Source organism: Telopea speciosissima, chromosome 2, assembly GCF_018873765.1.
Source record: "Telopea speciosissima isolate NSW1024214 ecotype Mountain lineage chromosome 2, Tspe_v1, whole genome shotgun sequence".
In the NCBI taxonomy this organism is placed as follows: Eukaryota; Viridiplantae; Streptophyta; class Magnoliopsida; order Proteales; family Proteaceae; genus Telopea; species Telopea speciosissima.
The window spans coordinates 6648281-6868528 of NC_057917.1; the positions used below are offsets into that span (position 1 = coordinate 6648281).

General features: G+C 40.0%; 7 protein-coding genes across 13 annotated transcripts in view; 2 read left to right on the forward strand and 5 right to left on the reverse strand.

Annotated features, from left to right (window-relative positions):
- LOC122651594 (chalcone--flavanone isomerase-like) overlaps positions 1-3324 on the reverse strand; it is a 7300-nt gene extending 3976 nt beyond the window's left edge. The window contains exon 1 of the mRNA XM_043845037.1: positions 3265-3324. The gene's annotated coding sequence lies outside the window, so the exon portion shown is untranslated. The remainder of the gene's footprint in view (positions 1-3264) is intronic.
- Positions 1-9613, reverse strand: part of LOC122651924 (chalcone--flavanone isomerase-like) — a 19653-nt gene extending 10040 nt beyond the window's left edge. Inside the window, exons 1-4 of one of the 5 annotated variants that reach the window (XM_043845498.1) lie at positions 9225-9339; positions 7794-7952; positions 7408-7634; positions 7227-7277 (exon numbers count right to left, since the gene is read on the reverse strand). In XM_043845498.1, the coding sequence (XP_043701433.1) occupies positions 7227-7277; positions 7408-7634; positions 7794-7952; positions 9225-9333 (546 nt within the window). In that variant the 5' untranslated portion in view covers positions 9334-9339. Of the gene's footprint in view, positions 1-3074; positions 3219-3468; positions 3475-7226; positions 7278-7407; positions 7635-7793; positions 7953-9224; positions 9340-9609 lie in introns of those variants that run through there. The other 4 variants (XM_043845503.1, XM_043845502.1, XM_043845499.1 and 1 more) reach the window with 4 other exon arrangements.
- A 20807-nt stretch (positions 9614-30420) lies between these two features.
- LOC122652061 (protein CANDIDATE G-PROTEIN COUPLED RECEPTOR 7-like) lies at positions 30421-32187 on the reverse strand. Its single transcript, XM_043845717.1, has one exon. The coding sequence runs from the start codon at positions 32001-32003 to the stop codon at positions 30693-30695; it is 1311 nt and encodes a 436-aa protein (XP_043701652.1). The 5' UTR covers positions 32004-32187; the 3' UTR covers positions 30421-30692.
- Positions 32188-40025: 7838 nt separating this feature from the next.
- Positions 40026-54336, forward strand: LOC122652735 (phosphatidate phosphatase PAH1-like). 3 transcript variants are annotated; one of them, XM_043846561.1, is made up of 11 exons: positions 40026-40141; positions 40551-42143; positions 42240-42838; positions 42935-43008; positions 45032-45116; positions 47431-47517; positions 48733-48805; positions 53226-53269; positions 53419-53547; positions 53635-53733; positions 53853-54336. In XM_043846561.1, the coding sequence occupies exons 2-11, from the start codon at positions 40619-40621 to the stop codon at positions 53904-53906; spliced, it is 2769 nt and encodes a 922-aa protein (XP_043702496.1). In that variant the 5' UTR covers positions 40026-40141; positions 40551-40618; the 3' UTR covers positions 53907-54336. The 3 variants fall into 3 exon arrangements, 2 of the variants coding, with proteins under 2 accessions (XP_043702496.1, XP_043702494.1); XM_043846559.1 differs by lacking the exon at positions 40026-40141 and having other exon boundaries at positions 40389-42143; XR_006331640.1 differs by lacking the exons at positions 53226-53269; positions 53419-53547; positions 53635-53733; positions 53853-54336 and having other exon boundaries at positions 40040-42143; positions 45013-45116; positions 48733-48787.
- A 2242-nt stretch (positions 54337-56578) lies between these two features.
- On the reverse strand, positions 56579-90271 carry LOC122652186 (isocitrate dehydrogenase [NAD] catalytic subunit 5, mitochondrial-like). Its single transcript, XM_043845866.1, has 7 exons — positions 89995-90271; positions 71749-72069; positions 71483-71644; positions 71283-71357; positions 70807-70916; positions 70656-70728; positions 56579-57098 (listed from the first exon to the last, which is right to left on the reverse strand). Exons 1-7 carry the CDS (start codon positions 90199-90201, stop codon positions 56907-56909), a joined length of 1140 nt encoding a protein of 379 aa, XP_043701801.1. The 5' UTR covers positions 90202-90271; the 3' UTR covers positions 56579-56906.
- A 2880-nt stretch (positions 90272-93151) lies between these two features.
- Positions 93152-210305, forward strand: LOC122651568. Its single transcript, XM_043845005.1, has 19 exons — positions 93152-93697; positions 96476-96694; positions 103286-103381; positions 105287-105339; positions 114864-114960; positions 123951-124024; positions 126327-126444; positions 136521-136631; positions 157805-157881; positions 171119-171185; positions 197719-197784; positions 206782-206889; positions 207013-207143; positions 207412-207478; positions 207606-207673; positions 207748-207841; positions 209333-209403; positions 209530-209620; positions 209714-210305. The coding sequence occupies exons 1-19, from the start codon at positions 93548-93550 to the stop codon at positions 210038-210040; spliced, it is 2085 nt and encodes a 694-aa protein (XP_043700940.1). The 5' UTR covers positions 93152-93547; the 3' UTR covers positions 210041-210305.
- Positions 127206-135397, reverse strand: LOC122651569 (proliferating cell nuclear antigen-like). The gene is made up of 2 exons (XM_043845006.1): positions 135311-135397; positions 127206-127540 (listed from the first exon to the last, which is right to left on the reverse strand). Exons 1-2 carry the CDS (start codon positions 135395-135397, stop codon positions 127256-127258), a joined length of 372 nt encoding a protein of 123 aa, XP_043700941.1. The 3' UTR covers positions 127206-127255.
- Positions 210306-220248: the final 9943 nt, after the last annotated feature.

Genomic DNA, 220248 nt, shown 5'->3' on the forward strand with positions numbered 1-220248 from the left:
AAAATATAGAGAAATTTTCAAGGTATCACATTATCACGTAATTACAAAAACACCTCTCAGCTTTGGAAAATTTTCTTGTGCCCCCCCTGAGGTTCTTAAAAGTTAACACATGCCCCCATTTCGTTAGTTTAGGACTAATAGTGTTAAAATCAAGGGGGTAAGTGACAAAAATGCCCTTGCAAGGAAAAAAAATAATGCAACTCATCTTCCCCAAATCGTTTAGGGTTTGAAAAAAAAGGAAAGATGAATTGCAGGTATTTTTCGTGGAATTCGATCTAGAGAAGAAGTTGATTGTCCGTCTTTTGAAAGACTGTCGAGGAGGAGAATTCAGAAACAGTGTCGTAATGCTTGTCTGCTTTTGCAAGTCAAGGGAAAAAAGTAAAAAATCAAGAGCCTTTGATTGTGTTTTCTGCACTTTTAGTTACTGGCCAACATAGGCCTTCTTTGATCACCTGATCTAGTTTCACATTTATGTGTTGCCTGTTTCTTGTATCGCCGAGTGCCGATCCCTAGTCTTAAAACCATGTTTGAGGAAGAAAATAAGAAAATAAAAAATCCATTTGAAAAGTTCAATTGACCATATTGAGTTATAAAAAATGGAGAATGTTCTCTATGCTGCAGTGAAGATTGCGCCTAGGCACATGGGCCTGCCACTCAGGGGGCAGGGTGGTCATTGCACCCACCCCCATGTGTCAGGGTGCAGCCTGCGCTATGGCACAGAGAACATCACCCCTAAAAAAAAATTACATTCGCAAAAGAAAACCAAACCCTAAGTTTCTATTGCTTACTGAATGCGGATAGAGTCTCCAATATTTTCTGCTTGGCATGCAACCTCAATTACTTTGTCCTCACTCACAACATTGGCATTGGCAGTATCATATTCCAACAACAATCCGTGGATGCGATCTGCCAAGCTCTGCCTGGCCGCAGGGGAGACTCCATGCTTGCCGATGATGGTCTCCAGCACTACCTCCCCCATGTGTTTATTCTCTATCATTGCACTGCTCCCTACTTCTGGTATCGCCCCATCTTTTACTTTGGAGAATGCAATCTTCTTGTCAGCAGGAAGAGAGAGGTGAGGCAAGAAGAATCAAACCCAATCCTGAATCATATGAGCCTACGTGCAGGTGAACGTATTTCTCAGAACCAATCACATGCAAAAGAAAAAAAGTCTAGGGAATCACGTGAAGTGATTTTACATGTCAAAGAGGACGGTTGGGGGCTGGTGCAGGTGTGCCTGTTAGTCCCAAATGGTAAATAAAAAAGGGAAAAGGTTTTGTACAACGCCAGCTCAATAATGAAATTACACATCTCCTCACATATCACTTTTCATGTGTGGGGGTGATATATCATAAAAGCCCTTGCCCTTTTTGTCAAATGGTAAATTAAAAAGGGAAAATATTTTGTACAACTCTAGCTCAAAAATAAAATTGCACACCTCCTCACATATGACTACTGTTCATGTGACGAGATGATATGTCATAAAAACCCTACCCCTTTTGTCTTATTCACCCAAGACTATACTCAACAATGTAAGGAATCCTTTCCCATAAAAAATTAACAGTGAGACCCACATTCTCTTGATACAAGTCATCTAACCTAGGGCTGCAACAAGGTTGGGTTGGGCCAGGCTAACCCTTATTGACCTTGACCATGAGGGGGAAGAGAACTGCATGGGCTGGCCCTGGGAAGAAGAAGAAGAAGATGACGAAGAAGAAAAAGAAGAGAAAGAATAGGAAGAAGAAGACAGGGTTGGGTCGGGCTTAGCCCGAGGCCTCAACCCTGATCCGGCCTGACCCTGACTCAAGGCCGGAAATTCCCAATCCTTCTTTTTTTATAGAAAGAAAATTCCCAGTCGTAACCGGCCCTCAAAACCAAACCCTTTTTTTGTTTTTTGGCAAAGTCAAGGCCAAAGTTACACCCCTAATTTAATCACTTTGTGTACATAAAAATTCCACTAACTTGTCATGGGGATGTGAGTCTTATTATTAGTTTATTGACTTTTTTTTTGGGTAAAAAGTTTATTGACTTTTTATTCAGCCGGCACATATCATGTTAACAATGTATTTAAGGTGAAATTTTCTTCACAAGAATGAATCATGTGCACGTACCAATAGGTGAACGTGCAGTTCAAAGCCAATCACATTTTAATTTTGTTTTCATAAAATCCCCTCCTCCCCTTGTAAATGGCAAAAATAGGACAGGTGGTTGGCTCTCGCATGTACGTTGACCTGTTGACATGTGCAGAGGAACCAAACTCGATTTTGTGAGCATGCACATGTGTGCAACAGATCCAGTGTCATGCAACAAGAAAGAAGGAAGAAAGAAAGAAAGGAATGAACCATAAGGGATCCGGGAGGGGTGATAGTGTAGAGGACGGAAGCACCAGGCGGGAAGGTCTCATCCTTGAAGGCGTCTCTGAACTCCTCCACCGCCTTGGCCTCCACATTGGAGTAAGTCTCCACCTCTTTCTAGTAAGCCACGCAGTTCTCAGTCACCTTTTTTGTGAACTCTTGACTCGTCAATGTCTTTATAAAAGTCAACCTTACGAATTTCTCTAATTCACCTGCGCACATAACCCCAACAACTCATACACTAGCACAGAGAGAGAGAGAGAGAGAGAGAGACAGAGATGGACTCAAAGAATCGTTGGGCTCTTCTGTGGCACGACACAGTGTGTAGCGTACATCCAACAGCCCTGTGCGCTCTGGCACGCAGCCCTGTATGCCTGTGTGTTGGGCTGCGTGCCCCAACACACAGGGCCATTGAATGATGCGCTACACATTGTGTCGCGCTACAGAGGACTCGAATCAATCAAAGGAGTTTACTGACCCCAAACGATATCAGTAAAGAGATCGAGGGAGGAGTTGAGTTCATCGGTGGTCTTGCCGTTCCACTTAGCGGCCAGTGAGGGAAGGGCTTCCTGCGCCAAGTAGATGCCGATGGCAGTGAACTTTATGAACTGTCCTTGTATTTCTAATCCCCTCATACCTGCACGCAACTAAATCTCATTCATTTCCACTCAATTCCGATCATAAAACATTTTAAAATAGAATTAAACTCCTAAAACCCACCTGCACCACCCAAAAAGAGGGTTTTGGTTGAGCTAGGAGGCTTCACGCTCATAGGGAAAGTCACGTCTTCCACCTGCAACTTAGATACCCTTACTGCTCCGGGACCCATCTCCTCTCTTTCGCTTTCTCTTTCTCTTTCTCTTCTCAAACAACAAAGTCCAACTAAGATTGATAAAGGAGTAAAGACGACCTCAAACCTTCTTATTCTTATAACAAGCCTGAGGTGCCTTGCCACAGAGTTTTCTTTATAATTATTTTGTAAACACAGCAGTTCTCTTAATTAAACCAAGTAATTAAGGTACCTTCGTTAATATTTTATCACCAAGACAAGGACAAATAGGCAAGGCAAGTTAGATCACATCACAAATGAAGTTTCAGATTAACATTTATGCCTATCTGACTACATTTAATGCATATGAAAACTTTTGGTATATCTTTTTATTCTTTTAAGGCAAAAGTTTTTATGAACACTGTGCACGATCTACATTAAATGCAGTCAGATTGACATAAATGCTAATCTGGATGGCGTTAAAACTCTTGTCTCCTTTATTTGATGTTGTTGGTGGGAGAAGCTCCCACGTATAAATACCTTCCCCTTTTTTTAAAAAGGTTTTCGGTGGTTGTAATAAATTAGAATACTGTTTGAGGATTCGGAATATTGTAGTTTTAAAAATGCTTTTTTTTGTCCTTAGATTTTAAATTTGTGTGTAATGGTTTTCTGAGTATTATCATTAATATAGATTGCCTATACATGATCATGTTGGATGTTTTCATCTTAATTTTAAGTAAGTTTAATCAAGTAATGACATTTCTATAATAATTCATTAATTTGATAAAAAAGAGTTTCGAAACAGGTTTTACCAAACGGAATTGTGTTATTTTTTTGTTTTAAAAACGTTTCTGGAACAAGTTTACTAAACACAATTTTAGAGCCCAAAAACATGTTTCTAGCACAAAAATAGAAAAAAATGATAAAGATAAAAAACACCTGTTCTGGAACAGAAGCGTTACCAAACACGACCTAGTTTGTGTGTATACATAAGAGCTTATCTTTAAAAGAGTTCTATAATAAGTTTAAAGTATTAAAATTAAGGGAAAAAGAACTCTGTTCATGAGTGTGGCCTACGCCAGCATTTTCAGGAGTCTATCTCTCTCCTCCCCCCCATATGAAAAGACAACTTTGCCCTTTTGTTTTGAGGAGGAGAGATATAGACTCATGGGAGTACTTTCCTAGACCACACTCCCATACAGAAAACTGCTTCCCTAAAATTAAACTTGTTTTACTTAAAGACCGACAGGGATCAGATCACTTTTCTAAGAACCTTGTCTAGAGTGTCCAATTCGGCTATGGATCGATCGATCCGATAAATGGTCCAAGCCCACTCTCGATCAACCAATGAAAAATGGTTTAAGAAATATCATAAATCTATAACAATTTACAAAATGGTTAAGAGTTAGGGGTTGGGTGAATAAAAAAGTAGCCCTAACACCTGTCCTTCATTTGATCATTATGTCAATCTAATAAATAAGTGAAAAAAGTGGTGAAATGAGAATTTATAACCTTCTTTTTTTTTTTTTTTTATTTCTTGTTTTATTCTAAAAAGTTAAATAATGTAATAATAAAAAAGTGTTTTCAAATTTTTTTTTTCAAATGACTTTTCATTATATCATTATTAAAAATGTACATTTTTTGTGTAAGCATGTTAAATGATAGGATTTATCCTCATTGAAAAGAAAATGTGGTATACTAAAAGGATAAAAGGTAAGGTTATGAATTTTTTTTACCAACCTTGTTTACAACAAGATTTTCCTTTCAATAAAATTCTAAAGAATAGAGGACAAGGATTTATAAGAGACAAGGGTTCTAAGAAGGAAGTATCCCTCCATGGGGATGTCTAGGAACGCTTTTCATACATGCGCAAATCGAGCGGTACCGCGCCAGGTTGGTGTGGTGTGAGCTTGGGTCTCTGTTCATTATTTTTTGAACAAATAACTTAAGATGTTGTGGGCCAATTTGCCAAATTTTTATGTCATGGGTTTTTGGTTTTTAGCTCCAATACGAAATAAGACAAATGGGCTCAAAATATCTTAAGTCATTTGTCCAAAAAATAATGAACCCAGACCCAAGCCCACACCACACCAACCCGGCATGACACGGCTTGGTTCGCGTTTATGAAAAGCAGCCCTAAACATCCCCATGGAGGGGACAAAAAATCTCTCCTTGAAATTAAACCCATCAGGTCCTTCAAAGTTTTAGTTTCTTCTTGCTTAGATCTACTAAATCTTGAACCTTTTCAGTTTGTGGACAATATCCTTGTAGGCAAGCTCAGGATAGCTTCAATGGTGGGTGGAGTTGAGTCTATGTACTCAAGGGAGAAAAGTAAAATACTAAGAACCTTGATTATGTTTTCTGCGCTTTTAGTTACTGGCCAACATACGCCTTCATAGATCACAGACCCAGATCTTCTACGGTGCAGTTGCCCGTCCAGCTTGTGGTGCGCAAACACAGGGCAACGTGCAATGACTGCCTTACCTCCGCTCGGGCAAGGGTAAGGCGGTCATTGCACGTGGCCCTGTGTCTACGCAACACAGACAGGATAGGGCAGCGAGCCATAGAGGATCTATTTCCCGTGGATCACCCGATCTGGTTTCACAGTCATGTGTTGCCTATTTCTTGCATCACCGAGTGTCGATCCCTAGTCATAAAACCATGTTTGAGGAAGAAAATTAAAAAAAGCCATTTGAAAAGTTCAATTTGCCATATTGAGTTAAAAAATTACAATTGCAAAACATACCCAAAAAAAAAAAATTTGAAAATCTCAAACAATAATCACATAATACACAAGGATTTACGTGGTTCAATAAAAATTGTCTATATCCACGATAAGATGAAATCTACTTCACTATCAATGGATAATAGGATTACAACCGCTCATCCTCACACCTCTCTCAGATCGATTATAGAGAAGAAGAAAAAACTCTCACTATAAATATATAATGAAACCCTATACAAGTCATTTTGCACGGCTTATGTCTGGGCACAAGGACCGCACGCCACATGCGATCAAATAGCATTATTTCTCTCATATTATATATAAAGGTCGTGTATTAAGTTTGTCTCTTTCTTTCTATATTTTAATAATTTGTCTTTTCTTGGATCCATGTAGTCAACCCCATTAAGTTGGGATAAGGCTGAATTATTGTTGTTGTATTGTTGATGTCATGGATTAAGTATCATAATTGTTATTTGATATATTAATATACTCAAGAAAGGTTGAGTTATTGTTGTTGTTGTATTGTTGCTGTCATGGATTAAGTATCATAATTGTTATTTGACACATTAATATACTCAAGAAATTGTATCTCTTTCACTACTTTGTCAAAAGACGAAAACATGCTTTTGTTTGCTTTTCATCTCAAATATTTTTGGGGGGCAAAAGGTTTTATGCACGGCCTGACGGCCCTGTTGTACCTTCAACCGTTGGATGGGAAACACGTTATTACACTTCTCCCAATGAATGAAATTTTACTGCTACCCAAGTTGCAGGAATGTTCATCGTATGTTCCTGCTACCTGATTCCCAGCCAAAGAAATAGAATCTAAAAGGCTATTTTAGAAAATACAAACACTTAGGAGGGTACTTGTGAACCCAAAAGGGAAATGAATTATTCCATTTCTAAGGCTGTGAACCCCGGTAACAATAACATTCCTGCAACTTGATAGCAACAAAATTTTTTCTTCTATCACTACCTTCAACCGTTGGGTTCTTACGAACATGGATCATTTGCACATACGTGCAGGTGAACAGGTGAACGTACATCTCAGAGTCAATCACATGTTTATTTTGTTTTCATAAATACCCCTCTTGCAAAAACTAGGATAGGTGGTTATCTCTTTTTACCTGTCTGTACGTGTAGAGGAATCAAACTCTTTTTTGTTTTTTTTAAAAAATTGCTGAATGCGGAATTGTGGATAGAATCTCCATTTTCCTGCTTGGCAACTTCAACTTTTGACATTGAGATTGGCATCATCGAATTTCAGCAACAATCCATGAATGCGATCTGCCAAGCTCTGCTTGGCCGCAGGGGAGATTCCATTCTTGCCGAGGATCTTCTCCAGCACAACCTCCCCAATCTGTTCCTTCTCTATCATTGCACTCCCTGCTTCTGGTATCGGCCCATCTTTTACTTTGGAGAATGCAATCTTCATGTCATTTAATGCCCATATCACAGCAGGAATAGAGAGATTCATTAGAGAAAAAGGAAGAATCAAACCCAAAATCCAAATCACTATAAAGGAAAACCAATGAAGAATGCCGCAAGAAAGAACTAACCGTGAGGGAACCCGGCGGGGAGAGAGTGAAGAAGACTGAAGCACCAGGCGAAAAGGTCTCATCTTTGAAGGCGTCTCTGAACTCCTCCGCCGCCTTGGACTTTGCATCGGTGAAAGTCCCCGCCGCCGCTTTCCAGTACGCCATGTAGTTCTCCGTCACGCTCCGTGCGTACTCTTGACCTGTCAACGTCTTTATCATCGTGACCTTTATGAATTTCTCGAATTCACCTTCACACATAACACAAATTCAAATTCAATTTTAACATTTGCCAATGAACTAGAGGGGGCTTTTTGATCTGTAATCTAATGGTATCTACTTCTACACCAGAGGACATAGAGAGAGAGAGAGAGAGAGAGAGAGAGAGAGGGGTTTACTGATTTACTGACCCCAGATGATATCAGTGAAGAAGTCGAGGGAGGAGATGAGTTCCTCGGTGGTCTTGCCCTTCCACTTAGCGGCGAGTGAGGGAAGGGCTTCCTTCCCCAAGTAGATGCCGATGGCAGTGAACTTTATGAACTGTCCTTGAATCTGCAATCCCCTCACACCTGAAATTAAACAAACCAAACCCTAGAATCTTTGAGCTTTCAGATATGAATGATTTAAAGATTTTTGGTGACCAATTCTAATCCAGGAAATTCTTTTCTTCCACCATGGTTGAAGTAAAAATACATAGATCATTATTACTTGGCCCTAATTTTTTTGTTGCTATTGGCAGTTTTATCCATGATATTCATTGCTTAGCAAACCAGTTTACATCTATTGTCTTTAATCATATATCTAGGGATATGAACTTTGTTGTTGACTCCCTAGCTAGGAAAGCTTTATCCTTCGCAAGAAAGATAGTGTGGCTAAATTTCAATCCTTGGCTCTTGGATATTTGTTAGCAGGATGTCTCGGCTGTATCTTGTCCTATCTTTCAATAAAGCTTCTTTCAACTAAAAAAAAAATAAAAATACATAAATCATTAGTATTTGGCCCCAATTATTTTTTTTCTGCCTTGTCCTTGCCCGGTACAGTGGTCCGATTCCTCTCACTGGGAAACGGAAATGATGTTTTAACCTCCTTCGGACAGTGTGTTCGTTCCTCTCATCGTGTTGAATTAATGCCTCATCATTAATTCCAGCATGTATTGTCCATGCTGTAAAAAAACCTTTCTCATCCCATAAAGATTATCATAGTAGATTCTCTCTACAATGTGGCAAAAGACAATTCGATCCATTTCTTATTGATACCAAGAGGGTTTTAGGGTTTAGGATTTCCCTAAGTTTAGAATTTTGGATGTTAGGATTTATCTCACATATGGATTATAATAAAATCTTAAAGGTGAGCAAAACAATGATTTAAGGGAAGCAATTTTTTGTATGGGAGTGTGGCCTATGCCAGCACTCCCATGTGTCTATCTCTCTTCTCCTTAAAACAAGAGGGCAGAGGTGTCTTTTCACATGGGAAGGAGAGAGATAGATTCATGGGAGTGCTAGCATAGGCAACACTCCCAGACAGAGAGCTTTTTCCCAAAATATATTTATGTCAGAGAATGTAGTATACCCTACTTACGTAAAGAACCCTCTCCCATCTTTGGTAAATAAAATAAGGGGGAGGATTCCCTTCAATGCCCGTGTGCAATTTCGGGTGTTGGAGCAGGGGTACTACACAAATCATGGTCTTATGAAGGGTGCTCGCATACAGTTTCGTCAAAAAACTGGCGTTGTTGCAAACTTAAACGCATAAAGTAAAAGACAATCAAAAGAAAATTACATGATCTAAATGCAGTTATGTCATTAACACAATCCCAAAACAGAATAAAAACTAAGATCAACCTGCACCACCCAGAAAGAGGGTGTTGGTTGAGCCCGGAGGCTTGACGCTCCCAGGGAAAATCACACCTTCCACTTGCAACTCTGATGCCATTATTGCTCCATGAGCCATCTCTCTCTATCTCTCTCTCAACTTAACCTTGAACCTTCTTTTCATTCTTATAACAAGCCTAATTGCGCGAGGTTGGAGAGACCTTTTTTTATCTTAATATTCTAATGCGACAGTTTGTTTAAACAGTAAAACCCAACAAGGTATCTTCGTAATATTAATACGACTAATAATAGACAAAAACGAAGTAGGTAAGGAAGTTAGATCACCGCATGCTCGCGTTGAAAGACGGATAAAGCGAGAACGTGGAACAACCGCTACCGCTAGATCACAATTCACAACCATTATTCTTCATTCATTGTCTGAAGGTGGAGCAACGCTTGCATTTGGGTAGGGGGTGTCAATTCTAGGCCAGCCACCAGACAAATGTCACAAATCCGAAACTGGTCCAGACCATTTGTTAAACATGCCAGGCTCAAGCCCGGACTGAATAATAGTCGGTCGGTCCTGGTTGGATCAGTCGTACCCGGTGCGGAGGTCCAACCTGACCAGGACCAACTGATTAAGAGTCCAATATGGTGGTGTATTTTGTTTTCGTATGTAATAATCAATGCTAGGTTATAGCCCATTTCAGATTTTCAGTCAATGAGCCCGGAAAGAGCCCATTTAGTGGCAAATAGTGCAACAGTCCGTTTAGAGCCCATTTAGCCCGAATACTGCCAACCCGATTCATGCTGCCATATGCACGCCCAACTACTTATTCGGGGGGTCACGATGGAAGGGGCAAAAATGGTGAGGTCTGATTATGCTCGATCAAGATTGACCAGTTGACACCCCTACATTTGGGACCATGGTTTCAAATATCGGTATCATATCGGTTAATTCATATTTGATCGATACAGTTTTGGCATAATGGTCCACGATAGAGGTAAAATCGTTCAAAACCAGTATTTTAAGAAAAATAAGGGCAAAACTTTTCAATATTGGCTATCCGCAATGGTGAATGGTATCGATAAAGATATCAGTAATGAGACCGATACCGGCTCTGATACTTATATTTAAGAACATGTTTGGGACAGCACCTTTGCCACTACCTGACACTGAGGATCCTTTTAGTCCCCATTAAAGAGATCCCTTCATTGGGGCCCTTGTGAGGTACTTTCACCCATGGTTTTACATATTGGTAACGGTGTCGGCATACGCTTCGATCGTAATAGATTGTATCGGACAATTTATCCTTTAATTTTAATAAAAAATTTCAATTTTTGGATAAATTTACTCTTTATTTAGAACCGTTCAACTGATAACTTCTCGATATTTTTTTTTTATTGGAAAATTACGAGATTACACAAAAAATGGATTTTTCTTTACAAAATTACCTAACTAACCTTTATATTAATCAAATTACTTATAATAAAGTTTGGTATTAACACATAAATTTTAAGAAAAGTGAAGTTATATATAGCAAACATGTAAGAGAAAGAATTAAAATATGATCGAATGTAGCATGAGAATTAAAGAGAGAAAAGAGAACTCCAACAACCTAGAAATAGAATTACCTTGTGGCAGTGTTATTCAGAGAATAGAGAAGAAGTTATTGGGTTGGAAAATTTCTTTGTTATTGCAGGTTGGACGATGAGTTCTTATCCAATCATCATTAGGATCCATTACCACTTATTGGATCATATGCTTTGGTATGTCAAAAAAATTCGTGCCCAATTAGATTCCATTAGTCCTAAATTTTGGAAAGGAGAAGGGGATTCAAAACATAAATGAAGTTCAATAGGATGGAAGAAGATTTGTAAGCCGAAGTCATTAGGAGGATTGGAGGATTGGGATTTAGGCTTATGGAAATTCATAATAAGGCTTTGTTACTGAAATTGGCTTAGCAAATCCTTACTCATCCAAATAGCTTAAGGGTTCAAATTCTAAGAAAGAAATATTTCCACAATAAAAGCATAGTTAAAGTTCTTCCTCCTTTGCAACAGTTAATATGCTTGAAAGTTGTTCATGGCTGTAACATCTTGATTTGGCAGGATCCATGGACTCAATACGATTAGTAATTTTTCGATCCCCTTCAATAGTTAGTAATAGTAATCCATCTTAGACTTCGTCCATATAGCAAGACAGGAGCCTTAGTACTAAAATAGCTATGAGATGGTTGATGAGACTTGAATATAACAGCCAACATGGGGTTTTGAGAGAATTTTGAATGCTGCACCGATTGGGCTAAGGTCAAAATTTCTTATAGCTTCAAACAATCAAGATATTGTGAAATCCTTTTTCGTCAATTCAATCTTCCTTAAATCTGATAAGAAGTACATTATATATGTGCTTGCAATCACCTTTTACTTTCTATGAACATGTCATATTTTTGACATCATTTTCCCAACCCTTTATCTATGGTTCAACAAATATATAGATGGACTCCTGATTTACAACTTGCTCCAATTTCTTCTACTCTTGTGGATCTAATTCAGATAGAAAATGTTTGAGAGATTGCGGAATATTATAGAGTATCAAGAGGGACACCGTACCTAATAATTTGTAATCATAGCTATGAGTCGTCTACCAAAATGACGAGATGGACAAGTATTTTATTGTTTCAGTCTCACTTCGTTCAAACATCTATGAAAGCTACATTTTTCCTAAATCAATACCTACCTCTTGAATAGACAAAAATCAAATCCTAAGTAGCTAAATGTTCTCTTTTGACATTTACCCAACTAATCTGAGAAGTCTCCGAAGTAATTTCTTCCATTTCTTGTATATTTTGCTAAAGGCCTAAAGAAAATGTAATAGAAGAGGTTAGCCCTGGAGACTTGACCCAATGTTATTATACCTCCTAGAAGAAAAGTTAATTTCAACTCCATCCACTTCAAAGTTTTCCCAAAGGTTGGATCTCCGAAATTCATGGCAGTTCTCCCCCCCCCCCTTCCCCCCAAAAACACCCAACAGACGAAAAATTCAGCAGTGCTTGGTGTCTAACCAAAGAGAGACTATATCGTATCCTTGATGCTCTTTCAATAGTAGGTGACTACATCCACCTCACTAATGCGGTTTCTAGATCACCTAAAGGGTTAGGGTTCCAGAAACCACAAGAAAGCTAGAAGCACAGGAACATGGCAACCAGATTTAAGAGAGAACACAGTAGCTTAGTTAAACCAGTTCAGATGAGCATAAAACTCCCATCAATTATTCTAATCGGTAAGAAGAACAAGTCTCCCAAAGATTTTTAAGATCTGATGGACTGATACAGAGATATAAAGATTTCCTTGTTGAAATAGGACATTTGATACCCAGATAACAGAATCAACAGTAGGTTTAGGGGGTTTAGAAACAATACCGAATAGCTATCTGATTTAATGAATAATGAATTAACTGAGAATAAATCAGATGCAAAAAATCTGAACCAGAACCTGAGTTTTGAAGAAGTTGATTACCAGTAAGAAATCTGAAATCGATTTCAGGAAACAGAATTTAATTCAGATATTGATATTCAGATTCAGCCAATAATTTGGTTGGGGGGGAGGGATACGGCAAATTATTTAGCGGCAGGGTATCAAACAATGAACTATTTTTATATTCTGGAAAAAAGATTAAACACTTTCTGAAGTCCAGATTTAGAAGTTGTTGAATAGCACCAGGATGACTGAGAATCGATCAGGGTTTTGAGTGCTTAGAGCAGAAATTGAAATTTAACAACAGTAAGCAGATTGATGATGGCTTTTCCAGGGAACATATGACAATCAATTCAGCAAACAGATCTAAGTTCAAGAACTAAACTGCAGTTTAAGCAATCTAACAGAATAGCAGATCACAGGATAGAATAAGTTCAGAAACATGAACCTGATTAGCAGGAGAAAGGAGAGAGAAGTTGATCAGAAATCCACCTGATCCAGGCTTTGAACCCACCAGCCCCACCAATGAATCCACAGCAGTACACCCTTGAATCTCATAATAGTCAGAAATCCATAGAACCAAAACAGAGCAAAAAGCTTCTTCTTCAATAAATCAAATCTTGGGGTGCCAAAAACTTTACATGTTTAAATAAAAGAATCAAAAAGGAACAGAACAGACCAACTAGGCCATGTTTGGAGAGTTCCTAACTGAGTCAACTTTAAAAACAGAGACCCAACTCAAAAAAGAAACCCTTCCAGCCGCAGGCTGTGAATGGGTGTCATAAACAGACCCAATAACCAACATAATAAAGAAACAGACTCCAAAATATATCTGGAATTTATAAGAGGTACTCCAATCTGACTAAATAGTTTAAACAATAATAAAAAAAAGGAAATAAATTTCTAAAAACTAGCCAATGATTTGGAGGTTTCTTCTGTGAACCAAAACTTGAACCAAAAAACTGGTTCAAACCATGAAGCGCAGGACAAAAACAGGACTGGAAGATGGGAAAAACAAAAGTTACAAAACTACTGTGATAGAAAAAATTGAATTCTCTCAAGGTACTGACTTCTCCCTTTTATTAATAACTCATCAACCAGTAATTACAACCTTATCGCTACTGTACTGCCATACCCAGACCAAACTACCCTTATTAACTAAACAATTATCAAGACAAATATACTCTTATCGCTAACACTCCCCCTCAAGCTGAAACATAGACATCACCCATGCCCAACTTGGAACACCCTGTAAGAAAAGTTGGGCAATATAACACCTTAGTAAACACATGTCACCAAGTTGATTCTCAGATGCAACGAAGGGTGTAGCAATCAACTTTTTCACCACAGCATCTTGTACAAAATGGCAGTCAACTTCAATGTGCTTAGTACGCTCATGAAACACTAGGTGAATAGCAATATAAATGGTTGCCTGGTTATCACAAAAACTGTTGATAGGCTTGTTAGTAGAAACCCAAGCTCTTGAAGGAGGGACCTCAAGCACATCAATTCTGTCGGAAGGTAGGCCTTGATCAGTGTAGAAAACCCCAAAATCTGACTTCAATCAGCATAAACATTTCGTTGCGAAAGTATGTGCTGGATCTACTAACAGGGACTAATATGTTGAAATGTAGACCAGCCGACTAGCAATATAAATGGCTGCCTGGTTATCACAAAAACTGTAGATAGGCTTGTTAGTAGGAACCCAAGCTCTTGAAGGAGGGACCTCAACCACATCAATTCTTTCGGAAGGTAGGCCTTGATCAGTGTAGAACACCCCAAAATCTGACTTCAATCAGCATAAACATTTCGTTGCAGAAGTATGTGCAGGATCTACTAACAGAGACTAATATGTTGAAATGTAGACCAGCCGACACCCCCATGGATTATACCTGTAAGTTTGTAGCAGATGAAGGAGTATTGTTAGATGACCCAGGTCGGTATTGGCGACTGGTTGGGAAGCTCATCTACCTTACGGATTATAATACAGATCTTGCTTTCCTAGTCAATGCAGTTAGCTAGTTTTCAAGTTGAACACTGGGAGGCTATCATGCAGATATTGCGATATTTAAAGAAGAACCGGGCCAGGGCCTTTTATACAAGGTGCAGAATCATCTCAGAATTGAAGGATTTGCCAATGGTGGAACTAGATATCAATCCAACGAGTTTGATCCCTTGGTTGGAGGACGGATCTCGCTACATACTAAAAGGATTTTGATCGCTGCATCGGAACTACCTACCATGAACCTTCTACCCCAAAATCCCACCACTTAGAGTCCATAGGAGGTTGCAGGATGGGAACTATTGGGGCAACACCCTACCGAACTACCAAGGGGAAGGAGAAATCGCAGTAGGTTTCTATTGAACCCGATTTTGGTATTTTCGGCTCAGCGAATAACACCACTCGAGCTTTTATACAGAAGGGCGGTCTACGATCAGCTTTGGACCCGTCTGACCACGATACACCACCCCTCATAACTCGTAAGCAACAACATAAGCACGTCCACCTCTATCTGATTGTTCTTGCACAACACGGGCTGGCTCAGAGAAACTGGCCGGATGAGGTACTTTAGAGGAAACTTCAGAAAAGTAACATGAAAAATCCAGATTTTGAAGAACAATCACAAACAGCCCATTCTACAGATCTGATTAGGGCCAAATTCTGGGCAACAGAAATTCATCCACTGGATTATAACCCCAAATCTTAACTCCAATCAATGGCTAAATGGAGAAATATAAAACATTAATAGGTGCAGAAAAAATACCATACGGCATCCTCCACAAAGAATGAACAAAACTGTATGAAGATGCTTCAATAGATCAGCGGCATATAAACCCTATTCCTTCATGAAGATTCACTAGGGTTTAAGAAGAGGTGCAGCATAGGTTGCTACCCACCAGGGAAAGAGAAGAAAAGAAACTGAAGAACTCTCAAAACAGGAACTACAAATGCAAAGGTAATGATCAACCATTCTCTGATTCCATGAAACTTTATCAACGAAGGTTAAACCAGTACCAAAGCACAAGAAGGAAAAGAAGAAGAATGGGAAAAACACAACTACGGGTCTCTCAACGTACTCACTTCTCCTTGTTATTAATAACTCATCACCCAGTAATTACAACTGTAGAAACCGCTTCCTCTAAAAGGCCGACCTTCTAGGAAAGGGAGGAAACAATATGTATATCAAACAGAAGCTCTAAGACGGCGGACTATCCAAAGGGGGACACGGGTGGATAAATAATTCAACACCTGCCCGCTCCCAGGGAGACTTGATACCGTGACCCCTGCCTGCTCTGATACCATGTAGAAAACCTAGGACCTGTAACCAGTAACTTTTTTTTTTCTTTTTTTTTTTTCTTTAACAACCAAATCACTGTTCATATGAACAGTGTCACGTGAACAGTACTTCTCAACACTCCCCCTCAAGCTGGATTATACAAATAAGTAAAGAAAGAAGATCCAGCTTGAACTAAAGAAAAAAGAACTCCTAATAATGCTAACACTCCCCCTCAAGTTGGCGCATACAAGGTACTAATGCCCAACTTGAACAAAATGAAAAAAACTAAGTTGTAGTAGAATCCAGCTTGACATATGAATGCAGCTCCCAAATAAACCTTCAAGAACTTGAAAAAATAGATCTTCAAAACTTGGACAGACATGATCAGCAAACCGGGACTGGAATGTCTTCCAAAAAAGGCAGCTTTCAACGATCTTCAATAGCTATCCAGTGATGAATCTCAGATTGTCATAGTGACTTAGAATCTTGAAGTGAAATAACTAGAGCAACAAGTAGTGAAAACAAAATGAATCAGGTAGCGGAAAAAAACTGTATCAACCCAATCGAAAGTCCTCAACTAGGCAACAACCAAATATCTTCAATATTTCAATACTTCAATCTCCCCCTTACAGCAGACTCAACCCAATAACAAAGTAGATACCCATTGGCAATGGTGAAAACTCTGATCGTCTATGCTTTGCACCAAGTGTTCCTGCAAGTTCTGCTTCTACAATGTCTGCAGGTGTACTGTACATAATCCCCCCCTCACGTGTAGTACGCGTGGACATAACAGAGATAATGTAAAAGATAGGGCAAAAACATAATATTCCAGAATTTTCTAAAAGTGCTATGAGTAATTAAAAAGGAAGGAATGGCAAAATTGTAATTTACCAGAAGTTTCCAAAGGTGTTATGGGTAAATGCCAAAGGTATGTTTTGGGATAGGAAGGGAATTAGAATTATTGAAAGGGAACGGTGTTGGAAAAAAAAAAGGATGGCATGACTGTAATTTGGTGGAAATCCACTTTTAAATACAATCCAAGCCAAGGGGTAAACTGGTAATAAACCAGAATTTTCAAGTGTCGATTGGGTAGTCAAATAGGAGAATGTATTAAACAGGTAATGGCAGTGCCGTAAATAACCAGAATTTTGCAAGGATTTTTTGGTAATCAAAAAGCAATAGATTGCAATAAGTAAAATGATGGTTATGGAGAGTGGCAATTTGGTAAATAATCAAAATTTTCAAGAGGCTCTTGGGTAAATAAATAGGGGAATGGCACAAGCTAGGGCAAAAAAATGTTACAGTCGTAATTGAGGTGAAATTCAATTTTAGCACAAGCTAAGGCAAAAGGGTAAATCTGGAATGAATTATAAAATAATGACAAAGGAGACTTAGCCACAAAGGAAGGGGTATATACGGAAACACATAAAGTAGATAAAGATATGACTAAAGGAGAAAACTGATCTTCTTCCATCTTCTATACAGGGGGAGACTATCTCTATTCAAGAGGAGCAACCTACCCCGGTCCAGACTCCTATCCAAAGGACTATTAGTGAATTTCAGAGGAGGATTGATGACCGTACTGTGAAGACCTATGGAAGGAAACATAAGCAGGTTCAATCAACTGTTGCTCCAGTACCCATCCAATTGCCGAACCCGGATCTAGAACCTGCCTCTCCACCTGGTAATATTCCTTCTCCTGAATTACCTATTGCTCTTCGCAAAGGTGTCAGGACTTGCACGCAGCATCCCATATCTCATGTTGTTTCTTATAACTCACTTTCCCCATCCTTTCATGCTTTTGTTTCCTCTCTTTCTTACATTCGTATTCCTAACCATTGGCGGGAAGCTCTATCAGCGAAAGTGGAAGGCACTATGATGGAAGAAATGGAGGTCTTGAAGAAAAATAACACATGGGAGCTTGTGGTTCTTCCACCTGGGAAGAAAACCGTTGGATGCAAATGGGTGTTTGTGGTGAAACAGAAGGTTGATGGCACTGTGGATAGGTATAAGGCACAGCTCGTGGCCAAGGGGTTTACTCAGACATATGGCATTGATTACCAGGAAACTTTTGCAATGTTGCAAAGTTGAATACTCGTTCGTGTGTTATTATCTTGTGCGATCAACCTTGGATGGGATTTGCGTAGACTAGATGTAAAAATGCCTTCCTAAATGGAGCACTGGATGAGGAGGTGTATATGGACGCCCCACTGGGTTCTCTTGTGATGAAAACCAAGGAAAAATGTGTAACAAGCGTGCACTTTATGGGCTGAAGCAATCACCTCGAGCATGGTTTGACCGGTTCCACAAAGCTATGATTTCGTGGGCTATAAGCAGAGTAATGTTGATCACACACTCTTTATAAAGAGGACTGGTGAAAAACTCGCTGTTCTTATAGTCTACGTCGATGATATAGTAGTTCTGGTAATGATGGTGATGAGATCAAACGACTGAAGACCTTCCTTGGACAAGAATTTGAGATTAAAGATCTAGGGAAATTACGATACTTTCTTGGGATTGAAGTGGCCAGATCTTCTAAAGGCATTTTTATCTCCCAGAGGAAGTATGTCCTAGACTTATTAGTTGAAACCGGGTTGCTAGGCTGTCATCCTTCAGATACTCCTATGGACCCTACTGTTCGACTCAAGGAGAAAGAAGGGGAGCCTGTTGATAAAGGCCGGTACCAAAGACTTGTAGGGAAGTTGATTTATCTCTTGCACACTCGTCCTGACATTGCTGTCGCCGTGAATACTGTAAGCCAGTTTATGCATGATCCCTATTCTTCTCATATGGAGGTTGTTCTTCGTATCTTACACTATTTGAAGTCGCTCCTGGAAAAGGAATTCTTTTGTCTACGCATGGTCATCTACGGATAGAAGCATACACTCGATTCCGATTGGGCTGGTTCTGTAGATCGCAAGTCTATTTTTGGGTATTGCTCCTTTGTAGGTGGAAATCTTGTCACGTGGCGTAGCAAGAAGCAAAATGTTGTTGCCCGTTCTAGTGCCGAAGCTGAGTTTCGAGCTATGGCACAGGGTATTTGTGAGTTACTCTGGCTTAAAGGGTTGTTACAAGATCTTGGTGTTCCTATGATGTTGTACTGTGACAACAAGGCTGCAATCAGCATAGCACACAATCCTATACAGCATGATCGTACCAAGCATGTTGAGGTGGATAGGCATTTCATCAAAGAGAAGTTAGAAGATGGGCTGATTTGTATTCCTTTTGTGACATCTGCGGATCAACTTGCTGATATCTTCACCAAGGGATTGTCTGGAAAATTGTTTCATCCCAATTTAGTCAAGTTGGGCATGATCGACATCTTTGCTCCAACTTGAGGGGGAGTGTTGAAATAGGCTGCTTACTGCTTACCCCTTACCCGAATCGGGTAAGCAGTCCTAGTTCCACTAGGATTGGTCCTACCTGTCCTAGCTTACTAGGATTAGTCCTAGTCGAGTTAGGGTGGTTAGTCCCACTTTATTTATGTTTCTTTTTCTTTATTTTTTATTTCCTTTTATTGTTTTTCCCCAGCCGAGTCCTAGTTTGGGATTCCTAGTTGTATTAGGAATTCCTAGTAGGACTAAGACTGAGTTAAGTTTCTATTTTCAGTTGTAATTCTGTTCTCTATATAAACAGGGCCTGAATGATCGAATTAATCATTCAAGCATTCTCTACATCTCCGACGAATGGATGAAAGACATGTAGCGCTCGTAGAGATCAGGATCAAGGCGCCTGAAGTCGTCGGCGTGAATCCAGGTACTGTCACTATCAGGGCGATCCTTCCATTTAACAAGGAAAGAGTAATAGCCGCGACCACCCCGCATAGTAGTAAACTTGTTATCAAGCACATTCTCAATGACATCAGCAGTAAGAGTGGTAAACTGTGGGAGGCAGAGAGCATGTGCAGTATCACCGTCGTCCGAATGGTGGCCGACATAAAGAGTGAGATCGGCCACGTTGAAAACATTGTTAATCTTCATAGACGGAGGAAGCTCGAGCATATAGGCATTGGTCCCAATGCGTTGTTGCACCGTGAAAGGACCCATTTTACGAGGGTGGAGCTTATGATTGGCTCCAGGAGGAAGTCGCTCAGGAGAAATACGGACCATCACCAAATCACCAGGTTGGAATTCCACGTATCGGCGATGACGATCAGCTGCTGCCTTGTAACCTTCATTGTTAATAGCAATGAGTCAGCGAACGTCGGTATGGACCTCGGTGATGTGGCGGAGGAACTCATCAGCGTCCACACTAACACGAACATGAGGAGGAAGAGGAAGCAAGTCCACGGGCGCTTGGGTTGCACCCAAAACAATCTCAAATGGAGTACGGCCGTGGTCCGATTGACGTAACTATTGTACGCAAACTCGGCAATATCAGGGACGAAGGCCAATCTTTCGCATGATCACGAACAAGACATCGGAGGAGACTGCCTAAACTGCAATTAACCACTTGACCGCCCATCCGTCCGAGGATGAAAGGCGGTGGAGAACTTCACTTGGTATTGGTCTTCATCCACAAGGTCTTCCAAAAATAGCTAGTGAATTTGACATCACGATCAGAAACAATAGACTCGGGTAGCCCATGAATACGTACGACCTCTTTGAAGAAGAGCTTGGCGATGTGACTGGCATCAAATGTCTTCCGACAGGGAATGAAATGAGCCATTTTCGAAAACCTGTCCACCACCACAACTATAAAGTCATGACGCTCCCGTGTAGATGGGAGACCGAGAACGAAATCCATGCTGATATGTAACCAGGGTGCATGAGGCACTGGAAGAGGTGTGTAGAGGCTTGTGTTTCGCTTATCACCCTTGGCAAGCTGACAATCTCGACAACGCTGAATCACCTGTTGGACGTCACGCTGAAGATGTGGCCAATAATACAAATCAGCAACTGCAACATATGTCTTGCTAATGCCAAAATGCCCTCCCATGCCACCGCCATGTAGTTCCCTAATGAGGTGCTGCCGAAGGGATGTGTTAAGGATACATAGGCGTGTCCCGAAGAAGAGATATCCATCACGTAGGGAGTATTTGGCATCAGTTCCGCCTTGATGTAATGTAGTATGAATGGGGGAAAAATCAACATCAGCCATGTACTCATCTCTGATATGTTCGATGCCTGTGCTGTGAGTAGAAGAGGTGGATAGGGTGAGAACTTTCCGACTTAGCGCATCAGCGACCTGGTTCTCTTTGCCTGCCTTGTACTTCAGAACAAAGTGAAACTCCTGGAGATAGGCGATCCATTTAGAATAAATTATTTGCCCACAAAGTAATGTCTCCAATGCTTTATAATCTGGATCACTGCATAAAGCTCCAAATCATAGGTAGAATAACGCCGCTTAGCATCGTTGAGTTTCTCACTATAGAAGGCAATGGGATGATTTGATTGCATGAGAACTCCTCCAATCCCAACATGGGATGCATCTGTAGCCACCTCAAATATGACATCAAAGTTTGGGAGCCGTAGAACAGGTGCCTCGGTCATCTTTTGCTTGATCAAGGAAAATGCTTTGGTAGCAGCCGGTGTCCACTGGAATTTGCCCTTACTTTCTCTCATGCACTCAGTAATGGGTGCCATGATGCCGCTGAAGTTCCGAATAAAACGCCGATAAAAAGATGCTAGGCCGTGGAAACTCCTAAACTCTGTCAAGGTGTGTGGCACGGGCCAATCGACTATGCTTTGCACTTTCTCCGGATCAGCTTCAACCCCGGCTGAAGATATAATAAACCCAAGGAAGATAACCTTAGGTAACATAAAAGAACACTTTTTGAGGTTGATGAAGAGTTTCTCTATACGTAACACTCTCATCACTTGCTTTAGATGATCGAGATGCTCCTCGGTGGTGTGGCTGTAGATAAGAATGTCATCAAAGAAAACCACAAGAAACTTGCCGATGAATGGACGAAGTACCTGTGTCATTACACGCATGAAGGTGCTTGGAGCATTTGTGAGACCGAAAGGCATCACCTTCCATTCATATAGACCATCCTTTGTCTTGAAAGCAGTCTTCCACTCATCTCGTGGGCGGACCCGAATCTGATGATATCCGCTCTTTAAGTCAATCTTCGAAAAGATGGAAGCACCTGTGAGCATGTCTAACATGTCGTCAAGTCTTGGAATAGGAAACTGTATTTGACGGTGATCTTGTTTATTGCCTCGCTATCAATACACATCCTCCATGTACCATCTTTCTTTGGAGTAAGTAATGCTGGAACAACACATGGGCTCATGCTCTCAACAATAAACCCCTTGCGAATCAGGTCATCCACTTGTCTCTTGAGCTCGGCATGCTCAGTAGGGCTGAGACGATAAGTGGGCAGATTTGGTAGCACCGAACCTGGTACTAGATCAATGGCATGCTGAATATCCCTCATAGGAGGTAGCTCATCTGGAAGATCGTCTGGTATTAGATCTGAGAAATCATCAAGCAGATCTTTTATGGACTTGGGATGAATAGTGGTAGGGGTTGGTGACTTTGCTCTCGTGACCAGGGCTAGTATCAACCCCTGTCTCTTCACTTGTAGTAAGGAATTCTCGGTGAGGCGGGGACAGAATTCGTTGCTCCATGGGTTGTGCTTTAGTAGTACTAGTACTAGCATGTGGTGCCTTCTTGCTGACCCTCCTTTCATTGGCTGTCTATTGTCAATAGTTTTCAAGACCTGTTGTCGCTTCATGGGCAGCTCTAAGCCTTGGCTTCATCAATGGTACATTGAGGGGTTGAGAACCAGTGGTTTCCCTTTGAAGTCAAAGAAACACTGATTTTTTGTACCTCCGTCAATACATTGTTATCATACATCCATGGTCTCCCAAGTAAAACATCGATCAGAATCATAGGAATTATATCACACCGGACATTCTCCTTGTAACCAGAAATCTTGAGTGGCACTGAGCATCGCTGATTAACCTCTAAAGTATCATTATTAAGTAAGGATACCTTGTATGGTTGTGGGTGAGGTTCAGCTTTAAGCTTCTCTTCAATGACAAAAGCTTTAGAAACCACGTTGACACAACTACCGCTGTCCACGATCACTTGGGCTGTTGCTGTCCCGCTATCCATCGGTGTATAAAAGATGCAATGTCGACGCCAGTCCTCTCCTTTAGATTCAGCAACCAGAATGCGAGTTACTACATTTACCTCATAAATTTCGTCTTCCAAAGTATCATCATAGTCTTCTCCCTCAAGAGCAGCATTAACGGCCCAATTGTCATTAAACTGCGGGTCACAAACTTGGACATCTGGACTAGTTTCCATGGCTGCAATCACTGAATTGGACTTCCCTCTTTGGGGGCAGTACCTTGCATAATGACCATCTTGTTGGCAATGGAAACACTTGTTAGGTGTTTGACTACCCATGGGGGCCTTACCCTTTTCCTCTGTAGTTGGTGGAGCTCGGGTAGGGAAACCACTAGATCTGTTAGGAGTAATGTGTACTAGATGTTGATAAGTACTAGATGAGGATAAAGCCAACTAGGATCAGAACCAGGATTTACTAGGGTTTAATGGATTGGCTAGGGTGGAATTAGATAAATAGTGAAGTTAGGGTTAGGGTTTGAGAAGGAGATTAATGTAGGGATCTAGGGTTTATAATGAGTATTATGGCTAGGGGCTTGGATCGAGTTTCCCAAACAGTGAGGGGGAGATTCGGTCCAAGTTTGGGCTGCTTCTAATGGTGGAATCAGGCTGGGCAGATTTTAGGTTATGGAAGTGATGTTTGGAGATGGAGGGATATTAGGGTTTGGCTTAGAGGGTTAGGAACAAAAGGGTTTTGGGATGGGGATTTACTTACTGGTTATTGGATGGATCCTTGAACTGGTAGCAGATCTGGATAACTGAGCCATGAACCTTCAAACAATCAGCAGTAGCAAACTTGAACAAATCTGAATGCACACGAATAAGAGAGACAGTGAACTCGTGAAGGCTATCTCAGCCTCACCTTCACAGCCTATCTCAGGACAGTGGAATGCAACAAAGCAAATTTCTTATTCATTAAATCGTGGGGGGCTCAATGGAGCTCTTACATTATATAGCCTTCAAGGCTGGACATGAAATATAAATCCTAACTAGGACTAGGACTCAAAATAGGAATAGGAATGCCAACTAGGACTAGGACTCAAAACTAGGACTTCTAATTCAGATTTGAACTAGGGATCCTAATTAGAATTACAACTCAATAAAGAATAAAACATAATAAAAACAAATAAAACAAATACTAAACTAAATCCCCACGACTGCTGTTGGTGTAGGGAAGAATCCCTACACCTACTCGATCGCTAATTATGCTGGTGTAGGGAAGAATCCCTACACCTGCGGCTGGTTTTAGACAGCCAGTTTACATCAACTCCCCCCTTCTCAAAAACATTCGTCTCCGACGAATGGATGAAAGACATGTAGCGCTCGTAGAGATCAGGATCAAGGCGCCTAAAGTCGTCGGCGTGAATCCAGGTACTGTCACTATCAAGGCGATCTTTTAGAGGAAGCGGTTTCTACATGGTATCAGAGCAGGCAGGGGACACGGGTGGATAAATAATTTTAGTCCTAGTTTGGGATTCCTAGTTGTATTAGGAATTCCTAGTAGGACTAGGACTGAGTTAAGTTTCTATTTTCAGTTGTAATTCTGTTCTCTATATAAACAGGGCCTGAATGATCGAATTAATCATTCAAGCATTCTCTACATCTCTCTTTTAACAAACATAACAATCCCATTGCACTCTTTGAGGTCAAACTTAACATTTTGGGTATCGTCAGTCCCTTGATTAGTAAAACCAGATTCAGCTACGGTATGCAAAGCATCCACTAACGAGACCTGCTGTGTAGGGATTCTCTGAGGACCTCTTACTGAAACCCTAAAAGTGTTGTTTACAATGGAACAAGAAGGCAATCCCTCCTCAGCTTTGTATATCAGGGTTTTCAGGTCTAGGGGAATTAGACGAATCACCCCTTTGTTGTTTAAGGGCAGTAAGTTCATTAGACAATTGTCTGACTATTGCAACCAATTGATTGATAATATCTTGGAAGAAGGTTCCATTAGGGTTTCGTGAATCACTGTTTCCCATAGCTCCGATACCAATTAATGGGGTTTCTAGGTCGCCAAAGGGTTAAGGTTCAAGAAACAACAAAAAGGCCAGAATCGCAGGAAGGTAAGAACCAGATTTAAGAGAAAACACGACAGCTTAGTCACCAGTTCAGATGAACAAAAAACTCAGGTCAATTATTCTAATCAGTAAGAAGAACAAGTCTGCAAAAGATGATTAAGATCTGACGGATAGTTTCAGAAATATGAAGATTTCCTTATTGAAATAGGATACTTGAAACCATAGTACTAAATCTCGCGAAATCTCAGTCGAGATCTCGAATATTTCGAGTATCTCGACTTGACCGAAACGAAACACAAGCTCGAATAAAAAAAATACAAAAACTCGGTCGAAATTTCGACCATCTCGCGATATCTCGAGACAAAATCAAAATCTCGCGAGATATCGAGATTCTTTTTTCAAAAGTAGCTTTATAAATACCGAAACTCGTTAGATTTCGACCGAGACTTAACAAGCTCTGGTTTTTTTGGGTTTTTTTCTCCTCGTTAGTTTCGGTCGTTTCTTCTCCCATACTATGACGTGGCATTCATTTGTCCTACAGTCGGAGAACAATGCACGTCGGCTCCATCAGACTATGAGTGGGGTCAATCCTGGACGTCGGAGTAATAATTATTAGAATATTTGTAAACATTTGAGTCACTAGATGACTACTTGACTTGTATTGGACTATTGAGGATATTGTCATTTTGATAGCATCTTCTTAACTTGTTATTTACTTATTGTACTTAATATTATGACTTAAGTTATGACTTATGAGTCAATTCACTTTATGTTTCCAACTTCCAAGTCAATTTACTTGTTTAAATTGCTTATTAATCATTAATTTATTATGTCCTCTAATACTTAAAATCTTAAACAATGTGTATGTGTAATTAACTAAGTTATACATTAGGATTCGACCGTACATTGCCAATCAATGGTGCAAATCCAAAACATCACTTTGGGTGACTATTTTTGCAATTCGAACATTTAAATGTGTTTATATAGCCTAAAATAGGGTTTCCATGAAGTTTCAGGCCTTAACTTGGCCTAAACCCACCGAAATGGCCTACCAAAACATAACAGAAAAATGCAAAATTTTGACCGAAATATCTGAAATTTCGGATATTTCGGATATTTCAGTCAGCCCGGAACACCGAAACGAAACGAGTTTTCGAACTATGCTTGAAACCCAGAAAAATAACATACTCGAGGGGCAGGTTTAGGGGGTTCAGAAACAATCGCAAATAGCTATCTGATCTAATAAAAAGCAGAAATCAGATGCATACAATCTGAACCAGAAGATAGAGTTTTGAAGAAGTTGATTATCAGTAGGAAATCTGAAATTGATTTTAGGAAAAACATAATTTAATTCAGAAACTAATATTCAGATTCAGCCATTTATTCGATTGGGGGAGAAATATGGCAATTTATTTAGCAGTAAGATACCAAACAATGAACAATTTTCAGATTCTGGAAAAACTAATAAACAGTTTCTGAAGATTCAGAAGCAGTTGAATAACACCAGGATACTTAGAATCGATCAGTGTTTTGAGTGATAAAGACAATTGAAATTTAACAACAGTAAACAGATCGATGGCTTTATTCGAGGAATTATATAAGAATCAATTCAGCAAACAGATCTACTTTCAAGAACTAAACTGCAGTTGAAATGATCTAACAGAATAGCAGATCGTAGGATAGAATAGAGTTCAGAAACCTGACCTAATTCACAGGAGAAAGATAGAGAAAAGAGAGATGAGCTGAACAGAAAAACCCCAGAGCCCCACCACAGAATCCACAGCAGTACACAATTTGGATAAAAGACTCAAAAAGGAACAAAACAGACCAACAAGGACCCTCCAGCCGCCGGCTGTGTTTGGAGAGTCAATAACTGACTGAAACTTTTAAAAATAAAAACCAAACTAATAAAGGAAACACTTCCAGCTACAGGCCATGAATGGGTGTCCTCAACAGACCCAATAACTGACATAATAAAGAAAAAGACACCAAACAGATCTGAAATTTACAAGAAGTATTCCAATCTGTCTAAACAAATTAAGCCCATAATTTGGAGGTGTCTTGGGTGAACCAGAACAGGTTCAGTTGAACCAGAAAACTGGATCAAACCATGATCTACAGGACCAGAATAGGCCCTGGTCTTCAGTCTATCGTAGGAGCCTCTCTTCCTCTACTTTCTGGCAGCTGAATACTTCATCACTCACTCAAGTTTACCCCTGTCATCCTACACTTCCCACATTGACATTCAGTCCTTCAATCTTTTCAAAGCACTTAGGACAGCCCTCAAAGAATTTATTTGTAAAAAGAAGTGATCTCACAATTCTTACGAACTTGTTCCTATCTTCACAACCTACCATTGAATCATCAGTCAACTGAAGTTGGGATGCCATCAATCAACTTAAGCTGGGATACCTCCATATTCTCTCTCCAAACTCAATATCTATGAACAAGCTTCATTTCATCAGCTCTTTTACAAATCCAACTAAAGATATCTACAACCAAAGCAAAGAGGAGAGCGGCAAACATATGCTTGTCTAAAGTCCTTTCCGGCTTCAAAGAAACCAATGCATTGACGAAAAACAAAATAAAGGAAGATTTTAACCAGGCCCTGATCCAACTTTTCCAATGGAACAAAAAATCTTCCTTTTTAAACAAATGGTCTAAGAAGTTTCATGACACATTTCCACAAGCTTATGAGTGTTAATATTTACAAAACAGTCCTTCCCTTTTGATTTCAACTCTTCAACACACTCTATTGCAAAGAGAAGCTCATCAAGTATCTGCCTATTCCCAAAAGCATTGAGAAAAAATGTTGTACTGTTGATATATTTCAGCTGGAAGTGTTGAATTTCTTTTTTTGTAACTAATGAAACAAACTGTTCAATTTATAGTTGTCAAGGCGCATTAGGCATCCAGGTGCCCTTTGCTGGAAGGGCACACCTGTTCAACGCCTTGATTTTTTCCCTCCAACACCTAGGATCGCCCAGACATTGTGAGTCTGTGACAACTATGGTTGAATATGCTTCTAAAGAGAGAAAAATGTGACCAAATATTTCTAGATTTTCTTTTAAAATCATCTTTAAGAGGGGCTAAGTTTGGGAGGTGAAAATTCTCTCAGGTTTTGAATCTCTAGAAATTATTGTTACATTTACAGATTTATAAAAAAAGGGGTTAAATACGTATGCACCCCCTAAGTCATCCAAAAATTCCACATGCCCCCCGGAGATTCTGACAATTCGACACGCACCCCTTGATAATTCCATGCGCACCCCCTGCTTTTCAAATTATTCCATATTTAAGTCCATGCCGATAATATCAGGTGTTAGACGTTAAAAATTTTGGCCAAACTACCCTTTCTTCTAACCTCCCCTGTAATTTCAAAAGACATTTTTGCTCTTCCCTATGTTACCGTTGCATACCCACCTGGAGCAAGAAACGAAAACCTTGGGAGCACCTGCTGCTCCGGCAACGACCACCTGCTGCAGGTAAATTCTTCTTCTCTGATTCTGCTTCTTCTTCTCTCCCATTTATAATGTAGAGCTAGGTCACAAGTGAGTCAACCCCAGAATAGGATCCCAAATACAACGAAATCAACACTGATTTCAGAACCAATTACAGTATATGAATAACCACCCAAAAGTAAGAACAATAAGTTAAAATAACCCTTGTAACTCTTAACAATGTCTAGCAAGATATTGAATAACCCCAGCCAAAGAGAACAATAAACAGCAACCAAATATGGCCTGCCGCTGATCAGAAAATAGGGTTAAAACCCTAGAACCCAAGAAACTTCAGAGGCTCACTTGGATGGGTCTTATTTTCCCGTCGAATGGGGGTCTACCCCGTCGAGTGGGGGTCTACTGGGGATGAATAAATCCTCCAAATGTCACCCCAAAAAAAGGGCTAGATGCTGAGATATTTGAAGGTCTCAGAAATAGAAAGTATGGACCAGAATTAGTAACTAATTTACCACAGGGTTGATAGACCAGCGGATGATCCTGAAATTACTATCGAACAGCAGGGCTGGGATGTATGTTTGATCTTCAAAAGATGGGCAGCAACTGATGGATGGATGCGGAGATCTTGAGGCTAGAAAAATTCTGGAGAAAAGTCCAGTACCGCAAGGAGTAACACAGCCCTCTACAATCAGCAACTGTAGGAAAACTTCCAAACACTCTTATAGCATTCAATAGTAGTTCCAGCAATAACACAAGAACTTCAATCTAATCTCAGGTGTGCAATAAATCTCAGAAAAGAAACCTTAACACAGAGAAATCGATTGGAGAGAAAGAAGAAGGTAGAAAGATAAAGAGATCAAGCTTCTCACTCTCTCCTAGGCATCTCACCCACAAGGCCGTTAAACCAACGGCGATTATGAAGGGGGCACCGCTGAGCTCCAAGTCTCCAACTAGGGTTGAGGAGGGAGTGTTCGCTCGAGACAGGGAAAGGGCAAAGGTTGTTTTGGGTTTTTCTTTTTCAACTTTTGTCGTCATTTTTTTAACTTAAGAGCATTGTGGTAATTATGCCCGCGAGGGTATAATTGTACATTACATTCTTCAATTTCAGATCCGTTAGCATTTAACGCTTGATATTAATGGCATGGACTTGAATAGTATTAATTTGAAAAGCAGGGGGGGCGCGTGGAATTATCAAGGGGTGTGTGTGGAATTGTCAGAATGTCAGGGGGTGCATGTGGAATTTGTGGACGACTTAGGGGGTGCATGCGTATTTAACCCTATAAAAAAATTATGTCACCAAAGATATAGAACTATTCAAAATATAGTAAACTTGATATATTTTATGTAGATCTAATAAAAAAATGGTAAAAGTTAAATTATAAATATTTAAATTTTACTAAAAATAAATTCAAATATACTTCAAAACAATCTGGCAACTGAAAGAGCCAGAGGTAAGCCTAACATGACTCTAGGGAATTGAGGAAAGATAGCTTAGGACTAGTAACAAGTATGGCTTTGAATAAAGTTGATTGGAGAAAGAAGATCCACGTAGTCAACCCCATTTAGTTGGGATAAGGCTGAGTTGAGTTGAGTGTGTGTGTATATATATATATAAGTAACAATCTGCTACTATTATGAGAATTTTGAATATGAGATGGACCAGAAATTCATTTATGCATTGGACAAGCAACTTAAAGTGAAAACCTGCACAATGGTCCAATTGCATTTGCTTAATGGGAAGACATGTACTGAGAACACTTTGAAGACAAAAGACAGCTTCAAGAGCAAAAACAAAAAAGCACTGAACAGAGATATGTGGACAAAGCCTATATCTTAAGGCTACTGTTTTATACAACATGTGCACAAGAGAACCAAATCCCAAGTAGAAAGCAAGCACAGAACCAAACAAATATTGTTAGAGTAAACAGTTCCTTTAAAATGAGATTGAATAACTAAAATGAAATACAAAACTTACTGGTACTTCAGGATTAGCATGGCGGCAGGATGAAAAAAACAGTAATTCCATTTCCAAAAGCCAGAATATAACACAAGATTTCAAGAAGTCGCAATGAGGAACATATACTCCTCTTCAATTGTAAATTTGTTAATCCAACTCTCACGACGTTAAAGTCAGGAGCAGAAAAGGACATAACAAGGGACACAAACTCCTCTCCAATATCAATTTTAAAGCTCAAACTCTTCATCCCGAAGAGCTGCCTCCGCAGCCTCTTCTTCCTCCTCATCAAGGACAAAGTACTCGTTCTTCTCAATCGGCTGAAACATATAAAATATTACCAAGTAGAAAGCAAGACTTGCAGTCTCCTCTGCAGCACTGCTTACCCACTGATACTTGTAAGCAGAAATGGTCCTGAGAGCAAACACTACGATTCTAGTGAAATACAAGTAACCAATCACAACAATGTAGAACTGCCGGAAAAGGGTCAACTTGGCCAAATTCTTGGCTGCCTTCCCATCCGTCTTGGAGGTCTCCCTCAGAGACCTGATCGACCAGACGATGGGGAAAATAATGGCGAAACAACATACGATGTCAACCAACAAAAACACCTGATTCCAAGTGACCCAATCCTTAATGAAGGGCCCAGTCTCTCCAATCACCACCGAAGCCAAGTTGGCTAGAACCTGGAGCGGGATCACGATCATCAAAACTTTCTTCTCTCTCTCTTGCAAGAAGGGCTTCAGGAAAGACCAACCCGTTCCGATCAGGACAATGACAGTGAAGAGCAAAACAACCCTGAGAAACTGGAATATATAGAAGAGAACATCCCAACCGTGAGGGGTCCCAGTGATCTTAACGTAATGCTTATCCTCAGCGGCGCAGATCAGATTCAAAGCTTTTGTGAGCAGAAGACCCGCCATGAGGAGATGGATCCGGTGAAGGGAGAGCTTGTTGCTATAGCACACGTAGATCCATAACCCTAAGAAAGCAAAATAGGCGAGGGAGAAGAGAAAATAAAGCATGGGCAACTGGGTCTGCCCGGCGGGCAGGTAGTCATTGACGCCATTATCGGTGTTGTAGATCTCAGTGCGGACGGACATGGTGACCTGACTCTCGGGAGCACAGTTGGAGAAGTAGAGGCTGTATTCATTGGGGGCGGTGACAGGGTATGAATGGTCGTAGCTCCGCTGGGGTAACGAGAGATCCTTGAAGGTGAAGAGAAGGTTGATGTAATGGCTGTCGAGGACGCAGAAATTAGGGTTCTCTTCGGCTTCCAAGAGGACTCGAATGAGGGCTTCTTCGGAGAGGAGGAAGAAGCCAAAGCGTGAGGGATCGGGCTGCGAGAGAGACGAAGAGTAAGAGACGTCGGTAACACTGACCGTGACGTGACCGGTGTGAGTGAAGCCGAATTTCTCGAAGAGGATCATGGCTCGTGAGTCGGCCGTGATCTTGAGCTTCTTGATCTCTGCGGAGGCGAAAGGGAGGAGTAAGAGAGACAAGAAGAGGAGGAGGCTGTAGCGGCTTCTGTTGTCTTCCATGATGTGAATTGTGAACCCCGCAGCTTTTCTTACTGATAACTATTGCAGCGGCGGTGCCGGTGGCGGTGCACCAGTTGGTCTGCCCTTTTAGGTGGGGTTGTTCGCGTTTTTGCTGCGTAGGAAAGAAGATTGGAGGACGAAGCACGCGATGGTGGACTGAAATCTGAAACGGAAGCTTACTGTGATTTACTTCGTGGAATAATAGAACACTATTGGCATTTCAGCGTTTTAAAGAGCAGAATCGGGATCCGATCGGTTCTGGCCATGGTGTTTTTAAGGATGGCGAATCGAATCGGTGAATCGGCCGATTCCGATCCAAAAAGGTCAATCCTTCCAATCTAGGCTTTGGCCGATTCCAGTCAATGCCCATCTAATTGGTATCGACGACGACCGACTCCATCCCGATTCCGTGGTTTTAAACCTTGGTTTTGGTAGAATACTCATCGATTCTAGCCTATCCAAATCGGCAGGCAAGAATCCCCTCGGCCCATTCCGATCTACATAGAAAATCCGACCAATCTGATCCCAACATTTAAGACCATGGTTTTTCTTTACTTGGATTAGAACTTAAGAGGCAGTTTTCTGTATTGGGATGAGCAATGGGAACAGTGGAGAGTAGGCATTATTGACTCTGTATTGTAAGGAGACAGAGTAATAATGATCATAAATAGGTAGGTAAACAAATCCCACTCAATAGATGGAAGAAAACTTTTTTTTATAGGAACAAAAATTAATTAAGATCAAAGAAAAAGAAGAGAAGGTACATCATTAGTTACATTAGTTTAGTGAAGTGAAAAACATATGTTTCAAGAGTGGTGTGACATTCAACATACTATTCCTAACCTCTTCAACTTTGATTGAGGTTGGAACAATGGATGGTATATTGGTATACTATTCAGTTATTGTATTTTATTATTTTTTAGCATTTGATTTGTATAGTGATCAGTTCTTTTAGTATTTCAGTTTACGATAAACGTAATGGTATTGTTTGATTATTACATGATCATCGGAATCATTTATTCACATGATTAAAATATTGATTGCAATATGCAAAATCAAGTGTTTCTAATAATACAATCATAGGTCTTGGAGATGAATGCGCAACCACAAGGAAGAAACCAAACAAACAATCACACATAATATGAGGAATTTAACGTGATTTGGTACAAATGCCTATATCCACCCGAGAGAACCAGAAACTTTTCACTTAGTCAGAAAAAACTCTCTACACCACTTTCTAGCTCACAATATAATCTCATATTCCTTGTGTCCGAGGGTTTTCCATATAGAAACAATATATAGGAAACCATAATCCCCACACAATTACAATTTTACCTTGTACATGTAATGGACTCATAACCCAACTCAATTACATATACAGACCCAATAATAATTATGTGAACCCGTAAAATACAAGACACACCCAACCCCAACAATCTCCACCTTTCCTTGGATTTTGCAAACCACCCTGGAAAAGATCGATGTTGTTGTCGATTCTACAAACTTCGCCATTATCTTTGTCTGACTATCAGACCCAATCGGCATGGCCCACACCCCCACCTGGATGTCCTTGCTTGTCTGTCATATCCTAATTGGTATGGCCCACCCCTTGGGTGTCCCGTACAGCTCACAACCACTACACAATGTGACGTGACTCCACCTCTCTTATCGCTACAATTCGCTTCAAGAGATCACTGCCACTCACCAAATCCGAAGCAGAAAGACACTCGCTTCTTTCCATACTTGCACTTGTTTATCACCTAAACCATCTATACTCTTTGTCATCCACTTATACCTCTTGCCTGAGTTCCAATAGTAGCTCCGCCTGTTTCAACACTCTTTGCAAGTCCATATAAATTCCCAATCATCCGTCTCTATATCACAGCCGTTGCCCCTCTAAAAGACCCTGAGAACACATTTAGATGAACGTCTGAAACTTTTTGAATCCAATGATCTCAATGAAATCATATTCTTCCTTAGATCCGACACATGCCTCACCCTAGTCAAAGTCCGTACAATCACATTCAACATTTGAATCAGTATATTCACAATCCCGACAATATTATTTTCAACATATTTTGCCATTTTGACTGTGTCATTATCACATGATAAGTGACAAACTGATCCTTGATTGAACCCATATGAAATGAACAACCATAATCTAAAATCCAATCTGAAATTTTTGACCTAACGAAGTAGTGAGATAAATATCTCCATCGTTACTCCATGACCCTTCCATGATACCAACAGTGGATGATTTCTTCTTATTGTCCTCGTTCACCTTTTTATCCTCCTTATGTTTCGAACAATTCCTCTTTATATGACCTTCCTAATAGCAAGTTATTTTGCGACCTTTAGACTTTTAGTGCCTTTATTCTGGTTGAACTCCTTCAATCTCTTATTTGTTCTACCCTTGCCCTGACCACCAGTTGAAACCAAGGTAGTGTCCTCCTCTAACGCCGCCTCACCACTATTTTTTTTGTCGTGTCTCATTCATCAACAAAACATCAATAACCTTGTCAAGTTTAAGCATACCATATCGAACAACAATGTAGTTACAATATTGTCAAATGGAGGAAGTAGTGAAGCCAACAAGAGAAAGTGTCTTATCATCCTCTTCGATTTAAATATCTAGAGCCGACAATTCCAACAATATCCTGTTGAACTCATTCAAATGTACCTCAAAAATTTTGCTCCCTCTAACAATCGAAGGCCATATAATTATTTTTCAGAACCAATTTGTAAGTGATCTAGACTTGTACTTTCTCTCCAACTTTGCCCAAACTTCCTCTGGATCCGCCAACCCAATAACCTCATGAAAAGTGCTATCCACAAGATACAACCAAATCGTGTTGTTTTTCAAATCCCTCTCCTCTTACCATTCATCTCCCTTCATCTTCTTTGGCTTTTATGAATTATTTTGAGAGCTTTGACCGTTCCATCTTACGTAAGAATATTCTTCACATTGTAGTTGCCACAAGGTGAAATCATTATGGTTATTTAAATGTTCTATGAACAATCTTGAATCCTTCACCACCATTTGATTTATCCAGTCTATATCATTCGTGCCCACCATCAATTTCAACGAACTTGATCATGTTGATATTTGCATGAACCTACATAATCTATATCAATGGAGTAGAATTTTCCTAACCCATCCCTACCACTGAGTTCGAAACACTAAAAACCTTAGGAATACCTAAACTTCGTATTGCACCTTTTTACGAAATCTGATTTTTCGTACATAACCCAAACCCGTATGGAACTAGATTGGAAATTTTTTTTAACCTGCTATAGGGTCTCCTACCCAATTTCTCCTTATTAAAAAAATAAACTTTCCTTGTATGGTACAAACTCCCTCTACCTTGTGGCTTCCTAGTTGCCAAGAAAACCACAAACTTCCTTTTGAGTCTCATACAATCATTTTCTTTCTCCCCCCCCCCTCATGTACGGAATTAGTGTTGAACTTCGGAATTTATTTCCTCCTCTCCTTCCTCCCTCGCGTTTAAACTCAAAATCGGACTTCAGAATCGTATAATGCTTCTTCCTTCTTTTGTTCTCCTTGCACATCGTCATTTCCTTATATCTCTGTGCACATGCAACAATTTGTCGAACCTCATTTTGATACCACTTTGTTGGGGACAAATGCACAACCACGAGGAAGAAACCAAGCAAACAAGCACACACAACATGAGAAATTTAACATGGTTCGGCATAAATGCCTACATCCAATCAAGAGAACCAGAGATTTTTCATTAAATCATAAGAATTCTTTACACTACTCTCCACCTTACAATGTGATTTCCCCTTGCTTATGTCTAGGATTTTTTTCCACATAGAGACAATATATGAAAAACCTAAAACCCTAATCCACACATAATTACAATTTTACCCATGTGCATATATTTGATCTAAAACACAACCCAATTACAAATACATACCCAATAATAATTATGTGATGAACCCACAAAATACAAGACACACCCAAACCCAACATGGGATGCCCTAAAATCAATTCCTTTCTTAAATCGAAATGCCATAAACTAAAATTGAAAAGAGTAAATTGTCAATCTCCATTCCAAGTGACCAACCTAAAAATAAGAAAAGTAATGTGCAAAATGTGCATGTTGTGGCACCAATTCACCTAATGATATTACTAACCAATAGAGATATACGAGCACCACGAGAACCTTCATGGAATAGCATTATGACTCCAATAACGTCAGCCACACCCCAAAATTAAAATTAACAGAAAAAATATCCCTTGTCCTCAAGAAATGTAAGGGGATCCCGAATTAGGACTTGGGATACCTAATTCCACTATGAAAAATGTTCAAATGGTAAATTTGACCATTAGATACATAGTAGGTGGTCGGGATAAACTATATGTCACAAAAAAACCCCGTTTATTCACACATGTAATGCAATATCCTCCCATGTATGTCCATGCAGCCCCTTGATGGTTCCTCACATTCAGGTTAAATTCTTAAAGTTTGACTAATCTAATTTTGCCACATGGGTACTTTTGTTTGGACTAGAACTTGACATGTCAACAAGGAAACTTGCGGTAGACTGTCCACTATAATTCTAGCCCACTTGGCTAATGTGATTCGCCATGTGTAGATCAATGAAATAAACATTTGACCATTTATCTAAAAATATAAGACCATTTATCTTAGAATATAAATTCCAAATTAAATTATGGGGAAAGGCCGGGCACCTTGCCCCATTGTGTCTATCTCTCTCTTCCACTTTTGAAATGACCCATGCCCATCTCATGCCCTCATTGATGCCACCCACTAGCTTACCACGCACGGGCGGTGTGCCTATCCCTCTCTTAAATTATGTACCAAGACAGGATAGTAATTTATGCATTAGACATTCAAACCACAAGTTCAAAGCTGGTATGAGTGGTATCCATATTCCAACGACAATTTAATGGCTGTTATCCAATTTCCAGCGACAACAAGAGGGGATCCTGAACACAGCTATGTGTAGTTTAGTTTTTTGGTGTGGGGGGAAGTGGAGGGGGATTCCTAAATTAGATGAGAAATATGAAGTCTCAAACTTGAAACCTCTTGGGGACTAGGCTCAACTGCACTAGCCTCAAGCCAGCTGCTAGCTAGTGTAGCTATACTAGGAGGTAATCACACATATGTACCGTTGTGATGACCATTACTACCATTACATGACTATAAAATGGAGAAAGTTTTCCTTAACTGTACGTGAAGGGAAAATACAACCATCTTTGTTGCCCCTATTTACGGATGGTCGAAATTGCACTAGCCTCATATGAACACTATTTGAATCCCTCGATAAAGGGATTCTTCATTAACCGTGGTTGTGGAAAAACTCACTCCAATATATATATAAGAAGTGAAAAATAAACCTGTCAAGTTACGTGGCACCTACACCCAGACACATGTAGGGCAAACGATTGCCTCCCCCCTCCCCCTCCCCCGCCCCCGTGAAATGAAAAATCCCACCTTTGTTGGATGTCCTTGCACACTTTCATTGGCCCCCATGCTCCCCATGCTAGTGCATGGGCCACGCAACCTGGCAACGATCCCTCTCCAATATAAATTGGCGAGTTTTTGTCTTTTTAGAGGTTATCTTTCAGGATATGATTGGTTTGGAAGAAAAATATAAATAAAAAGTAATGATAAAACTAAGGCCAAAGTTTTTGTGCATTGTTGTGCAACTATGTATGGTTGCACACAAAACGTCAAATGAGAACAATAGAGGGTCGAAAATGACCAAAACCCTTTCCCCCTATTTGACAAATGGTTCGACCACTATGTGCGACCGTACATGAATCCCTTCTCCTAAAACTAATGATAAATTTTCCTGTGTTATGCTCTATTTATTTTTCTTCAAATAATAATAATAAATTTAAAGAAGATGAATCTACAAATCTCTACTTATATTGACATTTAACTTGCCAAGCCAATAGTAAGGAGTGAAATAGTTAGTAAAGGGAGAGAAAAGAGGGTTACATATTTAATAAAGAGAGAGAAGAGAGATTGTAAGAGGAAAATAGAAATTTACTGGTTTTATTGTGTGGTATTGAAACCAATATGGGTTGCAACTGATACCGGTATGATACTATATTGATATAATGACATCGATACGGATTAGACCATATAAAATCCAAATGCGAGCAAATTCAAGAAGGGGCGACGTTTTCTACACCGCAGCGCACAGGGGTGCAGGTTGCGCCAAGAGCCCGAGACACATGGAGCGGGACAAGGCGATCATTTTAGTTATTCAAGGGGTGGGGCAGTCATTTCGTCCACCCCATGTGTGTGGACGTAGCTTGCACCCCGGTGCAGAGCACCTTTCCCCATTCAAGAAATAGTTCTTTTTTATCAATACCACTAATTTATTAGGCAGTTAGATAGGATAGACCCTCAAAAAAAATTGTCATTCTATCTCGTTTTTTTTATTGCCAATGGAACATACCCAACAACTTTAGTAACCTAAATTTATAAAAGCACGTTGGCGGTGGTCCAGGTCACAGTCAAACCGTTCAAATGTTTCTCCACCTTCTCTGTAGACGAAACCATCTCCGATGCCCCTATTTACGAATGGTCAAAACTACCCCTATGTTGTGCGATACCCTATGAATACTATTCGAACCCCTCAGTCAAGGGATTCTTCCTTAAGCGTGGGTGTGTGAAAACTCAGTCCAATACATATATGAGAAGGGAAAAAGAAGTCTATCACGTTACGTGATACCTACACCTAGACACAGGTAGGGCAAAATGACCGGACCCCCCCTGGCCAGTGAAATGAAAAATCCCACCTCTGGCAGATGTCCTTGCACACACTTTCATTGGCCCCCATGCTAGTGCAAGGACCACGCAACCTGGCAACAATCTCCTCCCATATAAAAAATAAGGAAAGGAAATAGAAATGCTTAATGGGTTATCTATATGGAATTGGGGTATTTTAGTCTTTTTAGAGGTTATCTTTTAGGATATAATTGGTTTGGAAGAAAAATATAAATAAAAAAATGATGATAAAACTAAGGCCAAAGGTTTTGTGCATGATTGTGCACCATGCATGGTTGCACGCAAAATGTCAAATGAGAACAACAGGGGGTCAAAATGACCAAAACTCCCTCCTATTTTGAAAAAATGGTTCAATCGCTATGTGCGACCGTGCATGAATCCCTTCCCCTAAAACTAATGATAAATTTATGTGTCTTATACATTAATTTTTTAAAATAATAATAATAAATCTAAAGAAGGTGAATCTACAAATTTCTGCCTATATTAACATTTTACTTGTCAAGCCAATAATAAGGAGTGAACTAGAATATATACTAAAAGGAGAGAAAAAGAAGGGTTCATATTTAATAAGGAGAGAGAAGAAAAAGGGAAGAGTAGGGAGAAGAGAGACTCTAAGAAGAAAATAGATATTTATTGGTTTTATTGTGTGGTATTGGAACCAATATTGGTCGATACTGTATCACATCTGAATGGGGGCAAAATTCAAGAATGGGCGACATTCTTGCACTGCAACACAACACAGAGTGGGACGCATCCACCCCATATGTCTAGGTCCAGCCTGCGCCAAGGTACAGAGAACATTTTCCCATTCAAGAAATACCCCTTTCTTTCTTATGAATGCCCAGTTAGATAGGATACACCCTTTAACCAAAAACAAAGATAGGATAGACCCCCAAAAATTGTCTTTTTCACTAAACATTGCGCTTTAATGTTTAGAAAACTGAATTTATTAAATAGCGTTGGCGGTGGTCCAGGTCACAGTGAGACCGTTCAAATGTTTCTCACCTTCTCAGTAGACACAACCGTCCTAACAGTATTTTAATTTGCCAGAAGACCCTTCAGCACCGACTAACAATTACAAGTTGATGAAGTAGGTATTTATGTAATTTAAGTTAACTGTCGTGGGCATTTAGATCTATATATGTTTCGGCATATATTATTAGCAGTTTATTTCCGTGACGCCATTTCCAACTATAATCGTTGTCCAGTCCAACTCCCAAGCTCGGGTTTTAATGTCTGAGATTGTTAGCAGGAAGAAACGGAGAGAGAAAGCTGTAGAAAGTCCAACGACCAGATAAGAAAACGAAGAAAAACGCTAAAGTTGTCTCAGTCTTCAGCTGTCGGGTAGGTCGTTCGTCCGGACAGGATTGCGAGATTAATCTGTAAAATAGCTGGTCCTCGTTTCTTGATTTCAACATTTATTGTCTTCTTCAATTATGTTTTTTTGGTCTTTCAAACTTAATTGGTGGTAGAAAATCTAGGACTTTTTACTTTCAATTCTTTTCCAAAATGATCATCCTTTGCTTCTTTTCTTTCGTATTTTCGTGATTATGTGGATTACTGCTGTATGGTTACAAGAATGATTTATTTCGTGTTAATTTTCATCTTTGTGTTGGTTTCTGGAATTCTTGCAGAACTGCAATAGTTACTGAAGGTTTTTTTATTGAAACTAATTGAAAAGGAAACATTCCACGCTTCGTCTGGTTCTTTGAGAATCCCATTTATCTTGATTTGTTGGATTTCATACTTGAAGACAAAAGATTTAGGTCTTTGGGATTGCTAGACCTCTCTCTTCCTCCTTCTATTAGCTTGCCAGAGAAGATGAATGTTGTCGGTAAGGTAGGGAGTATCATTTCACAGGGTGTTTACTCTGTCGCCACCCCATTTCATCCCTTCGGTGGGGCTGTTGATGTTATTGTTGTCGAGCAGCAGGATGGGTCCTACAGAAGTACGCCTTGGTATGTGCGGTTTGGTAAATTTCAGGGTGTCCTTAAAGGTTCTGAGAAGATTGTTCGCATCTTTGTAAATGGTGTGGAAGCTGGTTTCCATATGTACCTTGATAATTCTGGTGAAGCGTATTTCATTAGAGAGGTTTTGTCCAGTAAAGATCAGAAGATTGATGGGATTCAGAAGAATCCTGACGATTCAGAAGTTCAACAGCAAGATATTAATAGCGGCTGTAGCAGTACTAGTAATACTGGTAATGACAATAGTAGTGATAATCGTGTTAGTCCTAGTCAAGATGAGAAGATTATATCCAATGCTGAGGAATTTCTGATTGCAAATGAATGCCTTTCCTTAAATAGAGAGCAAATTGAGAATGTTGAAGCAGATACTGAGAGGCAACTGTATACATTTGAAAATGACAAGTCTCCTGGAGGGGATCCTGTTGGATCATCAGAGTTTGGGGCTTATCATTATGAGAGCTTAGATCATGTTGAGAGTGTTATGGAATCTCAGGGTTCAGACTCAGAGGTTGTATTGGTGAGCGTGGATGGTCATGTGCTGACAGCACCCATCTCTTCATTGGAAGAGAACACAGATAATGTGCAGTTAAGTACACCGCAGTTTCATCTGGGTCCGGGTGAAGGAACTGAGTTTAGCGGAGGTAATGAGGAGTTTAGTACTGGGGAAGATGCATGGGCTGCTAATTATTTGACTGATATTGATGCGTCTGAACCTAATCTTGCATCAGAGGGCATGCTACCCATCTGTGATGCCAATAATGCTGATTTGAATCCTGCTGAAGTTTGTGAAATTGCTGTTGAACTAGTCACTCAAGCTCAAGATGATCGGAACATTGAAAGCATTACAATGGATCATGGTCACTTACCACATGTAGATAGTATGAGTCAGAAAGAGGTTTTTGGGAGTTGTTTGGATTTCTTAGATTTACACACTGGGGATGCAGATGCACAAGAAATTGGTTCTGCATGCATGGAAGTGGCCACAAAACAGGGCACTGAAGATCCACTCGGGGATTCTTCTTCCAGTCTTCCAGCAAAGGAGAAAATTGAAGCCACAAATGATCCCAAAGTCAAGGCTGATAGTGGGTTATCCCCTCCTTGTTCAGCTTCTGCCCACAATAGTATGTTTGCAGGTTTAAGTATTGATGTTGAGGCATTTGAGAATAATAATTTGACGGTTGAGAGATCAGATAACGTGGATTCTGACAGCATGTCTGCCCATTCTGTAAGCAATGATCCAGGATGGAAGGATGAACAATTTGTTGTAGCACCAGAAGCACTTGGGTTTCAAAGTAGTCCAAGAACACCCTCACGTGAAGAAGAATTCCGTGGCAGTGAGATGGCAGAATCTCAGAAAGGAACTTCTGGTAGAGGGATGGGTAAGGATCCCTAGCAGTTTTTACAGTGACAATGTACTAATACTTTGTTAATTGAATCTTTAATTATTATTCATTGTATTCCTTTATGGCTTCCAGGATTTGAGATTTCTCTTTGTGGGAAACTTCTGTATGCCGGAATGGGAATGGGTCCTGCTGGTGCAGCCTTTGATGCCCATCGCATATCTGTGGAGGAGTTCAAAGCTTCTATGGCATCGATTACCAAGAATGAAAACCTCATTGTTAGATTTAAAGAGAGGTACTTAACATGGGATAAAGCTGCTCCTGTGATTCTTGGAATGGCTGCTTTTGGTTTAGAGTTACCTGTTGAGCCGAAAGATGCAATTCCTGTGGAACAGGATAGGTCATCCAAGCCCAAGGAAGATGATCCTGGAACCACTTCTACCCCTTCTAGCCGCAGATGGATGCTTTGGCCAATCCCATTTAGAAGAGTTAAAACTCTTAAGCATACCAGTAGTAACTCATCAAATGAGGAAGTGTTTGTTGATTCAGAACCTGGCTCACAAAACCCATTTGTGGAACCAACTTCAACATCTAATACTGGCAGCAAGTCTCCTCACAAGCAGCTAGTAAGAACGAATGTTCCCACTACTGAGCAGATTGCATCTTTGAATCTTAAAGAAGGTCAAAATATGATAACATTCAGTTTCTCTACAAGGGTTCTAGGAAATCAAAAGGTTTGTTATTTACATTAATTTATAACTGAAGAAGTTGTCAGTTGAACTGCCACCCATGGTGCTTTTTGATTGATATGTTATGATCTTTTTCAACAGGTTGATGCCCATATCTACCTGTGGAAGTGGAATGCACGGATCGTCATCTCTGATGTTGATGGGACCATTACCAAGTAAGTTTACATGGATTTCTCTGCTAATTTTTGGATGTCTAATCCTACTTCAAAGTATTTGGAGGTGTTCTGTTATTTCATAAATTGATATTTTATTAATTCTGGAAAGGAGCTTAGCATTTATGGAAGTTACTAGATTGTAATTGCAGTCACAGTAGGCGCTTAGTTTAATTGGGAACTACGTAAAAACAATGTTGTAGTGGACCAGTAGAAGTAGGAAAGGTTGGGAGTCCATAAATATATACTGTAGATTTTAATTCGGACTTTTTGCCTTTTTGGTTATGGAATGGAAGGTCACTGGTTTGTTGCAGTGATTCATTTGGTTCCTGATTGTGGTTAAGCTAGTGCTGCTGTTTTAGCTATTTTTCCTATCAATCATTTTTGTTGATTAATTTGCCTGGATTATTTTCTTTTTGTTCATGATATTCTTTTTAATTTCAGATTTGCTTACATTATGTTTCCACTTTCATTATGATTGAGGTTTGTTTTGATTCTGTTTTGATTTCTCTTCGTATCCCTAGGACCCTAACTAAAGATTTTTTTCTTTCAATTAAAATTCTCTCTCCTTTTGCATTCCTACTGCTATGTAAGTTGAACTTATATTTGATTAACATTGCTCACAACTCCCCCAACCTGCCTATGGGTGTGAAATTTCTCTAGGATTTTGGTCCATGATTTGTAGATTTAGGAATGCAGAATTAATGCCGAACCAGGGAAATCCTGTGGTAGATTAGCTTACGACAGGATCGCAGGAAAATAGTACAACTAGATTGGAGAGAACCAGATAACTCAGTCGAAACAGATCAGATAAGTCAGAAATTTTTGATTGATTAGTTTACTAGGCAGGGGAAAGAACCAATAAAGTTACTAGGCTGCGCGCTTGGAATTGATCCGCTTGGTCATGCAGTCATCCTATATCTACTGGTCTGGCATCTTTGCTCTTCCCCAATCCATTATCAAGGGCATTGAATCCATTATGAGAAGCTTCCTTTGGAAAGGTCTGGAGTCCTCTAGATTCCTTCGCCCTACTAGCTGGGTGCCTGGGCCTCGGTTTGCCTCCCTAGAAAGGAAGGAGGTCTTGAGTTACGAAGAATCAAAGAAGTCAATAAGGCTGGTCTTTTTCAAACTTATTTGGAAGGTTGCTTCTAACATAAGAGTATTTGGGTGGACTGGATATATTCGGGGATTCTTAAGAGAGACTCTATATGGACTGTATCTTGCTTCCCTAACTCCTCTTGGGTTTGGAAGAACATTCTCAAACTCAGACTCCTAGTAGCTCTAGGGTCACAAATCTTGGCAATCTCCATATTGTTCAGTTGGTGAATCTATGATTTTCTTTACGGCGAAGAGAACAAGAGTAACAATTGTAAGAGGGCATGGATTGTAGGGAGTAATCCCACAGTTGGAGATCCTACTATTATCAATCTATTGTGTCTGCTTTGTGCTGAGAGCCTTTTTTTAATTTTCTCCCCCGCAGGGTGTGGGTAGAGGTTAGATGGGTGTGTTCTGGTTCGCAGGATGATGCAGGAACAAGTATGGTGAAGTATGTCTGTTTTCTCTCTCTCTCTCTCTCTTTTGGTTCTTCATACTTTTGCAGTGAGCCTTGACTCTATTTTAATTGAATCACCTGCACTGTTCAAGTCTATTATGTTTCTATTGATGATCAAACAGGAACAACTTATGAATAATCAAAATGCTGTTCTTTATATGCAGCAGCCTGCATGATGCATGTGTTTTGGTGAGGTAGGGTGTAAGTGTATAACTCGTGAGCTCCCATGTGTGGACAGAGTGGTTACTTTGTTTCTGATCAGCTTATGATTATTAAGTTTTGATACCATAATTCATAACTGTGGATGAGATGTTGCACTGTGCTAAATTCTTTAAGAGAAATAGAAAATATTTCTGTGTCTTTTCAGGACTTCTTCTAATACTTGTGGTTGTAATAGTTGGAAAGGTGCCACTGAAACCTTTTCTTTAGGATTAATGCGTTCCTTTCTAATATAGTTTGATGCATGCTTTAAAGGTCGGACGTTCTTGGCCAGTTCATGCCACTAGTTGGGAAGGATTGGACACAATCTGGAGTAGCACGACTTTTCTCTGCCATTAAGGTTTGTTTTCCTGTATGTTTCAACACCAATTTTTTCATAGAATCTGTTCATTTCAGAATTATTCCCAAAAGTAACTGGATGTTGGATATAATTTTTATTCATAATTAGTGAATTCATGAAAATAATGGAGCCCCACAGCCTGAAACAAATCCAAGAGCACCAAATCCAGGAAACAAAGAGAATTGAAATTAGGGGGGGGGGATTAACATCAGGACATATTATTGTTCCAATTTTACTTGAAATATTCTGTACTTATAGACCTGAGAGGTGTTTAGGTGTATTTCTTCTTATTGTTCCCGTAAAATTAAAACATCAATAGCAAATTTATCGAGTGAAGAAAAAAGAAATAAAGCGAGATATAAATCAAGAATTAAAAAATAAAATAGAAGAAAGGAAACACCAGTTAAGGTCACAAAAACCTCGCTAAATAACATTCTCACAAGAGCCACAAAGGACTATTTAAATTGATTCATTTCTGTCGATAAGCTCTAAGTGCATCATAAGAACTACAAAAATAGGGTTCTTTTTTTATATACTTATAGTTATTATCGTCAATTCTTTCATTTGATAGTTTCTTCCATTCCATGGATTATACCTATTTGTATAAATAACTCAACAATTTCCAATCTTTAATACATAGAGTCCCATAAGCATATCTTGAGTGTTGGGAGTGACCCAAAATGCCCTGCCCAGATCCTGGCTCGGGCGAGGGAGCGATGCGCGCTAGCTGGTGTGCAATAAGGAATTATAGTTGCACCTTCCCTCACAAGGCATCTTTTGGGGGATTGGCAAACGCTTAATCCTACAATTGGTATCAGAGCAGGTGGTCGCGAGTTCGAGTCTCCCCGGAGCCATGGGTGCTCTGTTATTGGGCGTGATTTGGGGGGGGATTGTTGGGAGTGACCCAAAATGCCCTGCCCAGATCCCGGCTCGGGCGAGGGAGCGATGCGCGCTGGCTGGTGGGCAATAAGAAATTAAAGTTGCACCTTCCCTCACATGACGTCTTTTGGGGGATTGGCAAGCGCTTAATCCTATATTGAGTTGGTATGGAAATGGGATCTCCAATAGCTGGAGACAAGAGATTTATATGAGAAAACATAAGTAAACAAGCCTCCGCTTGTGCCTCCAAAGATAGAGGTACATGAACAGCCATTTGATCCCCATCAAAGTTTGCATTGAATCCCTTACGAACTAATGGATGTAAACAAATAGCACGTCTTTTTCCCATTAAAAAAAAGAAAAAAACCAAATAGCACGTCCTTCCACTAAAATGGCTTGGAATGCCTGGAATGCTAGTTTTCTTGTATGAGATATCCATCCTAGTCACTATGGATGTATTTGCCCAATTGACACGTCTGATTGTCTGAAGGAATCAACATTGGACTTATTGGATCCTTAGTGATTCATGCGAGGATTGGTTATTGGGGCTGTCTAGAAAGCCCGTTTTATGAAATATCTGAGAGATCCAAAGAGCTGCTGAGCTCTCTTGCTTTAAGCCTGCAACAATGGTTCCATTTCAAGTTTCAGGGTCTTCTGGAGAGGCACCAACACATTCAACATTGGGACCAGTGCCAACTGCCGATGCAATCGAGCGGCGAGTCCAGTTTTGCTTAGGCCCTTCTGCAAGTCATGGTGTTCCTCAGAACCCTCTCTTTTCTTTTCTGGTGTGGCAAGAAGAGAGGAGATAGGAGAGATAGAGAGAGGAGAAAGAACAAGACTGAGAACTTTTATAGGGGTTTTTTTTTCCTCCATAATTTTTTTTCTTCTATCCGCTCGAGTGAAACTTTTTTTTGTTTGAATTGTTGCACCTCCAATTAGTAATGGATTACAGATCGCCAATCCAAGTGGTAAGATTATTGATCTCGGCTGGTACCAAAATGAGTTGGATGGATCCAATCCCAATACTTGAACCGAGGATGTAATCTTCTGTTTCTCCGTTAACTTTCATTGTTCTTTTCATGTTCAGTGAGTTGAATTGTAAAACGAGCTCTATTTAGTGAGTTGGTCCGAACCAACCTGGATTTGTCAATCCAGCTTGTTAAACAGTAGAACCAGACCTAAATAATTTAACTCAATTATTTTTATCTTTCAAGTCCAGTTCATGAAGCTGCATAACTGGATCAACCACCCCACTTGGGGGCCAACCTTGAGTTGTGGTTTGTACACTGATACCTCTTTTTGTTACCATTACAAAGGATATAGAGATATGATGCTTAGTATTATCTAGTTGGTTCAATGTTTGAGTGCACGTGCAATTTTTAGTGAAATAGATATTGTGCTTAGTGTTTTCTAATTTCATTACATTTAATTGCAGGAAAATGGTTATCAACTACTCTTTTTGAGTGCGCGTGCAATTGTTCAGGCATATCTAACCAGAAGTTTCCTTCTCAACCTGAAGCAGGTACTAAGATGCTCTGGGTTATTTTATTTTTTATTCTGCTAAGTTACTTTTGGGACTGTGGTAAGCTGTGAAGACTATGGGCACTGCCCCTTATAATTTGACTTCCTGGTACCTGGGTATGAAGGGAGCAAACCTGTGATGGTAGGCCCCTTGTTGAACCAGAAACTGCTTAAATTTGACTGGTTCCAGGCCATCAAAGATGATTTGTCCATGTGTCCGTGCTGACTTTCTGACCCTAGTCCTGTCTATGGGAAAGTGTTTTCTCTGTGCTGCACTAGTTTGGTTTTCACATGGCTGTACCAATCCAAGGAAATTAAGTTGCATTTGTGTATTATCCAGACTGGCAGTGCCAAGTAGAGCTCAACTCAGCTCCACTCAGTGCTAACTACTAGTATTCAACTACGAGAATCCTGTTCCACTATCCATTTTACATAGGATATAGTCTTTCCTTAAATAACTTTCATTTTTTTCCTCACAGTTTCAGCCCAAGTTATTTTTGGGTTTACTTGTTAGTTGTCCTGTTGTCTTCAACTCGCAGCTTATCTGTCCTCACTCATGCAGTCATAAGTTTTTTGTTTTGCATGACTGAACCATGTCAGTTGACTTTGCTTATCTCGTCAGCTAATGTTGCCATGCACCCATTTTTAATTCTACCCTTTATAGTCTTGCCATTCATCCATTGCAATATCGAGATATTGGCTATGCTCTCTTCTTTTCTTTTTCCTTGTTTGCCCAACATGTTATTCCTCTAAGCGTGACTGGTCTTAAAGCAATCCCATGAAAATATTCCTCCAATTTTACTGTATATGATGATTACATGGCTCTCTGGAGGCACCTTTCCATTTCATACATCCCAATCTAATCACAGGGTCAATTTCCCCTTTGATCTCTCTCTCTTCCCCCCTCTCCCTCTCTCTTCTCTGTATGACTAAACTGAGAGAATGAAATGGAGGTCTTTTATTCTTCTCTATTTTGACTTGCCCTTAACTTGTTCTCTCTTTGTCCTTGATTGTTAAAAGTGCTTCCATAGGTATACTTGGGTCACTCCCTTTCTAGTTCTCTCAATCAATGTTTAAATCATCGTCGAACAACATGAACCATGGGCTTCCTGGTATAGCTTAGACAAATTGACCATAAATGTAGAGCTACTGTGAATATATCTGAAACATGAAACATCTAGTTTCATGTAATGAATAAACTCTTTAATGATTGCAGGATGGAAAAACATTGCCAATTGGGCCTGTTGTCATTTCACCTGATGGATTATTCCCTTCACTGTACCGAGAAGGTGGGTTCATATTTCTAAGTGAATAGTTTCATATGCTTTGAAATTGGTTTATTCTATTTTTTATTCTATTTTTCTTCGATAAGCATTGTATAATCGATTTAGTAAATATTGGTTAAGGAGGTAAATTAATGATGATCGTGACACATGCATGTATTGTGCAAATTCATTCTTTTTTACTTTCCTACTTCAAGCTACCTAAACTTTTGAATGTTGCACATCTCATTATTTTCACCAACAAAAAAGATATTTTCAACTAGACAAAACATTTCTCAGTTGAAAAAGCTTGCAAATGAAATGTGAGTTTTGAACATGTGGTAATGTTGCTTATCATGGAAAATAAACCATGTAATAATGTTGTTACAATGATACACTGCAAATTTGACTGTTAATTATTTCGCTTGTGTTAATTTCACCTATTATGGAGGTTAATCTTGCAAATTGATGCATATTGTTAATTGTTATATTAAGTGTTAGCAAAACACGATTGAGTGAATGGCTTGAATGATCTAATTGATCAGACAAGCTCTTTATTTATAATAAAGGGAAAATTACAAAGGGGACAGAAATCCCCTACACTAGCCCAAGGTTCGGGAGCTCGCGAGATCTCGCCGAGTTTCTCGGATTTTCGAAATCTCGAGACGAGATTGCCTGCGAGTCTCAAAAGTGCAATATCTCGGCGAGATCTCGGATCTCGGTTTCAACCCATTATTTTAACCCACCTACCACTTAAATACCTTACCTAATTGGACAAAACTCGACATATCTCGGCGAGATCTTGGTGAGATCTCGGGTCCAGATCTTGGGTTGACCCAAAGTTGAGGCTTCGAGTTGAAAAAAAAAAAATGCACCAACTCGGCGAGATCTCGACTCGTCTCGGTTTTTCCAAGAGTCGAGTTGGCACCGAGACCCGAGTTTTAGTACCTTGCACTAGCCGACTCTATAAGAGACAAGGCTATACCTAATGAAATAATAATTAAACTACCCCAAAAGGACCAGAATACCCCCACGGTATTCTAGTGTACATATTCCAACACTCCCCCTCACTACATAGAATCGTAAGAAAGGTGATCTTGTTTGCCCTAGGATAAGATGGTGGAGCTTAAAAGGAAATACCTTGAAATCATTTATTGATGAAGTGGTCAAACAAGGAAAGTGGGACTTGAGGGAGACACTAACGTGATGTGGAATGAGATGACTACTTGTATTAAGAAGGTTGCTAAAGATGTCTTAGGCAAATCGAAGGAAAACGTCATTCCTTTAGAGAGACTTGTTGATGGGATGATGAGGTTCAAACAACCATTAAGACTGAGAAAGCTAGTTTTTAAGACATGGCAAAGGACTAAGGATGTAGAGGATCTACAAAGGTATAAATTTGTCAAAAAGGAAGCTAAGAAGATTGCAGGAAAAGCAAGGGTGAAGAAATATGAAGATCTTTAAAACAATCTTAGCACAACGGAAGGGGAGAAAGCTATTTATAAGATAGCTAAACTGAGAGAAAGGAAGTATAAAGATCTCGACCATGTTAGATGTATTAAAAGTGAAGATGGCATAGTACTAATAAGAGATGAGGACATTAAGAAGAGATCGGAAGGTTATTTCTACAGCCTACTAAATGAAGTCATTTCGAGTAATAGTATTTCGGAAGACTACATTACCCATCAAGATACCACATGTCGTAGATATATACGAAGAATTAGGGTGTGAAGTAAAAGAAGCTTTAAGGAGAATAAATATAGGCAAAGCACAAGGCCCAGATGAGATCCCAATAGAAGTGTGGAAGAGCTTAGGAATCTATGGTTTATCTTGGCTAATCAAGCTATTTAATAAAATTATGAGCACAAGGAAAAATGCCAAATGAATGAAGGAGAAGCATCGTGGTTCCAATTTACAAAAATAAAAGTGATATTCAAAGCTGCAATAACTATAGAGGCATCAAGCTAATGAGTCATACTATGAAATTATGGGAGAGGGTTATTGAAACCCACCCGAGACAAGAAACTACTATTATTGAGAACCAATTTGGTTTTATGCCAGGAAGATCCATGAGGGAAGCTATTTACCTAATTAGGAGACTTATGGAAAGATTTAGAGATTACAAGAAGGATCTCCATATGGTTTTTATTGACCTAAAAAAGCTTATGACAGAGTTCCTAGAGAGTTAATCTGGCAAGTACTAAAAAAGAAAAGTGTTTCAAGTAAATATGTGGACATAATTTAAGATATTAATGATGGTGTGGTAACAAGTGTAAGAACTGTGGGGGCCAAGGTAGTGAATTCCCAATTACAATTGTGTTACATCAAGGATCAGCTTTAAGCCCTTATATGTTTGCACTTATCATGGATGATTTAACCAAAGACATCCAAGATGAGGTTCCTTGGTGTATGTTTTTTGCTGATGATATTGTTTTGTTGGATGAGACAAAAGTAGGGATTTAACTCCAAGTTGGAGTTATGGAGATCAACCTTGGAATCAAAAGGTTTTAAGATAAGTAGAACAAAGATGGAGTATATGGTGCTTAACTTTGGTTATACTAGGACGGTTAATGAGGTGGTGAAAATTGATGAGAGGGAGATTCCGCAATGTAATTATTTTAACTAGCTGGGCTCAATCATAAATAAAAAAGGTGATATAGAGGATGATGCTTCACAGAGAATTAAAATGGGATGGCTGAAGTGGAGAAGTGTATCCGGAGCGTTGTGTTATTGACGTATTCCTCTAAAGCTTTAAGTAAAATTTTATAGGACAGTCATACGACTGGCTATGATGTATGGTGCGGAATGGTGGGCAGTTAAGAAGCATCATATAGATAAACTTGGTGTAGCGGAGATGAGGATGTTGAGATGGATGAGTTGAAAAACTAGGAAGGATAAAGTGAGGAATAATCATATTAGATCTGGTCTGGGAGTAACTCTGATACATGATAAGCTACGGGAAAGTCGTTTGAGGTGGCATGGCCATATTCAACGGTGGCCTTTAGATGCTCCAGTACGAAGGAGTGATTTGATTAAGCTTGAAGGAACTAAAAGAGCCAGGGGCAGACCTAAAATGACCTTAGGAGAAGTGGTGAGGAAAGACATGCATAGCTTAGGTCTTGTATTAAGTATGACCTCGAGCAGAGCTGATTGGAGGGCAAGGATCCATGTAGCTGACCCCGTTTAGTTCGGATAAGGCTGAGTTGTTATTGTTGTTGTTGTTGTTGGTCAGATTAGGACACCCACATAGGCAGGTCGATTGGATATAATTTCTTTTCAGTTTAGGACTTTTATTCTTTTTGTTACTTAGTATTGAGACGATCAAGGAGTCTCCTTTTTAGCCTGCGCAAGAGAGGAGGTTACCTTGTCTGATTAGGTTGTTATTAGGTGGTTGAGTGAAGATAGAAATCCTCTCAAAGCAGCAGGTTGACGGTAAGGAATTAAGGACAAGTTTTTCATTCAATAAAGGACTAACAAGTAACAACTCAGCCCATTGATTGGTAGTTTAGAGTCTAGTTTTATTTCTGTTTTCTTCTATTTTCAGCATTATAAAATGATTGTAAAGGCTAACAGCCTCCACAGTGTGATTATGGAATAGTTTTTTTTTTTAATATTGGATTGTGTTCTCCTCTCCCTCTCCTCCCATCTCTTCTGTCTTCTATTTCCACATGTCACTGATTACAGGGTACTGTTCACAGTTCCATAACAGTCCCTTATCTCCTCTTCTTCCCTAGCAGTTTGAGTTCTTCTCTTCCATCGATTTGAAACCCACCAGCAGTAGATCCATCTACCAGTTTTGCATCGCCTTGATGGAATCTGGGGTCTTTGGCTTGCAGATCAACTTGGCATTGGTAAGGCTTAAAGTGTGATGTTGGAGACAGATGCAAAACAGGTAGTGATGTAGCTGGAGAAGTATAGTTTCAGACACTGGGGTTGGGACCATTTTTAATTCATTATTGGTGTTAAGAACCTTTGTTTTTGACAGTTGTATCAACAGTAGACCATGATGCTTTCTAGTCATTAGATTTAACTGTAGCAAAACCGGAGGCCGAACAATGTACTAAACGTCATTCATATCTTATCACATGGGGCCTGATGGTCTTTGTGCTCTCCAACATGTAACATTTGATATGCTGCTGCCTACCTGCTATTGTAGGTTTCAAAATATAGATAGACCATAACACTTTCTCACTTTCTTAACACTTTCTTAACATTAGATGCGACCTTATCACAAGCAAGATAACCATGTGGGAAGTCAATTCATTGTCGTTCTCATGGGGTCTTAGCATATTCTTGCTTTCCAACATGCGATATTTGATATATTATGTCAACCTTCCAATGCATATGCACAAACCCAAATGCATTCTCTCTCTCTCTCTCTCTCCTCCCCCCCCCCCCCCAAATTGTGCTTCTGATTGGTGTGTTTACTTTTGCTTATTGATGACAGTGATAAGAAGAGCACCTCATGAGTTCAAGATTGCTTGTTTAGAGGTAAATATCATAACCAGTATGAGACATTTAACCAGAGATTGTAAAGATTGTTCTATACCATTTGTACTATATATTGAAGAAAACTAATTGTACAATTTTAGTTGCTGATTATGTCTATTGGTTCTTATTAACCTTGTATGTGTATTTAGGATATTAAAGCACTTTTTCCTAAAGATTACAATCCATTCTATGCTGGCTTTGGAAATAGAGACACTGATGAGCTCAGCTACAAGAAAATTGGGATCCCAAAAGGGAAAATATTTATTATTAATCCTAAGGTACTATTTCCTCTATCGTCTTGTTAGTTCTTTCAAAATTACACAACAATATTTTTGCTGACTTGAATCCCTTACCCTAATTGGCAGGGTGAAGTAGCCATTAATAACTGCATTGATGTGAAGTCATACACCTCTTTGCACACGCTAGTCAACGACATGTTCCCACCCACTTCACTAGTAGAGCAGGTAAGGAATTTTCAATCATAGCATTCAAACATAATGAAAAAGTGATTGTCATTCATCTTATATTTAATTGTTATTCAACCTTTGTGAATTTGATTATGTGGTCTTAAATATCCATGCAGGAGGATTTCAACTCATGGAATTATTGGAAGATGCCACTGCCCAACATTGACTGACAACACACTTTAGAGGTTTAATTCTATCAATTGGTACAATCAAGAGGGTGGGAGGATCTGAGTTATATTGATGGCCTCGAACACTCCCTTCAAGTTATCCATCCTCTGCTATTAACGCCATTCGCTAACTTTTTAAGAAAAGAGAAGAATACCACTTTGCTTGTTCTTTATTCATTAATCATTTTTCAGGTGATGCTTACATAATCTGTAAAACAATTATCCTCCAAATGGGAGTTTTGGGTGCCAGGTTGGCTGAAAAAGGTCTCTTATAGAATAAAGATTTTATAATCATGATAAGCGCACCCATGATAAGGTTGTCTGATATTTTGTTTAAGTTAGCCCCGTAAACAGAGGATTTATTTAAATGGACTGATTGTTCTGGACATTGCATCACCAAACCCCCAGTGTATAATAGGGTATGTGGATGGTTGCGGCCCACAGCAAATAGCATTTGTGTGTGTGTGTGAAGCATACTTGAGTTGAACAGCAAAATATGCTAAGCTTTTAGGTTCAGCATTCTCATTTGCATTCATGTGTACTTGAGATAGCTGCATTGGTTGGTAGGCTGGGGTGAGTTGCTTTTGATCGAGGATGATTTGGTTACGTATCAAACAGTTTCCAGGTGATTCTCCAAAAGGAAAAATTACTGGTGATGCCATAAAAGAATTTTTTACCTGATGAAAGTGCACTAACTTTACATGGTTATAAGCTAGCTTTTCCACATATTGCCTTTTTAGCTAACCTGTGAGCCAAAATCACATCCATCCTAAGCATTCAAGTTTTGACTATTGACTAATGGCTGGGGCAGGAAACATCTCAGCCGTTCATTGCCGCTCTGATGCATCACCCGTGATACTTTTTTTAGGAACCTCCATAGTAACAACTGCAATTGCTTACCCTTATAATCAGAGAAAATGCATATTTTAATTAGAATAAAGTGTGGAGATGTGTCAACCATGGATTTCCTTGTAAACTTTCTTCTTTACTGGGCCTTATTTTGGGTAGTAAATGGTAATGTGATTTTAGTAATTCTCTATTTTCTTAGTTTCCAGTTTCCATTTCTAGAGTATGCTACTGACTTCGCCTTATACTTGTTCTGCATACTTTTGCCTCATAAGATCTGTAGACTGTAAAGAGACTTTCCCATCCCCATGAATCTGATGATACTATGGTACTGCACCTACTTATACTGGTTTTATTTTGGGCGATGTTTAGGCCCACAACTTCTCCCGTTCCAATGATTCAACATATTTTAAATTAACCATAATATAATTCTCTGTAATTTATCATAAAAAAAAATGTAGTGCTCTTTCATGTAAAAATATAGAAATCAAAATGACAAGCATAAAAAAGCTGGGCGCTCTCAGGCATTGTTAGAGGAATCCTCGGTCCAATCTTATCAAGGTCGATTCTGGATCATTCCGGCGAAATGGAATCGATTGAGGCCGATCCATTTGCCAATTCCACTTACTTGAACATGAGTCTCAGGCATTCACATACCACACCCATTGCTAAGAACATTATGAGTTAACCAGCTGCAATGAAAATCAGTATCAAACTTAACTAGAATGATTCTACCTCTCCTTGTACACAAGGAGAACCCCACTCTATTATGTCTTGCAATCATTCTAGTAAGAAGTTACGCATTTTTTGTTCCTTTCTAAGAAAGCTTGTGCTTCGACAGGTTCTCTCAGGCCTCCCTTGATGGCATCACTATGTCACCCGATCAAACTAGTGGTTAAATGTTGTTAAACTGGCACCTCAGCCCTAAAGGTCAAAAGTCACGAATGACCCCAGATTTTCCAAAATGCTCAATACAAATAGCAACACCAAGGATATTAAAATCGACTGGAATTGGTCCCAAAAACCCTAAAATTTGCCTCTTAAATCTGAAACCCATGGATCTGGTCCCAAAGACCCTCAAAATCGGCCATTCAAGAACATCCAGAATTGGGATCATCATGGCCAATTCTAATCCAAATTGGCTGATACTAATTTTTAAGCCATGCGGCAAACTCCCAAAAATGAAGATAAAAATACATAAATAAATAAATAGATAGCCTCATTCAGTTTGGCAGAGCAATCCTTGAAGCTTTATCGCTTTGCAAATTAGGCAAAAAACATTTGGAGTTACAAATAACAAGTTCGTACTGGTGTAAGCGCATAGATGTGTTCATGTGAATGAATCAATTCAACCAAAAAAAACAAAGGCAGAAAAGGAAGCACCAACAGGCAAGAAGATAGACGCAGAAATTCTGATATTCCTACTTTTGCCTGGCTTATTCTGCAGCTTTTTCTTTCTTCCCCAAAATTTTCTATTTTATTTCTGTTTTTTTTATAGTTTTTTTTTTTGGGGGGGGGGGGGGGTGTCAAGAATCTACTTGGAAACTGCTCATTCAGCAGAAAACATGACACGAGAAACTATAAGTGAAAATTGGAAAGGAATAGCTAGACAGAACAGTGACAATTCACATAATTCATCTTAAAAATAATAGAGGCAAACAAAATAATAAGATACTTGAGGGGCAGAAAATATTTAAATATTCTAGTTAAGTTTGATACTGATTTTCATACAGTAGAACAGTAGTTGCACTGTTGAGCATGCAGTGCCATCCCATCCTCAGTTTGCCTTTATGAAATAGCTAGTCGAGAGTCTCTGTAAACCCCTCGGGTGAAGCTAAACCACCTCCCAAAGAGGAAAGTACAAAGAATATTTAAATAATCCATGTTGGTTCACTTCTTTGGTTATACTTATACACTCAGTGATGGAATTTACCGGCAGTGAGCTTAGATTGAGTCCAGAGCTCAACTTGTTCTGGTCCAATCAAATGTTCAATGCCAGCTTAAATATAACAGAACCATTAAAAAAATGGTGGGAAAGGAGAGGGGAGTAACAAAAAAAAGGGAAAATGAAAAATAACAAAAATTTGGCTGCACTGGTCGGCAGCTGATGACAATTGGTTGTATCAACCGTAACACTTGAATCAAACTAAACGAGTTTCAAAGATTGTCACAAACTGCTTTTGTAAAATCTGTGGTTGAAGAGGTGCCTCCAAGGTCAACTGTTCGGTACTTCCCTTCTGCTATTGTCTTGATGATAGAATCATGGATTTGTTCAGCTTTATCATTCAGTCCCAAATGCCGTAACATCATAACAGAACTCAACAGCAAGGCCGTTGGATTTGCAAGGTTCTGGAATAATTAAACAGTAGAATGAGAATCTAATTCAGACCAGAGAACCAGTTCAAACCGGAGAACCAAGACCAACACTAAACTAATGCAAAACCACTAACTAATACAAAACAACCATGCAATGCACATTGCAGATGTTGACATTTCCATTTCCCTTCCATAAGCAAGGTGTACATAGGATGCTGATGAAGACCTTTATAAGCAAATAATACAACTATGTACGAACCAGCACGTAGTTTGGACTCTGGAAAGAATGTGTCACAATATGCATTACTGCATGTAGGGAGGGGCAGAACCAGAATTTTCTTATAGGGGGAGGACAGTCCACGGAAAGGGAGAGAAAATCATATTTCACCCAAGTTGTCAACTCTATAATCAGTATTTTGTCACAAGATAACAATGTTTTAAAGAAGACCGTTATGTCCAAATAATACAACTATGTATGAACTGGCAAGTAGTTTGGACTTTGGAAAGAATGATGTGTCACAATATGTATTACTGCATGCCAGGAGGGGTAGAACCAGAATTTTCTCATAGGGGGAGGACAGCCTACGGAAAGGGAGAATATTATATTCCACCCAAGTTGTCAACTCTATAATCAGTATTTTGTCACAAGATAACAATATTTTAAAGAATGGACATTCGGACCAGCATCAGGCCACTATGGCCTAGCAGTTGATGGTTCAACAGTCCAACAACCCAAGTAGCCTGACGAGTTAACATTAAATATGCTCTCAAATATATTACATGTAAAAAGTTAGGTCTGGAGCATAAGAAATGGTGCTAAACTAGTGATTAAGGCATTAATTTGTGGTGTAAAGTTTGAATCTTTTAATAAGCATATTCTAAAACTAAAGTTTTAAAATGAAATATATGACTAACTACTGGTCTCTTAAAAGCATATCTGTAAAATTAAGTTTTTGAAACGACCTACATGGTTAACCACCCCATGACCCAACCATCCAGGTGAAACAATTTAAGTGATTGGATTGTTTGAACTGAAGGTCCCATTGGACGGTCACCTATTTCCAAGGCCTGGAAATTCCAAACAGTCCACTCATGGTCTACCTGCTCAGACAGTCTAGGAAAACACAGGGATAAATCATGGTTTGGCTGCCCAAACAGTCTATGAAATACTGAGATTAAAGTAGTAATGTAACATATGTTTTAGGCTAATTAGGATTCCTCACAGGATTATCAATTACAAAATTTTGGTTGCTAATTTGTTAGGAGTTAAGTATTTATACCTGATATCGTATAATTTCCCATCTAAAGTGAGTGGTATCACCGAACATCATAAATGAAGCCTATAAACTTGTACCTATATAAATACAAGAATAAGGGTCTCAAGAATCTGATATGGTTTGATTTCAGAATGAGGGTCTTAGTCTGTATTTTGTTAGGAGGAAGTGTTGTATTACTAAGAACCTGATACATTAGTTACTTTTTAAAAAATTGTAGTATATTTAAGTGTTGAGTAGTTTATTTTATCAGTGGGGCCCATTGGAGATGCTGTGTGGGGATTAGTTTATTTAAAATCATATAATAATACCGTTCGCATGAGGTTGAAGTAAGGGTCGTACGCCCTGTTTTGCCGTTTAGTGGTTGCTATTTTAAAAAGTTTTTGGTCAGGAATGCTTTAAGGGTTTTCTATTGCCATTAGAATTCTGTTTTCTTATTTTACTGAGCCATTATATTTCAAGAATTTTTTTAGTGAATTCTGTGTCCCCCCCCCCCCCTCTAGTTAGGGATGAAAAACGGATGTCGAAAATCCATATTCGATCAGTGTTCGTATCCATTTAAGAGAATACGTATTCAGAAAATCACTATCCGGAAACTATCCAAATCCATCCAAAAACAAATCGGATACGAATATGGTTATCTCAGTTACCAACAGATTATTATTCGATTTGTTTAGCTATCTGACAGTAATAAAATATCTGAAATAAATATCCATATCCAGTCTATCCGATTAAGTCGTCTTATTGGATTTTGGTGTTTTTTTATGGGAAGGGGATCTAGACACTAGCAGTTTATAATGAAATTTTACACAATAGCATCTTATTGACCTTGGATGAGATGGAAAGCATCTCAATTGTTCAATCTATCCACAACTGTATCTCTCTCCTTCCACTGCTACTGCACCCAGTGCAGTTGCATCTCACCCCTCTCCCTCGCTCACCACTGCAACCCGTTACCCTGCATCTCCCCCCTCTTTCTCTCCACTGCTCTCGACCCACCCCACCCCTGTCTCGCTGATGCTGCAACTAGTGCCCTCTTTGTTTGCCACAACAGAACTAAAGGGGTGGTTAGAAACTAACAGCTTCCATACGCATCCATGAGGAGGAACATTCTTGGGGTGGGTTCACTGGGTTCTGCTTATAATCTGAATTTCCTGATGGTCAAGTATAATATTGATGCATGAACTTACAAATTCTATTCTTAATGATTGGAAGAATATCCATAGCTTGAGCCATAATATTCTACAAATGTCGAAAAGGTTTACAGAATTTTGTGGAAAATCCAATATAGAATTCCAAAGTTAGAAACTTGCATTTCAAGAATCCAATGTAATTGTAAGGTTGGGGTTAGTTGAACACATGTTGAATTGATGCTGGGATGCTGAGAACCTCGGGTATAGATTCTTCGCCTGGGCTTCAAAACAAAGGTACAGTCACAACCACGAAGTGTACAAGTCAATGATCAGGATTTTGGGGAAGATAAAGCAATTCGGTGCCATTTGGGCCCTGATTGAAGAGATGAGGAAAAGAGAATTTCACACCAAATCTCAAATTGCATTATCTGTGGAGTTCGGTTACATTATGGCAATATCGCAGCCATTGATGGCCGTCGGCGACAGCCGGAGAGAGGGGGAAGAGGGAGAGAAGATGAGAAGAATCTTGGGGGTGGGGGAATGTTCTTCCTCTTTTTGTCTCTCTACTGTGATTTCGAGAGGCAAGGGGAGTGGAGACCAGGGCGGAGAGGGGTCGCAGGGAGGCGGTGGTGTTCGGTTCAGGGGGGCAGTGCAATAGAGTAGCAGGAGAGGGGTTGGGGGTGGGAAGGAGAGAGGGCTGGGTGGGGATGTGGGGCTATGGTGAGCAGAGGGCAGTGTGCAACAGAGGGCCAGGGTTGTGGGGCGGGGTTGCAGAGGCGGTGGGGGAAACAATGCAGTCAGAGGTGGGGGTTGTGCAAAGAGCTATGGCAGAGGGGTTGGGATGGGGAGAGAGAGAGAGAGAGAGAGAGGGTTGGGTAAGGATGGGGTGGGGAGGAAGAATAGAGGCGGCGGGGGAGGAGGAAGGACTATTGGGTGGCAGTGGAGAAGGTATGCAGAGGTGGGAGAGGAGGAGATAGGTAGGTCGCATAGGGAAGGGAGAAGTTGCAGTACAGAGCAGAGCAAGAGAGGGGTCTGCTGGTTTGGGGGTTGGGGGAGGGAAAGGGAGGCGGGAGGGGGGGCTGCAGGCGGGGCGCAGATGTGAGGAGGGGAGAGGGAGGGGTAGCCGGAGCCGGCTAGGGAGGTGGAGGGGGAGGAGGAGTCGGACAAAAGGGAAGATAGAGACCCCATGCAGCGGCGGTGTATCGTGCCTCGTGAGTATTGCATCGAACAGGGAAATGAACGGTCGAAATGTATTCCATTTCATCCGACGTTTAATATGATGCTAGTATGTAAGATTCCATTACATCATGCTAGTGTATACATCATTTTCCCTTTTTTAATTATAATTTTGTAAGTTAAATAATGGGATTCTTTTTCTGTATTTTCTACTGGTTTATATATATTAATATATGCACTGTGAACACATGGAATCACATATCTTTAAAACCAAAAAAAAAATTTAAAAACACACTAACAAAACAAAAACGTAAGGACTAAAGAATTCAAAAAGACAAAAGGAAAGCCGGAAAGATGCTGAATTCTCAAACCCTAACTCTCAGAGATATTCGACAACCCTAACCTTTCCGCCCACTGCAACTCCAGCAGCGGAAACAGGCAACTCCGGTCGCTGCGGCTCCGGTGACTCCAACGGCTGCGTCTTTCCTCAGACTCCGGTGACAGGTATGCTGCCATTTTGTTATTTTTCTTTTTCTCTTCTTCCTTGGACTGGTTTTCTGACTTTCTCCTCTTTTTTTTTTTCCTACTTCTTCTTCTTCTTCTATTCTTCCTTCAATGATGGTTTGATCATCTTTTTTTTATAATTCTTCTTCTTTGTTTGCTTCTATTTAATCTCTTCTCATATCTGTCTCTGTCATTGCATCTAGAGTTTCTCTCTCCTTTGCTTCTTCATTTATGTGGCGAAAGATTGGAACCTTGAAATGAATGTTGCAGTGTTGTTACGCAATTGGGAACAATCAGGTACTTCTTGTTCTGATGCATGCAGTTGTGTGTTTTCTCACCATTTCTTCTGTAGATCGATCCTGGACTTCTGAGAGTGACTATGTGAAACAGAGTTGTAGAGGAGCAGCTAAGAGGTTTCAGGTATGAGAGATTTGATGTATGAACGATGCCGGGCAGCATTGTAGAATCTAATCGGAGATGGGATGATGATAGAAGACGATGAATATTGAAGTATCGAATTCGAATCGGATGATATCTGGATATCCGATGAACTAATCGAATTCAGAATCAGATGTGATTTTAGATTCCCGGCGGATTTCAAATCGAAATATTGATAATAGTTTGAACAATCGAATTCTCTCTCTCTCTCTGTCTATCTATCTATCTATCTATCCATGATCACACCTTCTATCTTCACTCTACTTTCTTTTCTTTAACTTTTCTCTACGTTATGTACCCATATAACTTAATTATGTATCCACATAACATAAATTTTTGCCGAAAGTACGCAATGCGATTTAAAACATATCCTTAGTTGGAGAGTTGACCATGTGTTCACTTTCTACATGGATAGTTGATGCTAAATATGCAATTGTTCCAATCATAGGAAGTAGGGTTGGTTCCGGAGATTTGACTTGGCCCCTCCAACCCCATAGGCAACCTTTTAACATAAATAAATAACTTGCTCAAATGATAGGAAGTGGGGTTGGTCTTACCCCATGATCAAATCTTGCTACTATGATCAAAGTACAACTTATTTTCCATGTTAGCAACGTTGGACCCTTTAAACCCAGGCCAGAGTCCAGTCAAACATAAATAGAAAAAGAGAGAGCAACAGAAAGCATCCCCTAGTTTGACCCGTGAAGCAACCATGTCATTACTGCTACTCAAAACGATGATAAACTTGAACGTGAACACCAAATAATTCTACATCTTCCTTTTTGTAATGGGCCTCATTCCTACTTAAGAGAATTAGATAGTGACATCTATGGTAAGTTATCATCTACCAAGGGACACATGCAATGCGCACGGTGGCAAGGACGATACCATTTTGGAACATCAAGGTACACACCCCATGATTCTAACTTATAGTAGGTATGCTTGATTTTGTAAACCATTTCATTTTACGTCATTCCTCCAGGGAGACTTGGTGGTGGGATGATCAGGTTCAAGCAGCCATTAAGACTAAGAAAGCTAGTTTTAAGACATGGCAAAGGACTAAGGATGTAGATGATCTAAAAAGATATAAATTTGCCAAAAATGAAGCTAAGAAGATTGAGGGAAAAGCAAGGGCAGAGAAATATGAAGATCTTTATACCAATTTGAGCACAAAGAAGGGGGGGGAGGGAGGGAACTATCTATAAGATAGCTAAAATGAGGGAAAGGAAGAGTAGAGATCTCGACCATATTAGATGTATTAAAAGTGAAGATGATAAAGTACTAATAAGGGATGAAGACATTAAGGAGAGATGGAAAGATTATTTCTACAGCCTACTAAATGAAGACATTTTGAGTAATAGTGTCCCGGAAGACTGCATTACCAATCAAGACACCACATGTCGTAATATGTACGAAAAATAAGGGTGCTTGAAGTAAAAGAAGCTTTAAGGAGGATGAAAGTAGGCAAGGAACTAGGTCCAGATGAGGCCCCAATAGAAGTGTGGAAGAGCTTAGGAATCTGTGGTTTATCTTTGCTAACCAAGCTGTTTAATAAGATTATGGGCACAAGGAAAATGCCAGATGAATGGAGGAGAAGCTTTGGGGTTCTGATTTACAAAAATAATGTGATATTCAGAGCTGCAATAACTATAAAGAAATAAAACTAAAGACTAATACTATGAAATTATAAAAGAGGGTTATGGAAACCCACCTGAAACAAGAAACTACCATTACGGAGAACCAATTTGGTTTTATGCCAGGAAGATCCACGACAAAAGCTATTTACTTACTAAGGAGACTCATGGAAAGATTTAGAGAAAAAAGAAGGATCTCCATATGGTCTTTATTGACCTAGAAAAATCTTATGACAGATCCCTCAAGAGTCAATCTGGCAAGTACTACTAGAGAAGAGAAGTGTTTCAAGTAAATATGTGGACATAATCAAATGCATGATGGTTAATGTAATTCTAGATTGGTAGGAGACTAACTAGCAACCAATAACTAGGATCTGCTATGGACTAGGGAAATTGGCTAGGTCAAAATATGTGAAATCAGGGTTAAGGTTTGATGGTAGGGTTAGGGTAAGTTGATGTAGGTGAGTCTTCCAGTGAAGGTCCTGGGATGTTTTGATGAGGTTAGGTATGTAAACTTGAATGGGCAATAGATTAGGGTTAGGGTTTCTGGGTTTTGAGAAAGTGGAAGGAGAGGGGATCTAGGGTTTAGGGTGGTCACCTAGGGCTGATATTAGGATCGAGTTTCCCTTATGATGAGAGGGAAAGTTCGAACCAAGAAAGGTAGGATTTTGATGACTGGTTTGGTCTGAGTGGAATTTAGGTTATTGAGGGTGATGTTCAGAGTTGAAGGGGGTGCTAGGGTTGGGTTTGGTTTGGAGGATTAGAAGACAGATTTTGGGGTTGGGATGATGCACTTACTTGTTGTATGAAATTATCCTTGAACCTTGCAGAGAAATTCCAGCAACTGATTGTGAGTCTTCAAGAGATTGGCTAGGGCAGAATTGAAGCTGGGATGACACTTGAATGGAGATCAATGGAAAGGGGTAGGGGAAGGCTATCTCAGTCTGAGTATCCCACCTTCACAGCCTATCTCAGGACAGTGTTGTTGCTGAAAGCAAAATCTTTATTCATAAAATCGTGGCGGGCTCAATTGGAGCTCTTACATATTGATAGCTTTATGGCAGAAAACAGACTCAAACTATGACTCAAAACAGAACTAGGACTTCTAACCATAGTACTATATCTCGCGATATATCGGTATCTCGGGCCTACCGAGATATCCGAAATATCCGAGATATCGTGAATATGCCCGAAATATTGCATTTTTCCGCAATATTTCGGGGTCCATCTCGGGGTATTTGGCCATATCTAGGCCTCGAAACTTCATGGACAGCCTTATTTAAGCTTAATAAACACATTTAAACCATAAAATTGTAAAAATGTGAATTCAAATTGGTGTTTTGGGCTTGCACTGATTGACATACTGCCGCCACCCTAATGTATAAATAGTTAAATACACATAGATTAATGAAATCACAACTTAAGTTACAAATTACAAGTGCTAAATCGCTAATAGTAGTTTTGTGCCTCCCTGGATCAATCCCACTCATGCCTCGCGGAGTCGACGTCCATCGCTCTCGTTTAAGGACATATGTGGACCACGGTATAGAATCGGAGAAGAAACGAGTGTAGTCATCCACAAGTGTCACGTAAATGGAATCATCAACATACCGTAGGTAACCTATCCTAGGATATAAACTAGGGTTACCAATCGATCCAAATCCGTGAAGAAGATGATCCATCGTGACATTGATGTTGGCGCGCAAGAGGCGATGGCATTGGCTACATGTATGGTCTGGTGAGGTTGGTAGCTAGGTCCGCTAGGGTATGCAAAGATGTTATCTACAAAAGATGATCCAAAGATGTCCCGGGACTGGACCGGTAGTTATAGTCCCCTACCCCACTAAATCGCCCATATGATGATGATCCATATCCATATCCACCGTAAGGTTTGATGCACCATAATCCGATGCCCAATGGAGTGGTATGTGCGCCAAAAGATGGGGCACACCAATGTCCGGGCCGTCCTCCCTCCCTATCACCCATACTCAAACCACCAAATGATTTAGATAGGTTATCAATGTCCATGTGATCGTTGCAATCGTGTTTGTCGACCCCTACGCTCCTGCCAGATGATGTAGGGGCCTCTCGAGGTGGGGGCGGGGCACGTGCTCCGTGGTCCGTATCTCAGGTGGGCATGATCAAACCGTGTCTCTCCAGCCGAATCGGAGCGGCTCTACAGCCGATCCGGGTCTCCCGGCCTACCACATAACGCCTCGCATGCCGCCAAATTCTTCACCAAGATCACCACCACCAACATCACCACCACCAAAGATTACCACCACCAAAGATCACCATCACCACCACCAAGATCACCATCATCATCATTCGAGGACTTGACCACTTCATCATCAAAGAACATCGCCACCAATGGGTGAATGGTATGGTAGGCTTCCCTTTCATGTATCCGACCCTCGCGTCACCATATACTCGCCCACATCAAAGACCAATCTCGTGGTTATCACGGGTCGGGCCTACCTCCCTCCTCATCCAACACCGGCTCACCTCTATCCCTCATCCAATCCACAATAGGGTCCTCATCGCCCGAGTCAACTCAAAGATGTCGCTAGAACAATGGTGCCCTCTCGTCCCTCATGTCCCATGCGTATGTGTTAGCACCTCAAGTTCAGAGTGCACATACACCATGTCCGATAAACGTTGAGACCCCAATCATTGCGCCTCTGCGTGGATGAGTACAAAGGTACTCCATTCCTCTCACAACCGGATGCGAGAACATGTTTGAGCAAGGACTTTAATTGCTATTCTTCTTAAGTTTTCACCGATTCCCATACAACACCCACCATTCACCGCATTACAAGTTTACAACAAAAAGACATGTGTCAATGTTGTTCCAACTTTCAACTTTCAAATTTCAATACATATATAATTTAAAACTTAAAAGAATTACCAAGATCACCACGTGCTCGCTCAGATCGCAGCCCCACTCCAAAACTTCTCAATGCATCCCTAAATACCTGATCTACACCCATGTGGAAAATTAGTAAGTACTTCTTCACTACTTATTTGAAAGCATCAATAAGTTGAGTTTCCAAATGAACTCACTCGTGGCTCCAACTTCTTCACTACTTGTTTCACAAAGATCAATAAATCGAGTTTTCAACCCAAGCCTATTGGTATATTGATACTTAGGTTCAAGTAGTATCTGAAATATGACATATAGAATAGAGGTATTGTCAAATGCATAAGTAATTAGTAAATAATAATACTATGAATTAGTAAACATAAAACAAATTTACTCACCAACCTTTTATGTGGATGCATAAGTCGATTCTCCCAACGAGCATTTATGATATCTAAGAAGTGTTTCATATCGCGAGGAGCCACACTATAGACACTATCTTTCATCAAGTCTATTGAAAGATATAGGACTGGCATGGTGGGCCCTTGAGCGGAGTCGCAACATATAGAACTTTAACTACCGGCTCTAAAACTCTCACCACTTTGCTTAGTTTGGTCCGTAAGTCCTCGGATGACATCGTTGTTTGTGCTTCCCTCCCATTTGCGCTTGGAACCCTTCCATTCAAACCTCCTCGAAGCAAACATGCTTCGCCGGCCTTCTTTGTCTCAATGCTTTTGAGAGCAATGTAGTTGGTGGCAAATCTTGTGATGCTGGCCTAACCAAGTCACCCCCACATTTTTCCCTCAATAGATTGAGTGCATGAGTGGTTTGATACAAAGTTGGTGACTTGTCTTGCACTTTCAACCACGCCTTCACCAACTTTAACTTTCCCATATCTTTTAGCATTAAGTAAATGCAATGGGCTGCACAAGGAGTCCAGAAGAGCCGGTACTTACTATTGTTCATCATCTTCTCACCGCCACCAAGTTACTTCCATTTCTGCTAACTGACAACATTCTCAATACCCACATCTTTTTCCACTACTTTCTTTAACAATCAGAAATATATTTTGCATCCTTTATCTCTTTCGATGCATCCACGCATTTGAGGAACACGTCCTCCCATCACAATAAACCATGAAATTGATGATGGACTTTTTCAGAGGCCCACCCATCCATCTCGCCATTATAGTCACCCCATATGTCTCCCACATATTCCTCATCTCACTAATGTACTCATCAATCTCACTTTTTTGTTGAGGTAGATAAACATTCATTACCTCATATGGGGGGGGCCCTTAATCCTGGGCCACCGCAATGGTATCTATCATGGTATCATAATGGGGGCCTTGTGCAGATTTTGGGATGGTATGGTATAGCATCCACTTAGCTATTGATTCTTTAACCAATCCCTTCATCCCCTTCCATGCTCCTTTGATTCCGGGTCGATCGCTTCCTTTCTTCTTATGCAATTTAGGATCGATGTTGATGGTGGTACTGCATCGGTAGAGGTGTTGGGCTGCCCTCACACTTTGTGATCTTTTAAAAGGATTCAAAGTTCTAGGACCTCGTAACCGCCACTCCTCCACTACCCCCTACTCTTTGTCTCACGATCATCTTGAAAACTTACTCTACTCCTCAAACATCCCTTAAAATCCCTAGCCTCCTCTCTGCTTGTTTGATGTCATCGTGCATCGCAATGTCATCATCATCATCATCATCATCATTGTATCGTCTTCCTCCTCCCATCGAACTCCTCACCGTATCCTCAAGTTGTTCTCTTATCCTTTCGCTGCGCCTTCCTCTTCTTTCTTCCCCTCAAACTATCACCAATCTCCCGGCTACTTCAAGAGGGACCATATGACAACCTACAACATCTTTAGATCCTTCATCGATGTTGTTTAAGTCACTGGACCCACCTCCTATAAATTGCATGTGACAATAGTTACATATAGATTTTCTCTTATCCCCATCAATGGGAGTACCTGTAACCATGCAATGTCACCCCCTATCTGGCTGGCTAGTCTCTCTTGTTCCCTCTGTTCTCTTTGTTCCCTCCGCCCCTTTGTTATCTACTTTCCCCACCTTTTGCTTGCCATTCGCACGTTGTCTATCACGATCCGCCATAATGATACTTGTTTATCGCAATGTAAGTAACACAAATAATTAAAAAACTTAATGTAGATGCACTTCAATCGACACTTTTAGATTACTAATACACTTGTATAGTTATTTAATATTTTTCCCTAACCCTTATATTTTTCACATAATTAAAACCAATTTTTATATATAATGTTAATATAAGTATCGACCTAACACAACAAAACCAAAAATTAGTAAACATAATATACATGTAATGCATCTCAAAACATATAGAAATAACTTTCATATTTTTTCATTATTTTTTAAATTTAAAACTCATATTTTTCCTTATTGATTTCTGTTTTTTTAATTTTTTATATATTTTTCTTAATTTTCGAAAATTAAAAGAATTATTTCAGAAGCAGAAAAATAAATCCGACATCGTGAAGCCGTAGATCGGCCATTGGTGTCTAACATATATTTAATTCATTACCATCTAAGTCATATTACCCCTAATTATTTCCTATTTTAGTTGTAGGAAAATGAATTTTTAAAACCAGAAAAAAATAAAAAAATACATATGGGAAAAATTTCAACACCGTTAGGTCAGAGATCGGCCTCCGGTGTCTAACATATATTAATATCATCAACATCCAACAACATTTGTACAAATTTTTAAAAAAAATAGTTTTAGAGAAATAGAATTTACCTTAAATAATGAAAATAGGCTTGGATGATGAGCTTAGATGACCCTCCGACGCCTTCCGCCGACAAGGAGCTTCAACAATGCTTGGATGAGGCTTGGAAAGGAGGAAGAAAAGCAAAAATGAGGAAGAAGAGAGAAAATTTGATTTTCAGCAGCTCTCGGTCGAAATATCGACCAAGAGCTGCGAAATATGGAATAAAAGGGGCCTTAGTGTGACACTATTTGTCACTTTTACAATATCTCGCGATATATCATGAGATCCACGATATATCACGATATATCGACGAGATATTGTATTTTTTTGTTTCGGAAGTGTTTCGTATCTCGTACATGTCGAGATTCACGAAATATAGCGATATATCGCCTATATATCGCGAGATTTTATACCATGCTTCTAACTAGGATTCAAACTTGCACTAGGAATCCTATTAGAATTACAACTCAATAAAAGACTAATTAAAATACAAAATAAAAATCTAATTAAAACCCTAACTTCAGCCCATGATTTAATGTTGGTGTAGAGAATCCCTACACCTACCCAATACCTACTCTACTGCTGGTGTAGGGAAGAATCCCTACACCTGCGGCTGGTTTTGGACAGCCAAGTTACATCAATGGTGTGGTGGCTAGTGTAAGAACTGTGGGGGTCAAGGTAGTGAATTCCCAATTACAATTGAGTTACATCAAGGATCAGCCTTAAGCCCTTATTTGTTTGCGCTTATCATAGATGATTTAACAGGACACATTCAAGATGAAGTTCCTTGGAGTATGTCGTTTGCTAATGATATTGTTTAGGTAGATGAGACAAAACAGGGATTAATATCAAGTTGGAGTTATGGATATCAACCTTGGAATCGAAAGGCTTTAAGATAAGTAGAATGGAGGAGGAGTATATGGTGTAACTTTAGTTACACTAGGACGGATAATGAGGTGAAATTTGATAAAACATAGATTCCGCAAAGTGGTTCTTTTAGGTATTTGGGCTCAATCATAAATAAAGAAGGTGATATAGATGATGATGTTTCATAGAGAATTAAAATAGGATGGATGAAGTGGAGAGGTACGTCTGGAGTGTTGTGTGATTGGCGTATTCCATTAAAACCAAGGAAATTTTATAGAACAGTCATACGACCGATTATGATGCATGGTACAGAATGTTAGGCAGTTAAGAAGCATGAAGCATCATATGGATAAACTCAATGCAGCGGAGATAAGGATGTTGAGATGGATGTGTGGCTACGAAAAAGTCGTTTAATGTGGCATGGTCATGTTCAATGGAGGCTTTGGATGGTCTAGTATGGAGGAGTGATTTGATTCAGATTGAAGGAACTAAGAGTCTAAAAGAGCCAGGGGAAGACCTAAAATGACCCTAGGAGAAGTGGGGAAAGAAATGCATAGCCTAGATCTTGTATCAAGTATGACCTCAAATAGAGCTGATTGGAGGGTAAAGGTCCATGTAGCCGACCCCATTTAGTTGAAATAAGGCTGATTTGTTGTTCATTTTCCAGGAAAGCTTCTCTGGTATGGTTCTTTCTCATCCACACACACATACGGCATGGGAAGGGTGCAGGGGAGCAAGGCATACTTTCCCTTGATAAGCAGCAGCTAAGTTTATCGGTACGACTCACTGTAAGAGGGATGTACAGAAGTGGCATGTGTACATATGCTAGCAATAACACTGGTAAGCAAAAAATTTGTGAAACATGAGATAACAAGCCAAAAATTTGTGAAACATGAGATGACAATGAGATAGAGAGAGAGAGAGAGACAATTGAATGACTCACCTTCCCAGCAATATCTGGTGCTGAACCATGGACAGCCTCCGCTAGAGCAATACCTCCCTCACCAATGTTACAGCTACACAAGGTTGGATAGATGAGAAATGATATATTTGATCACTTATATCTTGCAGCAGACAAGAGGAAAGACTGATACCTGGGAGTCAAACCTAAACCTCCAACCAAGCCAGCACAGAGGTCACTGATGATGTCTCCATAAAGGTTAGGCATCACCAGTACATCAAAGAGAGCAGGGTTTTTAACAAGCTGTTCAGAATTCAGAAGAAGACACAGAATTAGCAGCAAGAGTGACCAAGCAGAAACCTTAATTCAAATTATAAAATATGTACTTCATTAATCAAAAATCAGGAAAGAAATGCTGATGAGAGAAAACTAACTATTTTAATCTTGGGTCCTTGGAACTCCAAGTTCTAAATTTAATACTCTTTATTTATGTTCTAGTTGTGTTCCTCAACTTGGGACTCAGACACAAAAACTGTAGCACAGAAGAGAACTATATGCCACTACCCGCCCCAAAACTTTAGGCACAGAACAGAATCCCATGCCACTGGGTTGTTGTGCCAAATTTTCAGTTTATGTATTCAATTTGGAGATTAGCAAAGCAAATAATACCATCATACAACAGTTATCGATGATGACTTCCTCATAGGTTATCTCAGGATACTTCTCCGCGACCTCACGACAGCACTGTAGATAAAGATGAAAGATAAAAAGTATAAGCACAAACCACCACAAGCCGATCAGGAGAGGGAAGGGGGGAAGTAAGATGGGGAAAAGACCAGAGATTGAGTTTCTCTCAAATGTCAACAAACCTTAAGGAAAAGACCGTCGGTCTTCCTCATGATGTTGGCTTTGTGGATGGCAGACACCCTCTTCCTTCCATTGGCCTTGGCATAGTGAAAAGCATACTCCGCCACTCTGAGACTTGCTTGGCGGGTTATAATCTTGAGACTCTCAACGACACCTCTCACCACCTAGTGTACCACAAAAGTAAATTCTTCGAGTGACTTTGTAAGAAACTACACAGTTAATATGGAAAAGGAAATGGTAGAAACGGCATTTGGCACAAGAAACTTACTTGATGTTCAAGACCACTATATTCTCCTTCAGTGTTCTCCCGGATTGTGACAAGATTAACATCATCATATCGCGTCTTGTAGCCAGGAAGGCTATAGCAAGGTCTGACATTAGCATAAAGACCAAGTTCTTTCCTTAGAGTAAGGTTCAAAGATCTATGTCCTTTCCCAATTGGTGTAGCCATGGGCCCCTTTAACCCAACTTTATTTTGACGCACAGATTCCAAACTTTCCCATGTCAGAAAGCTCTCTGTTCTTGGGTCTACTTTGTCCCCCACAAAATGTTCTTCCCATTCTATGGGTATTTCAGCTGCAGCAAATACCTACAACAGTCAAAGACATTAATTTTGGCTTGGTTTAAACCACAACTATTCTGCAATTGAAAAGATGAAAGTTTGGTCAAAGTGAATAGAGTAACTCAAACTGAGAGTAAGCAAAGGATCATAAGCATCTGCCATGACAGATTAACCTGATCTTCAACTGGGCACTTAGCGGCATGTACAGCTGTCAACAGGCAAGTCTGGAAAAAATCCAGTCAATCTGGAACCTATCCGACAAGAAATGACTTGACAGAGCCAAGTGAATCTGGATTGATGGATCCAAACTCTATACAGTAAGGCGTGAAACCTAGTGTACGATCCTGTTGGATGTAATAATTTGTATAATGCATATTAGGCAGAGGACTCCTAGGGATTGCAGCTCTAGGCAAAGTGCATCGAGCAAAGTATTAATGCACGAAAAAAATATGACACAGACCTTCGGTTAAAATATATTCGTCATACCAAACAATTTTCACCAAACAGATAACTTGAATGGAGTAGTACAATCTGGTTTTCATGCAACTGTGATCACATGGAGGAGACTGTTCAGCTCAAGGTTTTGAACATAATGATGATTTATCATATCATGGATTACACAAGTGTTCCAGTCCATATAATTCAAGCGAGCTACTACAAAATGTAGGGCATGTGCATACATGAACCATTGACCCAATACTATCTGATAATAGTTTTTCGAAGCCACTGGATGGTCCAATACATTTACATGTTGCCTATTACACATGAATCTAACACCCCCGCTCCACTCCATTAGTGCTATATCTTCAATAACATAGTCATCATATTCATTCCCATTTCCTCAGCCAACATCCTTTTTACTTTCAACTTGTCCTTTCAGTGCCTTCAACTTGCACCAAATAGTTCTATCACTAGAACAAGCATTTGTCTTTGTTGGCCATGATGGCCATGACCAAACCATCTTAGTTTAGTTTCCATTCTCACCTGTTTTGACAACCCTTAATTCCCTTCTTTTGACTTTTTCCCTAATATCTTTAACAATCTTGACACTCATCTGCGTCAACATCCTCATCTCTGAACTCTTCCGATGGATATATTGTTTTTTAGCTGAATATTTTATTCTTTGAATTATGCTATCTCATATGCCCCAAAAAATAATAAATAAATAAATGGTTGGTCTTATAGCTGTCCTACAAATTTTTCACTTCAACTTGACTAGGATACATTTGATGCAGAAGACTTCAAATGCGCATCTCCACTTCATCCATCAACCTAACTCTACATGCAACATCATCTTCAATATAACTCTTCTTACGGATAACAAAACAATATAACCAAAAAATAGTCACTTTGGGAAATATCTTGGCAATATCTTAGTATGTCCTCATTGCTACACAAGAATTATAAAATTGTTCTCCATATGGTCTCCCTTAGCTTGATTTATTTTTATACCCAAAGTTTCTCAAGAGTCCCTTCATAGTTCTAGCCTTGTACTCCCCTCCAAAAGAGTCTTCTCGACAAAAGGTGACATCAACTAACAACATAGACAATGTGAAAAAAAAACCTATTCTTAACAACCAGGATCTGTGTAGAAGAAGAAGAGATGAGAAAACGAAAGAGAGAGAAGAAAATAAGGCTCACGGTTGGGTTGGTTTTATAAACCATGGCCAACATATGATGCAGGTTCATCATAGAAATTGGCTTATTTCTTTAGAAATAGGCCTAGGGTTGGGTTATATACATATTGGGCCTTTGTTCCCAAGGGTTTTCTATGCATTAGGCCACTTTTAATGAGCCTAAACTAGGGGTACATAGGTTGCATACGGGATTAGCCCAATACTTAGTTTATTTTTATGTTTTTTTAATTGAACTAGTTCAAATTGGTTGCATCCAATTGGTTCAATTTAAGTGATCATATGACTTGGTTAAGTGGTCAAGTGACAACTTAAGTGGTCATATGATGTAAGTTGGGCTGGATTAGGACTCTATAAGTCCAGCCATTTTTTGAGTCTATTTCTTTTAATATTTTAGTTTCCTAGTTAGTTTAAGTTACCTAATAGGTTAGGATTGGGTTAGGCCTTTCCTTTTTAGTGTAGGAGTTTAATTTTGAGTCTTTTACATAAGGTTGCAAGGGGGCCAAGTATTGAACACGAATTTGATTAATGAAAAAAGCTTTTGCTTGTTGGCTACCATTGTTGCTACTTCTGTGCTCCTTGTGGTTCTATCAAGGTGGAAAGGGATTGGTGGAATCCAATCGACTCATTGGGCCGTGACGGCCAGGAGGATCCCAATTCAAAGGTGGTTCTATCCTTCACTTCTGTCCAAGCTGCTGCTAGTGGATTTCTGGTGCAATTTGTTCATTAATTTCTTCTTCTAATCCTCTACTCCCTTCCCCAATTGATCCCCCTTTATTTTTGCTTGAATTCCATTAAACTCTAGATCTTGCTGCTCAGCCATATTTGTCCATCAAAACCCTAATCCCCTCATCCTTCATTAATTTCCCCAAAACCCATAGTCGATCCTGACTTACTGCCCAGTTTTACAGAATTTTCAAAACACTTAAAACTCTATAATACCTACATTATTAGAGTTCTATAAACCTGCCTAGCCATACCCCCTAAGCCCCCCTTCCATTATCCTAACCTAAGCCCTAGATTTGACCTAAAACTGCAATTCTGTCCTACTGAAACTGCAGAACCAACAGCCCCTTAGTTCCTTGTTATTGGTCCTGGTTTAATTGGCTTCTAGTAGGGCTTTACCCTATCTAGAATTACATTAACATATGTATTTAAAACTAACAAATTCTGTAATTACAAACCAAGGACAGCTGGACTTAATGTAATTAAACGTAAGTCCCTATTAAGAAAAGAACATGCACACTTCCCTACACTAGACAGTAACTAATAAACAACAACCATGACTAAAAAACAAAGACCAGAAGTAACACTTAGCAACAGACTGTGTGTGGCCCCTGCACCAGCACAGGAGCCAATGAGAGTGCGAGTGGGGGCATCCAACAGAGGTGGGATTTTTCATTTCACAGGGGGAGGGGTGATCATTTCACCCTTCTTGTGTCTGGGCGCAGGGGCCACACAGCCTGGCAGCTTTCTTTATATATATATATATATATATATGTATGGTGTACCCAGTATAGACATAACCAGCAGAACCAGACTTGATAGATATATCAGTCATAGAAACCAGTGACCAGCAACCACATCCAGATGTGCAGCTAATAACAGAACCATAAGAAAATTTTCTTCCAGTCGCAGCACCAACAAAAGAACAGCAGAAAGGAGAATCTTCCAGTTGCAGCACCAGATTGAACATAAACAAATCAACCACCATCATCAGCAACAGAGAGAAATATTCGTGAAGAAAAAATCCAAATAATCAACACAACAAAGAGAAATCTTCCTCGAGAAGAAATCCAGATAATAATACAATTGGCAGAAAATATCAGCCACAGGCTAGGAAAGAGCAACAACAACCACCGCTGTAAAAGCCCAGAAAATTAAGGGTGTCAAATTGGAACCGGAACCAAAAACGAAACCAGACCGAATAAGCCAAACTGAACTGAACCAAATATATTCAGCCCAAATTCGTTCTGGAATACATATTTTAAATTTGGTTCGGTTCTATCTTAGGAACCGCCGGTTCGAACCAAACCGAATTAGGCTATACTTTATTAATATATTTTATAATACTAATATATTATAGTATTATACTTCAGGATAAAAAGAATCACATTTATATGAACCGAATACTGGAACCAGATACAGACAGAAACTGAACCAAATAGGTTCGGTTTGAGTATACAGTTTCAGAACCAAATCGGTTCTCAGTTTGGTTTAGGTTCACACTAACACTCCCTTGGACCAAACTGAAACGAACTAATTTACACCCTTACAGAAAATAGCAGCAATGGAAGACGAATAAATCATCGTTGCGTGCCAGAAACCTGAAATCATCAACTGGGGAAGAAAAAAAAAATACAGGCATATAGGGAGACATCTTCAACAAGAAGTACTAGAAATAAGAAATCTTCAATAAAAAGAAATCCACAATAACAAATCTTCAATGAGAAGACAAATCTTTAATAAGAAGACAAACATATAATCTTCAATAAGAAGACAAGCAGATAATATACAATCTTCAACAAGATAAGCAATGGAGGAATGCTGCTGCACTCTCCACTAAGAGTGCAGCAGCATTCCTAGCTTCAGATCCCAACACTAACAGACGGAGTGCAGCAGCATTCCTAGCTTCAGATCCCAACACTAATAGACAGAACAATAAAATGTGGAATAGGATCTGGAAGCTCAAGGTTCATCCCAAATTCAAACTCTTTCTATGGAAAGTTCTAATTGAAGGGCTGTCAACTGGAGAAAAACTACAAAATCTGAATTCCAATCTAGCTACATGTCCTATCTGTCATGAAGCAACTGAGACCCTGTGGCATATCTTACTGTCTTGCCCCTTTTCAAAAAGAATATGGGCAGGAGGACCCTTGGGTATTAGAAAGAATTCCTACAGGGAACCAGCATAATGGATGCTCTCTTGAATCTGAACTTCGACCCATCCATGGTGAAACCGGATGGGGATAGAGTGCTTTGCATAGCTGGCATCACCTTCTACTTTTTTTTTTAAACCCGAATATTAGTTGGGACCCGGGCCAGCCCCTAGATTATTATTAAAATCCAATCAATGAATAAAAGAATACAAGGGGGGGACGTACCATCTTACCCCAACCCATAGGAGCAAAACTCTCACCTTAACTTTGAACGCGACCCATAAAAACATAATAAAGCAAGAAAATTAAAAATCTACTTCCTTAGAACTAGCAAACCAGCCGTGTCTTCCCGCAGAATACGCTGCAAATCCCCAGGCGGCTGGCTGCCAATGTGGTAATTGATGGGGGAACCAATATCACAGGCAAGGTTGGCCATCCAATCAGCCGCCCTTTTACTCTCCCTATAAGCAAAGGTAACCATAGCCTGAGTACAAGAAATTAAGGCCATAAAGTCAGCAAAAATGCCATAGATCCTCACTCTTAACTCCCCCACATAAAGTCAGCAAAAATGCCATAGATCCTCCTAAGGACAGCCTTTGGCGGCTCCAAAGATGCAAGAACGTGTTTCAACAGCGTCACACGTCCCTTAGCAGACAATATCTTTCCTTTCGAACCCGCCACCTTGTTTCTTATTCTTCCAACCAAGTCATTAAAGAAACAAAATTTAAGCCTTCCAACATAGAGAGGGGCTCCCAAATATGTTATCGGCAACTCCTGTCTCGCAAACCCTGTGACGATCCCCACCATTCGAGCCCTAGCCATCGAGGCCTTTTTCCCAACACAAAACAACTCTTTTGCCTATTCACCAGCTGCCCTAAAAAGCTTTCATACCTGTTAATAAAGCCCAAGATTTGTTTCAGTGAGTTCTTCAAACCCTGGTAAAAATAATGGTATCATCTGCAAACAGGCACTGGGAGATTTCAGGTCACCCTCTTGGAAGCAGGAAATAAGATGTCCCCCCCCCCCTCAGCAAACAGATTTTTAAGCCCCCTGCTAAGAACCTCCTCCGCCAATATGAAAAGTGCAAGAGATAAGGGATCCCCTTGTCTCAAGCCCCTGGTAGACTTGAAGAAACCCGAAGCTGAGCCTCCCAGAACTATAGAAAACCAACAATTTTCTATAGTCTTCCTGATTAAACCAATCCAAGCATCAACAAACCCAAATTTAGAGAGCACCAAAAAAAGGAACTTCCACTCCAATCTGTCATATGCCTTTGCCATATCCAACTTTAGAATCACATTGCCTCCCTGGGCCTTCCTGTTCAAATCCTGGGCGATCTCTTGGACAACGGAGATATAATCATGGATACACCTACCCTGGACAAAAGCTCCATGCTCTTCTGCTACCAAGGAAGGGAGAAACACAGCCAATCTAGAAACAAAAATCTTGGTAATAATTTTGTAAGAAAAATTACAAAGGCTAATGGGCCAGAAATCAGACATTACCTCAGGGCTGTCCTTTTTAGGAATAAGCACAAGATTGGCGGAGGTGAAGCTTCTTGGAAGACTGGCCCCCTTCAAAAAAATCCTTTACTGCTGCCCAGACATCACCACCAACAACCTCCCAGCAAGCCGTGAAAAAATGCCCAAAGAAACCATCAAGACCCGGAGCATTGTCACTCGACAAGGCAAAGACAGCCCCCTTCACCTCCTCCAAAGAGCGTGGAATCAACAAAGAGGCGTTGTCTTCCTCCATCACCACCTAAGGAATGTGAGCTAGCAGGTCCTCATCCACCAAACACCCCTGCATGGAGAAAATATCCGAGGAATGACTCACCGCCACTACTAGCACCCCCTCATGGTCAGAGATCCATGAGCCATCACCCACTTTAATTTTAGGAATACCACCTAGCCGTCTTCTGACAATAACCATAGAGTGGAAAATTTTAGTATTTCGGTCCCCTCCTTTAACCATGTAACCCTGGACTTCTACCTCCAGAAAATTTCCTCCTGCAGCAACACCCCCTCCAATATTTTCCTGGTCTCCACAAGGGCCCCCATGGAAACAGGGCTAGCAAGGTGGTCATACGCCATCTCAGCCCTACTAACCGCATCCTCGGCCTTCCTGACTTTCTGATGAATAGTGCCAAAAACCTCCCTATTCCACGTACGGAGTGCACCATGTAGACATTTAAGCTTCGAGAACAAAACATAGAGTGGCACCACCTTCTACTTATATGGCAAACCAGAAACAGAACAATGTTTCAGAGCAATAAGCTCGCACCCTCCATACTCCTCCAGCAAATACAAAGATGGGTTAATGACAACCATCTTATACATGTTATAGAAGAGGAGGACAATCCATCACCAGGAGGGGCCCCTTCACAACAACATATCACGCCCTCAATTGAGTTTTGCTTGGAAATGGAGACTATGGAATCCAGTCTTCTAATCTCTGATGGCAGTTTTCACCCCACATCCAAACAAGGGGGTTGGGGATTAGTCTTTATATTCCACCATGAATTGGTTGCATCTTCAATGAAGTTTGGACTTGCAGGGACAGCACAGGAAACGGAGCTCAGATTATTCAAAGAAGGAATTGAAGAAGCACTTTTATTGGAGTGCAGGAAAATAATGATTTGGATGCATTCTGAAGAGCTAAGGAACTGGCTGACCAATGCAGAGGACAATCCATGGCCGTGGGAACTATATCATTTACTCTTTGATATCAAAACTTTATTCAGGTTTTTTCAATCTGTAACTTTAACTAAACAACCTAGACACTTCATCCAACTTGCTCACAATCTAGCACAGCATGCTAGGAACTTTCAAATCTCATCAACTTGTATGACTGATGATATTTCCATTATGTTCTAATGTAAAACTTCTTATTTTCATTTTTAAAAAAAAAAAAAACAAGACAAGCAAACAATCTTCAATAATCCTCACGTGTAGCAGTACACGTGGAAAAACAACGCAGGGGACAACAACAAATCGTTTCGCAACAACAACCATCATCAACACAAATAGAGAGGAATCTTCAACTCATAGGCCACAGAAAGGAGTAAGAACATAGCCACTGACTTTTAATCCAGACAAGAAGAATTATTAGGATCCAAAACAGAATTCACCAGCAACAACTGCAAGAAGTAGAAACCCTCTTATTGCAGCAAGAATGAGACCATACTACATCCGATCAATAATAACAGTGGCAGGATGCCAGGATCAATATAGCAACCACAGTTTAGAGATCTGATCAAGAATACTGGTCGTAATATCAGATCAAATAATAAGGATACCGCAGGCTGTTCTTAATAAAAAAGACACATCATCAACAAGAATTTCCAATCACAGCAAGGAGAATCAAAATAAATAATCAGATCATATCAGATCTGTCAAGAACTTCATAAGCAATAATAGAAAGAATGAATTATCAAAAGAAAATCAAGAACTATATTAAGAATTAGATACATCACCCGTTGAACCAGAAAAGATATGATACCAGCAACACAATTACTCACAATAGAATATCAAGCGAAAACTGCAACCTGCAGGGAAAAAATCTCTAACCCGTAGAATAAAAGAAGAGGGCAAACAAAACAACCAGAGTCCTCATAGGGAAACTAATACACCAGCCACAATAAAATCCAATAATGATAAAGGGTCAATTATAGACCCAACAAAAGATTAGCAACAAGAACCGCAGGGCACAGCCAGGCAGAATCTTCCTTTTAACTACTAGAACATGTGCTCAAAATTTCAAGGAAATCCAATGGTCAGATCTGGATTCTTGGCACAGTTTCAGATTTAGAAACTTCAAGTCATCAAAAATAGGAACCAACAAAACTCGCAATCCATGAGTCAATATAGGCTAAAATTCCAGTCAAGTACACATTACCAAGCAAGGATCATACTCTCAAAACAGGGTCGATTTCTAATGGTGAGATATTGCTGACAAAAAAAAATCCAATACACATAGGAAGAGGACATTGCCAGGTAGCAGAGAAGCCATGGATCAGAAATAACTTTTCAGATCTTCAGCATAACAGTAGCATCATTCCATGCAAATTATAAGAACAGATTAGACACACTTATTTTTTTTTATCTTTTATATGCAAGGGTTTTCATCATAAACCAAAGGGCAGCATCTGATGGAGATTTTTTTTTTCCCTCCCCTCTTTTTCTTCTTCATTGCTCTGATACCATTTGACAAAACCTGATATTAACAACCGGGATCTATGTAGAAGAAGAAGAGAGAAGAAAATAAGGCTCACGGTTGAGTTGGTTTTATGAACCGTGGCCAGCATATGTATTTATACCTAATAAATTTTGTAATTGCAAACAAAGGACAGCTGCACTTATGTGTAATTACCCATAAGTCCCTATTAAGAAAAGAACGTACTAAGTACTAAATACACCTAGCAACTTTAACAACAAACCACAATAATCTTAACAGACTACACAAAACCTCTTCTTCGATATGTGTAGGTTGTCTTATCCTGACCAATGGAAAAAGAAGCAGATCAATGTTGAGCCCTGATATAGCCGACAGAAAATGAGTAAATTGAAACTTGTCCATTTCCCACTAGCAATTGTATAATTTGTAAAACCAGACCAAACCAGTGGTCAACCCAAACTAAACCAGAATACCACCTTCAGTTCGATCTGGATACAGATTACAGAACTGCCTAGCTCTAAAACTGGAATCTAACTGGCCAGTTTTTTCAAACAGAACAGTTTTCAGTAAAACAAGCTGGTTCAGTACCAGTTTCCTCAACAAAAAATTCAATATGAATTTGCATGTATTGGGACTCGAACTTAGAACTAGTGATTAATGGCTTCTCGTAATCTTGTCTTTTATTTATTTTGTTAATTTTCTGGTCTTATCTTTAAATTTTAAGTTTTTTACTGAACCGCAGTTTGACCGGTCAAACCATTCCAAGCTGCAACTTTGGTTTGAAACTTGGTTCTATTTAAAAAAACTATGTGAGTTATTATTCCCTCACACATGCTAACCTGTATATTGAACACTCCATGTCTCAAAATTTCCAATTAACGCTCTCATAGGTGGAATCGAATCTAATCTCATCAACGGTTCGGTTTGGTTCAAACTGCGACCTAATTTCTTCATCTCTGTCCAAGACCCTAATCTTTGTGATTCGGTGGTTCTTAAAATTAAGACCCAATGGACCGGCATGAAAGCTGATAGCCACAACCTTGCTGTCAGTTGGAAATGTTTACACGAGTTAACAAATGTTACCTCCACTAAATTTTGCCTCTTCCAGACAAACGGTTCGTCGAACTGTTCGAACCAAGACCTTTTGAACATGAGATCCAACCTCGAATGCTCAATTGGCAAGATATCCAACTCCCCAGTGAATGGATGCTTTCTGATATTTTAGATACCCCTCAAAATATCATTGCTCCTCCACCTCCCACTTTTGAAATACAATCTTCAGGTAATAACCTCTATTTTAGAAGACGCCCTTCTGGTCCTAGTCCACAATCAACCCGGACTGCCAGTACCCCTTCTCTTAGGAATGCATCTGCCGCCTCTGTCGGCTCCTCCGCTCGACATCCTAGCTCTACTCACTATGTTCCCCGGAATATACCTGGAACTGCCTGGATACCCCCTTCTTGTAGACTCTACAAGAGTCCCTCACCTTCGGAATTTAATACTGACTCAGATTCCACTGCAGTCATTACCTTGTTCCACCGTTATGTCACAGACGACACGGATATAATTTTTCAGACCAATCAAAATCCGAAACGTTATACCTATGTCAAAGGACATTTCAACTTCCCCGGTTTTAAACCATATGACCTTGATATCCTTATGGATACCGGTGCTACCGGCTGTATTTGCAAACAAACTGCAATCCCCGGTTATTTTTGGGAAAAACTGGAAATGCCTACTTATGTTAGTGGTGTTTCTGGTCCCACAACGACCTTAGAGTACAAAGCTCTAAACATCCCAATTACTTTTGGAAACAAAGAGTTTTTTATTCCAAAACTCACCTGTTTTCCCTCTATGCATGGTGATTTCATTATTGGCACCAATTTTCTTCATAAATATTTGCCCTTCACCCTGCATGCTCATTCTATTCAGATCAACCATCCAACTGGACCCCTTGATCTCCCCCTTCTTTCTTCACATACCGCTAAATGTGACCAAAACTTTTCTCCTGAACGTATTACTCCTACAGTAATCTGGCCAATCACAGTCAAGCTTGCTGTCACCCATTGGCTACTTGATCTTCCGGCCCCTAATTTCAGTGAAGAACCCCTTCTCTGGTGGGATAAAAGCCTTCGCTTTTGCACCATCCAACTCGATGCTCCACATAAGATCATCCGAGTAAAACCTATTCTCTATCTCAAAGCCGATATTGAGGAATTTGACAAACAAATCCCCGAATTAGTGGCTCTGCGACTTATTGAACCTTCAACAAGTCCTCACTCTTGCCCTGCTTTTATGGTACATGCCGAAATAAAACGTGGCAAAGCCCGTATGGTTATAAACTACAAACGTTTAAACCAAAACATTATTTTTGACGGATACTTCATCCCTCGAAAAGATGTTCTCATTCATCGTGCCAAACATGCCTCTATATACAGTAAATTTGATTTAAAATCTGGCTTTTGGCAAATTAAGCTTACAGAGGAATCAAAACCTCTCACAGCTTTCTCCACCCCTTTTAATCGTCAATACCAATGGACGGTTATGCCCTTCGGTCTCTGTACTGCCCCTTAAGTCTTCCTCTTTCACTCTGCCGCAGATCGGAAGATAGGAAAGACGATCTTAGGTAGATCCTCGATACTATCTACTTCATTGCAAGGTTAAGATCCAGCAGATTTACGAGTTGAATCAGCAGGGTCAAAAATGGAGTCCAAGTATGCTCCAAATTTTAGGAGTATCATTTATCCACAATATAAGCAAAATTAAATATCCAATAGTGAATTTAACAATATAATTCATCCAAATGTTGAGACACAAAGAAATAAAGACATTAATATTCATGGCCACAAAAATGACAATGAAAATCAGTCTATGAAGCAGGAAGCCATGGTGGGGTCAAGGCTTTCACCATGACTAATTAGAGAGCACCAAAAAACTCAAAGAAGAGTACAACAACACTAGAACCTACTGCATAATACTCTCTGCTTCTGTGCCACCTCCTCATCGGCAAAAGAGGCTGCACCCCCACTCCACGACCACCATTGTGCCCTCATCTGCAACCCACCACCCCTGCTGCGCCCTCCTCCATCCCCCGCCCCTGCTGTGCACCCTCCACCATCTCCCGCCCCAACTGCGCACCCTCCACGATACCCACCTGCAATATCCCCCGCTACCTGCATCATCCGCATCACCCACTGCCTGCGATCCCCCACACCTTCATATCTCCCGCATCTCCCACACCCCAGACTTCATCGTCTCAACCCCTGTTGTCCCAGCCGCCTCCTCTGCTGCCCCCGTCCCTATTGTCCCTGCTGCCCCCATTGCTCTCGTGATCCCCCGCCACCGACACCTACTGCCCCCTTCACCTTCCGATCCCTCTCTATTCAGAAGATTATTCTGAAGAAAGAGACAGAGCTTCTTGACCTCCGTTGATGCCCCTGTCTCCAGCAATAGCCACAGTGCCAGGGGTCAGAGCTGGTAATCTGGTTATCTTTACCGGAGGCGATGAATCCGTTTGCAACTCATGCTATTCTATGGAGCATTTTGCAAATTTATCCTTCTGTGGGACAAATGAATCCATAGAGTAAATTCTCTTTTTGTCAAATTACACTCTTGCCCATGTTTTCAATTTTTTTTTTTTAACAATTATACAACTCAACTCATCCTTATGCCAACTAAATGGGGTCGGCTACATGGATCCTTTTTCTCCAATCAGCTCTATTCAAAGCTATATTTGTTACTAGTCCTAAGCTATACATGTCTTTCCTCACCATTCTCCTAGAGTCATTTTAGGTTTACCCCCGATTCTTTTAGCTCCTTCAATCTAAATCAAAGTCTCAAACGACTTTCACAACTTGTCATGTATCAGAGCTACTCCTAAATTAGCTACAATTTGTTCATTGCTTATTTGATCCTAGTTTAACCACTCATCCATCTCAACGTTCTCATTTCAGCTACACTAAGTTTGTTTATATGTTGTTTCTTTATTGTCCAACATTCAGCTCCATACATCACACAACATTCAAATTCTTTGTGAAACATCATCCTATTTCTCTTTCTTTATTTATGAATGAACCTACGTACCTAAAAGTTTCACTTTGATCTATCTCCGTATCATCAATTTTCACCACCTGTCCCGTCACTACTAAAGTTACACACCATATACTCTGTTTTTGTTCTATTTATCTTAAAACCTTTTGATTCCAAGGTTGACCTCCATAATTCCAACTTTGCATTCATCCCAACTTTTGCTTCATCCACTAAAACAATATCATCAACAAAAAGTATAAACCAAGGGATCTTATCTCGAATGTCTCTAGTCAGCTCATCTATGACTATACGGGTTTAGAGATAATCCTTTATGTAATCTCATTGTGATTGGGAATTCACTACCCTCTCCCCAAATTAATTCCCTAGGGATTCTATCATAAGCTTTTTCTAAGTCATTAAAAACCATATGAAGATCTTTCTTACATTCTCTAAATCTTTCCATTAGTTTCCTAAGCAAATAGATAGCTTTCGTAGTAGATCTTCCTGGCAGAAAACCAAATTGGTTATCCAAAATATTAGTTTCTCACTTTCTTGTCTCAAGTGGGCTTCAATTACTCTCTCCCATAATTTCATAGTACAGTTCATAAGTTTTATTCCCCTATAGTTATTACAACATTGAATATTACCACTGCACCCCGATGCTTGATCTCATCCGGAAAAGGCTCCAGTTGTGGAAAGGCAAGCTTCTCTCCTATGCAGGCAGGTTGGTCCTTATTCGTTCAGTTTTGGAATCATCTTATATCTACTGGTCCGGCATCTATGGTCTTCCCCAAGCTACAATCAAGTCCTTGGAATCTCTTTTCGCCTCCTTTCTTTGGAAGGGTAAGGAGCCTTCTAGATTCCTTCATCCTCTTAGTTGGGCAACAGTGTGCCTTCCTATGAAGGAAGGAGGTTTGGGCATTAGAAGAATCAAAGAAGTGAACTCTACAGGGATCATCAAGCTCATCTGGAAAATTGTCTCTAAACAGAAGAGCATCTGGGCCGATTGGATTTACTCGGGCCTCCTCCATCAAGACTCCATCTGGTCAGCTTCTGCTACCTCTGATTCTTCTTGGGTCTGGCCCAAGATCTTGGACTCCCGCTATTTGGTTCTACACAACATCCAAGCTCAGATTGGAGATGGCCTTTCTACTTATCTTTGGCTTGACCACTGGCACCCTAAGGGGATCCTCATCAACAAGATAACTCCTCGTATCATTTATGCTTCTGGCCTCCACAGGCACTCCTTATATCTTAGGCCCAGCTGGCTGGTCTCCTCCCCCCACTGCCTCCCCGGCTCTTACTCTCATTTGGAATGACCTTCCCTCCATCTCCAGAAGGCTCTTGAATAGAGGTGACTGTGTTATGTGGAAAGCTAGCAGCTCCAGCTCCTTCTCCTCAAAATCAGCTTGGGATCTCATTCGTCTGAAGGGTCAACTAGCCCCTTGGAGAAAGCTTCTTTGGTTCAAGCATCACATCCCCCGGCATTGCTTCACCGCTTGGAGGATATTTTCTAACTGCCTTCCAACCCAGGCCTTCCTTTGCCATCGCCAGATTCAAGTCTCGCAGTCTTGCTACCTCTGCTGGAACAACGTGGAAGACACCGAACATCTCTTCTTTGAGTGTCCTATTGCCAAAGCAATCTGGAAAGGCATCCTGATCAAATGCTGGCCCGGCCATCGTAGAATCCTACCTTTCTCCCGCGAATGGATTTGAATTGATATGTCTTTTGCAGGCTATTCTATCTGTGACACTGTTGGGAAGCTAGCTTTTTACGCTACGCTTAATCATATTTGGATGGAGCGTAATATCAGGAAATGGACCCCCAACTCTCGCTCTTATCAACAGATTTGGGGTTCCATTTCTTTCGAAATTAAGGCCAAATTAGCCTCAGCTCCCGCTTCTTCTTATATTGACTCCCCAAGGAACAGGCTCATTGTTGTCTCCTGGGGGCTCACTTCTGTCTCTCTTGTTGATCCGGTCCCTCATCCCTGAGGGCTGGTGTATTATTCTTTGTTTTGTTGCTCCCCTTTAGGGGCCATGTATTTTCCTCTTCTCTTTGGTAATGAATTTCTTATTCACCCAAAAAAAAAAAAACATTGAATATCACCTTTATTTTTATAAATCGGAATCACAATGCTTCTCCTCCATTCTTCTAGCATTTTTTGTGCCCATAATCTTACTAAACAACTTAGTTAGCCAAGTTATTCCAATAATTCTTATGTTCTTCCACACCTCTATCAGAATACCATCAGGACCTACTGCTTTTCCTATTTCATGTTCTTTAAAGCTTCCTCAGTTCTCCTCTACTTCAAACACTCTAATTTTCCGTATATATCTACAATTTGTGGTTTCTTGCTGATTATTACAATCTTCTAAACACTATAACATGTATTGTTTTCATTTAGTAAGTTGCATAAATAATTTTTCCATCCCTCTTTAATCTCCTCTTCCCATATTAATACTATCATCTTCACTTTTGATGAATCTTTTATGGTTGAAATATCTACTCTTCCTTTCCCTCATTTTAGCTAATTTTTAGATATTTTCCCCCTTCTTTATGCCTAAATTGTTATATAGATCCTCATTTTTAGTGTTTACTTCCCCTAGTATCTTCTTAGCTTCATTTGTAGCAAATTTATACCTTTTTAAATCCTCATTGCCCTTAGTCCTTTCTCAAATTTTAAAACTAAATTTCTTAGCCTTAATGGTTGCTTGAGTTTCATCATCCCACCACCAAATTTCCTTATATGAACGTCGTTTTCCTTTAAATTCGCCTAGAACTTCTTTAGCTACATTCATAATATAAATAGCCATCTTGTTCCACATCACATTAGGGTTTTCATCAAAGACTCACCTTCCCTGTGTTACTAGTTATGAGTAAATGTCTTCAAGTTTTCTCCTCGTAATTTCCATCATCTAATCCTAGGGCAAATAATCTCACATTTCCTATAATTCCACGCTTTAAAACACATCTATGACCATTATTCTATGTTGTGTGGTTAAGCTCTCCCCTAGTATAATCTTCCAATCTTTACGTAATAACTTATCAGCCCTTCTAGTTAGAAATAAGTCTACTTGGCTACTATTTTGCCCACTTTTGAAGGTTATTAAGTGTTCTTCCCTCTTTTCAAAGCATGTATTTACTATTGATAAACCATAAGCCAAAAAAAATTAAAACTGAAGTCCCTTCTTTATTCCATTCTCCAAAAACCATATCCTCCATGAATTCTTTCATAACCTCTACTAACTCTTCTAACACGTCCATTTAGATTTCCCCTTATAATAATATTTTCTACTTGTCTAATTCCTTGAACTAAACTATCCATGAGTTCCCAAAGGTCAAAATTGTTTCTTAGGCCAAAATTGTTTCTTAGTATTTTCACCTAATCCAATTTGGATTGCGTAAGCACTAATAATATTGATTCTCTCTTTTCCTAACACAAGAGTGATGGATATGATCCTATCACCAATTCTTTTAACATCTACAACATCATTTTTAAAATTTTTATCTATTACTATTCCCGCCCCACTTCTATAGTTATTATCAAGGATAAAGATTTCGGTGCCGACGTAGATTTCGACCAGCTAAAAACCGAAATTTGGTCGAAACCTGATATTTTTTGGGTAAAACTCGACATGTGATGGGCTGGTCAAAACTGGTCGAAACTAGGTTGGTTGAAATTCGTTAAAATTGGTATTTTTTGGTCAAAACTATCTAAATTTCCAAAAAAATTGTTGAAACTAGTTGAAAATGGTTGAAACCAGTCGAAACTTTGTATTTTTTAAAACTCCCCTAAGGTTTCGTCTTGGTTAGCTGCGAAACCAAGTTGTCTCAATCGATACTGCAGGTTTCAACCGAGATTTAGTTCCATGGTTTTTATCCCCAATAAACCAAAGTTTATAGTCCACTAAATCCTTAGCGTTTTTTACCCTTCCATCTAGTCTCTTGGATACAAGCTATGTTAATTCTTCTTCATCTCCTTATATCTATCTATTCTAAATCTTCTCCGTTAAAGTTTCTATTTTCCAAGATGTTGATCCAATCCTACGGTTTTGGATCAGCTTCTTAACCCACTCATCTATGGTGCGAGAACCCTTACCTACTTGCCACCATGATCGGGTGCCAAAGTGGTACATCGATTATAGGGGATGCCCTGGCTAACCCTTCCCCACTATCCACTACACCCAGGTCAGTGTGCTGCAATCGCTTCCAGGTGACACTCTAGTATAGGGTAAAAAAATATATAATTCTAGGATCCATGCAAAAGGGTTTGGCTAAAGTTTTTTTACACTGCCGGCTACAAACTTGATGCACCAACCCTCCTCCTTTATCCAGGCTTGGGACCGGCAGCCTAAAACACTCCCAGAGGTTTTTTTAACAATAATAGAGGGGTAAATAAAAAGAGGTTACAACTTCTGTGACAAGAAGATTTTCCAATAAAAAAAGGAGAGATGCCCATGCAGACTCTCTAATCTCATTAGGCACATCCAATATCTGTCCACCTCTAGGAAAATTTCGTTTTAGTGACTGCTATGATCCACAAATAAAGGAAGCAGTTGGTCAATAAAGGAGTTTCATGGGTTACCTACTCCATTTTAGCAGAGTCCACTGTCTTTTGCCTTTATTATCATGAATTCTGTATACTCCACGTAACCATTGGGGTTAGCCACACACACTGTTCGGCCTGGATATTCTTATCTCTTGTCCTACCAATTCAATTCTTCGGCCAACCATACGGGAGGGGGGGGGAATTACTGAGTAGGCTTTAAGGAATACCAAACTGTAATTTCTCAATTCAAATACTAACCATCAGGGAAAGGGAAAGATCGTTAATATTGGGATAGTAATTACATATCACAGTTTTGACCTGATATCTTCCACACGCAGACGAGTGGTTCTTTATGATTGCCCACAAATCAGGAATTAGAACACATGCATAATCAAAATTCCATTAGTTTCCCCAGATCATCAGGAGACTCGAATGACCATGCGAATTATTTGACAAGTTTCAGTCGGAAAATAGCTGAAAACAACATTCGATGATCTGGATCCTCATTACCATATTACCAATAATATGTTATTACGTTTATATTAGAAAAAGAATATTTGTATATTGATGCGGAAGATATAGAAAGTCCAGAGAGCGATGAATTCAAACGAGCCGATGAATCGTAAATAAGAACAAATACGTAGCATACTTTGAAATTGGGAAGTCGGAAGGGAAACCAACCTTCTTAACGGATTCGGCGATCTCAGGACCGATTCCGTCGCCGGGAAAAAGAGTGGCCCGGATTGGTTGAGTGGAATAGGCAGCTGACGATGGAGCTCGAAAAGGGGACGAAAGAAGCCTCGGTGAAGAAGGATTTTCAATTAAGGCAGTTGATATCTGCTGGGCTTGACGGCCCCGTAGAACGCGTCTGAGGATTTGGGACGCCATGGCCGTCTCTTGGGTGGGAGAAGACAGAGAGATAGAGAGAGCCTGCAGGAGAAAGAAGAGATAGAGACAGAAAATAAATAAGGAGAAAGTTTTCCTTCACCACGCGGTGAAGGTTCCAAACAAATAATAGTTGAATGACTCCACAAAATCGCAGTCAGCGAGAAAGAGGGGTACCTTTTGTTTTTTTATAAAAGAAAGAGGGGTACCTTAATGCGGTATTTGGTTTACATTCTGAATTATATGTTGGGTCACTCTCAAAACAGATTCTTCTCTGTTTTCTGGCTTCAGAATGTGTTTTAAACTCAAAATTTATATTGAGATAGCATACCAAACACAGTCTTAGAGTTTAAGAATGAAGGAATACCATGGTTGAAATAAAATAAAGGAAGAAGAAAAGGCACATCGCCCACATGCGGCAAACTAGAGAGTGGCACCAATGGAAGCATGGATGGGTATCATATAGGAGGGGTAGGGGAGATGTTTCAAAGAGGGACGAGTGAGAGAGAGACATTGTACATGCTAGCTTGTGGTACACGGATAGTGTGCCTAGCCTTTTCCTTAAAATAATAACAAGGGAAAGACTCTCTGAGCCACGAGGGCATACTAACACTCTCTCTCTCTCTCTCTCTCTCTTTATCTCTCCTCTTCATATAAAATGATCTTGCTACTCTCCAATATTCCACTGTAACCCATTGTTGCGCTCCTCTATGTTGCTTGCTCAAACTACTCTCTCCTTATTAATAATATAGGAGATGATTATCTAAGTGGTGTAAAAGGAACGCATTAATGGGAAACAACAAAATGATGTCTTACATAAGAAGGCACCGAGGTCATTTCATGTGACGAAGGGAGAGCAAGAGAGAGTTGCTAGCATACCTTGCCCCAACATCAAATACAATTTTTCTTAATAATAATAATAAAGGAAAGAGTTCTCTAAGCAAGAGAGGGGCACAATGGTTTGTATAAAAGGGACAAAGACGATAGAGAGTTCCACGAGGAGAGAGAGAGAGATAGATAGAGAGTAGGCATAACTTATGTTGCTTGTTTAGATAATATTTTCCCTAATAATAAGCATAAGGGCAAAAGATCGTTGTTTGGTTGCACGGTCTCTATGCTAGCGTCTGGGCCAATGGGAGAACGCTCCTGAGTCATGAGTATCCACCTAGGGGACAGGGGCGCCATCTTATGGTACCCTGTGAAAGGGCGTAGGGGGTTTCACAACCCCAAACACCCAGACCTAGTGGGGCCCATGACATTAGATCCATCTGGGACCGCACAGAAAAACGTAAACAATCATTCACATTTAACATTTGGAGCATACATGCTGAGAAAACCTTATAAATTTAAACTTTGTTATCATATATCACCATCAACAACGGAAGACTAAACAATGAAAGTGAGGAACTTAAACATTGTCGACATGTTCAATATAACCATAAATCCCCAACAAAACTTCAAAAACATCATATGTGAATTGTGATTCTGTGTTGGCAACCAGAACAATCCTAAACAATATCATTATACCATAAACATAATAATATATGTACATGGCCTTATGTACACAAAAATGTAAACAAGATCAACTTCTCTTACTGACTTTCCCTGCTTCGATACCCCTTTGGCTTTTTTTCCTTTGCTCCTTGATCTGATATAAACAATCAACCTGTGAGCTTATAACCCAGTGAGAGACACTCAATCATGCAGTATTATAACCCGGTTGTGCGTCAAGTTGTATCTGGGTGTAGATACAAGCCACATAGCACAATTTGGTGACATGTTTCTCTCTACCCCCCCCCCCCCCAAAAAAAAGAAGGAAATGAGTAAATCTTGGATTTAAATCTTCTCCAATTCCCCAATGGTGCAGTGGGGTACGGTGCAGTTCGGGGTGGAAAAGGTCAACACCTGGCAGGAATGACATCCAACGGTCCGAGCTCATTGACCCATTTTTTTCTCTCTCGAGCTCGACATTGTTTGGATGTCGCGCTTGCCATGTATTGATCTCTCCACCCCGAACTGTACTTTTAGGGAATGGAGATGATTTTTCCCATATAGGTCTCTACGCATCATAGAGATACCTTTCATTTATTTTATTTTTGGGAAAAATATCTCTCAACCAGAGATTCAAAACATGGAATCGTGATCTGGATTGAATTGAAATTGGCTTGGATTGGCTCTAATATCTATATATTGGCATTCAGAGTTTTTGTACAAGAATCAAGCAAGTTGGACTTGCGAGTGTCTAATCCAAATTCTTGAAACTGTGCTCTTAGTTGCTGAATTTCTTGTCCTATCTTATAGATAATTTTTAAGGAAAAAGAATGTTGTCAGGCTGTGTAGTATACACTAGTCACTAGCACTTCCCTGTGTATATCTCTCTCACCCTTCATTTGAAATGACATATTTGCTCCCTACTATTGGAGGAGTGGGAAAAATAAAAGGTACTGCTATATTTGAAGGGGAAAAAGAATATTAACCGATCGCCTGGGTAGGGTGGTCCCTATTCTTAGACACAAAACAATGCATTTGTATGTAAAAAAGACTATTCAGCCTCGATGAAATCGAAAACAACATTCAAACCAATGCCTCTACGCATAGTTTTATTGGCTACCATACTGATGCAGGGCTACACAACCCCATAGTATCACTACGAAGTGCAGTTTCCATCAATGGAGACGGCTGAGATGTGAGAGCCGTGCACAGGAATATGCACATAAGCGTCGTGGCTTATTTTTCTTTTATTTATTAATTTATTATTCTCTGTGACGGTGTGACCTTTATTTTTTAGATTTCCGGTTTCTCCCATTTGCCATAAACTGAAGTGGGAAGTTGTAAACGCAATGTTGTAACGTATGTCGAAAGACGTTGAGTTGTTGACTTCCCATTGCGCAATTATTGATTGGATTAGAAAATTAGGAAGCCACACGCACCCGGAATAGTAGGGTAGACCGCTGACGGACGGACCCAAAACTACCACTAGCTGAAAAAATATCGGGAGAAATTGCCGAGAGACGCTGACCCCTTCTCCCTTTCTTCCTCACAAGTTTATGATGGCAAGATAGCAAAACACTACCTACCTTCTCTGTCTCTCTCGTTATTTCTCTTTCCGCAAACATCTTACATGCATGTAGTTCTCATCTCTGATATCCAAAGCTGAACATTGAAACTGCTCTTCCTTGTCTTCACCGTTTCTTTCTGGCTTTCCTCTCGTTGTTCGTTCTTTCCTCTGCAAATAAATAAACTGGGAACCAAGAGATTATTAGATTATTGAACCACAGTCAGAACAACAAATATAGACGCATTGACTCTGTTTCGTATTTCATTTGTTTTACCCTAATAAGAGGTGCCGATGTCGTGGTTGAGATCCGCGGTTAGCAAAGCCGTCGAGGTCGGGGGCAAGAACAACCTCACTCGCACTGTCAAGAGCTATGCCGACACCGTTGTACAACATGCCGGGCAAGCTGTTGCTGAAGGCGCTAAGATTCTACAGGATCGCATTGTAAATTCCAAACACCCTCAATTTCTCTCTCTAACGAAGAAGATTTTTTCCCTTCATTTTTATTGGGTTCAACTTCGCGTTTCTTGAATATCATTGTTATGGTTTAGATACCTATGACTGCGGATATTAGTTGCCCTTATTCCTTGGCAGCATTCACCGGGCAATTGTTTAATTTCTATATAGTCATTGTTTTCTTTTTCTTACTTCGCATTTTTTTAAAAGATTTAGACGGATATTCTCATCATTTTAACCCCTCTAATTTTGATAGCATAATAATTTTAACTTCACCAGCTCTTCTAGACCAATGGGTTTTAGTTTGTCGTCATTGGCTCAGCTCAATTGTGCTTAGTTTCTACTGATAAAACCGATTAATTGCTCTAGTTGAAAGGAAGCCGGACTAGGACACTGTTGGAAGAGTTTAAATGCGTACTACTCGTTGTCAGGACTTCTTTGTCTATATATACTTCGTAATCCAATACAAGGTGAACGCACTATTAAGGTCTTTATTGGATATAAGTATAATTATGCATCAGTTGTTTGGATAAAATTATTCCGTTTCCTTATAAACACTCTAAAGACCCATGGAACATCCTTCTGGAGCCCATATTGATGCAGACTGGTGGGAAGTTTCAAATGATTATATAATCACTTTGCATGTTGTATACAAATTAAGCATTGGGTTGATATCTTTAGAAGATTTTGACATAAAAGTAATTCCTTAAATAAAGATGGTGTAGTCACTTCCCTTTTGGTCATTGAGCTGAGTGGACCAGATGCTGCACAACCCCAAAAGAGCGAGTTATCGGTGCTGGAATAATGGATGAGTACTATTAGTGATGAGGGTGTTGTTGGAAAGGTAAAGAAGCTCAAACCTGTGGATAATCGATATACGGGGGAACTATATAGACATTGACTGATTTTAAATCAATGAGTGAGTTATGCGTACAATTGCATTGATGAGCCATTTTCTCAATTCTACTCTATGAATGGAGACAGATTTGAGTCATTGAAACTGATTGCCAAAGACTTTAGAGAACAGTTCCAGTCTTACACTAACAAATTAAAGGGGGGGAAATGGACTTAATTTCTAGTTGATGTGGTTACTCTCCTTGTGGTCCATTCCCATCTTTTTACATCATCGGGGAGCAAGAGTAGTTTTTTAGGGTTTCTTTGATTCTATCATGTCAAAGTGATACAGGTGAGAGTCGTGCTAGTTGTGAAGTTCTCTCCTTTTTCCCCCCTTTGGTTTTACAGGGCAACTGGCCCCTGATATGCTGCAATACCTTTGGCTCTAGTTTTGTCTCCATTGCATTTTTGATTGAAATTAAAGTCGTCTATAATCAGAAGTTGGTAAGTTTTGAATCCCATCAAAAGTCGTTTAACGTAAAATAGGTCTCTGTAATTTTGATATGATTTCAGTCAGCAAAGGAATAAGAAGTTAATTCATTTTTTTAGTAGGTCCATGCCCAGCGGTGGCGTAAATTATCATTAGTATTTCCCCCCTCCCATAATGGAATGGTATGGCTAAAGGTTTAGCTATGCATTGGATATGGGTGCGGGTGTTAGAATCTGACATGGACGTAAGTATGAGATTTGGCAAAATCCTAAAATAGGATTTGGGAAGCTGGGGTATATAGGATTTTTATTTTTAAATAGTTCAACAGTCATTTCATCTCTTGTCGATATAAATAATTCCACTAAGGTTATGGAAGGATTACTTATATTTTCGTATGGCTACTTTGCTTGTATTCTCTTTACATGTTATATCAAGTTTAGCATGAACTAAAATTATTTATAAGTACTATAAAATCAGAAAAAATTGAGGGCGGGCCTTGGTGCAACGGTAAGGTTGCTCCCGGGTTTGAGTCTGGAAACAACCTCTCTGTGAAAGCAGGGGTAGGGTGCGTACATTATGACCCTCCCAGACCCTGCAATGGCGGGAGCCTCGCACGCTGGGTACGCCCTTTATAAAATCAGAAAAAATTAGGCAAAGGGTCCTTTGCACGACCTACACAGGAAAACCTTCCTGTGTGGTCCACCTAGTTTTTTCCATGTGGAAAGGTGATGTGGCAATTCCCACTATTGGGTAGATAGGATACGGTCTGGATTGGCCAATTGTCAAATTTCAAAGCCAAATTAAATCATATTCCCTTCAATACATTGGCATTTTTTATTTGAAAAGGACAATCTTTATTGGTAGGATATGATGTACGTAAACCTTAATAAAACAGTTCACAGCCAATTAAAATAGTATATTCTTGTTGGTTGAACTTGTTTTTTTGCACTCTCATGAAGTTTTTAAGTTTCTGCAAGGGCTCTCATATCGTGGTTTCATAAAAGAAAGATCAGGTTAGAGCCTCGGGTCATCTTTTTTCGGTCTTGTAGTTGGCTAATTGGTAGATCCTCTTGAAAAGGATGGATCCTATAGATTTGTTTTTTGGTGAATGATGGATCCTATACATGAGCCATGCCATTGTGTGGATTCCTTTTCCTTTTCTTCTTTGTCTTCTTTTTTTTTTCCTCCTATTTTAAAATGTTGGCTGTTCTTTGGTGGCTGCCGTATGTCTAGCCCCTGTTATTGGGTTTCCCTCTTCAACAAAGTTTCACCTTGTTGATAAAAAAAAGGTATTTTATATTACTGATCATGAATAACCCCTTTTTAATCATTTAAAATTATGTTTGCCCCTTCTGATGTGTTTTTTTGTAGATCATTCTATTTTCTGCATATAATTTTGCACAATTCTTTCAACATCTTATGTAATTCCTAAAATATTTCAGGGTGTGAAGAATTTCAAGAGCCTTAGTCAGACTATAAAGCGATTGGAAGAAGTTGCTGTTTCTTGCAGGGGACTAGAAAGAATCCAGCTGTTGAGAAGATGGTTAGTTGCCTTGAAAGAATGTGAGAGACAATCTGGAAGCTCTCATGATGATAAGGAAAAAGTTCATGAACAACTTCAGGCTTCAGATGAACCCAAAGATTCTCCAAGAATACCTTCAGTGAGAAAATTCACTTGATCTATGTTATTGAATAAATTTTTTTTTTTTGCTGTTGGTGGTTTCTTAGTAAGTCAATAGAGCTTTGTACAGTCATACTCGAGTTCATTATTGGATCTAAAGCCTGTAACAGAACAGGTTTCTAATGCCAAATTTATCACCTGAAGCAGTTTGATTTTCTGGTTGGGAAAATTTTTTGTTAAGCAAGGATTGGTAATTTTTGTGTGGCTGATGGAAAATTTTGTAGGGATCACTGTATGGTTAATAGCCCTTGATGTCATTGAACAAATTCCATGGTAATATACTTCTAAATGTAGAATCTTTTGAGCCATTTAAGCTCAAGTTCTTTATTTACTAAGAAAGAATGGGGGCTTCTGTTTTCTCCCAGAAAGGTTTGGGATTCTTTTAGGTGCTCTGTCTTGGATGGATTGCTATGGTATGCAGAAACTAAGATAGTAAAATCGTAATTATCAGGCTTTAACCAGGTTACATGGTAGAGCCTTCAACCTTCACCTGCTTCTTAGGACAGTTGGAGAACCTATGATTCACTTGTACAGGCTAGGCTGTTTAAACCAGATGGTTTTCATGGTTTGGATGAACTGGGCGAGTCGGTGTCTAAACTGCCTGGTGCATGAAGGAAAAGAGGAAGTTAATTTGTTTTATTTATTTATTTGTTTCCTCCTTTCTCCTAAATGTTGAACCTTGTCAAGTCGAAACCTCAACCTTGTTTTATCTGGGGATGGATCTACTACTACCAGTGAGCAGATTCATCACCGAAATGGGCTTATTTCTTTAGAAATAAGTCTAGGGTTGGGTTATATGTATGTTGGGTCTTTGATCCCATGGGTTTTCTATGTAATAGGCCATTTTTATGGGCCTAAAATATGGTTAATTAGGTTGCATACAGGATTAGCTGTTTTAATTCCTTAGTTTTGATTTTTATGTAATTAGTAGTCATGTGATCACTTAAGTGATCATGTGACTTGTTTAAGTGGTCATGTGACAACTTATTAGGATTCTATAAGTCCAACCAGGTTTTGAATCTATTTCTTTAAGTATTTTAGTTTCCTAGTCAGTTTAAGTTGCCTAATAGGTTAGGGATTGGGTTAGGCATTTCCTTTTTAGAGTAGAAGTCTATTTTTGAGTCTTTTATATAAGGTTGTAAGGGGCAAAGCCTTGAACACGAATTTGATTAATGAAAAGCTTTTGCTTCTTTGCCATTCTTCTGCCCCTGCTCTGTTGAGTGTTGCTCCTTGTGAGTGTGCATCCTTGTGGTTCTATCAAGGTGGAAAGGGACTGGTGGAATCCGGTTGACTCCTTACGCCGTGACGGCTGGGAGGATCTTCTTCAATTCGAAGGTGGTTCTATCCTTTACATCTGTTCAAGCTGCTGCCAGTGGAATCTCCAGTAAATTTGACACCCAATTTCTTCTTCTAACCCTCTAATCCTTTCCCCCAATCGATCCCTTTAATTTTTTGTTTGAATCCCATAAATCCTAACTCCATTAAACCCTAGATCTTGCTGCCCAGTTTTAAAGAATTTTCAAAACACTTAAAACTCTATAATACCTACATTATTAGAGTCCTATAAACCTGCCTAGCCATACCCCCTAAGCCCCCCTTCCATTATCCTAACCTAAGCCCTAGATTTGACCTAAAACTGCAATTCTGTCCTACTGAAACTGTAGAACCAACAACTCCTTTGTTCCTTGTTATTGGTCCTGGTTTAATTGGCTTCTAGTAAGGCTTTACCCTATCTAGAACTACATTAACCAGTACCTGTATTGCCCATAGTTGTTACAGCGGCTAGGCGAATCAAGGCGGTCGAGGGGTTTAAAAAACAAGTTGGCACCAACAAGGTGACAAGGTATCGTCTAGGCGACCAAGGTGACACCAGAAATCAAGGCGAGAGCAAGGCACCTGGATGCCAAGGCGACGCCTTGACAACTATGGTATTGCCTTTCACCTTCAATTTGGCTACTGCCATAAAGAGAGGGAAGGTGAGCTGAAGAGAGAGCTGCATCAACTGGCGTTCTAACTTGTCTCTGCTACCACGGCCTTTTCTGTTGCATGGGCAAGGAGTTGAACTTCACATACTGTGGGATGACAGGTGAGGACATAGTCCAAAGACAAAGATAGTGCTTACATATGGTGGGGATGTTGTAATTCGGGGTCATTTTTTTTTATGTCTAAAAAATTATTTTCAATCAGAGCCATTTTGACAGCATTCGCACACACCAAATTTACTTTGACCGGAATATAACTTCTTAATTATAAATCAGATTTAAGTGATCTTGGACTTGTTAGAAAGCTTTGATTTGATAGCTTTCCAACAAATCCATGATTGCTTAAATATGATTTATATTGAAGGAGTTATTTTCCGGTCAAAGTTAATTTGGTGTGCGCGAATGCTGTCAAAATGGCTCTGATTGAAAATAATTTTTTAGACATCAAAACAAATGAATATTTTACTGCACTTTTGGTTTTTAGCTATGTTTTATCATATTAAGATTTATGGACTTTTTAGATTTGAGAAAAACCCCAGCATTAGAAAGTTGAAAATTGCACCTACCGTCGAAAATCCAGTTTTTGTTCTTGAATTGGGGGTTGACTTTTTATCCTTTTGGAATTTTATTTTTTAACTATTTTTATTGGATTCAAATAGGGGGTATTTGTTTATTTATGAATAATATCTTAAGTAAATGAAATATAAAAATCGTTTACTTGAATGATATTAGGCATAAATAAGTGTCTGACTTGGTTTTTGCCATAAATAACTGTTTATCCTAGTTTCGAGCCAGGTTTCCTCAAGTTTCGATGGGCATGAGGGCCGAAACTTGTGAAATATGGGTTGTTTAGGTTGAAATTGGTCGAAACCAGTGACTTTAAATTCCACCCACAACTCGTCTCGGTTTCTTACGAAACCGAGATTTCTTGATGGTTTCGATCGGGTTCTCTTTCCATGGATAAAGATCTAAAGAAAGATGTAGTGGAGGTCAAAAGATTGGGTGATAAGATTATATCCATCATACTAGTGTTGGAGAAAGAGGTTGTCAATATCGTTTGCACTTACGCACCCTAGATAGGACTGGATGAAAGTAGTAAGCGCCAATTTTGGGACAACATGGATGATTTAGTGTAGGGTTTTGGCCATGATGAAACGATTATTATTGGAGGTGAACTAAATGGCCATGCTGGGAGTGATTGTAGAGGTTTTGAAGGTGTCCATGGAGGCTTCGGGTTTGGGAGAGGAATGAGGAGGGTATCTCAATCTTAGACTTTGTGGTAGCTTATGATCTATCCATTGTGAACACTTTCTTTTAAAAAAGAGAGGAACACTTAGTTACCTACAAAAGTGGGATTCATACCAGTCAAATAGATTTCTTCCTAATCAGAACGCCAGATAAAATGTTGTGTAAGGATTGTAAGGTTATTCCTGGGGAGAGTCTAACTACCCAACATAGACTGATGATCTTGGATATGTGTCTCAGTCACAGAAGCGTAGGAGGGAACCTATGTATCCTAAGATAAGATGGTGGAGACTAAAAGGGGAGTCGCTAGGAACATTTACTGAAAATGTGGTCAAACAGGGAAAGTGGGACTTTGAGGGAGACACCAATGTGATGTGGAACGAGATGATGACTTGTATTAAGAGGGTTGCCAAAGAAGTTCTAGGGGAAGCAAAATTTAGGTGTTAGACCCCTAGGGAGACTTGGTGGTGGCTGGTGGGATGAGGAGGTCCAAGCAGCCATCAAGACCAAGAAAGAGAGGTTTAAGATATGGCAACAGACTAAGGAAATAGAAAATAAAAAGAGGTATAATGAGGCCAGAAACGAGAATAAGAAGATGGTGGGGATGGCTAGGGTGAGGAATTATGAGGAGCTCTATATTAATCTAAACACAAAGGAAGGGGAAAAATCTATTTATAAACTAGCTAAAATGAGAGAAAAGGAAGAGTACAGACTTTGACCAGGTGAGATGCATAAAAGGGGAGGATGGAAGAGTGTTGGTAAGGGATGAGGACATTGTGAGGAGACGGGATGAGTATATTTGTGAACTTTTAAATGGAGATAGTTGGAATATGCCCTATCTGATTAACTGCGTTATCCATTATGACACCACACATCATAGATATGTACAAAAGGTTGGTGTGGCGGAAGTTAAAGAAGCCTTAAGAAAGATGAAAGTAGGCAAGACACCAAGCCCGGATGAGATCCCAATAAAAGTGTGGAAGGCCCTAGGAGTATGTGGGGTATATTGATTATCTAAGTTTTTTAACAAGATCATGATCACAAGGAAAATGCCAGATGATTGGAGGAGAAGCATTGTAGTTCCGGTCTGCCAAAATAAAGTTGATATCCAGAGCTGCAATAACGATAGAAGCATAAAACTAATGAGCCATACTATGAAACTTTGGGAGAAGGTTATTGAAGCCCGGTGAGAAAAGTGACTGATATCTCGAAGAATCAATTTGGGTTTTTGCCAGGTAGATCCACGACTGAAGCTATCTACTTATTGAGGAGGTTCATGGAAAGATGTAGAGCTAGTAAGAAGGACCTCTATATGGTTTTTATTGACCTGGAGAAAGCTTATGATCGAGTCCCTAGAGATTTAATCCGGCATTTGCTTGGCAAAGAGAGGGGTGTCGACTAAATATATAGATGTAATTAAAGATATGTATGAGGGTGTGGTGACTAGCATTAGATCTGTGGGAGGCCAGGGCAAGGAATTCCCAATTATGGTTGGGTTACATCAAGGATCAGCCCTAAGCCCTTCTTTGTTGGCGTTTATCATGGATGAATTAACCAAGAACATCCAAGGGTGAGGTATGATGGTGTATGCTCTTCGCCGATGATATCGTTTTGGTAGATGAAACAAAAGTAGGGATTAACGCTAAGTTAGAGATGTGGAGATCAACCTTGAAAACAAGAGGCTTTAAGATTAGTAGATCAAAGACGGAGTATATGATGTGTAACTTTTGTCACACTATGATGGATGTTGACATGGTGAAAATTGAAGAGAGAGATACCACCAAGTGACTATTTTAGATATCTGTGGTCTATCATACACAAAGAAGGTAACATATATGATGATGTTTCACAAAGAATCAAAGTGGGATGGATGAAGTGGAGAGGTGCGACTGGAGTACTGTGTGACCAACACATCCCTTTAAAGCTTAAAGGAAAGTTTTACAGGACTGTTGTTTGACCTGCTATGATGTATGGGGCGGAATGTTGGGTAGTTAAGAAGTGCCATATAGCGAAGTTATGTGTTGCAGAGCTGAGGATGTGAAGATGGATGTGCACCAAAACTAAGAAGGATAAAGTGAGGAACGAACGTATTAGAGCTGATGTAGGAGTTGCCCCGATCAGTGACAAGCTCCGAGAATGTCGTTTGCGATGGTTAAACCATGTGCAACGGAGGCCTGGGGATGCCTCGGTAAGGAGGAGTGATCTGATTCCGATTGAAGGAGGTAAAAGAGCTAGGGACAGGCCTAAAATAACCATAGGTGAGGTTGTGAAGAATGATATGCATAGTCTGAGTCTTGTACCAAGTATGGCCTCAGACAGAGCTTATTGGAGGGCAAGGATCCATGTTGCTGACAACGTGTAGCTGAAATTTTCCTGACTGCCTGGGCTATCCTATTTCCTCTTACTTTCATCTTTCATTTTTCATTTTCCATTTCTAACTTTTCTTATCTCATTTCTTCTTTTTATTCTTCTTTTTATTCTTTATTTCTCTTACTTTCCTTTCCCTTTGTGAGGACCTTAGTTTTCCCTACTTTGTTTGGAAAGGATCCATGTAGCCGACCCCATTTAGTTGGGATAAGGCTGAGTTGTTGTTGTTTCTGTTAAAGTCAAAAAAAGGAGAATACTGGATCATGTGTGATCCAGAAATGCATGCGCAGTGGCTAGATGCAATTCTATTTTTGGGTTGTGAGAAGCATGTCAGTTCTTGTATCAAATTGTTATGCAGCTATAGACCACCGAATGACTTGTCCTCTATTTCTCTCTCTCTCTCTCTCTTTTTCTTTTCTTCTGGGTAATTGAATGATGGTTCTTGATGAACTCTTCCCATTTCTATCATTGAAGCAAATTATAGTGTAGATGGTCGTGTTAAGTCCAACTAGATTGCAACTCTGGTAGGAAATCATCTGCAATTGATTTTGATGATTCCTCTTAAGTAGGATTGGGAAATTTTGACCCTACTGAGCAACTGGTTTGGTTTGTACATGTAGAGGTTGGCATAATCCTGCCATTTAAAATTGGGTGAGGTTCAGATTGAGTGTTCGCTAACTGTACCTGAATTCAGCATCACCTAACTTATTGCTGCCTGTGCTCTTAAGTGTAGGTGGACTCCAGCTCTACCATACCTGCAGGATATTTGTTTCTTTCTCCTCCATTTTTACTTTCGTATGTTGAATTTGGTCCATTAAATTAATCGTGTTTCAAATTATTAGTGTATTATGCATGCTTGGTATGTTGAATGCTCTGTCTGTTCCTTATTCAAATTCTTAAAGTAGAAGACTTGATGGAAATGTTTTACACTTCATGTTCACGTTCCTTATTCTTTTCCCCTTTGATCTTATAAATAGGTTATGTATTATGATTCTGATTCGGGAGGTGAACCACTGAACTTCCGCGATGTATTCCTTCATAGTCAAGCTCTTGAAGGCATGACACTGTCTATGGTGAGTAGAAATAGTTGCTGATAATCCATGTCAGTATTCCTTTGTTTTTTATTTTTATATTTGTACCTGGGATGAGTTGTGTTGGGCTGTTGGCATAAATTAAGAGTTAAATGCAAAGTTCTTGGTGCTGCAAGGGTGAGGTGGTGGTTTTGCTAATGCAGCTTAGGTGCAGGGAGTCGCATCTTATGAACTATTATCAGCCTGTAATGTTTACTTCCACATGATTTGTGGAACTCAAATTGATATTAAGCAAATATTTTGCCATGGAATATTGGGAGAAACTGTTAGGAAACCATATTATCATGGGTGCATTTTTTACTATTTGAAAATAGGGTTTTCCCTCTCGTTAGATGTAGAGGTTGTGCTAGGTTATTGTAATTTGAGAATTGATAGTTAGAATAGCAATACGGGTGTTTTAATATAGTGAAAGCTTGAACAAATTATCAACAGCTGAAAATCAAACAAAAGCCAACAATAAACCCTAGAAAAGTACCAACAGATTTGCTTCTATTAGAAAAGAGTGAATATTGGTTTTACAATGAATTAATTGCATATAAAGAAGACTCTACTCCTAACTTGAATGATTCATATGGCACTACTAACTTTTAAAATAGGGTATGCTTGGATAACTGATAAAACAGCTTAAAGAAAGAACGAAATAACTTCACTTACCAGGAGTATTTATGTCTTGTTAATAAAGAAATAAAGAAATATACTCCAAAAACGATAGGCTTAAAAAGTTGGCCAAGACTTGGCGTTCCAGAAGTCTACATGGACTATGTTGCAGCCCCTAGATCAGTGTTTGATAGGAAACCTTTCTTTACTTTTTAAGGGGGTGTTTCATTTATTTATTCGTTATAAATTAGTTGAGGAGTTGCATTTATTATGATTTTAGTATTCTGATTATCTGAGCTCAACTAAAATTTGACCATCTAAAAAGGCATGGAGGTCTTCACGCATTCCATCTTTTTTACTAAATTTTTAAGATGCCAGAAAGTCGACACTCAAAGCCTCCAAATAGCATGGTCTTTGTCCTTTCTTGGCAACGAATCTAACTTTATTCTGCTGTAGTATTCTACCTCACTGTTTACTTTTATGACCTCTGGGTTTTTCAATTCAGTGGGAGGCCTTTGTTCCCTGCTTTCTTGCCTCATTTCAATGCTATGTCTGAGATAACCCTCATTGTGTTCCCAATTTTTTTTCTTCTTCTTTTGTTAGCACATGTATGTTTGCCTAGGATATCTTCTCACTTTTCACCGACTGTCCAATTGTTTACATTGTGATCATTGTGTATGATAATTTTCTTTTATGCGGTCACCATTTGGACTGAACCATCAGACTTTGACCATTTGGCGTGGGCTAGAAATATTCGGCTTCTGGTCTGTTTTAAAACATTGGACTAATATCATCCTGTTCTAGGATAAAAGATACCAAAACAGATTATACAATTCTAACTTTGACCCCACACCTAGACTATTAAAATATAATATTTTTATTAAACTAATCCCCATGCTTACATTACCAATGGGCCCCACTAATGAAATAAAGTACTCAGTATTCAACGCTTAAATGTACTGCTAGTTTAAAAGAAGTATCCTACGTAAAGACCCACAGTAATCCAATACCTCCACCTAACAAAATACAGACTTAAGATCCTTAATCTGAAATCAAACCATATCTGATTCTTGAGATCTCACTGCTCTATTAATGTTAGGTTGTATAGCTATACTGTCAAGTGCTATTGTTTGTATAATATAATTTTAAACTATTTTATACAAAAGTTGGATGTTACAATTTACTGTTGTTTTGCCATGGTTTGCTAGTTTGACTGTTGAATTATAAATTGGGCTTTGAATTTTCTGATCATGGAGGTTAACCGCAGGTTGACTCTTTTCTATGACTCAGATTCTTGAAGCACCAAATGAGGAAGAGGTTTCTCTACTTCTGGAGATATTTAGGTGAGCCTGTTACTCTTGTATTTGTGTTTGAATGCTTTGTTTATGCCCTTAAATTGCTAGTTTTGCCTGTTGTATGGATTTACTTAGAAGAAGGGATTGTTATTGACAACTTTTTCTTTTCCCTTTGCATATGATGTGAATTTCATCCACTTTGTTTTTAAGATAGTTGTCTGATTAACTGTTGGTTTCCGTGGCTGTTGATCTCGTTTGTTTTGATTAATAAAATTGTAGAACAGTTAGTAGGTGATTAGATAGCGTTATTTTAAGAAAAACACAAATATTGCATTTACAACTAATTGTCAAAACACAAATGCAAAAGGTTGCGGTATGATGTTAATAGCTGGAAGCTGAATAGTGATTAGTGATGCATGTATTGTTGATTTCAGAGGCATTGATGTTGCATGGAATACTGACTACCAGCCTACCTAATGTAGGACAGGAATGAAGATTCAACCAGTCCCAAACAGGATCTGAAATCAGGGGAAAAGGGCTCAGTTCGATGGGGTTAAGGTTGGGTTGGATTGGTGGATCAATGGGTAGGCTTAAGGTAAAGGTAAAGTGAATGAATAGGTCTGGAATAACACGGAGGTCAAGGGATTAGGCAAACAAATCTGGAGCAGGTTTTCCTTCTCTGCTGATTTGAGTAACAGGGTAGGAAACAGGGTTTTAATGGGGTGGAAGAAATTCTGTAGCAGACAATCTGCGGGGTAGAATGGGATGAAACAAGGATCGAGTGGAGGTCTTAGAGGGGGGAAGGTTTGCTGAAAAGATGGGAGGAAGGTGATGGTGGGATTGAGCAGAAAAGCGGGGGAACGGAATTAGAACGTAATCCAAAAATAGAAACTAACCAAGGAATTGCAGAGCAGGCAGCAACAGTGAGTCTCGACTGGTGTGGGGATGTCTTCTAATGGCTGGAATGCTTGAAAAGAATGAGAACAAGGACTGGTAATGTAGTCCTAGGTAGGAGCAAGGATTTAAGTATCGGTATTGGGTATCGTATCGGTCGGGCGATTTTAAGAGACGTATCGTAGCGTATCGGAGATACGTATCGACCGGTGCAGAAATGCATGAAAATGATCAAAATACACATAGAAATACACTTTTGGACAATAAAAACAATATAAACAAGCAATTTGTGTCATATATCATGCATATATACTAAGAATTGTGAATAATCAATAATCAGACAAGTGCGGCACATTGAAATTGTTATAAAAGATTAAAAGATGAAATTTCTTACATGTAGAGTCACTCTATTGTCATGAAGAGTGGATCAAAGTCATGTCTGTAAGGGTCTTCAACAATAGGAGCGACTATTGTGATAGATTTTAGGGTAAATATATAATCTGCTTGGAATGTGATAGATCTATACATAATGTAGTACATATATTATATACATTAGCATTTGTTTTAAATTTTAGAAGAAAATTTAAAAAAAAAACATTTTAAAGAAGCAATTTTCGGTTTTGGGTAAAAAATGCAAAGAAACATGGATTTTGAACTCAAATCTTTGTAAATGTATACAAAGAATGCAACACTAAGTTAGTTTAACATATTCCCTTTGAATCATAGCAAAAAAAATACCAAAAATCAAAGATTTAAACAAAAGAATCAAGTTTTTTTCAAAAAACCTACCTTTCCCTTCAAGAACACCTTTTGATTTCAAATGTGGGCTGTTAGATGCAGCAAATGATGAGATTTCACCTCCTTTAGGATCGTTTTTGGCAAAGGAATCAAAGCCCTCAACAAATCTTTGGCAAAAACCAAGTTTAAAGATGTTTTTTGATGGGTTTCTCAAAGCTGGAACTGTTTTTTTTCCGCCAGCCTGCTCCTGCTCGAGTTTTCTGTTCTGAGAAGACTTTGGCCCATGTGGTTTTTAAGTTGCCGATACGTATCGAGACGTCTCGATATGTATCGATAAGTATCGGTCGAGACGTCTCGATACGTATCGTTATTTAAAAAAAAATAAAATAATGGTTTAAATCATGTCTCGTCTGTATCGATATGTATTGACCGTATCGTATCGTATCGATATGTATCGGTCGATACATACCGAAACATTCGAGACATTTACATTTAAAAAAAAAGAAGATATGTCTCGACCTGTCTCGTCTCGGCCACGACCGATACCGAGACGTATCGGCCGAGACGATACGATACGCTCTGATAGTTAATTCCTTGGGTAGGAGTAATCCCACTCGGAACTAGGGTAATGGGGTCAATCACAAAGGCTGGCCGATTGGGTTAGGGTTTAGTAATTTAGGGCAAAACTAGGGTTAGGGTTGGATATTGGGAAAGGGGTTTATACTTTATAAGGTATTAATGGGCAGGTCTAGAGGGCTATTATGGTATAAAAAAGTTAGGGTTTGGATGAGTTTTGAAATTCTGCAATTTTGGGCAGAATTGAATTTTAGGTCAAAATTAGGGTTAAATTTAGGTTTAGGTTAGGGTTGTCTTATATGGTAATGATAGGCAGGTGTAGGGAAGTCTAATGGTATAGGTTTTATGATGTTGGAGTGAATGGAAGTAGGTTAGATGAGTTGGACAGCAAGATAAGGTTATTTGAGACAATTCCTAATGGAGGTAGGAGAAGGGGATTCTAGGGTTTAGGGTGGTGGGGGTCTGATGAAACTTGGATCGAGTGTTAATAATGATGTAAGGGATGTATGCTGAAAGTTTGGTTTGAAACTGATGGACAGATCTGAAGTTATGGAGGAATCCTAGTTAGGGATTCAAACTTACTGGATTTGAAGAGATCAAAAGGCAGCAGCTTGAGAACTTAAAGAAACCTCCCGATCTTCACGATGCAAGGAGTCGTAGGAGTCCACCCACCCTATCCACCTTGAGATCCACAAGGATGTACACTCAGAGAGCAATCGGCTATGGCAGCAGCAAGCTTAGAAGCAGAAAATTAATTAATTGAACTGTGGGGGAGCCTCCCACGAAATATTTATTTATAATAAGATGGCCAAAGGCCTTACATCGAATCAGCTTAGGAATAGGGCCCAAGTCTGATTCCTAAAACACTAGACATTGAATCCTAATACAAATGTGATCCAATCCTCCAAAAGAAATCGTGGAAGGATGGAGAAGTTAAAAAAAAAACAACTTAAAACAATTAAAACAGGTAAAAGACTATTTTACCCCTAGTCACTTAAAACACTTAACATAAACTATGTATGGGAAAGAAAAGCTCCAACGAAAATAAAGCAGCAACAAAACAGCAGCCTCTTCAAGGCTTCTTATTCTTCTTCCTAGTGCTTGGACCTGCATCAACTGGAGAGTAACCTCCTGGGCTTCCCACCGCATTGGATCACACACCAGCTCCTTCACAATGGATTGAACACCATGGAATTACTTCAAAAGAAGCAACAGCTTGACAGCAATATTGAATGGCAAAATCGTGGGCTGATTGCCCTCCTGGGTTGCTTTTATTAACTGGAATAAGAGAGCAAGGGGTCAAAATTGGAAATTCTCAAAATTAGAAACTTCCAATTTGGACCTTACTTGAGTTACAAGACACTATCAGCCCAAATAACTCATGGCTGATGTGAGACTGACTTTTCTACTAACAAGTTAAATAAATAAAAGGACTTATATGGGACCACCACTTAAATTAGACCAGCTGAACCAACCGGTTCACTGGTTTATTACAGAGCTCAAGAATTAAAACATTAAACAACCCAGTGAAATCGTGGGCTACTGCTGGACAGTGGCCTTCTTCTTCTTCTTCTTCCTTGAATACACCCTTGGTTCTGCATCACTACCACTTCTTACTAGATACTTAAATAACCCTCTCCAATGCTAGCATTGGGAAAAGAACGGAAACAAAGTCAACTTGTCTCCCATATTCAGACCACTTTTCTACGTCGAAGGACCATGAATACTATTCTAGCTACTTATTTAGACAAAAACTGATCCTGCGGAGCCATTGCTGAAGGTATTCTTGTACTCTCAAAGTGTATGACTGCCTTATTTATTGTAATTAACTCCATCATTGGATTGGTTGCCAATGGTAGAAGACCTACTTGACGGTTCAAAGTGCTATTTTTTGCACCAGAAAATGTGAATATAGGGTTCAATACCAATTTTCACCACACTTCCAAAGTGCAAATATATTTCAAAAGCTCGTCGAAATCTTGGAAATTTCTGTCGAGCCGAAATGAAATGGGAGTTCAAAATGAAAAAAGACAATGTTTTGGCAGAAATTTCGGCGAGATGTCGAAATTTCGACTGTTTATAACATCTCGCCGAAATTTCGGAAAGATGTTACAAAGCCCAAGTATAAAAAGGCTAAAACTCGTCAGTCTCGGTTGAAATTTCAACCGAGACATCTGGTTTGTCCCATTTTGACTTTTGAAGCTGGAACTTGCTATTTTGAGCCTTCTTCTTCGATTTTTTGCCGTATTAACGCCGGAATCACTTGGGAAACACATCATTGAAACTTGTTTTACTATTTCAGGTAAACCATATTCTCCAAAAATGTTTTTTTGAAAAAACATATGATCAAAACATGTTGGTTAGTAATGAATTTATTATATGTCAGACACCGGAGGCCGATCAACAACCTCACAATGTTGAATTTTGTTTCTCTATATATATTATTTATTTATTTTTCTGCATCAAAAATTTGATTTTCCTACAACAAAATTTTAAAAAGTAGGGGTTATGTGTAGAATAGGGCCTATTAGAGACCGTGGATCCATTCCACAAGGATGTACTGGATCGTCTTTTGTGTAAATTCCCAGTTTTGAACGATTCCCACTCATAGGGACGTACTGGATTGTCTTTTGTGGACAACATCTTCACCTAACCAACCCACCAGCTGTGCCCGTACATGCCCCCAGAGGCGTCATAGCACAGTGGATCAGTGGGTAGTTCTTCACACTTTGTTGACCCATGTCCTAGGATAGGTTACCTTCAGTATGTCGATGATGCAATTTACTTGGCAATTGTGGAGGACTATACTCGTTTCTTCTCCCAGACTATGACATGGCATTCATACGTCCTACAGTCAAAGGACAATGCACGTCGGGTCCATCAGACTGAGTGGCATCGATCCTGGACAGCGCAGTAATTATTATTAGTAGACACTTGACTTGTATTAGGAGAGTGTATTGATGTCATCCAAATTATGTACTTAATATTATGAGTCATTGACTCTATGTTTGTATGATTTACTTGTTTAAATTGCTTATTATGTTCTCTAGTACTTGAACAATGTGTAATTACACATTAGGATTTGTCCGTATACTGCCAATCAAGGGTGCAAATCCAAAACACCACTTTTTTGCAATATGAACATATATATGTGTTTATATAGCCTAACATAGGGTTTCCATGAAGCTTCAAGCCTTAATTTGGCCTAAGACCCACCGAAATGACCAACCAAAATCTTGCATAAAAAATACAAAATTTTGGTGAAATTTCGCTATCTCAGAAATTTCGATCAGGCTGAAATGACATTTAATGCTATGAGTGCAAAGAAGACCTAGTCTGTGAATAGTAAATCATCAAGTTGCTTGCAAGTGAGAAGATTTCAATTCCTTTTTGACCCTCTTAACTTGGTATGATAGGATATGTTCTGATATGATATTATTGATGGTCCCGCATCATTTTTTTTTTTGCCAACACTAGGATATAGAAGATATGGATTCGGATCAAAGATTGGACTCTACTAATCAGCCATTGTCATTGATAACAAACTCAGCCTTATCCCAACTTAATGGGGTCGGCTACATGGATCCAAACAAAACAAAGTAGGTAAAACTGAAGTCTAAAACAAAAAAAAGGTAGGAATCAAGAGATGGGAAAACAAAAAAGAGGGATGGGAAATGAGATGAGAAATGAAAAATGGAAAATGACAAATGAAAGATGGAAAATAAAAGAAAATTGTAAGATGAACAATGAAAATAAGAGGAAAGAGGCACAACCCAGCAAGTCAGGAGAATCTTAGCTAAATGGGGTCTGCTACATGGATCCTTGCCCTCCAATAGGTTCTATCCGAGGTCATATTTGGTACAAGACCTAGACGATGCATGTCCTTCCTCACAACATCTCCTATGGTCATTTTAGGCATGCCCCTAGCTCTTTTAGCTCCTTTAATCAGAATCATATCACTACTCCTTACTGGGGTGTCCCTAAGCCTCCGTTGAACATGACCATACCACCTCAAACGACTCTCTCGGAGCTTGTCGTTGATCTGGGCAACTCCCAAGTCAGCTCTAATACAATCATTCCTTACTTTATCCTTCCTATTTTTTCCGCACATCCATCTTAACATCCTCATCTCTGCTGCACGCTTACACATAGCTTCTCAATATGACACTTCTTAACTGCCCAACATTCTGCCCCATACATCATAGCCGGTCGTACAACAGTCTTATAGAACTTTCTTTTAAGCTTTAAAGGAATACGTCGGTCACACAACACACCAAACACACCTCTCCACTTCATTCATCCCATTTTAATTCTCTATGAAACATCATCCTCTATGTCACCTTCTTTATTTATGATTGACCCTAGATATTTAAAATAATCACTTTGCGGTATCTCTCTTTCCTCTATTCGCACCATGTCGGTATCCATCACAGTGTGACTAAAACTACACAATATATACTCCGTCTTCATTCTACTAATCTTAAAGCCTCTTGTTTCCAAGGTTGATCTCCATAGCTCTAACTTAGGTTTGACCCTTTACATAAGTGGTTAAAAGTTGAAAGTTTTGAATTTTGATTGAACAGATTTGAGGATCTAATTCCACAGCCAGATCATGTAACAAATAGCACAAGTCAAATATGCAAGATTGTCATTTGTGATCCTCAAATTTATTCATAATAGCATTTTAATACAGAGGGTTCAGATTGTCCAATCAAGGATTAAATTGAACCATTTTATCTAATATGCCAATTGCCAAGTGAATGGTAGGAGTTTTGGTATAACACATGGAGTCATTTGTTTGTTATGATGAATATTATATTACTCAAAATGATTTGATTGAAATCTTCTTTCTCATGTGTTGAAAATACTATTATTTTCCCATATTCTATCTTATTTAAAGTTTCTTAGGATGAAAGAGAGTGAACTGAGGTTTCCCATTCACACCACCCCTCCTCTATTCCGTCTTTTGGTTCTGACCCCAACCTTGCCTCTAACCCCTCTGCCACTACTATCTCCTCTCATCCTGAACCTTCTGCAGCTGTCCTGGACCAATCGCCTCCTCCCACTGTTGTAGGGCCTCCCTCTTTTGGCCTACAAACCAACATATCCTCTCTTTACCTCCTCCTTCCTCCACCCTAGTTTCGAACTTCCATTTCCCCTTGTGTGGTCGCCATAGAAGTCGACTGCGAAAAAATCTCCGCCGTTGTGCCTTCGCCTCCACCTCTCCCTGCGGCCATGAGCAACCATCTTCGCTGGCCCTTACCTCTCCTAGGACTATTGGTCCAAACCATCTCTCGTCACTTCAATCCTTTGGCGAAGGATCGCTTGCTCCCTTACTTGGGGCTCTGCCTGCTACAGATCTCTAGAACCCCCATCCTTCTGCTCCCCCGACATATTGCCATCATCCGGGTTTTGCACCGATTGTCACTCGCCTTTCCTCCTTACCCCTCCTCTTATACTTTTCAACTGCTTCCTCTAGAAGTTCTCGATCCACTTACCCCACTCACTTGCCTCTTGCCATCGATATCCTTCGGGTGGGGCCCTCCTCTCTCCCTTTTCCTCCTCTGCCCTCTACCCCTTCGTCTTTGATTCCTTCTGACCTTAATGGGTCAATTTCTTTTCCCGGCCCATTAAACCCCTCCTTTAACACTTTCAGCCCATTGTCCTCTTCCCCTGATCCTTCTAATCTGGCCCGCCCTTCTATGACCCACCCCACTAGTGTAAGGTTAACCCCTTCTGTGCCCCAGCCCATGGCCCTCCCTGATCACTTTCATCCGCCTATTCTCCCCCGTCCCCCCCTTCGTATTTTCCATCGATGTGGATCTAGCTCCCCTCCTTATCCTAAGAAGCGACCCTACATAGCCTATTCCCTGTCCAACACCGAGAAGCTTATGCCTCTAAGCATGGATCTGATATCCATGCTTTCTGTCGTGACGCTTCGAATCCTCATACTTCTGGATAGCGCGCTTTGTTGAGGCTGGGTTCGGTTCATTTGTTGTGGTCCAGGTTTTCCTTTTTAGTGTGATGTAATTGATTGGGACTCTTCCTCTTATATTTTGCTGGCCCATGCCTTCTCTTTTGTTGGCTGGGCCTTGTATTTGGTTTGTGTTTGTATGCTCCCCCCCCCCTTTTCTCTCCTTTGGTAATGAATTTTTTTATTCATCCAAAAAAAAAAAAAAGTTTCTTAGGATTAAGATAATCCCCATTAGTCCTAGGGAGTGCAGCCCTCCCTTGATGCATGGGCGTCATTGCCATTGAAACTTGTATCCATTCAAAGGTGAAGGGAGCGTAATTAATATGTTTATTTTTTTGGACGTGGGGGGAGGCAAGGGAAAAGGGTCAGTGGAATTGTGGCATTGTTCACTTTGAAATAGTGAAGGAACAGGGCCTAGTCACTCTATTCGTCCATGAAAATGTGATTACAGCCAATCTTCAGCTTCAGGAACAACAGCGGAGTTAGGGAGTGCAGCAGGGCCATTAACCTTTGCAAAGATTTCAGGCTTCCTTCCTATATGTGGTGGGGAGGAAATTGGTACCTTCTATATGTATTGCTCCATTGTGCTTATAAATCAACTTAATATTCATGCATATTTCAGTTTCTCTAATCAGGATGTCCTCCTTTAAGAATGAGAATGTACTCCCTCATGTGAGGGGGGTTTTACCTAGTTAGAAGTTGTACCGTGGGAGTGTTGGTAGTTGACCACGATAGGGGGAGTGTCCCTATCGTGGGAGTGCTTACCCTGTTATGACATGTATGTTAAGTAGTTGTGTTATGTAGCCAACTAGTCTTGTAGTCTTAGTTTTAGATTATGATTAGGATTTATTTCCTGTTTTGACTATGGCTCACAAAGCATAAATAAAGCTTGATAGACCACTAATTTTTCAAAAAGTATTTTGTATTTGGCTGAAATATGTTTACATAAGGGTGTTGTACTAATTTGACAAACTAGGATTTCAGCCAAAGTTGAGACTTAACTGGGTTGGGTTTTTTGACTTATTTCAGAAAATCTTGGGAACATAGTGGATCATTCTGGGCTTTCAGATGAGTGAAGTTGAAACTGGAACCATTTGTACTTTTGGGAACAATTCTTTTTTTTTTTAATCACTCGAGAAGAATGCAAGATGAACTATGAAAGTCAATCCTTACCAAATTAAGTGTCTAAACTGGCAAATTTATGAGATGATATGTTTGTTGAATCATTAATAATATGCGGGGAAAAGCATGAATCCTCTCTCCTGTGGTGTATGCAAGCTTGCTAGCTTGAAAATGAAGGAGTTTTCTTATTTATAATTTAGTTGAAGGTATGTTCCTTGGCGTCAAGTGGAATTCTATCTAATTATCCTTCTATTCTGATTGCTTTCAGCCTTTGTTTCACTGGAGGAAAGGAGGTTCACAATGCTGTAGTGAGCAGCATACAGGATTTGGCAAAAGCATTCTCCGGCTACGAAGATGAAGTATTGGTAAATACATTAATACATGACTATCTCTAAAAATTTCATGAATGTGTTTTGAAACCGTGAGAATGATTAGGATTATGATTATGATTTGGCAAGAGCATTCTCAAAGATGAAGTATTGGTAAATACATTAATACATGACTATCTCTAAAAATTTCATGAATGCGTTTTGATACCGTGAGAATGATTATGATTATTTCTTTGAGTACAAAAGACTAAAGATATTCCATGCTACAAGTGTTAGCATGGGGTGATGAATTTAGAAAAATGAGAAAGGTTCGTAACTGGTTTTGATGATTTTCTAATGTTTTAACCAGTACACTTGCCTGAGAAAATTAAAACTGATTTAAATAAATTCACTAAACATGGGGATATCTGTTTGCTTACTTCTTGTGTGTTGAACCCTATGGTTGGTTATGGTTCAATACCTATTTGCATATGGTTTATGCTTTTTAATTTTTCCTGGCTAATGGTCAATGTTGCCTTTGAAAACTGCACATAGTGGCATAGTGCATGCGTATCCGCTGATACTGACCGATACATATCATATCTTAAAGGTACCAATACGATACCTAACAAATTGTATCAACTGTATTGGGTTGATACATGACCTGATATGGTTGATGTCTATTGATATGCTTGATACATCTCTTATAAACTACTAAAAACACGATCCGTGACTGCAAAACACTTACCGAGAGCTCCTGTAAGGCATTCTAATCATTTTTTTTGGACAAAATCAATTTGGTTCCTTGCTTATACTGGCAAAACTGGTTCTGGTAGTGTTAATTTCATCATCATTTGGGGATTTAACAGCTTACAATCAAGAATCAAAACCAATTTTGAGCATTATGTATTAAAACTTATAAAAGCTCAAGTCATTAGGGGAGTGAGATTTGCAGAAAGCAGGAAGGAGAGAATACAATCTTGAGAGTACAGATGTCTGATATGACTCAGGACTTGTGTTGTTCTCAGGAGTGAGATTTGCAGAAAGCAGGAAGGGGAGAACACAGTCTTGAGAGTACAAGTGTCTGATATGACTCAGGAGTTGGATTTTTTTTTCTCAAATATTGATTTTTAGTGTCATTTTTGCAATAGATCACTAGATTAATGAAAAACAACCTGAATGATTGCATCAAAGGGCGTACCCAGTGCATGAGGCTCTCGCCACTGCAGGGTCTGGGGAGGGTTATAATGTACGCAGCCTTATGACTTATTCCTGTTTTTGCTGAGAGGCTGTTTCAAAAGCAACATGAATGATTACATCAAAATATATATTTTTTTTGCAATGATGTGTGCATCTAAACCATAAATTTTCCTCAAACTGAAAATGACTCTTTTTTTTTGGGTATTAGTACGTGTAAGAAACCTCGTCCTTTATACATAATCAATTAAAGGCACTAGTTTCTTCATACTTTGTTCTCCTTTTTATCAACAACAACAAAAAACTCAGCCGTATCCCAACTTAATGGGGTCGGCTACATGGATCCAAGCAAAACAAAGTAGGGAAGACTGAGGTCTAAACAAAAAAAAGGGGGGGGGGATGAAGAGATGTGAAGAGGCGGATGGGGGATGAGATGAGAAATGGAAAATGGAAAATGACAATTGGAAGATGGAAAATAAAAGAAAAATAAAAGCTGAAAAGTGAAAAATGAAAGTAAAAGGAAAGTGGCACAACCCAACACGTCAAGTGAATCTCAGCCAAATGGGGTCCGCTACATGGATCCTTGCCCTCCAACAGGCTCTATTTGAGGTTATACTTGGTTCAAGACCTAGGCTATGCATGTCCTTCCTCACAACTTCTCCTATGGTCATTTTAGGCCTGCCCCTAGTTCTTTTATCTCCTTCAATCGGAATCATATCACTCCTCCTTATCGGGGCTTCCCTAGGCCTCTGTTGGACATGCCTATACCACCTCAAACAACTCTCTCGTAGCTTGTCATTGATCGGGGCAACTCCCAATTCAGCTCTAATATGCTCATTCCGTATTTTATCCTTCTTAGTTTTTCCGCACATCCATTTTAACATCCTCATTGTTGCTACATATAACTTCTCAATATGACACTTCTTAACTGCCCAACATTCTACCCCATACATCATAGCCGGTCGTACAATAGTCCTGTAGAACTTTCCTTTAAGCTTTAAAGGAATACGTCGGTCACACAACATTCTGGACGCACCTCTCCACTTCATCCATCCTACTTCAATTCTTTGTGAAACATCATCCTCTATGTCGTTTTCTTTATTTATGATTACCCCATACCTAAAATAATCACTTTGTGGTATCTCTCTTTCCTCAATTCGCACCATGTCAGTATCCATCGAAATGTGACTAAAATTACACATCATATACTCCGCCTTTGTTCAACTAATCTTAAAGCCTCTTGTTTCCAAGGTGGATCTCCATATCTCTTGTTTCAATATCAGAATATGAAAACCAGCAGTAGGGAGAGAGAAGGAAACAAATGGGGAGAGAAGAGAAGCTGTGGAGAGAGCTCACAGCTGATACCTGCTCTTCTCTCCCAAATCTTATTTATAATAAAAAAGGAGAAAGATTACAGCCAACACTTTCCTAATTAGAATAGGAAAGAAATAAAATAGAAAGTCTTATAGAGAAATAGAAAGTAAACTTCCTAAAACAGAAAAGGAACCTAAAAGGAAACAAAATATTCCATGATAGAAGGACTCCTTCTATCGTGGTTTACATAGGAGGCCCCCACGATATCATGTCTTAAGACTCCCCCTCAAGCTGGAGCATATAAATCACCCATGCCCAGCTTGACACAATTCTTCTGGAACATCGGACCAAACAAGGGCTTAGTAAACAGGTCACCAAGCTGATCTGTGGAGGAGACAAAAGGTGTGGAGATGAGCTTCTTCATAACAACATCTCTCACAAAATGACAGTCAACTTTGATGTGTTTGGTCCTCTCGTGAAACACAGGATTGCTTGCAATGTAGATGGCAGCTTGGTTATCACAAAACATCTTCATGGGAGTTGAAAGGGGAAACCCCAACTCTTGTAACAAGGATTTCAACCACATTAGTTCCGCTGCAGTATGGGCCATAGCCCGATATTCAGCCTCAGCACTAGATCTAGCCACAGTAGACTGTTTCTTGCTCCGCCAAGTGACTAGATTTTCGCCAACAAAGGTACAGTAGCCAGTAGTGGACCTCCTATCACCAACATAACCAGCCCATTCAGCATCAGAGAACCCCATCAGATCTACTCTCTAATGTGATGTATAAACCAGTCCCTTTCTTGGAGCTCCTTTCAAATATCGTAGAATACGACAAGCTCCCTCTTAGGGAGGCTTCTTGGGAGACTGCATAAATTGGCTGATGACACCAACGACAAAAGATATGTCAGGTCGAGTAATGGTCAAATAAATAAGTTTACACACAAACCTCCTGTATTGGTGTACATCTCAAGATCTTCACCATCATAAACCTCTAGCTTGTGATGAGGATCCATAGGAGTATCAGCCTACTTAGAGGCAAGCATACCTATTTTGGACCAAAGATCCAGTACATATTTCCGTTGGGACAGGCTGATTCCTTTTTTACTGCACAACACTTCGATTCCAAGAAAATACCAGAGATGACTTAAATCCTTCATCTGAAAATGCTGATGTAGATAGGACTTAACTGCTGCAATTCCTGACTCATCATTCCCGGTAATAATTATGTCGTTTACATAGACAACTAGCATAACAACCTTGGAATCCTTGCGTCGAACAAACACAGAGTGGTCAACGTAGCACTGAGAGAACCCGTAACGAGCAACAATAGTACTAAACTTATCAAACCAAGCTCTAGGTGACTGCTTCAGCCCGTATATAGCTTTATGTAACTTGCATCCTCTGGTAGAATTCTCCCCCTGAGCAACATACCCTGGAGGTTGCTCCATGTAAACTTTCTCTTGGAGATCACCATAGAGGAAGGCATTCTTGCTATCGATCTGGTAAAGTGGCCAACTCAAATTAACAGCCACAGAAATGAGAACTCGCACAGAATTCAGACGAGCAACAGGAGAGAATGTTTCTAAGTAGTCAACACCGTAAGTCTGAGTATACCCTTTGGCAACAAGACGGGCTTTAAGACGTTCAACTGAACCATCAAGATTGTATTTGACAGTGTACACCCAACGACACTTTACAGTATCTTTCCCTGGAGGTAAATCCACCAAAGTCCAAGTTCCACGAGACAATAAAGCATCCATTTCGGTATCCATAGCCAACTTCTTGCCATAGTGAGAGGAAGCCTCAGAAAGAGAATGGGGAATAGGATTAGTAGATAAGGAAAAAGCAAAGTAGTGAAAAGGAGAAGGGAGATGGGAAATGGACACATACTTCTCAATAAGATAAGCAATTAAGGACTTCTGAGGGCAAGTACGTTTACCTTTCCGCTGAGCAATAGGAAGATCAAGGGTGACCTCCAGACATGGATCAGATTGGACAGCCGGTGGAGCAGGGTCAGCACTAGGAGGAGGCACAGGTTTCTTCTGTCGCTGATACACTTGCAATGGTTTAGTAGAGATGGTGGAGTTATCGGACACATCAAGAGGAATAACCTCTGGAAGAGGAGGAATAACTGAACCTGCAGGAGAAGGGGAAGGAGGAGCTGAATAATATGGTGTATTTTCAAAGAAGGTGATGTCGGCACTTACATACTGTGTATGAGACAGCGGATCATAGCATTTGTATCCTTTTTGGGTTCAAGAATAACCAAGAAAGATGGACTTAACTGCCCTATGAGAGAGCTTATCAACATGAGGATGCAGAATTTGAACAAAATCAACACAACCAAACACCTTGGGTGATAGAGGAAAAAGGGAACCATTAGGATGGAGAACAGTAAATGGAGTCTGATTATGTATCACAGAAGAAGACATTCGGTTAATTAGAAAACAAGCAGCTAGGACAGCATCACACCAAAAGTTCTTGGGAACATGCATGTGAATCATAAGAGACCGGGCAACTTCCAACAAATGCCGGTTCTTACGTTCAGCCACCCCATTTTCTTGGGGGGTATGAGAGCAGCTAGTTTGATGAACTATACCATTATCCAAACAAAATTCAGAAATATCCCTTTGCACATACTCAGGAGCATTATCAGATCTGAAAATTTTAATAGAAACACCAAACTGCATTTTTATGTCTTGATAAAAATTCTTGAAAATATTAAGAAACTCAGTCCGGTCTTTTAACTAGTACCCAAGTAGAACGAGAGTAATCATCTACAAAGGTGACAAGATAATGGAAACCAAATCTATTACTAACACGACATGGACCCCAAAAACTAAAGAAAATAACGACAAACTATTAGGTACACCATGAGAAGGAAAAGAAGATCTATGATGTTTGCTTAATTCACAGTCTTCGCACTCAAGACGGGTAATGGATTTGTAGCTGGGAACCATAAGTTGTAGCTTGGACAAGGATAGGTGACCAAGATGGTAGTGCCATTGTAGAGAGGAAGAACCATCAGTAGATGTAGCAATGACAGTAGATGGGCCTGCTGTCCATGTAGTACAAACCAGCTTGCTCAACCCTGCCACCAATCGTCCTTCTTGTCTGAAGGTCCCGAAAAATACAATAAGATGGAAAAAAGGTGACAGAACAGTTTAGAGATTTAGTAATTTGACTAATAGACAACAAGGACAAGGTAAGTGAGGAACATGTAAGACAGATGACAAAGTCATGGATGAAGTAGGAGAAATAGTATTATGACCTATCACTTTAGTAGTTGAACCATCAGCAAGAATAATAGAAGAAGACTGCTGAATTTTAGAAAGGGAAGTAAATAAATCAGCCTTACTTGTCATGTGGGAGGAAGCATCAGAATCGATGATCCAAGGAGTGGAGGTAGTAAGAAAGGCTGAATTACCTGTGTGAGCAAGAGTGGCCGTGGGAGTGGCTGTGGTGGCTTCAAGTTGTTGCAGCCGTTTAAGGATTTGAGTATAATCATCACGTGGAATGGACACAGTAGAAGCAGCTCCAGGTGCAGACACTGGGTCGCTAGAATGTATGTTTTCAAATGTGTGGTCGACCGTAACAGTATTGGCCAACTCATTGGCCCACCGAGGCTTGCCATGCTTAGCCCAACAAGTATCAACCGTATGATTCTGCCTGCCACAATGGGTGCAAAAACGATTAGACTTATCAATTTGCTGTCCACCATGTCCACCAGTACCACAGCCTCTTCCTTGCCCTCAGCCACGACTAGGAAAGGAAGAACCTCGTCCCCGACCAGCAATAAATGCAGAACTTTCCTTTGGAGAGGAATCAGCCTTGGTAGATGTAGACGTGCGCTGCTCGGGAAAAGGTTTCATTTAATGATGAAACTTTCTCACTCGCAAGAAGGTGACTCTTAACCGATTGATAATCAGGATGTAGACCGGCAAGAAATTTTGCAACATGAAATTCTGCCCGTTGGAGTTTCAGCTGCTCCAAGTCAGTAGTGCATGGTTGATGGACTTGAAGTTCCTCAATGATTCCCTTGTAGCTGCTGAAATATTCATTGAGAGATTTATCCCCTTGAGAGAAGCTGAACAGCTTTTCATATAACTCATAGGTACGAGAAATATTTTTCTCCTGAGAGAAACTTTCCTTTAAGTCATTTCATTCTCCCTTATTGGTCTTGTGGAACATAACATTGGCAGCAATAGAGGGCTCAATACTATTCCATAACCAGATTTTAAGTATACAATTTTCACTCATCCAATCATCATGAGTAGTGAAAGAGGCGGGATCTTTAGGATCAACAATGCGGAGATCATCCATAAGATACTTCATTTTCCCCTTGGCATGGATATAAACAAGTACAGCTTGTAACCACAACATATAATTGGAAACACCATTCAGCTTAATACTGGTAATCTGAATATGGACATTGTCCACAGTAGTTTTTGGATCAGCCATATCAGTGAATAGTAGAACCACAAATAAAGTGACCCAAGTGAAAAACCAAGGAGAGGCAGAAGTAGCAGCTTGTGCAGAACAGTAGTAGGAGAAAGCACCCAAAAAAAAAAAAAAAAAATGCAGGCAGGGCAGAATTACAGCAGGAAACACTAGCAATCGAGCAGAGTAGTAACAGTAGAGAACACCAAAAATATGTAGAGTAAAACTGTAGTAGAACACCTTAACCATTTGCTGTAGATGAAGTAAATAGATCTCCAAAGAAAATCCTTACTCTGATCAGCAGGCTTGATCAGCCTTTAATGGCAGATGAGAGTTACAAACACAAACTCCAGAAAACAGAGCATCCGCCAGGTGTAGAAAGCAAACAGTTGCAGCAGAAAATCCGACCAGTAGAAAACTTCCAACTCTTGGTCGAGTGAAGTACTAGTAGAAGTGTATGACCTCTGAAAATTCCATCCACATCATGCGATGGACAGTGGAGTAGAGCTAATGACTTGTTGATGAAGAAACACCCAAGCACAGAGGAGCCGCAAGCACCATAGTAGCAGGAACTCAAATTTTTTCTCAATATCTCTTCATGGGTCAATAGGAAGAGGTAGTAGAAGTAGTATGCAGCCCTAGTTTACATCATATCATTAATAACTAGGGCTGAGAATATGCAGCATAGGCTGCTGCCGCCAGAAAAAGCAAGGCTGTGTGAGGATCACCAAGAAAGCAAGGTCGAAGGAGAGAGGAGCTGCTGGTTTTAATGCTCTGATACCATGTTACAACATCAGAATATGAAAACCAGCAGCAGGGAGAGAGAAGGAAACGAAGGGGGCGAGAAGAGAAGAAGAGAAGCTGTGGAGAGAGCTCACAGCCGATACCTGCTCTTCTCTCCCAGATCTTATTTATAATAAAAAGGAGAAAGATTACAGCCAGCACTTTCCTAATTAGAATAGGAAAGAAATAAAATAGAAAGTCTCCTAGAGAAATAGAAAGTAAACTTCCTAAAACAGAAAAGGAACCTAAAAGGAAACTAAATTTTCCACGATAGAAGGACTCCTTCTACCGTGATTGACATAGGAGGGCCGAGGGCCCCATGATATCATATCTTAACATCTCTAACTTAGCGTTAATCCCTTCTTTTGTCTCATCCACCAAAACGATATCTTCAGCGAAGAGCATACACTATGGGACCTCGTCTTGAATGCTCTTGGTTAGGTCATCCATGATAAATGCAAATAGATAAGGGCTTAGCCGCTTAGGGCTGATCGTTAATGTAACTCAATCGTAATTGGGAATTTCTTGCCCTGTCCTCCCACAGATCTCACACTAGTCACCATGCCGTCATACATATCTTTAATTACATCCACGTATTTACTCGACACCCCTCTCTTCATTTGAACACGCCAGATTAAATCTCTTGGGACTCAGTCATAGGCTTTTTCCAGGCCAATAAAGACCATATGGAGATCTTTCTTGCTATCTCTATACTTTCCATGAGCCTCCTCAATAAGTAGATAGCTTCTGTCGTGGATCTACCTTACGTAAAGCCAACTTGGTTCATTGAGATATGAGTCTCCCTTCTCAAATGAGCTTCAATAGCCTCCTCCCAAAGTTTCATAGTGTGACTCATTAGTTTTAGTCTTATATAGTTATTGCAGCTTTGGATATCTTGGTTTTCAGTAGTAGTTTGGGTAGAGGAGAAAAGTGGGCCTGAACAGAAATATGAGCTAGGGGGGGGGGATTGGGTTTGAGGCCATCAGTATAAAGTATACATCTAAGCTTGCTCCACTAGTTGAAGAGCTAGGGTTTACAGGTTTTGCCTGTATCCCCTTGTGGTTGCGTGAATTCTAGCATTGACAAAAATGCTTTTGGACCTTTTCCTTCTATTTGAATTACCTTTAGAGGTTTTTTTTTTTAAAAATTTTTTTTTACTTCAGCGATATTTTTAGTCAGCATAGGCTTGTAGCCAAGCTTGCACTCGATGCTTTGTTGAAGCACTCATAGGCTGAAATCAGTTTTTATTATAATGTTTGGGGGAATGGAAGGTCTTCCATTTGTTAACAGTTAATGTACTTCTCTTCAGGTAAAACGCGAAGAATTGCTCCAATTTGCACAGGGTGCAATTTCAGGGTTGAAAATTAATGCTGATCTTGCAAGGTGGTGAAGGAAGAATTTTCTTTTTATCTTTTATTGTTGTATACAAATTTCTACATAATGCAAATTATATTCCTTTATTTTTCCTTTCTATTTGCAAAATATCATGTGGTGTGACAAATCTAGTGGAGCACAATTGAATTTGATTGCTTATTTCTTCGTAGAACTTTCTGCTTTGGATTTTTTTTATTATTATGAAAGCTTCAATGTTGTCAAATTTGATTCTCCTTATTTTGGGTTTTTCAGGTTTAAACTATTACTGTATGTTAACTTTCCAAGTCAATTATTTGTTTTGTCAGGGGTGGCTGTTGGGCGGGCTGGAAAGGGTGGTGGCCCAAGCCACCCTAAAGTATAGGAAGCCAAGGCTAAGCGCAGCTCGAGCTCAACACAATCTTGGGAATGAGATTGTTGCTCCTATGCCCAACTCAATCAAAATTACTTAAGCCCACAGCTGTGCTCCGGTTTCTCAGGTCGGGTTGGGCTTGGGCTAGGCTCGGGCGGGTTTCTCCATTTCAATAAAACATATTCTAGAGTATTGCAATACAAGAGGCCTGTGTATATGTATGCGAACATCATCGTCCCTCACATAAACCTTAAAACAAAAGTAATTTATCATTTTCTTACAAAATAATAAATTTAAATTAATAAACCTCTATCTCCATTGACATATATAGGATCTAGAATATAACACATGTATGTCATATATTTGACGGATACTTGTATATTCATGTATGAAAGGCTTAGGTTTTCCTTAGGCTTGGGCTCAGGTTACTAAGGCCTTAACCCAACCCCACGGATTTTATTTTTTTCAGGTCAAGCCCAACTGAGGTTAAAAACATTCAGCTGAACCTCGGTGTTTTTTCCAGGTTAGGTCCAGAGTTTGAGTAAACCTGCCCAAGTGCCCACCCCTCATATGAGAGGGGGAGGGGGAAGGGGAGGGAGAGGGAGAGGGAGAGGGAGAGCTGAAATTATTCTAACCTGTCCTCGTGCCCACCCCTCAGATTTTGTAGAAAGCTAGTTTCAAGCCTTAAATCAGGTTTACTACTGTTTATACATTTTTTTTTTTTTTGGTTGTAGAAAACTTGTTTCAAGCCTTAAACCAGGCTTAAGTAGAGAGGCCTGAAATTCTTCTAACTGCTTCCTCTGAAGCATCAGGTTGATAAATGTTTAGATCTGTCATGAAAAATGTAATTATCTTTCAACCATTCATAAGACTCTGTTGCTGTCATATCTGGAGGATCAGCAGTTAAAAGTTCTAACTATACTCTAACACCAATAAACCTCCCCAGTTTAACAAATGTAGCCCAAATAATTAAATGCTATAGAACTTTCACACAAATGGCCCAAGACTAACATATCTCTACCACTAGGGGAAATAGAACTGAATTTGCTGTTATTTATCATGCAGTAGTCATTCTAGCGTCTCCACGTACTCTCATGCAGCAATATCACATAACCAGATGCACTTGCAAGTTGTCATTAATTCCCAGCATTCTATAGTTCTCTATGAAATACGAATAGCCAGAAACTAATTTCACATGAACTGAGACACGTACCCACACCCAATATCACCATGTCTTTTTCGTTTTGCATCCGATTTTTTCAAGGTTGCTCAGCACAATGTATGTCAGTGTAGTTTCAGACATCTGAACTGGTTGCTGCATGTACTGAGGGAAAAGAATGTGTATTGTTGGGAATGTGCAGAAGAGTGGAACTGTATATGTGAAAGTTGAACACAGGCACAGGAATGAAAGGAAGAAATAAAAGCAGAGGGATTTAGAGTGTGGTTGCAGGTTCAGACCTGCTTTTTACCAGCTTAAGTGTAACATGAGCATACTGATAAGTAATAATAAAAGTATGGCTAAAGAAAGAGAAATGTAGATGAAAAGAGATAATGGTAAGAAAAAATGAGATCAAGCATAGGCACTTGACTCCTCAGCTGTAATATAAATCAATGTCGCGGATAAAATAACCTTACGTGTACAAGTACAGCTTTCCCTTATTGAAAGATGAGTTTCTAATGGTCTTTGGTATGACCTTCATCAAGTCCACAAAATTTTCAGTGTCAATATAAAGTGCAAGCTTCTGTCTTTGTTGGATTCAGTTCATATTGCTTTTTAGATACATGCTTTGGCTATCTTCCAGCGAATTGGTGTATGAATTTCCTGTCAGATGCCTGGTTTATTTTATGATTTAATTGCAGAAAGTAGTATGGTTTATCTCTCTTGCTCCTATTCCCTGCGTTTCTTTTTGATCAGTTAGTTTGTTCCGCTTGTTGTTGTTGAGATCCACTTTCTGGTCACAGGATTGATGCTGAAGCCTCTAGTCTGCAGCAAAAAATTGATGGAATTAGAGCATCCCAGGTGTCCTCAATTGAAGGTCATACAACGACATCTGAGAAAACAGCTATTGCAACTTTAGAGGTGAGCTGATTTCAGTGGTACTGTATCTTGTAGTTGTGAGATTCCATAGACTGCCCAATCAAGTGTATGGTTCTGATCTTTCTCTGTTGTTGCTCCAACATGTTTTCATTGTGGGGTTTGAATGTAAAATGCCTGATATTTTTTTGGGGGGAGAGTTAGGGGGTGGGGATGTTATGTCTCCTACCTTATCATGCTTATATCTTGTTAACTGCTTTTTCATTATACACTTGACCTTCAGGATGGATAATATTTATGGTATCTGCTGCATAGCCGTCATGTTTCAATAGTGAATGAATTTTATCAAACATGATAGTTCAGCCTGTATGAGGAAAAAAAAATAAAAATTGGGCCGGGGTTGCATGTGAGTAGTGACATCCAAAGCATCATTGAGTTACTGCCAATAAATATTTTGATAAAGGGAAAATTACACTGCCACCCCCTGAGGTGTATACTAAATACAGTGCGACCCCCTGTGTTTTCAAAATATACACCTCGACCCCCTGAGTTTAGGGTATTTGTTACATTCAGCCCCCACTCCGTTAGAGCATTTTTGTTAGTTGCTGACGTGTTGGCCGTTAAAATGACTAATATACCCTTAATGGGTTGTGAGCTTACCAATTTGCCCATAGGGTAGCCCAAACTTCACATCCCCTTCCTTAGACCATCTTCAAGCCCAACACTGACGAACTGCCTCAGGTTCCTGCTGTGGCGATCTGCTGAGGCCATCACCGATGACCTATGACCTATGACGAACTCAGAAGAAGGCATACGGACAATGGCTTGGTACTCTGCTTCGGGGATTCCAAGATGCTCACTGTCTATGCCCATTAGCTTCATTCTCAAAACCTGCAATCTTATCTTGATTTAGGCTTTTGAACATGAAAGTAACAGTGTCGCTGCCATCATCGGCCTTAAGAGTGACGATATCTTCGTTTCCGGCACACTTGAGCATCTTGGACATGTTGTTAAGGTTCATCCCCATGGACAGATTCCAATCGCAACGGTAGTGGTTGAAGCCCTCAAATCTCAGGAGGAGAGCTACTAGAGCAACGTGGCTGGAATCCATGGCCTGGGCCGGTGACCGAGCAGTTGAAGTCAAGGTACTATATCTGGCGATATATCGGTATCTTGGGCCTACCGAGATACCCGAAATATCCAAAATTTGACGAAATTTTGCCAAAATATTGCATTTTTTCTGCAATATTTCGGGGGTCCATCTCGGTGGGTTTTTGGCCATATCTAGGCCTGATACTTCATGGACACCCTTATTTAAGCTAAATAAACACATTTAAACCATAAAATTGTAAAAAAATGAACTCAAAGTGGTGTTTTGGGCTTGCACCCTTGATTGATAGTATACGGTCGCCGACCCTAATGAATAAATAGTTAAATATACATTGATTAGGCAGTTAAAGACAAAAGAAATTTAAATAAACTAATTAAAACTCATAAGACATAATTCATAAATCATATTCTCATAAACTCCATAATAGTCAATAACTCAATACTCAATAGCTCAAATGCTCAATAGTCAATTAATAGGCAATACACAGAGTGTCAAAGTCACAAACTCACAACTCACAAGTTCACAAATCACAAATCAGTGAAATCACAACTTACAAGTTACAAGTGCTAATAATAGTTGCTGTGCCTTCCTGAATCAACCCCACTCATGGCCCGCTGGAGTCGACGTCCATTGTTCTCTGTTTGAAGGACATATTGTGAAACCCGGTCAAATTTCCGAATAAATTTAAACTTTTGGAACTTGTGTGATTTCAGGTTCCAGCTCTCAGTTTATGGTAGCATCGATGCTATGGACTATATCGGTCGAGGATACAGACGAATCTCTCGACACTCCTATGGAGGACTCCAAGGATTTTTATCAGCTTGCTCTGTTGGAGTCAGAGGACCCCCGTGAAACCCCGCACTGGAGTTACTTGTGCCGTATCTGCTCTCTGGAGGCCATGCAAAGGCTCTCCCTCAACTAAAATTATTGTAAGTATAATTTATTTATATTTATATAAGTGTTTTGTATGATCGATTAGGATTAGAGGGGGTGTCTACGTAAATTTACCCTGTGGGACCCACTTTCCCAGTGGAGAACACTGTCCCGGACATTTACCCGTGCCCGGATCACCCTTGATGTCGCATGATATCATTCTGTACCTGAAATAAGGTAATAAATACAAGAGAATTAGTTTTAGAAATAATTTATAACTAAAAGACCATCTTACCCCTTAGTGGTTAAATGAAACATATATATACAAACTTCTCTTAAACCATTCACTATTCACAAGTTAGAGAGAAACCTAAATTTCGTTCCAGCTTAAGAAAGAAAGAAAGAAAGTGGAAAAGAGAAGAGAAATAGGAAGAACTTGGGGCTGCTCTTAAGGTTTTGGCTCCCACATCCGACTGTGGACTAAGATCTCCATTACAAGGCTGTCTCTAACAAATACAGGTAAGCCTTGAGAAACTCTTGTTATTCCTCTCTTCTTCTCCTCTTCAATTGCTGGAATTCAGTCCAAGGATACCTGAAATAGAAACTCTGCCATTAAAGCTCTAAGTTTGAGCTCAATTGACATGGACCTTGAGTAATTGCTTGCTGTCCTGTTGTAATTGGACTCAAATATGCCTGGAATTCCATGGTTGTACCTCTATTCAGCCTAGGTTTTATGTCTAGTGACTAAACCATAAACCCTAACCTAATTAATTTAGGTTTGATTGAAGAAATTTCTAAATTACTTATGTAATCATGAAATTTGAACCCTGGATAGGTTGACCCACCTTGAAATGATGTTAAAACATCAAATTGGGCCACGTGCATGTAAGGATGCGCTAAAAATAGCAAAAACCCCAAATTGACACAGCTCCGGATGGAGTTGCGGAGTCCCGTAGGCGGTTGGACCGGCCTGTTGGAGTCCGCATCCGTGGTCCTTTTGGTGCCTTCTCGCCCTATTATGTTGGGAATTGTCGACTTCAAACTAGACCTAATATATATTGTGTTGTTATGATATTAGGGTCCGATTCTCTGCTATCCTTGTGTGCTTTCTTGACCTATTGGAGAATTACCTAGTTGAATTAGACTTCGATCCAGGTAAGGGGATTCGACCTTAATTTCCTGCGTGTTTATCACGTTAATTTCAACTTTATGCTGAATGCCATGCTCATGCATCATCACCTTTATACCTGGAGCATGTAGTTTTCTAGCTTTTATTTAATGCATTAGACTGCATGTAAAATAGGTTGCACAAAGACATACTGCATTGCATTTGCATTGATTATTTATATGACTTGAATTTATGATGATGAAATCGGTAATTTATAACTCGGATCATGCTTGCCTCATCATGTTTAGCGTGACTGGGCTAGGTTGATATTCATTACCCGATCTACGCCCCTTACCAGCGAGGGGAAAGGTGTTGGAGACCGTGGCGAGACCGATGTGTTAGTTCCGGGATGCCATCTTCTGTCCCATGTTAGCGGGTCCCTAATTCCACTGTGGGAATAAACAGGCAGGGTTGGTCATTTGGGGGTCTGTCGGGGTCCGATGTGTTAGTTCCGGAACTGGCGGGTCCTCACCGTGGTAGAATGGTTTCACTCAGGTGACCGAAGGGTTAGTTCCGGGACCGAGGTTAGCATCTACCACTAGTAGTAGTATTTATACCTCATGAGACTTAGTAATTGTGCTAGGAGCATACTAGTTAAGACATGCATCATGAGTTCTTGTGTATGCATGTTTCCCCCCCCTACTGGGCTCGGTTGAGAGCTGCCTTGATGGAGCGTCCTTCTTTTTCGGATGATACTCTACTGCTGTTACCGTTCTTTGGTTACGTGGGGATTGCTCCTTCTCGGGATGCTTTTCTGTTCTTTGGAGTTGATACTCTTGTCCTTATTGAACACGATCTTGCGTGCTCTGCGATATTGCGCATTCTCACTGAGCGTCCGGCTTTGACAGGCTACTCTCCTTCCTGTTTGGTTTATAACACTTTTGTATAGCTATAGTTACTAACTTGTTGGTTTTTGAGCTTATCCTATCTCTTTTTGGGTACCAATGTAACTGATGTACAAACAATCTTCTTTTGAATATAATACTATCATTAGTCTTTCCTTATTTATTGTTTATTGCTCTATTATTGCTTCCGCTGCAAATTTTAATTCTGATAATTATGGATGAAACTGCGAATAGAACACTGCATTTGCGATCCTGGTGGGATTCTCTGGGTGTCTGAGACATCCAGTCACACTTGGCCCTTTTTGACCGGACCGGGGTGTGACACATATGTGGACCACGGTATAGTTTCGGAGAAGAAACGAGTGTAGTCATCCACAAGTGTCATGTAAATGGAGTCATCAACATACTGTAGGTAACCTATCCTAGGATATGGGCTAGGGCTACCAATCGATCCAGTCTGTGAAGAAGATGATCCAGTATGATATGATGTCGGCAGAAGCGGCGTTCGCACTGGCTGCATGTATGGCTGGTGAGGTTGGTAGCTAGGGTATGCAAAGATGTCATCTACAAAAGATGATCCCGTATGCCCCTGGGATTGGGACTGGTAGTCATAGTCCCCTACGCCACTGAACTGCCCATATGATCCATATCCATATCCACCGTGACCGTGAGGTTGTGATGCACTATAATCCGATGATAATGGAGTGGTATGTGCGTCAAAAGATGGGGCATCCTCCCTCCCTATCACCCATACTCAAACCGCCAATAGAGCTAGATAAGTCATCAATGTCCATATAATCAGCTTATAACTGTGTTTGTCGACCCCTACGCTTCCTGCAGTATGGTTGTATGGGGGGTTTTGAGGGTGGGGGTGCGGGGTCACGTGCACCATGGTCCGTATTCTGTGTGGCATGATCAAATTGTCTCTCCAATGAATCGGACTGGCTCTACAAGCGCCGTATCCTCACCTACCACATAACGCTCTCGCATTCCATCAAAATCTTCACCACCACCACCACCACCACCACCACCACCATCACCATCACCATCATCACCATCACCATCACCACCATCATCATCATCTGAGGACCTAGACCAGTCATCATCATCAGCAGCATTGCCACCAGTGGGCTGGAATGGTATGGGTGAGGCTTACCGTGCATGTATCTGACCCTCGTCAGCCATGTAATCATCCACATCAGCACCAATCTCGAAAGCTATCACGGGTCGGGCCTACCTCCCTCCTGATCCAACACTGGCTCACCTCTATCCCTCACCCAATCCACAATAGGGTCCTCATCGTCTGAGTCAACTTGAAAGATGTCTGTGAGGTCAATAGTGCTCCTCTGTCCCTCATGTCCCATGCGTATGTGTTACAGTTCCAGCCTCAAGTTGTAGTGCACATACACCATGTCAGATAGACGTTCAGACCCCAATCTGTTGCGCCTGTTGGAATGGATGAGCGCAAAGGTACTCCAGTTCCTCTCACAGCCAGATGTGGAACATGTTTGGGCAAGGACTTTGATTGCTATTCTTCTTAAATTCTCAGCCGATTCCCCATACAACACCCACCATTCAGCTGCATTACAAGTTTACAACAAAAAAAGACAGTGTCAAAAGTTGTTTCAACTTTCAATTTTCAATACATATGTAATTTAAAACTTAAAAGAATTACCAGCATCACCGCGTGCTCTGCCTTGTATTGCAATATCAGTTCCAAAACTTCCCAATGCATCTCTAAATATCTTCATCTACACCCATGTGGAAAATTAGTAAGTACTTCTTCACTACTTGTTTCACAGCATCAATAAGTTGAGTTTCCAAACGAATTCTAAGACTCACCTCATTGTTGCAAATAGCTTGTAGTTGACCATCTGGCTCCAACTTTTTCACTACTTGTTTCACAGTATCAAAAAGTTGAGTTTCCAACTCAAGCCTATTATTATATTGATACTTGCGGTTCAAGTAGTATGCTGAAATTTGACATATAGAAATGAGATATTGTCAAATGCATAGGTAATTAGTAAATAGTAATACTATGAATTAGTTACATAAAACAAATTTACTCACCAGCCTTATGCAGTGGATGCATAAGTTGATTCTCCCAGCGAGCATTGATGATATCCAAGAAGTGCTTGCTACTGCGAGGAGCCACTTTGTAGACACTATTTTTCATCAAGTCCATTGCAGCATATAGGACTGACATGGTTGGGCCCTTGAGAGCAGAGTCAGCAATATGTAGAACTTTAACTACTGGCTCCAAAACTTTCACCACTTTACTTAGTTTTGTCCAGAAGTCCTCAGATGACATGGTTGCTTGTGCTTCCCTCTCACTTGCAGTATTGGAACCCTTCCATCCAAACTACTCCTCAGAAGCAAACATACTTCTCAGCCCGGCCTTTTTTGTCTCAATGCTTTTTAGGGCAATGTAGTTGGTGACAAATCTTATGATGCCAGGCCTAACCAAGTCACCCCCACATTTTCCCTCAATATATTGAGTGCATAAGAGTGGTTGTATACAAAGTTGGTGACTTGTCTTGCATTTTCAACCACAGTCTTTACCAACTTTAACTTTCCCATATCCTTTAGCATTAAATCAGTGCAATGGGTTGCACAAGGAGTCCAGAAGAGCCGGTACTTACTGTTGTTCATCATCTTCTCACTGGCCAGCTTAAAGTTGCTTTCGTTGTTCGTTACAATCTGGACAACGTTCTCAATTCCCACATCTTTTTCAACTACTTTCTTTAACAATCTGTAAATGTATTTCGCATCCTTTATCTCTTTGGATGCATCCACAGATTTGAGGAAAATTGTTCTCCCATCACAATAAACCATAAAATTGATGATGGACTTTCTTGTAGGCCCAGTCCATCCATCTGCCATTACGGTCACCCCATATGTCTCCCACATACTCCTCATCTCCCTAATGTACTCATCAATCTCAGACTTTTGTTGAGGTAGATAAACATTCATTACCTCATATGGGGTGGGGCCCTTGAATCCTGGGCCAGCCTCTGCAATTGTATCTATCATGGTATCATAATGGGGGCCTTGTGCAGTGTTTGCTGGGATGGTATGGTATAGCATCCACTTAGCTATTGATTCTTTAACTAACCCCTTCATCCCCTTCCATGCTCCTTTGATTCTTGGTTGACTGCTTCCTTTCTTCCTATGTAGTTTAGGATCTGATGCTGATGGTGGTACTGGTACTGATAGAGGTATTGGGGCTGCCCTCACACTTTGTGATTTTTTAAAAGGATTGAAGGATTTAGAACCTCCAGATGTGCCAGCTCCTCCACTACCCCCTACTCTCTGTCTCTGCTGATCATCTTGAAAACTAACTCTATTCCTTGAAACAGTCCGTGGAAAATCCCTAGCCTCCTCTGCTATTTGTATATCATCAGGTACTGCAATGTCCTCCTCATCCTCCTCATCATCATCATGGTATTATCTTCCTCCTCACATTGAACTCCTCACTGTATCCTCAAGTTCTCTTATTCTCTGCTTGTCAGCCTTCCTCTTCTTCTTTCCCCGTAAACTCTCACCAATCTCCCTAGCTACTTGCACAGGTACCATATGGCAACCTACAACATCTTTAGATCCTCCAGTTAGATGTTGTTTAAGTCTACTAGACCCACCTCCCAAAAACTGCATGTGACAATAGTTACATTGGGATTTTCTCTTATCCCCATCAATTGGAGTGCCATGTAACCATGCAATGTCACCCCTATGCTGGTTGACTGGTCTCTTTTGTTCTCTCTGTTCTCTTTGCTCCCTCTATCCCCTCTGTTGACTACTTTCTCCTACCTTTTGCTCACCCTTCGTACGTTGTCTTTCATGATCCGCCATAATAATACTTGTTTACTGCAATGTAAGTAAAACAAATAATTAAAAACTTAATGTAGAAGCACTTCAATTGAGACTTTTAGAATACTAAAACACTTGTATAGCTATTTAATATTTTTCCCCTAACCCTTATATTTTTCTCATAATTAAAAACAATTATATATATATAATTTTAATATAAATGTTGACCTAACACAATAAAACCGAAAATTATTAAACATAATATATATCTAATGCATTTCAAAACATGTAGAAATTACTTTCATATTTTTTCATTATTTTTCAAACCTAAAACTCATATTTTTCCTTAATTTTTAATTTTTAATTTTTAAATATTTTTCTTAATTTCTGAAAATTAAAATAAATATTTATGGGCAGAAAAATAAGTTCGGCACAGTGAAGCCGTAGATCGGGCATTGGTGTTTAGCATATATTTAATTCATCCCCATCTAAGTGATATTATCCCTAATTTTTTCCTATTTTAGTTGAAGGAAAATCAATTTTTAAAACCAGAAAATAAAAAAAAAAAATACATATGGGAAAAAAATTTCAACACCGTGAGGTTGTAGATCGGCCTCCGGTGTCTAACATATATTAATATCATCACCATACAACATGTGTTGAACATACTATTTTCAAAAAAATTAGTTTTAGAGAAAAAAAAATTATCTTAAATAATGAAAAATGCTTGGAGGATGTGCTTGGATGAAGCTCCGACGTGTTTCCGGCGATAATGCATCGAAAACTATAAAGAACAATGCTTGGAGAGTGCTAGAAAACCAAAGAGAAGAGAAGAAATGAGGAAAGAAGAAGAAAAAATCAGAGCTGTGGAGGTCTCGGTCGATATATCGACCGAGACCTGTGAAATAAAGTTTTATTTGGCCCAGGTCACGTGACTTTTAGTGGTCATGTGCCTTATTTCATCGATATATCGATTTATACCGAAATGCCACGAAATATACCGAAATGCTACGAAATTTGGTACTTTTTCATTTCGCATATACATCTCGTCTCCGTCCTCACGAAATTTCCGAAATGTGGCTAAATTTCGCGAAATTTAGTTCCATGGTCGAAGTTAGCATTGGTCACCAGGTCCTTGATCGCTTCCAGCGCCTTCTTAAACAGACTTCCCTGCACAAGCCTCAGTTCCAACATCTCCGAACTTCTTCTCTGCTCACCACACCTCTTCGAGTCCTTTTTATTTTATTTTTAAAGACAGTAATCTAACAATATATTATCAAAGATCATTTAAGAATAACCAATAACATGATCTCCGGAAAAGCAAATATCCAAAAACAAGCATGGCCGAGGACAAGAAATCAGTCGCAACAACTCAACCAATATATTCTGCTTTGAAATTCAGAATAAACAGAGTCAAAATTTAACAGACTTAAGACTGAAATCAGTGTTCTATTGCTGCTTCATCAGTTGCTGTAGGAGGAGACAAGAATATACCCAGCCGTTCAACTTCTCTAGTGTTTCTTGCTGAAACCTTCAAGACCCTGAAACTGCAGATCCATCCGTCAACTAGAGCCAATATTTTTACAGTCAAATACTCTCCTTATAGTCTCCCTTCGATGGTAATCTGAATTCAATCTATTGGTTAGGTTTGTCTATACCTTTGAGTTTTTGATTCTGGACTTAACTTCCTATTTCTGAATTCAATCTATTGGCTGAATTCCTTGATTTCCCCCCCCCCCTTCTCATGAGCCTCCCACCAGAGGTTTTGACGACCCTTGTCTGGTTGGATTTGGTGGCATAGCTATGCCGCTTCCTATAAGTGAGCCTCTGAACCATTTTCAAGAAGTGGGAAGAAAGTTGCAGCGGTGGTGGGGCGGCTGTTGAAGAAGAAGAAGAAAGATGAAGAAAGAAGGGGAAGAAATAGTGGTGGGTCCCACTTTTTTATGTTAGAAAAATAAAAAATTAGAATAGGGTTATTTTAATTGAAGGGCAAAATTGCCATTTAAATTTTATATTAACACCGTCCACTTAAAGGTGCTGGGTGTATATTTTGAAAACACAGGGGGTCGCACTGTATTTAGTACAAATCTCAGGGGGTGGCAGTGTAATTTCCCTTTGATAAACCATCCCTTGCCAATTAATTAACCAACTTGTCAGCCTCTGAATTAACATGGAATGGAGGATTTCCATCCTTGTGTTGCATATCAATATAAGGTTCTGTGTGCTATTAACTTTTGTGTATGTGTATATTTTCCGTAACTTATTAATGTCTCTTCCTATTCCCCAAGTTTACTGTGGGTTGTGCTTGAATTTGCAGGCTCTAAAAGAAGCACTTGCTGAAGTTCGACTTTGTACTAGATTGGAAGCACTCTTGCTAAAGAAGATATCGCTGAACAATGGGGACTCACCTGAGATCCATGCTCAGAAGGTATGCTTTCCTTTTTCTACCATGTATTTGGTTTTCAATGGGTCATGCAACTATTTGTACTTCTGGTGTTAACATTTGTAGCTGTGTTCATTTCATCCTTGTGCTATGCCCTTATATTTGGTGGGAGACTATAAGATGATCCACTGGTCATTTACTACAAGTGCCCATTTTAGTATGCAGTAATTTGATCTTTGCAACGTAGAGTGATTATTGATCTTGAGTGTGATTGACCGCCTGTTCATGCTTTCTGTTAGGTATATTTTTTGATTTGTCATTCAGTAGTAAATAGTTTCTTTCTTTTTACCCATACTAGCTACAATGCACCAGTTGATATCGGTGTGCATTCTTTGGGATCTGCTAATTACGTACTGCAAATTATCATAGTTCCCATTCCCATGGATCTTAAATGAGAAGTTAAATCAGATTTTGGACTTCCCCTCATATTCATAAGTACCCTGCAAAATACGTTCTTGCAGAGGACCTAATTTAGGATGTTGTCCATAGTTACCATCACCATCACGAGAAAAGCGTGAAAATATAACTTTATGAATCTAGTATAGAAATAGAACCATCTAAAATCATGTTCCTTGATATATTGCTCTGATCACATTACACTGTAACAATGTTGTGTGTTAATTGACAATCGAAACAAACCAACCTACATTATCTGGGTACAATATTATGACTAGGGTGAGGCAATTATCGCTCCTGTTTTGGATTGTCCAGGTAACATAGCTTCCAAATGTATTTTAGTTTTGTCTCTTTTGTCAAAGTAATACATTTTTTTGATGTAGATCGAAGCATGAAGAAGACCACCCCCCCCCCCCCCCCCAAAAAAAAAAAAAACTTGTTCACCTGAACAGTGATTTGGGGGCTGATATGGACTGCTGGCTTAGAGGAATTGATTTTTTGTGTTATTTTCATTATTAGACACTTATTTAGTTTCCTATTTGAGTTGTAATTCTAATTGGGAATCCTAGTTCTGTTAGGAATCCTAGTTAGAGTCTAGTTTCTATTTTATAGGTTTAAAAATTAGTTTCTTACTTAGATTAGGATTGGGTTGTTTTATTGTAAATACATGTATGTGGCTGAATAGAAAAGAGACAGAGGTTGAAGAGAAAAGAACTATTGACGAAGCTGTGAGATGTGGCAACGGTGAGATACCATGGGTGAGAAGCCCTAGGTGAGAGGATGATGGGCTGAGATAGCTGATCCTATCCCCCCTTCTATATCCCTGTCTTCTTCTTTTTCTTATCCTTTTATGTTCTCCTTCATATGTAAACAGACAATAGCAATAAAAGAGTTTTAGTTATTTTTGTTCTTTTATTGCATTGATCCTGCTGCAATCAATCTCCCGTTGGTTTCCCTGGTTCGAGGTCGAGTTTACATTATTTTTATTCTTTAGTTAACAACAGGCCCTTAGTTTAGAGGTTCAATGTGTGTTGAATATGTGCATGAGTCTTTTCATACCCAGTTCATGGGAGATCTGCCTACACGAGGTTGCCTGTTGAGGTTTGTTGGAATATGTAATCCAGAATACCGTGAGCGTATTTTGGTCCTTTTGGGGTAGTTTTATTCCTATGTTATTAGGTTTAAGTGGCTGCTCTTATAGAGTCAGCTAGTTAGGGGTAGTTATGTCTACAGGTGGCTATGTGGGTTTAGTTCCACATTGCCTACTTCAATCCCTTTGTAACTTTCCCCTCTATTATAAATAGAGGGGCTTACCTATCAATGAATCTAAGTCATTCCATTCTCTCTTTCTAACCCATGATTCTTCCATCATGGTATCAGAGCAGGCAGGGGTTACGGTATTGAGTCCCCCTGGGAGCGCATAGGTGTTGAATTATTTATCCACCCATGTCCGCCGCGTTAGAGCTCTTGTATGATATACATATTGTTTCCTCCCTTTCCTACAAGGTCGGCCTTTTAGAGGAAGCGGTTCCATCATGGTTTGATCTAGGTTAGAAAAAGAGAGAAAAAAAAACCTTCTTCTCTTCAATCACCTTCTCCCACCTTTCTCTCTCTCTCGGCTTCTCCTTCTTCTGTTTTTTTTTCTTCTCATCCTTGTAAGGGAGCAGGACTAATGAGGTAATCAAAGCATCCAATGATTTAGTTGCTGCCCTCCTCCCATACTACCTTATTTTTATCAAAAATTCTGTTCAAAATCTGCTGGAACCATACCTGCGATATTGGAGCTTTCCAGAATTTTTCGGAGATCTGATTTCTATCACTAAAGATGGCTGATCCTCCATTGTTGGAGACTCCTATGCACCCTTTTCCAGCCCCTTTCTACCCTATTCCATTGTCGTCCTTCCCTTTTTTCTTTTTCTCTATCATTCGTTAATCTTTCCAGCCCCTACCTTAATCGATCTCAACTTGTCAGGGTTTTTAAAAACCCTGACTCCAATCGATTTTAGGGTTTCCCTTTTCAGATGCAGCTGATTTTTTGGGGGTGATTCCCTACTACTACAAACCCTGCTTGACCTAAGTTTGGACCCTTTCTGATGGCTGGATTTGTTTCTACAGCAAAAACTTTCCTAGCCTGCTAATTTGGTTACCTGCTAAAAACCCTGACAATACCCTGACTCCAATCGAAATTAGGGTTACAGGTTTCAGCTTTTGCTGATTTTTGGAGGGCTGATTACTTCTATTACTAGGACCACTCGACCTCAATCTTGCATCTATCCAAGTTTTCTAGAAGACCCCTCCCCAATCGTTCTCTATTTTTCAGGGTTTTCCAAAACCTTGACATTAATCGATTTTTTGGGTTAGGGTTACCTGCTGCTTCTGGAGTTTTTTGGAGGTGTTTCTACCATTAAGAGAGGCAATTTACTTCAATTATTCATGGCTTGCAAAAGTTCTTTTACACAAGATAGCTGCTGCCCGATTTTTTCTACACTTTTTGGTGTTTCTCCCACTTGAAGATCAAGTCTCAAACCCTACAAGAGATTGGGTGTTCGTATTGGAGATCCATTCAAGCAGCTGTGGACAAAATCTATGCCAAGAAATTACACTTTGACAAGTCTTCATCAGTTTTTTGAAGCCCCCTACCCTCCAATCGATCTCAAGTTTCAGGGTTTTTTTCAAAACCCTGACTATAATCGATCTAAGGGTTAGGGCAGTCCTCTCTTGCTGATTTTCTTAAGGAGTGTTTTATCACCATCAGAGGAGTACTCGACCCAAGTTTCAACATCATTCATAGAGTTTTTTTGACAAAACTTAGGTTTCATCCTTATGGTCACCTTCTACAACTATCAACCTATTCTTTTATTGGTTCCTATGTGGCTGGCTGCTTCAACTACTATTGGATCTGTTGAGTTATTTATCTTATACTTGCTGGTTCTATTGAGCTTTACTACATACCTTGCTGGTTCTATTGATTAGCTTCTGTAAGCATGGCTGGTTGACATGTTACTGGTACCTTTATGTGGACTATTGCTGCCCTATTATTGAGACTGAGTATCCTACTATTGGAGATCGAATTTCTTTCATTATTGAAGACTCGAATCTACTACCCTGGAGATCAGCTTATTTGGGATTACAACAGTGTGTTCCAAGCAAGGTTCGAAAACTCGGGTCTCGGAGCCTTCTCTGCCCAGCCCAAAACCAAGTTGAGCCGAGATCTCGGCGAGTTTGTGTATTTTTTTTTTCCCGACTCGGAAGCCCATCTCGGTGTGTTTTAGACCTCTTTTGGGTCTGAAAATTGGTATACAACCTATTTTAGGCCATTTAAACACAATGACATTATCAGATGTTGCAAAAACAAAGTCCAAATAGGACTTTTACATCGAACCCTTAGTTGGTAGGTGACGACGTATCAAAATAGCATACTATATACATTAATGACATAATTTATGTATATAGGACTCAAACAAAATATTCAATTAATAGGAAAACAACTTAATAAGCATTGCAAATGTTAAAAGTGAATAAGTGATACATCAAATTGCTCAAGCTTAACAATGTTACAAGTTACAACTATCATCACATAAAATGAGATTGAATCACATATTCATTCCCCATTTGTCCCACATAGTCTGCCCATGACATATTGTTGCTCCACTGTTGCATATAGTTCTCTACAGCATTTATATAAGAGTTCTCATCCACATATGTCAAGACCCCTATCCTAGGGTATAGCTATTGCACAGTGGCGTTAGACCATTGCCATGAAGTGTTAGATCCACTGCTTATGTTACTGTCATATTGAGGAATGTATGGGACTGGGAATGTGGACCCAATGTTGGACCCAATGCCAGACCCACTGCTTTGATAGTCATACTCATGTGTTGACTGGCCAAACTGACCATAGGCACTATATACAGAACCGGTGCTCTGTTGGCCATAATCATAGTGATGATGAGGTTGATATGATTGCCACGACTGATGCTCACTACTAGTATCCATACTCATGCTTCAAAAACTTGCTAGCATAGTGTTCATACTCGTGTCATCATACTGAGGTTGGTTGTGTTTGCGACCCGTCCTTCTCTTGTACGTTTTGCTGTGGCCACCATGGTCTTGATCTTGTGTGGCATGTGTAAACTGAGACTCACCTGTGAAACGCACAGGGTCCTCCTGCTTTCCCACATCATGCTGGTATTGCTCGCGCATCCCCTCATGACGATCATCATAATAACCACCACTCTGCATGCCACCACCACCACCACCACCACCACCACCACCACCACCACCAGTAGGGTCATCACCACTAGCAAGGTCATCACCATCACCATCACCACCACCATCATCATCATCATCAGGAGCAGTTCCTGTTGCATCCTCAAAAGGTCTCGGTGACTGAGAATGTGCACACCCCTCTTGCGACATATAGTCATCAACATCTGTACCGGTTACGAATGCAATGGTGGAGTCAGGCCTACCTCCAGGCTCATCCATCTCTGGTGCACCATGATCCCTCACCCACTGGAATAGGGGATCCTCATCATCATCAGAGTCCTCCTGGAATATGTTGGCTAGCTCGATGGGATCTTTGTCATTGTTCTCAAATTCTTCACGTATGTGCCTCATCCTTAGTCTCATATTATAATGCACATACACCAGCTGCTCCAGTCGTTGACTACCCAATCTGTTCCGCCTCTTTGAGTGTATCAATGCAAATGTACTTCAGTTGCGCTCGCACCTAGAGGATGAACAAGTTTGTGAGAGCACTTTGATTGCTACCTTCCTCAGGTTGGGTGAATTTGTACCATAAAGCACCCACCAGTCAGTTGCATTATAAACATAGAATATTAAGAATATGTGCATTCTGAAGGGATAAAATTATAATTCATAAATGTAATGTCATGCCACATTGCCACCTACCAGGGTCTGACTTTTGTCTACCCTCCACTGTAGCTTTTCGGCTGAAACTTGCTGAGGCCTCTCTGAAGAATATGATCTATTTTCATTTTAAATTTCAAACAGTGTTAGAGGCATTAGTATTTGCTATTTAGTAGTTACATTCCTTTACTTACTACCAAAGTAATAAAGTCCCATACTCTTACCTCATCATTGCAGTCAGATTGTGTCTTGGCATTGACCTCCAACTTCTCAATAACAGTTTCAACTGCCAGTAGCAAATCCGTGTCTAGCCCAAGATTATGCGAGTACTGGTACTTTGGATTCAAATAGTATGCTAGTAAAGGGGAAACCACAAATATAAGTTGTTAGTGACTTAATACTTTTGAGTTTTGAATATGTAAATGTAAAAACTCATATAAAGTTTAAAGTATGTTGAAGTGTTGAACTCACCAGCTTTATGCAATGGATGACTCAAGTGCTTCTCTCATCACTCGTCAATGATGTTAATGTATGACCGAGCACTTCGGGGTATTGCAGCTCGGACCATTTCCTTCATCTTCTCCAGGGCAGCATATATGTGGGGCAAGGTAGGCTTCTTTTCCGTGTCAACCATCCTTAGTACTGCCACCACTGGCTCTAATATGGCAACAACTTTATACAAGTCCTTCCAAAATTGATCACTTGCAATGGTCTGTTGTGCTGCCTTCCCTTCTTCTGTCCTAGAACCTTGCCCACTAAACCATTGTTCACTTGCAAACATGGACCGCAGACCTACCACCTTCGTCTGGAAGTTCTTCATTGCAATGTAATTGGTGGCAAATCGAGTGACACCAGGCCTCACTAAATCCCCTTTGCATTTTTCCCTCATCATGGCTAAAGCATAACCATGGTTATACAAAAAGTTGGTTACTTGCCTTGCCCTATTGACCACACCAGCCACCAAAGCTTTTTTCCCCATGTCCTTCAACATCAAATCAATAGAATGGGCTGCACATGGAGTCCAAAAGAGGCGGATCCTGTTACTCTTCTTGTTCATTAATTTCTCTCCAGCCTTCTTAAAATTAGAACCGTTATCCGTCACAATTTGGATAACGTTCTTTGCTGCTATATCTTCCTCCACCACTTGCTTCAGTAACTTATACAAGTATGATGCATCCTTTACATGCTTTGATACATTAACAGACTTCAAGAAGACAGTCTTCCCGTTACAACTCACTATGAAATTTATAATGGACTGTCTAGTAGGTCCAGTCCAACCATCAACCATAAGAGTAACTCCATATGTGTCCCACCTTGGCTTCAGACCCTCTATGTACTCTTTCAGCTCCTCTACCTCTTTAGGCAAATATACATTATATAACTCATATGGTGTAGGCCCTTTCTATCCTGGGCCAGCCCTCCCTGCAGCGTCAAGGAATGCATTATAATATGTTCCTTGTGCTACATTAGCTGGAATGCCATTGTATAGCATGAACTTGCTGAAGGCTTTTCGTGCTTCCTCTTGTTTGCCACCAAACACTTGCGGGATGGTTGACTGGAAGGCATCTTGTTGCCTAAAGGTAGATGGATCCTGCTAAAAAATGGTATTTGGGGAACGTGCTCGTGGTCGGGCTTGGGGCGGTGGGATATCTCTTGTGCCAGTGCTTCTTCTCCTCTCATCTTGTTGCACTAGTGCAGCTGAGCTAGATCCACCGGCTCCTCTTGCTTGCTCATGTGCTCTTATATTCTCAAAATAAAAACTTTGCCTACTCTCTGCCAAAGTCTGCTGGTAAATCCTCCATTTAGCCTCTGATTCGAACTCACCAGGTGTAGGCCTATATTCAGTATCATCTCCTACTCCTCCACGGATCTCTACACCAGGCCTCTCTAGAACTGTCTCATCAAAAACTATTTGTTGTCTTTCCCTCTCAGCTTTCTTTGTTCGTACTCCTCTCAAGTTTTGTGCCATTGCTAGTTTCACTTGGCTCAAAACATTTCGGCATTTGGCAACATCCTTGCTCAGACCAGACAAATGTTCCTTTAACCTAGTTGCTCCTCCAGAATTTAGAATCTTTCCACAGTAGTTACACTTTGACTTATTTTTGTCCTCAGACATCGGGACTCCATGTAGCTATGCTATATCCCCAATTGTGTAAGAAATATCTTATTTTTTACACTGTTACATAAAAAAACATGTATTAGTAACTATTACAGACTTAAAGTAAGGTATTAAACACTTAAAGTATTGTGTTCATAACTATTAAACATAATATGAAGCTACTAGAACAATCAAATACCTATTTGTTATTTATTCCCTAACCCTAGTATTTATTTATTAATTAAAAATAATATTTACAATTTTTATTAAAAATAATTATACCTTCAAATATAAAATATTATAATATAATGATGTATTTGACATCAATTGAAGTTGGACATTATGTACAAATGTTGTGCATAATTTTCCAACAAAAACAGGTATTTTTCCTTAATTTTATATATTTTTTAAACTATTTTAATAATATTAATATTAAATCTGGGAATTTTTTTTTTTTGTAATAGGTGAAAAAAAAAATGACTCCATGAGGCTGTAGAGCATGCAAACTTGTTTAACATATATCAAAATCACATCCAAACAATAAGTATTTATCCTATTTTTTTTAATTTTTTTTTTTGAAAAAATTCAATTTTTTTCCAGAAATTATAATAAAAAATTTAATAACCCAAAAAAAATTCGGCCTCCATGAAGTGATAGATCGGCCAAAGTTGTGTAACATAACTCAAAATCACATGAATCCACCAAGGTTTCATCAAATTTAAAAAAAAAAAATAGATTTAGGGAAAATGGGTTACCTTTCAAAAATCCTTCAAAAACTTGATCAATCTTGCAAAAGTGAGCTTCAATCTTCAATTTGGCAGCAAAATCACCTTCTAAGGCTTTCAATCCAAGCAAAAAATGAAGAAGGGAAGAGAGGATTTGAGAGAAGAAGAGAGGTTTGAGAGATAAAAAGGCCTCTTGACAAAACTCGCCGAGTTCTGTCGAGATGGCTTAATAACTTAAACTAAAATGGGTAAAAAACCCACCCGAGGCCCGAAATACTGCCCCCATGACCTGAGATCTCGGCGAGATTTTCAATTTCTCTTCAGTCATTTCTATAGCCACCCGAAACGAGAAATTACCCGAGATCTTGGAAGAGATCCGAGATCTCAACGAGATATGGTATTTTTTCCACTCGACTGCCATCTCGACTCGCTTTTTCGAAAAACCGAGAATCTCGGCTAGATCTCGCGAGATTTAGGACTATGGTTCCAAGGTTATTGGTTGCAACTACGAACCTATTCAGTTATGTGATTGGTTCATATCCGGCTTACTTTGGAGCTTGATCCTAGCATTGTTCACTAATTCAGATCTGATCCAAGTTTTTTTTTGAAGCTTCTTACATCAATTGCTGTCCAGATATCTTTGTCAGTCCTATTTCGCATGTGGGAATTTATACATTCTAGTTTTTGCACACTTGTTCTTCCTTGTTTGAAGATTGATCAAGCCTTGAAGATTGGAGCTTTTCCTTACTTCAAATCAGATCTGTATACTTATCAGATTTGAATATTGGAGTTAGGAGTTTCTCCCCTGCAGGAGTTTCCATAAAAAATGTTTGTTTGATCGTTTGAAGATGGTTGAAAATTTATATGTTGCATTGTTTTACTCCGTAATTTATCCCACTGCTCTTTTCACGTCACCACCTCCCAAAACATACCTTTGGCATATACCCATAACCACTTTGGACGATAATGGTATTCTCTAATATGCCGTTTCTTCCTTTTCTATTACCCTTAGCACCTTTTTTGAAAAATTCTGGAATATTATACTTTTGCCCTATCACTTACATCTTCTCTGTTATGTCCACGTGTACCACTACACGTGAGGGGGGGATTATGCACAGTACACCTGCAGACATTGTAGAAGCAGAACTTGCAGGAACACTTGGTGCAAAACATAGAAGATTAGAGTTTCCACCATTGCCATTGGGTATCTCTTTTGTTATTGGGTTGAGTTTGTTGTAAGGGGGAGATTGAAGTATTAAAGTATTGAAGATGTTTGGTTGCTGCCTACCTATATGAGGTTCTATAGTTGGGTTGATCATTTCTGCTGCCTGATTTATTTGTTTCCGCTGCTTGCTGCCCTAGTTGCTTATCTTCAAGATTATCAGTCAAAGATTCATCACTGGACAACTGTTGAAGATTGGTGAAAGTTTGCTGATCAAGTCTGCCCAGGTTTTGAAGATCTATTTTTCAAGTTCTTAAAGGTTTATTTGGGAGCTGCATTCATCTGTCAAGTTGGATTCTGCTGCAACTTAGTTTCTTCCCATTTTGTTCAAGTTGGGCATTAGTACCTTGTATGGGCCAACTTGAGGGGGACTGTTAGCATTATTATGAAGTTCTTTTTTTATTTAGTTCAAGCTTGATTTTCCTTCTTCTCTTATTTGTATAATCCAGCTTGAGGGGGAGTGTTGGAATATGTAATTCAGAATACTGTGAGCGTATTCTGGTCCTTTTGGGGTAGTTTTATTCCTATGTTATTAGGTTTAAGTGACTGCTCTTATAGAGTCAGCTAGTTAGGGGTAATTATGTCTACAGTTGGCTATGTGGGTTTAGTCCCACATCGCCTATTTCAATCCCTTTGTAACTTTCCCCTCTATTATTAATAGAGGGGCTTACCTATTAATGAATCTAAGTCATTCCATTCTCTCATTCTCTCTTTCTAACCCACGATTCTTCCATCATGGTATCAGAGTAGGCAGGGGTCATGGTATCGAGTTACAGTGGGAGCGCGCAGGTGTTGAATTATTTATCCACCCGTGTCCCCCTTTGGATAGTCCGCCGTGTTAGAGCTCCTGTATGATATACATCTTGTTTCCTCCCTTTCCTGCATTTAGAGAAATGGAAAGAAATCGTACAGATATGTAAATAACAACTTATACATTTTGGTATATACCAAGTTTCAACTAATAACAATGTTGAAATCCGTGAATACTGGCTTAGTTAGTGTGACTACAACCATTCTTTATTTATAATATGAGAAGGAACATTCTGGAATAGGTACGAGGACAATATTGTACAAGGACAATATTACCCCTATGACAATTTTACCCTTGAACCCATATTACAACCCTCCCCCTCAAGTTGGTACATACTTATCAAACATGCCCAACTTGCTAGTAACAGAACAAAACAACTTACTACTAATTCACTTAGTAAGAACATCGGCTAGTTATTTACTAGACTGAACAAATGGAATACAAATTACTCCTTGCTCCAACTTTTCCTTGATAAAGTGCTAGTCAATCTCAACATGTTTGGTACGATCATGTTGGACTGGATTATGGGCAATACTGATTGCTGACTTGTTGTCACAGTAGAGCCGCATAGGAAGATCAACAACCATACCCAGATCCTGAAAAAGCCCCTTGAGCCAGAGAAGTTCATAGATACCTTATGCCATAACCCTAAATTCAGCTTCAGCACTGGACCACGCAATCGCTGCTTGTTTCTTGCTCCTCCAGGTAGTTAAATTTCTTCCAACAAAGTTACAATATCTAGATGTTGATCTTCTATCATCATGACTGCCTGCCCAATCTGCATCAGTGTAAACTTTTACCTGAAGATGACTTTGCGAAGAATACAAGATTCCTTTTTCAAGAGAAGACTTCAGGTACCATAGAATTATGTATGCTACCTCTAAGTGAGAAGAGTGAGGGTCATGCATAAATTGACTCATGACACTCACTACAAATGCAATGTCAGGTCGGGTATGGGAAAGATATATCAACCGACCAGCTAATCTCTGATAACTACCCTTATCCACAGGGTCACCGTCCTCCTCAAGTGTGTGTTGGGCTCCAGAGGGGTATCGGCAAGTTTACACCCAAGCATCCTTGTATCATTCGAAAGGTCGAGAGTATATTTTCTCTGGGAAAGAGATATGCCCTTGGCTGAATAGGCAACCTCTATTCCCAAGAAATATCGTAATCGACCCAAATCTTTGTCTTCAAATTCTGTACCCAGACAAGTCTTCAACTTCTGAATTTCTTATGCATCACTTCCTGTGATTACTATGTCATCCACATAGACGAATAGAATTGTGATATATTGTCCCACCCTTTTGACAAACACTATATGGTCAGCATTGCTTTGCGTATAGCCATTAGCAATCATGGCTTTATGGAAGCGACCCAACCAGACCCTTGGTGATTGTTTTAGGCCATAAGGCCTTCTTCAACTTGCACACTTTTCCCTGAGTATCTGGAGTAGCAAAACCCGAAGGTATCTCCATATAAACATCTTCTTCCAATTCTCCATGCAAGAAGGCATTCTTGACATCGAGTTGTTGGAGATTCCAGCCTTGATTTACAACGCAAGAAATAATCACTCTTACTGTGTTCATTTTTGCCACAGGGGCAAAGGTCTCTTGGTAGTCAATTCCATGGGTTTTGGTGAACCCTTTCACAACCAGCCTTGCCTTGTATCTCTCTACTGACCCATCTGATTTGTGTTGAACTACAAAGACCCATTTGCAACCAACGGGTTTCTTTCTTGGTGGAAGGACCTTCAAATCCCAGGTTTTATTTTTCTCCAGGGCATGCATTTCTTCACTCATTGCCTCCTTCCATTTTTGTTTGGCTATTGCTTCCTGCCAATTGTTAGGAATAGAAACAGAGGATAACAAAGAAACAAAAGCATGGAATGAAGGAGTTAGAGAATTATAAGAAGCGAAATTGGAATTTGGGTGGTGAGTACAACTCCGCTTGGGTTTTCGAATAGCAATGGGTAAATCAAGACTAGGATCAGGAATAGGCTTACCAGAGTGATGACTAGGAGCAGGACTTGGAGCAGGTACTGATTGTGTGGGAGCAGTGGTAGTGATCTCTTTGTGCCAAGTTCCACAAGGAGGGAAGTATGTTCCATGAGAGAACGTCTTCAACTCTTTTGATTCTCCAGACTCCCCTTGAACTATAGGCTGCCCATTCAGTCCTTGCTCTTGTTCCTGACTGGTAATCCCATCCTCTAATTCCACAGACACATTCTTTATGGCAGGAACATTTACATCTAGGGGAGCAATCAAAGCCTCAAAGGTACATCTTCATCACTTGGAATCTCCCCCTAAAGAGGTACCAGCGGTGCAAAATAGGCTTCAAACTCCCAAAAAACCACATCCATGGTCACAAATAATTTCCTAGAAGGACCTTGAAGGAGGATGGTAGCACTTATACCCTTTCAAGGTAGCTGAATATCCAAGAAAAATACATCGAAGATCTTTGGGGTCAAATTTCCCATGTGGATGGTGGTTTCGGGCGAAGACCACACAGCCAAAGACTTTTGGAGGGACAATAAACGTAGATGATCCCAATAAAACATCCAAAGGGCAGTGACCAACTAAGACACGTGAAGGAAGCCGGTTGATCAGGTATGTGATGGCAAGAATGGCATCGCCCTAGAAACGAGGAGGAACAGTCATGGCAAACATAAGGGAGCGAGCAACCTCCACCAAGTGTCTGTTCTTTTGTTCAGCCATGCCATTCTGAGCCGGAGTATCAACGCAGGATGTCTGATGTATAATACCATGAGAGTCCAAATAGTTGCGAAAAGCTCCATCCATGTATTCCTTGCCGTTGTCAGACCGTAAAATTTTCACCTTTGCATCAAATTGAGTTTGAACCATCTTATGAAATAGATGGAAACAGGTGAAAACATCACTCTTGTTGTGCATCAAATATACCCATGTAGTGCAACTATAACAGTCAATAAATGTAACAAACCATCTAAAACCATATGTAGAAACACATCGGGCTGGTCCCCACACATCAGAATGTATTAAACCAAAAGGAGTCACACTTCTACTATCAGAAACAGGGTAAACATTCCTAGTTTGCTTTGCTAGAGTGCAAGCGTCACAACAAAAAGTGTTGAGATTACATTGTTTGAATAAACTAGGAAATAAAGTAGATAAAACACTCGATGGTGGATGCCCCAAACGGCGATGCCACTTATTTAATTCAAGTAATGCAGAGGTAGCATAGTTGTCAAGGCGGCAAAGCGGCCAAGGCGCTGGAGGGCTGTTTAAGCGCTTAGGCAGCAAGGCGCCCACCTTGGTGTCGCTTAGGCGACCTAGGCGCCCCCAAGTGTTATTTTTTATTTCCCTTTTTTTCTAACATTATTTGGTATGCTACAATATATACTTTATATCATAAAAAATCAACATTAAGCCTCCTCAAGTAATCAAAAATCAACATTCAGCTCATTAAGTCATATCAAGTCATAAAAAATCAATATTAAGCCACATCAAGTCATCAAAAATCAACATAGAACCAGAAGACAACATAACTGAAGAAGCAAGCTATTGGAAGTTTGAAACAATCAAACATACATTTGGTTTATACTAGTCTCACATTTGGTTTATACTGTTCTTATAAAATATAATCTTATCTATAAGTAATTAAATTGTTCTTGATTTAGAGAAATGTTCTTGTTCTCTAAGAACTTTGACTAGTCAGATGATTTTATTTTTACATAAGACTTTTAGTATTAGGTAGAGCACAAAACCAGCTTTCCAACAAATCCAAAATTGCTTAAATCTGATTTATATTGAAGAAGTTATGTTCAGGTCAAACCTTATTTGGTATGCGCGAATGCTTTCAAAATCACTCCGAATGAAAATATTTTTTTAGATATTAAAAACAAATGAATATTTTACCGCACTTTTGGTTTGTAGCATTGTTTTACCATATTAAGATTTATAGAATTTTTAGATTTGAGAAAAACCCCAAAATTAGAAAGTTGAAAATTTTACCTACCGTTCAAAATCCAGTTTTTGTTCTTGCACTAGGGGGTTGACTTTTTATCATTTTGGAATTTATTTTTTAACTATTTTTATTGGATTCAAATAGGGGGTATTTTCTTATTTATGAATAATATCTTAAGTAAATGAACATTTACTTAAATGATATTTGGCATAAATAAGGGCCAATACCGGATTCGATACCAATTCGATACTGATAAAAACCAATGCAAGGCGCCTTGCAATAAGGCGGAGGTCGCCTAGGCCCCAACAAAACCACCTGGACGCCTAGGCGGCACCTAGGCGACACCTTGGTGACGCCTTGGCAACTATGAGAGGTAGAATCAGAAGGGAAGGCTTGAGATGTCAATGCTGTTGGCGAACTGTCAAGCATGTACAAACCACCAACCACCTTACCACATGCAATCATACACCTGTTACCAAGTCCTGGAACAAACAATGATTGGGAAAAAAAAGTTACTTCGCAGTTTAAGTCCCTAGTTAAACTACTAATGGATAACAAATTAGTGGAGAACTTAGGAACATGTAATATAGAAGAAAGACAAAGAGAAAAGGTGCACTGAATAGATCCCTTGTCCGAGATTGGAGAAAGAGACCCATCAGCAACACGAACTTTATTATGGCCAGATAAAGGAGAATATTTGAGAAAAAGGGAAGAAGAACTTGTTATATGGTCGGTTGCACCAGAGTCAATGATCCAAGAGTCGGGTATGACCGAGATGCAATTCCCACCAAATGAAATACTTGTAGAATGAGTGGTAACAGAGTCGGATGGCAGGGAAACAGCCCAAGCAGCCAAAGAAGGAGACCCAAATGATGAAGAGGTATCCAAACGTGTCATCATATTCCGGAGATGTTGAAGTTCTTCCACAACCTGGGAAAGAGAGTGATCAGTAGGTTGCTCTTCAGTAGATGCCTGGTTTGCCCATTGTTGGAACGATTTGATCCACCCTTCCCATGCCCACGGGTATCTACAGGGCGACCATGAAGCTTCCAACATCACTCCTTGGTATGCCATTCCTTCCCACAGTGATCACATTCACCACCAGTACTGCGGGAAGAGTTCTCACGAGAAGTAGTCTGAGACCCAGAAAGGAGAGGCGATCTCTCTTGAGTTATGGGATTAACCATGGCTGTCCGGCGACTATCCTTCGCTGCAAGAATCGCATAAGCTTGCTTAAGAGTGGGAGAGGATCACGATTCAATATAGTTGCCCTGATCTGATCAAACTCAATATTGAGACCTGCTAGAAAATAAAAAACCCGTAAGCCATCTTCCCACTTTTGGAAAGCCGTGGCGTCAACATCACAGGTCGCAGTGAAGGTCCCCAAAAATCCAATTGTTGTCACATAGTGCACATCTTATTATAATATTGGGAGAGAGACGATTCCAACTGCTTTATCGAGTGGATTTTCTGACGAAGTTCATAACACTGGGCGACATTCCCTACTTGAGAGTAGGTTTCTTAGGCTTTCTTCCAGATCTTGACAGCCGTATCAAGAAGAAGGTAGCGTCCGGCAATCTCTTGGTCCATGAAATTAACCAGATAAGACATGACCAAGAAATTAAAATTCATCCACCTATCTTGTGCAAGAAGAGCATCGGTAGGCCTGACAGTTGTCCCGGAGATGTATCCAGAGAGACCTTGGAAACCAATAGCAAACAAACACGAGTGAGACCACAATAGATAGTCGCATCCATTTATTTTAATGGAGCTGGCTGGAAAGGGAAGAAAATCACGTTGCAACGTGCCATCGGGGCCAGAGGAAGCTGATGTAATCTCGGAATTGTCAGGCATGCTGGCTGGTGAAAATAAACTCTCAAGAACAGAGAAAAAAATACTCTCAAAAAATTTTAATGCATAGGGAGGCAAAAACAGCCCTTGGTGGGAGTAAACTCACCACCAAGGGTGGAATCGAGAAGGCGGCAAAGGAGACGAGGGCTCCCGCAAGAAAGAGAGGAAGGGTGAGAGGGTTGCGGGAGACTAAAACGGACGCGGAAAACTGGTGGAGGGCTGGCAGAGGCTGGCGGGGGTTGACGGAGCTGGTGGAAGCTGGCGGAAGTCAAGTGATGGGGGGCGGGGTGCTGCTAGGGCGAGATCACAAAAGAGAGAGAGAGAGAGAGAGAGAGAGAGAGAGAGAGAGAGAGAGAGAGAGAGAGAGAGAGAGAGAAATTATGTCCCATATTCTCGGATGAATTTTGGCTCTAATGCCATGTTGAAATCCATGAATAATGGCTTAGTCAGTGTGACTACAACCATTCTTTATTTATAATATGAGAAGGAACATTCTGGAATAGGTACAAGGACAATATTACCCCTAAGACAATTTTACCCTTGAACCCATATTACAACAAACATGATACATGCATGTCTTTGGAAGGAAGTTGAGGGCCACTGAGATTTTAGAGATTACTGACTTGCTTTCTCCTTTGGTGGCTGCCTTGTTACCCTTTAATGAACCTGACATACATATATGGACCCTTACTTCTGATGGTATTTTCTCTTCGAGATCTTGTTTTATTGCTTCGATTTCTAAAGTTTCTAACAATCCAGCTTGCCCCTATAAGCTGATTTGGAAAATCCGAGTTGCCCCCTAAATACAAGGCTCTTGCCTCGGAGGTGAGTCATGGAAAGTTGAGTACTTGTGATAGACTTCAGAGAAGGGCTAGGAGGAATTTTATTTTAGCTCAAGTATGTCTCTTTTGTTTGGCCTGTGGGGTATCTGTTCAACATCTTTTCATCCATTGTACTTTCGCTAGAGCCATCTGGGACCATTTCTCTCCTCATTTTGTATAAATTGGAATATTCACTTGGAGTCCAAGAACTTATGGAGTTTTGGGCCTTTTGGCAATCAGTCCCTCTTGGCAAGAGGGGCAAGCTCACGTGGAGGTTTGTATTCCTTGTTAGTTGATACTATTTGGCTCCTGTGGGGAGGAGGTGAGAAATAACTGGATGTATGTGGGTGGCAAAGACCCCCTCAATAGATGATTGAAATCATTAGAATGAGAAAAGCGAGATGGGCTATCTCACTTGATAGTTGATACATTTCAGGGGATTCCCTTTGCCTTGAATGTAATCAAACTTTAACATGGATGGGAGCTCTCTTGGCAGTCCAGTTCCTGATGCAGTTAAGATTGTTCAATTGGGCCAATTGGGCCTCATAAAACTTTATTTTGGCCCATGGTTGGGTTCTATAGACCTTAGGCTTCTTATTTTTGGGTTTATTGACGTAATGGGCCTATTTATAAGCCTATAAAATGGGGATAATGTTAGTACTTGGAATTAGTAGTTAAATTGAGTGTTTGAGTTTGATTAGGATACTTAATAGCTAGATTTTATTCTGTTTTGAGTTTATTTACTTTATTGAGTGTATTAGAGTGATTAGGAGTCTTTTTGAGTCAAATTAGGAATTTTAGAAGGTCTCTATATATGTAATACATCCCTTATCAATTAGAGATGATTTGGGTAAAGAATATGAGTTTGGGTAAAGAATATGAGTTTTTTTAAAGAGTTTTGGTGTTGTTGAGCAGTGCATATGGGATTGGTATCCCAAATCTGATTTCTTCTCTTCTTCTTTCTTCTTTCTCCCAAGAAGATCGATCTCATCTCTCTTCCCTCCCCCTCCATCAATTTGATTTCTTCCCCTGACAACGCAGTTGCTTCCTTTTTCTCAGATTTGTTACAGATTTGATTATTGGGCCTACTTGCATCTTAGATCCTTAATCTGGATTGTCAGATTGCATCAATTGGTATCAAAGCCGAAATCCTCTAATTTTGATCACGATCAAGCAGAATTGCACGGTCCTGGGCCTATTTGCACTGCAGAGTGCAAACTCAATCATGGTTGAGTTGAAAGCAATTATTAATGAATTGGAGATTGCTCTCGATAGAGGTTGGAAGACTGTTGGTGGAAGGGGACTCAATTGGTGATTAGATGGACGCAGGCTATCCGAGGAGGACCATGGTGCTAAAGAAGGCAAGAGCTTTGTGCTTCCAGGGGATATCTCTCTTTTGGAGGTTGAGATCTGCTAATTCAATAGCAGACCAGTTGTCTAGGAAGGATTTTAAATACTTTGTACATTGGTCACCATCCTATCACTAGACAGTGGAGAGGTAGGCTTTGGCCTTCTGTTTGTTGTTGTTGCTCTTGTATCATACCATTGCCCTGTACGCAATATCTCTTTGCAACAAAAAGTATCTGTTGTCTATCCAAAAAAAGATACATACATGTCAAATATGATTAATATGATAGCAGCCATAAAGGTTGCGATCAAATATGATTAATATGATTGCAGCCATAAAAGCTGCAATCAATACATAGCCCATTGTTACAGTTAGGCTTTGTGCATTACTGATGCAGTGAAGGGGTTCTTCACAGTTGTACTAAGAAATAGGATTTAAGTGAATAGAGTGAAAAAAGGTAGCCAGTTTTAGGATCTAAAAGTTTGAAACTAAGAAGAAAACTTGAGAAAGTAATAAAATCCAAAGGAAATTTCACTAAACTTTAATGGAATGGTCTATGGGAGTTAATGAGAGCTGCAGTCGAAAAAAGAATGATCCTTAGTCCTTAATGCTGCTGCTGGATGGGTAAGGGGCTGTCATGGAGGTTGCGTAAAGGCCTATGATGAGACGAATGAAGAACTAAATTAATAACAGAGAGCAATGAAAGTCTGAGAATAGAAACAAAGTTTGGCCAATTGATCAAGATGTTATATATATTTGAAGTGGCAAGTAAACCTATTCAGGTATATTTATGGTGGAAGTGCAGTCAATTAGAATACTCTTGGCAGAATTTTGAGAATTGAAATGAACCAGCCAAATAAAGCTGATCAATTGAGATGGAAGAAGCTGAATTCATGTCTATACTTGAAAAAAAAAATGTGAGGAAGAAAATTATTAGGGTTGGACTTTCAAACCATGCAAGGATACCTATTCTCTAGCCCCCATAAAACCATAATCCCTTAATCATAGAAGTCTGATTAGATTTCTGTATGTACCCTGCAGCCAGAGCTCTAGGTCCATTTTTGCAAACCTAAATCACATTTCCTATTCCTAACATGGTTAAACCCACTAGAATATCCTAATTAAAATTAGGGTAAAAGAGAGAATCAAATCCTAATGGACGCTTAACTCAAGTCCTGTTCTGATTGCGAGTGAAACTGCCAATTGGATTCCTGAACCCAACAAAACTTAAAATTCTAATTTAGATGATTGTATAAGAATTAATGAGTTTAGGATTTAGCAGATATTTATGAGGGAATGGAGTATCAGAAATCTTCCTGATTCAGCGGGATACGTCTCGAGTAACTGCAGTTGCAGAGATATCAAAAAACAGAGTAACCGCTAGATTCGCTTCAGCTCCTATTCTCTCCTAGTTCTCTTTCTCTTGTTTCCAGTGTATATGGTCAAGTGTCATATTAAGGTTTTTGGACCGATCCAAGTCAGATTCGAGGGGTATAGAAGTGTCTAGATAAAAGGCCTAAAAAGTTCGAACTGCTGGTCCGTTAGTTGTCAGTCGTATTTCTTATTTTGAGGCTTTGAGCCAGTTTCTTTATTTAGTTAAAATTCTTTACCACCCCAGCATTGATATGTGTTTCGAGGTGCAGTTTAGGTCCTTTTTCAGTAGGGTTTTATTATACTAGAAGAGCTTGTAATGGTCAGACATGTTCTGTTATCTTATTTCTTTTCAAAGGTGCTACATAGAGCAACAATTTCTGCTTGTGTTTTCTTCCAGATTTCTGGCTTGGTTTCTTGGTCTATGTAGTTAGAACTTAGAAATCCTTAAGTTCCCTGTGTTACTCTAACTAAAAAATTATTAAACAGAACAAAAGAATGGGCTACATGTGGGACAAACAGCACATAAGACTACATTATGTCCGAAATCTCCAACTTGCATTAGTAGCATCCGAATGACAAATGTTTCCAAGTTTCAAGCTGAATAATATCAAATTAACTTCAAAATTTTGAAACTGTTGTCACCATTGTTGTCAAGGTGTTCTAGAGGCTTTGTCTTGATTGCCTCCTTGCCCTTGGTCGCCTAGGTGGTGCCTAGGCACCTTGCTGGTGTCACCTTAATTTTTTCCCTCCTCGACCGCTTTGGTTCGCCTAGGTGCCGTGATAACTATGGTTGTCACTTGTAAGTTTTAGCACCAAGGCATCTCCGGCAAATTGAACCTAAGGTTGTAAGGGTGGACTGAGCTGGTTAGATTAGGTAAAGGGCGTACCCAGTGCATGAAGCTCCTGCCACTGCAGGGTCTAGGGAGGGTCATAATGTACACAGCCTTACGCCGGCTTCATGGACAGGCTGTTTCCTGAGACTTGAACCTGTGACTACTTGGTCACAATGCAGCAAGTTGGATTAGGTGTTGGACTCTATTTGGCTGAGAGTCACAGAGTCCTGTCTACTGCTCAGGGATATAGCTTGCAACAAATGTTCTTGGGGGTTGATGGGATTTGGTAGGACTAGGAGTTACGACATTGTGAAGGAAAAGATTCAGGAGAGTAAGAGGGGAAAGTCTTAAGGTGGTATTGTAGGAGTCATGTTGGTCTATAGCACTAGAAAAACATTCTATACTGTGTCTTTTTCCCATCTGTTTTCTACACGAGTTTTTTAACTCTTGAGATCCTAGCAATTATCTAGAGATACTTTACTTTGAGCTGTTAATTGTAACTCAGTATTCTGGACTACTTTCCGAGTTTCCACTACTTTAGCAGGGCATTCACCCCATTTTGTTTTTGTTCCTTTGCCCGTCTCCTATGGCTTAAATGATGGCTACTTGATGCTTTTTTGGTTGTAATGTGAAATGTCAGCTCAAAAGTACTTATCCAAAATAAATAAAGAAATAAATTAAAGAAGAGAAAAAAATAAAAAAGAAAAGGGGGAAAGACTCAGCTCAAGATGTGGTTTCCTACAGCTGCACAGAGATCCTGTTGGTGGTCTGTCTATACAGATTCTGCATTACTACATGCTTTGTTCTCTTATAAGAGTTTCGTCAATTTTGTTACTTAATTTGATCTCTTTTAAATAATATGCAGGTTGATAAGTTGAAAATATTAGCAGAATCTCTTGCTAACTCCACCTTGAAGGCTGAAAAGCGTATTTCAGATAACAGGTCTGGAGTAGTATCTGATGATTTCTCTTCTGTTTGTGTGTTCTCTAGGCCTCTTGAATCTTTTCTATCCCCTTTGAATCATGATTTTATTTTAGTCTCAGAGATTTGCTGTATTTAGCAAAAAACACAAAGTAGGATGTACCAACATTCCTGATGGATAAAAATTTCCTTTATCATATAAGCTGTAATGGAAGTTTGTTTGTCTTTTATTTATGTTTACCGCATTATGAATTATTTTCTTAATTCACCCCCACAACTACGGTTTGGGTTTCCCCTCACGTGATTGATAGTGAAACTTTCCATTGTCTTTGCATATAGTTATTTGGGTTGTTAAATGATCAGAATCATCAGATTGCCCTCATTTCTAGGTTAATCATGCTTAGCTTTGTGTATAGAGGTAATTAGTCATTATACATGAGATGCAAAATTTTGTGACTCTTGATAAGATTATTTATTATGTCTTCGTCTTCATTTTGTCTTTTATTTTTATCATCTTAATCTATAATTTGTCTAAAGTGGTGCAATTTCTAAATGGACTTGGGTGCTTCTAGTTCCACATAAGAAAAAGTATGTATTGCAATTGTTCAAAGAATAGAACTTCCATAATAACTCAAATAAAAGAAAAAGCAGGGGTAAGGCTGCATACATTATGATCCTCCCCAGACCCCACAGTGGTGGGAGCCTCATGCAATGGGTATGCCCTTTTTACCCAGCAGTCCAGCACCCCTTCTCCCTGTTCCTTTTAATCTTTCCAGTTTCGCAATTATCAGTTGTTTCGTTGCTGAGATTTGTTGGTTTTGAGCATTCTAATGGGTTCTCATCGATAACTGTACCAATTACGCTCCTTCCCCCAACCTCCAATGTAAGTTGTTTAATTCAGGAATTGAGGATAAAATGTCCAAAGGGGCTGTCAATCTTGAGTAAAAATGGGATCCCAAGGCAAAGGGAAAGAGAGAGATATTAGGAGAAAGTGTGAGTAATTACAATGCTGAACGTTGATAATGATTTCCCTGTGCTATCTTCCTCTTGAAACCCCACCTGTAGATGATGTATCTGCTATGCCTTTGGCATCCTTTGGATCCACTTGTGAGATTTTTGACCATCTCTGAACGGGAGTTTTTTGCCTTACTAAAATACTAAAAGAGGCCTTTCGTTCTATGATCAAGCTGACGGGGTTTGCAGGGAAGGGGTTTCAGCCTAGCAAGAAGAAGAAGAAGAAGAAGAAAGGGGTTGCAGTTGGAGTTTAATCATGGTTGAACTGGCAACAGGGGGTGGGGGCAGGGATGGGAGGTGGGACCGACAGCAGGGGTGGGGGCGGAGTTGCAGGAGGAAGAAGAAGAAGAAGAAGAAGGGAGAAGAAGAAAGATGGGGCAAAACTGTCTTTTACATCTCAAAATTAACACCTCACTAACACCATCAAGGCATCAACCTTCATGGGTATGAAGAAAGAAGGGGCAAAACTGTCTTTCACTACTTATTAGCATAAGGGTTAATCTGACCCACATTAGGGGAAACAAAACGAAGATGAAGGGCAAACAGAAGTATTCCACCAATTAACCCACATTAGGGGAAACAAAATGAAGATGAAGGGCAAAGGGCAAATAGAACTATTCCACCAATTAACCCATATTAGGGGGAACAAAATGAAGATGAAGGGCAAACAAATAGAAGTAACCCATCCTCTGATGGAGGTGGAGGCAACCTACCTCTCTTCCGCGTAACGGATGAATGTTGCAGTCATTGGCAGAGGTGAAGACTTCTCTCTTTTGGGTTAATTGGTGGAATACTTCTGTTTGCCCTTCATCTTCGTTTTGTTTCCCCTAATGTGAGTTAGATTAACCCTTATGCTAATAAGTAGCAGGCCCAAATTGTGACTTTTTCTATTTAACTTCAATATGCAAATGTACTACAATTCAGATACACCTCATTTAGCTTGCATTGGCAAAACTTGAACATGAGATCAGGTTCGGTTATGCTTGGATGCCCTTCTAAATCATTAGTATGGCTTGGTCTGGGGCCAAATCCACCCAAGTGGCAGCCCTATATATCATTCGTCACTCTGTAATGTTGAGAAACATGAGTTCCACTTTCTATGTGGCAGCTGGGTAAGCATTCTTGTTGGTTAACAGATGATGAAGCACTTTTGATATTGGGTTTGGTAAAATGAAGTTAGCATTTCGAAGTGTAAAACTGGGAGTGGAGGGTCATACAAGGAATGCTAAGGTGTATGGGAAGAGGAAAGAAAGATCCTCTCAGCATCCCCGACAAGAATATGAAAGAAAATATGTTTAGCTGATGCAGAAGCCAAACTATGGGTTGGCTTGACAAAAGGATTAGGCTTAGCTGCCTAAGCCCAAACAGATTAGCCCAAAATACAGGGCTGGTTGTCCATGTTTTAGGCCCTACCGTCTTTTGGAATTGTTTTGGGGCTCACTTTGTAATTTCCAGAATTATTTATTTGAGTTCTAGTAGTTTTAGGAGTCTATGATAGGCATAGCTAACACAGGTTATCTAGAGTCCAATTTGTAATCTGAAATTAGATTCAGTCTAAGAGTTTGATTTGAGTCCTTGCTAGAATCTTGTTAGGCCCTTAGGAGAGTCTACATATATATGCCTGTAATGTACCATCAATTTTACAGATTGAATGAAAAATTTAGTTTGCTAGGACTGTTTAGAACCAAGGCTGGTTGCTTCAAGTAGTGTTCTCCTCCCTCTCTCCGGTTACATATCTTCTCCAGGTCTGATCTTTCCCTAACTATCTTCTTCTTCCGTCTTTCTTTCTTACCAGGCAATACTTTGTTTTTCTGAAATTTTTTAGTCAACTTGTTTGGTCCATATTTGTTTTATTACCTGTTAGTTTTACTTCAAATTTAGTAAATAAGTACTTGTTAGCAATCTCTCTTAGATTCTGATCATACTTTCATTTCTGTTTATTGTACTTTTTTTCCTGTCTTACATACCTAGACACCTAGTCTTTTTCTGGGTTTTCCTAGCCAGGCCCATCGTACACCTTAATTCATTGTCATTTTTTTCAGATTTTTGTGTAGATCAACCCATTAGGACCTGATGGTCCTATTTCTAGAGTTAACAGCCCTGTTTAGGTAGTGTTAGAAAGTTACAGTCCATATTTTTCATTCCCTATTTTACCATCCTACTCATCTTCATGTTTCTGAATTTTCAAAAGTATTCTCTTAGATACACCGTCAGTGTAGAGTTGGTTAAATTTCAGATTAACCCATTTTCTTGGAACTACATTAAAATTCTGGATTTTGTCAAACTTTTCAATTCTCTTCCAGATTGAGTTCCAGCTATATTTTTAACTGTGGTTCTAGCAAGCACCCTTCTAAGTCCCATATTAGGATCTGAGAACCCTAGAACCAGATCCTTAGCCTTATTTTTGAGCCCTAGAATCACATCATTAGGCTTCTCACTTGGGATATATTTATGCTCATTATTTGAGTTATTATGGAAGTTCTAGTATAGTTTAGAACACTGGTATCTAGTATGTATTGCAATTGTTCCGGAACACTGGCAGATCGAACTTGAAAGTCTCCCTCACCATGCCTTTATTTATATAGTTTAGATTACAGCCAAAAAGGAGCGCCTGGGAAAACCATTTCGATAGAAGAACGTACGAAGGATGCCGCTGATATCTTGATGGATCTTCGCACCAATTCTCGAAACAGCGCTTTTTTCCAAGAAATCCGGAAGAAGATTTGATTGCATTTTTTTTTGTTATGCCGCTCCGCGAGCAAGGAGCGAACGAACATCAATCTTCATATCAACATATGAATATCCTTCGCCCGTTATCTCCTTCCACATTTAATTTCTACTTTATCTAAACCCTCATAAAGCACTTTCCAGGAGTCTCTTTCTCCATTCAAATAAATTGACAGAAATTCTTTTCTTTCTAAAGTGAAAGGCAGAGCTACTAGCAGCGAAGAAAACTACATGTCGCTAACGCGCCCCAGCAAAAAAAGGCCTACTCTAATCATGAGGGTGGTCTACGATTAGCTTTTACAATAGAAAAATAGAAACTACTCCTAGTTACAATAGAACTGTCATAAACAAACTAGGACTAGATAATCCTAACTAAAATTCATAGATAAGAGAGACACATAGGAGGGAATCTCGATCAGAATGATGGAATATTCTGATCGAGATTATCCTTCTCTATGTGCTCGATATACTTCAACACTCCCCCTCAAGCTGGAGCATAAAAATCACCTAGACCCAGCTTGGAACAACTCCTCCGAAAGGCAGGTCCAAACAGCGGCTTAGTAAACATATCACCAAGTTGATTGGTAGTAGAGACAAAGGGAGTAGAAATCAACTTCTTCATAACAACATCACGAATAAAGTGACAATCAACCTCAATGTGCTTAGTCCTCTTATGAAACACTGGATTACTTGCAATATAAATAGTGGCTTGATTATCACAAAACATCTCATAGGTTGAGCGATAGGAAATCCCAACTCTTGGAGCAATGATTTTACCCACATCAACTCAGCTGTAGTATGTGCCATTGCCCGATATACAGCCTCAGTGCTCGATTGAGCAACATTAGTTTGTTTCTTGCATTTCCAGGTAACCTGATTACCACCCACAAATGTACAATAACTAGTAGTGGAACGCCTATCATCATTAGTACTAGCCCAATCAGCATCAGAAAATCCAACCAGATTAGCATGTCGGTTAGGCCTATAAATAAGACCCTTACCAGGAGCACCTTTTAGGTATTGCAACACATGGCAGGCAGCATCTCAGTGAATTTTCTTTGGATGTTGCATGTACTGACTATGAAATCCAACGGCAAAGGATATATTTGTGCGAGTAACAGTAAGATAAATGAGTTTACCAACTAATCTTCTAAACCGATGAACATCAGAAAAATCCTCTCTCAACAAATCCAAGCTTTTGATGGGGATCCATGGGAGTATCTGTAGGTTTGGAAGCAATCATTCTGGTTTCAGTCAAAAGGTCAGGAACATATTTCCTTTGTGATAAGCTAACACTAACACCTTTCTTGCTTCGCAATACCCCAATACCAAGGAAATACTTGAGAACACCCAAGTCTTTCATCTGAAAATGTTGGTGAAGATATGATTTAACTTGAGCAATACCAGAAGCATCATTACCAGATATAATAATATCATCCACATAGACCACCATCACCACCAGTTTTGAGCCTTAACGAGGAACAAACACGGAATGATTGGAATAACACTGTGAGAACTCAATCTTAGTGACAATGGAGCTGAGCTTATCAAACCATGCCCGTGGTGATTGTTTCAACCCAAAAATTGCTTTACGAAGCTTGCAAACTGTTGGATTGTATGGGACAGAATACCGTGGGGGGTATTCTGTTCTTTTTACCTTTTATTGTGCTTTGTATTGACTCTATAATAGAGACGGTTATGAGGGACAATTCTGTCCTTGTAACCTGTGATTATTCATTATAAATACAAAGCTTGGGATTAGTAATTGATCATCCAAGCATTACTCTAATTCTGAATCTGTTAACATGGCATCAGAGCAGGTTTCGAATTCGGGTCTCTCCTCTCTTCTATTTTTCAGTTTCTTCTTCTTCTCCTCTCTCTCGATCTCCCTTTCCTCTCCTCTTTTTTCTTCTTTTGTTCTTTATTCTCGCAATAGGGCAGCACTGATGAGGTGATCAACAGATCCGGTTGCTGCCCTCCATCACCTCATTCAATGATAAGAAATTCGGATCGATAGGAACTTGCACCCTGCCTGCGATATTTGAAGCTTCAAGTTTTTTTTGGATTGATTCCATCTCAACTACAAGGAATCAATTCACCTTATTGAAGATCAAGAATTGCAGCAGATTTTTGGACAAGTTTCTATCTCCAGCCGTATTGAAGACCTCCTCACAGATCGATTTTTCCCCTCCTCTCAGGTTTTTTTCCAAAACTCTGACACATATCGATCTTGGAGTTGCTGATTTTTTTTGGTGCTGATATTTGGAAGAGTGATCAAGTCCTCTTAGATACACACTCAAGCCAAGTTTCAGCCTCATCCAATGATTTTTTTAGAGCTTTCTCCCCTACATTGATCTCACCAAAATCAAGGTTTTCTCAAAACCCTGAAAAAATCGATCTAGGGGATTGGTCTGTATGTTGCTATTGATTTTTGGAGACACATATTATCATCCTTCAAAAGGTCCCTCCCTCAATTTCTTGCCCTTCTCTTGAAGTATTTACTGAGTTTCTCATCACGACAGCCTTTCTCTGCGATTTGAGTGTCTCTGCTGCACTTATGGGTGACTCTAAAATCCCTACTGGCACTTCTGCTGTTGATGGGCATGGTAGGACTGAATACCATAATTTTCCTCTTAATCCTATCAAACTGGATGTCTCCAATTACCTGATATGGTGTCGATCTGCATTCTTTGCCATTGCTGGCCGTGGGCTTACTGGCCATATTAATGGTACCACTGTTATGCTTACTGAGTCTGGTCCTCTTCAGTACAGGTGGATCTCCAATAATGGTGTACTCATGTCTTATTTAATTGGCTCAATGCAACCAGACCTTGCAAGTGGTTTTTTCCTCCTTGATACAGCTCATCAGATCTGGTCTACTTGCAAGGAAACATATGGACAACTTGGTAATGATGCCCAAGTGTATGAACTCTGGAAAAAGGCCACTCATACTATTTAGGGGGAGTTATCTGTCTCCAAATATTATGCTACCTTGCACAGTCTCTGGCAACAATTGGACCATTTTTTTCATTTCCACCCCACTACAGCCGTTGATATTGCTGCATATAAGAAGCATGTGGACAAGATACGGGTTTATGATTTTCTGGCTTGATTGAATGTGGAGTATGACCAGATTCGTGTCCAAGTGTTGGTCCATTCTCCTTTTCCCACACTTAAACAGTCTTATGCTTTAGTCTCCTCTGAAGAAAACCGTAGGGCTGCTATGCTGCACCCTTCTATTACTGACAAATCAGCCCTCCAGACTGCTGCCCTGGCTACTCCTGCACCTGTTGGAAATCATTCTCTTGGTGATTCTACTAAAGGCATTGTTACTTGTGAGCACTGTAACAAGCCCTACCACACCAAAGAGAAATGTTGGAAGCTTCACAGGAAACCAGCTGCAAAACGGGCTGCCAAGAAATTTCAAAGAACAAGGCTCATCACACTGAGACTGTTCCCACAGCCCCTGCTACTAACATTGGTCTATCCCAGGATGATCTACAGGCATTCCTACGTGTGCTAAAGACTTCTGCTGCTGCCGCTTCTACTACATTAGCTACTGCCAATTCCTTTGCTCCTTCAGGTTCATATATTGCCCGGTCAGGTATCCCATTTGGTGGTCACTGTGCTTCTGTAGCATCCCATCCTTGGATCATAGATTCTGGTGCTACAGACTACACGACTGGTTCTTCTAGTCTTTTTCATCGTTATTCTCCCACTTCTGGGAAAGACAAAGTTAGGGTAGCTAATGGTTCCCTTTCTTCGATCTTTGGAAAAGGATCCATTAACTGCACCTCTTCTCTTACCTTGTCTTTGGGTTTACACATTCCTAATTTTACTATTAACCTTCTCTCCATTAGTAGTCTTACTCGTGATCTTAATTGCAAAGTAACCTTTTTTCCTTCTCACTGTGTTTTTCAAGATTTGGTGACAGGGAAGACAATTGGATGTGGTAAAGTGCAAGGTGGATTGTACCTTCTTGATGATGGTCATCCTTCTCCACCAACCTTACCTTCTCCACTCCACCAAAACTCATTGGTCTCTTCTGAACTTTACCAATGGCACTCTAGATTAGGTCACCCCCCATTAGGAACTTTATCTCATTTGTTTCCTGCTTTAGTAAAGGGTTGCAATAAAGATGAATTTTTTTATGAGGCTTGTGTTCTGGCCAAACAGGCACGTTCAACTTATTCTAGTTCAAATAAAAGTTCTTCATTTTTCTATGTGGTTCATTCTATTGTTTGGGGTCCTAGTCGTAAGAATTCTATTTCTGGGCTTCGTTGGTTTGTGTCATTTATTGACTATCACTCTAGAAACACATGGGTATACCTTATGTACACAAAAAATCAGGTTTTTTCATGTTTTTCAGCATTTCCATAAGATGATTCAAACTCAATTCTAGGCCACTCTCAAAATTTTGAGAAGTGACAATCGAACAGAGTATAAGGAAGGTCACTTCCAAAAATATCTTGCTGACCATGGTATTATTCACTAGACTAGTTATGTTGATACCCTAACCCAGAATGGTGTGGCTGAAAGGAAGAACCGTCACTTATTAGAGGTAGCCAGAGCATTGATGTTTGCTCGACATGTTCCCTCCCAATAGTGGGGAGATGCTGTTCTCACTGCAGCCCATCTCATTAATCGGTTGCCTACTAGGGTTCTTGACTCCTGTAGTCCGGCTGAGGTTTTACTTGGGAATTCCCCTCCTTTGTGGTTTCACCAAAAGTGTTTGGCTGTGTGTGTTATGCTAGAGATACAAAGTCCCTTGGCAAACTTGAACCTCGTGGGTTGTGGTGTATTTTTTTGGGTTATTCTCCAACCCAGAAGGGTAATAAGTGTTACCATCCCCCTTCCCGTCGTACTCTGGTCAGTATGGATGTTATTTTTCATGAAGGCCTTTCTTATTATTCTTCACCACCTCTTCAGGGAGAGAGTTCTAGTGAAGATGTGTTTGCTTCTCTTGAGCCTTCTCTTGAGATTTCTCCTCCTTTGTATGTTGCCCCTACTCTTTTAGCTACTACCCCTTTAGCCAAAGAGAATCCTATACAGGGGGGGAGACTTTGGAAAATGGTGATGGTGAAGTTCCTACTCAGGGGGAGCTAACTCTAGTCTAGAGAACCATTGGTGAATTTGAGAAGAGGATTGACAACTCCAACATTTTGACCTATTAAAGAGGATGTTCCTGAAAAGTGCAGCTTCAATCCACTGTAGCACCAGTACCCATCCAATTGCCGACTCTGGATCCAGACCCTACTTCTCCTGGTAAGATTTCTCCTTCCGACCTACCTATTGCTCATCGCAAAGGTACTAGGACTTGTACTCAGCATCCCATTTCTCGTTTTGTTTCTTATAGTTCTCTTTCTCCATCCTTTTGTGCATTTGTGTCCTCTCTTTCTTCTGTGTCCATTCCTAAAAGTTGGTAGGAAGCTTCTACAGATGGAAAGTGGAAGGCAACAATGTTGGAAGAAATGAGAGCATTAAAAAAAAAAAATACTTGGGATCTTATAGCTCTTCCTCCAAGGAAAAAACCGGTGGGATGTATATGGGTGTTTGTGGTCAAACAGAAGGTTGATGGGACTGTGGATCGATATAAGGCACGTCTGGTTGCAAAGGGCTTTACTCAGTCATATGGGGTTTACTATCAGGAGGCCTTCACACCAGTGGCGAAACTCAACACTGTAAGAGTATTATTATCTTGTGCTGTTAATCTTGGATGGGATCTTCAATAGCTAGATGTGAAGAATGCCTTCCTCCATGGAGAGCTAGGGGAAGAGGTATATATAGACATTCCACCAGGCTTCTCTGATGACAAGACCAGGGGTATGGTCTGTAAATTGAAGCAGTTACCTAGAGCTTGGTTCGGTAGGTTTCACAAGGCAATGATTTTTGTGGGATACAAGCAAAGCAATGCTGATCATACCTTGTTCATCAAATGAGTTGGTGATCAGGTAACCATTCTCATAATCTATGTGGACGATATTGTGGAAACCGGAAATGATGGTGACGAGATCAACAAACTGAAGCACTTTCTTGGCTGAGAATTCGAAATAAAGGATCTAGGACGTCTAAAATATTTTCTGGGGATAGAAGTTGCTTGATCTTCAAAGGGCATCTTCCTTTCTCAAAGAAAATATATCCTAGATCTGTTGTCTGAGGTTGGGTTGTTAGGGTTTCATCCTGCAGACACTCCCATGGAAGCTACTGCAAGGCTCAAGGAGAAAGAAGGTGAACCAGATGCCAAAGGTCACTATCAACGATTGGTTGGCAAGCTAATCTACCTCTCTCATACACGGCTGGACATTGTTATTGTCATGAGTGTGGTAAGCCAGTTTATGTATGATCCTTATTCCTCTCATATGGAGGTAGTTATTCGCATCCTACGATATTTGAAGTCTGCTTAGAGGGTTGTTGCAAGACATTGGTGTTGGCCAACTTGGGCGTAAATAACTCTAATTTTGAAGTCTGCTCCAGGCACCTTGGCCAACTTGGGCGCTGCCTTGGACTCCTTGTTCACCTACTTGTTGTCGCCTTGAATTTTGACCCTCTCCGCCTCCTTGAGTCTCCTAGCCGCCGTGACAACTATGCTGTATTGTGATAATAAGGCTGCCATTAGCATTGCTCATAACCCTGTCCAGCATGATCGTACCAAGCACGTTGAAGTTGACCGACATTTCATCAAGGAGAAGATTGAAGCTGGCCTCATTTGTGTTCCCTTTGTGAAGTCTTCTGATCAGTTAGCTGATGTATTCACTAAGGGGTTGAGTGGCGAAGTTTTTCATCCTGCTTTAGTCAAGTTGGGCATGTGTGACATATATGCACCAACTTGAGGGGGAGTGTTGGATTGTATGGGACAGAATACTGTGGGAGGTATTCTGGTCTTTTTACTTTTTATTATGCTTTGTATTGACTCTATAATAGAGTCAGTTATGAGGGACAATTCTGTCCATGTAAGTTGTGATTATTCATTATAAATACAAAGCTTGGGATCGATAATTGATCATCCAAGCATTACTCTAATTCTGAATCTGTTAACACAAACTTTGGTAGAATTCTCCACCTGAGCAACATACATTGGAGGTTACTCCATATAAACCTCCTCTTGAAGATCATCATAGTGAAAAGTATTTTTCAATATCCATCTGATATAAGGGCCAGTCGAATAACAGCTAGAGAAATAAGAATACGAACTGAATTCAGATGGGCAACTAGCGAGAGTCTCAAAGTAATCAACAACGTAAGTCTAAGCATAGCCTGTAGCAACCAAACGGGCCTTAAGCCGCTCAACAGAACCATCCGGATTGTATTTGATAGTATAAACCCACCGACACTTAACAAGATCCTTCCCAATAGGTAATGAAACCAAAGTCCAAGTATGTCTAGATTACAAACCATCCATCTCGGTATCCATGGCAGCCTTCCAACCAGGGTGAGAAATTGCCTCATGGTGGGTTTTAGGCACAAAGTTAGTAGATAAAGCGGAAGCAAGTGGGTGATAGTGAGATGGAAGATGAGAAATGGAAACATACTGCTCAATAGGATAAACAGTTAAGGATTTGTGGGACTTTTGAGTACAAGAGCGAGTACCTTTACGGACAGCAACTGGTAAGTCGATGGAGCCCTCAGTATCAGAGTCAGATTGAGTGTCGGGAGAAGCAGCGTCTGCTGTAGTAGATGGCAGATCCGGAACACTGGAAGCAGAGAATGACTATCCCAAGTAATTGTGGAAGTTCTATTCTTGGAACAATTGCAATACATAGTAGATACCTGGATTGCTGGGTACAGGTACATGCATTAAATCCATGCGACAGATCTCCTCCCACTGTTTTGGAGAAAGGAAATCTCATAAATTAAACGAGGAGAGGTAAAAAATGCAGAACAGTTGCAATGGCAAGACATAAGATATCGTGGCGGCAAAGGATTCAGAAAAAGTTGTTGAAATGGGTTCGATGATGGAGGGATAGAGCTGAAACCCACCTTCGGCAATTGTAACTGTTTCTTCAGAGAACCCGTCCATGCGCTCCATCATCGAACCCATTTCAGTGGGTGAATAGTGCTATCGCCGGATTGGAGAAGTGGAGCTCCTCGCAGATCGCCAGAGAAGAAAGAGGTGAGATGGAAGATGAGGTTGGAACGATGGAAGGTTGAGGAGATGAGTTTGGGTTTTGTAATGTAAGGGTAAAAGGTTAAAACTACACTAATGAAGAGTAATATGGCCATTTATGATTTTTTTGCTTCAAGTAAAGGTTTCAACTTAACAGACTGGGTTTATTTGTAAGACCCACCATAGTCCAGGGGAGGTACATGTAAATTGTTCAAACAACAGGGTTTGCTTGTAATTGGACCAAACTACAGGGGAGGTACATGTAAATTGCTCTTTATCTTTTAAATGACCTGTTATTGACTCATTCACTCTCCCTCTCCTTCGAAAAATGTAAAAGAAAAAAAAGATGGTGCGCATGCATCCCTTATTTCATTATTTTTATATTTTAAATAGATTTTGTCGTTTCCAAAATCTGTTGCAATGGCTTCATTGCCCTTGGGGCTTATTATGTTTTTTGCACTACATTCACACATGCTCAAATTTTCCAAGAGTTTGGAGCGAGGATTGGGAGATGAATTGGTCCCTGGCGATTCCGATCTGATCCCAGAATTGTAGAATTGGCCGTTCCGGAACATCCAGAATCGGGATCGGTCATGGCCGATTCCGATTTTGAAACTAATGGTTTGGAGCTTCCCACATGCCGCTTCAAAGTTCAATCCTTTCTTTGTGATCCCACTCCACTTCACACTCTAGCTACTAAGAGTGTGTGGGGGCCATGGTTTGAAGAATTGGAATCAAATTGGTTGAATCGCCCAATTCGAATTGGAATCAGCAGCGCCCAATCCCGATTTCAGCCGATTTCTGCAACCCTCATTTGAATCTCCTGGTTTCATGTTTAATCTTTATTTTTGGCTATTGTTTCCTTCTTTTAGTTAGTAAAATAGCAGAAAATCAATGAAACTTACCTCCAAGATCCCCAAGTTTTATTGAATAAAAGATTTAAAAAATCACAGATTTTGGGAAATCTTTGCTTCTTCTTCCCAATTCAATTTTTAGGGTTTCAACCATAATTGTCGAGGCGCTGCCTAGGCGCCTTGTTGGTGTCGCCTTGGTTTTTCCCCCCTCGACCGCCTTGGGTCACATAGCTTCCTTGTCAACTATGGTTTGAACCGATTGCGGCCGATTCCAATCTGATCTGAATCACAATTGACAGGAACTGATCCTGTCCTCAATTCTGTTCTCTTAAACCTTGGTTTGGGCTGGCATCGTAGCCTGAACAACCTGCCATGTTGTAGCCATGTTCTTAGAACTGTGTGGTGATTTAAATATTTGATTTGCTGCAATTTTGAAAAATTCCTCATAGTAACAAGATAATTTATTTGTCCTGAGTATATAATACTTCTTTTTGAAATAATGAATACCTTTATTTATTTATTTCATGTTTCTTATGTTTCTGTTCAATATGCTAAACAGGCATCAAAAAGAAGATGCTCTTACCTTCCGAGTGGCAAAAGCCAGTGAAGTTGGTGAAATTGAGAAGGTATACTGCTTCCAGATATTTTATTCATTGCTGTTGTTAGATAACTCTTGCAGGACTGCTTGAAACCAGTTAATTAAGGGTCTTTTGAGGTTTGCTTTTCGAAAGTGCTATTGAGAGATGGAAGTCTGATAAGGGTATGTCTCTATGCCACCACGGCCGGTATTTGGACTTGCCATGTGACATACATGGGTGGGTCCATTTCCATGTTCAATGGTCAAGTTTCAGCCCCAAACAAGCAGAGGAAGCGCCTCAACTATGATTTCTAAGTGAACAAAAGTACAACCATTAGATTCCCTTACAGTTTAATGCCGTTCTTGTATTTTCATGAAGTTTAAACTCAGTTTTTAACTTATTCCTGTGCTTGTTTCACCTGTAATATGTCCAGGGGTGGGGTCCCCTATCACATGAGTCCACTCATTGCCATCCTATTTAACATGGCAAGTTGTACAAATCTAAATACACAAGGAAGAACTTCAGGATTTGTAGCTGTGTAGAAAACCAAGAAGATAAACCAGAAAGACTGAAGAAAACAGAGCTTACCTGCTGCTGCTATTTCATAAAATGATGGAGGGAAAAAAAACTAGATCTGTGATTCTGGTTGATAGTTGATACACCCATTTAACTTGTTAAAAGCCGACCAAGCATAGTTGTCACGGCTTCTAGGCATCCCAAGGCATTGGAGGGGGCCAAGGCGCCTAGCGACGCCTTGACAACTATGCTACCAAATAAAGATATACTGATGCAACCAAGACTGCCCAATTGGGCCTGGGAAGAGTTCATTTTGGGCCATAGATGGGTTCTATGGGCCTTGGGTCACTTGTTTATAGGTTTAAGTTGTTTTGGCCTTTTGGGTTTAATTATAAGTCAATAAAGTGTTCCAATTATTTGAACGGAGTGTCTAAATGACACCTCTATAGGTGTATTTAGAACTTGACACCTTCTTTTGATTGGCCCTTGTTTTATTCCCAAAAGTTTTTTAAGTTAGGGGTAAAAAAAGATTTTCAAAATAATTGGAAAACATAGTTGCCAAGGCGGCAAGGCAACCTAAGGCGGTGGAGGGGGTGCCTAAGCGCTTAGGAGATAAGGCACCTAAGTGTTATTTTTTATTTCCCCTCTTTTCTAATATTATATAATATGTTATAGTATGTACCTTATATCATTAAAAATCAACATTAAGCCACATCAATTCATCAAAAATCAACATATAGAAAGCAGCAGAACTGAAGAAGCAAGCTATTGGAAATTTGAAACAATCAAAACATACATTTTATTTTTACTGTTCTTGGAATTGGTCATTGTCCTGGTATACCTAGTCTCACATAGGGTTTATACTGTTCTTAGAAAATGTGCTCTCAAAAGATGGAACTCCTCCATCTTTGGCAACATTTCTTCCCTTGTCTCTATTTGCAAATCCAAATCATCTGATGCCTAGATTCACCTCCAATCTGATGTTCATAATATCCCTTTGCTGAAGAAGAGAAATCTGTTTCCCTCAATCTCCAATCCCTCTTGGCCCAACAAGCAAAAGCTTCCTTCGCCAGAAATCTCGCATTAAATGGTTAGAGCTTGGAGATTCTAATTCTGCTTACTTTTACAGATCCATGAAGGCCAGATCCAACATAAACTCCATTGTTTCCCTTGAGACCCCCAAATGGTCCCCCCCCCCCCTGCTGCGGAAGATATCAAATCCACTACTGTGGAATATTTTGTGCAACTTTTCAGGCCCCCCTGATCCCATTTTTGATGGCTTCCTTACTAAGATCATTCTTCCATCCCTCCTCTCCATCCTCCAATCCATTCCTTCAGACTCTGAAATCCTCTCTGCTGTTCTCTCTCACAAGGGAAACCGTGCTCCTGGTCCGGATGGATTTAGTATGGGTTTCTTCTCTGCTTGTTGGGATATCGACCTTATTCATGCTCTTCAAAACTTTTTCCTTAACCCCTCCCAGATCCATGGAATCAATCATACCTTCCTTTGCCTCATCCCCAAAAGAGAGGGAGCCTCCAGTATACCTGACTTTCATCCCATTGCCCTTTGCAACCTCCTCTTAATGTAGTCCTAGATTGGTAGGAGACCAACTAGGATCCAGTAAACCAGGATCTGTTATGAACAGGTGAATTGGCTAGGTCAAAATAGGATTTTGGTAAAATTTGGGTTAGTGTTATGTCAAGTCAATGTAGGGGAGTCTAACAGTGAAGGTCTTGATATGTTTTAATGGAGGGAAGTATGCTGATTTGAATTAACAGCAATATAGGGTTAGGGTTTCGGGTTTTTGAAAAGAGTAAAATAAGGGAATCTAGGGTTTAGGATGGGGCTAGGGTTTGGATCGAGTGCTATAGGGGCAGGGGATTGAGTTCGATCTAAAAAAGGAGGGATTCTGCTGGCTGGTTTGGTCTGGGCAGAATTTAGGTTATGGGAATGATGTTCAGAGATGGAGGGGATGTTAGGGTTTGGTGGTTTAGAGGATTAGAAGAAGAAGGATGGGGATGGGGATGCTTCCAATTTACTTGCAATGGCAGAAAGTTATTGGCAGCAGCTTGTTGATGGAGGAACTTGAATAAAAATTGAATCTTTGACTGAAACTAGAAAGTAGAACTTGAAGAGAACCACCTGAGCTTCACACCACAAGGTGTCGATTGGATCAAAGACCAATCCCACCACTCTTGATCACACACAAGACAATCTTCAGCAATGAAGAACAAGTTGCAGAGCAGCAGCTCAAAAGAGAGATTTTCAAAATTAGAGGTGAGAATAATCCCCCACCGAATTGTTTTATTTATAGTGGCCGTCGGCCATATTCCTAATCAGCCTAGGAGTGTAAAAGCTCCTAGCTGACTCTAATTACACTTCCCAACCTCTCTCAAATTCGTGGAGAGGTGTGAACCCAACTTATAATGAAAGGAAATAAAGAAAGGTGACTCAAATTACTTAAATTGAACCAGTGGTTCAAACTAGTTTTGGACCGGTTCAATTTAAAACACTAAAACATGAAAATAACTAAGTATAGAAGCTAATCCCATATGCAACCTATTTACCCTTACTTTAGGTCCATAAAGTTACCTATTACATTGAAAATCCATGGGACCAAAGGCCTAACATGCATATAACCTAACCCTAGAATTATTCCCATCAAAGTAAGCCTCTTTTGGTGATGTATCTGTATCAACTTTCCCCATCTTGAAAAAATTCGTCCTCGAATTTTGCACTGATGAGGGGGAAACAACACTTGGGTTGCAGACTTGACCATTCCCAAACAGATTTCTGGTTGCTTGTAGACTTGATGAATGTAGTCTTCAAGGTGTAGAGCTTTCTCTTCAAAGAACCATGGTGGCAGGACAAACTTTATGTGCTCAGCCCCTGAATCAATATTAACTGTGAATGTTGTGTTTATAGAGTCTTCAACGTTGGTAACTTTCTCATCTAAGACTTGAGGCACAAGCTCCACATCTTCAAGAACAACCAAGGTACTAAAACTCGGGTCTCGAGACCAACTCAGCTCGTGGAAAAACCGAGTCGAGATCTCGCCGAGTTGGTGCATTTTTTTTTTCATCGAGTTAGGTAAATACATAGTAGATGGGTCATTTCTATGGGTCAACCCCAGATCTGGACCCAAGATCCGAGATCTCGCCGAGATATGTCGAGTTCTATCGAGTTAGGTGAGGTATTTTAGTGGTAGGTGGGTTAAAAAATGGGTCGAAACCGAGACCCGAACCGAGATCCGAGATCTCGGCGAGATATTACACTTTTGAGACTCGCAGGCAGTATCGTCTCGGTTTTTTAAAAAACCGAGAAACTCGGCGAGTTCTCAAACTATGAGAACAACATCTTGAATGTTGATGATTTCTTTTAGAGTGTTCTCAACCACCTCTTCATTTTCTGCTGTTTCAGCTTTGTCTACTTTGATCTCTTTGACATTGACCTCTTCAGTAGAATCTTCTACATGTTGACTTTCTGTCTTTGAAGCTTGAGGCATTGTCTCTTTCTTTTCATCGCAATTCACTATGATCACTTCAGCTCTATCTTCAACTTGTGTCCTCTCAATTTCCTTTGGCAATGTAAATTTGTATTCAGCCGCTGATTTAACACTGGTGATGTCAGATTTCTAACACTCTTCAACTTGCAAACTAAATCTCATAGATGGAGGCTTCAAGTTGTCTTCAGCTTTGAAGGTCTTTTGGTGATGATGTTGTCAAAGGGAATTTGTTTGACCTTGCCGTCGAGCTCTGAATGCTTGTGGTAAATATTTCTTACTCAGGTCTTCCTTCATCTTTACCCAATTAATAGGTGCTTTGCCTTCATACTGAAGATCTGTCTTAGTAGTTCTCCACCAATCACGGGCTGGCCCTACTAGATTAGTACGAGCTAATCTCAACTTCCTAGACTCAGATAAATCATACCAATCTAAATAATCGTCTAAAGCAGCTAACCAATCATAAAATACTTGTGGATCTAGTATGCCATCATATTCTCTCAACTCGAACGTCTCTGGAGGTCTAGGTTGTTTCCTGTAGTCTCTATATTCTCTGCTCCTTCTACTACGGCGATGAACTTGGGATTGTCCTTGATATCTGTCCTCTTCCATGGGTAGATTGCTATCCCTTATTGGAGTAACTTGACGGTGCTTAATTTGCTGCAAACTATCATACATAGCTCTCTGATCTGCCCTTATGTCTTCATATATAGCCCTCTGTTCAACAGAGAACTTTTGAAACAACTCAATCATTGTAGCCATAGGATCGGGTGTTGCTGGCAGCACTGGTCTACCATGTTCATCCATGCTCTGATGCCACTTAATGTAGTCCTAGATTTGTAGGAGACCAACTAGGAGCCAGTAAACTAGGATCTGTTATGAACAGGTGAATTGGCTAGGTCAAAATAGGGTTTTGGTGAAATTAGGGTTAGGATTTGGTTAGGGTAAGGGTTTGGTGTTAGGTTATGTCAAGTCAAGGTAGGGGAGTCTAATAGTGAAGGTCCTGAGATGTTTTAATAGAGGGAAGTATGCTGAGTTCAATTAACAGCAATATAGGGTTAGGGTTTCAGGTTTTTGAAAAGAGTAAAATAAGGAAATCTAGGGTTTAGAGTGGGAGGATGGAGCTGGGGTTTGGATTGAGTGCTATAGGGGAAGGGGTGGAGAGTTTGATTAAAAAAAAGGTGGGATTTTGCTAGCTGGTTTGGTCTGAGCAGAATTTAGGTGATGAGAATGATGTTCAGAGATGGAGGGGATGTTAGGGTTTGGTGGTATAGAGGATTAGAAGAAGGATGGGGATGGGGATGCTTCTAGGTTACTTGTAATGGCAGAAAGTTATTGGCAGCAGCTTGTTGATGGAGGAACTTGAATAAAAAATAGAAGTTTTGACTGAAACTAGAAAGTAGAACTTGAATAGAACCACCCGGGCTTCACACCGTAAGGTGTTGATTGGATCAAACCCCAATCCCACCAGTCTTGATCACACACAAGACAATTTTCAGCAATGAAGAACAAGTTGCAGAACAGCAGCTCAAAAGAGAGATGTTTTAAAATTCAGAGGTGAGAATAATCCCCCACCAAATCGTTTTATTTATAGTGGCCATAGGCCATATTCTTAGTCAGCCTAGGAGTGTAAAATCTCCTAGCCGATTCTAATTACACTTCCCAACCTCTCTCAAATTCGTGGAGAGGTGTGGACCCAACTTATAATGAAAGGAAATAAAAGAAAGGTGACTCAAGTCAGTCAAATTGAACCACTGGTTCAAACTAGTTTTGGACCGGTTCAATTTAAAACACTAAACATGAAAATAAAAGAGAAGTTAATCCCGTATGCAACCTATTTACCCCTACTTTAGGTCCATAAAAGTGACCTATTACATTGAAACCCATAGGACCAAAGGCCCAAAAAGTATATAACCTAACCCTAGACTCCTTCCCATCAAAATAAGCCTCTTTTGGTGATGTTTCTACATCAGCTCTATGAGTTCCTTGCAAAAATCTCGGCAAATTGCCTCAAGTTCGTTGTTGATTCCCTAGTCAGTGATAACCAATCAGCTTTCGTTCCTGGTCGATGTATTTCTAACATCATCCTTCTTTTCCATGAAGATTGTGAGAGGGTTTGATAGAGAAAACCAGCCTCCGCCTCTCCCCCCCCCCCCACCCCCACCCCCACCCCCTTTTTCATAAATTGGGTCTACCACTGAAAGGCTGCCCCCTCTCCCTTTAGCCCTTGAAGTCTTATCCAGAAGCATCCAATCCCTCACAGACCAGCAGTTAATTACCCCTCTCCCCAATGTAAGGCCCTAAAGCTCTCCCACCTTGCCTTTGCAAATGATCTCATGCTTTTCTTCAAAGCTGATCCCCTTTCGGTCCAGTTTGCATTGTCTTATCTGAGGCACTTTGAGGGTATGTCAGGCCTCCGTGTGAACCTTTCAAAGTCCCTTGTCTTATTGTCCGAGGTTTCAAAGAACCTCAAGGCCACCTTGAAGGAGATGTCCGGATTCTCTATTGGGATCCTTCCAGTCAAATATTTGGGCTTCCCTTTGATCCCCTCCGGATTGATTGCGCACCACTACACCCCTATGCTTGACCCCGTGCACAAGAGACTCCAACTTTGGAAGGTGAGCTACTATCCTATGCGGGCCATCTTGATTTGATCAGATCAGTTCTTCAGTCCACTTACCTTTATTGGTCACACATATTTGGGATTCCTCAGGCTGTCATCCCAAAGCTCGAAGCTCTCATGTGCTCCTTCCTTTGGGAAGGATCAGAGTCCTCTAGATTCCTTCACCCCACTTCCTGGGCTTCAGTTTTTCTCTCCAAAGTCTAGGGAGGTTTGGGGCTTAGGCGCATAAAAGATATCAAACAGAGGAGCATTTGGGTTGACTGGGTTTATGCTAGACATCTCCACAATGACACTATTTTGGATGGTCCCTCCCCCCTCTGAAGCTTCATGGGTTTGGAGAAAGATTGTGAAGCTTAGACCTTTAGCTCTTGGCTATATTTCCTCCTTGATTGATGATTGTGCCTCTACTTAACTTTGGTTAGATATCTAGCACCCCTTGGGTATCCTTCTCCATTCAGTGGGCGACAGAGTTATTTATAGCTTGGGTTTTGACAAGCTGGCCATGTTCTCTGATATCATCCAGGGTGTTCTTGGGATCCTCCCTCTCCATCCCCCCCCTTTTGGAGCCCTTCTAGATTGCCCTCTCGAGTATTCCCAGGACTCCTCTAGGTAGGGGAGATTAGGTGATTTGGACAATTTACCCTTCTGGTTCATTTAGTTTGAAGTCTGCCTGGAATCTTCTCAGATCTCAGGGAGTAGTAGTCACCTGGCGCTAGTTGGTTTGGTTCCCTAGCCACATCCTTTGCTACAATTTTATAGTTTGGCGTGCTCTTAGATATTGCCTCCAGACATAGGCTTTCCTCATTAGGAGGCACATTCCTGTGTCTCCTTCTTGTATTCTTTGCTGGAATGGGCTTAAGGATGTTGATTACTTGTTCTTTAGCTGCCCATTCTCCTCGAGGATTTAGTCTTGGCTCCTCTCTCGTTGTTGGTCAATCAGAAGGCATATCCTCTTCTTTTAGCGGGAATGGATTTGGGTTGATATGACTTTTTCGAGGCTCCTTTGTTTGTGACGGAGTGGGTAAACTTGCTTTTAGTGTAGCTATTCACCATATTTGGCTTGAGCACAACCTTAAAAGATGGACTTCCAACTCTAAATCCTTCCGTCAGATTTGGGATTGGATCTCCTTTGACATCAAAAGCAAATTGTCATCGGTGCCACTCAGATACATTGACTCCTGCATATTGTAACATCTTAGAATTTCCCCCTCTTGATCTCTTCTTGGGGTGTGTGTTTGTTTTTGCTTGTATTTTGGCTTTCTCTTTTTCTTTCCTCTTTTGGGAGTCCTTCTCTTTGGTAATGAATTTATATTCACAAAAAAAATATGATCTTATCTATAAGTAATTAAACTGCGCTAGATTTAGATAAATTTTATTGTTCTCTAAGAAGTTTGACTGGTCAAGTGATTTTTTTTTTGCATGAGACTTTGTATTAGGTAGTGCACAAAATCAGCTTTCCAACAAATCCAAGATGGCTTAAATTTGATTTATAATGAAGGAGTTATGTTCCGGTCAAACTTTATTTGGTGTGCACGAATGCATTAAAATCGCTCTGAATGAAATATTTGTTTTTTAGATATCAAAACAAATGAATATTTTACCACTCTTTTGGTTTTTAGCAATGTTTTATATATGGAATTTTTAAATTTGAGAAAAACCCCAACATTAGAAAGTTAAAATTTTCACTTTTGCCAAAAAACCAGTTTTTGTTCTTGAACTGGGGGGTTGACTTTTTATCCTTTTTGGAATTTTATTTTTTAACTATTTTTATTAGATTCAAATAGGGGGTATTTGCTTATTTATGGATAAAACATTTACTTAAATGATATTTGGGATAAATAATGGCCAAACCTGATTCGATACCACTAAGACCGCCTAGACTCCTAAAAGGCGACGCTTTGACAACTATGTTCGAAAATGACTTATCATTATGTCATTATCTGTTGGGCACACTTGCAGGTGTTGTTGTCATTGTTGTCAAGTTGTCAACACACTGAGTCAACAGTGTCAGTGAGATAGCTATGTGGAATATACAGTGCAGTGACTAGCAGCATACACTGTAACATACACTGTAAGAGTAGTGGCAGCCAACTAATGGTAGTGTCAATGACAGAGTAAAAGCAGATGATATGGTGTCAGAACAGTGACAACAGGCATGATTGAAGAGTTGTCCTTGTTGGCAACGTCTTGTTCTTGTGAAAGCCAATGCACGCTCACAAATGTGAATTTGGAGAACATGCATGATGAGGTGATTAGAGAGGACAAGATCAAGGTGAAGTGGCCTAGACAGTGGGTAAACCGATTTCAGAACACTGGTTTTTGCACTGACATCAACTTCGTTTAATTTTTGAGTTGTCTTAGAGGCCGAATCTGTTGAAGCTCAAAACACAAATATTGTAGTCCTTCAAGTCCTCTTTCAATCAGCTTTGGAATAAGGGCAATCAGAATTCATATGACGGAGATATGCCTTGAACATTATCTGTTGCGCAGGATTTTTAGAATTCCTGTTTTGCATGTGGCATGACTTCAAGGGCATTTAAGGGTGGCTTAATGGCAGATTCTGGAGTAGCTCAAAACATGAAAGATGTGGATCTTTGAGTCCTCTTTCAAATGCCAAAGTCTCAAGTCATTCCGACATTAGATGAGGGAGATACAAATGTTTTCCCAACGACGCGCCGAAAATGGTCGGACCGGATGGTTGGACCATGCACAGGATTGAGGCTATTGTTAGCCTACTTAATGAAATTTTTAGTGCTTTAGTCCCTATCTCTACCTACAAGAAAAACAGAGAAAAACATAAGGGAGAGAAGAGAAATAGAAGAGAGAGTCTCCAAGAAGAACCCTAGAGGGTTACCCTTTATACCATTCATTGATTTGAGTCATTGGAAGGTTTCTTCAATAGCTTTATGCAAACAAGGGCTTTGGGCTTAGAAGAGATTGAGAAGAGAAGAAGAGCAAGGGATTGAGAGAAGAGAAGGAAGAGGAAGAAAGAGGAAGGAAGAAGAAGACAACGAAGTGTGTTAGTGATTGGAGATGTCCAGTCTACAACATCTCCAGAGGTTACCCTACGACATAGGTAATCCTTTGGACAAATCCCTTGTTATTGTATTTCATCATAGGCTAGATGGTTGTGAAAATGCCTATGTGAATGCTTGTGATGAAATTGGGTGGGATTTGCAATTGATTAAGCTTGTAATTGGGGCAATACTATAGGTCCTTTATTATTTATATTTTGGGTGTTCAGTGGAAGTTGGACAGAGAAAGGTTGTAGCTTCTTGACAGTTGTGGCTGTCTAAAGGTGGGTGTTGTAGCACCCTCATAGTTGTAGCTGTGTAAATTTGGGGTTGTAGCTGCTAAAGAGTAACAAGCATTCGCTGAGCCCAGAATGGGCATTGCTTCGTGGATGTAGGCACATTGTCAAATCACGCAAATCTGTTGTCTCTATGGTTTGTCTATTATTTGGATATTGGAGTACGTGTTTTGCAGGGTGGGTGTGCAGTACTTGGTATACCTGGCCACGTTGTGGTTGCGAGGTGGGTATGCATATGATGTGTGTGGTTGGTAAAATTGGCTAGCACTAGCCAATCGTGATTACAAGGGGGGGTTTCATCGTCTCTGTGTCAAGCAACGAAATCAGGTCAAGGGTTCGGAATTTTTTGAGGGTCACTGATGCACTTCACTCTTAGTGATGCATTGGGACCAACATTATCAGAAGCTGTCATAGTCTTGTGCATTTTTCTAGTAGGCATGTGAAATGACAGGATTTACCCTCATTTGAAAAAAAAAATAGTGTGTTATACTAAAAGGCAAAAAAGTCAGGTTACAAAATTTTTGACACCTTATGGGTTGTCAAAAAGAAAATCCCTTGTTTGAATTTGGTTAGGATACTTATTAGCAAGTATAGAGTTATATTTTGAGTTTATTTACTTTGTTCACTACTTGAGAATGACTAAGAGTCCTTTTATAAGCAAGGTTCGAAAACTCGGGTCTCGGTGCCAACTCGGACTCTTGAAAAACCGAGTCGAGTCGAGATCTCGCCGAGTTGGTGCACTTTTTTTTTTCTCGCCTCAAAGCCTCATCTCGGTGGGTTTTAGACCTAGTTTGGGTCTGAAACTTGATATTCAGCTTATTTTAGGTCATTTAAACACAATGGCACTATCAGATTTTGCAAAAACAAATTCCAAATAGGAGTTTCAATTAGTGGGAAAACAGGACAGACACTTATGCTAGAAACTAGGACAGACACAGGACAAACACACTTATTTGTATTTCATTTACTTAAGATGTTATTCATAAATAAGCAAATATCCCCCTATTTGAATCCAATAAAAATAGTTAAAAAATAAAATTCCAAAAGGAAAAATAGTCAACCCCCCAGTTCAAGAACAAAAACTGGATTTTCGGCGGTAGGTGCAATTTTCAACTTTCTAATGCTGGGGTTTTTCTCAAATCTAAAATTTCCATAAATCTTAATATGGTAAAACATTGCTAAAAACCAAAAGTGCGGTAAAATATTCATTTGTTTTGTTGTCCAAAAATATTTTTTCATTTAGAGCGATTTTGACAGCATTCGCGCACACTGAATTAAGTTTCACCGGTACATAACTCCTTCAATATAAATCAGATTTAAGCAATCTTGGACTTGTTGGAAAGCTTTCAAAACAAAGCTGTCATCGACGAGATATTGTACTTTTGTGACTCGACCCCCATCTCGTCTCGGGATTTCGAAAACCCGAGAAACTCAGCTAGATCTCGCGAGTTCTCGAACTATGTTTATAAGTCGGTTTAGGAAATTTAAAGGGTTGTATATGTATACCCCCTATTAGTTAGACATGATTCGAATAAAGGATATTGAGTTTTAGTGCTGTTGAACATGATTGCTAGTTTTTTTTCTTTTTCCTCATAATTTTATTCATCTTTAATTTTTCCAGGTGTGATCCTTTCGTCACCGCTTATTCTATTTCTTCTACTTCTTACATCTTATTTCACTTTCACACCATGCGGATTTCCTCTTTCTGATTTGATTTGTAGATTCGGTCATATCTTCCTTATTCTAGTTCAGTTTCTTCCAATATTTGATATTTATTATTCTATTACTTATCTCTTAAGCTCTGAGATTACTTTCTAGCTTTGATTTGCTGGACAAAATTCCTTGCTCTGATTTTGAGTTTCTCTATGACTGTCCATTGTACACCTCACAGTTCCATTGAACTTAAAATTTTCTGTTATGTCTATTCAGTTCCTGCTCTGTCCTAGTGATTCTTTACTGATCCTGGTCGTAGTTCTTGCTTCTAGATTCCTTCTAAAACCTTGAACTGCATTACATGTTCTGCTTTTCATAGCTCCTACTAATAAGGGTTATTTATGTCAATTCACAAAATAAGAAATAACATAAGTAAAGGCTACATTTTCAAGTGAACTAAAACTGATGCAATAGCTAGTTGCCTTAAGACTTCCACCTAAAATTAAAAACTTACTGTTGAATCTGATATGGGTGGGTCCAGGATAAAAAATTGACACTAACTACGGTATCTGGAAATGGGAGGGAGAAAATCGAGAGAGTTGGATCTCAAACCAGAGCTGGCGGATGTTCTGTTTGGGAATTCTGCAACCAGATCTGCAACCCCTGCTATCTTTGATCTGTTCTGTTAAATCTGGAAGCCTTTCCAACTTATGAGTTATGACTTATGACTATCAGATATTATCCTTCCCAAAGCACTTTCTGCGTCTGAGTCTTCCATAACAAACAAAGAATTCAACTGCTGGAATGAACCCATCAATCTGGCCAGATTGGATATAGATCTGACCTTTTCTCAGCCCTTGTTCTTGAACTTTGTCTGATCAGTCAATCCTTCTAGAGTTTCTGATATCTCTCATACAGCTTAGAATGCAACCATGCCACCATTTAGATTTTCCCCCAAAAAATGAGCCTATGATGGAGTGATAACACATAAAAAATGGTCTGAACCCTTGTCAACTCAGAATGGACAAACCGCAGGTCACCAATACAGCTGCATTGATAAGCAACTAGGTCACTTGTCTCTGGAAGATTACATTAACCAGTTCTCACTAGGAAGGTTTTGAATGATTTGAGCTCTTTTACTTGACCAAATTTTTGACCTGGTGATGTTGAACAATTCAGATCCCTGCGGTTAGTGGTCTCAACTATTAGGATATGAGTTCAAAGAAATTGGAAATAGGTTTCAGAAATTGAATCTGAATTGGATTTCAGGACTCAAATCATATGCGGAATTGAAACAATTGAATCCAAAACCAGAACAAGGGTTATGGGTTAAGACTGATCAATGATTGGTTAGATAAATTGCTTCACTCAAAATCAGAAAAATCCTCTGTTCAGATAGCTGCTCCTAATATTAAGGATGGAGATCTTGGTTTCAGACCTGGTTTCGGTCAGCCCCAAAACCGAGACATGCCGGATCTTGTTTCGAGGTTTTGACACTGGGTTTCGTTTCGGCCCTGCCCAAAACCGAGACAACTCGGAAATTACTGTCAGTTCCGACCAAAACCTACAATCATGAATAGTGTACGAAGATTAAAGAACCATGGAATTACATCCTAAACCCGGTTTCAAATTAAAAAATTTAGTGTAATGTAAAAATTCTTAACCCGAAACATAATCTTTGTTTGATTGAAGAAAATAGCTTAATGGAAATAAAGTAGTCAGAAATTTTTTGGAAATTATAATTGCAGAACTAGAAATTTAAATGCTTAAGTAGGAACAAGAAGAAGAATAGAGATTTAAGTTTGGCCATCAAATCATCTAGAGGAGATCCAGTCCCTGGCCTTGCCTAAACCATTCTATATATGAAAATGAGTCTGTATGCAACTCTTTCTGTAGCCTACAGCCAGAGCTCTTATTAACTCATGGATGGAACTCCTCATGTACAAAATGCAATCTGATTTGATCTTTTGAAATACCAAACCCACTGAAAACTGATGGTGATGCTCCTGCACTACCTGTCATCAAGGTAGTGTGTATGGGAGAGACATGGTGTCGCTGATGTTTTACCATTATCATTAACTCGCATTTCCTTGCAATGTGACAGACATGAGACAAATGAGGGTGGATGCATGTGATCGGTGACCCCACACCTTAGTTGTAAAATTCGTTTTGGTGGCTATTTTAGTTTTGTGTCTGAAATGAAATTTCCACTTATGCCGGTCATTTTTGTTTCAATATTTGGCCCAACTTATTGGTTACTGTACATATTTTATAATCATTATGTGGGAAGAAATAAAAAAATTTAATGAAAAACTTATAATGTATGCTAATAATCTTTACATAGAACGGAATTATGGTTTTTAACTTTTTATGGACTATACATTAATGTAATACAATCAATGATTAAGATGTAACATGAATTACATTCATGATATACAAATGTGAACATGGCATTAATATAATCTAATGGAAGGCAAGATTAAAAGAACAACCCTTGGAGCTGATGATACAATGGATGGTTTCATGAGGTCAATGAACTACTCCTGAAATGATTATACAATTGTTGGTTTCACCTTGTTTTTTCAACAGCTCCTGTTATTTAAACAGAGTTGGCTTTTTCTAAACATTTTTCAGTGTTATATTGACACGTTTAGAAGTTAGATTGGCCCAAAAATCAGCCCTTGATTAGATGATGGATGAACATGTTCCACAATTTGAGCACTTAACTGTACTACCGTGTGGCAGGTATAGGCCACCTTGATTGATTAGTTTAGTTGATTGAAAAACTGCCCTCCTCCCCCCCCCCCCCAAAAAAAAAAAAAATCTTGTAAAAAGTTATTTCTTAGAAGAGTTAAGCAATGTTGTATGTAAAGCATAGAACCAATACATTTCTTCATTGTGAATGCACGCGTTTTTAGTCATAAAAAAATTATTATAAGAGTGTTGGGGATATGGCAGTTGGTGTTGTCAACATAGTCAGATCAACACACTCACACAGGTCATGATGCTTGACACAGTCAGCATAACAGACAGACTTACACAATGGTAGTAATTCAGTGTAGCAGTGTGACATGGGCAGTGTGATAAGTTGCAGCATAGTAAGTACAATTACTTTGGCAGTAGTGTGCAAGTTTGTATAGTGTTTGATATGGTAGGCAGTACAGACATTGACAGGGAGTGCTGAAAATACTGCACAGGTGACATGGCAGTGTTCACAGGTTTTTTTTTTTTTTTTAACCCAAACTTACCTGGGACCCGGACCAGCCCCAAATCTTTTATTAATTCAGCAAAGAATAAAGAATACAGGGGGGGGGGACATTCCACCTAACCCCAACCCAAGAAAAAAACTCTCACACTCAAGGACCGAGCCTAGCCCACCCTTACAAACGACACTTATATTCTAAGGATCGGCAGGCCCTCCCTATCCTCCCTAATAATACCTTGAAAAATACCTAGTGGCAAATTGTCCTCCTGGAAGGTGACAGAGGACCCAGTTTCATAAGCCCGCTTGGCCAAACAATCAGCTACTCTGTTACTCTCCCTAAAGGCAAAAACCACTGTAACCCGTGTATCTCATTAAACCAATACCACCCTTTCCACAGACTACACCTCTTTTGGTTCACCAGTCTAACCGTGGAGGCAGAGTCTGAATTCACCACCACATCTTTGAAACCCAGCTCCTGGCACAGGCTTAGGCCATCTCTCAAGGCCCTCAGCTCGGCTATTGAGTTAGTGCACACACCATAATGGTTTGAGAAGGCTGCCAGGACAACACCACCCATATTCCTGATAACTCCTCCCCCCCCCCCTTCCATCACCAGGGTTGCCCCGACAAGCCCCATCGATATTAAGCTTAACTGAAAAGAAAGGGGGGCACCAATATACAGGGAGGGGGCGGGCAATTTTGGTTGGTGCAGCCTCAAGACCAAAGCACTGCAGGATTAACCTGTCTCTAGAAGACCCCCCCTCGGCTAACCTTGTCTAACACCTGTGAACACTGCATCGACTAATTCAAACCCCACAGAGAACTTTGAAAGAGGGGGCGCACATTTAGCTCTGATGGCGCACGTTTAGGGTTTGGTGTTCACGTGGATTTTGAGCATGGCGGCTCCTCCTAGGGAGGATCGGCCCTTTGATCCTCCACCTCGTATTGGAATTGATGAAGGTGGGACTGCTTCCTATGCTTCCGTGGTGACTAGGTCATTGTCTCTGCCACCTGTTGCCTTGGAGATTAAAAAACCCTCAACTTTCTTTGGGTGTCCTGCGGTCTTCTTCTCCAGAGAAGAGTTGGAACTTTCGGAAAGGGCTTTTACTATTGCTCTTGTTGCCAAGTGCAGTTATGGGAAGCCATTGCTGTTTGTGATCAAGGAGGCCATTCAAAAGAATTTACACCTGCAGGGGGATGTGGTTGTATTGACTCTCGACCCTCGGTATGTATTCCTGCGCTTCATTGATCAAGCAGATTTTGTCAAGGTCTGGATGAAGGATCAGATGCATATCCAGGGCTTTCTTTTTCGCTTTATGAAGTGGACTTCAGACTTCGTCTCGGGTTGGGAATCTCCCTTGGCGCCGGTGTGGATTTCTTTGCCGGGGCTGCCGGTGAATCTGTATCAGGCAAACTTCTTGAGGTCCATAGCAGGGGCTATTGGCAGGGTCTTGAAGGTGGATGGGACTATGGCGAACTGCATGCGCATGGTGGCAGCCCATGTGTGTGTAGAGGTGGATTTGCGAGTTTCTTTGCCGGCGAAGGTCTAGGTTGGCTGTGGCGCTAGTGGTTTTCACCAGGCTGTGGTGTACGACAGGCTGCCCTCCTATTGTGTTGCTTGTTCAAAGATTGGCCATTTGAAGGAGGTGTACAGGAAGACACAAAGGCAGAGGCCTATCGGAGCTCGTGTTGATGCTGCGTCTCTGGGAGCAGCAGTTACGACCAACGTTGTAGGAGCAGCGGCGACAGAGGTGCTTGGGGAGGGCAGGAATCGCGAGGGGGTTTACATTCCACGTGGAGAGGGAACATCGTTAGGGGGTGCCAAAGAGGGTTGGGGGCCTACGGACCAGGGACCTGCTGGGATTCCTCGATGGAGGAGTGGTCGATGGAGACCTGTGGAGCCGTTGGCTGTGGAGGAGCAAGCCTTGAGGTGCGCTGGTACAGCTGAGGCAGTTGCAACCATTACCAGAGGTGAGATAGTTGTTGCGGCAGGTGGGGGGTTGCACCCTGTGACTTAGAGGAGGGTGAACTTCCAAGCATGGCAACACAAGTTCTGGAAGCCGAGCGGGAGGAGGTCGATGTGGGCAGGGCCGATGTGGAGAAGGAACTCCTGTTGGAGTCGGGTTGCGCAATGGGTGCAGCTAGCAGGGGCAAGGAACTTTGATCGTCTTCCCTCTGTGTTGTCACTGCTCCATTCTTTGAAGGGGGGATTGTTCCTGCTGGATCGAAGGACGACTGGCAGGTGTCGGCTTTAGCGCCTGTGGAGACAAGCCGCGAGGCGATGGTGGAAAGCCTCAGGGCCTTCAAGGCCACACTCCCTGGGAGGGTTAACAGATTGGTGGAAAGACTTTCAGAGGAGCACATGGGGTCAACACCAGATGCTGAGAGGCTGCCAGAGACGCATATAGAGTCAGCACCAGGTGCCCGTGGGGCCAGGAGGCGACTGCAGCCGCGAGCTGCGTGTCTCAGTGCAGCCTTGGTGTATAGGCAAAAGAAGATTAAGAAAGCTAGGGCTAGAAGGAGAGCCCTGGAAGGGGCCCAGCGGCGTATCACGAGATCGATGAGGTCGGCAGTTGACTCCTTAAACTCTGATCAATGAGTTGCATTTTTTGGAATGCCCGAGGGATTGGGAACAAGCCCACGAGTAGGCGGTTAAAGCACTTGTAAGCTTGCATAAGGTGGACATGGTAGCGGTGGCTGATCCAAAAGCGTAGGTCTCTAAGGCGTGAGTGGTGAGGAGGAGAATTGGGATGGACTCGGTTCACACTTCGGACAGGCTATGGATTTTTTTGGAGATCGTCAGTTCAAGCAAGGGTGGTGGAAGAACATGGTCAGTACATCACGGTGGAATGTCGGGGGGGGGTTGCAAGCTCCTATGTCCTTACGTTTGTCCATGGCCTCTGGTCAAGGGTGGAGAGGATGGAGCTGTGGGAGAAGCTTGAGGCATACTCTCCTTCTGTCTCGTTGCCTTGGGCTGTGGGGGGTGACTTCAATGCTGTGGCGGCTTCTTTGGAAAAAGTGGGCAGTAGACCGGCGTGCTCCTTATCGCTGGAGGATTTTGGCAGAGGTTTCTGATGATGCACAGTGTTTACAAGTGTTCCGGCAGTGCTGGAGAATTCAGACGGTGAGTTGGCAGTGCATAGTTGATGACATTTGGCAGTGTTTACACTGTTATATAGTGTTTGGCAGCAGGTGAAGGCCCCGTACAGTAAAAGTGTTGAATTCATAGGGTCGCGCAGTTGCGTCCACTTTGAAGCTGAATTGGGAAGGTCAGATGGAAGATTTGGAAGAAGTCCTGTACATGGAACTTGTAGAGCATCGAGTCTGCTGTCCAATGCAACTGGATGCATAGTTGTCATGGCTTCTAGGTGACCCAAGGCGGTGGAGACGGGCCAAAATCAAGGCGACACCAACTAGGCGACCAAGGTGCCCAAGTTGACCAAGGCACCTTGACAACTATGACTGAAAGTACATCATTTCGATACCAGATGAGGAAGTTATTGGAATTTTCTTTTCATCGCGCAGAAACAGAGCAAATTGGGAGATTTATGGATATTGGAGGTGCATTCTGGAACTTTTTCCTGAGATTGCATATGTGGAGTTAAGCTCCTCCCCGTTACGAGCAAGGTGGCGAAGACAAAATTAAAAAATTCAGTCAAACGAAGACGTTATGGCCAAGATAACTTTTCGGGTGATTTGCTTGGCTTGACAGACTAATTTAAGTTGTTCTCTCATACACTGTATCAGTATTGTGCAGCCCAGAAGTGGCCATGTCGCTAGATTCTCAATCAATGGGTAAGAACCAAGCACGCATTAGCGTGGAAGTGAGTGACGCAAAATATTCCTTTGTTAGCCTCCTGATTAATAGGGCACTAGGGCGCATGAAGTTTCTATACGCCAAGATCCACACAAGTGAGGCCAATTGACACACAACTTGAGTGTAAAGCGAGAGTACAATAGACACACAGTAGATTCTATTTGACAGGTCTGCAACACGCTCACGTTTCATCTGACAGAACGATTCTAATCAAATGAACGAAAACAAACCCACACATTTGGGTGTCGATCGAATGAACATAGTTTAAGCCGCCTGATGCATTGTTACCATGTAATGCAGGCGCATGTACACTCTACAAATATTCCAATATAGAGGCCAGGATAAGCCCCGCTTTCAGAGTGACGCGATCTTGTGGTTAATATTAAACTTGAAAATTAGAAACATGATCGGATGACTATTAAGCCACCCACTAGGCCTGTTATGAGCATGGTTTAATATTTCGCGATATCTCGGTATCTCGGGCCTACCGAGATATCCGAGATACCCGAGATATCGCGAAATATGACCGAAATATTGCATTTTTTGTGCAATATTTCAGGGGTCCATCTCGGGGGGTATTTGGCCATATCTAAGCCTGAAACTTCATGGACAACCTTATTTAAGCTTAATAAACACATTTAAACCATAAAATTGTAAAAATGTGAATTCAAATTGGTGTTTTGGGCTTGCACCCTTGATTGACATACGGTCGCCGACCCTAATGTATAAATAGTTAAATACACATAGATTAGGCAGTTAATATTTAATAATAGTATTTAACTTCATCACATATCAAGTTAAAGCCAATACACATTGATGAGTACCATGATTCTCATAAACTCCATAATATTCAATAACTCGCTTAAAGCCTTAAAGGCAATACACTAAGTGTCAAAGTTAGTAAGTCACAAGACTCGCAACTCGCAAGTCACAACTCACAAGTTCATAGATCAATGAAATCACAACTTAAGTTACAAATTACAAGTGCTAAACTGCTAATAGTAGTTGTTGTGCCTCTCTGGATCAATCCCACTCATACCTCGCTGGAGTCGACGTCCATTGCTCTCTGTTTGAAGGACATATGTGGACCACGGTATAGAATCGGAGAAGAAACGAGTGTAGTCATCCACAAGTGTCACGTAAATGGAATCATCAACATACCTAGAGGTAACCTATCCTAGGATATAAACTAGGGTTACCAATCGATCCAGTCCGTGAAGAAGATGATCCACTGTGACATGATGTTGGCGCCTGCGCAAGAGGCGATGGCATTGGCTACATGTATGGCTGGTGAGGTTGGTAGCTAGGTCCGCTAGGGTATGCAAAGATGTTATCTACAAAAGATGATCCAGTATGTCCCTGGGACTGGGACTGGTAGTTATAGTCCCCTACCCCACTAAACTGCCCATATGATGATGATCCATATCCATATCCACCGTAAGGTTGTGATGCACCATAATCCGATGCCAATGGAGTGGTATGTGCGTCAAAAGATGGGGCACACCAATGTCCAGTCGGTCCTCCCTCCCTATCACCCATACTCAAACCACCAACAGATTTAGATAGGTTATCAATGTCCATGTGATCAGGTTGCAATTGTGTTTGTTGACCCCTACGCTTCTGTTGTATGTATGTAGGGGCCTCTCGAGGTGGGGGTGCGGGGCACGTGCTCCGTGGTCCGTATCTTGTGTGGTATGATCAAACTGTCTCTCCAGGTGAATCGGAGTGGCTCTACAGGTGCCGTATCCTGGGCCTCCTGGCCTACCACATAACGCTCTCGCATGCCGTCAAATTCTTTACCAGCATCACCACCACCAACATTACCACCACCAGCATCACCATCACCACCACCAGCATCACGATCATCACCATCATCATCATTTGAGGACTTAGACCAGTCTTCATCATCATCAACATTGCCACCAGTGGGCTGGAATGGTATGGGTGAGGCTTCCCTTGCATGTATCTGACCCTCGTCAGCCATATACTCGTCCACATCAGCACCAATCTCAGAAGCTATCATGGGGTCAGGCCTACCTCCCTCCTCATCCAACACTGGCTCACCTCTATCCCTCACCCAATCCACAATAGGGTCCTCATCGTCTGAGTCAACTTGAAAGATGTCAGCTAGATCAATGGTGCCCCTCTGTCTCTCATGTCCCATGCGTATGTGTTGCAGTTTCAGCCTCAAGTTGTAGTGCACATACACCATGTCAGATAAACGTTGAGACCCCAATCTGTTGCGCTTCTTGGAGTGGATGAGTGCAAAGGTACTCCAGTTCCTCTCACAACCAGATGCAGAACATGTTTGGGCAAGGACTTTAATTGCTATTCTTCTTAAGTTTTCAGCCGATTCCCTATACAACACCCACCATTCAGCTGCATTACAAGTTTACAACAAAAAAGACGTGTCAAATGTTGTTTCAACTTTCAACTTTCAAATTTCAATACATATGTAATTTAAAACTTAAAAGAATTACCAAGATCACCACGTGCTCTCGCCTCAGATCGTAGCCTCGTTCCAAAACTTCTCAATGCATCCCTAAATACCTTGATCTACACCTGTGGAAAATTAGTAAGTACTTCTTCACTACTTATTTGAAAGCATCAATAAGTTGAGTTTCCAAATGAACTCACCTCATTGTTGCAAATTGCTTATAGTGCACCATCTGGCTCCAACTTCTTCACTACTTGTTTCACAGCATCAATAAGTTGAGTTTCCAACCCAAGCCTATTGTTATATTGATACTTAGGGTTCAAGTAGTATGCTGAAATATGACATATAGAATAGAGGTATTGTCAAATGCATAGGTAATTAGTAAATAATAATACTATGAATTAGTAAACATAAAACAAATTTACTCACCACCTTTTACGCAATGGATGCATAAGTTGATTCTCCCAATGAGCATTTATGATATCTAAGAAGTGTTCATCGCGAGGAGCCACACTATAGACACTATCTTTCATCAAGTCTATTGCAAGATATAGGACTGGCATGGTTGGGCCCTTCAGAGCGGAGTCAGCAACATGTAGAACTTTAACTACTGGCTCTAAAACTTTCACCACTTTGCTTAGTTTGGTCCAGAAGTCCTCAGATGACATCGTTGCTTGTGCTTCCCTCCCATTTGCAGTCTTGGAACCCCTCCATTCAAACCACTCCTTAGAAGCAAACATATGCTTCTCAGCCCGGCCTTCTTTGTCTCAATGCTTTTGAGGGCAATGTAGTTGGTGGCAAATCTTGTGATGCCAGGCCTAACCAAGTCACCCCCACATTTTTCCCTCAATAGATTGAGTGCATAGGAGTGATTGTATACAAAGTTGGTGACTTGTCTTGCACTTTCAACCACAGTCTTCACCAACTTTAACTTTCCCATATCTTTTAGCATTAAGTCAATGCAATGGGCTGCACAAGGAGTCCAGAAGAGCCAGTACTTACTATTGTTCATCATCTTCTCACCGGCCAGCTTGAAGTTACTTCCATTGTTCGTTACAATCTGGACAACATTCTCAATACCCACATCTTTTTCCACTACTTCATTTAACAATCTGTAAATATATTTTGCATCCTTTATCTCTTTGGATGCGTCCACAGATTTGAGGAACACTGTCCTCCCATCACAATAAACCATGAAATTGATGATGGACTTTCTCGAGGCCCATCCATCCATCTCGCCATTATAGTCACCCCATATGTCTCCCACATATTCCTCATCTCACTAATGTACTCATCAATCTCACTCTTTTGTTGAGGTAGATAAACATTCATTACCTCATATGGGGTGGGGCCCTTGAATCCTGGGCCAGCCTCCGCAATGGTATCTATCATGGTATCATAATGGGGCCCTCAGTGTTCTTACGGATGGTATGGTATAGCATCCACTTAGCTATTGATTCTTTAACCAATCCCTTCATCCTCTTCCATGCTCCTTTCGATTCTCGGGTCGATCGCTTCCTTTCTTCTTATGCAATTTAGGATCGAGATGTTGATGGTGGTACTGCATCTGGTAGAGGTGTTGGGGCTGCCCTCGACTTTGTGATCTTTTAAAAGGATTCAAAGTTCTAGGACCTCCAGAACTGCCAGCTCCTCCACTACCCCCTACTCTTTGTCTCTGCTGATCATCTTGAAAACTTACTCTACTCCTTGAAACAGTCCGCCTAAAATCCCTAGCCTCCTCTGCTGTTTGTATGTCATCATCATCATCATCATCATCATCATTGTATCGTCTTCCTCCTCCCATCGAACTCCTCACTGTATCCTCAAGTTGTTCTCTTATCCTTTGCTTGTCAGCCTTCCTCTTCTTTCTTCCCCTCAAACTATCACCAATCTCCCTGGCTACTTCAGAGGGACCATATGACAACCTACAACATCTTTAGATCCTCCAATGGATGTTGTTTAAGTCTACTGGACCCACCTCCCATAAATTGCATGTGACAATAGTTACATATAGATTTTCTCTTATCCCTATCAATGGGAGTGCCATGTAACCATGCAATGTCACGCCTATGCTGGCTGGCAAGTCTCTCTTGTTCCCTCTGTTCTCTTTGTTCCCTCCGCCCCCTTTGTTGACTACTTTCCCCCACATTTTGCTTGCCCTTCGCACGTTGTCTATCACGATCCGCCATAATGATTCTTGTTTACTGCAATGTAAGTAACACAAATAATTAAAATACTTAATGTAGATGCACTTCAATTGACACTTTTAGATTACTAATACACTTGTATAGTTTTTTAATAGTTTTCCCCTAACCCTTATATTTTTCACATAATTAAAACCAATTTTTTATATATAATGTTAATATAAGTATTGACCTAACACAAGAAAACCAAAAATTAGTAAACATAATATACATGTAATGCATTTCAAAACATATAGAAATAACTTTCATATTTTTTCATTATTTTTTAAACTTAAAACTCATATTTTTCCTTATTTATTTCTGTTTTTTTTTTCTTTTTTATATATTTTTCTTAATTTCCGAAAAAAATACTTATTTAAGAGCAGAAAAATAAATCCGACACCGTGAAGCCATAGATCGGCCATTGGTGTCTAACATATATTTAATTCATTACCATCTAAGACATATTACCCCTAATTATTTCCTATTTTAATTGTAGGAAAATAAATTTTTAAAACCAGAAAATAAAAAAATAAAAAATACATATGGAAAAAAAATTTCGACACCGTGAGGCTATAGATCGGCCTCCGATATCTAACATATATTAATATCATCACCATCCAACAAAATTTGTACATAGTCTTTTCAAAAAAATAGTTTTAGAGGAATTCAATTTACCTTAAATAGTGGAAAAAGGCTTGGATGATGAGCTTAGATGACCCTCCAATGATTTTACCGGCGAAAATCCGACAACAATGTGCTTGAACAATGGCTAGAGTGTTGGATGAGAGCTTGGAAGAGTGGAAGAATAGGCAAAAGACTGAAATTCCTTAGCAAATGCATCTCTCGGTTGAAATATGGACCGAAATCTGCGAAATATTGTATTAAAGCCCCCCTTCACGTGACATTTTAAGCCAAAATATCATATTTCGTCGATATCTCGTGAGATATCGAGATATCGTCGATATCTCACGAGATATCGACGAAATATGGTATTTTTTCATTTTGACCTGATTTCGCATCTCGGTAACCTCGAGATATACGAAATTAAGCGATATTTCGGCAAAATATCGCGAGATTTTGAACCATGGTTATGAGCTCCTTGTTACGCTGCTGACCTCTGCTGTTTGTTTGTCATGAAATTGCCCCTAAAATTACCAAATTGCCCCTGGTTTGCAGGGTTTCAGTTAGACTGACTTTCTGGACTCGTTTTAAGTCCAATAATCCAAATTGAGTACCATTTTTTGCATTATTCTCAGGAAAAAGTAGAATGTCCTGGAGCATTGAGAATGATATTCCATTGAGCATAAAACCCATGTTTCTATTGTAGAAAATGCACTGGTCGTAGTGACTCCTACTTTGATGTTGTGTACGCGTCCAAGCTTCGATTTGCTCATTAGAGAGGCAGTGTATTGAGGGAATATCTAGGGATAGGTATTCCCGATTTGAGAAAACCTCTATTTCATGGTGTTGAAGGGTTTTCATGTTTGAGAAGATTGCATTTGTTGTTTGATCGTGTTTGAGGCCACACATACGCGTCAAGCAAGCAGTTGTTAGTGGGGTTACACGGGTTGAGATAATCTGCATCGCTAATCCCAATTTTTATAGTTCTAGGTTGTGCTGAATGTTGAAAGACCTAGAACATTGATGTATTGGGGGGGATTTGTAATTTGTTGATATTATATTGTGAGCCTAGGGTGGGCAACCGTTGGCACTGCAACCTGTTGGGTTCTTTTTGTTGTAAGCCTAGCAAGTTGGGACTTGTCTAGAGTTTGGGGATTGTTGTCCCTAGCCTTTGTGTCGTTAAGGGTTGAAACAGGAGAGGGAGCTCCTGAGTCATTGTTGTGGCTGAAATACACCATTTAGGATTGTTGTCATTGTTCTTGTGTGGACAAGTGTTGAAGCAAGATAGGGTATTCCTAAGCTGTTGCTGCGGTTAAAATCCACTACTGATTGAGTAAACGCTGAGGTCAATTTGACCATTACTCCGTGAATTTAGGCACATCGTCGAACCACGTATATCTTGTCTCCGTGTGTGGTTGCATTATTAGTGTGGATATTGGAGTGCAATGGTGATGACAGGATGGGTGTGCACTATCTGGTAGACCTGACCACTTTGTGGTGACGAGGTGGAAGTGCATACGACAATGTGTTTGCTTCTGAGTATTCTTGTGTGGGACTGGTAAACTTGGGATTGCCCCAGCCAGTCAGAATTTGTGTTATTGCATCCCTACGTATGCGTGTTTTTCGGACATGATACAAAGTTGTCAGTGAGATCATCAAGAAGATGGCGTTGTACATTAACGTTGTTTGAAAAATTGCCATCGGTGTTGGAATATGAGGGAGTGTTTGAAAGAATGTTGGGAATACTTTTGGAAGAATTTTTGTGATCCTGATTCACCCCCCTCTCAGTGTCATATGGGAATATCAAAAAGTAACCCCCCCCCCCCCCCAAAAAATATATATATATATATCCATGGGAAAAAAACTGGTGGGGTGTTCTGTGGAAATGGGGTGAGGGTTGAGGGGTGGGTGGTGGATGAAGAAGTCAAAGATAGAGAGAGCCAATGAAATTATTTGAGTTTGAAGGGAATATGAAAGTTCTTGCCTGATTACGTATTCTACCTCACCAATCATGCAAACTTGTTTAATTTTTGTCAAAGATGATTGTCCAACCTCTTTTAATCAAATATCCATTCATGGATTGGACAGCGTTGCTTTTTATGAGGGGCATTTGGAAAACTGAATATTAAATTATTTTTCTTGATGAAATAGTTAGGCATACGTATTGAGCTAGTTAAAAGTTAAAACTACAAAACATGAACCTAGCACTTGTATAACAACCTGAGGACAATATCTTTGAATGAAATTTTGTACACCTTAACAAATCTTAATTACCATATACAAGCACATGGTTGAAAGAGAATTAATCGGTTAAACTTGACATAAATGTTTTAGTGCTAAGTTTCTGTATGTATGCATAGATTGATGGATAGGTTTCTTCATGTAAGATGCATTCTTACAGCTAGTAATGAATTTAGATTGTCTTGAAAATGTATTAACTTGACGATGCAAAAATTATTACCTGTAATCTGGGAACCATTAAAATTTCTCAAAATATCATAAATTGTGAGAGATTTTTGTTTATAGAATATTAATTGGAGGGCTTACTTTATTCATTCAGATATCAGGATTCTGGCTTTATGGTATATCTTGGTGAATGGGCTATCTGAGGTTCTGAGAATGTATCATGTATTCATGTGTCTGTGTGGCAATTATTAATGTATCAAAAGAAAATTTAGGTAAGCCTATATTCTTTGTGGCCCTTTTCCAGGAAGTAGGAGCTGAGATTTCGGGACTTGAGAAGCAAAGAGATGAACTTGAAGCTGAATTGAAGAAGGTATGTCTCTTCTGGTCTCCTCTTTATTTCTTTTCCATTACAAGTACAAGACATATCTTTGGAGATTCTTGTTTTGTAGTATTCAATCTAATCCTTCTTAGACCATTTCTAGTTGCATTAGCTGGAATTGTTGTCTTAAATGCTTTCCACTGTGACAATTGACGAGGCCCTCATCCAATCAGTTCTTTTGATTCCATTAGTGTTATCATACATCGGATATATACCTACCGACATGTTTAACCAGCTCATCACTGCACCACCTATAGTTGTGGCCCCAAGAGGGTACGAATTTAGTGCCATGGGGGTGAGAGACACACCTTTGGCCTACCAATACATGAGAAAGGGAGAGGGAGTGGGATAAATCAGCCAGTTTGTTTGCCAAGATACCTTTGCCTCATCTATGCATCAATTCATCATGTAATATCTGGAACTGTCTTTCATAAACTCGTATCCCGCACAAGTGGATGCATTATTAGTTGGTTATAACACACTCTGTTGTTCCTAGGGTGACACTGAGAGGGGGTGAATAAGGTTCACAAAATTTCTCCCAAATTTTGCTCTCACTACTTAATGCAGACCAAGGTGGTGATCTGCTATGATAGGCTTCACAGAGAGAGCAATGGAAGAGTTAGAGTTGCAGGGGGAGAGAAGAAATCGCATTAGAAGAGGGGGGAGGGGAAAGGAAGAGTGCACACGCACACAGCCCTCAGGCTACTCAGACCATAAACTCAATTCCTTCTTCAAATCTGTCTCTAACGATGGGGAATTATATCATATATAAAGAGAAATAAAAGACTCCTAAAAATAAAGACTCTTAATTACTTTCTAAAACTTAGACTAACTAAAATAGAAACTTAATAAAACTCAAATTGGAAATTTCCCTATAAGTCTAATAGCTACCCCAAAATAAAAGATTACATATCTTTCCCAAATAAAATAAATTCTAAATATCCTACTGAACCAGAACATGGTTGGGAACCGGTTCATCTTGGTTTGGATACCCAACTGGGTTTGGGTCGGTCCAAGGTAGTGTATATGCATCACTACTATTCCCCCCCACACATTGAGGATCCCCCAATGAGATGGCACTCACAACATACACTGTTCTCACCTAGACTTACTGCCTTGAGCTGACATTCTAGCACTGTCCCACTAACAACCACTATGCTACTGGCACTTCCTCACAATTGTATGCTGGCCCTCAACCAATCACACATACAATCATATGAGCACCATCACAATAATAAGAAACGGAGAATTCGATGAATGCATTATCCTCAGAGTGAATAATGATCTGGTCGTTCTTGGATAACATCTCTACCACAGATCGTGAGACAAAATTGGTGCTTTGCCCTTCATCAATAAATAGCATAGCAAGCTTTCCATTGGGCAATTGAACTCTAAACTTGAACACAAAAGGGTCTATGGCCATGGTTGTATTTCGAATTGGTAAGGGTCCACACAAATAAAAGGATGCCCAAATCAAGAGTTAATCGCCAACAGCAAATAGATGAAGTGTATGACAATAATGGCAGAATTGTAATTAAGTAGAAGTTCCTAAAAGGGGCAAAACTGTAATATCAAAGTTTAAGAAGGATAGGAGCAGTAAGTCGTATGGGGAAGGGTGGAGGGTAATCTTGGAAACTAAGTGAAAAAAAGAGTAAAACAGAATACTAAGGAGGGGTAAATCAGTAAAAGAAAAAAAAAGGCGATTAGAAAGGCAGACGTGAGAAGAGGAAGAGAAATGTTACCGTGTTCGGCTAGGAATCTGGTTCTCTCGAACCAGAGATGGAGACTGCAAGGGTGCGCTGCTAATGGCGATGGAGAAAACGCGGTGGGAAACCAGGTGGGAGTAGAGGCGGGAATCCAGGAGCAACCAGGTATGCTTCTTTTCTGGCTCTCTTCTCGCTCTTCTCTATTTTCTTTTCTTTCCCTTCTTTGGTTCTGGTTGTTACTGGCGGAACAGAAAGCGGTGGAAGGGGTTGATCGAAGGAAGAAAGAAAGAGGAAGGATTATAGAGAAGGGGTACTGGGGTTTGACTGTAGGAATCGCATGGGTGGGTTTCTGCGGTTGGTTTTCAATGGGGTCGAAGGAGATGGGGATGGTTCTTCTGCTGGAAGGGGATGGAGTTTTTTTTTGGTGGTGCGAGTCTTTTTTTTTTGGTTATAGCGAGGAAGAAGGGAGAGGGAAAGGGAAGGTGGGTTTGGGGTTTCAGTGGGGTCGAAGGAGAGGGATGGGAGATGGAGAGTGACGCAGGCTTTGTTTTCTCAAAATGGGAATCACAGGGGTTTGCTGTGGTTGATGGGAAGGAGATGGGATGATGGTGTGATGGGTCGAACAGCAATGCGGAGAAAAGAATACAGGGAAGAAGGAGAATGGACGAAGAGAGATTGATCGAGATGGAGGTGGGATCTTTTGTCCCTGATACCAAATAATGCAGACCAAGGTGGTGATCTGGTATGGTGGGCTTCACAGAGAGAGCAATGGAAGAGTTAGAGTTGCAGGGGGAGAGAAGAAATCACATCAGAAGAAAGGGGGGGGGGGGGGAGGAAGAGTGTACACGCACACAGCCCTCAGGCTACTCAAACCATAAACTGAATTCATTCTTCAAATCTGTCTCTAACGATGGGGAATTACATCATATATAAAGAGAAATAAAAGATTCCTAAAAATAAAAACTCTTAATTACTTTCTAAAACTTAGACTAACTAAAATAGAAACTCAATAAAACTCAAATTGGAAATTTCCCTATAAGTCTAATAGCTACCCCAAAATAAAAGATTACATATCTTTCCCAAATAAAATAAATTCTAAATATCCTACTGAACCAGAACATGGTTGGGAACCGGTTCATCTTGGTTTGGATACCCAACTAGATTTGGGTCGGTCCAAGGTAGTGTATCTGCATCACTACTATTCCCCCCCACACATTGAGGATCCCCCAATGAGATGGCACTCACAACATACACTGTTCTCACCTAGACTTACTGCCTTGAGCTGACATTCTAGCACTGTCCCACTAACAACCACTATGCTACTGGCACTTCCTCACATAGACACTCACAATTGTATGCTGGCCCTCAACCAATCACACATGCAATCATATGTGCATCCGCACTGCATCGAGTGGTCAGGCCTACCAGACTGTACACACCCACTTTGCATACATGGCACTTCAATATACAACACAATAAAAGCACACACCACAGTACACGGGATATACGTGCTTGGGCAAGTTGCCTACGTGCACGGAGTAATGGTCATAGTAACCTTAGCATCTACTCATCACTAGGTTCCACCCTTGATATACAAAGGCAAGGTCTTCATCTGTTTACCTAGAATGTATCTAGGAGGCTGCAGCCACGGCAAAGCTATTTAGGTAGCAATAGCTACGAAGGAACACCTATCCTTGTGTCCAACACCCATTGAACACCAATTACAAAATAAGATTGGGCTTATAGATGATGTCCTACAATAAACCCCTTCTAGCTTAGGTATTTTTGACAGTAAAAAACCTATGACTAGCATATGTATATGGATACAAGGAAATACATTTGATACAAGTAGGGGTGAAACAGGGCCGGGTTGGGCTGGGTTTTTTAAAACCCTAGCCCACCCCTGAGACCTCTTAACTCAGCCCAAGCCCAACCCTGCCGGGCTCAGCCCAACCCAGCCCGACCCTGATTGGGCCGGGCTTGGCCAGGTTGGCCCTAATTGACCCTGATTTTTGTCATGGTCTGATTGACCCTTATATTGCTACAACCAAAACAGCAAAAGCTGTGGTTTTTGTGATTCCAACCATTGCCATTTCTAATCTGTTATAAAGAACGAAGTGAGATGAAGAATGGGTTTTGGGTTTTGGCCCAGTAAGCGTTTGGGGTATGTCCATGAACTACTAATTAACAAACTCCATTACTGCTGAAACTTTTAACATTTAGGTAGGGCCGTAGGGGACTTGGAATTCCACCCATCCATAAAATTTGGCCCCAAGTGATCGATTTGCCAAGTGGGTAGATAAATTAACATTCGTTCTAATGGCTTATAAGAACAATCCGTTTTGGAAATAGTTACTCAAAATAAAAACATGGTAAATGAATAATCAACAAGAAGGATTAATATGTTAAAAAAAAAAAAAAAGAAGACACAAGCATTCATCATAACTATGTATTGATTGGGAGAGGAGTTCGATTGAAGTGTTGAAGGTTTAACAAGTAGTTCGTCGGCTGGGACTTGGGAGAGTAAAATGGCAAAATGCAAACCCTAAATGCCGAATGAGGGGAAATAATAAAACCTAAAAGACTAAAGGCTAAAGCGGTAAAACCATCACAAAGTCAGGGTTAAAATCAGGGTCGGGCTCAGCCCCAGGTCTCAATCCTAGCCCAGCCCGACCCTAACCTCGGGCTTGAATAACGAACCCTAGCCCACCTTCAGGGTTGAAAAATCTAGGCTAGGCCCTGTTTGGGCTCAGGGTTGGCTAGGGTGGGTTTAGGCCGATAGGGCCAAACTTACACCCCTAGATACAAGCAATGGAAATACTCACAACCCGGCTTGAATCAATTCCTGGTACCCGGAGTGATTCCCGTGGCTATGGAATCTGTGTGAAGGCTTCCTTGGAAGTGGAACCCGCCTTCTTCTTGTTCACTTCTCTCTCTTTTTCTTCCTTGGTGTTTTCACAAACACTTTGAGTGCACACAAAACACTTTCTTTTTTTTCTTTTTCTCTTCCTTTCCTTCCTTTCCTCCTCACTTGCAGAAGCTATCAAAGTCTTCAACAATGGCATGCATGCATCCACCTTCTTCTCTTTTCTTCTCTTCTTTCCTTTTCTTTTCTCCTCTAGGTTTTTTGTTCTCTTCTATGACATGCACCTCTGTATACCAACATGAATGCACAGCCACCATTCTCTAAATCTTCAATGGAGCATCAACTCTCTCATGAATAGAAGGTTGATGAGGATGTATGCTTGAATCTCCCTTTCTCTTTCTCTCTTTTCTCCTTTCCTTCTCCTCTTTTGATTGCTTGAAAGAGATACATGAAATGAGCCCTAAGTTTCACTTAAAAAGCTCCAAAAGCAACCCAACTTCGTGCTTGGTTCAGCAGCTCAAATTGGACTGGAAACCAGTGGCAGATTGACCTTTGCTCAGTCTGACCAGCATAACTTTCTATGTAAAAATGCAAATGACCTGATTCTTTTTGCATCTGAAAGAGGACTCAAAAACCGAACTTTTAAGTAAAAGTAGTCTTCTCCAGATTCTGCTTGGTTCATGTTCAAAATTTGATCCAAAGATAGGTGATCTGGAACGTCCTTCCAGTTTGATACTTTGTTAGGATGGTCAGGTCAAGTGGTTGGTGACGTAGACGAAAGGTTCAGATCTAGTTTATAGGGGAGGTTAGGGATATGATAAAGGGAGAAGACAAGGTTTCAAGATCAGATTCTGATCTTGGATAAAGAGGGAAGAAGAGACGGGGGATGAGAGGGAGTATTGTGAGAGAGAGGAGAAGAGATGAGATTGAGAGGGGGGAGAGAAAGAAGAGAAGACGTTGAGGAATATTAGCTTTGATACCAATTTGACACAGACTAAATATTAGATCTGAAAAATAATAGATCATATCTGAAATAAGAGGGTAAAAAAAATAGAATTAAAGAGGGGGAAAAGGTAACCACAGGTGATGGAGAAGATGAAAGGTCAGATGAAGTTGTAGGTTTAATGGGTGATGGTGTAGGTTCAAGAGAAGAAGAAGATAGGTTGAAGTTAAAGAAGATAAGGGGAAGAAAATATGGGGGAGACAGAAAAACGAGATTAGGGAGAGGGGAGGGGTAGAAGGTGATCAAACACACTTGCTGATTTCCAATGAAATCCAATATTCAATTCATTCTTCAAATCTTTCTGTAATTGTTGGATTACATGAGTATATAAAGAAAATAAAAATGACTCTTGGACTCGAGCATTAAATTATCTAGAAACTAATACCAAGTAAAATTAGTTACTTAACACAAATTTTTGGACTCCTACATAGGAAACTTAAAAGACCCAACTTGAAAACTGAAAAGTCTAATTATAGCACCTAGAAAAAGAAATCAACTCATTAACTAAGCTTAGGAAAATGAAAAACATGTTGGAATATGTAAAGACACTTTAAGAAAATTAAACTCCTGGTGGTTCTTTGGAGTCATTCATGGGCCCCACCAGCAATAATAACGCAGGGACTAACCCTGGCCAGCTTCACCCACAACTAGGCTTAATTGAGGCTGGTTCTTGGCTTGCGGGTTGGTCTAGTTCTGATGTGGACCGAAACAACATGAGGGATCTTCTTCAAGCTTGATACTGCATCAGTTGGCCTAAAGGTGGTCGGCCAAAAGCAGTCAGCCAAAAGTGGTCAACCAAATGCAATCGGCCAAGTTGAGGGGTCAGCCAATTTGACCCTGTCCACTCAAATTTCCATATGTACGTCATCCGAACTCAAGATGACCCGATTCCAGTGGCATTGGAAAGAAGACTTAAAGATCTGCATTTCATTTGTAGACATCTTCAACCCAGGTGGAGTACACGGTTCCCAAAATTTATCTTGAACCTGACTGATGTGCAACAACTGTTGTCTTCAACTATCGCGTTACACCTGAAGATCATGCCATAACTTTCCACTCCGATACCAGTTTGATCTGATTCTAATTTTCCCATAAAGTTGACTCAAAGATCTTCACTTCTCGTGTTTTGAGCTCCTCCACATTTTGATTAGAAGGCTACTCAAAAATTCCGCGAAGCTGCTGCTACAATATCAACATCCAATTTTCAGCATATAACAACATTCTTCACATTTGGCAATACTTTCTCTTCCTCAGCAACATTGCCTTATGTTAACCATGTGCCTTATCATCATGTGCATGCCATCAACATGTATCACATGCATACCATTAACCTGCATATGCATGATTGTCTGCCATCTCAACAGACACTGCCATGTCACCAAACACATGGTCATTGACTATGTTCTACTCATGTATGCCACCACTACATCTTGTTTCCATCTCTCATGCCATCAATGCCACTTCACCATATACAACATATAACCTTATACAATGATAGTACATTGCCATGTCATCAGTACTAGGCACTAACACTTGTATTCCCCCATTTTGCTCATTTTTCTGAGCAATGATATGGAAACCTCCATATCTTCATCTAACCTCACAATGGGGTGATTCCAGTTGCATTGAAAAGAGGACCTAAAGAACATCAACTCTTCAGTATATTCTCTCTTCCAATACGGCTACTTGGCAATGACCAAATTGGCTCCAAAGTTGACTCCTTCACATGAACCTGTCTAGTTACCATTAGAAATTGCGTGTACATTGTTCCCAAAGATGCTACATGCTGCCAACTACTATACAACACTGTAACACATTGCCAATTATCTTCTTACAGTGCCACATGCGTCGTGAACCTTCTAAATCTCTACTATGCTTCCATATGTCATGAACTCATTGCCACTGTACTGTCTGCACTGCAAAGCAACTCTCTGACTCTGCCAGCTTTGCTAGAACACCTGTGATTCTGTCATATCACTTGTGATGCCCTGCCACCCCAGTACATTGCCTGTACATCTCTGTATTCACAGCTACCGTCTGTACTGTTGCTCTGCTGACTGTACTACACCAAGATGCACTATGTTGACAACAATGACAACCATGGACCAATACACTCATTGATTTATGCTATACCAAAAAGAGGGATGCTAATGCTACTATTCCTTAAAGCGAGTCACCGAGTTCTCATGTATGGGGGCAGAGTGGCTCAAAAAAATCTAGGTTGATGATACAATCTTTTAAAACTTAAAAGGTAATAAATGCTGAAAATATTATATATTAAAACTCTTACAGATATAGTGGAAAATACAAATCTATGTTCAGTATGTTGGATCAAACCATGAATCTGTTGAGCCAAGTATTCGCTCAGAAATTGCCTCAACAATATTTGGGTGATCTTTCAAAGAAATAAAATGAGATATCTATGCAGAAATTGCACATCCTCTGTAAAACTTAATGGTGATGAGTGTCTGATGCTGGTTCTACCATGCAGAATGGTGGGGTGAGGGTGTTTCATCTGGCAGAGTTTTGTAGATGTTGGCAATTGGAGTGCTGAGGTTATAAGTGCTGTTTGAGTCTTCTAGAGAGATGGATGTCACAGAAGTTGAAGATGAGTAATTCTGATGAATGAGATGTTTGTGTTTGAGCTAGTCGGAACTTGTGTATGTCTGGGAGGGAAAGGATAATTGAGTGAGAAAGAGTACTGCCATCACTAGTGCTATCATGTATTAGACTGTGCTTGGATGCTTGTGTCTGATCTTATATTCCAATTGCCACTGTTGCCATTCGTGACAGATTAACGGCTTTTGTGGGGGTGGGTGAAAAATAATGAGTCAAGGTTAAGATCAGTCAATGTTTGAGGCACTGGAATTGTGTTCCTTCTTCAGAGAGGTTGAAGGTCATACACACAACATCCTGTCTCCCTACTTCCAGGTGATTCCATCAGTCTGTTTGATTGTCGACTGCAATTTAAATGTTGTGGAAATATGAAATCCTTGCCGCCTGGCTATTTGGTTTTCTCTTGTTCATTTTTTTTTTCCCCCTTCTTTAGGTTGTTGCCAGGACCCACCATGGATGAGGAAATGGGAAAGATTAACCAGAGACCAGACCCACCTGATATGGTTTGGGTTTATGCAAGAGTTTGTTAACCTGGTAGTTGCAGAAATTTAACCATAACTTTTTCCTAGTGTTTGTAGCTTCTTAGGGTTTCAACAGAGTCTTGGTAACCTGGAATGCCATTGTCACATGTCCTTTTATGAGGGCAGTCATAGTATCACATGAGCTATGCTGTCATACTTATCCTTTTTCTTCTAGTAAAATTATTTCATTGTCTGCACTGTATTCTAGAGTCCTTGGGGAAGTCTGTGCTTGTATATGAGACAATTGGATAACATTGATGATTGGATATGTTGTAGGTTAATATCTCTTTGGCTGCTGCGCGTGCACGCCTTCACAACAGTAGGGAAGAGAGAGATCAGTTTGACGAAGCAAGCATTCAAATTGTTGCACACTTGCAAACAAAGGTTTGGTTTTTTTGCAAATATTTTTATTTCTGACTGCTTAACAAATATCATGTTCAAGACATATATCATCATTTGGAAATATGAAGACCTACGTCATAGTTCTAATATTTATTTGAACCATAGGAAGATGAGCTGTTGAGATCCATTGCTTCATGTAGAGTAGAAGCAGATGTTGTAAATACATGGATCAATTTCCTGGAGGATACCTGGGTTCTCCAGTCGTCATACACAGAGCAAAAAGAGAAGCAAGTCAAGTACGTACATCCTTATGTTTCTTCAAGCTTCCTTCCTTCGACTCGTGTGGTTCTCTTCTAGACTGTAAATATCTATTAAGCTATTTTTGTTGGATTGTAGTTCAACCACGAAAAAAAAATCTTTGTTGGATTGCAAGGCATTTAAGATTAATTTGCCATACTCTTTGTCCCACTCATATTTGATTTAGTAATAATTTAATAATCTTGCATAATTAAGTAGAATACCCCAATTTCTATGTACTTATTATATGTCTCTTACATGTTCAAGTGACAAGTTGGAGAGATATGGAGACTATTTTGTTACTTTGATCACCAATTACCTCTCTGCTTATAAGGTACTTCCAGGACAGAAGCCGTACTTTTTCTACGGGATTTTATCCTCCCTACCTGCCATGTCTTTAGTGTGAGTCTGAATTTTCTTACTCCTTTCTACTGGCAAATTGCATTGTCTTTATTAACCAGGAAGAGCTGAGGTCTTCAATCAACAGTATCAGAAAAGTCGGGGACAATTTGAAGAATTTGATTGCAGGGTAATGTGGTTTTTTGTATTGAAGCAGTTCTTAGTTGGACTAAGATTCTAATTTCTTTTTCCATGATATGACAGGTCTGAAATGCTGTCTGCTGTAGATCGTGAGAATGCAAAAGCTATAGACCCACAAAGGAATTTTGAAGAGGAATACCTGGACTCTGAAGCAAAGGTATACATGTGTTTAATCAAATGAGAGACTCTTATTCTATTATGGTTCAGAGTCTCTCATTTGATTTGAGTCTCCTTTGTTTTTTATTAGGCCTCAGGTTTTTATAGGTGGTGTTGGGTTTTTTTTTTTTTTTTTTTTTTTTGGCAGGGGGGGGGGGGGGGAATAGATAATAAGGATAATTATTGATATAAAAGAGGGGAATACAAGAGGAGTGCAGAATAATATTCAGCATCAAGAAGCTGGAAGCCTAACCCAGACAATAGCTAACTACACTGGATGATGCTCAAGTACAACAATTCCATGTCCACACTTATTTTAGACAAATCATCCACTCGGTGTTTGGCTGTTTGCAGACCTCAACCTCCGAGAGGAGTTGCCACTCAGGGAAAGACTCCTACCCTGCCTTAAGATAAAAGTAGTAGCACGGCCCACCAAACGACGAGCACGAATGAAGTGGCTATACATACAAATCCATTTACGTATCTAAATGCTGCGATTGGAACTGGAAGTTCCAGAACAGGCGACCTTAAGCTATGCTGTGATAGAGTCAGAGAAACCAATAGGGCTGAGAATACTAACAGAGCAACACCCTCATGATCACAGACACTCCCCTAATAACAGTTGGACCCAGATTGCCAATCGAGCTGCCATCTTTGTTTAGCTTAATAGTATTAGGGGAGAAGGAGGCACCAAGTATGCTGAATCTGATCTGTAGGATCTGAGGAAGAGCCAATAGCTTCCCAGTGTCTCAAAGTGATTGACCGGGATACCCCAGGAGGTATCAGTTGTTATTGCCATCTCGTCTTTTGCAGCATAATATGATCAATGACCTGAAGAGATTTCACTGAGGCTCTAAACATCCTTGTATTCCTCTCCTCTCAGATAGTTGAGAGAGTGACAAGGAATACAAATTGCATATAAGCTTACCCTTCATTTGAGCCACAGATTGCCAGAACTCCATGAGGTCTTAGATACTCTTTTTTTTCTTTTGGGGGGGGGGGGGGGGGTTTGAATTCCATTTCAGACCAAATAAGGAAACAAAATGAGCCCAAACAGCCCTTTAGAAGAGTCACTAAAGGATAAATGACCAACTAACTCCCCAGTAAACACGCAGAGGAGACAAAATTGTGGAAAGATAAAGCTTCCTCTCACTCTCCTCTGCTTCCTATTGCATGTGTTCACCTTTTCATGACTTTACTCCCAAGCCAGAGCCTTACATTTCGGAGGGGGCCTAATTTTCCAGATCAATGTAATAGGACAAGATATGTTATTCTGAGAATGAAGGAGAGAAGTAGTAAATACGATTTAATGCCCTCAGAACTTGGGGACCAAAAGTACCTATCAGACTCGTTGAAATGGATGAAGACGTCAGATAGAGGCTCATTGGTTAGGCCTCAGGTTGTAAGCTGATTAAGATCCATTGACTTTTTTGAAGATAAAATCTATACACTTTGATTAATCTTTTATGTTATTTTTGTTTATTTTTCTCAGATTGTAACTACCTTCAGTGTGGTGGATAACATGAAAGAGCAGTTTTATGCTCTACATGGAAAAAGTTCCAGGTTACAATCTTTAATTTTTCAAAGTTGCTGCCTTTTTCAGTGTTCTCTGATCTCCAATTATCTACATGTATCATTGAAAATTTGAAAAAAGCCCTGTTTCTGTGTGTTCTCATCAAGTGGATGCAGGAAAGATGATCCAAGAGTCGCAGAGCTGTTTGATTCCATTGAAAAACTAAGAGAGGAGTTTGAATGCATTGACCGACCAACCTTGGAGATGGAAACTCCATCCCTCATGGAAGGAGCACCATCCGGAGAGAGGCTAGATAAGACTCTGTCCCCTAGGGAAGAAGCACCATCTGGAGAGAGGCTAGACAAGACTGCATCCCCTAGGGAAGAAGCACCATCTGGAGAGAAGCTAGAGAAGACTCCATCTCCTTCCCATGCACAGACCATTGATGCAACTCCGTCTTCTTCACCCCCAGTGACTGTTGAGACACTGCTATCCAAGAATGATGAGCCTCCAAAATCAAATTCAGCCAAAGCAGAGCAGCCGTTGAACCCTGAAGCAGAATTGGCAAAGCTGGAGTCAGAATTTGGGAAGGTTAGCAGAGATTACTCGACAGATGAGATTGGTGGCTGGGAATTTGATGAGCTTGAGAAAGAATTAACATCAGGTAACTCAGGAGTAAGCAAATAAGGCCAGGTTTATCTGCTGAATGAGCATTCATGGTATTCAATGCATCTTCTATACTGCCTGTAGCTTTTACTGATGTATGTAACAATTAGCCGTCTACCACAACCCCCCAGAAAAGCTGCATCAGGGCTCGGGGTTTTCTTTTGAAATGTTGACCCATATGATCTTAATCTATATAATCAGGTGTAAATTATTCAACTTCGAGATCATGTAATATTTTTTAGTTCTTTGGAACAACTGTAATATTAATTGTTTGCATTGAGGTGAACTATGATTCTCTGTCTTCTCCATTCTCTCTGGGTGGAGGGCTTTTGTGGCTGTGGGCGTTTGGCATTGTGTTTGTTTAACAACCCTTGGGCAGATTGAACCAATACTTGGATTGGAGCTTATACACTGATATCCAACTACCTACAAAGTATTTGTGTACGTCGACTATGATGACCCTTGGGTAGATTGGATCAATATCATTTTGGGTCTCATTACAAATTTGATTGACGTCCTAATTAAGACTGACCTCGGTTCCACTCGTTTGTGCTGCATAGGAATTTGTTTTTTTTTGGGGTAAAAGCTGCACAGGATCTTTAAAGGCACTGAAGGATTGAATTAGGTTAGGTATCATACATAGGCTATGAGCTGCGAGACGCCGAATCCAGCAACATACTTAGCAGATCCACCTGAACTGACTTTCAATTCAGGAAAGATTAATCCACAATAGGTGGCAAATGAAATATGAAGTCTACATGCAACGATTAAAGATCTATTTTTCCTATAAACCTGTTTTTGCCATGTGGCAAAATTGGCCAGGGCTGAAATTTTATGTACAAGTAGATCCCTGGTTACATATCAAGTTTCAACTCAAATAGAGTTAGTCAAGTGGCAAATTAAGGCTGTGTGGATCACTTGAAGGGGATGCATGGATATACAGAGAAGGGTATGCCATTACATTAGAGAGGAAAATAGTTGAATTCAGCTCTGAAATGTTACATATGGCCAGACTATTCCTTGCATATCCAATGATAGAATTGCTTAATCATTTTTACATCTCAAGAAGTGTCTGACCAGAGACACTTTTCCTTGAAACATCATGGGAAAGGGGTTTGATGGACTGTTGAACATGCACTTTTAGGGGTAAAATAAGAAGAGAAACAAAAGAGAGGGTATTATCGATGATTCGTCAAAATGGGGGTTGGGTTTTATTCTATTTCCGTGGTTTGGTGCTCCAACCCATGGTTCTAGTTACTTAGTCGGCAGACCCAAAAACTTTCTTTCAAACATCTAACAAAATTTCCTATTTCTACCTGAATACCCTCCTAGTTTTTGGAGTTTGATGAGGGTTATGCTCTGCTTTGTACAACAGTGGGGAGAACCATATGATGCTGAGGGGGCCCCTCATGCTCCCTCCACACCAAGTTATGGATGCAACTAGATGAAGAGGAGGGGTGAAGAGTTTGTTTGTTTATGTTGTAGGGTCTGATGAAAAGGTTTCCAAAGCGTTGGAAAGTTTGGTTTGTATAGCCGTTTGGCTTTTGAAGGGCACAATCATGGTGGTCGGCTCCCATGGGCTAGGGGGTTGAACTGTGCTTGCCCATTTCAGTTCAGCTTCTTCAATGAACCTCTAGAGTGCTTGCTTGGGAACTGGAACCCCACTTACCAGAACCTGAAAGTCTCCACTTTGGGTCCTTAAATTTTAGAATTTTCTGATACATGAATGTCTTGATGGGTTTTTAGTTCAAATTTTCCTGATTTGGTTGGGAGAAAGCTTTTATTCTCCTTGCATTCTACATGGCTGACTAGCCCAAGTGTGGAAGAATCTCTTTCCCACAAGCCAGGTTGTAAAACATGGAATGGGGTACCATATCGGTTACTGTCGATGCTGATATCGGTTGAAACAATCCATATCAGTTTGTTTCCAGATAGAAAAAGGTAAATTTTTGGTTAAAAAAATTATTTTCGATTGGATCGGTGTCATATTAGTATCGGGCTCCAACAATGGCCGATAAGATACAAATACATAGAACAGTGAGCAGTGGTGAGCATGGATTTAGGTATTAATATCTTATCAGCTAATATGTATTGGTATCGGCACTTAGATGTATCAGTCGATAACAGTAAAAAAATAGATTGGTTTGGTTAGAAAGATGTTTTTTTTTAACTGAAATCGACCCAATTCAGGTTGATACGATCAATTCATATCAATATTAGTATCGGCAGCGACCGATACCAATGCCGATATCGTGAACTAAAAGCTTGGTGGTGAGTGTTAAAGAGAAGACAAAATAAGCCTCGAGCTTTGTATGCAACCCTTCCTTCAATGTTAAATCTCCACCATGAAATGTCGGATTACCAAGTTTTTTGTTTTCTGATTAATCAATAATTATGAAGAGAATGGTTTAATCTTAATTAACTGAAACAGAAAACGACAATCACAGTTAAAATTAAAGTTGTGCTCAATAAACCCAAAAATCTGAGTCACTTCCACCACCTAATTAGGTCACTACCAGAGCCGTTCTTATAGAAAAAACGAGAAAACCCAAATCCAGGAATCCGGTAAAAGTTGTAAAGTATTAAAGTATAAAGTGACCGCTTAGCTCTTCTAAACTTTGTTGTATTAAATGTAATACAATATAGTGAGTAGTGACAAATTAAAAGAAAGATCAATGAGGTTTAGTTACTGCCAAAGGTAGAGCTCTCTCTCTCTGAATTATAATAACTATTTAAAGGTTTTTGGAATATGGGTTTGGAGACTATTCGAATTTTTCTTGCATTGCAGTTGTGGGTCTTGCGAAAGATACAGATATACATTTTGTGCTAATGTTTAGATAAATGGATAGAGTAAGGAACGATTATATTCGAACCGATCCTGGAGTTGCACCAATCTAAGACAAGCTTCGTGAGAGCCGTCTACGATGGTATGGTCATGTCCAACGGAGACTCATGGATGCACTAGTAAGGAAAAGTGACTAGATTCAGCTTAACGGAGCTAAAAGGGGTAGAGGCAAGCCTAAGATGACTATTGGTGAAGTGATAAGAAAGGATATGCATGTGATAGGGCTCGATCTTAGTATGACTGCGGATAGAGTTGTTTGGAGGACAAGGACCCGTATAGCCGACCCGTTGTAAGGGGATGTTCCTAGGATGCTGCTCTGACTATTGCTTCAACTTTTACCTTTACTTATTTTCCTTTTTACTTTTTCTTATCTCTCTTACCTCTATTACTGTCTTAGCATCTATTGGATCCATGTAACCGACCCTATTTAGTTGGGATAAGGTTATGGTTGTTGTTGTTTAGATAAATGGATAATGATCTGGTGACTAATGCAAGAATTATGGGAGGTTAATATAGGGAATTTTCAATAACAATTGAGTTATATCAAGGATCAACTTTAAGTCTTTTTTTTTTTTCGTTCTATCATAAACGATTTAACTAGAGATATTCAAGATCAGGTTTCTTGGTGTATGTTTTTTACTGAAGATATTATTTTGATGGATGAAGGAAAAGCAGGGATTAATCATAAGTTGGAGTTATGGAAGTCAATCTCCGAATCGAAAGGTTGTAAAACAAAAATGGAGTATATGGTGGGTAACTTTGTTTACACGAATAGATAATGAGATGTGAAAATTGATGAGAGGGATATTTCATAAAGTGATTATTTTTTATATCTAAACTCAATCACAAATAAAGAAGGTGATATAGAAGATGATGTCTCTTAGAGAATTAAAATAGAATGGATGAACTGAAGAGGTGCGTCTAAAGAATTGTGTAATCAATATATTTTTTTAAAACTTAAAGGAAAATTTTATTGGACAATCATACAACTGGCTATGATGTATGATACAGAATGTTGGGTAGTTAAAAAGCATCATATAGATAAGCTTAGTGTAACTGAGATGAAGATATTGAGATGAATGTGTGGCAAAATTAAAAAGGATAAAGTAAGGAATGACCAAATTAGAGTTGATTTAAAAGTAACTCTGATACATGATAAACTACGGGAAAGTCGTTTGAGATGACACGACCATGTTCAACAGAGGCCTTTGGCTATTCTAGTGTGGAGGAGTGATTAGATTTAGATTGATTGAGCTAAAAGAACTATGGATAGACCTAAAATAATTCTGGGAGAAGTGATTATGAAAGGCATTAATAAACTACGAGAAAGTCATTTGAGATGGCACGACCATGTTCAATAGAGGCCTTTGGCTATTCCAGTGTGGAGGAGTGATTAGATTTAAATTGATTGAGCTAAAAGAACTATGGGTAGACCTAAAATAACTCTGGGAGAAGTGACGAGGAAAGACATGAATAAACTACGAGAAAGTCGTTTGAGATGGCACAACCATGTTCAACAGAGGCCTTTGGCTATTCCAGTGTGGAGGAGTGATTAGATTTAGATTGATTGAGCTAAAAGAACTATGGTTAGATGTAAAATAACTCTGGGAGAAGTGATTGAGGAAAGACATGAATAGCTTTAGGCCTTGTATCAAGTATCACCCAACACCGTTCTCGACTAAGGATACCGGACATTCTGTTTATACAGTCATGTATATCACTAAAAATATTGATTTCAGGACAGAAATGTAATTACACATTATGTATGTGTATAAAATAAAATCTAATATAATTCTCACATGTGTTACTGTTGTAGTATAAGATCGAGATGCGTACTTGTCACCAGTTAACCCTTTGACCTGAGAGATCCTTATCGTTACGGGTTTTGGTACACCAATTGTTGACGTTTCATGAACTATATATCGGTGTGTTGGATTGGTGACTGCGTATCATGATCGAAAGATATGCTTAGCATGGAATCCACTACCCTTGATTGGGGAATATCAATAAGAGAGAAAATCTATAATCAATCGGATTGAAATCTGGACCTGGTGGTATTTATGTAAGTTGTTTACAAAAAAAAATTTCGGTTTTCTTCAAATGCCCCCCTAAACTTTCACTAATTCTAAATGCACCTCTACTTTCCAAACTATGTAACACTCTAGTCCTCCCCGTTAGTCTGTGACGTTATGTTCTAACGTCTGCCTTGTTTTAGAAGATGGTTAAACCATTCTACCCTTGATAGGGTAAAGTGACAAAAATACCCTTACCTGAAAAAAACAACAAAAAAAAAAAAACAATAACTCATCTTCCCCGAATCGTTTAGGGTTTGAAATAGGCTAAACAGACCACAATATTAGCCCTTGTAAGTACTAACCCCATGAGTTGCAGGTTCGTTGAAACCCATCAAACAGAAAACCAATTAACAAGTGAGAACTTGTCAAACCAGCTCCCACCTCCATTAAAACCGCAAATTTCTCATATACATCGACAGAAGCGTCTCTGCAACAGGTTTTTAATATCCGTCAAAGCATAAAAAATCCCTTCAATTCTAGGTCTCGCAATCGGAAACCTAGCTCCATCAGATCATCACACCAGCGAAAACCCTAATCCCATCCAAACTTGAACGAGATAGAAACCCATTTTACTTCTCATTCTAACAAAGTCAATGACTTCCTCCACCTGGAAAATACCAACACGAAAACCTGAATAAATAATTAAAATTCAGAAAGAGAAATTAAAATTGATTAGAACTAAAAGAAGGGGAATCACCAATCATTGCACCAGAAGAAACCATGTCGATTAGAAAAGGATCAGAAAACCTCTCAAACCCCAAAAAATAATAAAATCAGAAATGGAAAATAAACAAAAATGTTGAATCTGAGCTGAGCAAAGAGAAAGTACCTCAACCATATACAGTTCGTCGTATACTAATCATGTCTGGTCCCTTTATCCTTCCATTAACCTCTATTATCTCTGTTAACCACACATGTAGACGGAACAACTAGCAGTTCAATTTTGAATGCAGAACTACAAACCGCAATTTCTTCCCTTTTCAAACCCTAAACGATTTGAGGAAGATAATGGCATTTTTGTCACTTTACCTTATCATGGGCAGAATGGTCTAACCATGCTCAAAAAAATGCCAGACGTTAAACATAATGTCCCAGAGGAACAAGGAGGACTAGAGTATAGACAATTTGGACAATAAGGGTGCATTTGGAGTTAGTGAAAGTTCAAGGGGTATTTATATGTTTGGATATTTTGATGGGGGTATTTGAAGAAAACCCATTATTTTTTATTATCAAATATATTATTATATTATTTTTTCGATATTTGATAATGTTTTGGACATCTAATAATGATCACAGAATCTCTGATAAAGACATGTACAATAAATTGAGGTTTGACAATATTTAATTACATGTCTTATAATTCATCATGAGATATTGTTTAATGGAGAATCTTATATGCAAATTGAAAAGTTTAATTATGCATGACACTAATGAAAAAATAAAATAGATTGATTGTCTTTTTAATTATTATAATTTTATTTGATAAAATCTTCAACCATAATTAAACAAATATCAAATTCATTTTAGATTCTACTTCTTCCCACTTTAGAAGCAAGATAGAAAGCAAATTTTATATTTTATCGAAAAATCTCCAAATTAGTTTAGGAAATTGGGAGTTGAGATTCTCTTTAACCCTAATGGGATTTGGTTTTACAGGCGAAGCTGATGTCTTGGCTTATTGAGATGTAATCGATATCTTTTCTTAAAACATAACTTCCATAGATAAATTAGGGATTCAAAGACTTACTTCCATTGCGTATAACAGTGTTTAAACAAACATAAAACATAAGGGATAACTACTCAGTACACTAAATAATCCAGGTCTCAAATAACTCATCCCACTACAATAATAACTATTAAGAGAATAACCATCTAAACCACCTGATTACTAATAATTACTCATTGTTGTGAAATGGCCAAACCCATGCATCACACATAACATCCCCCCCTTGCCGATCCCTCTCTCTCCTCTTTTGTATGATGGTGAAATTAGGGTTTGAGTTTTTGAAACCCTAAGTTTTGGTGATAGTTGATCGGTTTTGCTTCGAATTAGAGATTCAAGTGTTGATCATAGTTAATTCCTTCGCTGGTCAAGTATGGAAGAACTGTTATCTAAAAGAGGAACTTCGTTTGCGGTTCTAAGGTAACATATTCTTTTCATTTCAATTTGTTATGGTTTGATTTCAAATTTAAATGCAAAAGTTCTATACCCGATCCAAATCCACTGTACACTCAAATCACGGATTCAAACACTAACAACCTTCGGCAAAGGAATTTCTTCATCACCATGGGCGAAAGAAACTCGATCCCTTTTTTTTTTCCTTAGTTTTATGATTTCTTGTTAGATTTAAAATATATTTTATTTTATTTTAAGTTTCAAAATTTTTTGATTGCTTTGTTATGGTGTGGGACCCATGTGATCAAAGAAGTAATTCCAAAGGTTGTAACATTCTATGGGTACCCTAAAGTCTATTCATGGTCACTATCATGAGTGGGAAGGTGGGTCAAGGATATTGAATGAGATTGATTTCTCAATTCATGGCCATAGGTGATGTCTCTCCCTTTATGGGTATTAAGGCCTTTATGGTCCTTAGTGGAGAATGACCATTTTATGGGATTTTAAGGTCTTTATGGTCTTAGTGGAGAATGAATGAATTTTAAGGTCATTCATGACCCTTAGTGGGGAATGACCATGAATTTGGAATTAACCTCCAATTCATGTCCATATTCATGCCCATAAATCTTATTCTTCAATTTGGTCATAAGTGGATGGTTATTCTTGAGAATTCCAAGGGAATGCAAGGATTGGTCTTGGGCCTATATAAACCCAACCAATTGCTTTGTAAGAGACATCTTTGGATACATGTTCATGCCCATACTTAGCAATCACTAGGAGTATTATTCTCTCTCTCTCTCTTTTCTTCTAAGTGTGTTAGAGGGTTCTTGTGTTGAAGCTCTTGGCTCCTTGAGGGACTAGAAGGACCGCTTCATCTTCTAATTGGAGGTTGTTTTATCTTGGGGTAGTGGTGCGAACACTCCTTGGCGAGGAGGCATCAATTACCTTAAAGGCAGACCACAAGTGTGACTCAACCTCAAGCTTGTTCAAGTTGTTGCGGGTGTGGTTCTACATTCAAATTCAAGCTTTGGTCTTCTCATTTCAGCCAAAGGTCAAGCCTAGTTTCTACTGCTTAATCTATTGTATTGCAATTCGTGTTGTTTCAATTATTTGTAAGGAATTGTAATACAATTACCCAACATTTCTGTTCTGATTTATCACTCCGAGTCATATGTTACAGTATTCTGGCAGACCAACCACCAAGATTACTGTTAAAATAAACCAATCATCAAGGCTGGGAAATTTAAGTACACAATGAGCGATCCTTATTGATAATAAGGTGGGCCACCATTAAACTTACCAACCAATGAACTTCTTGTACCCTCTTCAGTAAATACTTCTGAGTAACTCAATGGGCTGAGATCCATTCCATATCTCTACATGAGTGATTGATTATTCAATCGTTTGTATTGCAGTGTTTTAGAATCACACAAAACCATTAATGATTATGCACTTACCTTTTCTCTTTAGGGGTTCCATTATTTTCTTGTAAATATCAGGTGAAAAGAGAAAAAATTAAATAAATAAAAACTCTATAAATAATATGAGAAAAAGAATGCCACTTGGTCGTGTAACTCACACGCGCTCTCCTGCGCTTAGACACAGGGGTGCCTACACCTCTGATCATTTCCATCTTTTTAAGAAAATGTGATGGTCATGATGTGCACCCTTATTTCTGGGCATAGGGACAGCATACGCTGAGCAACCAAGTGGTTTATGTCTATCAAATAATATTTATTTCAAAATAAATGGAACATTATGGAGAGAAGGGAGTAGAAAAAATGGATCCGTACATCAGCTTGGACAAGATTGGCTGGGTGACCCCATTTTTCTGCCAATTGGCAGTTGAGTTTGCAGATCACAGATTGCAAGCATAAAAGGAATGCAGTGGCAGATCTCTCCGCATTCCACAACAGGGAAGTTGTAAGAAACAAGATCACAATTACCAAGAACGAAAATGGTAAATAAATGCAAGCGGATGGTAGAGTTTTAAACGACATAAAACTTATACTAGTATGAGTTAAAAAATTGGTCAAAAAATAGAGACAGATGGTATGAGTTTTATACGTATAGATTTTTTTTTATAAAAAAAAATCAAGAAAAGCAGTATACGAGGAGTTATTACTAGAACATCTGCATCTAATGTTCAAAACAATTATAACATCCTACATTAATGTATATATATTTTCCTACCCATTATAAGTTTCAAAATATATTATCCAATATCATCCAAAATCAATGCCATAAAAAAATAAAAAAGGGTCCAAAGTCCTTTTAAACAATGTGGCTTGATTATGGTGGTGTTTATAAGTTTATTATTGTCAACATATGCATATTCAGTTGAAGTTGGGAGTCATTGCTTTAAAAACCCTTTTCAGCAGATGCATCAATTTGTAGTTCAATTCTGGGGGTCCATGCATTGAACTTTAGTTGAAGGTGATATCATGAAATGTAGCCCTTTGAGTAAACTTTGCGTCGACGAAAAAATCAAGTCGATTAAGTTATGTAAGACATTATGTTCAATAAGTCCAAGGTCTTAAAAACACATCAAAAAACCGTTAGCCCTTCTTTCTCATTTTGTTGGGAAACAAACGGCATTACCCCCGCTTCACGAAAAGGGTGTTTCCCGACTTGAACCTGTGACCACTAAGCTGCAATGGAACAACCTTACCGTTGCACTGAGGTTCGCTTGGCCTCTAATAGTAAATTTGTTAATTTACAACTAGAAATGGAATCGCAGATGATCCCATGCAATGCACATTGGATTTGGAGATTTAATCTTTTCTAAGACCAGTTTTGCAGATCATACATTCCAAGATCAGATATTCCAATCCGGCCATCTTTTGCATGGGATGTAAAATCCTGTATGTACATCGAGTCCATGGAAGAAGTTCACAATGAAAAAAGGTGATCTGAACTGACCACGGAGAGTACACTAGCAGCCTCTCTCTCTCTCTCTCTCATGTCTTCCCATGAAATAACCTCTCTAACCTACTGTTTTAGGAATCGATATCAATAACGAGATCTGTCTGAGTCGATATCAATCCAGATCGGCCTATATCAGATAGATTTGCCCTTAGTTTTCAATAAAAACATTTTTCCTATTTTACTGTTGATCCATACTGATCCATCAATAGGGGGATTGCCCCAGAATGGTACCACCGATAGCGATATGGATTAGGCAATTCCGACG

Coding starts and splice junctions, on each gene's coding strand:
- LOC122652061 (XM_043845717.1), bottom strand. CDS start 32,003: ATGGAAGACAACAGAAGCCGCTACAGCCTCCTCCTCTTCTTGTCTCTC.
- LOC122652735 (XM_043846561.1), top strand. CDS start 40,619: ATGAATGTTGTCGGTAAGGTAGGGAGTATCATTTCACAGGGTGTTTAC. Junction 47,518..48,732: donor TCCTTCTCAACCTGAAGCAG/GTACTAAGATGC, acceptor TAATGATTGCAG/GATGGAAAAACATTGCCAAT. Junction 48,806..53,225: donor CCCTTCACTGTACCGAGAAG/GTGGGTTCATAT, acceptor TATTGATGACAG/TGATAAGAAGAGCACCTCAT.
- LOC122652186 (XM_043845866.1), bottom strand. CDS start 90,201: ATGGCGTCCCAAATCCTCAGACGCGTTCTACGGGGCCGTCAAGCCCAG. Junction 70,917..71,282: donor TCGATAACTGTTGTATGATG/GTATTATTTGCT, acceptor AATTCTGAACAG/CTTGTTAAAAACCCTGCTCT. Junction 70,729..70,806: donor GGTTTAGGTTTGACTCCCAG/GTATCAGTCTTT, acceptor AACCTTGTGTAG/CTGTAACATTGGTGAGGGAG.
- LOC122651568 (XM_043845005.1), top strand. CDS start 93,548: ATGTCGTGGTTGAGATCCGCGGTTAGCAAAGCCGTCGAGGTCGGGGGC. Junction 124,025..126,326: donor ATTAATGCTGATCTTGCAAG/GTGGTGAAGGAA, acceptor TTCTGGTCACAG/GATTGATGCTGAAGCCTCTA. Junction 206,890..207,012: donor TTGCACACTTGCAAACAAAG/GTTTGGTTTTTT, acceptor TTTGAACCATAG/GAAGATGAGCTGTTGAGATC.
- LOC122651569 (XM_043845006.1), bottom strand. CDS start 135,397: ATGTTGGAACTGAGGCTTGTGCAGGGAAGTCTGTTTAAGAAGGCGCTG. Junction 127,541..135,310: donor TGACCAATGCTAACTTCGAC/CATGGAACTAAA, acceptor TATAGTACCTTG/ACTTCAACTGCTCGGTCACC.